This window comes from Vanessa tameamea, chromosome 20, assembly GCF_037043105.1.
Source record: "Vanessa tameamea isolate UH-Manoa-2023 chromosome 20, ilVanTame1 primary haplotype, whole genome shotgun sequence".
NCBI classification, from domain to species: domain Eukaryota; kingdom Metazoa; phylum Arthropoda; class Insecta; order Lepidoptera; family Nymphalidae; genus Vanessa; species Vanessa tameamea.
The window spans coordinates 5,700,731-5,989,088 of NC_087328.1; the positions used below are offsets into that span (position 1 = coordinate 5,700,731).

At 31.1% G+C, this 288,358-nt stretch overlaps 36 protein-coding genes and 1 non-coding gene across 53 annotated transcripts; 18 read left to right on the forward strand and 19 right to left on the reverse strand.

The window, feature by feature from the left end:
• The first annotated feature begins 5,586 nt into the window (after positions 1 to 5,586).
• On the forward strand, positions 5,587 to 6,752 carry LOC113401561 (pseudouridine-5'-phosphatase-like). The gene is made up of 4 exons (XM_026641515.2): positions 5,587 to 5,759; positions 5,833 to 6,051; positions 6,251 to 6,483; positions 6,555 to 6,752. Exons 1-4 carry the CDS (start codon positions 5,705 to 5,707, stop codon positions 6,729 to 6,731), a joined length of 684 nt encoding a protein of 227 aa, XP_026497300.1. The 5' UTR covers positions 5,587 to 5,704; the 3' UTR covers positions 6,732 to 6,752.
• Positions 6,753 to 9,752: 3,000 nt separating this feature from the next.
• LOC135193879 (uncharacterized) lies at positions 9,753 to 13,425 on the reverse strand. Its single transcript, XM_064218137.1, has 2 exons — positions 11,454 to 13,425; positions 9,753 to 11,308 (listed from the first exon to the last, which is right to left on the reverse strand). The coding sequence occupies exons 1-2, from the start codon at positions 13,423 to 13,425 to the stop codon at positions 9,753 to 9,755; spliced, it is 3,528 nt and encodes a 1,175-aa protein (XP_064074207.1).
• A 3,607-nt stretch (positions 13,426 to 17,032) lies between these two features.
• LOC113401560 (pseudouridine-5'-phosphatase-like) lies at positions 17,033 to 176,466 on the reverse strand. Of its 2 annotated transcripts, XM_064217965.1 has the most exons (5): positions 176,455 to 176,466; positions 18,393 to 18,529; positions 17,726 to 17,944; positions 17,380 to 17,612; positions 17,033 to 17,309 (listed from the first exon to the last, which is right to left on the reverse strand). In XM_064217965.1, the coding sequence occupies exons 2-5, from the start codon at positions 18,445 to 18,447 to the stop codon at positions 17,130 to 17,132; spliced, it is 687 nt and encodes a 228-aa protein (XP_064074035.1). In that variant the 5' UTR covers positions 18,448 to 18,529; positions 176,455 to 176,466; the 3' UTR covers positions 17,033 to 17,129. The 2 variants fall into 2 exon arrangements, with proteins under 2 accessions (XP_064074035.1, XP_026497299.2); XM_026641514.2 differs by lacking the exon at positions 176,455 to 176,466 and having other exon boundaries at positions 18,393 to 18,591.
• On the forward strand, positions 19,014 to 29,453 carry LOC113401552 (centrosomal protein of 152 kDa-like). The gene is made up of 19 exons (XM_026641504.2): positions 19,014 to 19,357; positions 19,429 to 19,537; positions 19,768 to 19,986; positions 20,196 to 20,272; positions 20,420 to 20,564; positions 20,980 to 21,137; positions 21,500 to 21,549; positions 21,629 to 21,695; positions 22,164 to 22,382; positions 22,735 to 22,873; positions 23,670 to 23,775; positions 23,992 to 24,214; positions 24,510 to 24,689; positions 24,901 to 25,165; positions 25,246 to 25,356; positions 25,795 to 26,027; positions 26,488 to 27,063; positions 27,318 to 27,497; positions 28,068 to 29,453. The coding sequence occupies exons 1-19, from the start codon at positions 19,238 to 19,240 to the stop codon at positions 28,149 to 28,151; spliced, it is 3,261 nt and encodes a 1,086-aa protein (XP_026497289.2). The 5' UTR covers positions 19,014 to 19,237; the 3' UTR covers positions 28,152 to 29,453.
• Positions 28,978 to 30,873, reverse strand: LOC113401557 (aminomethyltransferase, mitochondrial). The gene has a single exon (XM_026641510.2). The coding sequence runs from the start codon at positions 30,690 to 30,692 to the stop codon at positions 29,466 to 29,468; it is 1,227 nt and encodes a 408-aa protein (XP_026497295.2). The 5' UTR covers positions 30,693 to 30,873; the 3' UTR covers positions 28,978 to 29,465.
• On the reverse strand, positions 31,325 to 32,491 carry LOC113401562 (uncharacterized protein). Its single transcript, XM_026641516.2, has 2 exons — positions 32,309 to 32,491; positions 31,325 to 32,076 (listed from the first exon to the last, which is right to left on the reverse strand). Exon 2 carries the CDS (start codon positions 31,885 to 31,887, stop codon positions 31,354 to 31,356), a length of 534 nt encoding a protein of 177 aa, XP_026497301.2. The 5' UTR covers positions 31,888 to 32,076; positions 32,309 to 32,491; the 3' UTR covers positions 31,325 to 31,353.
• On the reverse strand, positions 38,052 to 48,162 carry LOC113401611 (sarcalumenin). The gene is made up of 11 exons (XM_026641587.2): positions 48,077 to 48,162; positions 47,670 to 47,849; positions 43,016 to 43,102; positions 41,849 to 42,184; positions 41,044 to 41,582; positions 40,516 to 40,837; positions 40,265 to 40,437; positions 39,734 to 39,925; positions 39,390 to 39,653; positions 38,684 to 38,847; positions 38,052 to 38,603 (listed from the first exon to the last, which is right to left on the reverse strand). Exons 2-11 carry the CDS (start codon positions 47,749 to 47,751, stop codon positions 38,393 to 38,395), a joined length of 2,370 nt encoding a protein of 789 aa, XP_026497372.2. The 5' UTR covers positions 47,752 to 47,849; positions 48,077 to 48,162; the 3' UTR covers positions 38,052 to 38,392.
• LOC113401598 (DNA-directed RNA polymerases I, II, and III subunit RPABC2) lies at positions 55,684 to 56,466 on the reverse strand. The gene is made up of 2 exons (XM_026641573.2): positions 56,173 to 56,466; positions 55,684 to 56,082 (listed from the first exon to the last, which is right to left on the reverse strand). Exons 1-2 carry the CDS (start codon positions 56,381 to 56,383, stop codon positions 55,895 to 55,897), a joined length of 399 nt encoding a protein of 132 aa, XP_026497358.1. The 5' UTR covers positions 56,384 to 56,466; the 3' UTR covers positions 55,684 to 55,894.
• On the forward strand, positions 56,676 to 58,743 carry LOC113401600 (small ribosomal subunit protein eS27). Its single transcript, XM_026641575.2, has 3 exons — positions 56,676 to 56,775; positions 57,108 to 57,327; positions 58,591 to 58,743. Exons 1-3 carry the CDS (start codon positions 56,698 to 56,700, stop codon positions 58,617 to 58,619), a joined length of 327 nt encoding a protein of 108 aa, XP_026497360.1. The 5' UTR covers positions 56,676 to 56,697; the 3' UTR covers positions 58,620 to 58,743.
• Positions 59,767 to 67,307, reverse strand: LOC113401596 (putative riboflavin kinase). The gene is made up of 3 exons (XM_026641571.2): positions 66,887 to 67,307; positions 62,726 to 62,877; positions 59,767 to 60,256 (listed from the first exon to the last, which is right to left on the reverse strand). Exons 1-3 carry the CDS (start codon positions 66,999 to 67,001, stop codon positions 60,047 to 60,049), a joined length of 477 nt encoding a protein of 158 aa, XP_026497356.2. The 5' UTR covers positions 67,002 to 67,307; the 3' UTR covers positions 59,767 to 60,046.
• On the forward strand, positions 68,054 to 75,776 carry LOC113401590 (E3 ubiquitin-protein ligase Arkadia-like). Of its 2 annotated transcripts, none has more exons than XM_026641564.2 (12): positions 68,054 to 68,492; positions 68,565 to 70,162; positions 70,430 to 70,564; positions 70,736 to 70,923; positions 71,222 to 71,352; positions 71,786 to 71,871; positions 72,148 to 72,255; positions 72,370 to 72,419; positions 72,772 to 72,856; positions 73,625 to 73,815; positions 74,367 to 74,494; positions 75,123 to 75,776. In XM_026641564.2, exons 1-11 carry the CDS (start codon positions 68,366 to 68,368, stop codon positions 74,488 to 74,490), a joined length of 2,823 nt encoding a protein of 940 aa, XP_026497349.2. In that variant the 5' UTR covers positions 68,054 to 68,365; the 3' UTR covers positions 74,491 to 74,494; positions 75,123 to 75,776. The 2 variants fall into 2 exon arrangements, with proteins under 2 accessions (XP_026497349.2, XP_064074036.1); XM_064217966.1 differs by having other exon boundaries at positions 71,789 to 71,871.
• On the reverse strand, positions 74,967 to 76,611 carry LOC113401594 (uncharacterized). Its single transcript, XM_026641568.2, has 4 exons — positions 76,246 to 76,611; positions 76,007 to 76,155; positions 75,797 to 75,908; positions 74,967 to 75,210 (listed from the first exon to the last, which is right to left on the reverse strand). The coding sequence occupies exons 1-4, from the start codon at positions 76,515 to 76,517 to the stop codon at positions 75,063 to 75,065; spliced, it is 681 nt and encodes a 226-aa protein (XP_026497353.1). The 5' UTR covers positions 76,518 to 76,611; the 3' UTR covers positions 74,967 to 75,062.
• LOC113401593 (uncharacterized protein) lies at positions 77,754 to 80,963 on the reverse strand. The gene is made up of 8 exons (XM_026641567.2): positions 80,657 to 80,963; positions 80,473 to 80,545; positions 80,171 to 80,403; positions 79,698 to 79,933; positions 79,077 to 79,200; positions 78,442 to 78,583; positions 78,207 to 78,341; positions 77,754 to 77,951 (listed from the first exon to the last, which is right to left on the reverse strand). The coding sequence occupies exons 1-8, from the start codon at positions 80,839 to 80,841 to the stop codon at positions 77,784 to 77,786; spliced, it is 1,296 nt and encodes a 431-aa protein (XP_026497352.2). The 5' UTR covers positions 80,842 to 80,963; the 3' UTR covers positions 77,754 to 77,783.
• On the forward strand, positions 82,968 to 94,326 carry LOC113401591 (abl interactor 1). Its single transcript, XM_026641565.2, has 4 exons — positions 82,968 to 83,278; positions 83,813 to 84,702; positions 86,367 to 86,603; positions 92,431 to 94,326. Exons 1-4 carry the CDS (start codon positions 83,260 to 83,262, stop codon positions 92,773 to 92,775), a joined length of 1,491 nt encoding a protein of 496 aa, XP_026497350.2. The 5' UTR covers positions 82,968 to 83,259; the 3' UTR covers positions 92,776 to 94,326.
• On the reverse strand, positions 95,326 to 98,844 carry LOC113401601 (cysteine-rich hydrophobic domain-containing protein 2). The gene is made up of 3 exons (XM_026641576.2): positions 98,588 to 98,844; positions 96,733 to 96,943; positions 95,326 to 96,526 (listed from the first exon to the last, which is right to left on the reverse strand). The coding sequence occupies exons 1-3, from the start codon at positions 98,704 to 98,706 to the stop codon at positions 96,359 to 96,361; spliced, it is 498 nt and encodes a 165-aa protein (XP_026497361.1). The 5' UTR covers positions 98,707 to 98,844; the 3' UTR covers positions 95,326 to 96,358.
• Positions 100,955 to 101,815, forward strand: LOC113401597 (larval cuticle protein A2B-like). Its single transcript, XM_026641572.2, has 3 exons — positions 100,955 to 101,032; positions 101,276 to 101,492; positions 101,574 to 101,815. Exons 1-3 carry the CDS (start codon positions 101,027 to 101,029, stop codon positions 101,765 to 101,767), a joined length of 417 nt encoding a protein of 138 aa, XP_026497357.2. The 5' UTR covers positions 100,955 to 101,026; the 3' UTR covers positions 101,768 to 101,815.
• On the forward strand, positions 108,037 to 108,765 carry LOC113401595 (uncharacterized). The gene is made up of 2 exons (XM_026641570.2): positions 108,037 to 108,161; positions 108,240 to 108,765. Exons 1-2 carry the CDS (start codon positions 108,153 to 108,155, stop codon positions 108,744 to 108,746), a joined length of 516 nt encoding a protein of 171 aa, XP_026497355.2. The 5' UTR covers positions 108,037 to 108,152; the 3' UTR covers positions 108,747 to 108,765.
• Positions 112,107 to 115,641, forward strand: LOC113401700 (larval cuticle protein A3A-like). Its single transcript, XM_064218138.1, has 2 exons — positions 112,107 to 112,118; positions 115,093 to 115,641. The coding sequence occupies exons 1-2, from the start codon at positions 112,107 to 112,109 to the stop codon at positions 115,639 to 115,641; spliced, it is 561 nt and encodes a 186-aa protein (XP_064074208.1).
• LOC113401681 (larval cuticle protein A2B-like) lies at positions 120,683 to 122,072 on the forward strand. Its single transcript, XM_026641689.2, has 2 exons — positions 120,683 to 120,840; positions 121,399 to 122,072. The coding sequence occupies exons 1-2, from the start codon at positions 120,829 to 120,831 to the stop codon at positions 121,987 to 121,989; spliced, it is 603 nt and encodes a 200-aa protein (XP_026497474.2). The 5' UTR covers positions 120,683 to 120,828; the 3' UTR covers positions 121,990 to 122,072.
• On the forward strand, positions 122,700 to 124,594 carry LOC113401658 (outer dynein arm-docking complex subunit 4-like). The gene has a single exon (XM_026641652.2). It carries the CDS (start codon positions 122,780 to 122,782, stop codon positions 124,559 to 124,561), a length of 1,782 nt encoding a protein of 593 aa, XP_026497437.1. The 5' UTR covers positions 122,700 to 122,779; the 3' UTR covers positions 124,562 to 124,594.
• Positions 128,253 to 130,596, reverse strand: LOC113401621 (larval cuticle protein A2B-like). The gene is made up of 2 exons (XM_026641597.2): positions 130,466 to 130,596; positions 128,253 to 128,780 (listed from the first exon to the last, which is right to left on the reverse strand). The coding sequence occupies exons 1-2, from the start codon at positions 130,475 to 130,477 to the stop codon at positions 128,361 to 128,363; spliced, it is 432 nt and encodes a 143-aa protein (XP_026497382.1). The 5' UTR covers positions 130,478 to 130,596; the 3' UTR covers positions 128,253 to 128,360.
• On the reverse strand, positions 133,744 to 135,201 carry LOC113401673 (cuticle protein 19.8-like). Its single transcript, XM_026641670.2, has 2 exons — positions 135,065 to 135,201; positions 133,744 to 134,755 (listed from the first exon to the last, which is right to left on the reverse strand). The coding sequence occupies exons 1-2, from the start codon at positions 135,074 to 135,076 to the stop codon at positions 133,823 to 133,825; spliced, it is 945 nt and encodes a 314-aa protein (XP_026497455.1). The 5' UTR covers positions 135,077 to 135,201; the 3' UTR covers positions 133,744 to 133,822.
• On the forward strand, positions 144,367 to 145,305 carry LOC113401610 (larval cuticle protein A2B-like). The gene is made up of 2 exons (XM_026641586.2): positions 144,367 to 144,542; positions 144,627 to 145,305. The coding sequence occupies exons 1-2, from the start codon at positions 144,531 to 144,533 to the stop codon at positions 145,188 to 145,190; spliced, it is 576 nt and encodes a 191-aa protein (XP_026497371.1). The 5' UTR covers positions 144,367 to 144,530; the 3' UTR covers positions 145,191 to 145,305.
• On the forward strand, positions 146,652 to 156,608 carry LOC113401608 (protein male-specific lethal-3). The gene is made up of 13 exons (XM_026641584.2): positions 146,652 to 147,050; positions 147,185 to 147,363; positions 147,471 to 147,595; positions 147,856 to 147,970; positions 150,119 to 150,307; positions 152,789 to 152,914; positions 153,170 to 153,330; positions 153,537 to 153,774; positions 154,171 to 154,272; positions 154,361 to 154,463; positions 155,108 to 155,195; positions 155,277 to 155,361; positions 155,980 to 156,608. The coding sequence occupies exons 1-13, from the start codon at positions 146,949 to 146,951 to the stop codon at positions 156,050 to 156,052; spliced, it is 1,686 nt and encodes a 561-aa protein (XP_026497369.2). The 5' UTR covers positions 146,652 to 146,948; the 3' UTR covers positions 156,053 to 156,608.
• Positions 148,081 to 148,171, reverse strand: LOC113401725 (U6atac minor spliceosomal RNA). The gene has a single exon (XR_003369164.1). It is a non-coding gene; the product is annotated as a U6atac minor spliceosomal RNA (small nuclear RNA).
• On the reverse strand, positions 156,738 to 160,270 carry LOC113401609 (histone acetyltransferase type B catalytic subunit). The gene is made up of 8 exons (XM_026641585.2): positions 159,877 to 160,270; positions 159,639 to 159,808; positions 158,842 to 159,013; positions 158,409 to 158,568; positions 158,068 to 158,233; positions 157,812 to 157,960; positions 157,565 to 157,733; positions 156,738 to 157,488 (listed from the first exon to the last, which is right to left on the reverse strand). Exons 1-8 carry the CDS (start codon positions 159,935 to 159,937, stop codon positions 157,321 to 157,323), a joined length of 1,215 nt encoding a protein of 404 aa, XP_026497370.1. The 5' UTR covers positions 159,938 to 160,270; the 3' UTR covers positions 156,738 to 157,320.
• LOC113401564 (E3 ubiquitin-protein ligase KCMF1) lies at positions 160,631 to 165,364 on the forward strand. Of its 5 annotated transcripts, XM_064218130.1 has the most exons (9): positions 160,631 to 160,849; positions 161,020 to 161,187; positions 161,828 to 161,964; positions 162,180 to 162,299; positions 163,279 to 163,373; positions 163,618 to 163,798; positions 163,872 to 164,025; positions 164,151 to 164,383; positions 164,456 to 165,364. In XM_064218130.1, the coding sequence occupies exons 1-9, from the start codon at positions 160,834 to 160,836 to the stop codon at positions 164,504 to 164,506; spliced, it is 1,155 nt and encodes a 384-aa protein (XP_064074200.1). In that variant the 5' UTR covers positions 160,631 to 160,833; the 3' UTR covers positions 164,507 to 165,364. The 5 variants fall into 5 exon arrangements, with proteins under 5 accessions (XP_064074200.1, XP_026497303.1, XP_026497305.1 ...); XM_026641518.2 differs by having other exon boundaries at positions 164,151 to 165,364; XM_026641520.2 differs by having other exon boundaries at positions 163,887 to 164,025; positions 164,151 to 165,364.
• On the forward strand, positions 170,170 to 171,251 carry LOC113401566 (SAP domain-containing ribonucleoprotein). The gene has a single exon (XM_026641522.2). The coding sequence runs from the start codon at positions 170,288 to 170,290 to the stop codon at positions 171,101 to 171,103; it is 816 nt and encodes a 271-aa protein (XP_026497307.1). The 5' UTR covers positions 170,170 to 170,287; the 3' UTR covers positions 171,104 to 171,251.
• Positions 171,689 to 173,316, reverse strand: LOC113401666 (S-adenosylmethionine sensor upstream of mTORC1). Its single transcript, XM_026641662.2, has one exon. The coding sequence runs from the start codon at positions 173,117 to 173,119 to the stop codon at positions 172,157 to 172,159; it is 963 nt and encodes a 320-aa protein (XP_026497447.1). The 5' UTR covers positions 173,120 to 173,316; the 3' UTR covers positions 171,689 to 172,156.
• On the forward strand, positions 174,077 to 176,615 carry LOC113401659 (uncharacterized). Of its 2 annotated transcripts, XM_026641653.2 has the most exons (5): positions 174,077 to 174,321; positions 174,382 to 174,567; positions 174,662 to 175,444; positions 175,532 to 175,763; positions 175,834 to 176,615. In XM_026641653.2, exons 1-5 carry the CDS (start codon positions 174,211 to 174,213, stop codon positions 175,932 to 175,934), a joined length of 1,413 nt encoding a protein of 470 aa, XP_026497438.2. In that variant the 5' UTR covers positions 174,077 to 174,210; the 3' UTR covers positions 175,935 to 176,615. The 2 variants fall into 2 exon arrangements, with proteins under 2 accessions (XP_026497438.2, XP_026497439.2); XM_026641654.2 differs by lacking the exon at positions 175,532 to 175,763.
• On the reverse strand, positions 176,605 to 178,834 carry LOC113401660 (abasic site processing protein HMCES). The gene is made up of 5 exons (XM_026641655.2): positions 178,634 to 178,834; positions 178,322 to 178,562; positions 178,033 to 178,233; positions 177,345 to 177,557; positions 176,605 to 176,861 (listed from the first exon to the last, which is right to left on the reverse strand). The coding sequence occupies exons 1-5, from the start codon at positions 178,651 to 178,653 to the stop codon at positions 176,613 to 176,615; spliced, it is 924 nt and encodes a 307-aa protein (XP_026497440.1). The 5' UTR covers positions 178,654 to 178,834; the 3' UTR covers positions 176,605 to 176,612.
• Positions 178,835 to 179,745: 911 nt separating this feature from the next.
• On the forward strand, positions 179,746 to 182,849 carry LOC113401721 (uncharacterized). Its single transcript, XM_026641754.2, has 4 exons — positions 179,746 to 180,160; positions 180,387 to 180,781; positions 180,985 to 181,075; positions 181,950 to 182,849. The coding sequence occupies exons 1-4, from the start codon at positions 179,915 to 179,917 to the stop codon at positions 182,301 to 182,303; spliced, it is 1,086 nt and encodes a 361-aa protein (XP_026497539.2). The 5' UTR covers positions 179,746 to 179,914; the 3' UTR covers positions 182,304 to 182,849.
• Positions 182,850 to 182,863: 14 nt separating this feature from the next.
• On the reverse strand, positions 182,864 to 191,813 carry LOC113401720 (SAFB-like transcription modulator). Of its 3 annotated transcripts, none has more exons than XM_026641752.2 (18): positions 191,529 to 191,813; positions 191,004 to 191,444; positions 190,729 to 190,756; positions 189,952 to 190,075; positions 189,377 to 189,411; positions 189,152 to 189,294; positions 188,946 to 189,063; positions 188,331 to 188,464; positions 188,107 to 188,229; positions 187,917 to 187,994; positions 186,978 to 187,138; positions 186,670 to 186,783; positions 186,408 to 186,534; positions 186,171 to 186,300; positions 185,571 to 185,658; positions 185,350 to 185,459; positions 184,511 to 184,711; positions 182,864 to 183,146 (listed from the first exon to the last, which is right to left on the reverse strand). In XM_026641752.2, the coding sequence occupies exons 1-17, from the start codon at positions 191,646 to 191,648 to the stop codon at positions 184,551 to 184,553; spliced, it is 2,235 nt and encodes a 744-aa protein (XP_026497537.2). In that variant the 5' UTR covers positions 191,649 to 191,813; the 3' UTR covers positions 182,864 to 183,146; positions 184,511 to 184,550. The 3 variants fall into 3 exon arrangements, with proteins under 3 accessions (XP_026497537.2, XP_026497536.2, XP_064074059.1); XM_026641751.2 differs by having other exon boundaries at positions 189,152 to 189,297; XM_064217989.1 differs by having other exon boundaries at positions 183,017 to 183,146; positions 184,547 to 184,711; positions 189,152 to 189,297.
• A 3,527-nt stretch (positions 191,814 to 195,340) lies between these two features.
• LOC113401542 (glycoprotein 3-alpha-L-fucosyltransferase A) lies at positions 195,341 to 221,983 on the reverse strand. The gene is made up of 8 exons (XM_026641483.2): positions 221,743 to 221,983; positions 205,158 to 205,401; positions 204,902 to 205,050; positions 202,397 to 202,637; positions 201,946 to 202,143; positions 198,639 to 198,871; positions 196,412 to 196,583; positions 195,341 to 196,079 (listed from the first exon to the last, which is right to left on the reverse strand). Exons 2-8 carry the CDS (start codon positions 205,326 to 205,328, stop codon positions 195,897 to 195,899), a joined length of 1,347 nt encoding a protein of 448 aa, XP_026497268.1. The 5' UTR covers positions 205,329 to 205,401; positions 221,743 to 221,983; the 3' UTR covers positions 195,341 to 195,896.
• Positions 221,984 to 223,537: 1,554 nt separating this feature from the next.
• Positions 223,538 to 225,531, reverse strand: LOC113401543 (peroxisomal biogenesis factor 3). Its single transcript, XM_026641484.2, has 2 exons — positions 225,319 to 225,531; positions 223,538 to 225,083 (listed from the first exon to the last, which is right to left on the reverse strand). The coding sequence occupies exon 2, from the start codon at positions 224,863 to 224,865 to the stop codon at positions 223,744 to 223,746; it is 1,122 nt and encodes a 373-aa protein (XP_026497269.2). The 5' UTR covers positions 224,866 to 225,083; positions 225,319 to 225,531; the 3' UTR covers positions 223,538 to 223,743.
• A 467-nt stretch (positions 225,532 to 225,998) lies between these two features.
• On the forward strand, positions 225,999 to 226,871 carry LOC113401544 (proteasome assembly chaperone 2). The gene has a single exon (XM_026641485.2). The coding sequence runs from the start codon at positions 226,102 to 226,104 to the stop codon at positions 226,843 to 226,845; it is 744 nt and encodes a 247-aa protein (XP_026497270.1). The 5' UTR covers positions 225,999 to 226,101; the 3' UTR covers positions 226,846 to 226,871.
• Positions 226,872 to 235,806: 8,935 nt separating this feature from the next.
• On the forward strand, positions 235,807 to 240,855 carry LOC113401680 (uncharacterized). Of its 8 annotated transcripts, none has more exons than XM_026641687.2 (4): positions 235,807 to 235,935; positions 236,583 to 236,749; positions 239,283 to 239,399; positions 240,153 to 240,854. In XM_026641687.2, exons 2-4 carry the CDS (start codon positions 236,671 to 236,673, stop codon positions 240,725 to 240,727), a joined length of 771 nt encoding a protein of 256 aa, XP_026497472.1. In that variant the 5' UTR covers positions 235,807 to 235,935; positions 236,583 to 236,670; the 3' UTR covers positions 240,728 to 240,854. The 8 variants fall into 8 exon arrangements, with proteins under 8 accessions (XP_026497472.1, XP_026497469.1, XP_064074161.1 ...); XM_026641684.2 differs by having other exon boundaries at positions 235,819 to 235,939; XM_064218091.1 differs by having other exon boundaries at positions 235,819 to 235,935; positions 236,386 to 236,749.
• The last annotated feature ends 47,503 nt before the right edge of the window (positions 240,856 to 288,358 follow it).

The window sequence follows — 288,358 nt, forward strand, 5'->3', positions numbered from 1 at the left end:
CCAGTTCTTCCATCGTCCAGTCCACGGGAATACCCTTAATCAATCCCATTCTAGTTATATTAAAAGTCGGTACAGTAGCTTTATACTTGCACATTTCAACAATAGGATTAACTAGAAAGGTGTTTGCTGCTTGAGCTGTTGAAAATTCAATTGAAATTTTGTTACGGCCTATGTTCTTAACACCATCGTTAATAATACTCTTAATTTTATGAGTGTGCAGGAATTGTCCGAATTTAATTGCCCGTATAGTAGTTCCTGAAGCTGGGTCAGATACTTCCCGGGACACATGAACGATGAAAGGACCCTTGTCATCGTCGGAATATATTTTAGGGCCTTCAGAGAAGGATGGATGAGTGTAAATCGTTTGTATTGAGGGATTTGCTGAACTAGGATTAATTATGGTTTTTTTGGCATTGGAATCGGAATTAATGGAATCATTACCAAGGCGTTTTCGGGAAACAGGTACAGAGGGAGGAGATAGGGTATCGGGAACAGGCTCTATTGAGCCACCTGGATCAGGGGGATCAGGAGGAGGATCAACCTCCATTATAAAACTTAGAAGCTAAAAAATATTAAAACACGTTAAATACTCACAAGATTTACAAATATTACTAATACCACTTAACCCAACTACCAACTAAAGCACTATTAACAATAAAATATACTACAAAACAAAACGAAAACACTCAAAATCTCTTAACACGTGTGTTAACCAACGCTAACGCAAGCGAAAAAAAAAAAAACTCAATCATTCATACTTTTATACCTTCATTATTTATGCATATTAAAGTAGTATCTTGTTCCTATGAGGGGGTATTCTTGAAAGTAACTTCCCCTGTAGCATTTTCGTCGTGTACCTATCTTGATGCTCAACAGAGGTAGAATATTCAATCATTCGTCGCTGTTAGTACCATCACTTTTAAATCAAAATATACTTTATTTACAAGTAGGCTTATACAAACACTTTAGAATAATCATTTTACAAAACTGTATTTATTATTAACATCGCAGAAGCTTAGCTTAACAACATCGCAGATGACATAATAATGTGATGAAAGTGATTACTACCGCCCAAGAACATCTGCAACACATAATGTGGATAGTGGTGTAGAATTGTGGTGGATAGAATTAATAGGTCTAACAAGAAATGTTCCATTTAACATTTCATGTGATAGAAACGGTAGCAGAGGCAGAGTTATCCATAAAACCGGTAAATCTGATGCTAACACCGGAGTACGGTGACTTTTCTCGGTCATTGCGATTTGAGTGAGAGCCCAAAATATCAGCTTTCTTCCTTCCAGTATGAGTCAACGAATCATCGCCCCTGTGCAGGATGGAAAAGAAGACTGACAGTAATTCCCTAAGAGTGTTAGCGAGAGACGGAAAACCATGCGTTCCTAAAAGAAGACGCAACAATGAGGAGGATTTCAGCGGAGATCCACCTGAACCTACCCGGAGTTTAAGCTCAAGATCGCGGAGTTTGCGCCCCATAAGTTAGCCAGTAGATCCAAGAAATAGTCTAGCTACTTGTAGCCCATAATATAAATTATAGACATGACTTTGACTAGAATTTTAATAAATTTCATCCAATCTTTGTAGCATATATTTGCATTCTCTTTAGACGACGTGAAGTGGGTTATTTTCTAAATAACCACTATATAACGGCGAGCCGGCAGTATTGTTTGGTTCGGGGTCACCATCTTCGTCATACGTATCCACAAATAATACAACAAATCGATAGCTGGATTATCGTATATTGATTTTTACAATATTTCATTGGCCGCGACCACATCTGTTTTATCCTGCTTGACAACTGACATTTTATGTTTTTCTAACGTTACAAAGAGTTATTGACTTCACTGGCCATCCAGAATCAAATCTCAAAACTTAGAGATTACAATCAAAGTATTTAATTATCTGACGCTGCGACACATATATAATACGTGATATGAGTGTGAGACCACATCTCGGGTCCATCCATGAATTTAATTAATATGTATAGTCTTTCTTTGATTAAAGTCGTTACGGGCATCACTTTATCTCGAATAATCTGTATATACCTAAATAGACAAATACAAACCAACATAGTACCTTTTTACAACTGTTTTTTTATTCAGTAGCTATTGCCGAGCTTTGATACATTTAATAAAATGATAATAAGATGACATTATCAATAATTAGTGACCACTTACTTGATGGTAGGCTTCGTTCAAGCCCGCCTGAGTACCGCCAAATAGTGTGTACTCAGTATTGTTGTGTTCCGGTTTGAAAGTTCAGTAAGGCCGTGTAACTACAGGCACGAGGGATATAGCATCTTAGGATCCAAAGTTGGTGGCATATTGGCGATCTAAGACATTAGTACACTTACGATTGGGTGGTCCATATACACATCCGCCTACCTATTTAAAAAAAATGTCGAATTTCAACCACTGAGCGAATACTAGTATAAATAATGTACAAAAGATTATCTCATTGACATCACAAATTTTAACATGTCATTATGTATTATGTGACATGTTAAAATCTACATACTTGAGATTTTACGTATAAAACGCCAATGACATGATTGCAAATATTATGTAAATTAAAATTAAATATGTCAAAACGGTTAACATAAAGCATTCCTAGTCATATGGAAAAACCTTAGCTATTTCTGTTACTATCACGCATTTACGTGTATTTACTTTCAGATTATAATGTCCTAGTATAGAGGTATATTCTTTCTATGCCTGCCTTACTATTGAGCCTTATATATTTTTTATTTGAATATACATATATGATTATATAAATTCAGTCGTCGAAGTTTATTATTTTTAACACGTCAATTTATAGTTTTTCGACCGAATTCGATTTGGGTGGCCAATAATTGATAATTGCTGTAAGGTCCAATGTTACAAATTCATAGTATGTACACTTGCAATGTCTAATAGGTATGACATTTAAAAATTAGAAACTACCGACAAAGAAGAGGACACCCGCATCAATTAACTCGCAGGTAAAAATTAATGGCCTAAATGCCGATGAATGCGATGCTAAGTTATTTATCGAGTAGAAAATTAATTTATATTTAACCTACTAAATATATGTTTGTTGACGGCTATGTAATTTAAATAAATATATTAGTTGGAAACTTCTAAAAGTCATCAAAATCTGAATAGTATACGAATATCAATGACTTTTCCTTTCATCTAGGCTGTTTTGAATCAAGCAAGTCTAGTTGCTGCGCTTCCAAAAGTTTAGAAAATTTATACATTCAAATTTGGGCATAATACAAGAAACTATACTATGTTACCAACTATTTGGTTCCCGGTTTCGGTGGCTTGACAGCAGATTTTATTAATATGCAAAAAAACTTCTGCTAATAACGGGCGCAAAATGAAACGATAATCAAATTTATAAACATGTCAATAACCTCAGTATTCCAAGATATTTCCTACATCATTTTTCCAGTAGGCGTTTTGTATGATTATTTTTTAATTGATTCTTGTGTGTAAAAGTTATTAAAATCAATGTGAAGAGTTTCCTTACTGACTTACTAACTCATAGTAAGTTAGTTTGTGAAGAAAATCAGCACATTATCATGATACTAAGTATTATTTTGTTGACTTTATTATAAAGCTAATGTGTAATGGTTTATATTTCGTAACTGTGCCTCTCTTAAAACTTTTTAACTAAAGTTGATTTTAAGAAATGCTTATATGCCAATTGAAGGCACGAATGTTCTGGTAGAGAAGGAAAACTCTAAAAAAACAACATCGTCTCGTCTAACGTTAGACATGTGGTTTCCGTATTATTTTATAGTAGTAAAAGGTATTAAATTGTTCCACGGCAAGTTACTTTAACACATTTCCACCCCTTTTGCTGAAATAAATTAAATATTGAAAAAGTAGTCTAGGTTAACTTAAAGCTTTGCGCACCCTTATACCGAAATATGAAAATCCTTAAATTAACGATGAAGAAATAAATTGTAAACATGAATGATGCACGAATTTCTAGGCGAATCATTTGTGGGTTGGATCTCAGGGTAAAATGGTATAATTAAATTAATATTGTCCTTATTTTTTATGATCTAGTAAGGTGAACGGGAAAACAAGCCCCCTGATTGTAAGTGGTCACCACCGCCCATTGAAATTGGCGCTGTAAGAAATATCAACCAATCCTTACATCGCCCATGCGTCATCAACCTTTGGAACTAAGGTGTTATGTTCCTTGTGTCTGTAGTTAAACTGGCTCACTGATCCTTTAAATCGGAACACAACACTAAATATTTCAAATTTATTCTAATAATTGATAAAATAAATTAAGAATAAATATTTTGTTAACATGCATAAAGTGAGAAAACTTCACATCCAATCTGGCTTAAACATTTGGATTTTGTTTAAAGGATCAAATCTGATACAAAATTTATATATAATATAATTAATAAAGGTTAATGGTTCTATTCCAATTATAAGAGTAATAACGACACAAAAACTTTGACATATAATTAATATGAAATGATTATAAAACATGAAATTTATTATGAATTCTTGAAAATATGGCGTGTTGAATACTGAAATTACGATAGCAATTTCGAAGGTTGACAAGAAGATAGTCAAGTGGAATAGTGTTGTATCATAAATAAAGATCAAACACCAGTGCGTAAAATATGTAGTAGAGCTATAGGCAAATCATGAAATGTGTAAGTCTCAGGTTTGTTCATCTTTACTTCTTCTTCAATTGTAAGCTATAGACACTAAACAAATGAGTTCAAATAACAAGATATTCTAATCGAGTCGAGTTGATTTCTATAGTCTTTCGTTGAAATCTTTAATTACGTGATTCGATCTCAAACACTTAGTCATTTCAAAAAAACACCAACTTTTAATATATTTTTGTAAAATTTATAACAACTTAACTTGTTTATATGATATTTTCTATTTACCCTTTCTTTCTTACATTAAATGTTGTAGATAATAAACCCAGGGGGCGTTACTGTACAACCTACGCAATACATTTTATTTACTTTTTACATGTTATAATGGTCAGCAACAATAAATTGTATGTGATCATAGACAGCAAAGAGTATACAATCACTATAAACGTTAGTTAGTTTTATTTAAACAGTGAATGACAGTTTTCGTACATTATAGTCAACGCAGAAAAATTATGTTTTATATTTAAATTCAATTTAATAAAGTGCTATTTGGTGCGCTAAAAATACTTCAGGATCAGGCGCATTTGATGGAAGGTTAACCTATAAATTATTGTACCAAAGATGCCACAAAAATGCTTCAGTTCGATTGAATTGATTTGTGAAATATAATTATTAAAAGGAAAAATTAATGTATAATAATGGTATGATATGATACGTTTTTTATTTTTCATTTCCTATTTTAAATATTACCGTATTATATATATCAGTAACTTAGCTTTTTATTAGTTCCCTCCTTTTCAAATAAAAAAACTATATTGGAATAACACATACCTACTATGGAGTCTTTTGAAAGCTTAAAAAATATAGGATTGATAAATACTATCAACTTTTGAAATTATGCCTCCACTCCCCACAGCAAAGTTCGAGTTGGTAACACTGGTATAATATGTGTTGTCTGTTACTTTATTTGTGTACATAGTTTTAAAATTGAGTAGAAAATACAAGTCAAGGGACATATTTTATTAACATTTAGTTTTATGTATCAATGACGTGTGAAATAAATTTATCATGCAATATAAAAAAGTTACCCACGTTCTTTTCGATTTAGATGGCCTTCTCATAGGTATGGCAAAATAATATATATTACCAGTATCATTTTCTATATTATTTGCTTACTATTTTCATTTATTTTACAGATTCAGAAAAACTTTATACAGAGGCTTTTGAAACCGTATGCGCTAAGTATGGAAAAACCTTTACTTGGGAAATTAAATCAACTTTATTAGGTTTTCAAGGTTATGAATGTGCTGATAAAATTATTGAAACTTTAAACCTGCCACTGACGAGGGATGAGTTTATGGACGAATGCCAAAAAGTGTATGAAAAAATATTTGTCAATGTACAATTAATGCCAGGTATTTTAAAGTTTCTATTAAATTGTACTCTCAATCACTTTTAAAATATAAATACGGGCCTATTGGCCGTCGTTTTCATTCTACCCAGAAAATTAATACTTGAAAATTAAAATAAAACTAATCTATCTAATTTATTGAATAATTTATGATAAAAATGTAATAAATATTCTATATATACTTATCAAAATATTATGTTAAGGGGCACAGAAACTAGTTGACCATTTGCACAGTAAAGGAGTCCCAATTGCATTGGCTACAAGTTCAAGTGAAAATAGTATTGAAATGAAGATGCAGAATCACAAATCATTTTTAAAGCATTTCCATCATCTTACAATGGGTTCCTCAGATCCCGAAGTGACTAAAGGCAAACCTGATCCGATAATATTTCTTGTCTGTGCTTCTCGATTTCCAGACAAACCAAAACCTGAGAATGTAAGTTTTTATGAAATTAATAGAAATATATAAAATAAATATATAATTTTCATAGCATTTAAAATTTTTAGTGCTTAGTATTTGAAGATGCTGTAAATGGTGTAAAAGCAGCATGTGCAGCTAACATGCAAGTTGTTGCTGTGCCAGACCCACGCATTGATAAAGAGCAACTTAGGAATGCTACATTAGTCCTGAACTCTTTAGAAGAATTTAAACCAGAACTTTTTGGTCTTCCAAGCTATGATTAAAATAATCAAATGGTAATAATTACCTGTAAGTATTTTTTGTATCTACAATTTCTATATTTTGTTATTTAACTGTACACTAAAAAAATGCAGTCTTTGAAAGTAGGGTTGTTGAGGAAGAGGAGGAGGAAGAGGAATTGTCACACACAAATTTATAGGATGCGGATGAGGATGAGGATGAGGATATTTTTGGAGACAGAGGATGCAGATGAGGAAGCGGTAGAGAAAGCGGATTAGGAAGAGGATGATAGGAAATTATAAATACTAGTGGACCCAACCGAAAAGCCATTGTCCTGTCTGTACATAACTAGGTACATACATACACAAAAAATAATTAAACTATTCTCAAAACACACAATAAAGAATCATCAAAATCGATCCAGCAGTTATGGAGGAGTTTAGTAACATACATAACACAAGCACACAAAAAATATGAGTAAATGATACAAATTTTTTTAGGAATTCAAATGATATATAGTATATAATAAGAATGCAGTCTTTATTATTTATTAATTACTTAAGTCGAATGTTATTAATCAAAATAAAGGAATTGAATACTAATAATCAAACTTAATTATAGGGAGGTTCATTTTTATAAAAAATAATTTGGACACTGTTTCCACTGACAACCGGTTTCTTACCTCATATACTAATCCAGCATTGCTAAAAAGTCGTTTGCTGGTCATACTTGATGGAGGAGAAGATAGGTATTGCCGTACAGCTCCGTAAAGCTCTGAATATTTTGGATTATTTTTCCACCATAGAAGACTGTCTTCATGCTTATTAATATGTTTTTCTTTAATGTAGTTATTTAATAGTAACTTTAGTACCATGCATCTATCTTCTATTGGTAAACTTTCATTTTCATTGTCACTATTTGGTTCATTAGCAACCTGTAAATTTCCCACTGCTGGGTTAGTGAAATTCCTCATAAATTGCTCTTAAATTTTGAGGAAGCGATAGCGGAAGAGGATTTTTAATTTTTATTTATGAGGATGCGGTAGCGGTTGAGGAACCCAAAATATTGCGGAACTTCCGCATTATGAAGAATCGGAAGAGGAATCCTCAGCAACCCTATTTGAAAGTAGTATATTGTTGTTTGCTTAAATAACATTTATAACAAATTGTAAATAGTACAAGAAATAAATAGCTTTAAAAAAGCAAGTGGTATAGCAATGAAATGTATGTACATGTAAATATACTTGTAGTAACTGTACAGGACTGTATATTTTGACTATATAGTGAAACATATACAATTGTGTTGTGATGCTGTATACAATAACCATGCATAATTTCAGGCTGAACTCATAGTATAATAAATATAAATAGATAAATATAAATATTGGACAACATCACATACATTACTCTGATCCCAATGTAAATAGCTAAAGCTCTTGTGTTATGGAAAATCAGAAGTAACGACGTTACCACAAACACCCAGACCCAAGACAACATAGAAAACTAATGAACTTTTCCTACATCGACTCGGCCGGGAATCGAACCCGGGACCTCGGAGTGGCGTACCCATGAAAACCGGTGTACACACTACTCGACCACGAAGGTCGTCGAGGAGTATGCGGTGTGTCTGAATCCAAGAAACATTAAATGGTTAGTGACTGGTTAACTGTAGTAATCATCTGGAACCTTATCCTAACACTGACTCTGGACCTGCAAGGTATCCCTGATGGGAGCATTGACTTCAAGTATAATGTTGACAAGTACTTGATTTATTCCTTTATTTCTGTATTGAACATAGACATTTTCTTTTATAATAATTATGTACTTAAAACAAAAAATCTCAGCCAGATTTCAGATTACCTTAATTTTAGTGTATTATGTATGCAAATAAATAAAATATTTTTATTAATAGGTATATGAGCAATTTTCTATAATAACTTACTAATAACAAGATGTTAATTTCTTTTTGTTTTTAATATGTACAGTTGTTAATATCTTTTTAATATGTAGTATTATAACAGATGATATGATTAATACTTATTATAAATCTATAGAATTTTAAAAAGATATTGTATATTTAATATGTGTGTTTTCATAATACCCACAGAATATCACCATGTTCAAAAGTTATATTGCAAATGCGCAAAAATATTTAATAGTATTTTTATCACCTCAAAATATGTCTAGTCGCTGAAATAAATGTTAATGAATGATGCATTATTTATTTCATACACACGTTTTTTTTATTGATTTCAATGAACTACGTGTTTCTATGTCTGTTTGCTACAAGAGTTGAACCAGATTTTAAACTACTCTTAGAAATAAAACCAGAAGTTATTTTTTTTAAATACAAATTTATTACTACCCTCAAGGAAACAATTTACAAAACGAATCTACTTTGAAAACAATTAAATTTAACAAACCAAAATTAAATTAAACAAAAACTAAAAATGTAAGACCTCTGAAACTATTACGACAATTACGGAACAATCTAACGAAAAACCAACAAACAGAATGACGTTGCCGAGATGTTGACTCGATAACAGCCGAACAGCAAAGAGATCGATCCGGGTGCTGGCGCTGCTTTTTATATGTTTTCCCCACTCTTCTTCCATCTTCTACACTACATTATATATAGATTTCCAAGTCGAAATAATGTGTATTCGTAGTTTTTCATTCTACTTTTCAACCTACAATGCTGTAAGCTGATCAAGTTTCTGAAAAAAACAATATTATAAAAGGAAAGTTTTCAAGAATCTGGAACGGTCGTGGTCATGGTCGCTCAGCATGCATAGCAAGCTGTGTGTATCTTTGCGGATAATATCAGAAATTAGCTTATCCGGAAAAGAACATGTGTTACCGACATAGTTTGCCAAATTAGCAGTATAAAGTGCTAGTAATTGTATTTTAATGTTATTAGTAGCGTTTGCTGTGATTATGCCTGATACATAAATGACAAAACCATAAGAGAACTTGGCTTTAATTAACTTTAAGAATTGTACATAATAAAGTGACATTACATTTGACAAGATAATCGAATACTATAATTTCTTCATAAATTACACGTCATTCACCCCCTCTAACATTTTCTAACACGCAGCTATAATCTTTTAAATAATATGGAGTTCGTCTTGTCCTTTCGGATCTCCTAAGATGTTGATCCTCAGACGTACTCGGCGTCACAGATTGCATCTCCTGAACATCAATATGCTCCGCATTTATATTTCGGTCTTCTGAGTCATAAAAAACATCTACGATATCTTCTTGTTCTTGCTGTCTTTTTGTAGTCGAATTATTTAATTGTTCTTCTAAATTTTGATCTATGTATTGTTCTATTGGAGTGGGGAGTGGAGCTAAGTTCCGATTTGAAACTGTTGATTCCCGCCCATTTTTATGTTTCACAAAAGAGTAATAGGGGTTACTTTGTAATAGTTCAACTTCTTCAACATATGGATCGTTTTTATTGCGTATATTTTTTTTCATTAGCACAGGTCCAGGAATTAACCAAGAGGGTAACGATTCTCCATGAGGTGATCTACGAGGATGATTAAACAGTCGTTCGTGTGGAGTTGTATTAATTGGTATACAAAGAAGTGAACGAATTGCATGTAAGGACATTGGTAGAAATTGCTCCCAGCTTTCAATTGGCATTTCTCTTGTGCGAAGAGCAAGTTGTAATGTTTTCCACAAAGTACCATTGAGACGCTCGACTTGACCATTTCCACGTGGATTATAAGGCGTTGTTCTGCTACATGCAATCCCCAAGGAACTTAGAAATTCTGTAAACTCTTTAGAAATAAAAGCAGATCCTCTATCACTATGAATATAAAGCGGTGTTCCAAAAGTGTAAAATAAATCTTTTAAACATCTTATAACAGTTGCAGTTGTTATTTCCTTACAGGCATATGCAAAAGGAAATCTACTGAATTCGTCGATTATTGTTAATAAATACTTATTTGGAGTATTCGATGGTAAAGGTCCTTTAAAGTCAATGTTTAATCGCTCAAAAGGTGCTGTTGCTTTTATTAATTGACCTTTAGATTTCATAAACCGAGGTTTAATTTCTGCACATATTTGGCAAGACTGTATAAGAGATTTTATATCATTCACCGAATACGGTAAGTTTTTCATGCGAACCCAATGCATCATTCTTACAATGCCGGGGTGACAGAGGGAATTATGCAGTTCACGTAATTTATCGACATTCATATGAGCACACACTCTTGATAAAGCATCAGCAACTGTGTTTTCTTTACCCGGACGATAAATTATGTCATATTTAAAACAAGATAATTCGAGACGCCATCGTTCAAGCTTCTCATTTTTTATTTTACTGAAATGATTTTGGTTAAACATAAATGCAACAGAGCGTTGATCTGTTAAAAGTAAAAAATGTTTACCAATTAAATAATGACGCCATTTGCGAAGACTCTCTACAATAGCGCATGCTTCTTTTTCGATTGAAGATTGGCGTTGCTCTGAATCTGAAAGTGTTCTAGAAAAAAAAGCTATAGGTCGCCCCTTTTGAGATAGCGACGCAGCAATCGCAAATTCTGATGCATCAGTCTCAACAGTAAGAATATCATTATCATCAATAACGGCTAAAGTTGATTTTTGTATTTCTGATTTTAATGATACAAAGCAAGTTTTTGCAGTATCATCAATTGGAAAAGATTTAATGCCAATCAATGGTTTTATTTTTTTTTGAAAAATTATTGATCCATTTTGCATAGTGAGCGAATAAACCAAGTGTTCGTTTTAATTCACTGTTATTCGTTGGGGGTGGCAGGTCTAATAATGGTTTTAATCTATTAGAGTCAGGCTTGACAGTATTATCTTTAATATTGTATCCAAGCAGATTAATAGAATTGACACCAAATGTAGATTTTTGTTCATTTAAGGTTAAATTATACTTTTTCACAGCAGCCATAAAACAATTTAAGTTTTGATCATGATCACCTTTATCCATTCCACAAACTGTAACATCATCTAAATAACAAAATGTACCTTTCAAATGTTCTGTTTTAATTATAAAATGTAAAGCTCGCTGGAATGCTGCTACTCCATTTGTAACTCCAAACGGTATTCTAGTAAATTGATATAGATTGCCAGAAGCTTCAAAAGCAGTAAACAATTTTTCTTTTTCTAATATTGGGATTTGATGGTAGGCACTTTTTAAATCTATTTGACTGAAATAATTATATTTTGCAACTTCAGATACTACATTTTCTATATTTGGTAAAGGGTATGCATCTAACAATGTAAATCTGTTAATAGTTTGCGAATAGTCTACTACCAAGCGTTTTCTGTGAATTCCTCCTCCAGCAACAAGGACTTGGGCACGCCAAGGAGAAACGCTGGGTTCAATAACTCCGTCTGCTAAAAGCTTCGAAATTTCAGTATTAATAAAATCGCTATCTTCTTTACTATATCGTCTAGATTTTACCGCCACAGGCTTAATATCAGATGTTAAGTTAGTAAATAAAGACACTGGTGGCACAGATGCATTCATAACGTTACATATTTTTAAAGGCTCTCTGTTACCTCCAAATTTAAATTCCAATTTCGAATGATCTTTTAGTATGTCATGGCCAATAATGATATCTGCACAAAGATTGTTAACTATTAGAAGTTGACGTTGTTGATAAATATGATGTTGTAACTTAACTGTAGCATGGCACATTCCTTCTACGAAGGATACATGAGTCAACGATGCTAAAGTAATTGTCTGTTTACAAGGTTTTATTTTTAAATTCATTATTTGTACTAATTTCTTGTTGATAAAACTGACGGAGCTTCCTGTATCTATCAAGGCATCAGCGCGTATATTATTTATAAAAATAGGTACGGTAGCATTTTGTAAGCTACTAGGCGATGCAGCTAAGAAACTTTCATGTGAATAATGTAAGGATGTGTCTGTAGTAAGAACATTTACAGTTTGTTGATTACCGCTTCGACAAACCTTAGCAAAATGGCCTTGTTTAGAACACAGTTGACATGTGACTTTAAAAGCAGGACATTTTATTCTTTGATGTATGTTGCCACCGCAAAAGAAACAGCGTCTCCGTTGTGTAGTAGATACAGCCACATTTTGATTAAAATCATTTATATTATTAGAAAATGCATTTAGTTGCGAAGAATTTGTGTTACCAGCAATTATTTCTGAATTTTTTTCTGCCGTTTCTAATGATATAGCTTGATTTAAAGCTTCATCCATAGTAATTGTAATACTTTCTAAAAGACGCTCTCGAATTTTCTGAGAACTTATACCTGCAATAAATGCTCCTCTAATCGTTTGTTGTTCGTGTTCTTCGGCAGTAACATTTCGGAAGATACAGTCATGAGCCAAGAGTTTCAAAGCTCGTGAATATTCGCAAATTGTTTCTTCCTGTCGCTGTTTTCTTGTAATTAGTATGTGCCGTGCTAGAACTTCGTTTCTAGGTTTTATGTAGATACTATCAAGTAATTTAATAGCATCTTCGTAAAATTTACAATCACGAATATATGAAAAAATTGTTGGAGCTAAATGATTTACCAACAACATCAGTTTCATAGAGTCAGGAGTATTAGTGGAGATTTCTTCTGATAAAAAATTTGTAAATGTAAATCGCCAATGAGTCCATTTTAAGTCCGAATTGCTAGAATTCGGTTCTATGTCAAATCTGTCAGGTCGGAGATAGCGAGACATTGTGCCTTGTGAAAATGAATGTGTAGTATCGACAGAATCCTCTTGCGACATATTAAAGTTAATTAAATTGATACATAAATGACAAAACCATAAGAGAACTTGGCTTTAATTAACTTTAAGAATTGTACATAATAAAGTGACATTACATTTGACAAGATAATCGAATACTATAATTTCTTCATAAATTACACGTCAATGCCTATATAAATTATATATATTTATGTTTGTTCACTATAAGTTCCTAAACTATTCATACGAATGCTCTGAAACTTTGGTCAGTTGTTCTGCGTACGCTCGCAACGGTTCAGGTCCAAAACATAACAATATTATTTCTATCTATGTATGTAAACAGGGATGTTATGGAGCTCCGTAACCGAAACTATCAGATATCCGTAATAAAAATCTATCCAAAACCGATGAAAAAAAAAATTGCATAGTGTTATACTTAAAGAGAGTAGCTAATTGTATTTTAAAACTATTAGTTTTTTGTGATTATACCTAATACAAAATAATAAAGCCAATTTAATATCTTGTTATTTTTTCTTTTACAATTTCTAGATAATTTATTATCTGTAACCGAAATTATCCGAAATCATTTCGTATCCGTAACCGTATCTGAAACCGGTAAAATATTATTCATATATCCGTATAGTTATCCTCTCATCCCCTGTGGTCCCGTTTAAGCGAATTGTCCCAACTCTGCGTTCGCTCGAAAAGTCCATCCTTATTAGACAGTTTTTTAAAATTTACGAAACTCCCACATCCTACCTTAAGGTTCCACTCAAATCCTCTTTTTTCCACTCCATTTAGAACTCTAATCCATCAATGATTACAGATCTTGGTCTTATTAAAGGGGCCCCTGATGCAAACTCCAATTACAAATATTTTTTCGTCAAAATTGGTCAAATCATTTACCTATATTTACTGATGCCTCTAAACTATCCCCTGAAAGCTGTGTCGGCTCAGCCTGTTGGATCCCCAAATTCAAAATTGTCCTTCAATTTAAATCCCCTCCTGAAACGTCCATCTATTCCGGTGAAGCGATTGCGATTGTGGAAGCCATCCTTTTTGCCCACTCCCATGACCTTAGACATACAGTAATTCTAACGGACTCTTTGAGTTGTCTGTTGGCAATTAAGGAAAATCCGTTTCGTCGATTCGAGTCGTCGAGGCGAAAGTTTTTTATCATCCTTAAGATCAGGGAGGCATTGTTTTCCTGTCACCAAAAAGGGGTATACCAGGCCATTCTGGTATAACCGGTAATGATGCCGCAGACTCATTCGCTAGAGCTGCTATAACAACTGGCTCTGTAGATCACTTTAAAAATTCAACTCAGGACTTGTGTGCTCCAGCGAAAACTCATCTGGATAAATCCTGGAACTCTGTTTGGAAAGTTTCATCAAAATCTAAAGGTAGATTCTACGCATCTCTACAACCAGATATTCCAAGGCGACCTTGGTTTTCTCTTCACAGGCAAGCTAATCGTTGGAACACCACAACTATCTACCGACTACGCCTCGGACATGCATGTACTCCCATACATCTTTGTAAAATTAGAGTCAGAGACCACTCTTTGTGTGAATGTGGCCTAGACGAAGGTTCCTTCCCATATACTGTTTTCTTGTCCCAAACTCCTCCATCCCGTAAACGACGTTCTCCCTCCAAAAGTCCCTCGCCCTATTAATGTTGAATGTTTGTTAATGTTTGTGTTCAGTCCACTTTGTAATTTTTTATGTAAATATATTGAGCGTAATAAAACTAAGTTGTAAATATTTTTGTGATTGTTCTTATATATTATCATAATAATAATTTATGTTTATCTAATTATTTATTATTGTGTTGTTTTAAGTTATGGGTTAACAGAGAGTCTACTACTATTATGCCTTCAAAATTGAATTAAGCCTGTAATCTCGACCGTACCGTTTAATCTCCATCGTGTCTTCTCCATCCCACGTGACATTGGCGAAATAATCTGTGCCATCTTGGCACAAATAAAAGTCAGAATAAAAAAAAAAGTTCATATTTTACTTTACCTTTCAATCGCCTCAGTAGCATTGGATTTTGATTTTAAAATTTCTGAACAAAGGCCTGAAATGCAATGTACAAAGGAAAGAAAGGCCGGAACGGCAACACTTGAAATTTTACTCACGCCGATGCCCCCAAATAGATTGGTAATACTCATCAAGAGATAAATTTAGGATTTTTTCTAAAGTTTTTTTAAAAATGAAATCGATTTGATTGGTAAGGCTAGGATATTTCCAGATTGGGCTCGCGCGTAAAATGTACAAAAAGGCAGTGCTTTAAGATGATATAAGCTATATGAGAATTTAAAATGTCTAATCTGTCGATATTGTCCGAAAATATTTTTTTCACTAAGAATAGGCTCTATACCTTCATCAAACAGTGGTGCACCAAGGAGGCAAAGTGTACCTTTATGAAGAATTTTTATGCTAAGTGCAATTTCATTAAATATATCCGTTGCAAAACTAATGTCTTTGGGAGTTAAATAGTGTGTGAAAAAAAAATTACATTTTGAAAAAATCAACTTTATCAAACTTTTACAAAACTTTATTAAATTGTTCTTTAATTTTAATTAAATCTTCAATAACGTCATCTACTTTACCTCCTATAGTTCCATCATTTAGGTACCCAACATTTAATTTAGATTTTAAATTTGAAATGCAGTTATGGATACCTAAGCTAAAAAGAGCAGGAACTAGTGGATTTCGCCTGGAACGCCTACATTAGAATTAATTGTATCTTCACCAAAAAATAATTTTGAAGCTGAACTATAACATTGCCAAACGTAAGGATAAATTTCAGGCAGATCAGAGAAGACTTCGTTGAGCAAGGTTGTCCTATCTAAAAAGTTAAAAGCATTATTTACATCAACTTTCAGATGCACCGCGGCCTTGTTTCCTTTTAGAAAGGTACGAGTAGTACTGCTGCTACACAACCACCTCTGCTTCCAAAACCGAGTTGAATTGGTTGATATTTGGTTTTTAGGGTGGAAACTATGTGCTTACATGCTTCCTTTTGAAACTATGTGCTTTTGCGATTTTGATTGCAATTGCTATTGGACGGATACTTCCGCCTTTTTTATTAAAAGCACCATAAAGATGTAGTAAAAACGATGAAGTCGCCTTACCAGATAGCATAAAATTGCAAAGATTAGTTATATCACTCAATAGGGCTCTGCCAGCGTCACCGGTTGAGGTACACAAGATTTTTAAGATGTTGTGGAGTGACACCATCAATGCCACTAGCAGACCCATTAGAGAATGACATAATGGCGGCATAGGTGTCCTCGTCTCTAACCTGTAAAAATTGTCTGAATAGGCGTAACAGGAAGTACAGATGTTGGATTTGGCAAAGGATGCTTTTCTTGCAAGGATTCTAACGTTATATCATTAAACGGTGCGAGGGTATCGCTAGAAAAAAGAATGCGAGCTGTGTTCTTAAAATCTCCATCCATTGCTTTATTTTCAACATTTATATTTGAATTTTATATTTAACATTTATATTTGAACATGTATTATTATTTTGTTTTAGTTCTTTTGTAGTGCGACACTCTATCTAGATATATAAATAATCTAGTCTTAAATTATTACCTAAAATAAATTAACTATGTAATTTATTTATTACAAAATGCTTATAATCCCAGATTACTTTCTCGCTATTAAATTATCTCATGATGAAAATAAATTTTATTTAAAAAAATATGACAATTATTATATCCATAACATTACAAAATTCTAGTTATCAAATGGCGGCAAACTAAAAACTTCCGGTCGGAAGTCTTCCATTGAGCTTAGTATAAGTGTCGCTTCGGGGGCTTGACTGCGATCGAAACGAGGGTCTGGTATCATCACTACTTGCATACCAGCGGCAACAGCAGCTTTTACACCATTTAAGGAATCTTCGAAAACCAAGCACTAAAAGAAACACAAGCAAGTAATTTTTACGACATAATTCACATAATACATTCAAAGGGAAAAGAATAACCTTGTCTGGACTCGGTGCATCCGGAAACTTGGTAGCAGCTATAAGAAATATATCAGGATATGGTTTTCCTCTTTTCACATTGGGATCTGACGATCCCCAAGTTTTATATGGGAATAATTGAAAAAGTTCATGATGATGAGTGACTTTCAAGTCATATGTTTCTTTACTACTACTAGTAGCAAGACCCATTGGAACCTTGTGTTTATGTAAATGAAGCAGAAGTTTCTCGACGCCTGTAATAAATTACTAATTAAAACTGCTAGTGACTGGTAGCATATAAAGATTTTAAAGTATTTTAATTCGGTAAATCATCAAAACAAATAAAATTAATCATATGGCATATTACCCGGCATTACTTTTGATTGTAAAAATAATTTATCAAAAATCTTTCTCGTTTCAAAAATAAATTCTTCTTCGGTCAACGGCAAGTTAAGCTCATTAATAATAGAACTCGCTAGTTCCTGACTCTGTTTACCCATTATTTTACATTTCAAGTCAAATGTAAATTCTTTGCCATATCTAGAAGCTACTTGTTGAAATCCCATCATGTAATATTTCTCAGTATCTAAAATGCATTACGAAAATCAAACAATTAACTATATTATTATATTTCATTACGTTTTGCTACCAATTAGACGTTTTAATTATAAGACATTTTAATATTGAAAACTACAACAGTACAACAAAACTATTACAGCTACATAATCTTAAAATAGATATACTCCTAATTGAATATTAACTAGATCACAATTTGTGTAAATTATAGACCTTCAAATGCTGTTATATAATTTAATGGATTTATACATGAACTGTAATTAAAGTGTAGTAATGCGCATAATAGCTGAATTTCTATACAAAATTAGACATTTATGCGAATATAAATAATATAATATAATCTTAGACCAAAGAATATTATTTATTGTATTTAAAAAATGAATCCAAATATAAAAGATGAGATTTATTAAAAATATATTACAAATCCGTTTCTTGCAAGATAGATAATTTATACTGACTCAGTAATAATCCATCCATGTCAAATAAAACGTGGGTAACTGGCTTGCAAAGCATTTTCAAAAAAAAATAAGCACTTGTTCATGTAACGACTACAGTACTACGTTTTTAGACTTGGTAGTAATTAGTCAAATTACGTCTGCCTAATAAATAAGTCTTGAATGTATATACACTATTTTATACAGCAATTAGAAGCAAGTCATCTCGTTTCAGTCTGTTATCTTATCTACAAGACGCGCTCAAAACAAAGTTACATATATAAAAAAATGACATACATATTTACAAATTTTATAAAATAAAAATATATTATTTTTGTGTAAGCTGAGAGACTATTATTTTTTATTATAAGAGTCACCAAGTTTTGAACGCTTATTATAAATCAAAATGTTGGCATTTGCATATCACTAATATATTATTTAATATTTAAGGGGTGTTTGATGGTCATGTATTATTTCGAACGTAACTGCATTATACTGTATCTTGGTATTTTATTTGGTATTTATTATGAAAAATTATTATGTGAACCTTCGGTGGCTCGACATAATATTTATTTTAAAAAAAATTGTCCTATATTATACTAGTGACTATGTACTCTGTGCACATAAATTGACGTAATTTCAACTTGCAGCTGGCAACTTAATAGTTTTCGTTAGGAAAAATTCGAAAGACAGTTAAACGTCACTTTCTAAAAGTGAGAAAAGTTATTAAAACCAAACAAACCAAACATAACAAATTGAGATTATATAATAAAAACTAACTTGATGTGGTGTAAATCAATTTAAAAAGTTAAATAATGGCATAAATTATTTTATAAAGTTGGTTGAGGTTTCTTTGTGTCTTTACAATTATGGAAGGGCCAGGTATGAGTTTGTTTCAAGGGGCCGCGAGTATTCATATTAATAATAGCGCGCAAGATAGGCTCGAGGAACAAGAAGAACTAGAAGACCAAAAACGTCGCAATGAAGAGGTAACTCCGAAGACAACTCCATACAGTGTTTCTTTAACTTGTTTGTTTACAAAGTTTGTTTACTATTTTAGCTTCAACAGAATTTAGACAATGCTTTTGACGATCTTCAAGTCGACGATGACAATAGTTCTGTAAACAGTAGTGGCAATTACACATTGGACGCAACTCGTGCAAATGGTGGTATGGTTTTGTTATTTTATTATATACACTAACTATAACAATAACAAAGTAAGTGAGATAATATGGTATGTTCAAATTTTTCGTTTTCGATTTATTCCAATATGAAATGTTTATGCTTACCAAATTAAATTTTAGTATTAGTACCTATTTAATTGAAGTTCTGAATATCACAAGTCAATAATCAATGATATCAGTATACAATAATTATTTAATTCTTCTTCGTGTACCAGTCCATCACCCTGCCAGGACGGGATTGCCGCCTACATATGTTGAGTCACTAAATCATTTAAAAGAAACTCAGCATGGCTCAGATTCTCCAAAACATTACCACGAGACTCCAAAAAATAATTTACAGCACCTAAGAGGTCATGAAGATGCTATGAAATGCTCTTACAGCCCATACGGAGCTGGTGATGGCCAAAATCATTATTTTAATCAAGATGTTAGAGGTATGATTTGAATATTTATCAACTTTTGTTTTAAAAAAATTAAAAGTTATTTATTTCCTTTTTTGCCAATACAATGCTTTTTATTTTATTAATATACTAATTCCTCCTAACTTTGGGTAAAGTTTCATCAAATTGGTAAAGCTGATTAGCAAAAGATAAGTTATAAATACAAGCAAATATCTAATATCTGTTTTAAATGTAATTTATAGGTCATCTAAATGGTATCAATAGCTACGATGCCCGACAAGAATTTATGAGTAATGAACAGTTAAAATTTTTATATGAGGTAATTTTATCTATCATATTTTTATTTGTAACTGAATATAAATAAAAATTAAAAATAATATTATTGAAAGAACAATATAAACGAAACGATTTTCAATTTCTAAAGTTTTTTTTGAAAAGTGTATAAAAGTTTGTAATATTCTTACAGATGCGTGTTAAAGAATGTGAGCAATATGCTACACAAATAGAGGTACTAGATACAGAAACAGACACTCTGCGAGCAAAATTGTTGGCTGCCGTCCATGACAAAGATAAGGCACAGTCTTCATTGCAGGAAGCACATCATTTGCTTGGTGAGCAAAACAAAAATGATTATAGATAAGATATTTATTTATTTTGATTACCAAGCTTACATACAAAACTTATTACATTATGTGTTATACAAATATTGTATATATAGTGTATTATACAGAATTAGTTTAAATATATATAGTATTAAAACTACATTAAGATATATCACATCTCTGAACAGATAGCATTTGCACACATGTTATCAATCTGCTCTGCAATGAGTATTTAATACTATACGTAGGTAGGTAGGGCTACCTATTGACATTGTTAAGTTGGTATTTATTGAAAGTTGATTAAGCTTTTTCTGTAATCATTGATTTGATATTCGAAAGGAGAAGACCCACTAATGTTTAAACAATCACCCCCTAAACAAGGCAAACATGATATTGTATGGTACTGATGGCCTATATCTCACAGCATCTAGCAAGCACAAGTCGATGGAGCTGGAGCAACAAATGATTGTGCTGAGAGAGCAGATGCAGCAGGGTGAGCACGACAAGGAGCAGCTGCGCCTGGAGCTGCGCGCCGCCGACAGTGCGCTGCGAGACGCGCAGCAACGGCTCCATACGTTGCAGGTGCGGTCCTCTGGCCTACTCCACAGAAATTCGTATAAGATCCCTATTATATACTGATAATATTACTAGGTTTTTTGTTCAAAACAAATACAATATGTTTTTACCTTTTATAAATTTTGTATGTACCTAAATGCTCATTTAGTGCAATTTTATATTTTTGAATAACAATACTACCAAAATGATTATATTGTGATTCAACAATAAAATGTATATATTCTTTAATAGACTTTTGTGAATCTATGTTATCCCAAAAACTAAAATAATAAAATAAATTAATAATATCTGAAACTAGAGGATTGTTTTTTTTCCTTTTTCGATTAATTTGACATTAAAAATGAATACATTAATGAATGAATTTACAGGTGGCTCACTCACACGACACTGATGCCTTGTTTAGAGAGCAGCAAGACAGGTACATTTTTATTTTAATCTATTAAAACATATTCTTTTATTTTAAAGCTTAAATATAATATCTCCCTCTCTCATTTCAGACATCGTGAAGAAATGGATAGGTTACATAATGATTTGATGAAAGCTAAAAGTCGACTGGATGAAAAGGTTAATATACAAACATTTATATATTGTTTTTACATTTTCTTCTCTTCATTAATTTATAATTACTTTCATTGATTTTTCTCATATTGATTATATCATTAACCTTATTTCAAAAAACAATACTTCATAAATATGTTGATTATAAAAATAATTTGCTTTTACAACATCTTTTAAATCCTTGCATATTATATTTTTAAGAGTAATGTTTGTTAAGGTAATATAAATATGACAAAATAAGCCTCAAATTATTTTATTAAATAATAACAATGATGGCCTTCAAGCAATTCTTAACTTATTTCTCAATACAATCTTGAACACCATTCTTCACAATTACTAAATTAAAACAAAGTATTGCATTTAAATGCAGAATTCCGTTTATGACTCATTTAAGTCTGGCCAACATCATTTGAACATAATAGACAAAACTAATTCATGCACGTTAAAAATCAAAACACATATTTTTATTTTCAGGATAATGAAGTAAAACTTCTTGAAAAACGATGCATGGAACGTGATAGAGAGAAAGAAGAGATATTAATAGAAAAAGGTGCAACCATAAATAGGTTGGCTAGTGAGCTGGAAGCAGCACAGAGCAGGCTGGTCAGCGGGGAGTCCACCCGGTTAAAGGAAAAAGTATTACAATTGACCTCCGAAAGAAATGCAGCCAGGGAACAAGTTAAAGAACTTGGGGTAACAATAATGTATAATTTTATATTGAAAAAAAAATAAACAGAGTAATTAAGGTGCTGAATTAAATCCAACTAATCACATCTATTTTTATACTTACTAATGTTATAGAAGGCGAAAGTATGTATGTATGAAAGTATGACTGTTTGTTACTTTTTAACGCAAAAACTACGGAATGGATTTTGATGAAACTACAATAATATAGCTTATACTTCAGAATAAGTCATAGGCTTGAATTTATAAAGTATATTGTGTGAATAAAACCTGTCAACCAATCCCTAAAACGCGAACAAAGCCGCGGGCGAACGTCGTACGACAAACTTTCCACTAATAATTTTAACGTTTTATTTTTTAGTCTAAATTAGAAGTGACCGCTCAGGAATTAGTTATGTGTCGCAATAAAGTATTGACGAGCCAAAGGGAGTACGAGAACTGGAAAACGACGCTTAACCAAATATTGACGGAAATTTTGCCTGATAATAATTACAACATAGGTAATTTATTAACATTACTTAAATGCTAAGAAGAACGTATCAATTCGGCTGCATTATTGGAACGAAGTTATTTTTCGCTGCTTACATTATGGTTTTATATAATATTATTTAAACTATTTTTTGTCTTTGTTTTAATTCACATGGGATTTTTAATAACAATTTTGTCATTTAATTATTATCAAATGTTGTCAATTTATTTAATACATATTCTAATACCTAAAGCAACTTTGTTCCAACTGGGTGTCCTACGACATTTATCTTTGTTTACCTCAAAACCTTCCTTTACGAATCGAATTAGAAAATTATTTTTTGGTTTGTATTAGAAAATTTTATATTATTATGTACATTTTACTAATTTAAAAATAATGTGAAGGTCCATGCGTCCTGTTTATTCATGTTATAAACTATATTTCAGAGTATAAAGTACGTAAAATTTATTTCATAAGAATTGAAGTCACAGCCAATATAATCGGAAGCCAAGCGAGAACCACATACCTGAAATTAACGCCTCGAATTAAATACATCCTTAAATTTTTCTCTTGACATAAGATAACGCGAACAACAATATCTAGAATATTTACAATTGAGCCGCATCGATCGTAAAGCTATGGCTACATGTGATCGGACGATTTTGAAATCTTTATAAAATGTCTTCAAAACGTGCTTATCCACTTTTAGAAAAGCCACCACCATTACTTGTTAATTTTTTTAAGATGTAATTTAATAACTAAAGTATATTACATAGCCAATTTTATTGAAAATGGTAGCTTGTGCTAATAGGTTATTATTTTTACAGCTGATCCTCCATCTCCTGGGAAATTAGCAAACCTTAAAGAAGTCTTGAATCGCTATAAACAACAGGCGCAAAAGTTGTCGACTTTGCAAGAAGAATTAGCAAAACGGTAGATAGTTATTCTAATGTTATTAATAAATAACCAAAAAATGTCATGTTATATTTCTCTCTTATATATAAAATCATAATTAAACTCTTCCAAACTATATATTTTTAAATTAGATTGTTTCTGTATAAGGGAACTTTTATACATAATTTATATTATATTATACATAATACACGATTTATGTACATTAGAATCAACCATATTTTTAATTCTATTTAGTGAAAAACGACTGGAACAACATAGAAAACAAGAATCGGACTTGCGAGCAAAATTAGAAGAACAAAAAGGTATAGAGATGCAACTCAATTCCCGTTTGGCCGTGCTGCAGAATAAATTAGAACTACTGGGAACTAACTCGGACAGTGAATTAGTTGAAACATACAAACAGCAGAATGAACACATGAGGAAAGATGCGGAGGATCTACGAGCCGAGATTAAAACGGTAAATATTTACATATACCACAATATATATTATATACCATTAGATTATATATAAATCTATATGTTATAAGTATCTCCTCCTAAATAGCTGGACATGTTTTGATGTTTTTTATAAAGGTGTTAGCCTGAAGTAAGTTAAGTAACCTTTCTCAATAAAGAAGCCATAATGAAAAAAAAAAATTATAAATCAGGCTGATAGTTCTTGAGATTAGCAATTTCGATCATATGATTTATTCACCTTTGAATATAGATTTTCTAAAGAGAGGACTAACAAAATTGTTTATTTATTAACTAAGCTGGAACTAAAGTACACTGAGCTCGAAATGGATTACGAAAAACTTAAAAACGAAAAGGGAAGTCGAGCTTCACTTGTCCAGGAAGCGAACGCCGATCTCCTGCGCGAGCTGGAGAGATATAACGGACAGCTAAAAGACACACTTAAGGAAAATGGCGAATTGAAGACGTTATATCTACAGGTTCGTCGAAATATATTGTATATTATCTATACAGTATTTATATTTATTTAAAATTACGTGTTAAAGTTTAACCACAATATTGTTGTGAATAGAGCAAATTTGTAAAATAGATTGTAAATTAATAACATAGTATGTCTATGTTCATTTGATTTTAACCAATTATATATTTTTTTGTGTATGTTATTTTATTTCAATTTTTGACATCAATAAGGTGTGCAGCGCACGAGATGCAGTTACGAGAGAACTGAAAGACGTACATACAAAAACACAGAGAGAAATAGAACAATACAAATCACAGGAGAGAGAATATGTCGAGCGAATAGAGAACGAGAAAAGACAAGTTGAAAAACTGACAACAGATCTGTTAAACTGTAGAGAAGAGTTAGAGAGAGCTAATAGAAGAATATCAGAGTTACAAAAAGAGTTTACGGACAAACAGAAAGAATTTACCGATAAACTTGACAAGTTTATTGAAGGTATCTAATATATGTAAATACTTATTTTATTATAAAGCTAAGTCTTTCTATTATATTGTTAAATCTAAAAAAAATTTCAGATGAAAAAACTGCCATGCGAAAAGAAATGGCAGCGTGTGCGCAATGCGAAAAACAATTGAAACATATCAGGAACTTGGAAGACCAACTGAGCAAGCGTAATTTAAAATTAGGTACTAATGTAGTTCAATTCACATGAATTCCATTTAAGACTATTTAAATTTTCATTTAAAACATTTTATTTTTTGTTTTTAAAACTGTTTTTCACCTGTTGATACATGGCCCCCGTCCACATTCATATATTAATATAACCTTTTATGGGCACTCTTGGCACTCAGCACAGAAATTTATAAGGTGATTAAGTGAATCACTGTTTAGCTGAAGATTACATATCAATCATTTTGTCCCAAATATGATTATAACTATAAAAGCGCATTATTATGCACACATTACCAATTATTAACTAGTCCTTAAACTTTGAGCCAGAATGTAGCAATTTAAAAAAATATTACTATTTGACTATAGTGATGATCAAACTGGCCAGACAGACCAGGGACTCCCAACTTAAAAAATATAACAAATAATGAATACAAAATTAATATATTAAATAGCGGCGCAGGAGAGTAACGAAACACTGATGAAAGAGCTAAAAGGCAAGGCGCAGTTCTTCCAGAAGTACATAGTTGAGCGATACAAAAAACTTAGTGACCTGCGTTCCGTCGCTACCAACACGGATAATGATGAAGTGAGCCCCGTGACGTCACCCGCGCGAGCTACACGACACGACGATGACGACAACGACCACGATCGTGACGATGACCGTCACGACGACCATGACCATCAGGTAATGAGCGAAATCAAATACTTTTTGAAATGAAATTGATGTAGTGACCAACCTGAACCTTCGAATCGGCCGGAGGTTATCATGACAGCCGATTGACCAGTTTCGGCTTCGGCCAAAAATTGACCTTGAGTCGGACATTATTCATGTCAATTTTTCACAAAAAGAAAGTGTTTAACACACTTTTATACACTGAACGAAACAGTAACTTATTGCACATTATTGTTTTACAAAACATACCATTATCATGTTACAAAATGTTATCCTCAGATCTAATTCTAGCAATTTAACAATATGAATACATACATATCACAAAATAGCGAATAGTGTAAAAAAGGCAGTAGTGCATACATATTATATCTGCTACTATGAAAATAGTTTCAAATACAATCATCACATAAATACTTTAGTTCTAATATTGTTATTTTGTATTTCAAATTTATCATTCATTACAATGTTTTAGGCTGAACTAATGATGAAAGAAAAAGCTATACGCGACCAGATAGCCGAGAAATTCACATTGGAAATTAAAACGATAGAAATGAACTGCGCGAGACGATTGAAAGAAATGGAGACTGAACAAATGACAGCAGTGACAAAATTAAAAGACTTATTAGAGCGGAAAGCGACGGAAGTAGACACTTTGAAGCAGTTTATTTTGTCTGAGCGAGCGAAAGTAACTCAGATACTAGAATCGAAAGAAAATGAAATATCTATACTGATAAAGGAGCATAACGAACTACAAAATGAATGTCAAAAGGCTAAAGACGATGTTGGCGAATGGCGGCACAAAGCGGAAAAATATAAAGACAGGTTGTCTCGCTTGGGCTCATTGGAAGATTTAATAAAGAAAGAGAAAGAAGATTGGAAACAGAAAAGCAATTCAAATGCTAAAGAATTTCATACAATGACAACAAAGTTGCTAGAATTACAAGCGAACATGTCGCAGCTCGAAGAAAAGTATGCAAAAGTACAGTCGGATTATCAAATTCTACAGGAAAAGTACAAAAACGCGAAGAGGACTGTTTTAACGTATAAAGTAAGTATTTGCTTATTACGATACTGAAAATAAAGTACAGCAAGCAATTTAGTTTTGATTTTTGCATATATTTTCACCGATGATGATGTCTCCTAGCCGATTTTGGTTGCAATTCAGACAACTTCATGGACTGTCTTTCACTCAAAACTTTTGGTCATTTTGAACACCATTGTGACCTATTATATATACTTGAACAGTATTATGGTGGAATGTTTACATATATTTTTACTAACATAAAATTACTTATATTTCAGGATTATATGGCAAAAAAAGACACCCATATAAACAACGAAATGAACAGAATACAAGACGAATACCGCAAGATTTTTGTAAAACTGCAAAACCAGATAAACTATTATGTTAACTGTAGAGTGTTGGAGGAGAAGAAACACAAGGAAAAGAGACCACAGTCACAACAGCAAGTGCAGGTTGATGTAAGTACATATATAATTTTGTTTAAATCCGAAAAACCAAAATCCCCTAACTTTTCCATTTTTTTTTTAAACAGTCGTGTGACGTAACTTTTTTTAAATTATAAAATAAATGTAGGCAGACTGGTAAGCCACTTGATGGTAAGCATTCACCTTACAACTCTTACATTCCCAATGTCTATGGGAGGCCATAGACATTGGGAATGTAAGAAATATTAACTGTTCCTTACATTGTCAATGCACCACCAACTATGAGAACTAAGATGTTATGTTCCTTGTGACCCCTTAAAACCGGAACACAACAATAATATTAATTATTGATGCGTGAAAAAAATAGCGTTTTGACTAGCGAAGTTATTATTGGAACTTTGGAAGTAAACATAAGTATACTCACATACAAATCGTTTGGAATGTGTAAACCCACAGTATTTATCTTTACTTCTCCCTCCATTGGAATGTACAAGGTATCAGCCATATACTTTATCTTATGTTTATATTAACGTAGCCACATTTTTAGCTTACGATAACTTATTAATACAATTATTATTTAAAATAATCACAACCCTTTTCCAGTATACAGAAAAATTAAACGAATTGACAGAAGACTTTGCGCGCCTCGCACAATCTAACTTCAAAGATTCGCCTGATCTTCACTGACATCTACTAAAAGTATTTATTGTAATATTTAATAGAAAATCTATAAAGTATTATTCATATTGAATTAACTAGTATTCGAATGATTGTAAATTAAAACTGCTTCTGAAAAGGTTATAGAATAGCCTCAAATGGAATAACTTGTGTAACCACATTCAACAACGATTATTAGAATTTATTAATCTGTCTTAGTTATATTCATTCAAAAACTAAAATGTAAATAGTACTATACCAATACAAGTTTCTTGAAACAAATATTTTAAAGTTTTCGAGATTTGTTGAAAATTTATTAACTGAAAATTTGAAAAATATATTATTCTTAGTAATTTTAGTTGACACTTACTTAACAATTTAATTCAAAGGAGGTATTATTTATTATCATTTGAATTCAACTATTTTTTGCATTTACTTTGGACTACCAACAAAATAAAATGGAAGTCATAAAATTTTGAGATCCGTCCAAGTGCAAATGCTCATTCAACACAACATTATCCGTCTTGTATCTATGTTAAATACAAGATTAATACAACTGTAATGGCCACGAAGTACTTATTTATAAACTTTAGAAATGAATTTTCATCTAATTGCATTTACCTAGTGTTAATATAATACAATAAATCATTACATATCGAAATGTGTACTTCATAAAGATTTTTGGCAAAGGTATTATTGCCATTTTACATACAAATGAACATGGTGACTTTAATTAAAACCTTTATAAAATTTAATGATGATGTTATGAAAACGATAAATCTTGTAGTACTTTGAATATTTTTGGTGCCTTCTTATGTTATTAGTATAATGATATATTTAAATAAAAAATGGTACAATAATTTTAATTCTTTAATATTAAGCGATGTGACAATTTTTAACATATTTACATGTACAAATTATTAATATTGAAGGTTAACTAAAATTGGAATTAAATGACAAATTATTATATTTTTGATAAAATATTCACTATTGAGAATCAATTATTCCTGTGATAAAGTTTGTATATATAAAACAGTATTAAAAATAGTTCAAACATAATCTCAACATTCCAAATAATTCCACAATAACTGTTACATGTCCATATATAAATTCGTATTTAATAAGTGTTCCCAATAATGTCGAATTTATTTATTATTGCTCAATTGTTAGTTTACGAGAAATATGTTGATTAGTAGTACTTGAGTTGTGTGTATATAAGCTCGCTTTTTTATAGTTTAAAGTTCAACTAGTTGTATTGTCGACGACACTAATTACAAATTCTACTTAGTTTATTGTGTTTATGATTGCAAATAAAACTATTATTTAACTTAACTTTTTGATGTTTTATTTTTTTACATAATATTTTGCTGGCACAAACGGCATTTTTGTAACTTTACTCTTTACATCCTTTCCACGTATGTTAACAAGTAATTCGGTGCCAATTTTCTTAAATTCCTCGGTAACATAGCCCATAGCAACATTTCCTCCTAGCGACGGACTTGGACAGCCGCTTGTAATCTTACCTATGTCAACTCCTTGTACACTCTTAAGTACGGCATCTTTCCGCGCTGGCGCTCCACTCTCTATTCTTACCCCTATTCTTCTTTTTCTAACTCCCTCCTTTATTTGCCTCAAAATAATATCCGCGCCGGGGAAATTATTCTCATTTCTACGTGTTTTTGCAATCAACCATGTCAAACTGGCTTCTACCGGGGTAATAGTCTCATCGATATCATTTCCATATAAGCATAATCCTGCTTCTAATCGGAGCGAGTCCCTTGCTCCGAGACCAGCTAGCTTTACATCCGGGGATTGTAATAACGCCTCTACTACATTCTCCGCCTTATCCGCGGGTATAGATATCTCGAACCCATCCTCACCCGTGTAGCCACAGCGAGTCACACGACTTTCAACACCGGCTACTTTACCAATTCTTGAATTCATAAACATCAAATCTGCCAACGGAATGTCCGTCAGAGGTTGTAAATTACACGCCGCCATCGGTCCCTGCACTGCAATGAGAGCTCTTTCAGTAACATCCCAAAATTTGATAGTGACATCTTTACCTTTTTTGCGGTATATTTCCGACGTTTGTAACATGTGCTGTTTGTCGACTTCCAACCGTCCTGCATTGGAGACGATATAAAGCTGGTTATCCATTACTTTTGTGACTATAAGATCATCAATTATTCCTCCTTTTTCATTTAGAAACACGGTCAAAGAGCTAGTTCCAGGTGCCATTCCTTTTAAGTCCACGGGACATATCGACTCAAACCATGAAATACAGTCCTTACCTCGAACGTTCGTCTGAAGCATGTGCGAAACATCAAAAATTGAAGCACTTTTCCTCGTGAAGAGATGAGACGCCGATACACTCATGTCTGCATATTGAACTGGTAAGTAAAACCCGGCGAAATCGACCAATTTTCCATTATACTTTTTATGCACATTGTACAGGCTTGTTTGCTTGATACCTTTGTCACTAAAATTACGAAGTTGTACTTTAGTAACATTGAGGTGACCCCGATGTAGATACTCTTTTACTAAAATATTAATGCTCTTGGAAGTCATTTTACATTACAAGTGCTCGAGATATTTGGATACAACTGAGTACCCGATTAGTTATCAAGTTTAAGTAATGATTGGTCAAGGGTCAAGTAATAGTGTAAAACTTTTTGATAACAATAATAACGACAAATAGAGACCATAGGCAATGTGACAAAATTTTAAATCAGCTTAATAAAATAAGATTGTTTGTTTCTATTTTATTCTTTAATCTACATTATCAAATTACATTTTTGTTTTCACATCTTGTTTAGGAAATTTTGTTACATAATATAATTTATCATTATGCCATTTTCTTTCATAGGCAATACTTTCGTACTGTTTGTCTGGTATATTACATATATATATTATTTAATGTAATAATACAGACAAGGCTGTTGGTATTACTTGGGGTACATTGTTATTGGTTGCAAATAATAAAAATATAAGAACTCTGAACGTGAGCTCGAAGAGAAAAGCTCCTAACTTGATTACAAAACAGTAAACTCATTTAACTTATGTTATTAGTTACATTTTATTGTTTAATATTTATGAGGAAACATAAATAATGTTTGTCTGCATTTATTAAAAAGGCTGTGATGATGATTGATGATTTGTGTATTCAGGATTTTTTATTTATATTAAAAAAACTGCAAAACTATAAAACTAAAGCTTTTATTTTATAATTTTAAATACTACAATTAACACGCTTCAAATACTCTTCATGATTCAATAATTCATTTTTTGTTGCTTCGGAATTGGCTATACTTGACAACATAATAGCAATGAACCCATCAGAATCAGGTTGTTCTCTCAGAATTTCAGGATTATTCACTAAATTCTCATTGATTTCTATAAGAGTGCCTTTCATGCCACACGGTATATCAAAACTTGTCCCATCGTTCCATTCTACTTTACATATAGTTGATTTTGGTGTTAACATCTGACCTCCCTTTTTACCTTTGCCCTTGACTAAGTTACTCAATCTATCTACTTTTCCTATTGTAAAGTTGAGGTTGTACTTATCAGGATTTTTAAAAAAGAAGTGACTTGGTGCAAGGCATAGCAAAGTAATTCTGTTTGAATGGAACATTAACATAATATCATTGTTTTCAATACCATCTACATTTAAAATGTATCTCTTACTAAAATATCTGTCTGTGAAAGATTTATATATAGATTTGTCATTCAGGTCTATAGAGTCTAATATATTGTATTCCATAATGTAAAAAGATGTAAATATTTGAAATTATTGCTGCTGTTGAGCTACAATTCTTGCGCGAATGGCTGCGTGTTTCTTTATTGCTTCTTCATTATTTAGTTTTTGACGTCGTAATCGTTCAGATTTTAAGCATTTCCTCATTTCCCGGTCATAGTCATTACAATAACCAAAAAACTTTCTAAATGAATGCTGAAAAAAAAGGTTTTCGTTATTATTACATACTAAAAATCTTATCTGCTGATCCTTACAAGATTACATAAAGTTAGGTGTATTATTTAATAATATATCACATAGACTTCTATGATATCACATTAATTTAATAATAAAAATTAAATATTACTTTAAAAACATAATGTATGTTAAATTATATTATAATTAGAATTATTAATACTTAATGCTGTAGTAAAAATTTGTTGGTTACCTCTACGTGACAATCCTGTAGTAACTTTATTAAAACATTGCATTCATCTGTATGTAAATGCGGTGACAAATCTGTGTGCATTACGTATATTATAACAGTCTGCTATTTATATTATAATAATTATTTAAGCAATATTTAACTAAGAAGTCTTAAGACTAAGGTAACGTAAATAATACTCAATATCATAGATAATACATATATACTGAAATAGATGGGACTAGTGTTGCATATCGATAGTCCACTATCGATAGACTATCGATAGTCCACTATCGATAGACTATCGATAGTTAAGGTGAAAGTGATACTATCGATTGCTTCCCATGAGCAATTCTATTGATACTATAGATAGTTTTGCAAAAACCATTACTTTTAACCTAAACTATCGATAGTATTGATCAATACGATACTATCGATAGTACTATAGATATCCTGAATAGTTTTCGAGGTCAACTATCGATAGTCAAACTATCGATAGTTCTGCAACGCTAGATGCAACACAATTTATTATTAGCTATTTATTATTACCCGCCCTCTGCGCTAGGTGGCGCTGGTTACTTAGAGCCTGTAAATATATATTAAATTATAATTACTTTTTATTTACTACGAGGGAGGTTGTGTAAAACTTTTACTAAAACAGAAAAACAAAATGGAAAGAAATTTATCACATTGTGTTTTCTGGTTTAGTAGAACTTTTACATGTTGTATATTTTGAACATAAACAATTGTAAAAAGGTAGAATATTTTTTTATTGTTCAGTATTTTTCTTTATGCATACATGATTAATCAAGTTTTAACATTTATAAAATGTTCAAAAATTAAAAGTCTAAACAATTCTTCAACAATATGGCCACTCTATATCTTAAAAAGTATTCAATAAGTTACATTTCTGCAACAACCATAGTGTTACTTAAAATCATGGTGTGTCCTTCGCACTATACATTGTCCATACAATTACGAAAATCACATTATTTATGTTTACTTACATTACTAAATTACACAAGTTGGTAATTGTTGATTGCTTAGTTAAAATATAATTAAATAATAAATTATAATGAGGTACAATATGAACTATACATATATGAATATAGAAAACATAAGCTATATTATTTTGTTTCCTATGACTTATTGTAATTGAAAGATTGTAATTTTATTTTATCAGTATTGTCAAAATCTACATTTTTGTCTGTTAAAATTCTATCAACTCTTTTACACCAACTATTGACTATTAAATAATTGATAAATTATTAAATAATTAACGAATATCAATTTATGGTTACTACAAGGATTGAGAAATCACACCTGCAATTTATTAAGTTTTTAGTAAATTTTTTTTTTTTAGTAGCCTGACCCCTCAGAACTGCAGTACCCGTCTCAGTAGATATTTCAATGGATGTTGATGCACTAGACATATCATCTGTAACAACAAGAATTATGTTATAATTTTTCTCTACAAGTAATATTTTTATATAAAGTCTTGAGATGTGATTCATAGTACAAATAAAATTTTCTTGCATATAATCTTGTAGCAGCTTTATGTGGGTGGACATTTTTTGTTGGAACAATGAGTTGCCTACATTTTTATACTGGTTATAAGCTATCTGTGTGCCAAATGTCATCCAAACAAAAATACAAATCGTTTGGCTTTATAATATTAATATATATAATTAAGGAGGGATACAAGTACACCACTGAATGTACTATAAGTTACCTACATCTTGTATAGCATGCATTTAAATCTATTCTTGCATTTCTATTGCTAAGATCAATAAAGAAGGATTTTTTATAGAGTTGAGTTAAATTAATAAATTGTTTTGATTCTCTAATTATGTAAATGACTGATAAAATGATATTGATAAGTATGTCAACCGACTCTCACCTTTCTTAATATACAGAACTGGAATAGAATTTCTTGTTAGCCTGTTGCTTGGTGATATGTAATAATTTTCAAAAGGTTTATTGCATACTCTCATTTGATAGATTCATCGATCCAGAGGATTTTTTTCAAAAAAGATGCATCTTCTAAATCCTCATTAAGCATGAATCTACAGAAAGCAACTCTTCTTTCAGCATCCTCTTTGTAAATAACGTGCACAGGATTAAAATGATAATACAAAATATTTTAATTGTAACGTAGCTACTGAACTGTTTATGTACCTAAATTTTATTTTAAATTTGTATTAAGTAAGTAAGTTAAGTAAATAAGTAAGTATTTTTACATTGGTTATTATTTTAAATCAATTTTGTGGGAATTTTAAAGAGCGACCTTTAGTACGAATTCGGTCATGTTCGAATACGAATTTCCACCAGCGTCCTTTCTGATCATTTTATTTCGGTTGCTTTGAAATAAATTCCTGGTTTGGTTCTCGGAAAGCTAAGTAAACGATTATGTTTTTAAAATAATCTGCAGAACAAGTTTCATAATGATCTTTTTTGTTTATCAGGCATATTTGAGGGAAAAAAATATTTAAATAATATAATAGTTTTCCGTCTCGCAATTTTAAATTTGGACCGATAATTATTGTTTGAATATTGAAAAATATCCAGTATTTTATCGTTTTTATAAATCAGAAGAAAAAAAAATATTTTAATTGATACTTTTTTTTAAATAAATTTTTGAAGTTGCATTTTAAACTTATTTTGAAAAAATCTAAAAAACGCGATAACTCAAAAATAGTTCACTTTTGCATTATGCATATGGGGGTTAAAATTATCGCAAATAGTCACCCCTATCACCTACTAACGGGAATACGTCGAATTACCAATAACCCTGTATATTTATGTAATGACAAAAACGAAGTTGCCACTTTAAAATATTTTAATTTTACCGTTAAAGTTATACTAAATATATTCAGTATAACTAAGAATCCGTTGCAATTATTGCGGTGAAAATATTGTCAATACCAATAAATTTTATGCGAAATATATATTTTTTTCAATGTGACAATGTAACAGTGACATCACATTAAAAAAAATCAAGTGTTCTTAAAGTCCAGGTTCCGATTAAATTCCATCTTTATTCTATCATAATTATGTGTCAAATGTGATCTGCTCCGTCAATTGTGAAAACATTGGTATACCCTGTTCAAATTAGCTTGATCTTTTTGAAAGACGGGCTAGTGATGGAAACAGAAAATATAATATATATAACAGTCGATGGAACAATGGAATGCGTAATTCAAATTACAATTAAATTTTTTTTTAACTTATTTTTCTAAAAAGAAGAGAAAGAGACCCAACCAAAAGGACCCCCGTTCGTAACAATAACTTAACAATGATCTTTAATAATTATTTTTTGTAATCGATATTTATATCTGTTGTTCGTGTCCCTAGTGTCCGACCGATGTAATTGTACGAGCGTCTATTATTTCAGTGTTTCTATTTAAATTTTACTTAGAAGCAATAAAAAGTCTTAAAATTTAAACTTAACGCTTGAATCTTTAGGTACTTTTGAATTATATGTATTTTTTAAAATATTTTTACAATATTTAAAATCATTAAATTAAGAAAATAATATATTCATAGTAGTCATTGCAAAGTTATGTCGATCATATTTTATATTATATCTGTCAAAAAGGTCAAACTAAGTTGTACAGTATCAAGATTTGTTTCTTATAGAACGACTCTGGTCACTCGATATGGCTAACTCCTTTTTGAATTGGTGCAGGTCCTATTTATACGACAGACAAGGCTTTGGGTTATTTGAGGAATATCAACAAGTATCAACGATTTGTTGCTTTTTCTGGGGTGCCACAGGAAGCTCATTTTGGACCATTATTTTTCATCGTCTTCAATGACAATTTCGCCAATTAAATATGTATTATAGAAAGATTCATGTTTGTATCTGTCTTCAAGATTTGCTTCTTTAATCGTTCATCGTTTTTCTTTATTATTCCTTTAAACATTAATAATTTTGCTTAAATCATCATAATATAAATTAAATATAAACAATTTATATAATGTCACCGAAATAATATAAAAAAATATTTCTCATTCCAATAAAATATTTTCACTCACACGTATATCAATGAAATGAAAAATACAGATAAAACAAATGTCACACAATAAAATAATTTGAATATAAGAGAAAAAGTTATGACATGTTAGTTACTTAAACATATACTTACCGAGTTTTGAAGTATTTAAGAAATGAAAATCATTTGGTCAAACTCTGGCCAAAAATAATACACACTATATTTTTAATTCACCAATGTGTGCTCTCTTACTGATGACTAGATTCATTGATCGACAAGACAGATGAACATTGGATATAGGCGTCACGGTGCGCCAGAGGCTGCCGCGTTTTATACGATTCAGGGTCTGCGGGGGTAATGATTGAAACAGGAATCTAATTTTTTTCTTGATTTTAATTCCCTTGTAGACTTGTGAAATAAAAAAAAACATTGATACTCGTACATAGTTAGGTCTACACTTACTCTTTCCAATGGCGTCTTTTAATATACAATTAAAAATATATATAAATCATAAGTATAAATACACATAATATAACTATCGAGTGAAGAGTTAGGAGAACGAAAGAAAAGGCCTCTTTTTTCCTAAATATGAATGTACAAGGATTTGTTTTACAAACATATCATACGTGTTCTTATAAAATCATTGACGAGGAATAATAACTAACATTTCTAAGTTACGTTTAATTTATTTAAAATTATATAATTAAATGAATCTGTATTTTAAAATAATATGACAATCACTCGTTTTATTAAGCAGCATTATAGAATGTATTAATTTGTAGTTTTTTTTCAAATTCTTTAATTATTGTCAAATATAAATTGAGAAGCGACAGTCAAGTCATGTTTCCTTAAATTTACTTCTTAGTAAGGCTTTAGAATCAAGGTTATAAATTGCGCGAATCAGTTCACATTTTAATTTTTTATTAACGTGAATATCGCAGAACGAAGTCTACTCGCTATCTAACTTACTGATGTGAGAGCCTTATTGTAGCTTACTATCTAAAATATAACCAATAAATTCTGTTATGTCATTAATGTCTATTGCTTCCTCATGTAAAAATTAATTACTTGACAAATCTTACGTTTGGTGATGTATAATATATATATACTATTTAGAAGTATTTTATTGGGACTAAACCAATATTCTATATCAGAATGATCATTTTTCCTCTCATCACGTAAAATTGACGTCTTTTTATTATAAAAATTAACGAGGTATATCCCTGGGGTACCCCCACGTTTACGTAGATTTTTTGTTGGAGGTATTCCACGAATAAAACTGTCTTTATACAAATCTTCTGTATGTAGTTATACTCATACTATTGGAATGATAGCGCACCACTAGATAGAAAACTGCCCATCAATCAAATTAGATTATGCTGTGTTGATATATAGTTCTACCACATTACAAACCCGATTATTATTAACGCTAGTAGTTGACGTGGTCTCCCGATGACTTTTAATTTAATATTATATAGTCACGAATATAGTATACACACATGGGACAATTTCATATAGTTCTAAAGATAATAAAATGCTACCTATACTAGAAGTATACTAATTTATAGTTAGTTCTCTGTAAATAAAACGACAATACATGTTTTTTATTTTTTATTGTAGATATTCACATGGTGTCTCATTCTAACAAAGATATAATATTAAGGTTGAGACTGATTTATATTAAGTACTTAGTCCTAGTGCCCTAGGAATTGCAATAAATAAATAAATATAATTATAGTAACAACTTTTCACTAACAAACTTTAACATAATGACTAGATTAATTTATTTTTTTATTTGTATAAAAATGGTTAATGAGGAAATTGGAAGTGTCTTGCTTTTTCTACCTTCACTAAAAACGCAAAAAGAAAATCAACTTAAATTAGATAACATTCGAAACGACAGCATTCATGATTCACGTCAAATCGAAACAAGCGAGTATTTATGCAAAATAAATATACGATTAAACGAATGAATAGAAAATGCGTATTTTTTATTGAAATGTTACGACGCCCAATTAGTAAAAGAAATGCATAATGTGCCCAAAATAATCGTCTAATCCAATTCGCTAAAATAAAAAGCAGGTGTTATGTTACAATTGGTGGGTGCTGCGTCTCAACTCTTGGGCATTCCTTGAGGGGTGGCAGATTCTACCATCTTCTTGTACTTGCCCACCAGCTCAGGCAAGTCGTAAGCGATAGCCACATCGAGCTGTGTGATAGGACAACCGCGGAAATAAGTACACGTTGCCGACAGTTGTTGGAACTCGTAGAGTGGGTTCAACCGGAAGAAGTCCCGATAGGTTTCGGGATCAGGAAGGTCATACCTGAAATATAAGTAATATTTTAGTTAGATGTAAACCGGACCTGAAAAGATTTTGCTATCAATCATACATTTTATACAAACCTAGATATATTTGTGAGTGTGCTGAGTCCCTCATAGATGTGGTAGTTCTGAGGATTTTCAATAATAGCGTCCGAGATGAGTTTTCTATTTCCAAAAATTGTTTTGTGATTGTAGTAAGTTGTTAAATAGCAGTCGACCATCTTAGCGTGATTTCTAACTCGCACCTGAAAAAATTAACATTCATATGAATGCATTTTAAGAAATCAATTGAGTTTTGGAAGTATCGTTCGTATAATAATTTAATAAATTCATGGTAATTTCAAATTTGACTATGAATAAGTAGAATGATTCAGTATAGTAAAAATAAATATATATTTCATAGAATCAGACCTTGCGTGACATTACGTAAGAAAAATTAAATAAAAAAAATATATGCAGAACTAAACAAAAAAGTTTTTTCAAAAATGTTCCTATCACAAATAATAAATGACTTCTTCGTTCGAATAGACTTTTTGGTCAATTGATACTAAAAATATTCATGTTTATGATGATGCAACTTAATAAGGCTGTTTATGATATGGAATTTTAATTAATTATAATTAACTACAAATCAAATAGATTCTAGTTAAATATCAGCGGCTGTTCTAATTATTTAAAGAATATTGTTTTCTTGGTTTTAATAACTCTAATAGACAATATTTACGCTTTTAAAGGATGCATAAATATTATTTCTAATGATAAAAAATATTATTGTTTGAACACTTACTGCAAATCGCCTGGCACTGGCGATTTTATTCTCAATTCGTTTATCTATCGCATGACGTAGATCGCGCAACAGCTCTCGCTCCTGTGCCAACAGTAGACGACTCGGTGCGCCTGCCTCGAACGGCAGTGACCACAACGACACGGTATACATGACTGGTGGTTGCGGTGAGCTCATAAGTGGTGATATGTTCCAAATCAATGCGCTTTGCACGCGCATTAGTTCCTCTGGTTTAACTATGTCCCCTTTGTTCAATACGATGCGGGTCTATGGAATAGAAAAGAGTAGGAAAATAAGTTCTTGTATAAAGATTTTCTGATTATTTGTTAACGTAAAGATATTCATACCTGAGATTCTCTGCCCTTAAGTTGATCAAGAATAGCTTCAGTCTCAGGACCGACATCAAGCTTTGAAGGATCGTAAACTAGGAAAATAATATCTGCGCGATCAATAAACCACTGACAAGCATCATTGAATGGAAACACGCGTGACACTTGTTTCCTCACTTCCAATATTCCAGGAATTTCTACAATATTGACCTAAAATTATAACACAAAAAAATAAATTCATAATGCTATTGAAACAATTGTTGCTATAGCTATTAATTATTGTAATCAAATATTAAAACATAACCAAAATCATAGCAGCAAATATCAGAATAATAAATCAATTAAAAGCATTGGAGCTTAGACAAGCATATAAACGCATATAAAACTTTTATGCGTTCGGTTATCGTTCATCCGATAAGTTGAATTTTTATGTAGTTGCTGTTGGCACTTGCGAATTCTTCATTTGGAAAAGGTATTGCAAAACATGCAAGACATCGTCTGGTTAAAAATTGAATATTAAAATATGATATACTTAAATAACAATAATACCTTTTCTAATAATTTACTAGGGTACTTAAGACCCCTAAGACGTTCTTCTAAACCTTGACCAAATTTTTGTAGTCCTGAGAAGGTCCAATCAGCTGCAAGTTGAGTTCCATCAAGAACCGCTGGTTCTTTTCCATGCATTAAAATATTGAAGTAGGCTGGGGATGGTTCAGCACCTGATGAAAATAAATATTGTTGAATTATAAAATATTAGTATAAAGCACTAGTGGTCGCTATTAATTAACAAATTTTACCTGTTCTAAGAGACCACTCAGTGAATTCGATTCCTGTTAAATAGTTTAATATCGAAGATTTTCCACCACTCCAAGGTCCCATAAAAAGTACTAATGGCTTTGAAAATATTTCAGGATCACCAAAATGCCTGTTGCTCAAATCTCTATACTTATAGAGACCCTCGAGAGGTTTGATTGCGTTTTCGTAAAGTTTTTTTAAATCTCTAAGAACAATATCTGCTGATTTTTCTATAATCAATTCCGACTCGCTTGCTTCTTCGTCCAATCTTAATATTTGAATAATATGGTCACGAGATCTTAAATTTTCAGGAATTTCGCCAATCTAAAATGAACACAAAATTAATTAATAACACTTCAAATGATAAAAGAGGGCTAGACCATCTTTAAATTTGAAACCAATTTTACTCTTCATAGCTCATCGTAGCTGTAGTAAAATTTTCAAATGCATCATAAATCCATGTCATGTTACCCAGGACACTCTTATTTTTTAGCAATAATTGTGTTAAACAGTATGATAAGTTGACTCACGAGTAACAGGTCCTCTTCAGGTGCACGCTCTTCTTCAGCTTCATCTGAACTAGTCTCCTCAGACTTTTCATCTTCTCCTGCAACTTGTTCAGCCTGCTCTTCTTCTGCAGATTCTTGACTGTCTTCTCCTGCTTTTTCTTCAGTCTCAACGCCTTCAACCGATTCATCTTTTTCGGCAGACTCCTCTTTATCTTCTCCTGACTTCTCTTCTTCTGTTTCTTCTTTTTCTTCCTGAGAGTCACTTACACCATCTTCTGTAGATTCAGCCTTTTCTTGAGATCTGTCATCATCTTCATCTGTTTTATTTTCTTCGTCACTTTCGCCTTCTTTGGCTTCGTCAGATTCTTTAGAAGCATCTGTTGTTTCTTCCGATTTATCTTCATCTTCAGTTAATTTTTCTGCACTTGCGCTGTCATCTCCTTCTTCGGATTCTTTTCCCTCCTCTTCTTTGCTATCAGTATCGGCATCTTCTGCTGAAGCTTCCTTTTCTTGTTCGCTTTCTTCCTTACTATCGACATCGTCTTCTACTTCGCCACTTTCTTTGAAAAAAAAAAAAGATTTTCTATGTTGTATTATCAGAACTTAAGTATTTTTCTGATGCTTTTTTTATTAATACAATAACAATAATATTTATCATTAACTTATTACTCAACACTCATGAAATGATAAAATCTTTTATTAAAAAAGAAAGAAAGATTACATTTAAAAAATACGCTATATTATGTCTTATGATCCTTATTGTTAAGATTAAAAAAATTAGTTTTAAGTTAAGTCTCTTTCTAAAACAATGGCTATTAAAATTGACCTTTTTCGATTTCTTGATCTTCAGCAGATGCTTGCTCTTTGCTATCTCCTTCTTCGTCTTCCTTGCTCTCAATTGATTGTTTTTCTACACTGTCTTCAGTTGTTTCTTCCTTAGAATCGCTTTCAACGGGGCTTCCACTTTCATCGTCGTATGAGACTTGAGACATGTATGGTTCATCGGCAACTTCGACTGATGGGGTATCTTCTTCTGATTCTTTACTTTCTGCCTCTTCTTTGCTTTCTGCCTCTGCCGCTGTTCCTCCATCTTCTGTTGATGTATCTTCTTTCGTGTCGTCATCTATACTAACTTCACTGGATTCGTTTTTTTCCGTAGAATCTGAGAAAACAAAAATATCTAAAATTAGCAAATCAAATTAGGTCTATTAAGTATTTTAGAACGACTAATAGTTTGTATAGGTTACAGTATTGTCAAGTGGGTAAGCATTTTTTCCGTCTACATAAAAACCATCTATTACATAAACAATATAAATAAATTAATGTAAATTGCCCTTATTTAATTTGTATTTAATATATTACGGGTAAAATTTTAACTTTTTACGCTGCCAAAACACAAAGTTCCGGGTATAAAACAAATGAAGAATATTCTAGTTTTCCACCCTCATTCTGCTATTTCTCTGAGTTTAAATAGAGATTTCCTCAAAGTATAGATGAATGTATCGCGTTACATACACATGCAAAAAAATCTGATTTGATAACCTCATTCTCGAAGTAAATTAAAAATATGATATCATTATTGTGAGATAATATTATAGTATTTCTATGTTTTTGTATATTTTATGCCACATGCTGCCTTAATAGCTCTAGATATGTAAATAATATCTAATAAATATCTATTATTTCAAGACAAACTATCGATCACGGTAAAATTAAAATAGAATCTGGATCTATAAAATTAACTTAGTAAATTCGAGGTTATCTACTAATAGAAAACTGGGAAAACTTTTAATTAGATGTCTTTGAAAGCATGATGTCATAGCTGTTTCCGTTATATAATGACGCTCACGTTTCCAAACATTTATAAAATACATAGTGTGCTCTAAATATATATATTTCTCTTAAGTCTCGTAAGCGTCTTTCTGCAGAATTTGTGAATTTGAATTACCTTTAAAATCATCCTTCTGATTACTTATATTATCATTAGATTTACCTGGTTCTACGTCTCCCGATTCGAGTTCTTTAAGCGCTTTTTCGATATACGGACGGCACTGTGATTCTGAAGGAATGTCGTCATCGGCTGAAACAATAAACAAATCTCTCATTTCTTGATCAACCGACTCACCAAAGATCTGAAGAAAAAATTAATACAAATTTATCATTGAAAATAAAAAAATATTTATGAATATATATAACTATTACAAAGTGAAAAATACAATCCTAATAAATATAGTTTAGATAAGGAATTCATAAATTTATCTTACTATACATGTATATATAAATTGCTTAAGTTGTGGTTTTCATGAGAAAAATCTCTAGAAATTTGCATGCAATAACGGAAATATAAATTGAACGTAGAAAAAAAAACAATATCTTCGTCATTTTCAATAAAAAAAATTAACGTATGATATATCTTCAATATAACTAATGTGACACATGTACTCAGAATGAATTTATTTTTGCAGGAGTAAAAAAAACAATACGAAATTCTGATACATTTATGCCAGTGATGTGTGTCAGTCTTTAAGAGAACACGAAAAATTTCGTATGTTTTTCTCCGGATTAAATTGGCTTCTGTGGTCATTTCCAACGGAGAATAGGATGGAAACACAGGAATACTGCATGAACAATTTCAGGTTGTCTGAAAATATATTGAACAGAATAATTCAATAATTTTTTTCTTGGCCCGATGTGATTTCAACGAAGGCATACTACGCCCATTCAATCTAACCAGAACAATGAAGCAGTTATTTAAATAGATATAAATTATTGGGGTACGTAAATAAACTGTGTGTTCGCTAATAGGTCAAATAATTAGCAGTAGGAACGATTTGTATGGAAGTTCTATTACAGTCAGTAGTAGGCACTTAACATTTTATTAAGCGCCTACTAAATAACAAAGAAGAAATTAAATACATTCAATTTAATTGTACCCGTGCCAATAGAATAAAACCGTTGAAACCAAATAACCAAGTGAAAGTAAATTTATCTACAAAATTTTGTTAGGAAATCGCCGCAAGCGAAATTGACGAATATTACACATCAAATATACTGTATATTGTTGAATATTGTAATTATTTACAATGATTACTTAAGAAGTGTATTAACGAGTTAAAAATATTTTTTCGACCATTCCTATGACTGCAATAAAACGGCATTGCTCTTAACATATTTACCTATAGATTACAATGATTTGCGGATCATGAAGTCCAGGGCTGAAATTGCGGTTAAGTTAAAGTTATTGAGTTTTTCCCAGAATCCGAAGTTAGATATTAAGTGACATTGTACCCCCGTGCATCGGAAAACGCGTAAAGCCTTGGGCGCCTGCGCCAAATCTCGCTCCGGTAGTATAAAATTCTCCTCGCGCACTCGTATTTGCTTACACTCTCGAACAGTATAATGGCCGCTTTGCCGAAATTAGTTTATGAGACTTTTTGTATGACATTTGAAGTTTAAGCGTGCGAACGCTTAAACTTCAAATCTCATACGTGCATACCTAATTTTAGAGTTTGAATTATTATTAGATTTACGGAATTATCAAAAATATTTTTCTCATTAATTCAATTGAAGTTAATTATTTGTAGAAAAACTGCGTAATACGTTTTCAGTTAAAGTTAATTAAAATAATAAAATAGTTTTTCTTAGTACATATTTTCTTTAAATTTGTTTTTAACCAAGAATCAACCCATCACATTCTTATTTGTATGACGCCATGGACTGATTTTCAGTCATTGCCAGTAAATCGTCTTATGAAAAGACTGGCATTATATTTTTCAGTTCAATAATGTAAATCAAAAACAAAATTGGGCCAAGCATACTTCCCTACAGTACTGCAATTAAATTTGAATACAGCTTTTTTTATACTATCCGGGTAGGCATATGACTCAACTTCACCTGATGGTAAGTGGAAATGGAGTTCAAATGCGAAAACGATCAGTACCGTCAGCAAGAATGAATTGCACTAGTCGCCCACGTCATGCCCCGGCCCGCAGGATGCCTCTTCACGCCTCATTTGAAGGCACCCAGGTTATAAGAGTGTATAAATACATTATTTTAGTATTAAAAACAATATTATAGATCTCTAACGAATTTAAAATGAATCTAACTCTACCTTAGGTGTATAAACCATAAAATAGATAATCATGAATTAAAATACTATGGAAATGGTGTTGTAACGCAAGACTTCAAGGTCATGCTTACATTATTCTTATTTTATTTTAAAATTTGCCTCATGTGAACTTGGCTTCACCGTCTAGTTTACCACCATATAATCTTAGGTTACTTCTAATCTAGTAAATAATCTAATTAAGAAACAAGTCCACTTTTATCACAAACTCAAAGAATTTTAAGCTTGACACAATAATAACCAACCACCACCACCACATTTTGTAATCAGTATAGTTTTATATTATAGAAAATGTAGGACTATATAATATAGGGTTTCGGAATTTAGAAACGATTTACTTATCTCAAACGAAGAATTAGGTTAGGTATAAGAGAACAATATAGGAATTAAAAATGATTGATTGTTTGATGAGTTTTTAATTTTTTTTTCCTTATTACATCTTTATGTCGTATACAATTGAAACATGTAGATGATGAGTAATAACGCAAAAAAACTAAGTGATAGGACGCGAGTGCGACAGGAATTGATTACGCTGAAACTGATTTATATGTCGCCTAAACTTTCGGAATTGCGATTCAACAGGGAACGTGGCCATAATATGTACAGTAGTTCTTTCTAATTTTTATCTGTACACATTTAGTTAAGTTGTCGAGGAAAAAAATTAAGTATTTCGCCTGTCAATTGTATAAAAATAATTGATTTGTTATTTGCCCACAAAGCTATAAGTGTACATACGTTACGTAAGTTTTTAATATATTATAGGTACAAATAATAACGGTTCAATAAAATTCTCAAGGAAAGAATTTGGTAATTATTATTACCGAATATATAAATCTGTAGCGACCTGCTAGCACAATTCGTAAATAAAAATATCTTGTTGAACAGACGGAATAATAAATAGTCGAGTCTCAATCGACGCTCAAATCTGGCATTGTCGTTGAACATTGCTCTTGGATTGTAGCCATTAAATATCTATAGTTATGTATACTTTTTAATCTCGGGATTGTATCTAATAGTTTTTTCCACATAACATAAAAGTTACTTTACTTTAGGGAAATCTAGAAAATGTTAGATTTTAGGACAGTATCCATCTAGTTATTCTAAAGTAATAAAATTCCTAATACATTCAAATGGTTGTTATATGAATGCTTATTAGTAAAATATATTCAAGATCATTATACTCATAACTCATAAGCCATTCCTAATGAAACAAAAGAAAATTGCACTAAACAAACAAAATACGTATTGTAAGAAATAAGTTTAACATTGAAAAAAGTTATAAATAACTGAATCAATATGACTTTCAGTCTTAAGGTTAATCTAAGACTTTTTTAAAAACAAATAACTACGTCTAATTAAAGGATTTATTACATTAAATACCGTCAGATAAAATATGTAGAGTTCTATTACTTTGATTATTGTGGTAGGTTAAGATATTTCATTCGACCATTAGGTAAACAATACTTAAATATGTATATTGTATTTGAAAGATTTGTTTATAAAAAAGTCCATGTAACTAGTAATATATATACACTATAGATAACAAATTTATAAAGAATGGAGTTATATGATCATACAGGATGGAGAGGAAGTAGAAATTTATTTGGATAAAAGCCGACGTTACGGGCAAATAAACATCAATCTCAACGCCTAGGTCGAACGGACTATTTTAGATTTACGATATACTTAATGCTTTCTTCTTGCAAACTGTTTGACCTAAATGATTACATTGCAACATTCCGGGCTTAATCTATCTGTAAGACTTGTCATTGACTTAGCAAACTAAATTTAAAATGTCTAAATTCGTGAGGCGGGTGTCACCTACAATATAAAGACGCTATTCATGAATGAAGCAACAATTTTACATAATGTTAGTACGTGTTACTTATTGATTCAATTATTTTAATCTAAATAAACTTGGCCGATGCTTTCAAACAAATCCTATTAATAAAGCGTCATTACATGCTTATTGTTATGTGGTCCTTCGAGCCGGAAGTTAACATAATTGAATTTACTTATACACTTAGGTATTTTCTTTAAATTGTATGTTACATCACAATATTAAAGGAAATTATGGATATCTTTAATCCTGGTTAATGAAATGTTTGAGCATGGAAAATTATATATAAAATAATAGAAAATTTAGGACAGCTGTTATATAAAATTATGAAGTGACCTATTTCTGAGTCTAACTTTTATAATGTCGTCATGATCCTATCGTTTTTCACAAGATGGCGACGCGCATAACGACAATCCCTGTATTTCTATTTGTGTAGCTATGTCGTGTAGTACGCCTGGCGCGTCTGCGCTCACCAAGCTCTGAATAAATATGATGATTGATAATTAGATCAATGTAACCTTGTATCTTTTATTTACTGTTAAGGTTATAGCCAAAAATAGAGCACAAACGCGCTTTTTACATAATTTCAGCGCAAGCTATAACGAAAATAGCAACGATGTAGTGACGCAGAGCGTGTGCAGCTCCCACTCGCTACGCCGCCCGGCTTCGTCCTCAACTCACCTCTCGCCGCGAGCGCGAGCGCCGACACGGCAAACAACATGCACAACATAAACCTCCATAATTTCAATCTCTTGGTCCACATTTTGTAAGGTTCCAGCCCGCTACACCGGGCTAACAGTCATTTGCACTCACACTCGCGCACCCGATCGGTCGATCTATGGACGCGAATCACAAGCTACACTGAACGCAAATATTTCACTACCACCGACCAACGCGAAATGCATTCCCAGAGGAATGCACCTCGCGTTGAGCGTAACTATTTAATTGCGGTTGATGTAGCGATCCGTTAAATATCATGATTAAAGAAATTTTAAAACTATTGCAAATTTAAATTAATGATCGTTACAATTAAACGCAATGTAAATGGTTATGGCTTCTGGTACCACGGTTAGGAACGTCGGACGTACTCTATTTCCGGAGACAGCACAGCATCGCTGGTCGAAGGGGTACTGGCGTGAGCAGAACGGTGGCGCTCCCCGCGCACATCTTGAGCTTTCAAATTCAGCGCACAGCGCGTGCCAAACGCAGGTGACGCGCCGCACGCATTACGCGCCCGCGCATCCAGCTTTACGATGCTCATCGTATGTGCTACAAACTTTTAGGTTACCATTAAATTTACAGTCCATAATATAATAATGACCTTTACTATAATAAAAACGATTATTTTGTTAGTTGTAGTGTACCGTTAAAATGTCATCATTATTTGGAACACAAACCAAATTGACATGTTTAGTTTGCCTCCAACACGTAACAACGTCAACAAATTGTTCGTATAGCGATATCGCTTTTCTGACCAAATATTTAGTGTATTAGTAAATATTACAAATACGCCATCTACTTGGTCTAAACCCTTAAATAAATCAAATACTTATGTAACAATATTCTCATTCGTAAAACATATTAAGCCCACAATTTTCTCATTTAGTGTCTTTGGTTATACTGGCTCAATCACCCAAACCGAAAACAACAACATTAAATTGCTGTTTGGCGTTAAAACATATGATGAGTGGATGATCCCTACACAGATGGACTTGCACATAAACACACACACCCTCTAAGATTACCCCTTTCGCTCTGAAATCTGATGCTCGAGCCTACAGTAAAACCGCCATTGATTCCTTGTTATTTGACTCCCATAGTTTTTGTCTAGCATAATATCCAGATTTCACCATCGTCTAAGCAATTAAAATTATGGTACTGCATTAGACATAATATATGCATGTTGTGTTTACTAGACGAATCGGGTTAACGATCTCGGGCTGCTATTTAAGGGAGCGACAAAATTGTAATATTTAAAAAATTAACTTGATTTATCTATCATAAATAATACAATTTTTTTAGATAATATTTGAGAAATTCTCATAAAAAGTCCGACCAAAATTTGTAGACTATTAATATCATTACATCGTTACTGGGCCTTCGGTCGTTCAATAAATTATATTAATTAATTTTCATCGACTTGATACGGGGTTTATATTCAGAATCTTGGTATCTGCAGCCGTATAAACGATACCAAAACAGATTGTCCAATAATAAAGATATAACGGATAGAACGGGCCTCATTTTTTTAGATATAGCATCTTATTGGTTCCTTCCGAAAAAGTTGTAACAACTAAATTATAACTTTAGTACTTACAACAAAAGGTTTTATTGAATCATATTCAAAGGTGATTTATTAATTATTATAACTTTATCAATTTGTTTGATTACTTAAACTATACATTTTTTTAAACAATTATGTAATTAATCGTATCTTTATTTATTATTATATTAGTGAAGTATTAGATAATCATGAATGATTAAGTGAGACGCAAGATCGACAAAGACATATAACAGCCATCAGAGTACAATATCAGTTGGCACGAGCAATAGCCACCCGCTCAGATATTTCAAGCTGCCGTTCTTAAAATTACTTTGATCGCCCTCATGCATTTAAGTGCACTATGACATACTCCTTATTACCATGTCATTAGTACAACCAAGCTATTTACAGATGTAAAACTGATTGCCAAATCGATGATCATTCGAGGTATATATTTATGTAATTTAAATATTACACAATAATCATAAACAGACATGCCTGTAAACAAATAAAAATGGCACTTTTCTTCGGTGAATATTGATTCAAAAGCGACTTATTAATTTTAATTACTAAGTTAATTTATTAACATTTTTTTTCTAAATATTTTTTATAGTTCGATCAACTTATGTACCTATGTAAATATTAATTTACATGTTAATAAATACTTATAGCAGTTTGACATTCATAATTATAATTTATAATATTTTGAAAATGAAGTAGGTACCTTGTATAGTTTTATCATTAGTGATTAACTAGTTAAACTTAATAAACTACCTAATTAAAACTAGAATGATCTCCAATACATTGACCAATATCCAAGCCCTTTTTCAATAAATGGAAAAAATATATCGTAATATCCCTCATTTTCAATAGTCACTTTATTTTTAAGTTTAGTTCGAATTAGAATACACAATTACAATAAGGCCCTTAAAGTGACAGTCTGGCTTCAATAAATATAAAAAAAAATATCAGAACCAAAAAGAGCGTTAAGTTTTAAATGCTTTCACTTTATGCATATTACATTTTGTGGTAGGTTTTATCGGTACAAGCCTGTCTGGGTAGGTATCACCCACTCATCAGATAACTACAGGTACAAGAGATACAACATCTTATAGTTTGTAAGCTTAGTGGCGCATTGGGTATGTAAGGAATGTTTAATATTTCTTGCAGCGCCATTGTCTCTCTGTTCTCATTTGCTCGCCCGGCTATATCATCTAAAGATATATTATTATATATGTCGGAGAACATCATTCTTGATGACATCGTCGTCAATGGTTACGGGCTTAGTGGGCGTCATTAGGGTAAAGAACAAACACAAAACACAACTATCACGTAATTACAGTATTTTAATTAATATAAAGTCAACAAATTAACACTTTAACGAGTAACAACACCGAGCAGCGGGTTCGGGGCACCGATGTGACCTTTTATAGGCAGTCTTCTACACTTTTCAAGATCCAACTTGATCTGTCCCTTTTTCTAATCAAACAAAATGTATCCGTCAAAACTGTCTCAATCTCTGTCAACTAGATGGCGCCTCGACCCCGCTCGAGGAAATGCTTCGCTCTGATTGGTCGTTACAAGAAATACAATATTCATAACTTTTATAAAATTAATATGGTTTATAACTTCTTAAAACAATGTAACAAATCAAATATAATAAACTCAAGAATTTTAAAAGATATTATAATGTAAACAAATAATATTGTGTGTTATACATGCAAACATCAATCAATCCGACTCATATCTTCCTCCGACATATACATATAACCATTATTAATGTTAACTATTACTTTCTAACCAAGTCTAAATAAATTCTAAAAACTGTGAAAAGAGACCACAATTTGTTTAGCAACCATGTAGTAATATATTATTCAAACAGTGAAAATAGTGAGAATAATAAATTAGTGCTAATTTATTATTATATTTAGTGCTAAAAAAAAACAAAAGAAGTAAGTCTTGGCAAAGAGAAATGAAATTAAATTTCAAAAAAAACGTCACCTTTGATTGTTTGAACCCACAATCATGTTTCAAATTTATTGTATTGAATTCCATTGGATGCAATACTATGGGGCATGATTTGGCACAGTTCAGGAGAATCCTAAAACTCTAGGAGGGTTGGCAATATGTTTTTGGCACAAAGTTATTTAGCTTAATTAAATTATCGCATTGTTAGGTATTTAAGAAAAAAATGTACCCAATTTTTTAAAGAATAAACTTTACTAATTACACCTTCAATCAATTAAAATGCATGAATGAGGAGTGAAGACAACATCAGTGAGTTAGAATCGAATCTACTCTACTCTAATCTTTGTGCAGCTGAATGCAGCCAAAAGGCTTGTGCGTTCTTTTCTCTACTCCAAAAATTATACAATTTCTTTGCAGTGTCAACTCAGCGTTGGGAACTCCTTCAACCCCATTTCACCGTCAAAAGACTATCAATGACTCGTTGGTCAGCTCGTGTAGACGCATGCAAAACTTTACGCGAACCCTGAAAATAAATCCATAAAGCGCTAGTCACCATCGAAATTAACACACAACAAAAGAGAATCGTTATATGCGAAGCAAGAGGTATTCATAGCTGTTTTTTGGGGATGTTTACTAGGTCGCATTAATGCCACAACTAAAAAACATCAGAGTGTGGAAATTGACATTACCATTGTCATAAAACTATACGAGGCTTTAATATATTTTGTTGGCGAAACAAGAGAGAATTTCGATTATCCTGACGAGACAAATACAGGTGAAGAGATGCAAAAAAAATGCTGTGAAAATTTTAGAATAAATACTTTTTTGGTAGTAATTGATACATTGTCAAAAGAACTGAAAAGACGACGGGATGCTTATAAATTACTCTACGATCAATTTTACTTTATTACCAACCTGACGAATCTAAGCATCTCAGAAGTCGAAGATAAGGTTAAGGCAATACAAATGATTTATTCTACTGACTTAAAAGACAATTTTACAGAAGAATGTCTTCATTTTTGTTCTCACTGTGGCATAAAAAATGAGGAACGAAAAATAAACTGACTGCACCAGTTTATTGAAATCGTTATGAACGAAAGTCTTCAAACCATTTACCCAAACGTGGATTTTGCTCTTCGTATGTATGTGTGTATACCCGCTAATAACTGTACAGGAGAAAGATAATTTTCTTGTTTGCGCAGAGTTAAAAACTATTTACGCACAACAATGACGGAGCAGAGGTTACACGATCTTTGCTTAACATAGAAGCTGATTTTTTAAGCAAATTGGATTTCGAAGATTTAATTAATGATTTTGTAGTGCATGAAATACGTAAATCTAAGGTTTGTTTATCTTTTTTCCTACTTCTATTGGAATAGACTATAAGTAAATATATAAAGAAATGTTGGTTAAAACTATAAAGTAGATTAAATCTCATATTGTATTAAGTAGATTATGATTAAAATTAAAACAATGTATAAAGTAATGAAACTGTTTTCAATTTCTTTCTTGTAAGAAATTATATATATTTTTAATACAATAGTCAATGGGCTAGCGAAATTAATTATTATGTTAAACAACTTGAACAAATTTAACATGTACATAACATTTTAAAAGTTAACCCATATATTCTCTGAACTTTTCTGACACTTACTTTAATAATTTTTAAATAATTATGTTACATATTAGACTTTAAATTAGGGCTCTATTAGTCAGTTATAGCTTTCTGTCAGAAAACAATCCCATGAGCATATATTTTAATATACTAAGTTAGGCAGTCTGCTATAGAGCAACTAGAATTTCAATTTTTTCATTTTAACTGTAAAAAAAGGCATCGTATATGATTTTTTTTAAATTATGTATAGAGTAAAATTATTTTTTTGTTTATGTGAGACTTGTGAGAACCAAAAATATCAGCTACTTCCACAACCTGTATAGACAATGTGTTTTGTAATTGTAAGGCCGTTATTAAGGAAATCTTGTCAAACCTAACATCGGAACACTGTGGCCAAATGGTGTCAATAAAGAAAAACAAAAGAAACGGAAAATCACTTGTAGGCCAATTACTTTAAAAGGATTAATTACCTTCAATAACGCTATACAATGTAACCTTCGAAATTTGAATTTTAGCTCAAACGATCCCAACTTTTTATATAATTAACTTTTAAAATGAATTGAAAACGAATTTAATAAAATATTTCAGTTAAAATCTTTTTATCTAAACGATCAAATACAATTCTCAGACTGGGCCACTACCGGTATCTATATAAGTCGAAATAAATTATATGAGCTATATGAACTTAACAAATATAATCGTAATTATAAATTTTTCAATTCTGTTAAAAAATATTCCAAGTTATTTAAACAAGTTTGTCAAACAGCTCGTTCGTTGCATATTAAAAATCGAATTTTAAAATCTAAAAATAAAATGAAAACTACTTGGGATATTATAAATTCAGAGACAGGCTGAATGAAGTTTGATGCAGGGCAATTAACCCTTAATATAAAAGGGAATATTGTAAGTGAAGATTTAGATGTGGCCAACCAATTCGAAGAATAGACCTTAGACTTACTTAAGTGTTACATTCCCCAGAATGAGTTAGAATCTTCTTTTGAGAGTATAACTCCGTACGATGTATTAAAATTTTTTAAAACATTAAATCTTAAAAAAACCAGTGATCTATGGGATCTATCAGTTACAATTATTAACAACGTAATTGTCGACTTGGCTCCTTGTTTAGCTATCATCTTTAATAAATGTATACGATCTGGTATTTTACCAGATCTATTAAAATTAAGTAAAGTAATCCATTATTTAAGTCCGGTGATAAAAATGACCCAAAAAATTATAGACCGATCTCTATTTTCCCAGTATTAAGTAAATTTTTTGAAAAAATCATGCTTAATCAATTGCTGTTATACTTTAACTCGAATAAGCTATTGCATTCTCAACAGTTCGGTTTTACTAAAGGTCGCTCGACTACTGATGCGGGTATAGCATTTGTTGAGCACATTTATGATTCGTGGGAGAAGTCTCAAAATGCTATTGGTGTTTTTTGTGACTTATCAAAAGCTTTCGATTGCGTTAGGCATGATATTCTTCTAGAAAAACTTAAATATTATGGAATCAAGGGCACTGCATTGAACTTCATTTCCTCCTATCTTAATGACAGAGTTTTGAAGGTTGTTGTTAACGGTGCAAAATCAAATGGCGCTCTGGCGCAAATGGGTGTATCACAGGGTTCAATTTTAGGACCTCTCCTGTTCTTAATATATATAAATGATTTACCTTATTTTGTAAATAAGACTTGCGATATTGTACTGTTTGCAGATGATACATCCCTTATTTTTAAACTCGACAGAAAAATAAACAACTATGATGTTGTAAGCAGTGCTCTGTCGCGGGTTCTTGGTTGGTTTGACATAAATAATTTGGTACTAAATGCAAAAAAGACTAAATGTATTTTGTTTTCTCTGCCAAATGTCAAATCAAATTCTTCTGCCGACATTTTGAATAAAGAAAGGCTTGAGTTTGTTGAGTCGACGGGCTTTGTAGGGATAACCCTTGACTCCAAACTTCAGTGGGGCACCCATTTGAATGCCCTAGGAGGGAAACTAAGTAGTGCCATTTATGCAATAAAAACAATAAGAAAACTCACGGACATAAGTACTGCTATACTAGTTTATTTTAGTAATTTTCAGTCTTATGTCATATGGAATGTTGTTTTGGGGTAATGCAGCAGATATTGAAATAGTATTTATTCTACGGAAAAGAGCTATCCGCACTATTTACAATATTAACTATAGAACATCATTACGCGAAAAATTTAAAGAAATAGGTGTATTAACTGCTGCTTCACAATATATTGATGATGATATAATGTTTATACAGAAGAATATACAAAAGTATTCCATAAAAGCTGATACACATACTATTAATACAAGAAATAAGAATAAACTTGTAACCCCTACTTTCCGTTTGCATACCGGATTGCCTTCCGTTTGCATAGTAAAGAGAATGTTTTTGGGCAATGGTATACGCATATATAATAAGATACCAAGAAATGTAACCAATTTACCATTTACGAAATTTAAAAAGTTTATGAAGACTAAATTAATAAATAAGTCTTATTATTCATTAAAAGAGTACTTTTTAGAAAAAAATGCCTGGAGTTAGGCTCGGGTTCCATTTCATGACACTAATTATTGTAAAAAAACAGCAGTGTAAGTATATTTATTTGAAAAGAGCAACTATCGAGTTTCTTGCCATTTCTTCTCGCTAAGGCTGTTTTCCGAAACAGTGGTAGTATTTTAATATTGATGATTCAAAAACGCTTTGTTGTGAAGTTTACTTGAATAAACTTGATTTGATTTGATTTGATTATAGTTTTTTTAATGTTGTTACATCAAAAGTCCTTTTTATTATTAAAATCTTTCTTTATTCCTAGTTTAGAAAAATAAACCTTACTCTTTAATCTTATTCATAATTTTACATTTTCATATATTGAACATTTACATTTGAGGTTTTTAAAAGTAAATACTATATTTAAATGTTAAAGTGTGGTTTGAGATTAACATCACAATCCAATTATAGCATTTAATTATGATAGAAATTTACATCATATCAGATGTACATCAGCTTAGCATAAATAACCCTTATTTTATGGATTTAAATCTAATGGTCAATAATAATTAATTCATCTATACTCCAGTCTTCATACGAATGGTCTGGGAGATATCTGCGAATGATGATAGGAATTTTACGTTGTTTCAGTTCTTTCATAGCAATCTGAAGTGGGTCAGTCTCTCCCTCCAATTCAACCATGACAGGTGCGCACATTGCTATTTGCAAGGCTCTAGTCCCTAAAAATAAATAATGTATCGTAATTATAGAGGTTATTATTATAAAAAAATAGTTGAATGAAATTCAGCTAAACTATAATGCTACTTTACCTAGAACCCTAGCTCTTTCGTATTTAGTCATGTATCGTGTGGTTATTCTCTTTGATTTCTCCACTCCACCGCCGGCTTGTCCTGGGGCTAAACATTGCACGTTGTATCCATCCTCCTCTTGTTCCTCTACTTCTTCAATATTATTATCTTCATCCGCAATGTCGTCATAATCAGCTCCCGCATCCTCACCATCATACTCCTCATCAGCCATTCTTCAATCTTATATTATTATTCAATCTATGGTTAAATGAAAAATAATTACAAGCAATAAGGCAACAACAGCGCAAAAGGTAACTACAAATTACAAGTGTCAAAAGTAGAGAATTCAAAACGTCAATGTCAACGATCATAAAAAAATATATCATAACTATAAATGACAACCAGGTTTAAATACTTTTTAAATAATTGTTCTTTCATATTAAATTAAATTACAGTTTTAAAACAATTTAATGAAGTTAATGTAATGATTGTCCACTGTGAAATTTATTAGCCGTAAAAATGAACGCAACCTAATCCTTCTTATTTATGGAATCTCTTGTCTTGTCTTTGATACATTTATCGTCTTTCCTTTTCCGGTTCTGCATCGAAGCTGAAACCATGCCGGTGTGTATTATTATAAATTTGTACTCAAAAAAATGCTTTAGTGATAAAATTAAGTGATATTTAGATTTTGTTAATGTTATACGCTTTTGAAGAAGTTGTGTTAATACCATAGAAAATCAGAATTGCGTTCAAAACAAGATACACACATGGCATTATTTGACGTCTCAGTTATCTGACACAAAACTATGTCTTTCTATGAATTAACCTTAATCAACGATAGTGTTTGTGAATTCCACCTCAAATACTACGCTATTCAAATATATGTTCGATTATATAAATATAAGTTTAGTGTAGTGAAGGCGTGAAACTAACCTTAACATGGTGCATTTCAGCTCGCAATTGACTTATTGCACCCTTCGCCTGCGTCTGAGAGGAGGAAGCACAAGCTCAAAAGGCTAGTGCCACATCCAAACTCATATTTTATGGACGTCAAATGCCCAGGATGTTACAAAATCACAACGGTATTCAGTCACGCGCAAAGAGTCGTCGTATGTGCAGGATGTTCCACAATTCTTTGTCAGCCCACTGGAGGTCGCGCCAGATTAACTGAAGGTGTGTAAACATATTTTTAATAGTCGACCTTTCTAATTGCCCATTACTTTATATCTACATAGCATTCTAGTTAAATGATCCGACTACCATTTGAAATCAGAGGTTGATATTAATAGTATAAGAAATATTTACAGTTAATAAGATTAAACTCATGATAATGTCTTGTAATGAAGTCCTTAGTAGCTGATGAGTAAATTTTAGTAAGCATTTCTAGTAGTGTTGCGTTAAACTTGTTATACTTGTATTTTAAGTACATACATTTGATTTAGGATTGTAATACCTTTGTTTTTTCAAACATTGCTTTCAAACATTAAATTGTTATTATTTTTATAGATATTGAAAAACAATGCATCATATCATTAAATTTAATTTCATAATACATTGCAATAACTTGTGCAATTTTTTTTTGATACAGATGAATCACATACTTATCAATGTAGCAAAACATTTATACCTACATAGAATATAATCAGAAAATGATAATACAATTTAATAAAACCTAACAACAGGCTATTATAGAAAAAAATAGTACTAAGTCAGAAATTTGATTGATGAATATATCATTATGATACACCAGAACCACTTAGAAAAGGTTCACATGTATCTTTTTGTAATTCAAATCTATATGATATAAAACATTGCAAACAAAGCTTGCCAAATACATTTGATAGATAAATAAGTTACTATTTACTTATTAATAGATACTTATTAGAAACTTTATACAGTAAGATTTTACAACATTATGTTAGAAATAAACACATTTCATATAACAATAACATTACTATAAATTCTAGGTATTCAAACATTTTAAATATTTTTCACCTATTAGAATGTGTATACTATGTCTTTTCAATGTTTTCTATTCATTTTTAACAATGTCTATATAATAACAATTATTAAAAGTTTCAAGCAAATTAACAGTACCTATTGTATAAAAAAAGTATTAAATATAAAATTAAGAAGAATTTTAATTGATAGTACAAATGCATCAAAATCAAACTGCTATTTTTAATTTATGTCATGTGTTTATAATTATTTCTGTTAACTTATAATTTTACTCTAAATTTGTGATATCTATAAATAGAGAATACTACAAAAAATCGCTGTTCACAGCTTATTTTAATAACCATTTAATAAATTTCTCTAGTTGTTAAGAATACCAAATTTTGTAGTAGTTATTAGAAATTATACTTTCAGAATATTTATTAATATTATTATAAATATTTATTTGATTTAAAATTAATATTACTTCCTTTTTTTCAGGATGTTCATTTAGAAGAAAACAACACTAATTTAACCTGGAGAGAGAGCCCTAATTTAAGATTTGCATTTTTATTTCCAATTGTATGAATGAGTGATATTTTTCTTATTCATTGGATTTGTTAAAGCATTACAAATAAAGGCTTTTTCAAAGGGTATCTTCTTTTATTTATGTAGACGAATTTGAAATATTATTTTTGTACTATTTTATATAATTCACAATAATTTATATATTTAACTTTATAATATGTATCATGTATCTTTTTTCCCATTGGTTATTTTTTTGGCTTAACTTACAGTGATAGAAAGGACAACATAGGACAGTGACATCTTTAACAGTAAACAATCCATTTACTAAAGATCACTTTTTTTTAGCAAGTTTTGTTAAATTGTTTTCTTTTTTATCCAAATATAACTTTCTATTATTTTGATGTTCGGCAACTATACCTGCTAATATTTTAAATAATTAAATACATTTGAAGTATTGCACGATTTTGAAATAACTAGTGAAATTATTGTTTGTAATGTGACTTAACTATTGTGAGTGTTTTTATTGTTTTATTGGACAAGGCAAAGAGATCTTAAGTTTAATACTTGAGTCAAATCCGACTACCGATTTTTAAACTAAATTGAAATATTGTTTGGTTGAAACATGTTCTCTGTGCAAGAGGCGAAGTAACTCCTTAATATTAAAGTTTAAATGAAAGGTTTATTTAATTAATTTACATCTCTGAAACTAGCCAATGAAATTCTATAACAAGTATCACTGGAGGATGGTGAGTTCAAAGCTGTGCAAGTGCATCTGGACTAGTGTTTGTAATTTGTATTGATAATACATCTCTTGCTTGGAGTAGAAGGAAAACTTCGTGACGCAATTTACTTGGTGAGAATCTCCCATCTGGATCCACCAACCGGCATTATAATCCTTATATAGCATAGAATAATCCTTGGTCTATATAAGCTTTCCTAAATGTACCCTCACTACCTACCTTACTACCTAAATCTTTTAAAATAATGTATGTAAGGTGCTATGTACACATTATAGAGTTTTTATAAGTTGAGAGAGTAAAATATTTTTAGTCATGTTAAATTAATGAACATTAATAGTTTATTATTCTTTATGTAAACGGCCTGTAAAGTTAATTATATTATAGTGGTAATTCAACAAAACACTAAAAATAATAAATATATCATTTATTTACAATACAGCATACAAAAATATCACATATTGGAATTCCTTGTGGGCAATTTATCATTTATTGCAATACCCTAAATGTATAACATATATATTTTATATTATCTTTAAAGATACTGATTATATAAACTGTTGAACAATGTCAATAACAAATAAAACAATGTAAATGTTTGGTTTACTACAAGTTAACAGATTTACTAGGTAAAACAGTTAAAGTAACAAAATTGTGCTACAAAACGTAAAAAAAATATGACACAGTTTTAATCATTGATCAGAAAAAAATGTTTCATCTTTTAACTTGATTGAGTCAGGCAGGTCAAGAACTGCTCGAGCATTTTCTATATCTTGTTCAATGGCTGCTATTAATTCGTCTAAGGATTTAAAGTTTTTTTCGGGTCTTAAATATCCAACGATACATATTTTTAAGGTAGAACCATAGAAGTCTCTTCCGAAGTCATGTATTACATGGGTTTCCTGAAAATGTAAAATTGTATTTAAATAAAAATACTTCATTTATAGATTTTAAGTAGTAAATGATGAACACTAATTAACAATTATATGTAACAACTGGGTATTTTAGATAATTTATAAATATACAAGACAGCAAAAACAGCTTCTTTACAGAATCAAATGGGCCGCGCACCCTCAAAATTTGGGGTAAAACTATTGACTTTGGATACGTGCAATTTAAGACAGTTGAAAATATTTATAAAACATCTGATATAACGAATAAAAATACGAAATAAATGTCACCGATGATTTTGTTGTATATCACCTATATTAATATTTTCAAAAATAAAATAAAGCAAATTACTACGGCACTGTATCGGTATTTTTTTCTATCAAAGTGACGATAATTGCATTTTTATTATCTAAATAAATAAATTACATTTATGTAACACAAACTTCCAAATAAAAATTACTAGTGGTGATGCCTCTTTCAATACCTACCAGACGGCCTCACAAAAATTTTCTTGCAATTGAAATTTTGGTCTTGCTCCGCCTTTGTGTGTATTATTACTATAATGTTTCCATCATATCAAATGGCTTAACCGATTTTGAAAGAGAAATCAGGCATATCTGGACTAACAACTTTACATACTTAATGCTTTCCAAGGCTAACATTCCATCTCCATACTATTACAAAATATTTATTTTCAGGACACAAATTTATTAGGCCGATCTTAGTGCTTTATAATCTGTAACCGTACAAATACGTTACTCGACAAACGAGGCATTTATATATTATGCAATAAATATAATACTGTCTGATAGAATCACTATATGAAATGTAGAAAGAACTAAGGAAATTTTTCTTTGTGTATAAAAACCGTCCCTCAAAATGTGTAAAAGTTATTTTAATGCTGGAGTAAGAGGGTGAAGTTTTAAAAGAAAAAGCTAACACTAGATTAAAACAAAATTAGAGAGGAAAAGTGAGAAATCTGCCTTAAAAAGGCGTTATTTTCAAATTAATTTGTTTATCATACATTCATTGCAGGTAAATACTCTCTTACTACAGTGGCGCCATACTGGCAATTTATGGAACACTTATTTCATATATTTCAGTGGACACTTTTTCGGGTAAAGGCCTATATGAAATACTTCTTCTTATACTCTATTTCAATCATAAGAGGAGAAAAGCCAAATAAACACCATTTGATGTGATATCATTGGTCGAGAGCTTGATTACTCTTTGATATTCACTATGGATTTGCAAAAAATGGCGTTTTGAAGGTCGACAAAACAGTTATCGGAATTTTGGAAGTAAAATTAAAGTAGTTAAGTGTAATAGTTTTATATTATAAATAAACTATATCATAAACTCGTAGTAGTGCACAATATAGTTAGAGTTATTAGTAAATCGCATAAAATACGCAAATCTAAGGTTTGTTTATCTTCGAAATTGAAATAGGCTATACCTTTACACTTTATAGATCACCGCGCTGTTCTGAAGCGTTTTTTAATGAATGGATCACTAGCTTTATGGTTTATCAAAATAATTACATAACTTTCATAGCAATAATACCAAAGTCCCATCATATCGATACCACTTAAGTAATTCAAAATTTAATGCTCCATTTATGCTATCAGTATTATATTTTAGTAAAACACTTGAGTTGCTCACGATAAGTTATTTCTGTTTTAACTATTACTGTATGTATTCAATTATTATAAAGTACTACCCATTCCAACGCCTCTTGGGTAGAAGATTTTGATCCCGTGCTTTATTTAAACGATAAGCATCAAATGTATTTTATTCAAAAAAACTTTTACAATAAAGCATTAAAGCATTTGAATCTTCAATATTTTACCAATAACACCATTTCGGAAAGGTAAAAAATAGTAGCCACTAGCGAGAAGAAAAGGCAAAAAATACTCTGAAGCATAGTACAACACTTTCCACTTATATTTACCACGCGTTCATTTAATTTGCAATTATCACTTTATTTACGTCCATCTATATGAGAACTTGGAATTCTAATCATTTCGGACTTAAAAAACACAACAACTTAGTAACAACACAAACAAAAAGTTTCAAAATCAAACATTTTTTTTGGGCAGTCCTTCATCACAGAATCACAGTTATAAGGGCAAAACATGAGCGACGTGTGATAGATTGTTAATGCCATTGGAAATACATTAAAGAAAAAGGTATATTAATGAGAAAAAAAGTCGAAAATTTTATAAATTCTGTTAAAACCTAACTTCAATCATCCGAAAGCACTCCGGTCCCATCTAATTTAGGCTAGCATTACTCTTATTTTTAAGAGCCTTCAAAAAAGGAAGTTCTCTGTTCAACTTTTAGAATTTGTATTTTCTTGATTTTCTCAAAAACAACTGATCTGTGACCGATTTGAATGGGGGTTTTCACTATTACATTACAGACTACAGAACGCAGAGTGTTCTTATTATTACAGGCGTAAAAGGTGGTTGGGAACTTACAATGGACAGCTCCTTATTCTGATAGAAGGGACACCATCCAATATTTACTACCATCTTTTGAACTGGTTCTGAGTCTACCTTCGCCCATCCATAGTATACACCTGGCTTTACATCTTGTGGTAATAATTTTGCTATGTCTCTTGGATAATTAGCTGGAAATAAAAGATAAAAACATAAATTATTTAAAAGGTACTCTACATTTTGTTTAAGGAAAGGATACTCGACTAAACTTTTGAAAAGGCAGGTTCGCTCATGTGAATATATATAGGTAAAAAATACCTATTGTTTATTTTCTAATCTGAATGAAAAGGCACGAAAAATATTTTCAATTTTTAAAAGGACTTTAAGCTACCTATATAAATTATTATCAAAATAGAGCATAGAACCTTATTTATCAATACTGGATTCTAACAAAAAATACTACTAGTAAATAATTTAATAACGTGATAAAGTAAACTCCGTTTGCAACAACAATGAAGGAACATTATCAACTTGTAATTCTCTATTAACATGAGTATTTTGATTCAAATTATTGTAATAATACTTTTGCCAGTACCAAATTGCACAATACACGAGGTCCAGCGCAATCGTAGGTGACTTTACCTAATTTAATGCCAAATTATACGTAAATATTAACCACAAATAAAGTATCGAGTGAATCATCAACTAAAACGATAATTAATATAAATATTTACATTAGATTAATAATTAAACGTTGTCTATTTCGGCAAAACAAAAATCTAGGTTAGTGGCAACTTCCAATCAAATAAATCCATTCTTGGTATATTCCAATCTTAATATGTATTGTATAAGTATCAAGAATCTCAAATGGGTCTTCCAAAATTAAGGACCCATAAATTTCCGAAATAACGCTCCTTAAGCTAGAGGGTATTACTTGAAAATAACAAGTAGGAGTTACGAATTTGATTAATAGAATATTTTTAAAATAGCTCTCTCTCTCTCTAATTGCTTTCTACTTTTCAATTACACCCTCTAGCCGCAACAGCCTCTCAAATTTGATTAATTTTGAATTACTTTTAAAATGATTTATCGGCAATTTTTTCGCAGCTTCAAGCTTACATTTTCTTTGCGGCCGGACATTAACTAACATTATCATAGATGTATAAAACTATGCAAATGTCAATAAAACTGGGTCAAACACTGATTGTGTTAGAACAGCATTGCTTCAGTAGGACGTCATACAACACGGCTTGTGTTTAAAGTCACGTGACTTAAAGATACTATTTTTACATAAATCTGTTCTATATGATTTTTTTAAGCCGTTCAGAAAAATATACTAAATATTGTTATAATCAAGTATATTATTTATTATTAATAGTATAAATACCCTATGGTTTTATTACATTACAATAATAAACAGTAATAAAATTATTTATAATTAAAATGATTATTAATCATTTAAGAAAAAAACATTAAAATAACTTAATTATTTACAATTTTTTACCACCATTGTGTTACAACAGATCTGATATGAATGATGTTTAGCAATAATCTTTATAACAAGGATTAGAACAATCTATTTCTAAGATGACCTTATTTCATGATCACATAACAACAAAGTGAGCGATAATAGTGCATTATAAATATCTTACTAAAGTAACCAACTCAATGTCTAGAATAAAAACACTGGTAAGTTCTTCCATAGTATTTTGCTACATTGGTTAATCAATTACGAGGTTACTGTCATTGAATGTGACGACGCATCATGATTTAAAAAAAGGGGGAAAAAGAAGAAATTTGGAATTGACACATGTTAGAGATTCGATCATTTATTTCTTCTTTCATTTTATTAGTTTAACTTAATTTTTTATTCTACAACAATCTAAAAGATGGTTGTAGAATAAATAAGATTATAAGATTACTACTCTCCAAAATATAACAAATAATATAAAACAATCGTTGTCGTTAATAAACTAGCAAAAAATCTCTTTCGATTGAAGAAACCCTTGACGCTGTAACGATTTAATTAACTTAACCAATAATTATGTTTCTGGTGTTAAAAAAGGCCCCTTTTTATATTCTTTTTACATTTCATAAACACGTGAGTACCCCAGATACTTTATTGGTACACCAATTTGAGTCATAAAATTCAGCAAATTCTTACATAATTAGTAAAACGCGGGGATTCCTGCTTATGATATAACCTTAGTAAACGATGAAGAATATAATATTTAAAAGTGACTTAATCAGAATGGGATTGTAGTTGGCGTACTTGAATTTCAACGGAATCAGTTGTTATTACACTCGATGGACAATTACCATCAAATATATGTTCCTTTCATATAATACTGCTAACAGATCAATCATCTATTGCCTACTATTAGATGCATTAACTATTGCAGGCTTGGACATATCGACTGTTAATGCCGGTCCAAAATCATATATTTTAAATGCGTCGAAAGGCTTTCTTATCAGAATTTTCACAATATTACTAAAACTTCTACCATATTCTTGTTTAAAAAACATTTCCTACATATTTAAAAAAAAAAATGAGATATTACATATCGTATAAAACCTCAGGGATCCTCAGAATCTCTCGATCAATTTCGTCTCTCAGGTGCAATATTCCATTTATTTTGTTCTGATAATTTATTCTTCTAGAAGCCTTAGGTTTTACGTGTCTACCCATTATTGGTATGATTAATTGTGAATTCGGTTTTTTTTAAGTGTAACGAAATTTACTATTTGTGTATCAGGAAGTTTACTATTTGTCAATAAAATATTTTTATCGAGTATTCATTCGTACGTAATTAAAGTGCTCTTAGCCTTGTCGACAAACCTCTGATATGCTGATCGGGTCCCAATTTACAACTTCATGTTGATGAGGATGTTGTTCTGAAAATCGGTCTTCCATGCGTTACAATTTGGAAATAATTATCACCACACATGGGCACCAGGGACACAGCCGTTTTATTTTTATTACCCAAAGATTCTTATTCACTGAGGGAAATCAAGGATATTGAAGCTTACATGGACTGCAGGCACACACTTCTTAATACAGCAGAATTTATTATCAATAAATAGGATGTAAACCTTAAAAGGTTAAACTGACAAATGTGTCTTAGCTAGGTTTTTTCGTCGACATTGGAGTGTGACTGGCAAAATTAAATGAATAATTTTAATATTTTTATCAATCACAGTTACCAAGATTTGGTTGGAGGTGTGGAGTTAAATTCATGAGAACATATTGCATAATGCTAATTCTGTGTGTTTATCGTTGCACAAGGCTCAGTCACTCTTCATCTCACATATATAATAGTACTATCACAATAATTACAAAAATATAAAAAAAAATTGTACTTTAAAAAAAATGAAATAAAGCGAAAATTAAAACAACAAATGTTATAATTAGATAGTTTCCAAAGTGTAGATGGAACATTTGTGTTTCAACAAGTTTTGATAACCCAGTAGGTGATTAGTTAGATAATCATTAAGGTGCATTTTGAAACCCAGATAATAATCAATTTGAAACACGAAAGTATGTATTTATGTATATATATTTATTAAAAATATTTTAAACTTGTAATTATGTAAAGTGAAGATCTTCATTAGGATTCAACATTTACATAAAAACATATCTTAACAAAAATGTATTTAATATGTAACTGTACTGATAACTATCAAGTCTGGAGAGTCTAGTAAAATTATTTATTCTTAACAATATTAGTACAACTGTTTCATTTCAATTAAATAGCATAAAAAGCTTTTTCATATAAACAAACATAACATATAAAACAATTTAAAAAAGAACTTAAAATAATATATTTGACTGCTTCAAATGAAACAAACTCACTGACAATCATAAATGAAAAATCACATATTGCACAGGCTTTTGGGAGTTTTATTTCAAAAACATTATATAAGTAGGTTTAATAATTGCATGTTCATACCATATAAAATTATAGTCAGTCTTTCACAGACCAGGCTATCAGTGATCAAGAATGACCAGAAATAATAATCTAACTTTATTTCAGAATTTTTCAATTCATATTATGGTACAAAGAAAAAAAACATAATAAATATACATAAAAAGTAATAAATAAATTTACTTTACTGAAATAATTTAACTATAATAAAGGTTGATTATTTTATCTTTTATTACAAGTATTAAATCTGTTGTATATTTATAAAACTACTTGCCTGTTGGACAGCCTAAATCCTTTGATCCTCTTCCGAAACCTTTTACAACTTCACCTTTTAAATAAAAGGGCAGGTATGATAACGACATATTTTTTTGAATATTTTTAAAAAACATAAGCTTTAATTTAAGTATTGTTAAAATATCAATTAACTAAGTCAGCCGCAATGGCGAAAGTTAGTATGTAAAAGAATACAACTGAGTGTAAATTACAACACCATTGTAATTTATACAATAGTCAGTCTAATCACTCGCTGTTTCTAAGATTCACATGTCAGAAACACTACATTACACATGTCACATACAATGTCATAACATGTACTTCTATTTGACTTCTCTAATCTCTTCTAATCTTAGTGCTTACACCTTACAACCATATTCACAAATAATACTATAAAGATCGAGTGTTTATAGACCACAGTGTGCAGTTGTACTCTCGTGTTATATACTCATTTTCCTACAAACCAAATAATAAAAAGGACTCGATAAATTTAAATCAAAAGTTACAAAAAAATTGTGTCAAAATGACTTCAGGACTTGAATGGCAGTTAAGCTTGAGTGTTGACTGATTGATTGCAGTGCTGCCAGCTGGGTCTTAGCAAAAGTTATGGAATGGAATAAGTTATGTTGTAACAAATAACCATTCATATTTTTACCAGTAGTAAGATTAAAAGTTAACAAGCTGATGTTGGAACTTACAGAAATATAGATAATTTAGAAATGTTCTCCATTTTAAGTAACATTTACCAGCTACTTTGTTTAAACACTTGAATTTTGAATGTTATTTGTAAGGGAAAAAGAAATGTATCTTACCTATTTAAAAAAATTTAACTAGAAAAGTATCTCCTAAAATTTACTTTTTGGACTTTGTAATAAAAATTAATGTTAAGAATCACCAATAAAATCAATCAATTAAAGGTTACAAAAGTAACCTTCAATGCTGTACAATGTTCATGTTGACGACTTGACACCTAGACGAACAAAATCTCTGAGAAAACCAAGATTTATTCCAAGAATAACTCCCAAAATAAATCATTCTTAATGTCGTATCAAACTTATGGGAAATTAATATTAGATATCTATGTTCAATGATTATATATTATGAAATATTAGATATCCACATTATACCTATATTTACAGGCAACAACAAAATTATACTGATTTTAAATTCATAGACAACTTGCTACTCTCAAATATATAATTTGACATCTGTGGTTGCAGAAAAATATCTAAAATTTTTGTTTGTAATGTCGTATTATTTATTTCAGGTGTATTAATGTATTTAATTTTGCTTTATACTTAGTGAAAGAAACATAAAAATATTTATTGTACCACTACAGAATGTATCATACTAAGTTTATTTTATTTGTATACCCTTGTAGTTGATGTGAATGTTGTGTTGTCAAGTGTAGTTCTTTTGTGAGATTTGACATAAATAAGGATAATTATAAACAACATGATAACTAAATAAGAAACTAAAAATGACTGAAAGGGCATACGACGGAGAACAATCATCATCTGCGTGGGATATTCCTGGGCCGTCATCTATAGCTGCAATTTTAGATACTGTGTATACGTCTCCGGCCTCTGATAATATACTACGGAATGGTAAATTCTACTAAATATGGTGTCTTTGATGGTAATGTTGACATTGCTTCATTTCTGTTTGTTATATTTCAGAGGAAATGGAATGTGATCCATTATTTGCTGAAAGTGACGATGAAGTAGAAGTCTTGCCTGTCCCTATTGAAGTAATGTCAGAAAGAAGTGCACCAACACCAAAAAATGCTATATCATCAAGTTATGTGAATTCCACTTCACCAATCCAACCTTTATCCCATCCTGTATCTGCATATACTCCTGTCCCTGAAGAATATCAACCTTTGCCTGACAGTTCTAGTTCTATTGAATATGGTCTTGGTAGGAATAATCCAGATAGTACTATTTCACATGGACCAGGACTTCATGACTTAAATATGCGTTATCAACCAAAACCAGCTAACCAACAAAGTGGCTATTTTTATCCTAATTATATACACTATGCTAGTGTAAGACCTACTGCAGAGTATATAGTAGCCCCATACCCCTCGAACAATATGATTGTACTCGGTGAGGACAGGAGTCATGTACCAATAAACTACACACTTTCATCTAATCAGCCACAAATTCAAGATACCAATATGACACACATAGGATATGAACATATGTCCACTGTTAATGATTCTCTTAATCACTTTCCTAGCAATGGAAGTCGAAATCAAGGGCATGCAAATAATTTAGAAAGACCAAGTCGTAAATTAAATATATCCCCAAGGAGAAAACAATCAAAGGAAAATGAAAGTAATCCTAACACAATAGAAGTAAGTTCAGAGGAGGAAGACAATTTATCGACACCTAGTAAAAAGCAATGTGACAGTAATATCACAAGAGAAGTGTCAAATTCAAATAGAGATCAGGGCAATAGTTCAAGACCTGGAGGTAGCAGTTCTAGTTCAAGCACAAGGGTAGATGTAAAAAGAGAACCACAAGAACAAACCGAGATGTTAACACGGGCTAACAGGGTAACTGCTAATCAAGCTCAACCTGAACACACTTATCAAGCAAATAGGCCAAGTAACCAAAATCAAGCACAAACTACACCAAGGCCACCATTTGGGAATTTACCTCAGCATCATAATATACAAGTGAAGCAAGAAAATCCTGCTGTCTCTCGCACTCCCCATAGTTGTACTTGTCGAAGTAACCATGTGCACACATGTTCGTTCCTCACACAAGCAGATCAAAACATGGCTCACAGATCAAGCCCTAATTACTTTAACTATCACAATGGGTCACACCATCATCACCATCACCACCACCACCATCATCATAGGACTTTCCATAATGCTCATGACAATCCAGCAGGTTCAACAAATCCAATCTCAAACATTAAAGAAGAGCCTGGCTTGCAGCCAATTGTGAAAGTGGAAAATGTAATAGAACAGCAAAGTCAAAATAATAACCGACAGCCACAAGCAGCAATAGTAAAGGTTGAATCAATGGAACAGGTTCCAGTAAAATCAGAACCCAGGACATCAAGTCCACGGCGGAGCAAACAAAGTAGTAGCAGTAATAATGATTCTATCCAAATCAAATCAGAACCTCAATCTGTATCCAGAAAACGTGATATTGATGGAGTTGACCGAAGAGCTAAAGATTCTTCTCCTCAACCGGGCACTAGTTCAGGAAGAATTCCACAATCAGAAAATTACACAACAGCAAAAACAAATAATAATCAGGTTCCTATATTTTCTTAATTATACCATTTTACAACATAGTATACATCTATTTGAAAAAAACAAGATGCATGTTTTTTTCTCCTGCTTTTCTCGCCATGAAAAACTAATATACAATAATATATACAGTTTTATAATAATTATATTTTGTGAAGAACTTCATACAAGCATTACTATGTCACTTAATTCTAAAAATGCAAAACATACAAAATTTTCTCTAAAAATAATAATAATGTTCTATTTTATAATTAGTATATCTTATTGTCTCAGGCAAATACACTGAAAAATTCTGAGGTATCCACTGGTAGTACTGGCAATGTATTATCTGCACCTGATTTGCAATTAGACTGGGTGTCAGACTCCAGTTCTGATGACGACATTCAGGTTTTAGAAGAAGAACAAAATGTATGTATGCTGGTTTATACAATTGTAAAGATATTATTACTTTAAAAAATTTCTTTTTTAACCGTTTTAATTATTATGACTATCATAGTGGGTAGATGAAACTATATAATATCTTAGCCTAAATATAGTCATACATATATTAATATGATGAATATTTTGTTGATTTTTTAGAGACAAGTGGTAGATTTAACGAATTCGCCGGGGCGTAACGCGCAGTCGGGCGAGGAGGGCGCGACGGAGCCGCCCGCAGGCGCCGTGCGCTCCCCGCGCCCGCTGTTCGAGTCCGTGCCGCACCGCGAGCCGCCCCTCTACCACACGCCGCCTGTGCCCTCGCATCCCCATCTGCTGCATCAAAGGAGGTTCGATTTCCAGTTCCATTCATTTATATCCCTGTCCCATGTATTATTTTGTCTTTATCTATTTCACTGTTACTGCATATAATTGTAACTATTTTAAGATACAACACTAATTGTTGTATTTATATAATTATTATTTCAAAGTGATTACCAACTGTAATATTTAGTGTCTATAGAACTAATACACAATAATAATACATTTAATATAAATTGCTAAACCTTCTTTAGGTCTAATCGCTGTTTTATAATACTAGTCGTTAATAATGAAATAATTAGAGCCATTCCAATGTCACGTCCGTAGATTGCGGTGCATGGTGGCGTGTCGCGGATGTTGCTGCGCGCCGTACGCTCGAGCGCCGCACGCACACCCGCACACGCACGCGCATTCGCACGCACACGCGCACCCGCACGCCACGCCGCCGCACGCGCATCGTAAGTTCAATATCTCTCGTTCAATTATTGCATTTTCATCACTTTAGTGGCTAGTATATAGGTTGCAAATTCTCAGTTTTCAGGTTCGAACCCCGAATAAAACCGATCAATATTATAGCGTGTTCCTCTTAAGAAATTTAAAATAAAATAATAGGCCAGAGCTGTATATAAACCCGTAAAGTCGTCGATCTCAACATATTTCCATCCCTTCGTATAACATGATTACCTCCCCATCGGACTAAGAGTGTCTGCATAATAATGACACCTTGGCCAGTTCTTGAGATTGGCAACTGGGGCCGAAATTAAGCCAGAATGATATTATATTATTATAGTTATTTATGCGTTGTCGGTATCTATTACTTTTTTGACGCGCAATTGAGGTAAACATGAAATTGACAGACATAATTTTTTGAAATTGTATTTAATATGTTAGTAGGAGAACGTCGGCGGGAAGGCATGCCAATAGCTCCGCCCTATCTCGTACATGAGCGGCTCTGGCAGCGACAACAACACATGTTGGTAAGTTTTACACATTGAGATCTTATATTGTATATTATATATATCGTTTTATATTGTTTAAACACAATCTTAACGTTAATTTGATTTTGTCTCAACTCTCCAGCACATAAGACCAGTATATATGTATATGTACTTAGCAACGAGATCGCTATATTGTACATTAATTACATTATTATTATTTAATAAAGATTAATTTAAATTACTATGTAATGTAGGTATATGAGTTAGTCATTCTGTGTTGTGTATATTGTTTTCATATGTATTTATTGTGTTCAGGAAGTGCAACGCCGCAGCCTAATGGGCGACATGGGCGGTTTAGCTTCGGGTTTCTCTCTCTACCCGCCATCATCGTACATTTCGCCTAGACCTACTACAATGCTAGCCGTAATAAGTTTATATATTAAATTGAATTGAATTTAATATTCGCTATCGTTTTATATTTTAATAGCGATTTGGATTCGTGATATCACAGGGTCTATAATCTTAAATATTTTTCAGTTCCCCGATGAGCTCGAACACAATGACCTAGCAGCTACGCCTATGGTCTTGTAAGTATTTATATTTCCTTACAAATACATTAGACTGTTAAAATACTACAGCTGGGATAGGAGACAAAGCATTTAAAATTATAATAAACCTACTATTATTTTTTTATTTTAAATTTCATTATTTTAATATACATGATTTTGGAATTTTGGGTCAATGTTAGAATGTTTACCATTGAATTTTGTATCTTTATTTTATTTTGGTAATCAATTTTTTATACACACCTACAAAATCTATTTCCTACACTTAGGTTGACTGGTAGATAATTATTTTAGTTTTAAGCTCGTCTATTGTGTTGAGTAATAAACTATGAAATAAAATTGTGAAACTTACGTAAATACAATATATTTTCAGAGACGGTCAACATGTACATCACCACATGCATCACTACTTTCAAATGCCACCGCATCTTCATATCTCTATTCAACCATCAGTCACAGTAAGTAAATATATAATTTTATTTATTATTGAATTAAATTTGAATTTAGAATATATATAACACTAACTGAATCTGCGGCTTTACCCCCGTGCAATTTATAAATCTTTACCAATAGCACACAAACCGTAACCCACATTTTAACGACGAGGTTTGTCTTTTTTTGAATAAGCCAATAGACGTAGCAAACTATCTTCATGGCTAACTTCATCTACGAGGCGCGTTCAATGTAATCTCGGTATAGGTATGAAGGAAAAGGCGGAAAATTCTGAATAAATTTAATTTTTCAATATACTCCCCTAACATCTCAATACATTTATTTGTTCGTGAAAGTAACTTTTCAATTCCCTCCGAAAAATATTTTTCTTCATGGCCCGAAAAATGTTCGTTTATTGCTCCCTTCAACTCTTCATCGTCCGAAAAATGCTTTCCACGAAGGTCTTTTTTAAGATTAGGGAATAGATAATAATCACTAGGGGCCAGGTCCGGACTGTAGGGTGGATGATTGATTTCTTTAAATCCATACTCCCGCACAGCAGCCTTGTGAAACGGCGCGTTGTCGTGAAGCAGCAACACACCTGCGGTTAATTTTCTACGTCTTTTTTCTTTAATTGCCTCCTTTAAATTACGCTGAGTTATTTAGTGAAGAGATAACGGACAGAGTTACTTTCGCATTTATAATATCAGTATAGATTATTGTCAATAACAAGTACTACTGTTTATGAATATTTAATATTCTGATCGTATTATAATATACTGATGTCGTGGCAGGGCTCGGGCGCGCTGTCGGCGCTCGTGCGCGCGGGCGCGGGCGAGGAGGGGCGGCGCGCGGCGCGGGGCGCGTCCCGCGCGGTCATCGAGCGCAACACGTACCGCCACTACTACGCGCGCCCCGCGCCGCACCACCAGGACGAGAAGTGCACCATCTGCCTCTCCGTCTTCGAGGTCGACTCCGACTGCAGGTACTGTCCTCCTATTCATTACATACTATTGAAAGTTTTTGTAAATGGAATACTTTAAAACAATACAAAATTATATATTTTTACTACTTTTCGTTTGCAATAAGTATAGATTTTCAATTTTGGAGACATTTAAATACATTTTCGTGCTGTTGTCTTTAACAAACAAATCTAACTGAAATCAAGATTTAGTAATATTCTATAAACTCAGTATAATATTTGTATGTACCTATTATAAAAAGATTTTAATTATTTTTTATTGAATCTAATGTTACTGTCCGTATATAAATACTAATGATGTGCTTCTATAGAATTTGAGAGGTACTTTCAAGGCAGTACAGCTGAAAATGATGTTGCAGTGAGCCTTTATTGTCAACCAACATATACAACAACCACACTTAAAGGAATTTTCTCGATAATTGAATGGAAAAACGGAAGCAGTTTTTTGTTAATTAAAACTTGTGCTTATTCATTTTATGAATAGTTAAGAATGCATGCTACAACTGTATCATAATTTATGTTTAATTTTTAAATTATTTTTTATATTTTTATAGACGCTTACCATGTATGCATCTATTTCACATGGAGTGTGTGGACCAATGGCTCAGCACAAACAAACATTGTCCAATATGCAGAGTTGATATTGAGACACATCTCAACAAGGATGCTACATTTTAAATTGGTGATTATTATACTCATATTTCAACATCAAATTGTAAAATAAATGTTTAAATAATTTTAAACAAATGAATATAGTAATAAGCTGTCTTCATATAATATTTACATGATGAGTACATTATTAATAACATCTTATTTATAGTTTTTGATTATATAATGCAATTAAAGATTGTTTTCCAATTGGTCATGTAGTAATTGAAATTATTGCATTTAAACATATGAACTCTCCAAACTCATGTTATAATAATTATTGTTTATTGGAGAGCAATTAGAGATTTGGAGAGCAAAAGATTTAACAATATTTTTAGGAATGATTAATATTCCTTTTCAACCCTCCAGTTCAGCATAATGTTTGTGCCATGAGTGGGAATGACAATAGCCCCAAAGTGCTAGTTTTACATCAATAAGTAGCAAATAACTCATTACCATAATGATGCTATTATTATAGATGAGTTTAAAATAAAAACAAAAATAAATATTATTGTATCTGCCTATATTCTTATTGTCTAATATCACTCATATTTACATGAATTTATCTATTTGAACTCTATTGTGATAGTTAGCCAAATATTTTATTCTTTTAAATTTTTATTTTTATCATTTTGTGATTCTGTTTTCAATTTTTCTTCAAGGTGGGGTGCACTTATAATGGCCTGCTGCTGTAACTCCAAGCTCTCTTGCTGCAACTCATGTGTTAATTGTTTTTGAGTGTTACAAGCTCTGAAAATATAAAACAGTCTGTAAATAATTCAATAAATGTATAATATAAAATATTTTGTCTTCAATGTGTTAAATGACTAATTAATTACTATAATGTTTAATAAGGTGACTTTTGTTGGAATGTAAGTCTAGAGGAATTTTATTGATAAGAAATGTAAAATGTTTGGCTGTTATAGGAGTATGAATAATTGTTTTATTTAATCTTACAGCTGGTATCTGTTACATCTGTTTGACTAATATTCAGTTCCTATGATAGCCGATGATAATTTATGTGATATGTTTGAGATTTGGTTAAATTTTTGGGAGCAATTGTGTTTTTTAAGTATATTGACTGAAGATTACACTAACTGGTTGTTACAGGACTGACTCAAATAAAACATTTTAAAATTGATACTCTTGACTCTAGATTTACCTGTTATGAAATTATTTTTTAGGTTTGTAATGTACAATTTGTTATTTTAATCTTGCTTGGTTACTTCTATATTTATAAGGGAAATATAAAAAGATTTAAAAGTAGATTTAAATATATATATCACAATTTATTAAAGCCTTTTATAAAAAAAAAAGTTTTTTATTATTCTCATACCTGCATGCATGATCAATTCTTTCACATATAGCATCAGAAGCTACTATGTTCCCCGATAAGTATGATATTTCTGCAGCAGTAGTTGCTAATTTTTCTGCATAGTCCATATAACCTAAAATATAAACCAATATGAATAAATTTATGAATAACATTAAAGTATATCTTGCTTATGATTCAAATAAAACAAGTTAATTCTATAAAAAAACTTACTAAAAAGAGTTCGCAGGTTGTGTTTAAGATCACATAAGGAACCACGGACAGCTACTAACTGATCCCAATGATGTGATGGAGTACCATTGTCTCCCCACTCAAGAGCTTGTTTTACTAAACAAATCTCTGAAGTCAAAGCTTCTCTTAATCTGTAATATTGAAAGTATTAAATAAACTTTTTATCATTGTATTCATTTAAAAATAATCAAGAAGAATCGAAATACATTAAGTTGTTTTACCTTTCGCTAGTGTCTTGAATAGCAACTAAAGTAACAGTAAGCAATTGTGTTGCAGCGTTGACGTTAATAGTGGTAGCTTGTCGAATAAGAAAGTCATGTTCTAAGCTATCTGCATCCCAAGATAATTCAAATTCTTTAGACTTTTCGTCGCAAAAAGCGGTAGTAACAAGCCCTAAAGTTATCGGTGTCACATTTCGTATTTTTACAATATTTCTCTTGCTATTTGTTTTATAAGCAGTTTGAAATATTCGAAATAGCCTTTTTCTAAACATTGTTCTAGTTTTTACTTGGGATACAAATTTTAAATCGTTTAGTCCATTATAATTTTTTTAACCAAACATTGTGAAAACTTGAAAACTATTGAGATCTGACATGCCGTAATGAAATACTTCATTTTGACATTGACAAATAGCGTTGCTTTACTTTTGCTACACAAGAATAAGATTTTTACGAAGAAAAAACAAAAAAAATACTTATGGATATTAAATAAATCTTAATTATAATTGAGCATCAGAAACTGGAAAAGTTCTATTTCTTAATTCTAAACAAATATTTTATTTTTTTTCGCTAATATTGACATATTACGAAGTTATGGAATCCTCGCAAAAATGTTAAATTGACGGAACTAAAGAAACTTAACATGTTTTTTAATTAAATTATTATTTTATTTAATTCCAATTTTTATTAAAATATATATATATATATTTATTTATATTAATTACCGTCAATACTATTTGGATTAAGACATTGTTACTTGAAATAAATATTTTATTTATTTTCAAATGCAATATTTTGCAACACATTTCGTCCTTTTATTTTTTCTTTAATTATATTTTACGAAAACTATTTAATATTATTGTTGGAAAATGAATTTAAATATATGGGTAGGTACAATCTTATTCATACTATCTTTATACATACAAATCTACTTGTAACTGGTGTATATTTAAACAGCTATTTCGGGATGTTATTTAATTTAGTAATTTAATTTAATTAATATGTATATGATAATATATTCGTCGCATATAAAAATCGTCAATCATCAAAATTTACCATTATCGGATAGTTCGGATACGTCAAGTAGTACACTTGAGTAAGGTCGATACGGGAAGTGCCAACTTCACTAATGCCCTAGGAACTGCCATCACCAGGGGGATGCGTGAAATACCAGAACCAACTTGACAAGTTATTAACATAATAGATGTTTGTGAATGTGCTCGTGCAGATGCACTGGACTTGGGAAAAGATAAAGATATCCGGGGCGAACGGTCGTCTTCCTGTATCGAACTTACTGCGATTCCATCTATTTTAATCGGCTTGGTTATCTTCGTTATTCATGATTAAGCAACAGGGCTACGAGACCGAACTTTTATTTTACAGCTAGAATATGTCTGAGAACGGCTCCGACAGCGACTTGCCCTTGACGTTATATATATAAAATAATTTACACATTCATTAAAATAAGTTAATACATAGAAAATGATTTTATCATAATTATAAAATATATATTTTACTATAAAAATATTTATTTACACAATCTATCTTATTACATATTCAAAAGTATGAGAGTAATCCCGTGCTTGTATTATGGACGCACATACATTGAAATTTAAGGCGGCCACTCCACGATCTGCTGCGGCTAGTAGTTTTGATGAATCGAAATCTAGACTGTACACCGGAGACGACTTTTTCTGAGTGAAAAACATCTAAAACAAAAAAGTCAAATATATCAGTTCTCTCTCTCATATTTTGATAAACATATATAAAAATAAAATAATGTAATCGTCATGACCCGTTTGATTGGCAATGGTCTCACCTATCGAGGAACTGTTTTATTGATAGAGTTACTTCTACCACTTTGCGTCAGTGCTGGTTGGTAGATTAAAAGATTAAACAGACTATGATTTCTACAAATACAGAAAACACATTTTAAAATGTTAATTCCTCCATTATAAACTTACTTGTACGTGACGCGTGGTGCGTGTGTCAAAAAGAACACACCGCGAATATTCTGACGAGCCAACTAACATTGCGTGATTGGAATCAGTTTTTAAACAATATAGAGATGATTGGAACGGATCTGTTGTTTTAAAAACCTGTAAAAAAATTTATTATAATTAAATTATTGATGATCGAACAACATCGGGCATTACTTATCAAATGTGATAATAAAAATATATTACGAAAATAAAATACCACATTCGAAGTTCTCATGTCAATAATCTGCAGATTTCCTGAATGCGTAACAAAGGCTATACAATTCTCATCATGCCATTGTATATCACGCACTACTTCTTTAACATTTCTCGTAGACGCACTCCATATTAAGAGATTGTTGCTGAAAAATTCAGTTATTGTTTCATGCGTATGCGATTCCCGTATTCGATGTACGCGATATTACCTCATATTATAAAACAAAAGGCAGATAGAGCGCACCGCGCACGGCACATAAAAGTAAAGCAGCGAAAACGAAATTGCGTTAAATAAAAAATAATCTGAGGCGAGTTCATCTATGTACTTTATACTAAATGAATACAGATAAATTTTTCAAATGACATTTAATTTATCAGAAGAACAGTTGTTATTTTGAATGTTATTGTTCTATACAAAAAAATTCAGTGAACAAACTAATTCTTCTGATAAAAGGTTGTTGATTAAAAAATCTGTTCTTAGACACATTAATACCATATTTATAAATTTGGAGATATTTAATATTATTCAGTGTATATTAAGAATTGATTTTAATAAGACACTTTTCGGTTTATAACTAATACACAGTTTGAACATAATATGTAATATACTTATATTATTAAAGTCAGAAGTCAACCTACGTATTGACATCAAGTAAAAGAGGCTTACTATTTCCATTGAGACCGATAGCCAGTTTGTCCTCTCCTTTGTTGGCAGTCACGCATCTACAGCCAATTTCATTTTGTAATTGAATTTCTTGTTTGCCTAAAATATATTCCAATTAAGTTTACAATAATTTTATAACTTGGCCCAAAATTTTTATTACAAAAATCTGTTAAGTTTTAAAACCAATATATACATAGTTGGTAAATATTTGCCTGTTGTTTTTTATCAATAGACTTACGAAGATGCACCCTCATGTTAAATTATTATCAGTGTGCATTAGTATGAATGAGTGAAACTCATCTTACAAGGTGACTTAGTGTGCACACAATGATTAAGAGTAAAGATGGCAAATAAATATAAGTTGGATGATTTATTGGAACTTGAATATAAATAATTCTTATAAGAAGAAAGTTGAATAATTACAGATTTATTAAATATGATTATGGCTGTATTTGTCATTTTAATAAAGGAAATAATAATGATAAAAATGAATTCTGCATTGTAAATTGTATTAATTAGTTGTATATTATTATTTGAAATGTGTTTAAGTTAATCTAATACTGAGTAAAAATAAATAAGATTGAAATTGAACTTACAATATACTTGAGAATCATCCATTTTGTATGATTTCACTGTGAGATCATTTTTATCACATGTCCATTGCCAGAATTTTACATTTGGACTACTATTTGAAACTGTAACCACATTATTATCAATTTTTTCAACAGCAGATACTTCTACCTCTCCTCCTTTATGGCAATCTTTGATAAAATATAATAAATTGGGCAATTTTCTATTATCATCAAATTGGTATATTGCTGTACATCCATCTCTGATGAATTCAAACAGGTTATAATAAGTATTAAGGAAATAGTAATTTTTGCCAAATATGTTTTTTATGAATATTACATGCATGCCATGGCCAAATTAATGAATCAAGAAAAAAGTAATGATATTTCAACAATTCTTATATAATTGGTATATGCTTATGATATTTATGTGTATTTTTCAATCTAATAAAATAGAACTAAACTGGATCAGTTTAGTTCTACTTCTATCAAAGTCTTACCTATTACCGCATACAATTAAATTGCCTTTAACTATGAATCTTGAAATATCATTGGTACGAATATCCATTCTCTTAATGATTGGAACTGCTAGTGACCATATAGTCTTAGCATGAGCTACGCCTTTCTTATCTATTACATAACACTTTAGATCTGAACCTACTGATAGGTACAATCTCTCAGAATCACAAAACTGCAGCCAAGGCATGTAGCTAGTTCTGTGTTGGATAACAACCTGTAATTTAAAATAAAGGTAATCATTGTTTTTAAAATAATCATCATAGTGATTTAAAAATATGTTTACCTTATTTGTGTATATTCCTTTGCACCAGTTATGTGATATTTTACATCTTTTATACCATGAAGTATTCAGCTCACTATGAAAAATATAACAAAATTATTTATAAAAAAATAACATGGAATATGATCTCCATATTATTTTGCAACATTTAATGCATACGAGGTTCTCCTGCTACATACATAGATACCTTTTACTGTTCATTAAAACAAGTCTCTTGCGAGATATCAATCTCCATAATGTACCCTCATTTATGATTAAATTTTTCATAGTTTTGCATGTTAGCATCAGATTCCGGAGGTCTGATGTTTTTAATAAGGTCAATATGTTTATCAAAACATCTAACGGCATATGCAGTATCGAATGGTCACACATTTTATTGATTTTTAATTAATTAGGATTATAAATAAATTAGAAACACCCATAAGATACATAGTATTTTAGTACTCTCACTAAAAAAACTTCGCATATCAAATCAGTAAATTTAACGGGTTTAGAATAATCCTCCACGATTTTGGGGGAACAAATTGTTGTATATATTAGAGGATTGGTCCCTGATTACAACAATACCACTCGCGTCCTGCGAAACTGCACCATTTTCAAGAAAATTAAGAAAAACTATCATAACCTATACACGCGGAAATATGTCAAATAGATCGTAATATCACTATAAGAGCAGGATAAGTAACTATTTTGTTTAAGTTCGACAAGGATGCAACATACATAAGGTGCATGTCATATGTCAAAACGCTAAATGAATGTGTCAAATATCACGAATGTGTTTTGACATTATTCATATTGAAATATGTCGTTCGTTGTTTCTTTTTGACTCGCGTAATTCGAATGAGTGCTCATTTTGTTTGTTGTGATTTATTTCGATGATTTTGCTAGAAAGCTTAGATTTACACATTTAATTGTATAAAATTGACATAAAACCTACTCTGCTAACTATGACTCATATGGTCTTGTTGGGCTTACCCCTAGAGTGTTTTTTAAGAAACCGAAGGCCACTGAGTTTCGAAATTGTTAATAAATAGCCTGATTTGAGGTTAGAATTATAAGATTAGTTTTTGCCAATATCTCAAGAACGAAGCAAATTCGCATGATGGGAATGGTACCAGAGCATAGGGAGAATACTCATATCCTCCCCCACAGCCCCTCTATCCCTCCTGCAGCAGATTACTAAACCGCAACCAATTTAACGTCCAAAATTCATATGCTCTTTAGTTAAAGTATTTCTATTAATAATTTAGTTTTGTGTAGATATAGCTGGTGTACAATTACAAGTTCTTCCATTTCAAAATCTAAGATTTTAACAATAATTGTCATATCAGTGACGTTCCAAAACTAGTGTCAATAGTCAAAAAACGTAGAAATAGTCTTATTAAAAATCTTATTATTAGCTTTAAAGTATTTTCTTGGCTATTGCTCAAAACATTTTTTTTTAAGATTTATTATTAATCATATAAGTATTAAATTAATTGAGTAAATGTACCCTATCTTTACAGTCAGAGTTCAAACTTCAAAGCGATAGTTGTTAATAATTACAAAGTAGCTGTGAAACATATAATCATTTGAAGTAAGCGTATATTATAACGTCCTTGCACCATATACGTTGTTACATGTTACGTGATGGAAATATTGTGAAATACAGATGACAACGTGCCTTTCAGTGTATTGTGTACAGTATTTAATAAAATGTGACCTATTCATTCACGAAGGCGGAAGGACCTTAATGTTATTCTATTATTGTTGCATGCGTTACTTTATTTTATGTTTGTTGTAAAAAATAACTAAATGACGACGGAATGTTATAATGCACATGCTCATTTGGAAGCACACGCAGGCCGACGTACAACTCTCCTTTCTCTTACTCCCATAATTCAGGTTCAGCAGCAACAGTTAATACGTGCCTTTCAAAGCACGGGTGTGTAACCACCCTGCAAAGTGCAAAGAATATATTATAACAACTATGTTTTATACTGTCAAATTCCAAACTTCATGTTACAACTTAGAGTTTATTGATAAGAAATTCTTATTACTTTCTTAGTTTCCGTCTCGAGACACAGCAACAATAATGTGGTTATTTCTTTGAATTGTATAATTTCTTTGAATTTATTAGGTAATAAAATAAAACTTCTAGAATAACAATTTTTTAACAAAAATCTATAACAGATTGCGCAAATAGTCATCTTCTGTTTAAAATATCTCATATTATTCCAAAACAGTTTGTACAAATAGGAACTTTAGTTTTTTTTGGTTCTAATTTGTCCTTACTAGTTTTTCGAAACTCTAAACTTAAATTATGAAATCTGTATACGTGTAGATATGATTCTTTATATGATAAAACCCGTAAAATGGTTATTTAATGAGAATATGTGATATTACTTTTACATTATTAAAATTAATTTATAATATTTTTTTTACGAGTCGAGGTATTTAATATTCTATGTAGTTAATTTGACAATTGACTTTTCCTCTAATATCAGCTGGCGTACGTCAAGTGTCAGAATTCATATTAGCTCAGCATTCTTCAACTTCAATTCATGTACATAACGAGAATTTTGAGTGATTCATTCATCTACTCTGTGGGCAAACGGTTTTCTACGCAGCATAAGTAACTGTTTACGTTAAAATTATTTATTTAACGCGAAGGAAATGACCTAAAATCACTGAAAGCCATTTTTGGCTATTATAACGTTAAAATAAATTAAACTTATATATGTATCTTCACGCTGTTGTTATTGAGCTGTGTTGGTTGTTTTGACACTACATCCGTGAATCTGTTTGGCAATGGATCTATTTAAACAGGGTATGTAGTAATGCATAAAATATTAAAGAGTTTAATATTTACCTTGATATTGCGATCTACATTATAGTATTTCGTCTGTGTCTATTTCATGTGAATAATATAGCTATACGTAAGACGAACTTTATCAAGGCCGTGCTCTCCCGTACCTGGCACCTATATGATACTGCGTAAAGCACAGTTTGCGCGATACACTCCTGGGTGGGTGGATATCGATGTTATCAATTGCTTATCATGTTTAGAGCTACATCCGTTATTATATGTGGTTCACTATCAGCTGTGAGCAGCGACATTATGGTACTGATTTTTGTCATTGAAGCATCTAATTAGAATTGTCAATTGTCATAGTATAATGTGAAAAACGTTTTTATTTCTAGAAAAAGTTTTTTTTTTATACCAATCAAAAACAAAAATTCGTTAAAGGTTAGATCATGTTCATTTAAAAGCACAATCATTACAAATAATTGTTTCAACATAAAGCTTATTTTGACTGATTTTAAATATTTTCGTATTTCATTTAATATTTAATTTGGACAGGTATGAAGGGCCCTGCAAGACCAGCTCCTGCTGTACCAAATATTGCAGTAAACAGGTATTCACCTGTAACAAATTGGAATGATCATCCCTTTGGTGCAGATGTATTTGAACCAGTTCCATGTACTCAAAAGAAGAAGCCTCCACCACGACCACCACCACCAAGTGTTTTAAAACAGCCAGATGTCTCAGCTAAACCTACACACTTTATTCGTAGACCAACAGTCCTTTCAACACTTTTGTCTCGAAAAGGTAAAAATACAGTGAATAATTCCAGTGCAAATAACCAACATAACAGTTTTACAAATTTTAATAGTGAAGTGGACACTACAAAAATGTTTCCCAAATGTGATAAGGCAAATGTGCAAACGGGGACACTGATAGACCTTTCATCACCACCCAGCTCACCTACATTCACAACAAGGTCTAGCAGTGATGGTGTAAGTGTAGACAGTTTCGGATCAGATGCTACAACATCAACAAATCATCACAATGCACTTAGTGGTGGAAATGCCTCTCAAGCTGAGAGTGGTTTTGAAGATGACTTTGATCTGTTCCTGCATTCTAGAAAACCATTGAATAAAGAAGATACGCTGGATGATTTTTCGACTTTAGATCCATTTTCGGCTCCAATTGTTAATAAACCTCCACAAGTAAATAAATCACTATTTTATTCTGATTCTTTTGATACTTTAAGCAATGCTAGCAGCCAATACTCAGTTTCACAATTGAAAGGACCTACAATAATTCGTGCTAAGCCGGCAAGACCAAAGCCACCAGATAATTCAGCTTTATTGAAAAGTACATTTGGAAGTAGTTTACAAATGACCTCAATGAATATAAACACCACAACTCCAATTCAGAAAATTAGCAATGGCTTTGTGGGTAATGTGGTAAGTAATTACTTTTTCTTTTAAACTTTTTAATTATATTTTAAAATGGTGGAATGCTAAGAGAAAGATTTAAACAGCCTCGCAATAATGGTACCGTTACAATTTACATAAGTGTAAAATGTTTTAAAAAAATTGTTCTTATTATTATTGTAAACCAAATCACATCAAATATTTTACAAATGTTGAGTCATTAAACAGTAATTTGTATATTGATAAACTAAGTATTTAATCAAATTATCTTTCCTGGTTCAAACTGATAATCAAAAATCACTTGATGGAAAAAAAGCATATTAATTCATTATTACAATGAAAAAATGATTGTATGTCCACATATATATTCAATACATGGATATGTGCATATTACATGTATTGAATGTTCCTGTTAACCTTTACCAATTGAATCAATGGTATTATACAATTCAGATTACTTCTTTGAATGCGTTAATCTTTGTATCTACCAGTTTGATTTAAGAAAGGTTTTATATAGATTTTAAGATAACGCTTTAAAGTCTGTAACCTATAGCGATGGAGGTGTAAAGTGAGCATGCAAAGCAGCTGGTAGTTATAATACTTACAAACTCAAATTAAATTTGCAATCTTTTAATTATGATTATTTCAACAAGACCCAATTGACACTATGAAATGGAAATTAGGTATAGGTAGGTATCTTTGCTTGAATTGTTGCAAACATTGAAGTTTCTTGAGAGATTTATAATTAAAATGTATGTGTAAGCATTTATTGCAATAAAATAACAATTCATGTGACCTACATTTTTATTAAACATGCATAGTTGACACTAGCTAAGTCATTTCGTAATATGAGTAAAAATTTAAAGCACAGTAACTTAATATATAAATTCTTATGACTATACCTAAATAATGTAATTGGAAACGTAAATTATGTCTGATTTTACAATTAAATCATATAGGGGTTAAGCCTCAATTGGTGGAAGCCAAGATTCTAGCTGGCATAATGTCACTGACCTAAGCTTTACTTTTGAACATAAAATAGTGGTGTACTTAGTTTATCTATATATATCTACTATTACTTATATACTGTTTTTATACTGTATGTACTGTTTGTATGTATGGTACATATAATTTGAAAAAAATAATATAAAATATATATATAAAAGTTTAAAATAGTTTAACAACTAAGATTAAAAAAATATTAACAATACTTTGGCTGATAGTTTGCATGATTGTTATTTAATCATACTTTGCAATGAATATTCATACATAGATAATTATTAATGCCAGGTACCTCTACAAGATTAAGTATAACCTAGATATGATCAAAACTGAATTATTGCATAAATTTTGAACTGAATGACAGAACTTATGCCTAAAAGAACAAAAAAATGCAGTTCATTATTTGCCCATACCTACACTGTTTTGAAGATTCATTATTGTTAACACTTTAGTGTTATTTAGCGTTTTACAATTTTGTATATTGAAATGCAAAAGTTAAGTTTATTGTGCTCTAATAAATAACGAAAGTTTACTACGGCATTATTTATTAATAGCTATAACTAGTTTGACTATTTATTGGCAATATTTTATAACAACGAAAAATATACGAATCTTATTTGAACGACAGAAAATGCATTGTAATTCATTTGCTTCAATGATATTTATTTACCATAATATGTGCTTTATTACAGGACACGAAGCAATTAAATTGGGACCATGAAGAATCTCCAGAAAGGGAACCCACTCCCCCCATGCCAACTATTCCTCCACCCCCACCTCCACCGATCATCGAGGATGATTTACCAGTAGTGTGGCCGGAAGACATTCAGGTACTGGATTCACCTGAAGTATCTGATGAGGAAGAAGAACCTTACGCTATTGCGCTGTTCGATTACTTCACCGACCACCAAGAAGATTTATGCTTTTCGGTAAGTTTTTATTTAAATTATTTATAACTCGCATTTTATCGGTAGTTTACTAGGTGTTAGGGTTTAAAAAGTAGCCTATGTCCTTCCTTGGAGTTCAAGCTTACGTCAAACTAAATTTCATCAAATTCAATTCAGCGGTTTGGCCGTGAAGAGCAACAGACAGACAGAGTTAGTTTTGCATTAATATTAGTATAGCTAAGACTACATACGGGCAAATGAGCTCAAACCTGATTACTACCTGATGGCAGTTAATGCGCGCTATGTGTATGGCCATTAAGATTGTTATTCCCCTAGTGCCTGTAATTACACTATCTCATCCACCCTTTAAAGAGATTGTATCTCTTGAAGCAATACAAAAAGATGGATGGCGATTGGGAAGCCATTAAACAAAGTACAAAAATTAATGAAAATCAGGAAAACTATACAAGTAGTTTTTCATTACGGATAATTTACTATTATTACTGATAGTTATTCTCTCAATAATACCGTCAATAAAGTAATATCAAGGCATATTCCATTAATGGAATAGTAATATATACGAACATTTACCGAGACTAGCTATTAAATTGTGATGTTTAAATGAAAATAAACTTTACAGTGAACTAATAAGATACAAAATCTGAATAAACGTTCTTGATTTGACGTGACTGTGTCTAAACTTTAGTATGTTTCGTATCGTGTTTACGAAATCTGCTTCCTACATTCATGGGTAAATCATGGAATACATTTTCCATAAGTTAAAAAAACGATAAACATTTGAACATGAAAAAAAAACGTCGAACAGTCGTTGCGAGTCAAGTGACTTTTCAGATTTGTCTTTATTCTAGATAAGTGGGTAGGTGTTGAATATAAAAATATGTTTATTAAACGAATACGTCATAATAAAGCAATTCAGACTCGTTTATGACGTTCCTCGTAACGGGTAACCAGGACAAAATTAATTTAGATATTAACGATTTAAAGTGTCTTCAATACAAGCAATAAAGGCTCGACCCGTAACCCTCCGGTATTAACGACTGATTGTTCGTTTAATTGCATTATGCACGTTAAAATATATCTCATTGATGTAAGGTACTTGACCGTTTCGAGATAAGTATTATTATTGTTATATGTTTTATAACATAACAACATTTCGATAAATCTCTTATATATTATTATCGTGAGATAAATCTATATCTACTTCTAAATAGGTTAAAATTATTTGTTTTCTCCAACGTGGCTTTAGGCCAAGAATATTGTCTATTTTTAGAACGTTATGCAAGGTTTTTGTATTTTTACATAGCATTGTACAAGTTCAGGGACAATTTGCACCTTATAAACGGGCAGTCTCGGTATGAGTTTAAAATTAGTTAAAATCGTTTTTTTTTTAAATTTTTTAACTTCGTTTATTTTTTTTATTTTTTAATAATTTTAATTAAAAATATATTGTATAAACCAGTATTACTTGTGTTAATTTAATAAACGTTTGATCAGAATTGGTTAGACCGTTAAAGGCAATGGTTTTTCAAATTGTTTTATTATTTTTCTTGTAACATCCTAACTTAAATAACTAATATAATACCTAAAAGCGAAATTTTGTTTGACTGTGTCGCTCTCACGTGTTAACTACTCAACCGATGAACATGAAATTGCATACCGGTTGGCAAGTGTGCAGAAAAGAACATATGGTACCTAACACTTGGAAACCCCACCCTCCCTCATACTTAGGCCGCGGGCGGAAACTAGTGTATAATATTATACTATGAGTTGATTTTATATTTCCACTTCCTGTTAACTATATTAATTTCCGCTATAATTTAAACGTATGAAAGTATTTATATAGTTAATAATTAATCCTATAAACATAAAGGCTAATTCGTTTAAGTATATCGCGTGTTAGTCCTCGTTATAAAGTATTACCTAGTTTTACAATGCACACGTTCAAACCTTAGCAGTGTCATCTAAATTTACCTCGACGTTCACGGACAAAGTTGTTAACGTTTATTCAACAATTATGATACTTCATTGAATGATTTGTTCCTGTAATGATGACATGCGCTATTAGATTTTATAATATACACATTTACATAAAAAACCCGACAGACGTTCTACTTGTGTTTATTTACTTCCGTTTTTTTTTTTTTTAATGGATGATAGCGAGGCGGTGCTAAGCCTCTAAAGTGAGTTACTACAAAGATTATAGTAACCAAAGTTCATGATAATTTATTATCCATTTACACATAAATATATATAATATCACTCATTGTTTATATGTATACATCCTACTGTAGACTGCGATAACATTTTGGTGACTCGCACGCCCACGAATTCGGAATTATTAAACGCATTATATAAATAGGTGGCGCTTCATTCGTTTTAACTTTAAATTGAAAATATCTACGTGTATAAAGTTGTGAGCAATGGTTTCGTTTTTCAATTGACAGTGAACGTACGTAAACAAAAGCCATCATATATTATGGTAATTGCTAACCGTTAGTGTCGTTGGCATTGTCACTAATACCTGTGAAACTATTTATCTTTGAAAATGTGCTACCAACGATTTCTTGCGCTTGTTTCTAACACTGGCACTATGACTATAAAACTAAAGACCACCCGCCACGTCTGTCTGTATATCTGAAGTCGTCGATGAAAGTATGGGTGTATTCGTTTAGATTTTTTTTTTTATATAAAAAAAGCTATGTTGTGATGACGTTTGTTGCAGCTGTCGGAAACAAATTTATGCTTTACGAAATGCGTTACGATAGATTCATTAGACCCTAATTCGTGCGAAGCCGAGATAAGTACCTAACTAGACTTTTATAAAATATTGTTATTCAAATAACTGGCACCCTACCCAAACGGAGGGAATGCACAAACATCTATTTCGTATAAGTATCTCAGAGTTAGGTATACTTGATATTTTTATGTAAAGTAAGATAAAATATAATGTTATATATAATTTAAAAAAAAGTCTTTGAAAAGAATTAACATAGTGTTATTTAGCAAATACGTGGCATTGATATTGTTTCTGCGTAAAATATTTACGTCAGGGAACATGTGTGGTCGCGTGACGTACGTTATTATATTCCTGCTCTTGTTTACTAAGCATTTTTATTATTTTATGTTTGTATTGCCAATGTAGTCGATTTGCAAACATTACTATATCATGTATGATAAATAATTTCCATTGCGCGTGTTGGTATCGGACAGGAACTCGATATTGTGACATCCAGCTTGATATTTTTTGCCATTTTTTTTATAATTGTTTTTTCTAGAATGGCCATTATAACATTGATACAAACTACAATCCTACACTGGTCGATAATCTCAAAACAATAATCTTTTATTATATTATTATCAATGTTAGTAAAGCCACATATCTCTCTGAAATGTTGATGCAATTAATCATTAAACAATATAAGTTATTAATTCGAAATCATAGCTTATTTATTAATTAGATTCTGATTAAATAAAACTTGAAAAGTTAGTGAAAGTATATTTTACTTTGATAATAATTTTTCGCGTAGACTATTTAATAGTCTAAAAGTTTGCATTGTGCAGACTTCAATTGGTATAAATAACACATTGTTGATGCTGTTGCATTATTTAATCTACACAGATAAAAAAAAAGTCAGCATAAAGTCTTTGTTTATTTTAAGACTTCATACGTAAACAGCTGAGTTGCGTTTTATCATTTGATAATAGCGGTATTACTAATAATAGCTACCTATTTATCTATTCTATATAGATATAAAATTAATCATTCGAGATAATTACTATCATTTATGATGTCGTAAGAAAGATTTATTTTATAAGAAGCTTAAGAGAGGTTGGTTTATTGATGAAAGGTCTGTCGCGATTTTTTTCCGTTATTTCTCAGTATAGGAAATGTGGAAAATACAAAAGGGCTTTTTCTTTATCTATCTTATGTCATTTGAGAAACTATTAATGTGTTTATTATATGTATAGATGAATATTACAGGAAAACCTTTGTGTTGGGGATAGAGACGTTCTGACAATAACATTACGAAATATAGACAATTATTTATAGAAAAATTTGACTATAAATTACAACACTGTTATACGTACCTACTATCTACCTTAGCCTGAAAAAGAAACCTACGTAAGTAGTTGACATACTGATACATAACATAATCAGCCTGTAAATTTCCCACTGCTGGGCTAAGGCCTCCTCTCCCGTTGAGGAGAAGGTATGGAGCACATTTAATGTTGTTTACACCTTTAAAGACGTATCATTTTGTATGTTACCCAACAGATATTAATTTTAAGTGCTTAGTGATATGTTGATGGTGTAACTTTTCCAATAAATAAATAAATAAAATATTCCACCACGCTGCTCCAATGCGGGTTGGTGGAATACATATGTGGCAGAAATTAGACACATGCTGGTTTCTTCACGATGTTTTCCTTCACCGCCGAGCACGAGATGAATTATAAACAAATTAAGCACATGTAAATTCAGTGGTGCCTGCCTGGGTTTGAACCTGAAATCATCGGTTAAGATGCACGCGTTCTAACCACTGGGCCATCTCGGCTCGTTGACATACTGAACTCTCGTAATATGTTTAAGTAATGGCCTTATCTCAAAAACAAAACATATAAACAAAATGAATCTATAAGCTGTGATAAAAGAGGAATATTCATTCAATCGGAAAAGTAACTACTTCCGATGAAAACATGTTAGCAAAACGAACTTTTTAATAAATTTATTTCGTAATACCAAGTTAAATATGAATAGTGATCTGACCATACAATTATAATTGTATGACAAATAATTATTTGCCTTAAATTTCCGTCGTATCCTGGATTTGTTGACCTCGCGACAACCCGACCCAATTCTATTTTTGCAATGTAGAGTACATGAACAAGGAAAGCAACGGTCTGATAATGTTCCGCTGAGAAGGTTTTTGAGTTAATTTGACCAAGCTGCTCCAATACGGATTAGTAGATACAGAAATGTGTCGTCATTTCTGGCATGTAGGTTTCTTTGCCGCCGAGCACGAAAGGTAATGAGGAAATACATATAAGTAAGTACATGAAAAACCATTGAACTTTGAACTCGCAATCATCGGTTTCGTAGTAACGTTTTTATTTCTCAACTGCAATTATTATTATACAAAAAAGCCTAACTAGCAAGCATAGGTTACTTTTTTTTTAACTAGGAATGTAATTTGTTTGGTTTTCGTGGTTGAGAGACGGCCATATGTTCCATAAATAAGATTCTTATAAACCGTCATTGAATAAAAATTTGAATGTATCCTTTACTTTTTCCTTACAGATTATTTTGATCCATGTTGTCAATGTATATATTTCTTATTGTCAGACGAGCATGATACTTACAAGTTTAATTGTGCCTAGCCTTTTTGGATTGAAGATCATGAAGATCTGCTTCTGTTTCTGTTTGTGATAATATGTGGGGAATTATTTGGCTTTTGTGCATTTTAAATGTTTTAATTACTTATTTATCATCTCTATATGTCTTCCTCAATAATAAACAATAATTCTAGGATTGGCTTAGGACCACATATCTATCTATAAGTTTATACGAAAAAAATGCATAAACAATTAAAATAGTCTGTATTCGTTTAAAATGATATTTTGCTTAACAACTGTGTGTCTGTTTATAATGAGATAATATTATTTGTTCTAATGTTTTGCGATAACTATAAGTGACTTAAATGTTTTTCGTAAATATTAAGAGTAATTAAGAACTGATTTGTTATGACAAACAAAAATTGTAATACATTTTACGTAAATATACATATTATATAATGTTGTTATTTTTTTCAAATAAATAAAATAAACTCAACAATTTAACTATTTACAGGCGAACTCAAAGATAACTCTAATAAGACGAGTGAACGACGAATGGTTGTACGGACGATTGCGCGGTGGTTCTGAAGGTTTGTTCCCGTCCAATTATGTAGAGATCAAGGTTCCGCTGTCAAACGATATGCCATCGAACATCGGTGAAGCGATAGCCCTACACGACTTCGATCCAGTGCAATCAGGCGATCTTAGGTTTAATGTAGGCGATAAAATCACGATCCTCTCGAAAATAAGCGAAGAATGGTTTTTCGGCGATTGCAACGGCATACAGGGACAGTTTCCCGCCAACTACGTCCTAATACTAACACAGTCAAATGTTTTGTATAATCCATGTCTTCAATGATTAACATCAGTTATTTCATGTTATTGCAAACAATTATATTAAGTATGTACGTACTCTTGTCTAATAGTAATTATTACTAAAGAAAGCCATAAAATTGTCCATTAAATATTAAAATTCAATTATATCATGTGATATGAGTAGTGGAAACATTACGAAGACTGATTCTTTAAATGTTTCGTATTTTTTGTAACATCAATCTTTCAGATTACAGAACTAAAGACAGATGGAGCGCACAGAACATTACAGTGAAGCAACAAAAGTTATTACAAAATCAAAAGCGACTGAGAATTCCGTCATTGCGATCGACGCCTTTTTTCAAATCAAAAGTGCTGTCAGTTTAATTATTGACGTATTAACAAACTATGAATACTACACACACCCGAGAATTTCCACTCGCCTTTGTTGCTTCACTATAATGTTCTGCGCGCTCCTTATATAATCCTTACATAAGCCTTTTGTTCTATAATCTTAGTTATTTAGGATAAAGGCGTTCTAATTCGGTTCTACGTAAAATGATAATTTATAACGTATAATTTAATAATTGTATTTCTTACCTGTCGTACCACACCGAGTGCAATAATGTAAATTATATTGGCGGTATATAGGTAGACGTATTATAAATGAAATAAATACATTATTCAAATAAACTGAACACTCACTTTTTGTCATTAAAACAATAAACAGGATCCTGAATTAGAAACACTAATGTCTGACCTTAATTAAAACAATTACATCATGAAATTGTATTAGGTATAGACAAAAATAAAACTTTCAAATAATTGACTAAATGTATATATGTTATCTGTATAATGTGTTAATTGTTTGTTATGGTTGTGTAAAATGTTCGATCGATCTGAATTTCAAAAGTGTATAGTTTTTTATTTTATTTTTTGTAATGATATACGTTATTATTTGTATCCATATACTTTGATTACAAAGTGTGGCTTACTGTGTACATAGGATTTTTTAATATTATGGATATTTTAAACAAATCTATGATTCCACTCAGATCCCTTAAAGTATTTTGTAATTCTTTTATCTTATTAAAATTCTTCAGTGATTATTTTATATACTGTAATAGCACAATACGTTTAAAACAAGATGAAACAACAAATAATGTTTACAGGATCGAATTATATAAGGCTGTCGATGAACAGTGGGCCAAAGGGCTGTATATTGCTTAACAGGACCCCGGAATTAGTATAAAATATGTTAAAATTTTATTGTTATTGTATTTCTTCAGTTGTATAATAAATATGTATGTATAAAATCGAGACAAATAGATATTATACTGTGTATATATATTTTTTACTTTGTTTGCTTTAATTAATGAAAAATGTACGGCCAAAGGCAAGGTTATTTATAAGTTAACGGAATAATCTCATCAAATTATATGAATATTTGTATTTTAATAAGTTTCTTTCGTGTCATTTATTTTTTTAAGTAGTTTTTATTTTGGTGGGACCATAATGTTAAGTGCCTTAAGTATTTTTAACGAAATTAATGTATATATACTATATTCATTTTATTTATAATAAAATTTAATAACAATTATTATTTCTTTTCATTTGAATTAACTATCATACCTTATTTTCATGGCGTTTAGGTGCCTGTAAATATAATGATTCTTCTAATAAACCTGCATATTTATATTTGAAATGTTTCGAGAAAGCAACAGTAATGACGTAGTGTCGTATTATATTACTTAATTATAAAAATAAGAAATAATATAGAACTTTAATGCTAATATGCAATACAAATCTAATAAGACTTAATTAGGAAGACAAACAGGGCTTACCCTGTTTGTCTTCGCTAACGCTAGAAATGAGATTTACCGATCTAATAATATCATTAATCGAAAGAACACACGTTCGCATTTAGTACAAACCCACCTTCTATCATAGTTCCTTATCGTATATTGTCATTTGATCGGAGATGAATCCATTGAATATTTAGTCGTTCCACCGTTATATATATATCCAAATTAATGTTGGATTCTTTTGAAATATGGAATAGTCTATTAATAACAGTCATGTTTTCTTGTACAGGCATCAATTTTAGCAGAGCTGTTACCTATTCCCTTAAATGTCAAATGGGCGCGTTTCGAATTTTCTTGGTGATAATTTATATTTTTTAACCAAACTAACTTTATTATAATGGCAGTTACCTGCCTTGAGTAATTGGTACTACTCCTATAATTTTGTCTGTTATGGGTATGTTGAAGCATAAAAAACGTCAAAGATAAAATGCATATAAAATATTTAACATATTACTTTTATATATTTACATAATATTACTATTAAAAACTATAACATTCAATATGGCAGTTTTAACTATTTTATCCTTTTAAATCTAGTACAGTTCATTCTACTTTCAAAATACTTTACTTACATATTAAATACCTCTTTTGTTTGTGTTAAATATAGTATGCATGAATCCAATGAAATCTTCCACTATTATTCAAAGTACAAGGACAACTTTTAAATATTGCGAACATACTTAATAATCAAAGTTCTTATGAGTTAGTACGATTGTAATAAAACAAGTATATCATCACATAGTGAGATTTATTATTTGAACAAAAATAATCTATATTATAGGTACTTAAAATATTTACATTAGCTTACATTACAACTTAATGTCAATATACCCTGTTCGCTTTTCAACCGTTGTTTAATAAAACATTTCGGTGGCAAGACAACATCCCAAAATTGTGATACATATGACGTTTTTAAAGTTTTTTCAAATACAGAGATTACATTATTTTATACAAAAACCTCCACAACTTGTTGAAAAGAGAAAAGAGGGCAAATACGTCTAACATATCTATTATAAACAATTACTTGTCTAATAACACAGTCCCGAAATATCCCCTAATTGATTTTGTGAAACAAATCCCTCCATATATCTCTAGATCAATTTTTCCTACCTTATGGACATCCATGTCTACTTACATTCAGGTACATAAAATACACAACTATTACTTTTGTGTTTTCTGTTGTTAAATAAAATATTGTTCGTGAAAATTCGGATTTGAAAAAAAAATGTTAATTTTTTTCTATAGGTACATAAATTCTTTGAATGACTTTCATATCATAGGATTTAAGTAAATTTATTAAATTCGATACATAACGTAATCAATATATACGATTGCTCTAACATAAGCCATCAGATAATTGAATATCTGAAGCAATGTTTGTTTGTGCGAAAGTATTAGCTTCAATTGCAAATTGGGATAAAGTGTGTGTGATTTTTCTAGCCTCATATGCTTAATATAGCAGGTCTTATAACCTTATATTTTATTTGTTTCTGAGAAACCTTAAAGTTATATTACACATTAAGATAACATGGCTTTTGAAAGCAACTGAAGCTTGCAAATTTAATAATGTGACATCTATACACAAAAAGCATATAACCACTTATTAGATGATAATATTATTTACACTATACAGCATGTTACTGGAAAGCACTGTATATATTCATATCGCTCGGGATGATATTTGAATACATAATCATCAAGTGTTGAGAGTCATATTTTTTCATCATAAGGCTTATATTTACAAGCTGTGTAGCCATTGGTAGTTTAATCCGGCCTGTATATTGGAATTTTGGGTATAAATTCTATTAGAAGCACATATTCCATCATAGAGGATGAGTCGCAATGTTGCTTCGTGAGACGCCAGCGGAGACCCAGTTTATTGTACAGACGACTATTCTCCCATTCCAGAAGTTTGTTCAGTGAATGTTGCGTCTAAACACAAAAAAGATTTTATATTTTATTGTAATTTGATCAAAGCAGATAAAAGGTAAAGATGATTTTAAATTCAACTAATAATTCTATTACTTATTACAATTCATCATTTTATAAGTTCTCATAATATATAAAATTATATTGTTAATAATGAATTATTCTTCAAAGAAATGTGTTTTTAATTTTGATAAGTAGTTTTTACTCACCCGTTTACTTAGACAAATTACAGGCCAAAGAGAGCATCCTAGTGTACAGCAGCAACACACACAGCCACAGAAAAGCCACTTGACATTTACAGGTAATGTTTTCTTCAGTACACTATTTATACGGGCTACTGTCGCCTGGTACTCTTCCGGTGCTACACGTGACTGCAGCCCAGAAGGAAATTCCCCGTTGAATCGGTTGCTCAAGCCAAACCTGAAATTGAAAACAATTTTCACTAGAGTTTAAAAGTAACAATATGGTCTACTTTCAGATTTTATAAAGTATATCTGTATATAAGGACAATGTCTTACTATCCTTGGCTTTTATCCTGTTTAAATAGAAAATATTATGTATGTCCTTGGCTGTTTACTTATAATGGCTATTTTAATAAACAATAAGTTATAAGAGACTCTGATAAGGTGTGATTAAGTACTTTGTTCAAAGTTATATTATTGTTGAACAAATAATATACCATGACTCAATACAGTAATTTATAATGTAGTTAAAATTGCTTACAAATTTGTCTGTATTTTCCATATTTTTCAATTATACCATTTTGATGAATGATAGTAAAAGGAAAATAATGTAATAATAATATTAAACTAAACCATTATAAGACTGCTACCTTAAATCTATAAATTTACAGTTTATACCCACTGTCACTGTAGATGATGTAAGGATTATAAAAATATCTCATAGAACCAAATCTTTAAAAGTTTAAAATTGAAAAATTATTGTGGAACAGAGAGAATCATGCACAAAGATAAATCCTGAAAACAATACACTCATCATTTAAACAGTTGTGTATTAAAAAAGAAATAACAGAATGCCAACAATTGTTATCACTTTATATATATAACAAATCAATGCCTAATTTGTAGTAAACAAATAATTTAATGTAACTATAAGATTAACTATATTCTTATAAAATAAACAAGTCTTGGAATGGTAAACATGAAGAAATAATAAATTATATAATAATTACAATTAATTGCATAAATTGAACATATATATCATGATATTTATATATAGGTAGGATTTAAAATAGGTTTTCCTTTTAAATAAAGTGTATTATTGTTAAAACAATAAGCTTTGTGAACTAATTTAAAAAATACTTTTATAATATATTTAATAATACATTTGAGAATAATAATACATTTTAAATTAAATTATAAAGTAATAATAATTTATACTGAGCTTATTATATTCATTTTAGTTGTCATTTTAAATTTTTTTGCAGCTTTATCACAGTCGCAGGCCATGATCTAATTTGTTAGTCTTTATAAAAATAAATTTGTAATGATAATTATTTGTTTTTTTTTTTTTTGATGAAATTAATCATTAAGAATATGTTTACACATTACTTTAATGATCTTTAGTTTTGTATGTACTTCTTGTTTACAAAATATTAAGATATATGATGTAAAGATGCAAAGGTCAAATGTCATTCAGATGGCTACTATTTAAATGATATATAAAAAACGACATTTCAAATTCTTGTTTAGTGTTAACTTTCACTATGTTTTTTGTTTAATTAATAGGTGAAAAAACCCACTTTTACTATTCACCTGCTTGGTTTAAGTAAATATTTATATTTCTTTGCAAATGCTATTTGTGACAACATTGATAAAAATATTAATTAAATGCTATTACTCTCTTTCAATAAGCACAATTAAAATTTGGCGTCTGGTCAATGTCCTCGTCCAAAAAGTGTTCAATGAAACAATCTTATAACAAAGAACCAAAAATAGAATTATAATCTAGCTGAAATGTTAGTATTTAATAATATTAGTTGTGTATAAGGTAAATAGTCCTGTATTGAAGTGGAAGGTAAACAGCTGATAAAATGAAACCTACACTGTCATGTTACCAGCTCCTCGGACGACGATAGGGTCAGGCACTAATGTCACATGAGTCTCTTCTATATTTTCCTCGGGCTCTGTCTCATCTGGATATATAGCATCAAAGTCTGCCATTTTTAAAAAACACTTACTCAACACCCTTTAAACCTTTTTTGTTTATTACACATAACAAAGAACAGTGTTTGCTAGGATATTGCATTCATTACAAAAAGAAATACGAAATGACGTTTTCATAAATACAAAATAGACGTGTTGCCAGGATATATTTTATTATGAAGTACTGTACATAAATTAATAAAAATTCAGCTAACATTATTTTTATGTATACTTATTTTTTTGAGAAATATTTTTATTTTATAAATATTATAATATATTTGTAATCCAAAACATTGTACCTAAGTTCACCGATAGATGGCACTTAATTTAATTATAATATTTATCCAAAAATGTACATCTGATAATTATATTTTTAATCATGACCACAATATTTAAAGATTTTAGTACGAATTTATACTATTCATACGTATTATTTCAGACTGAATTGAAAAAACCTACAATTTTTTTTTTATATTGGATTCGTATAAGAAATTCATACTACTTTTAATTTTATAATAAGTTCTGTTTATTAGTATTATGAAGTTTAGTATCTGAATTGCTATCACTATTTAGTCTATAGGTGTTGCTTGACTATTTACTCGCTACATCTATATTAATTATTGTGACAGAGTTACTACTTTTTAATGATTTGATATATTCCTAACGCTATCCTTCAATTTATAAATCAGTTTGTGATATATGATACGAACTGCAACTAATAAAAATAAAAATTAACATGATTTTTATTGTTTTTAAATTATTTTATAGCAACTTACGTAAAAGTTTGATTTTGTGTATACCGTTATTATAACCTTTTGAGTTTTATTGTAAAATGTTATTATTAATATTATTGTATTTTATTATATTTTGAACATATTTTCCAAACTGCAACAACATAAATGCAAAATGTTATTAATGAATCAGGTCATATAAGGGCAGGGCATTATGAATTATCTAATGTGCAACACGACCAACCACACACGCACTTGATAACTCGCAGCTGTGACCCAAAAACTTAGTTGTTTTGTAGTGTCTTGTAATTATAACATAATGTTTTGAATATAGTTTATTTACTATTTTTCTACATAGAGCAATTTATTTAATGATATGATCACGTCAAAATAATTAGAATTATGGAAAAAAAGATTATAAGTAATAGGTACGGTAACACCTGTGAATATCCTACGACTAGACTATGACCACGCGTTTTGAAGAGATGATTTTAAATCCTTAATTAAAATTTACGCATTCTAAACACTTGATTCAGAACCGAATATTAAACTTAATATTTTTTGCGCCATCTGTATTATTATAAGAAACAATTAAATTAAAGTGACTAGGTATTAAAAAAGATATTTAATTAAGAAAAAAGTTTGTTTTTTATAAATTTCGTTTAAACATAATGGATACAGTGAATTTTACTATTAAAAATATTTTAATCGAAATAGATAGATTTTCCGTATTGTTTTAAAATAAGCAAATTATGATAAATTGCTGTTAATAAATTGTCAGGCGACGAAGTCTTGACTTAAATATATTGTGAACTGCATTGTTATGGTTATTTTAATATATATATAGATTCAATAGTAATGTGATGGCTGATTCCTTATGCAATAATACAGATTTATATGTTATGAAAAGGAACTTTAACTACTGCGAAATATATAAAAATAAGTAGCTGTCCCATTTTCGCACGGGATTTACGCCAGGACAGTTATCGTAACAATGAGATATCAATAATTATATTGCAGTATAAATACAAAACTTTTTAACTAAATTGACAAAATAATTAAACTACATGAAGGAAACATCTAATTATTATTTAAATAAGCTCTTAAAAGCACTTTTGAATATTCATGTTACTGCATTAAATTGATTGTAGAGCAACCACCGACTTGGGATGTAGATTCCCTTTTCACAAATGAAACAGGTATAGTCAACTAACTCATAATTATAAAAGGTTCCTATGATAATGATGAATACCAGAAGTTTTAACTTTATAACCATGATATTAATAATTTATTTTCAAACTAATAAATGATATCATCAAATAAATTCAGTTGAATATCTGAATTCCTTTCATGTTTTGTTTCCATTTTATGAGTAACCTAGATATTTTCATTTACATATATAAGTAGGTTAGCCTATGTGTTTGAAATTGTGTTTTAATACATTGTTTGAAAGGTGTGTTAATAATGCAAGCAATAATATTCAATGTAGGTTTATAATACGCCCTTTTCTAAGCCAATTATGATACAACAGTACTAGTATATAAGGAGTAGGTCCAACCCTTGGCAGTCACAGGCTTTTAGTTTGTACGCGCCCACTGAACTCCAAGATGAAGGTATTACGTTACATGATTTTAATATTGTATATAAATTTAATGTAAATATAAATTATCAGCATAATTTATTAAGTAAGAATGCTTGTATATTTTGCATTTTTGTTAAAATCCGTGTCGTTATCGTTTATTTTTATATGATTTTAAGACCAATGTGGTTCTTAATATAAATGTTGTTGTTTTTTGTGTTCCAAGAAATCGTATTTAATAAAGCTTCTTTAAATGTCTTAATTATCTTATATGCAGGTTCTTATTTTAGTGGCATTAGTATCTAGCGCGTACGCTGGTCTTCTAGCGCCCTCGTCAATAGGCTACGTTAGACCGTACGGATTGGCTGCCCCTCTAGCAGTTGCACGGCCAGCATTAGCTCCGTATGCTGTGGCTAAGGTGGCTGCACCGATTGAGGATTATGACCCTAATCCTCAGTATTCCTACGCGTATGACATACAGGATGCTCTGACTGGTATGATTGTGTATAAAATAATTATTTAATAATAATCATTATATGGAAGGTAGTTTTTTTTAATTATTTTTTTGTAATTAGGTGATTCGAAAAGTCAGCATGAAACACGTTCCGGTGACGTGGTCCAAGGTTTTTATTCCCTCGTCGATCCTGATGGCACCCGTCGTATTGTCGAGTACACCGCTGACCCCCACAATGGTTTCAACGCGGTTGTTCACAAGCAACCCCTTGGGGGAGTGGTAAAAGGCGTGGCACCTCTTGCTGCTATTCACTAATTGCGTTACTAGGACAGATTTAACATCATTACTCTCATTACTAAAATGATTTTATTTATAAACTAAATTGTTAATTTGTTTTTTAAGAAGTAATCGTTAATATAATAACGAAAAATGTGTTTCGAAAAATTTGTTTTTTTGAGTTCACATTACATATGTTTTAATCTGTCTTTTAGCACGATACCTACGACGTGACCTGAATCTATTTATATGTTGATGAATAAAGTTAGTGTTAAATGTATGTTAAAAACTAGGGTAATAAATAAAAGGAATCCAAATCGGCTTATTTATTTTCGATCTTAATAAGGAAATTATTCAAGCTTTTGCTCAAATCAATTGAAGGAAAGATTACTTAAAATAAAACAATCCTTTTTATAATAAAACGAATTTCCAAAAAAAATTTTTAATTTTTTTCTTGTACCACAAAATTGATTACCTGAAATTAATTTATCATCAAATATGTGTTGAGCTCAAAGTACCATTGTAACGACTAAATATCGATGATACTAGTCAAGATATTATTGAAAATTTTTTCTTTCTAATTTTCTTTAATTTCTTTAAGCTGTAATTTTAAATTAACCTTTATTTATTTTATAAAATCATTTTAAATAAAACTATTTGGACCCGTGCAAGTACATTACAACATACAATTACATTGATGATCTTGAACTAGAGTGAGTAATAATGGCATATCAAATGTGTGTCAGTCCCAACCGGCTTTTATACATCATACGCATACACATTACACACGAGTTAAGAACTTTATGCTTATTCACATTGTTAAATATGACGCCAAAGTCGCCATTTTTAAATAGTCAATTTTTTTTTTCTATACGAATTTGAGGTTGACTTATTACGAATATATCTAAAACAATGCTTTTTAAATTTTTTTTATTCTTTAATTCGAGTTTTATTTGTACTAATAATTATCACAGTTCTGCTTTTAATTTTTTGATAATTCCAAGTAAAATTTTTATATAATATTAGTGCTCACTGAACTTGATGTAGTTAATTTTGGTTGCCTAGTAAATTGTGATCTAACTAGCCATGTTCCGTGCAATGACCCCATCGAAAATATTAATGAGGAACCCATCCAATTTTATTAAATACTTATAGTTTTTTGATAACCTATAATTCCAATTGTATTTCTTTTACGCTACACTCTCTTTGCAACTCAACTCCAATTTCACCTTCTTATGTGATTAGTTTTTAAAATACTGTAAGAAAAGACTTGTACTCTTAAACGTATGCCTAAACATCGATTTTCATATTTCTAACAAACATTCATCCTAAGTTTCACCCACACAGGTGATGCATTTTCAAAATAAATTTCAACTTATTTACATAAGCCTAAAGACCGATTTCCATATTTTTGATAACAGAACTGAGGAATTTCCAAACAAACTTTCATTCCTCATTTAACCCCCTTTAGAAATTAATTTTGAAAAATCCTCATTTTGTGCTTGCCTATGTTCTGTAAGGAAATCCTGTGCAAAATTTCATCCTGTTAGACCCACCGGCTTAAGCTGTTCGTTGTAGGCCAGTATATCAAGATTTAGATATGTATAATATATTTTATATTACATTCTTACTTTCAAACTGTTTTAAATGTAAAATAAAACAAAAATAACCACCTTTAAGAGATCGGATGACGAGAAAAGGAGATGATTTTTGATAAGCAAGAAATAAGGAGTAATAATAATTTAATATTCAGTAGTAAGAGTAAATCATGTTTCCATTTTTTTCGGCCGTATTGAATTTAGTAGATTTGATATAGAGCACTTGCTATTGATTATTTATTAAGTCTTATTTAGAGTAATAATTTATTGTTCAAATTATTTTACCTTGAGACAATAAATATACATAAGTATATGTAATTACAGGTAGCTTTATCTATTTCTCAACATTACGTTGCTTCCAGACAAGTCACACTAAAACAATAATATACTCATTTTCATACAGTTAATTCTCGATGAGACTTAAACAACCTTAGTCTTTGATGGTCTGTGAAATACTACGAAACCATAAGTCAAACCATATGTATACGAACGACTAAAGTAAGGCTCTTTAAACTTTCCATGAATTAAACAGAGAACGCGTTGATGTCTATTACATGCAAGAGTAAAATATCCTAATATGGCTGCTATTATTACAAATCATATTTGTGGTACTCTTTATTTTTGATTGATTTGATTTGAATGTTGTATTTAAAGTTAAATATTTAATAATTATGTATAAGAATTTACGTCACCGCATAAAAGATAAGTCAAATGATGTAAGAAAAGTAGGGATGCGTATTTGCGTATTTAATTAATTAATTTTAATACTAATTTGTAACATATGTTTGATTCGTGACAGCATAAAATAATAGTAATATGACTTTAATATTATTAAATGAACCTGGTGATTAGCTATTTATAGTTTATGTTTTTTTGAAAGCATGCATGTAGTTTAAATAACATGCACCATAGACTTGTAAATCGTGCTTCGGATGATATCATGACTTATTTGAGCCAAGATATAATGTTAAGCAATCGCTCAACACTATAATTATGTTTTGTTATGCATTAGATAACAAGCACAAAAAAAGTTATTTTAAGATATATTTCCCATTCATTCCTCCTTTCCCCATTTCTGTTGACCTAGAATCATGAAATTTGGCGAGAAGCAATATCTTGTAGAAAGATAATTAATTATTTCTAACGAACAAATTACAGGAAAATCTATGAAAACTCTAAATATTAAATAAACTAGTAAATCTTTCAGTATTGTGTGGTGCTTGGGAATTCTTAGTGCTCGAATCTGACTCGCAGTTGCCCGGTTTTATTTTTTATTACTTATGTTTATGGTATTAGTAGTGTTAATGACATATCATGTCTTATGATATATTAGTTCGTGGTAACGCTGGTAAATAGTAACAGGTATTGAATCTCGCTTCATTTTACAAAAGAGGGTTGTTCGGTCTATTAATACCTAATCTTATTATATTTGTCTCTTTTAGAATTAGTTTCTTTAATAAAATACAACATATATTTTTATTTTTTTATGCTTAAATGAAGTATATTTTGATTTGATTTCAATCCTTGCAATATTGTAGTTGTAGTGATTATTAGAATTTAATCCCATAATCTTACGTTGTTTACTTTATTATATCGTATGTATACAAATACGATGGCAATTTTGGGTCAAACTTGACTTTTGAATTTTAATTTCTTAGCAACATTAAACTTTAAGGCTATATATAAGCTGCAAATGAGACGAGAAACGTTTCCATGGTCATTGAATTGAAGTTGGTGCGCAATGAAATAGGTTAATTTACTTAAAAGTTTACCACGGTCAAATGAATAATGTATACATTTTTATTGTAAGGCTTTTACAATTTTGCCGTTATAACAATGAATACCATAATTTGTGTTGATCAAATATTTAGTTTTTAGTATGGCTGATCAGTTAAAGTCCCATCAACTTGTTACATTAAAAAATATTTTTTAATTTTAATTTTTTTTTAAATTATATAAAACGTCACAAAAGTGTCAATTCGCTAAAATCCGTGCCGTTAACCCATTTCCCACTTCCCATATATCGGTATTGCTTGCCCAATACATCATTTTGGCATTTTCTTTAAATTTAAATAATAAAATGAATTATATTTATTTTATAATTTAAATTCAAAGAAAATTATATTTATTTTAGTATTTAAATTCAAAGAAAATGCCAAATTATATTTATTTTATCAATGTAGTGAAATAATTATTAAAATTAGATTTTATTATCTAATTCGTTTGTTGTATTTGTTGGAAGTCATTTTGCATCGTTTCAGATTAATTTATTAGCTGTCATCAAATAAAGGGTTAGTATTTGTTTGAAAATGTCGGAAATTTATTATGACAGATCTATTTCGCCTCATAATTGGCTTTTATTAAATTATATTATTTTCTTGATTTAAATTTGGATATAATTCCTATTTAATTTAGGGTATTTTTGGTAGTGATTCTGGCCACACTTCTTAAACCTTTCAAAGTTTCAAGAACTTTCGATTTCGTTCTTTTTACATTTTTACATCTTCAGTTTAACACCGAATTCAAAGTTCAAATTCGATATACTGAATATATCGGTGAGTTACCTTAATAGTTGAGTTTCTTAATTTGTGATTGATTATTAATTCAGTGCTTTAACAGCATATATCTTTTCAGAATATATTTATAATGGAGTTTTGAAGTTTGATAAAACTTTATACAACATATATCTACCCACCTTAAAAAATTGTAAGTCTTTAATTCCTGTTTTTGCTTAAACGCGTTGGTTTGCAATTCAGAAAGTCGTAATCATGTTTAATTTGTGATTTACAGTGATTTTTGACCCACTGGAATGCATCTCCGGAGTTGAAATCGTAATTTAAAGTAAGCAGGCCTTTGAACCTCGAAAAAGGTAAATTACTGCTTACATCCCTCGTTAAAGGTATTTATCTCTTGGTTATTTACTTGATTATTGAACTTGTATATTTCGTATTGCAGGAGGTAATTTTTTTACCCACCACATGGATTTGAAATATTAAGTGTGGACGGCTGCAGTTTCCTGGATGAGTGTGTCCAGATAGCTGCTGGTGCAACTTCAAGGATGGCATGCCTGTTCCTTTAGATATAAACAATATCCATGTGTAGCTGGAAATTTGATGATGTACCCACTTTAATTTTTTATACCAACTTAGTTACACCGGCCTGGCGAACGGTGTACTAAATAATTAAATGGACAACCTTTGAATCGTCAGTGGCGCCTAAATTTTATTATTCAATAAGATGCATTGCAATGCATTTAATTTTCAAACATTCCTTTTATCCCAAGTGACCCACGCTGAGTCTAGCTGGCATATTTTTTAAATATCTATAGTACAAAAGCTGTAACTAAATTAAGTAACTAAACTTATTGTAAGATTTATAAATTTTGGTTTTTACAATTAAATAATTATATAACAATACTGTTTTCTTCAAATCCATACCCACAGTCAAAAGGTAACAAACTATTCAGGATATAGTATTGGAAAAGAAAGTAACATCTTAGATGGTAACAATTACGATATAGCATATATACCTAGTCTTCATGTACAAATTAAAAAAAATACTACGTGGAAGAATTACTCTCCCAAAATACGCTGTCAAAGTTTTATTTTGTAAATTGAAATATATTGATTAAATGTAGCCATGAAATTGTAACTGTTCTATGCCTCGATATAAATTATTTGTAGAGCGAATTCTATCCGCAAAGTGGGAATTGGAGCCAAAGTGTTGTAACTTACGCCTCTTTCACCGCATAGAATAATAAACCATTTTATTTATTACGAATATTGATTATAAAATTTTGTGTAATAATATGTAATATTTATTATGTATATAAACTCTGAGTATTAGAGCTGAGTATTGCTGCTAGAACAAACTGAATACTCACTACAAAACATGATCATCAGGATCGTTTAGACGGATGTGAGACAGTGAAATATTTGTGTGGCACCAAACATTATACATTTGCTCCCTTTACTTACTTTTGTCGCGAGTGAAAAAAATAGTGACCAGCAATGTAAGCAGCATATGTACGTATACATATGTGTACATAAATACACTATAAAATATATACTCTGGTTTTGTCAATTTAAATTTTTAAATTAATAATGTTTTCAAGGGAATGATCTGCCAATATTAATTGTGTAAACCATTTTACTGAACCGTTTGTAGTAAAGGTTGGGTAATTTATACAGGCGAAAATATAATAAAAATGTTATGTACATTGTCGTTCTATATTAAGTAAAGTCCTTTAACGTGCTCTATGTGACCCTGTTATGTCACTTTCAAATTTAAACACCGACTAGCGAATTTATGTAATAAACATAATTGTTGAATACAACTTATTCTTATGGTAATATATATTTTGTCTGAAATAAACGCAAACCAAAAAGTTTTAACAAATTGACTGTGCTATATTTAGGATTCACACATGAATAGCGAATCGATAATTAATAACCATAGATAGATGGACAATCGGGAATTTTTGTTCTTAATTGATCATTTATGAAAACTCACTTTTCTATTTGTGCGATTACAATTAAACTATTTTTTCTTTATCGGACAATTGTACATTATTTAACGTTATAATAAATATCTTAACAGCTTAGAATAACGAATAAAACGAAAGCCTAATCTATACAGGTATCGCATTTAAAAAACAATAAAAAAATATATAATGTTCATGCTCTATTTGCATATGCGTTTGGATACTCTGTGACTAGATCTGCAATACGGAACATGCTAGTGAACGCCACGCTTCTATAAATACGACCAATGTCGCGATTTTGTTAGCTATTACTTCGAATCCTTTTATCGAGACCATTTGCAACATGCTTCAGGTAATTATTTAATTAAATTGTCAGATATATTATATTTTAGTTCAGTAATTATAAGGTATATTATTTTATATTTTACAGGTCCTGGTATATTTTTTTGTAATAAATGGAATTTTGAGCATAATAGTTACTGACCCTCCACCAACGAGCACAGAGTACAACTACTGGTACGACATAGTTGATCCCTCTACCGGTGACGCCAAAAGTCTTCACGAAATTAGACAAGGTGACGTTGTTAAAGGTTCGTATTCCGTTTTAGATCCTGATGGAACAAAACGGATTGTTGACTACACCGCTGATTCTAAAAGCGGATTTAAAGCGATTGTTCGTAATGAACCCTTTACTTCGAACCAACTGCAGAACAAGCGGCATATGAATTATATTCCAAATAATGTACATAATTTTGGTGGGAATGGTTATATATATCCTGTTCCGTATTTAAAAAAAATGGTATCTCCAAAATATTCATTGAACCGTTTTGTTCAAAATGATCAAACGACTTATTTTAATCCTGGCAATGGTACGTCACCTGAACGTCTCAACTTTAACCAGGGAGAATATTTTATGCCAAATTATATGCATAATTAAGCTTACTATGAATTTATATAAACTATTGTAAACTTTATTGAGCTCTAATATATTATTGTGATATTAGTTAAATAAATGAAATATGAAATATAATAAATGTGTCATGGTTATTTTACTGGTGTTTTATTTTGAAAACGGAAAATATATATGCTTTTATAAAACACTAACTTTTGACACTATATTTGTCTAAAAATATTGTTTAATGCATTGTAGTGGTTTTACAGTTTTCAATCAATATTATATATATTTACAGTGACATTGATCACTTTAATAGAATCTTGTATATGATATAAAATTTTATTTAAATTTGCCGATTCATAAGTTTAAATAATTTGTTTAAAATATAGTAATAAAAAAGTATATTATTCAATAAGATTTATTACCTATATAGATGTTAAAATTGTTGACTTTCAGGCAGGATATATCATTAAAACATACTACATTCCGAACCGGTGGTAGCTTTACTCAATATAGTTTTGTAAAATGATGTTTCAAAATTGAAATAGTGAAGTGGAGTAGCGAATAAAGTATATTTTGATTTTGATTTTGAATTAACTGTGAGCATTAGTAATACATATTTCACTATGTGGGTGGACAATTAAATAAAGTGACCTATAAAATATTTATTACTATTAGTAAATAAATACTAATAATACTCAATTGACAAAGAAAATTAAATGACATTATATGCTATGTTAAACATGAGGTAACCTAAGGCTAATAAAATAATTGAATAAAAACTGGATTATTTAAAGTGAAGAGGTAAATAATAAATAAAATTGTAACTCATTACAATTATAAAATTAATATTTGTAATCGTCTTGTATTTGTATTTTGTACAATATTATTTTAATCCGTGCAAATAATTACAAGAAACATTACAGTGGTGCAATGGGACACAGCACGAACCAATAACCGCAGCCACAGCGCTTTGGCACGCCTTGATGTAGCCATATATATTCAATATGGTTTGTCTCGGGGTAACACACGCAACCCACGAGCCGCTTGCAGAATGCACTTGGTATGAGGTTAGGGCATTCCCAGGTACCTAGACCTGAAAGGGTATCATTGAAAGTATTAGTTTAATAGAACTACGCAATTAATATTTTTTTTTAATCTGAAAAATGGATCCCATCTTAAGTGTCATGATTGAAAAAGTAAAAATTAAATAAAATGAATCTCATCAAAATTAACGTCTGTATTCTAAATAAACTATTATAATTACGTTATGATTATTATAATTATTTTGAGGCAGATTTTATATCTATCTAGATTTGAATCTCACAGGCAGCTCATATATAAAATATGGTGTATACGCTATGTTCATAGGTCCTATTACTTTTAATCATTATTAATTGGATTTATGTAAAAGAATAACAGATGTAAGCGATAATTATTGAATAGTTTATTTTACGTTTAATTTATATGACTGTAAAATGTGCTTATAATGTAATATGGACGGTACATGTCAGATGAAGGGTAAGGAATACGTCTGGGAAGGTTTTTGTGAGCTCCTAGAGCCTGCGGGTACATCCAAGAAAGCATTTGAATGTTTGATATGTATATCAATAATTAGCATGTACGCTTGCGGAGATGTATTTCAAGAACCTCTTTTCACTTATACACTAGGAACCCCTAATAAATATTATTTATTTTAGATTTTTTTCAATGTATGCAGTATTATTTATTAATTATCAGTTAAAATGACTCTGTTTTGCGGTTCGCCGGATGTGTACACAATATCACTTGAATAAAGTATAAAATTTTAAAACATCCAAATGTTTACATCACATATAATGTTAAAATTGACATATTTATTTTATTATACCTTTCTTGATACTCAGCATACGGAATGGGTCACAGTCGCCAGCAAGATGAGCTAAGAGTTCTCTTTTTTCAATTCCAGTTAGTTGGTCTAAAGTATCGTGAAAAGCTCCATACATCCTGCTTCCATTGTGCCGCATAAATTTTATGGACCGCAACAAAAACATCATATCTATATATAAAGACATATAAATGAGCATTAAAGAAATGATAAAATACAATACATCAAATAAAAATAATAATAAATTTACTGGCACAAAAAACAAATATCACAAAAATGAGATTACAAATTAAATATATCTTTATATATTAATTAAATATTATTATTAGCTAAGTACTTTATTTACATGGGGTGTAACTATACAGACAATATACCTAATCATATAAAGATTTTCATCGCTATCTTATTTAAATAAAACCGCATATTGAAAAATGGGGGCTCTATCATGTTAATATATTATTTGAATCGTCATTTACATAAACATAATTTATCAGTATAGATCACTCACGAAGCAAACCCCATCACATTAAAAAAATAGCAAACAATTTTCATTTTACAATTTTTATTCAGTCGTCTCACGCACACTAAAACATCTTGTAAGCACAATCGTCACTCACTAATAAGAACGCAATACACGCCCATAATTTAAAGTGGAGGGGCGCGTCTTCTTTAGCAAATAGATCTATAGATCATCATATATATACACACGGCTCCGCATCATTTAATTATTTTAAATGCTATATTTTGAAATTTAAATAGATATCAATTAATAATATACGATTTATGAGATGCTAGAACTTATAAAAGTGCTACAATATTGTGGTAATCTTTTAGTTAATGGTGTTTTATTACGAGCAATAATATTTATTGACTTACTATTCATAATTATTCAAATAACATAAATTGTTTAATTATGATTAACGAATTTGTTAGCAGTTATTTGACAGGTAATATACTTTGACATAATATATATATTTTTAAATAATAAAAACACAATGGTATGATTCATTTTAAAAACAAGATTTTATTAAAAAATGTTTTAATAAAATCTTGATTATTATATTGAGTCGTATTAACGTTTTAAATTATTTTTTAATGTTTGTTTAGCGAGTAAAGAAATGAGATTATTTGTATATGAACATTGCAGATCTAATTAAATAATTATAATCAAAACGATATGTTTATCAAAAAATAAAACTATGAAGCGTAAAAATACATTAAGACAAAATTCAAAGAAAACTGGTTTCCATTGAAATGCAAGTGATCTTTACGCTTCATATCAATCATAGCCTACTGATCTTATTCTCAGATTACTCGAACAAATATTGATGTCCTTAGACGTGGTAAACACAAACCGCGCGACGTACATTTTGTATGTAACCGCATTATATTTCATGTGTCAACACAATGGTACCTACCATATATATTGCATCGCCCGCGGCAACCAGAAGGCGTATAAAAAATCCTAAAGATTTTGTTTGATTACATTCGAATTGAGGACTCCTCATTGTGAAGTCACATCCATCCACTACAAAATGGCTTTCAAGGTATAATACTAAAAAAGTAGCTTATTTGAGAAATGCGAAGTAATACCCCCTTAGTGGAAGATTATCTAGAAACGTTGAAATATATATCTAATTATTTTTAATCAGTATCCCAAAAATAAAGTTTCATGTTTCTAACCTAAAAAATTACGGACTTTCATACATACTTTCATCCCTTATTTCACCCCCTTAGGAGTAGAATATGCAGACACGCTTAAATATTTATGTACTCATTTTTAATCAGTATCCTAAAAATAAAGAATTATGATTTCGACTTAAAAAAATATGGACTTCCATACAAACGTTCAACCCCTATTTCACCCCTTTAGGGGTAGAATTTCCATTATTCCCTCCTTAGTGGGTGTCATGATATGTTAGTGTACAGCCTAAAATATAAGTTTTATGCTTCTAGTTCTAAAAATAACAATACTTTCTATAACTTACGACCATTCATCTCCCTTTTCAACCCTTTACCGCACTTTTTTCAAAATAAAAAGTAGCCTATGTCTTTTCTCAGGCTCTAGACTATTTGTGTACCAAATTTCATTTAAATCGGTCCAATAGTTTTGGCGTGAAAGCGAGACAGACAGACAGACAGACAGACTTACTTTCGCATTTGTAATATTAAGTATGGATTTATGGCAATAAATTTTTGAAACGAATTCACTGTTTTTCTTATTATTTTTATATAGAAACCCGACAACATGAAAACCTGACTTACAAAGTCATCAAGATATAGTAGTAAAGTAAAATGTATAAGACAATTATTTTATGTAATGATGTAATGACAAAACTATTTTAAATCAAAATAATAACAATCATAAAATATTTATAAAAGAATAGAGAATATTATTCATTGAAATAATGTTCTATCACAATACTTGGCTTAGTAATATCCATAACATTTTAAAAATGAATATTATAAATATATCTCTGCACATACCATTACCTAGACTTCAAGATTTTTAGCTAAGTTAACCTATGATAACGCGCCTACTCTTTTTCTCAATCCCTACGCACAGAGTACGCACTTTTATAACGATGGACATTAAATAACAATGTTACCAATTCCGTGTTGAATTTTTTGTAGAACTACTTTGATACTATTATACATGATACATATAGCTTCTGAGAAAGTTAAAAATATTTGATTATAAAAGGAAACATAATAATCGAACGATCATAAAATAATAAATTAAAAAAATAAAATATTTATTTAGAAAAACAATTTAATTTTCATTTAAATATTTAATTAACTCGAGAAAGTGATAATAATCATTGTAATGACACAAAGAGGAAAGCTTATAACACTTAGTTTCCGACTTTGCAAATTTATTACATTCTTCCTGGGACACGGTATTCGTTTCTATAATAAGAGATCACAGTTATTTTTACTAGGCCTATTTTAAATTTAAAGTTAATGTCAAAAAACATTGTTAAATATGGCATATTAATCGTCTATAAAATATTATATTAAAGATAAAAAAGCATGGACTTTAGTATTTACTAATTTCTAGGCACGGCATATATGTAAAATTTAAATGTACTTTACTGACATAGTCTGTAATTAAAATGGTGGATAAAAGTAACTTCTGAGTTTTTCACCGGTTCTTCTACTTTCCGAAGCTAAAAGTTGCTTCACCTTTTATTCAACACTAACATAACGATTCAAAAGTGCTTGTAGGAGCTTACTTAAATGAATAATATGTATTTTGATTTTTATAAATTCACAAATAAAATTTCAGAGTACGTTAATTACTTACTTTTAAGAGTTCCTTCATTATCGTGTTACTAGGCATTTTAAAAATATTATTTGAAAAAAATAAAAGAATAAATCATAGAAAACAATTGAAGTAAAGCAACTTTCCCGATGACTCGAACTCCGCGGCAACAAGAACTAAATTATAGCCATCTTCACCAAGCCGTTCAACACGAAATTAATGGTACATGCGATGTTACAAATTTATTTTTAATTCTCGTGTATGTATACCATATTTGTCAATGTTTCTATCAAAACCACGATATTTTTGGATATACCTAAGATCGTTGTAAATATAATGTGACGCTACAAAGTTTTTCACAAAAACGATTCAAAAGAAGTTTCGAGATTACAAATAGCCTAAAAATCTAGTTTATGGTGCTATGAAAATAAATATACTATAGGAGCTGTATCAATGTTCATTCATTTTCTGATTTATGAACTGGGTATGATACTAAGTCAAGCCTCCGATGATAATTAAAAATACCATTAGAGTTTTTAATCGAAAGCAATTCGCAAAATAATGTGATATATTTTACTGTGATATCTCCGTTATACATACATATATAACTAGGTAACATTGTAAAAAATATTTTAACTTAAATGCTCTCTGTTATATATGTTACACTATGATTAGTTAGAAAGTAAAGAATTAGAATTAGTAAGTCGATTATCACGATTCAACCAATATACCATTGTTATAATACCTGTATAAAAATTGCATCTAACAATTATGTCAAATGGATAATGAAATAAAAGAATATTTATGTATATAAAATATATTTAAGACCTGTGTATATGTCACTAATTCTTACGTATATTAAAAAAGTAAAAAATAATAACAGGAATAAGTTTTTTAAATTACTAAAATTAATGAAGTTGAGATCATTAAAGTTATGAAGAAAATTAAAAACAGACTATGACTAAAGTGTGACATTTACATCCGGTAGTCCTTGTACTATATCAAGTTATACAATTGGACTATTGATTTGGAATATGTCATCGACCGCTGTTTTATAGCGAGTAGGATATGCCTAGTAGTTTAGCCTCGTGGCACCGCTTACAGTATATAAACAGTAGGTTCACTTCTTTAAATCATCACATTTAATTTTTCGCTTTACAAGACAACTCCTAAAATGGCTTTTAAGATGTGAAATTAAATAGTTAATTTGAATTATTAGAAAAAAATATTAAAATTAATAAATATTTTTTCTACAGTTTGTTGCCTGCTTAGTGGCCGCCGTCAGCGCTGGTATAATTCCAGCTGCTTCTGTCACCTACGCTGCGCCAACGTATCACACCGCTCCCGTGGCATACTCTACGGCCCCTATTACTAAGTTTGCCTACAGCAGCCCAGTAGCCTATCCTGTAGCAAAACTTGCCGCTGAGGAATACGACGCTCACCCTCAATACAGTTTTGCTTACGATGTACAAGACGGACTCACTGGAGACTCTAAGAGCCAGCACGAAACCCGTGACGGCGATGTCGTCCAAGGCTCGTACTCCGTTGTTGATCCCGATGGTACGAAGCGTATCGTGGACTACACAGCTGACCCCCACAATGGGTTTAACGCGGTTGTGCGCAAAGAGGCTCTCAGTGTGAAGGTAGCAGCTCCAATCGTAGCTAAAGTCGCCACACCCGTTGCCTACGCTGCTCCCGTCGCTAAGCTCGCCTCTGTCGTACACACCGCCCCCGTTACCGACGCAGCCGCCCCCGTTGTACATGCCGCACCTGTGGCTTACTCTGCTCCTTTCTACCAACACTAAATTTAACTTAAAAAACATGAATATATTTATATATAATTATAGGAAAATGTATTTTCATTCACTGTATTCATAAGTAAAATATAGAAACAGATTTGTGTCTATCTGTAGTGATCTATATTCTGTGTATATTACTTTACCCCTATGATATGCACTGAAAATAATTTAAAAAAATAGGTAGCCGAACAGACAGATCGAAATATATAACAATGTAATATATCTAGTATAATGTAATCTGATCTTAAATTTTATTTTCAGTCTGCTTCTATTTGAAAGCCTTATTTATTCACACGAAGCATATTTAATAAGCCGAGACGTTTAAAAGGTCATCAAAGTATAAATTATATTACATTGGCAGACTGGCAAGTAGGCCAGAAGTTGATGGTGGAAGAAATTAAGCATCCCTCACATTGCCATGTGCCACTAAACTTGGCAATTAAGATGGTATGTCCCATTTGCATGTAGTTGAACTGACACACTTATCCTCCAAACCGGGACACTACAATACTAAGTATTGCTGTTTGTTGGTAGAATTGAATATCACGAGTACACTGGCTGTACGCCAGCAGTCTTTCATTATATGATAGTTTTTTAATTTAATCTCTATAAGATTCAAATATATATTATATATGACGACGACTGCGAGAGATCAGTTTTGTATTGGGATTATAACAAATTAGCTGAGGCATGTCCTTCCCTGGGACTCAGACTATCTCAATACCAAATTTTAACTAAATCGGTTTAACGGATTAAGCGAGGCGAGAAGAGGTAACTGACAGAGTTACTTTCGCATTTATAAAATTGTATACGAACGCATTTCTTATAAATATCGACCCAGTTTTATATAAACATGTTTTTTTTAAATAATTAAATTAGTAGGTTTTTCCTATTATAAATCCACTTAAATTGTACCAATGAACTTATAATATGACTTGGTGGTAGTGCTTTGTGCAAGCCCGTCTAGGTAGGTACCACCCACTCATTAGATATTCTACCGCAAAACAACAGTACTCAGTATTGTTGTATTCTGGTTTGAAATGTGAGTGAGCCAGTGTAAGTATAGGCACAAGGGTCATAACATCTTAGTTCCCAAGGTTGGTGGTGCATTGGCGATGTAAGGAATGGTTAATACATCTTACAGCGCCATTGTGTATGTGTATGTGCAATGGTGACCACTTACCATCAGGTGGCCCATATAATCGTCCGCCAACCTACACCATAAAAAAATCGATTGTATAGTCACTGTGAATGACAGTCAAAGTGTAAAAAGGTTTAATTACATAACATAACATAACATAATCAGCCTGTAAATTTCCCACTGCTGGGCTAAGGCCTCCTCTCCCGTTGAGGAGAAGGTATGGAGCATATACCACGCTGCTCCAATGCGAGTTGGTGGAATACACATGTGGCAGAATTTCGTTGAAATTAGACACATGTAGGTTTCCTCACGATGTTTTCCTTCACCACCGAGCACGAGATGAATTATAAACACAAATTAAGCACATGAAAACTCAGTGGTGCCCGCCTGGGAACCCGAAATCATCGGTTAAGATGCACGCGTTCTAACCACTGGGCCATCTCGGCTCTTTTAAAAAGGTTTTATTATTAAAAAAATATTGTTTACTATTTTTAAATACATTATTATTAATAAATGTAATAATATATATATGTAATACACATATATTATTAATAGTGCGGTGCAAAAATTAACGACTTTAAAGTAAAATGAAATGAAAATGATCGCCTCCAGGCCATTTCAAATATAAAAAAAATACCATAGTAACGCGAATTTATTTGGTGATTTTTTTCACTAGTTCTTTTTTGAATCTTTCCGACCCCGGTGGTAGAAGTTTGACAATCAATAAGAAATTATGATTCTTCTGTGTCGAATAAAGACGTTAGAATTTCAGATTCTTAAAACATTTAGGTAGACACAGTACAGTAAATATTTTATTTAATAATATTTATAATACAACAGGTAAAGGATACAATTTAGTTGCAAAGTGATCGAGATAGAGGCAAAAGTTGTAAATAGCCTTGTGAAAGACTGCACAAGTGACCTTATGCCTAGGCCCGACTATCTGTTTAAAATGTTTTGTAGGATTAGTTACTTTGTTAATTATATGATATTCTGTAGTTGTGTAGAAATAATGTGTTCTAATATTATAAGTTTTTTTTTGTTTGTATTTATGGAGTAATCCCCGCAACTAATGATCTATTTAATTTTTTTTTACTGGAAGGAAGCTACATTATTCCTGAGTGTTGTAGGGTATAAATAATATTCATATAATTCTTTATTAACATAATGCACTCGCGCAAAGTCAGGACGGGTCGCTATTATTATTATACATGTCGTATTTAATTGCTTTTAGCGTTTTCCTTCTATGTGTATGTATATGTTATCATTTAAAATTTGGCGTCTTCGTGATATCGAACGTGTCAAATTGTCAATGTTTACCTTTATGTTTATCTTACATAGAGTCGAGATCGGTAATTTTTGGTATTTGGGAATGAACAGTTAATTCCTTTATCTGGTAAATTTGTAAAATTTGTATTTATGAAAAATACATTTTAACTAAAAATTAAATTTTATGCGTATGCGATTCGGTATAAATTATATCAAATGTCAAGCAATAGTGCGGTTGAGTGGAAAACAGAAATGTGACCTGGCGCTACGAAACATTGATACCTGAATAATTCAGTTTTGTCTTACGTAGCAATAGACATTACCGTATCATTAACAAAGGTTATGGACTCAGGTAAAGAAATAGTGACCTATGTATCATGTGCCAACCAACAAATATATACTTAAAGTTTTTACATATACTAGTACTGCCTCTCTGTCCACGGTTTGACCTGCAGAAGTTAAAGCTTAAAAATAATTAAAATACAACTTAATTAAACTACCAAATCTTAATTTTTTATATTGGTACCAATTTTGAGTTTATAAATTTGGTATAATATGAATTACTTTATTATGACGCTTAATATTGAATTTTAAAATATATTCAACTTCCTTGTAAAAAATGAACTGTAAATAATATGCTAAATGTGCAATTTCTTAACTATAAATCGTATATCAATAAAATTTAGTCATAATATGTTACTTAAGGTATCTTCTCAAAAAAGTTAACCCAACAGATGTGATAATTTGGTACATATGAATAAATTTTTACCTGACGCCTGCCAAAACGTGCCTGTTTTATTTTGTAGATTCCATGTTTAATATTTTAAACGTGCAAAGAGATTTAAATATTTTTCAAATCCTTTTAACTATAAATATTATTAAAACAAGCTACATAATTTTTACCGCTTAAGTTAAAAAAAAAAACTGTTTTCTCGAAACTCACAATAAATTACCAAATCAAATTACAGACAGATATTTTTTTTTTATTTAAGTCTGTTTAATTCCTTAGTGTTAATAAAAACAGTGTTTTTTTTTATTTATTTTTTACTATAATTTTAAATAAGGACCTCTCGACGAGTAGGCCTAATCCATATAACTCCACTTTCCTGTCTTAGGCTATTCTCATCCAGTCATTATTTCCAAATTTTATAAGTTCGTCTTCCCATTTAATTCAAGTTGTGCTGCGGTTCTTGAGAACAATACGATATCATTTACGAAACGTAGGTTGCTAATGTGACTTCCTTTAATATTTATATCTTTTTTGACGAATTAAGTTGTTTCATGATGTCTTGTAAAACAGTTACATATAATCAACAGAATAATCGGATAAAACTATCAAATCAAGTAATTGTTATTTATATTTAGACCAACAGACTTACTTCCAAAGCACTCGTTGATTAACATAAGAACTAAAATCATACAATGAAGTGGAGTATTACGTAACATTGCCAAAAATGTACCTTGTAAACTAAAGTATTCCATATACAACACATTCATTAAATCCTGATTGGTGTACGTGTTACAAATATGGGGTCTAAAAATTTACCAAAATACGCAAAGAATACAAAATAATAAAATTAAAACTTCATTTCATTACAATTACCTAACACCGACCGAACAATTATACAAAAATATACAATATTTAATCTAATCTAACAAATATATACATGTTATACATATATGTTATTTGAATATAATTATATTGGTATAACTATGAAATACACATACATAAATGATATGCCAGCAATAGTCTGCTAAATATAATATTAGAATTAAAAACGATGTACAGGTTCCACTGGCTAGAGTATCGCAACACGACGCCATTTAAGGGAATCTGCATGTACAATACTAGTAATGTTAAAAATTCTTCAAGTGTATCAATTTTCAAAAAAAATTGAGAGAATTTATATCTAATAACAATCTTAAGCAATCTTTCTTATTTTATATTCAGTAAAAGAGATCGATGATTACGTAGTAAGTAGTTCGAACGCCAAACTGTAAGTAATTATTTTTATTTAACTCTTAATTAATCAAGTTTATTTTTAAGAAACAATGTAATATTTTTTTTGTGATATAAAGTATCCCTAAACCGAACCTTCTAAACCGCTAATCCTACAGGCTCAATTTTTTCCAGGTTCCTTTTCGCATCTGCTTTAAATATGTAAGTTCAACTAATTGTAACTTCATTGTCAGCTTAAAATATTCGAAAATGAGTTTATAATTGGCAAAACAATCTTTCATACTCATATTAGAGGTATGTTTGAAAGCAATTATATTTTCTGCAATACAGTCGAAATTAATTATAAGATTAATGAAAAAATCATGTTGTACGACTTTGACGCGATCATCGTACTCGTAAAAGGCAATTTTATTAGAGTTATGTTAGGTGAGTTTTGGTAAGTTTAACATATGTACATAGTTAAATGTCTCAAACAGTTTTGCTTATAATGCTGAAATGCTCTTCGTAAGTTAATTAATATAGGTATATTTTATAAGAGCAATAATGTTCTTATTTTAAATCAAAATGTAGGTTATATCCTTATCAGACAGCAGTAGTTTCGTTAAATTTCATAACATTTGGCCTAAAGTCAAGAACGCTGAATTTTCCGCCATTGACAAATTACAACTCATTTCCAATTGCGTGCACATCCATAGTGATGCGCCGACATAATACTAAGCGTGAACTTGGCCCGGTGTCACAACTCATACCAGTATATATACCTCGGCAGATTCTTCAGGAGCATAGTCACACTTGGCTTCACCACCAACTCATCTAAACAACAATGGCCTTTAAGGTAATACAAACTATTTTTACGAAAATAACAATAAAATACTATTTTATAAATTTTATACAATATAAAAAAGCTGCCAAGAAGAAATATTATTATTACAAATGGTATTGTTTTATAATCGAAATATGATTATTAATACTAATTTCTCAATTTATGGACTTCATAGAAAAATAAATATTATTGGATTATATTAAATTTTAGTTATAATCGTATATTGATATACGGATCTGTAAAAGTTTTTCAAAGCATATCCGGTCATAAAAAATTCGAAGAACTGTCATATCTCAGTAACGCTTGCAATATTTGGAAACCACTAACGCTTAAACTAATTGAGATTCAAATCGCAACTCAAACCCGTCCTTGACAGACTCTATCCTCGGCCTATTAGTAATTTCTTCGTGCTCGGTTTACGTAATAACTCTAGTGTCATTCTCATAAAACGGTGTTACTATTTCAAGTACAATACTTGAATGTTAGTACACATGAATATGACCGTCATTTATCTAATGACAATTTCAACTTATGAATTTTAAGTAAATGTTTTTATCTTTATTTTTGCAGATCGTTATCTTCTCTTGCTTCTTGGCGCTTGCCCAAGCTAGCGTTGCACCTGTAGCTGTAGCTGCTCCCCTTACAGCGGCTCCTGTAGTGGCAGCACCAGCAGTCGCAGCCAGATTGGAAGAATTCGATCCTCTTCCGCAATATCGATTTGGATACAATGTAGCTGACGCACTCACCGGTGATTACAAAAGCCAGCAAGAACAACGTGATGGTGATTTAGTGCAAGGATCATATTCACTCGTAGACCCCGATGGTACGCGCCGTACTGTAGATTATTCCGCTGATTCTGTTAATGGATTCAATGCAGTCGTGCGAAAGGAACCACTAGTTGCTGCACCGGCAGTAGTTGCTGAACCAGCGGTTGTACCCGCCCGCATTTCTGCTGCTCCATATGCCGCAGCTCCCATCGTTGCTGCCCCAGTGGCTAAATACACTGCCGCATACACAGCTCCTTTGGCATATGCATCATACACAGCTCCAGTTGCAAAACTAGCATACTCCGCACCTTTTGGCTATGCAGCGCCCGTAGCAAGATTTGCATATTCTTCCCCAGTTGCTAGGCTGACAGCAGCTCCAGTTGTAGCTGTCTAATTTATTCAGATTTACACCTAAAATTGTCTGATTTCTCTCTCTTTTATATGGCCAATAAACTTTTTTATTTGTGACATTTAATTATATGTTACCTTTTATTTTAAAAACCTACCGAACACAATATTTAAAAAATGTTCTCAATAAAAAAAAAAGTTTTTTATTTAGTACTTCATATTGAGTGATTTATGTAACTTTTTTTTTACTAATTGGCTGCAAAACTTAAAACGGAATCGAATGACTTTTAGTCAGACTAGTACAAAGTTACTGAGTTTTCCGTCAAGTAATTCTCAGTAACATCGGAGTTAGAAAAGCGCTCCTGATCTTATTCGGGTCGTAATGGCGATTTTAAGGATGGTTATTATTTTTTACATTGTCGACGTGTGTTCGATGTGGGCGATGATGACTACTTACCCTCAGGGGACCCATTTGCCCGTGCAAGTAACTATTTTATAAAAAACAAAAAAAAAATGGCAGACCGTTAATATATTTCGTTTACATATATGTACAATATACTTACAACAAAATATTTTAAAACAAAATATAAATAAATTTCTTAAATATAGTATAATATATTGTTAATATTAATCACAAATAATAACTAGAAATCTAGTTTAGTCACGTTTCAAAAATGAAATTCAACACTCTATAGAGGTTAAATTATATTCTATCATTTTCTGAATTCTAAAAAAAACATAATGTGACGCAATTTTGTCACTCCCGAAATTTTATTAATATTAAATTTATATTTGTAATTTTAATAGCTTAAGCAAAAGGTAAGCTATTGTTTAATATGGAGGAAAAACAACTTTACGGTGCTATAACGGTATATCGTGAAAGAGGTGCATATTTAAGAAGATTAGAACAATTTGAAAAGGCCAAGGCATCCTACGATGAAGCTTACAAAAGTTCTCCTGATGATGTACGTATGCTTACTGGGCGTAGTCAGGTATGTGCGGATGCTGTCCGACCCGTTCAAGCATATGCCGATGCAGAACTTGCTCTTAAATTGGAACCGGGAAATATGAATGCCCGAAACATGCAGTGTCGAGCATTGTATACAATGTCAGATTTCGAACGATCTGTTGTGATGAATTATAGAGGTGCAAGATGTAGACGTCAACCACCTTATTTTATAGAGGGTATTAATCAAGGTGTTGAAACAATTCAGGACTGTATCGGTGTTAACGCTGGTAACGTCATGTTAGAATTCTTACCTTTGATAAAACAAAATGAAGCTACTCGTATTGATGAAGATGAACCTCAAAAGCCCCTTCATATATCGAGAATCCCTAGACCAAAAAAAAAACGAAAGCTTACTCAACTAGAGGCACGAAAAAATTTAACATTAGCTCGCGTTTTAGCTATGAAATATTTAGGACCTATGGCTTACGATAAGTTTTTTTTACGGGAACTAACTGAAGATCAACGATTAAAATCCGCAAATGCAGGGGGAAGTATAGAATTAAAAGACATTGTTAAAGAAGCTTTACGATCTCTCAGTGAACGGCAAGACATGTTGCGAGCTCAGCGACCTTATTATACAGTAAAATTAGCCGAAAAGGCAGAATCAAAACATCAAAATAAGTACAAAGAATCAGTTTTAACTAAAGAACGTGAAGTTGGAGCTCGAACTGCTGAAAGACTTCTTAAACAGATTGAAAAATGTATGCGTGAGAATCGTGTTATGGATTTGATAGCACAAGCAGAACGCATGCAAATGTTTCTTGATAGTAAGACTCCGCGTACATTACCCGATAAAGACTTGTATACGGATCGGTTATATCGCGCCGTTGGAGAAGGATATTTATCCCAGCATCGCTTATCATACACCCTCAGTGAACGTGGTAATCGTCGTCGTATTGCTTTCTTAATGGGTTTGCCTGTTGGTCGTCCAACCTCATTCGATTCAGTCATGGCAAACTATCCTTATAAATTTATTGATATCAAACAAGCTACAGCTAAAGTAATAGCAACATTAGAAATGTGTGAAAATTCTACTATGAAATGCTGGTTAATGTACGAATTAGCTCGCCTTTTATGTACTCAAAAAAATTATGCTCTTGCTAAGTTTTATGCCAAGCGCTGCCAACGGGAAGCTCAAGAAATAAGTAACGTCACATGGTGGTTAAATGGTTGTTTTGTTCTAATGAGCGGTGATATGCAACAAGGAAATTCAAATGAAGTACGAATACAAGTTGAGGAAGCGTACGAATTTTCAAAGAAAATGCAGGATCCAGAACGCGTGCAAGCATTTTTATGTAAATGTGCTGAAATGGCAGCGGAAACAATGAGTGCAGACGAAAGAAAGGCAATAGTACAACGTGAAAGACAGATTGTAAGTGTAATGGATGAGAAACAACGAGTTGAAACACAAGTCCTTTTCAAACGAATGTCAATAGTTCCCCCTGGAAGACGGTTTTCCGTTTTACCTCGCAAACCAGAGCCTGGTGAAGCTCGAGCTGAACGTAAACGTCGTTGCCAGAGAGGATTGTCAGTAATACCCGGCCCAGAACGGGCTTTACCAGCTCCACCAAAATCTGGGACCCTAGGCTTTCAAATATTTGATATATAATTTTTATGAATATTGTTTTTGCGAAAGATGGAATCTAAACTGTAATATAATATTTTGTTTTTGTACCAAATATAATAAAAAATATTTGTAAATAGTTTTATGTATTTTTTTACTTATTTAAATTATGGCATTTTGTAACTATATAATTTAATGGTTGTATAATGTAAATTATCGCAAATAATAACCCCTATTACCTCCTAACGGGAATACGTCCAATTACCAATAACCCTTTATATACATACATTTGGTCGCACACATTTGAACATGCACAATTTTTACACTGTTACGCTATTCTTAGGATTAAAAAGCTTTTCTGCAATCCTACTCCGGGCTCTATCAGAGAGAGTCCTTGGCCTTGGCTCTAATATCGCGTTTGTGTATAAATGTCTTGTGGCTGTACTCCAGGATGGCTTTTGTGAGACACCCACCCCCCTCGGCCGATGAATCTGCCGATGGCGTCGTCACCGTCGTCCGTAAACAAAATCACTACAGATTGCCACAACTGCATGAGGAACACTTTCGCGAATACGGAGCCTCACATTCTTTGACTGGACTATGATAACGTCGCCTTAGGTCTGTCCTGAGATTCGTGAATGGTCGTGACGCCTGACCCTTCACCTTCACCCTAAAAAATTTAAATGTTAGACAGTATCATGATAAACATTCCTCCTTCCTGCTTCCTCATTTTTTTTAACCTATTTAACAGTCTTATCTTTAGCTGTGTTAAATATATTATAACGTAATAGATTGTGTGCCACACACAGCCATACGATTATAAGGGTTGAATATTTTTTACTTCGGTAAATTATGACTTGGAATAATATACATATATACTCTTCTTTACTATTATACTTTCTATGGAAGCAGAAAATTTAATTTGAATTTATACACAATATTATATTTTCGCCAACAAAAATCAACTCATTAAACTACCTTAAATGCTATTTTAGTAATATAGTTGTCTCAATAGGCAAATCAAACTGCTAAGTATGAATCGTGATCTTCTTATATATTCGTGTTGTTCTACACGAGCAACCGAAAGGACGTCATAGTTCTGGTCCGGTGATTGAACCCGCAGTAAGCTTTTGACTTTCGCTTTTAATTGAAGCTCAGGCATGGTCACGATGTCCACAGAAATGCGGTCATCTGATCTCCTTATTTTTCTTTAGACAAGGACAGCCAAATTAAAAAAAGAAAAAGTTACTATGTCTTATTAAATTTCATAATAAATTACACTTTACTTGGTGGTTGGGCTTTGTGCAAGCCCGTCTGGGTAGGTACCACCCACTCATCAGATATTCTACCGCCAAATAACAGTACTCTGTATTCTTGTGTTCCGATTAGAAGGGTGAGTGAGCCAGTGTAATCACAGGCACAAGGGACATAACATCTTAGTTCCCAAGGTTGGTGGCGCATAGGTGATGTAAGGAATGGTTAATATTTCTTATAGCGCCTTTGTCTATGGGCGGTGGTGACCACTTACCATCAGGTGGCCCATATGCTCGTCCGCCAACAAATGCCATAAAAAAACTATTTTTACAAATAATAATAAATTTGAAAACATCATTACTTCAAATATTTACAAGTAAGATAAATATACAAAATACAGTATAGCCAAGTTACAGTTGCACAGTTGTAGTGTATGCTTGGCAGATGGGCAGCTGGGCTTCTAGGCATATTGACAGACAGATATATTACACTATTGATTTTTCATGTACTTTATTTATATTTATAAGATAATTTCTACTCCTATATATGCTGTATGAATTGTTACTTCGTGTTTATCCTCTTTTGAAAAGAACCTAAGACTTTGAGATCTATAGCCTAAAAAGCATCAAGAGCTAGCCACTATACTAGCACCCTTTCCCTGTCCTGTTAGCTATTTCAAGTCCAATTAGTTGTATTCAAGTGAATTATGCGCTAATGCATTTTTAAATCGTCAATATTTTCACTCTACCACCTCCGCAGACTCCAGAAAGAAGAAACGGCATGAAACTCCCCTAGTAACTCTTTTCAAATAACCAGATTTACAATGATTTTAGTAGATAGATAGGACCCAAGCCTAAATCCAGGACATTGATTTTTTTTTATTTTTATCTGATAGGTGACAAATGAGCAGGAGGCTCACCTGATGGAAAGTGACTACCACCGCCCATGGACATCTGAAACACCGGGGGGCCCGCAGATCCGTTGCCGGCCTTTAAGGAAGGAGTACGTTGAACCTGTTAATTAGCCCTTCATTTACCCGCCTAGCTTTTTACTAAGTACCGACTAACCTGAACTACATTCTGCTACTTCAATTTCCGTTCATAGAATAAGTAAATCAAATTTCTGATTTTGTCTAATGTAAAACGTGTTTGACAACTTTATCAACTTTTTAATCAAAAGTCATTTGGTTAACGTATGTTTTTAAATGCAAATATATTTACTAACATTTACCTCACGTTAATAATACATTCACTGAGAAGACTATGCCATATCTTATTTTTTGACATAGGTTTGCGGGCGAGCAAATGAGCCACCTTCTGATATATGGTCACCACTGCCATTTACATTGATGTTATGTCCTATGTACTGTAGATACTCACTCTTTAAACTGAAAAAAGACAATACTAAATATTGCAGCTTGACGGTAGAATTTATGATGAGTACCCACTCATTTTTTCATTCATCATTACTTATCCAGACGGGCTTGCATAAAGCCCTACCCATCTGTAGTATTTCAAATGTCCCTTTTTAAATGTTTTTAAAACACATGGCCATTCTCTTTGATTTATAACTTTTGTATAATTTTATTTACAAAGTCAATTATAAAATTACGATGGAAACCATTACTAAATTATTGATGCTATTAATTTATTTATTAAAATATATTTATTTTTGCTTTTGAATATTATTATCAATCTACGTATAAATGTTGACCGCGTGGAGTCTATCCCGCATTAGATCACCGAGGTGGATTAAGACAACGACATTTATGCTGTTACTTTTACAGTAACGAACTCAAGTGAAATCATAATTTGCGTAATTGAATTATTAAATAAAGCGCTACGTGAGTGAATCTATGTCACATAATACAACTAAAATGTCAACGTCCCACAGAGATCAATCAATCTAGAGATAAATCAAACAATGTTGATTTATTATTATTATTTATTGATCAGCCCAGACTGCTTTAAAATATATTTAGGTACATTTGAGCTTTCCAAGCTAAAAATACAGTTTATGATCGTTATTAAAAAAAAACTTAATAAATATATACATATATGTATATATATTTGAGTGATATAATAATAAAAAGAAACAATAAAATTTATTTTTTGTTTTTTATATTAAAAATCTTAGTTCAAAAATCTTGAAGCAACGTTAGAAAAACACTTATATAGAAATTTTCAAAGTATGATATTTTATTGACACATCGTTGATTGTGGTTCGATTCCAGCATTCGATGTCGTTTTTAAAGCTGAAAAGGGATTATATTACAATAAAATATAAAAACGTGGAGATCATATGAGAAATAACCTACCTAATATTTTTTCACAAATCTTCGATATTTAAATAGGTAAGCGGGAAGTTAATAAAATTTGAAGCCCGCAATTGAGAAGCTTCCAATGAGTATATAGCACAAGTCTATTTGTATGCTCAACTACTTAAATATTTTATAGTGTAATGTAAATTAGAATTACATAAACAAAAAAAATATATGTATTCAATTCATTTATTATTATAAATAACAATTATAAAAGCCTTATTCATTAATAGGTATATACAGCAACACAACAAAATTGTATTTATTCATCTAAAAGTAATAGGGTAGTCGTGGCGCGAAGACGGGTGCAGGGGCAGGAGCGTACAAAGGTGCTCTCGCTAATACTGGAGCAGGAGCTACTGGAGCGGGAGCAAGAAGTGGAGCCGGAGCGATGACTTTAGCGGGTGCGGCGACTACAAGAGGTTCACGGCGGACGACAGCATTAAAACCGTTAATAGGATCAGCAGCATAATCAACAATTCTTCTAGTACCATCGGGATCGACAACGGAGTAGGAACCAGTAACGACGTCACCATTCCTTTGTTCCTGGTGCCCCTTATAGTCGCCGCTGATGGAGTCTTGAACATCGTAGCCGTAGGAGTATTGCGGGAATGGGTCAACACGTGCTACTGGTACTGGAGCAACAACGCTGGCCGAGGCCACGCCTACCATACAGATGAATAGTACAATCTAGAAATAAAAATATTTATATTAGCATCTTTTAAATTTAACCTTTTAAACAAATCTTAAAACTGATTAATTATTTTGTATATATGTACTTGTTATATCTATAAGTCAATTAAACAGAATGCTACCAGCAACGTAAAGACAATGAGCTATAGCTTATTTCGGTTACGCAACGCGTGGATACACCGAAGAATTTGTATGCACGAATGGTATAGCGAACTGAATACAAACATGATACGGCTTGCAACACGTTCCTGTTAGAAAGAAAGGGTCGATTTTCGTAATTATTTACGCCTGGAATAATAATTAATATATTTTAAGGAAGTGCGACCATATATTTGGCTATAATCTACTTATATCTTAAATAAAGCCATTTGGAAAGCCTAATACACTAAATTGATGATTAGTTCTTACACAAAAATGTCATTATATCGAATGTACGTTAAAAAGTTACAATTTTACACAAGGGAGAAAAATAGAATGAAATGTTTTTGATAAATAGAGCTAATTGGGAACATGTTTTCAGTGATATATTAATCTTTCCAGGTAAAATACAAAAATAACATTGTTGAGTAAGTACCCTGGACCCCGCAGTTTTGTTAAGTACCCTGGACGTATCCGCTTTGTTTGGTCACGCAACTTTGTTAGATATTTTAGGCAGAAACGAAAGTGTCACTCAAGGAAGGCAGTGCAATGACGCAAATAGTCCAGAAATGGTGCATTGGTCAATCGCGATTCGCGAGGCACACGTCGTTCGTGTCGGCTGCTTTCCAAATTGTACGATAAAAGGCACGATTGAATGATAACACGTTGTTAACACGTACTTCTGAAAGCCAGCTTTAGGTCGAGGTCGCGATTAGTTTTATTATAGTCTACGATAAATTTTCTATGGAATTTACTATAGAATTCGAAGAGCAGCGTCATTACATAAAAAATCATTTCGTATCTTTTGCAATGTTATAAAGCGACTTATCACTCGTGACTTATCATGTCGCATATCAATTTCTGACATTTCACGATCATGTCCTACTGAGTTTTGAGTTTGTTTTTTACAGAACACTGTTGTTTTATATATATTACAAAGGATTTAAATAAACGCATAAATCGTCTGGTGATATATTAATTATTTAGCATAATAAAAACGAATAGATCAAAATGAAAATAAATTATATTCAAGCAGCCTCTTCCAAGTATTTTCAATTCGTCATTTTACAAGATTGAATGAAAAACTATTATCGGCTTCGAATTTTGATTTTAACAACAAAAACCGCAGGGAACTCAATAGATACTCTTTTTCTCATAATATGGTGAATATGAAATGTAATTGTGTAATAATCCTTAAATCATCTCATAATTGGTTCAAAACGTCAACAATTTTTTCTACGGAATTTAAGAGAAATATTATAAATAAATGTTTAAAACAATTTAATAACAAGACTAAGGAAATCGTAATTTTGATTTCTTTGCGATAAAACTATAGAGTACCTCAATATTTAATAATGCCAATCAAAGTTAACGTTAGTATTGTTGTACAGAACAATTCACATTTCTTTATTTTAAGTAAGGTGGGTAATAAATATTAAATATTAATGATAATATATGTGAAAAATTATATATGAATTTTCTTTTTATATAAATCGTCGATATTATTATGTAACAAAAATATATTAAAAATATTTTTCTCTTACCTTGCTGTTCATGGTTGTTTGCTTAGGGGAGGATGTGCAGTGTCTGAAGTTGAACTGTGCCTACCCTCGGGCAACACCGCGTTATATATACAATACTGCGTAACGAGGAACGTGAGCACAATACAGGTGGCTCATTGAAGAAAGTTACACCTGCAATACTCTGTTACGCTTTATAAAATACTTTCTTCATATAGAGCACGCGTGGACTGGAATATAAGTCAGCCTTACAACAACAGTCCAAGCTAAAATATAAGTTATTAAAATTTGTATATATTAAATTACTGCATAAAATAACAAGATTATAGAGTCAACTAACGATGGAGATTTGAGATTTGGGCTGAGCGTTATTGGTGACTTTTAGCATGAATTGCATTAGTAAGATGTATATGTAAACGGGATACACTAATTTTTATAAATAACCAATTTAATATATATTTCGTTAATTCAATTACATTAATGCAGAATAGTATGGTTGGTAGCTAAATACCTACTTAGTTTGTAAAACGTTTTTTGTAAAATGATCACTTACTACGTTTTATGACAAACATTATTTTTATTTTACCATTGCTATGCATTGCTGTAAAATTAGACAAAACTGAAAATAATTTGGGCATAAGGAAGAGGCCTTAAAGACTTTTTTCCAAAATAAACTGACAAAGAGCAAACTTATAAATTCATGTTTGGTCTGATGAATACATTATTATATTTTTAATATTCTTAGGCTGGAAAACCATAAGATTTTACTTAAGTTGCCGCACGTGGCGCTAAATTCAAATTAGCAGCTATATTAATCCATTTAGTATATCCTCAAATCTACTCTTATATACCACCACCAGGTATGTAGGTAGGTACCAACCACTCATCAGATATTCAACCACCAAAACAGTAATAGTTAGTATTGTTGTGTTCTGTTTTGAAGGGTGAGTGAGCTAGTGTAACTACAGACAAGGTACATAACATCTATTAACATCATTACCTCCCTAGGTTGGTAGCGTATTGGTGTGATGTAAGGAATGGTTATTATTTCTTATAGTGCCAATGGCTATGCTATGGGCAATGTAGTGCGTGTATAAAAAATATAGAAAGTAATAAAAATGACCAATTTGAAAGTGCTCACTGTATACTTTACTATTTACTTGAATTAAAAGTTTAAAAGGTATATTTAAAATATAGTTATCTCTTTTCAAATTATCAAAAGCCGTTTTTGTACATTTACATTAGACGTATGTGTTATGTACACATATCTTAAAATGTAACTTATTTATTATAATGTAACTTTTTTTTATAAACCGCGTAGGCATGTGACTCCACTCCACCTGATAGTAGTAGAAACCAGACACGAAGACGGGCAGTACAGTCAGGAGAAATTAACTGCACTAGTCGCCCTAGCCATGCCGACCCGCGAGATACCTCTTCACACCTCGTTTGATGAAATCCAGGTTATAAGAGGAAGGGAACTAGTATGCTTGGTGGTATTTTGGCGGCACGACAAAGAAAAGAGTGGCCGAATTTCTTCGTGCGCGGTAGAATTGATACACATTTAGGCGGTGACATCGTGAGCCAGCACGCGTAGACTCGTAAATGAAAGGGGAAGCAGGAAATGGAGAGAATAATTCCTCAGAGCACCGAGACACTGTCGATAGAAAGCGCTCAGCGCCGCTGTCTCTCGACGCAAACGTAAAGGTTCGAGGGTGCTTGTGACCTTTACGTCGCCAATAATGCGGACCGTACGTCGCTGCAACCGATCCAAGACCTTCATTAAGTAATCAGCAGAGCCATTAATCAGTTTCTTAATTAATAATATTTTACCAACTTTAATAAAATAGAAACTAATACAAAACGCATTTGGAATTAAATTATTACACATAAAATAAGTGTTATAATTATTAATTAAATATTATTGTATTTATAAACATCGTTTTTTCCTTTTTAACAATCTAGCACTGACTGAGCGACAGAGAGGCACACATATTTTTGAACAGGTATTTATTACTTCCATAGCGTGAGCTAGTACATACTGGTTTATAAAAAAATATTTCTGAGTGAGAGAAAGACTTTTGAATATATCTGCTAGGAAGGCTGGAATTTATTAAAAAAATGTAGTAAATCCTTGATCTCTTAGTCTTTATTGGTTTACGTGGAACTAATTGGAAACCTAAGAATGAAGAAGGCGTGGGTAGATCACTCTACCCAATGCTTAGAATTTATAATAAATAATAATTAAGTAATAAACTAATTAGAGCAGATATTAAAAGCACTAAATGTAAATATCAGCTTGATAATAATGTTTATAAATATTTTTTGCGAATAATACATTATTTTAGAACAAATTTGTTTACCATAATAAAGGTCATAGTGAGCCAACCTTAAATGATAGACATATGCTGACGCGGATTTTTTTTTAGAACTTTGAAGAGGAACAATTCTGTCATACATATTTTTGCGAAACCTTAACTGTTTACGCAGCGCACGCAACGGAAGCTCTCAAAAGGAATATTTTTCCCCCATTTTTGCAACACTTTTCATTGATACTTGACCCCTTTTTGTCGTAGCCTGATGTTATATAGTCCAAAGCCTTTCTTGATAAATGGGCTTTCTATCACTAAAATATTTTTTTTAAATCAGACTGGTAGTTCTGTGATTAGCACATTCAACCAAACAAACTAAGAAACATTAAGCTTTATCATAATATGTATTACAATAAATTTTGTTATAAAATCTGATATTACACGTACGAACTCAGGACGGATGACAGCTAGTTAGTTTATCATAAATACTTCATAACAGTCTATCTAGTCGAATCGGTTATCCCCAGTCACATTAATTTACATTTAAACTTTTTCATTCTGGTTCAGACAAATATTTACATGATTTATTATTAAAACTATTATGAACAAATTCGCCCAATATCATATCAAATGTATCTATTGCACGGTTGGTTGTATTCTACTCCTTGTATAATAAATATTAAAAAATGTATGACAAAATGGCTTTACACGTATTGATAGTGGCTAGCTTATAAAGCTGCGTACTCCGAGGTAATGGGTTCGTTCCCGTATTTTTAGAATTAAAGATTTATATATAAAAATAAAACTAAATAGCCATTATTATATTAATATTCTAAAAATATTCTAATTAAAGAGAAAATATAACAATTTGCGAAAATTTATTTTAGTCGATATAATCATTAGCTGTGTATTTAATAATAAAAAAGGTAGTTCTCATAAAATAGAAGATTTGTTTTATGTAATTATGTGTTTGTGCGAAAAAAATACCAATTAGACAAAATAATAACTTTATTTATCTATGTACATATCAAGTCTTTGTAAAATAAGCCATCAAATTTTTGATTTTCTTTCAAGGATAACGATAACCAGCAGCAGTGGCTTCGACAATTTTCGCTGGTGCTGCGGGAGCTACTGCAGCAACAGGGGCAGTGGCAAGACGGGCAGGAGCCGCCGCTACAGGCGTGGCATATGCAGCTGGTACTGCAAATCTGGCTGGAGCGGCCGCTGTGTAGGCAGCGGCAACTGGAGCAGCCGCTGTGTAGGCAGCGGCAACTGGAGCAGCAGCTGTGTAAGCAGCGAATGGACCAGTAGCTGTATAGGATGCTGCAGTGTAAGCAGCGGGTAATGCAGTATACGCAGCCGCTACAGGGGCACTGTATGCAGAATAGCGGGCCACGAGAGGAGCGTTAGCATATCGGGCGTTCACGAAAGGAGCAGTAGGAGCAGCGTAGTACTGAGTTGCTGCCACAGGAGCAGCAGCATATCTTGCAAATACGGGTGCAGCTCTTAAAGGAGCTGCGACAGGTGCAGATATGGGAGCTACAGCATATCGGGCAGCAACGGGTGCAGCAGCGGCATAGGCGTAACGAGCAGCGACTACTGCAGGAGCAGGTTGAGCAACTACAGGTGCAGCAGCAATACGAGCCGGAACAACAGCTGGTTCGGCAACCACAGCAGGTGCTACGAGTGGTTCCTTGCGCACCACTGCATTAAATCCATTAATAGAGTCGGCAGAGTAATCAACAATGCGACGAGTACCGTCAGGTTCGACCAGTGAATATTGTCCTTGGACAAGGTCACCGTTACGTTGTTCTTGTTGGCTCTTGTAGTCTCCAGTAAGAGAGTCTGCTACATCATATCCAAATCTATATTGCGGTAAGGGATCGAATTCCTCTAGTCTTGCTGCAACGGCAGGAGCGGTATAGGCAACAGGAGCTGCCGCAATTGCTGCAGGCGCCACACTACCATAAGCCACAGCCACGAGGCAAGAGAAAACCATAAGCTAGAAAAGAGAAAAAAAAACGTTAATGTTCAATAAGGAAATTATAAATTTAATTCATATTATTACATGAAAATAGTGAGATATTAAAAGGAACTGTGATTCATAATAGCATTCAATTCCATGAGTCAAAAGTATCATGTGATACATATTATATGTTTCTTATTGGGACAAATATGATTATAGATTTTGTGACTAAAGTTATATTCGGAATTCCTTAAAGTAAAAAAATCCTATAATCGCTTCACTTTTTTTAACACTTTCACATACACTTTCTTGACACTTCACAAATAATCCTTATTAATTTCGTACCTTGAAGACCATTTTGGTTTGTTTTTGGTTTGCTGTGATATGAACAGGGATGCTAGAAGTTGTTAACTGTACCCAATGTTAGACACTAACGGCATTTTATAGCAAACCGTGCTATACTCTTGCCTCATCCTGGTGGCATCTCCAAATTTAAATATATTCAAGTACGCACGTACGAACCTGGTCGATGGGTTGGCTGGACAATGCCACGTAAACAAAGGCACTACTTGTGCAATTCGTCCGAAGCTGTGAAACATCGCGGTCACGCCAATTTTTCTTTCGACTCTATTAACTTCAGCTGTATTGCACGATTATCAAAAAATATTTTTGAAAACGGACCATTTAAAAAAAGAAATAACTATGGTGGACATATTATAGTCAATGGGAAAATAAAAGATATACCGATACATATTGATCCTTTATTTGTATTTAATGTTTCAATATTAATCGACACAAGGACATTTAATAAAATCGTAGTAAATCGGTGTTTGATATCGATATCAAATCAAATTTATTGTAAATAGCTAATGACGCTTTCTAATGTACAAGTTGATATTTTTTGCGATATTAATGCTTTAATTAGTTTAATTTTAATACATTAAACATAAAACCACGTCGATCTTTCATAGTACTTTTTTAGATATCGATTTCTTTTTCTTAAAAATAGCTTTTCGTAATATGTCTTATTATAAATTTTGAAATAGATAAAAAACTGATCTTCACATACGTTGCGATATCCATAACCTTTTTCTCAACATTGCAAGTGATCTACTTTAAATGCTTTTGGCTTGCATTGGACATTTGAAACTCGTCCAGATCGTGCTAAGAATATCTTAGTTGTGAAATGACTTTAAATGCTATTAATGATTTGTATATATTACGAGGGGCTACTTAAATAAATATTTTATCACGGTATCATTATTCAGCAAAGTACAATATAATAATACATCATTAATATTTTTTTGAGTTATACGGTTTCATAAAATATTTTAATAATTCTCATACCAATATTTATCCTATTTTTTCCAGACTGTTTATTTAAAAGTAAGAACTTAATTCTAATACATAATATAGTCCCCTTTTTAATGTCCATGTGTACTTTAATTGTTTCATTAGTAACTATATTATTGAAATATTTAAAAATATACATAATTTTAATTAATAACTATCTCAACTTATTATTTTGTATACTTACTGTTTTTATATAATTTACCCTATTGGCTATAAAATCCCTTTAAAGTCTTACCTGGAGTACAATTAACAACTTCTCGTATCCCTGTGCATAACAAAACAAAATGTAATGTGTATTTTATATAACTTTTTGAAGTACAAAACTCCTCATTATTTTTAATTGAAAGCGTTTAACGTTTCTCAAAACTAATAGAAAATATGTGCCATACATAATATTAGCACTCGTAATACTTTTTAAATATTCTGAAAGAATTGGTTTCACTCATTGTTATATTTCTCGGAACGATAAATTTAAATGTGTTGTAAAGTATTTCAAAGCTGATATTTATAAAAAAATGCTGTTATATTAACTATAAATTAAATAATAATGTCTATAAAATCTAAAGTTATGCATTATAGAGGACTAGTTCCTCGTCCCGACTTCGTACGTATAAAAATCATTCAAAAATAAATACTCTTTTAAGTTGTATTCCCAGAAATCCTTTCTGAATGAGCTTATACGTCGCGAAAAGAGTAACTATGCTAAATTTTCTCTCAATCAAACCAATCTATAGTTTTGGATTTCGTGAAGAATCAGCCAGCAGTATCTCACTTATATATAAATTGATTAAACCAGCTTAATTCGACTTTTCTTTATTTTAATGATTTAGGAAGTACTTAGATCGAATCGTTATATAAGCCATAAATACTTTTTAAGAACATTTTTTAATTTTTATACGTCGCTTATGACTTGCATTACACTTTTTAGATAAAGATCAAACTAATGTAATCACGATTCTAAGCGATGCTGCTTAGTATATAGAGCAGTTAGTCTAAGACATTGTTATTTAACCTTCTGTAGTATTGCATAATTTATTTTTGGACTCCACCAAGAAACATCAAAATATATTTTTTTACATTAACATTAACAGCCTGCAAATAAATTGAATATGTCTCTAAACTTAAAATTCGAGTCATTTAATAAAAATGTTTTGCGCATTGGTGAGCCACAGATAAGAATTTGACTATAAATATAGACTAAAAATAACTTGTGCGATATGTGGCGAGGCCGCAATACTAAGGCCGACGTAATGTAGACGTATGACTCGCCCCGGCCTAACCTAAAATTCCAACTTAAACGTGTCGTACATGAAAATGCTACACCCAATTCTTTTTCTTATGCACCCCTTGCTTAAAGGTTGTCAATTAAATTATATAATTAAACAAGAAACATGTTATTTATTGTAGACTGCCTTAACATCTCTTAACATACATATATGTACTTTGTTATACTCATAATGTGGATATTAATGTTTTCAGTGTGTGTATTAACTTTTATGCTTCGGTATATTATATAATTATTCTGACAACCCTGATAACTCCAATTAATGAGCGATGCGCGTATGAATATAGGCGAGTATTTTCCGAGTTGCGCCTGCGCACGCGTCCTTCACAAGGCTGCCAGTATTTACGCAATAGCGAAGCACGCTCGGTGTGCCACTGATTCATATCGAATGTTACAGTAATTTTATGAGAATACTTTGTAAATATAAATGAGATATTATAGTCCTTAAATTATGACGCAGTATACATTTAACCCTAATATTAGAAATTTTGACTAGTGTAATCTCAATAAATTTCCCAACATACGCTTAAAATTCTTTGATTGTGAAGCAAATCATGTTATCCAAAATTAACATTTAAATGCATAGATGTGTTAAAACTATTTGCTTCGCTTTATGCTTTAAAAAATGAACTGGTAAAAAATTATCAAGTCAATGATTATAACAACAATACATTTACGACGAATTTCCTCTGAGCAGTAAGAAACGCTTGTGTTTAGTTTGGAAGTAATATTTAGTAGAAGCCATGTAATACCTACTAAAATAATGTCGTCAGGGTCCTCAAGTGACAAGTAACTAAAAACAAAGTAATTTAAAACTATGTAATAATAGTTAATTCTGATGGAATAACAGATAAATTTCTATCTCTTCGCCCCAAATTGCAGTTATGTTTGTCAATAGTTACTAATTAAGTGTGTTTTCAAATTATAGCAATAGCAACCACATGTACAAGTTAATGAAGTCAAAATACTTTCGAAACATTAAATAACTAACAAGTACCAACAATTTAATAAAAAGAGTTATGGGTAGGTGCCATTAGTTTTAAAAGGCTTTAAGTTAAGGCTTTAAGTGAAGGTATTTAAAACGACCTTAACAAAATTATAATCTTTTTTAATGACAGCATTACTTATTAAAAAAAAATGACAAAATGTTAAACCGTTTAAACCATTTACACGGTTAATTTACGTTTCGCACCCGGCGTTACTTTTCTAACGGCCTCTGTAAACCCGTTTTAATAATATCAGGCACTGACATTATACTACATGCACTATGGAACTAGTTTCAGATTTACCTTCACATTTCTACTAGACGTGTGTTATCTATTAAAATAGATTATACATTTAATTTAATTTCATCCGCCCGTCCGTTGTCCAATATTTTTTAAATAAAGATAAAGTTAAACCGCATGTTTATGTTCCTTTGCTGGGCATAGGCAGCTTTTACTTTTTTAATATTGTTTGGAACCACGTTTCATTTTTCGTTGTTCTAATGTGAGTGGGTGAATACATACGTGGCATATTTTTATCCGACATGTTTCTTTCGATGTTTGCCTTACCTTAAAACGCACCGCCGAACACGATATAAATTATAAACACAATTAGCCACATAAAACTTCAATGGTGCCATTAATCCAGAATCCAACCCGGTTTTACACCACTAAGCCAACTCGACCCAGCTATAAAGATAAAAGACATTAATTTTAAAATGATGTCCATCAATAATAGGCGATTGCAATTATCCTTATATTGAATATGATTATGCTTCTCTCTTTAATAAATGTGTAAGTGAATGTTAATTATAATGTATTTAATTAAATTAATCTGATGGACTATCAGACAGATAACGTACAGCTTAAACTGCCTTCTAAGCCCAAACATAAAATTTTGTATAAGGTAGATGAGACAAGAAGATATATATTATTTTCAATTCTTTCTCTAAGATAATTTAAAAAAGGCACTATTTTTGGACGGATCTTTATGTCTAAAATATTGTTGCTTAATTCCCATGTATTCATTATATATTTCCATTCAATTATTTTAACACTTTTAGAATTATTTAGTAGATACATAGGTAGGTAAAAATAATACCAACTTTCTAAATCCGGCCTTTGTTTTGCTGGCAGGCCAGTTAAATAAAGTCCCTGGTAAAGACAGGGAAATACTCATACATACACATACTCAGGGCTTCAGGAATAACACCTTATAAAATAGCCAATAGATCAACTCAACAAGGGAAGACCACATTGCGCGAATATATTGTATGTTACTATTACTTAAATATCGTTAATAAAGATATTAATTTTGTAGAATACTGTAGGTATATGGGTCAGATCCATTTGCAGTGGCAGACAACTCAGTAAGGTCGGCGCTACTCCAATATTAACGTAATCTTGTTAATAAAATGTACTTAGAAACGAATTAACTTTATAGCAAAATTAACTGAATATTTACCCTTCAAATGTCATATAATTAAAGTTTTATATCATATAATTTTTTAATATCCCTTATTTTAAATTTGGAAACTGTAAATTGGATATAGCTGATGCAATTTCGCCTGTTCTGCATTCACTCGGATAAATTCGATATGTTCTCGATATTACCTTTGCGTCTGGCGACCTTTTAGACTTATGAATTCCAGTTACGTACGCGCCGTCAGCGACGCATATGTTATCATTAAGGGCATTTACACACTTTAAGTCGTACAAATCTTAAATGTTAAACTTTTTACTGCCATTTATATTTTAATAAAAAAAGTTGTAAGACTAATCGAATTTAAAACCTACTCAACGAAATTATGAATGATTATATTCCTTAAAATCATAGATAATATTTTGTTTTTAAATTATTCACATTCTTATTTATTATTTTTGGGTGATCCTTATTTAAATGCCTTTTTTTATTTAATGACACATATAGGTATAAAAAATCTGGCTTTTAGTAAGGTTAACTAATTAATTAACTTAAAGTAATTTAACAAACACTTTTTTTAATGTTGTTCATCCTTTATACTTAACAATATAAATGTCAAATCTACTACTAAGTACCGATGCCTTTTATTCTATTACTACTTACCTTACTTAGCCTTTTCGTTAATATCCTTTATAAATTTAGCTTTACAAAGTTAAATATTTAAATACATATCGTACAAATAATATTGTAGCAATTGCGGATTGAGGTCTGATAACCTGATGCACATAATGTACCTTTTTTAGGCATCAGTTTCCGCATAATGGATGTGATAATTATTTAATATTTTTGATTGAATTATTATTAATAGTTGCTGATAAGATTTACTTTTGTACTCTATGGAGAAAATAAATTAACTCATTATTTCAATGGTCTTCGTTAACCGACCATCCTAAAATTAAAAATAAATTGCAAAATAAATGGCTAAATTATCAAAAGATGGCAACAAATTGTCAAATAGTGATTAGTGACTAACCTAAGAGTATTTTTCATACGTATCTTTAAAAAGTTTTAATTAAAAAGACAGTGTGGAAATGGATTTAAGCCGGCCCTTTTATTAGCCTTTACCTTGTAACAGTACTAAGCCAGAACAAATACATACTTGCTATTACATCTTATTTATTTCAATAACAGAGCACAAATGTGAAAACAAGCATTAAGCATTCAAAGTAAATGCACCTTAAGCTGCAGCTATAAAAAAAATTGTAACGCCTATGAAAAAGATATTAACCTTAAAAAGAAGGATGATTACTTTTATAAAAATCTCGAAACGAGTAAAAAAAGTGCAAAATAAAACGTATATTCGAATGTTCACGTTGGATTTTTGTAATCAGATTAGTCTTTGTAGGTACTGAGAATATGTATGTCCTAGAATTAGAATCTGTTAAAAATATTATTATCTATTTATTTTATTATATTCAGTAGAAAATATAATTACAATTCACAATAAGCTCATTTAATCATATTTGAATACACGTTATTAATCGTATTATTAAATTAAATTAAGCATAAAAGGTTACGACTATTGTAGATTTAGTTGATCATAGCGATATTATGTATGGTTGAAAGAAAAAACCTATAAGTATGGATTTAGTCTCCTATATACAAATATTTTAAGAAACAGGTTATGAAATATATTTCTGTAATAGTGTTATGTTAGTACTATTTTTTTTAAAAACATCTTCCGCTTATGTTGGTAAAAAATCTAATTTTCTTTTAAAATTATTATTATACGACATAAAATTTAATGTAATTAATACTATTGACTATACAGAAACGACCCGGTTTCACCCAAGTGGAACTCAAATGACTTAAATGCTGATTTTTAGACCTAATTTGATAAGATTGGATTGGAAGATGAGCTAATTATAAATAGTTAATTAATTAGTTTTCATTCTTTCAATTTAAGAGTAAATTATATTTTTATATTCTTATCACCGTTAGCTTTAAAACCACTTAAATGTACCTAAGCTCCTAGCATATGATCATCGGTAATTAACTTCGGTAATATTTATCGGTACATAAAATTTACTAAAGGTATTCATATAGGTATATAATATAAATATATAGCTTTAGTAGATTTTATTACAGCAATTCATCATTATTATTTGAATGGCTTGCGTACATTTGAAATATTTTATTTTTAAATTCATAGTACCAGACTATATGAAACAAGAACAATATTCTATATCGATTTCACAATGTCTGCGATTAAATCTCTTACATTAAGACTCTCACAGAGCGCTCGCGCTGGCCAATGTGGGTGATCAACGAGTATAAGTTGCTATGCTTAACTTTATGCACAGATTAATTAAGGACGGTATTATTAATAAGTATAATAATGCTTAAGTACATTAATATAATTTACATTATACGGACTGACTACTCTATTACAGACTGACTATACAACAAGAAAAATATAATTCTAAAAAATATAATTTTCTACACAATATTTTTTGAAGTTTTAAAATAAGGTGGATTATAATTATGTAGTTTTTTTTATTAATAAATTCACATTAAATATATTTTTAATATTATTTGTATATTTAACTTTTTTTAATGTACCTTCTTTATTTGCGTATAACTACTCTGTATACTACCTACGTATAATACCAAGTGCCAAGGTTGTGCCCCTTATTGTTTCAAACGGTATGGAGGCTAGCTCCGAATCATTCAATATCTTCATTCGGTGAATGACTAATGTATAGAAATTCATAAATGTCAAAATGACCAACATAACCTCGTAAATATGTATTTTTAAAAATATTCAAAATCTAAAGAGTAGATTTAGATACGTATATGTTTCTTTATTTTCTAGGTTTTTAATATTTATATTACGTTTAACTATACTTACATAAAATAGTGTTATCCAATTTATTACTAATAAAAAATGATTTTTTTTAAATCAAAATACTAAACTTCATAGAAAAAGTTACACAAATAAATTAATACATACTTAATACATATAATATATTAGCTTCTTTTAGACAAATCAATCGAAAATAATTGTTCATAAATTTAATGACGTATATTTTTTTTAACATATCTAGTTTTTATTTTTATTTGGTGGAGCATAAAATTTATTTAAAAAAATATTTTAATAAGCTACAGAAATTGGCTCATTTACGTTAGCTATGTCAGTGTAAGTAGCGCAACCCACCAGGATCTTAAGTCTTAACATTCAACATTTAATGATTAATGAAAAGATTTAAAGCTTTTTATTCAATTTTCAATATTTGTGACATTTATAAGATAAAGTAAAATACATAATATTTTTTATTCAAAGGAATTATTGTGTATGACAATATTTACGTCGTGTAGCGCAATGTCGTGACCGATAAATAGCTTATAATATGTTCACTGAGCTTTTCTTTGTGTATTTATGACCTGGGTCATGCGCATGCTCCGATTCAAAGTTTGCAACACAAACATCTATACCTACCTATGTTCTCTAAACTAATAGTAATGTTGAATTATATATGTACTTATATATTTATAAACATATTTATTTTACCTAAATTATATCAATTACCTTTTTTATCAAATCTTAAACGTACGATTTAATACACATGTACATGTACATAATAATCAGCCTGTAAATTTCCCACTGCTGGGCTAAGGCCTCCTCTCCCGTTGAGGAGAAGGTATGGAGCATATTCCACCACGCTGCTCCAATGCGGGTTGGTGGAATACACATGTGGCAGAATTTCGTTGAAATTAGACACATGCAGGTTTCCTCACGATGTTTTCCTTCACCGCCGAGCACGAGATGAATTATAAACACAAATTAAGCACATGAAAATTCAGTGGTGCCTGCCTGGGTTTGAACCCGAAATCATCGGTTAAGATGCACGCGTTCTAACCACTGGGCCATCTCGGCTTGTACATGTTATTATTATTAAATATTTGTTCAGTCTAAGGTTCTCAAAAAGAAACAATCGCAAATGGAATTTTCGAGTATAACTAAAGAAAGTGTTCTATCACGCGTCCGGTTACATAAGCGTCGTAAAATGTGGGCATTTATTATTCAAGTATCGGTACCAGTTCTAGTTCTCTAATCATGCTAGGTCAGCTTAGAAATATAGATCAATGTCATCTTCACAATTTCAAAGGAACAAAAACTCGGCTTTTTTTGATTCGCATAAAAATATAGTATATACTAAGTGAAATGACCTAGCATTATATAAATGAAGTAGCGATAAAATTCTGACAGTCTTTTTTATAATTATTTGATTAAAATTTAGTAATATTCTTTGTAATTATACTGTATTGATATGATGAATTACTAAAAATTACAAACATTCCATTTTTATATAAACAATACAGTGAAATAAATTGAAATTGTAACCCTTTACGCTTATCTATGAGTACGAGACAAACTGATCTATATAGATTAGTTTGTATATACATACGCATAATATTTAAACTACGTGCATCTTGAAACCAAACCCTATCGTAGTTTTACCATCACATGTTCATCGGAATAATTATTTAAGGAAGTCTAGGGGAATAAACAATCACAAACTTGGCATCACACAACATTTTTTGACATCACACAGGAGTGGATAAACGCCCCCAGGGCTAGACATCAGGGTCGCGCAACGTCAGAGCGACTCCAACGAGTGAAAGGGTGAGCCATCGCCGGCGGTATAAAAGCTCTATTCACTCCCCATCAACTATCATTCCACATCCTCACATCAAACCAGCACAATGGCATTCAAGGTATTTCAACACACAAATTCCCCTGACGGAGTTCAATGAGATATTCATTGAAGTGGACAGAGAATAATTGTTTTTAATTTTCAGTTCATCGTTCTCGCTTGCTTCGTGGCAGCTGCTAGCGCTGGTTTACTTCCAGCAGCTCCCTTCGCATACTCTGCAGCTCCAGCATACCACGCAGCTGCTCCAGTCTACCACACCGCCCCCGTGGCCTATGCTGCCCCTGTAGCAAAATACGCTGCAGTCGCTCCCGTAGCCAAAGTTGCCGTCGAAGAATACGATCCTCATCCCCAATACAGCTTCGCCTATGATGTGCAAGACGGTCTTACTGGTGACTCCAAATCCCAACATGAAACCAGAGATGGCGATGTTGTACAAGGTTCCTACTCCGTTGTTGACCCCGATGGCACCAAGCGTACCGTTGACTACACTGCTGACCCCCACAATGGATTCAACGCAGTCGTGCACAAAGAGCCTTTGGCTGTTAAAGCTGCCCCCGTCGCCTACGCCGCCCCCGTCGCTAAAGTAGTGAGCCCATACGTCCATGCTGCCCCTGTAGCCTACGCCGCTGCCCCCGTTGTACACGCCGCCCCAATAGCGAAAATTGCTGCCCCTGCTATCTCATACTCTTCTCCTTACTACCACCACTAAATATATGCCAAAAACTTATGCAGTGTAGTAGCATCGCATAATTGTAACTACAAGTGGAGTTTTAAGATGTAATGCCTCTCATTAGGATAAGTTAAATAAATTATTTTACCATCAATTTAATACGTTTTATTACACTCTTCTTACACGTTTATTTATTTTAATGAATAGTTTGTCGTCTTTACTAGATAGGTAAATACTTAATTATAAACACATAATTTATTTACTTGACACCATAAAAAGGTCAATTAAAAGTTAACATCTGCCAAAGGAAATGTTATGAGGTCGCAGAAGGTTAATTTATTATAATTATACAGATTCATTATAAGACTTCCACTACCATTGACCATTAAATAAAATAGTTATACATTATTATTAATAATAAAATTCTAAAAAATGACTATTCAGTATTTCTAATAAATATAATGCCATGACAAAAGAGTACATTTAATATTATTTTCGACAATCATCAGTAGGTGGTTGACATCGCATATTCACAACCTTGATATTTATCTAGTTCCCACGACTTCGGACTGGGACAGCCAGGCGCTTGCGCAATTCCATTCATGCAAACACCTTTGCCCCGCTTACTCATTTCAATATGGCTACTATAACTAGAACCTAGCTTTTGTCCAATTTTAGAAAAATTTGGTAGTCAAGGATTATATTAAATATATTATTTTAATTTATGCTATGTGTTTTCATTAGTTTTCCTCTACTCATTACTCGACATGTCTCTAATACTTACATCTGTTTTTAATTAATAATTACATAATACATACATATACTATATATATAACCGAATAAATAGTCACATAATATCAATAAATATTAGATTCAGGAAATATAACACGTGCATCAGCATCTGTTTGAACTCTGAAACATTGAATACATATAAGTCAATGGTTTGACAAAACGTTTTAAGTTAAAACTTTTGTCAAACCATTATTCACCTTCCATCCATATTAAGTATGATTTATTTTCGCTCATTAAAAATAACTGTGACAAGTCTAATCCATAAGAAATGACCACTACATTATATAAAAAACGCAATAGTTTAATCATCAATATTTTACTTTATACAATTCCATTTAAGTTCAATTTTGCAGGATTTGCAAGGTATATTATTAGCTATTTAGCTATTCAAATTCGTTACAAATAGAACTTATATAGTAATTATCCTCCACGCTATTTTTTACTATGCCTAAGTACAAAAAAATTAAAAGCATAATATAAATAAAAATTGGCGCCAAACTTATATAATATACTATATTAAAGGTAGCCTTAGTTACCTTACCCTTACCTATTGTTGTAGGAAAAGTATTGTTATGATTACTGAATGTTTATTATTAACATATAAACATTAATAATATTAATCATCATTATTTTTAATTATTTTTTTATTTACTTAAAAAATGTTCAAGTTTTTGAACGTCAATTTATTATTATCTGTATTCCTCAAGGTTCAAGCGATTTGTTTACGCGAAATTTGTATACAAGAAGCCAATTCATTGATAATTTTATCTATTAAGTAAACACCGAAACAAATTATGATATTAATAATCCTGTAGTACAATAAGTTCGGAACAGTCTCATACTATTACTTTAATAACAATCATTTAACAAACGGGGTGTGTCTTGTTATGAATTGTTCGTTTATTACCCGTGTTTTTCGATTCAAAGTCATGTTGCCGGTTCTGTGATAAATGTTGTGCAAATTTGGATCATCATAGTGCTATTTCAAATAAGTAAAACCCAGTAATGGTCTCAACAAGAGGCGTCCGATATAAATTTAGCGAAGGAGAACGTGTATTATGTTATGAACCTGATCCTACAAAAGCTAAAGTTTTATATGATTCCAAGGTTTGTTTATTTTTACGAGAGTATAATTTTAACTATCATGTTATAAAAATATTTGTTCTTAGGAATATACCGATTTTCTCATAAAATTATTAACATTTGTATATATCTTTTTCATCACCCCAATCCATTTATAGGTTTTAGAAGTAATTGAAAGCAAAGACAAGCGTGGACGGCGTACTGTGGAATATCTAATACATTTCCAGGGTTGGAATTCCTCTTGGGATCGCTGTGTAAGTGAAGACTTTGTCTTAAAAGATACTGAAGAAAACCGACAGCTCCAGCGAGATCTTGCAGAAAAATCACAACTACAACTGTAATTAATATTTTTATTAAATAAAATAGTAAATGTGTGGAACTATACATTTTATCAAATTTTTACAAAAGATACAAAACTGTAAATTAATAAAATTAATGTTTCAGAGGAGCATACTTATATAGGCGGGAACGCAAGAAGGGTAATAGTACAAATTCAACTTCTGGTCCTACTAAAAGAGCAAGACATGGCTTTAGCGATGATGGCTCTTCCACTAGTACTCAGCCAGATGGTAATGATTAATTTTAATATAATATATGGTATTTATAAATAACTTGCTTAAATGATCTTCTGTACTTCATCATAATTATTCTCAACTATCAACTTCATTATAAATATTATAACTATATCATAGTTTTATCTATCTAGCAATAATTACTTATAAATAATTAACATAGTTTTCATATATAATATATTCATTAAAACATAATAATTGGTATAATAGTTTATATTGGTAAATTATGATATAGTTGTGTTTCTCTATTACTACAGAAGGTGAAACAGGAGATACAGACTCTTCGTCTGGTTCTGGGTCTAGTGCACAGCCTAATTCTCCCCCAAACTCTCATACTGGTAGAGCAAGTATAGTACTGCCATCTGCTCTCAGGTAATTTAATATTTTTTGTTGCTTGACCCATAATCAATGATAAATTATTTTAAATAAAAAGTAGAAAAAATATTTAGAGCTTAACATAAAATATAACAATGAGAATAATAAAAAAAATGTGGTAAAGTAGTGCCTTCACCATTTTATTGTGTTCCATCCTTGTCAAGGGGAGTGCTAACCGTCTCTCCTTTCAATAGACACAAGATTCTTACCTTTGAATTTTGCTTATATACTAAGCAGTTAGAAAACTTTGATAGCGTGATTCAGACAGTATTGGTTAAATACTATTATTATAAATAAAAAAGATTAAATAAGCATTTCAAGATTATAGCACAAATTAACATTTTATAATGCATAATAGTAATTATAACGCATAATTACTATTATGCATTATTTATCAAATAATATTTCTAAAAAAACGTATTTCCTAAAAATTTACAAACAAGCGCCATCTATCGTTACGTTTAGGTTAAATTGCGAATTTCTAGATGGCGCTACTATTTACAGCGCCATCTAGAAGTAAGTTGTAAAAATGTGAAAAATAGAAAATTATACTTTAGTACTAAAGATTTAAAAATATATATATTTAAATTATATTATAGTTGATAATTTTGGTATATTTATGTTTTTACAATCGTTGTTTTTATCACAGATTATGATTACAATTATTTTTTATTAATTATACTTAAATAAAACGACTAACCATAATAGAGTCTAGGATCCCGGGACAATTTTTACAATTGAAGAACTATGAAGAAAATTTTCTGTGAAGAGATTCATTTTCATGAGACGTCCAACTTTTTCCTTTCCAAAAATTTTCAATAGATGTAGCTTACAAGCCCAGCAGAGATTTCATTTACATTTTTCTAGCATTTCAAAACGGTTCCATAGACGTCAGATTCATTCATATTGAAATTTATTGTTAATTTTTTTTATGATAAGAAATATTAACCATTCCTTACTTCACCAATGCGCCACCAACCTTGGGAACTAAGATGTTACGTCCCTTGTGCCTGTAGATACACTGGCTCACTCACCCTTCAAACCGGAACACAACAATACTTGAGTACTGCTGTTTGGCGGTAGAATATCTGAATAAATAAATAATTAGAAATAAAATAAATATAAGCATAGTTTCGTTAATAAATTAAAATTACATATAATTTTCTTTTTATTATAATATATAGGAACGAGGTACATAGTAGGTAGGTATATACAAAAAGGTAGTGCAGCGTGGCGGCGGAGAGAACATGACGGCAAAAGAGAGCGTCATGCCGTGTGTCATCACGGTGTAAGACTGCAAGTTGGTCATCGCAGTGATGCCAACTAGTGTTACATATCGATAGACTATCGATAGTTAAGGTGTTAGCGATAGTATTGTCACGTGTCAATATTATAAACAGTATCGATAGTATCGATAGCTCTCCATGAGCAATACTATAGATAGTATTGCTAAAACCATTACAAGTAGGCTTTTACAAGCACTTTTGAATCGTCATTTAACAAACTATTTAATGTAAAGCAACCACCGGTTCGGAATGTAGATTCTATCGAGAAGAACCGGCAAGAAACTCATACAATATACAATAGTATTGTTTACAAAGAACTTGCGATACTATCGATAGTATCTATAGTATTACCGTAATCAATAGGATTGCTCGCGGAGAGCTATCGATAGTATTGATCAAAACGATACTATCGATATACTGAATAGTTTTCGAGGTCAACTATCGATAGTTCTGCAACACTGATGCCAGCTCCTACAGATTGTATCACCTAGAACCATCTTGATATTCTCCTAAATAGGGCTAAATGTCGATTAAAACCAATGATGTTTTAATTGTACACCCTTTTTAAGAGGAATTTCAAATGATTGTAAAAAAAATGTAATGAAACAATTTTTATGTTTTGTTTCTTAACTTTACTTTCCTCAATTTTATTTTTCATAACTTTTATTTGCATACAATTCTTTTTCTTCTTCCTCATATTCCTTTCATACAATAGTTTTAGTTTTTCTACCAATCTTTTGTTAATTTAAACCCTAAAATCACCTGTACATCTCGATTCCCCCCAAATTTGTGGGGAATCACCTCAAGTTGGCATCACTGGGACATCGGCATTCACATAAAAAATGTGTTGGAATTCCAGAGACCGGCTGACGTTCGACTACCACCTGGTGGTGAAGCGCGGGCGCGTGTCGCGGCTGCCGGCCGTGCCGTGCGCGGCGCAGATCCTCGAGTCGTTCGTGAAGTGGTTCGCGCGCGCCGGCGCCTGGAACCCGCCGCGCGCGCGCCACGACCCGCCGCACAAGCCCGACATGCTGGACGTCTCGTGCCGGTGCGTATTCGTTGCGACACTAGAACCTCGACGACTCGGCAAAATGTATTGTTCGATTCCCTTTGAGACCCAAATTACGTCCACATTACGTCGACATACATACATCTCTCCGAGCCATTTCTGTACATATTTTACCTCCATAAATCTCGAATATATTTGATTTTACAACCTTTGTAACTCGAAAATTTTGAATGGTCGGAGAAAAATAAAGTAAGTTACCGTCTTTAAGCATTTGCCGATAATTTACGTCAATGTACGTAAATTTTTGATGATTTCACCACTGAACTAAAAATTTTTTAGAATGAAATTAAACCTTTACGAAATTTAGAATTCGAAATCTACTTTATATACGGCACTAATAACTATATTTTTCCAACTTCTTTCTATGAGGAAAATCATTTATTTTATTTTCTACAGTACAAATATTTATTATTATTTTAAAATTTTAAAACATATTTAAAACTTTAAAATTAATGGCTGCATTTTAAATTCTAAATACACACATATTTGAAATTGACGATGAAATTTTATTTATTTAACTAGCTGTTACCCGTGGCTTTGCCCGCGTAGAATATGAATATATCTACAAATTAACTAAAAATGTTACGTTAATGTAATACCTCTTTGTATACCACATTGGTGTGTATTTCAGCCCTTTGGGTAGAATATCCAGAACCGCTTAAATGCGAATCAACTCATTTTTAATCGGTAGCCTGAAAATAAAATTTCATGCTTCTAACTTAAAAATGACGGACTTCCAGACTAACCTGTATACGAAATGTCAACCCCTACTTTTTCCCTTTAGGCGTAAAATATCAAGAAACGCTTAAATACGTATCTACTCATTTTTAATCAGTAGCCCATAAATAAAGTTTCATGCTTCTAACTTAAAAAATTCCATACGAACGTTCAACCCCTATTTCACCCATTTAGGGGTACAATATCCAAAATTCCCTCCCGAGTGGGTGTAAGAGATATAAGTTTTATGCTTCTAGTTCTAAAAATTCTATACATGACAATACTTTCAACAACTTACAACCTTTACAGCACTTTTTTCCAAATAAAAAGTAGCCTATGTCCTTTCTCAGGCTCTAGACTATTTTGTACCAAATTTCATTTAAACCGGACCAGTAGTTTTGGGGTGAAAGCGAGACAGACAGACAGACAGAGTTACTTTCGCATTTATAATATTAGTATGGAAGTATGGATTGTTATTTCCCTCGCTAGAGAGCTCCGATAATAACCGCGTCCAATCGCTGCTAAATTCAAAGTGCTACAGGGAGAACCGCGGCCTCCGACGCACCTATAGCACGCTCCCGCCGCCCCGGCCGGCCGGTACCACCGCAAACGCTACGTTCCGCAATTTTTGAATCTGTAATATCTTCGAAAATATTCATTTAAATCATATGCTGTAAAGGGCCATATAGATCAATATTAAATTAACAATGTATTTAAGGTATTTCATTGGATAAGGATTAATGCTGTATAGGTTAAAATCGTTTCGAAAATTAGCCAATATTTATGGTAAAAAATAAATGACAAAAAAATGTTATTGTGGGTTATCACTAACAGATAGACATATACCATCGCGGACTTTTTTGTATACATTTTTGAAGTGTACAATTCTGTAGTACATTATTTTGATCTATCTAGTAGGGTTCAGCCATCGTTTACAATGTAAGCGCAAAAAATGTATAAATTTACGACATCATATTAGAAACTTTTAAAATTATCAATGGTACTGAACTATATTGTCTATGTATTATATACAAAACCTTCCTCTCGAATCACTCTATCTATTAAAAAAAACCGCATCAAAATCCATTGCGTAGTTTTAAAGATTTAAGCGTACAAAGGGACATAGGGACAGAGAAAGCGACTTTGTTTTATACTATGTAAAGATATAGAAATATAAAATTACTTTATTCGTTTGTTGCAAATATGGTATTGTTAATAACAATAATAAATATTTTTTAAACTAATGTATTTAATTGTATATTTAAAGTAAAGTATTTAAAACTGAGAGTTAGCGTAGTTACACATACGCAGAGCATTGTTATTTACTTAAATGAAGTTACGTCGATTTAGTCGTAATACTTCTATTAAATCGGAACAAATTTTAAATTCGACCCGCGCCTTGATTCGCAATATTCTTGATACAATGACACATTTACCCGTTCACTCAGTATGCCATCTCTGAATATAGAGCACCTTTAACTGCATATCACACACATTGATACATAAAATATAAACTTGTTTAATATTAAATGTAGTGACAAAAGAAACAAAAATATTATTCTAAGATGGACTTCTGGCCCTTAAGTATCAAAAAATATGTTATAAGATTAAATAGGTTAACGTGTGTGAAGTCAGCATCCCACTTATAAACTTTAGTCCTATAGGCATCCAACATAGTTTTACAGAACCATACGTACCAATTACTATAAATAAATATTTTTAATGTATATTTTTGTTTTTCAGATTAAATTTACTTCGAGAAGTGGCAGATGGATTACGAGTGTACTTTGATTTTATTTTGCGGGGTCATTTACTATACAAACAAGAACTCGACCAATATTATGAAATATGTGGACAATATATTGATGAGTAAGTCGCTTATAGATTTTTTGATACCCCGTCGCATGACTTGTTTGTTTTAGTTGAATATTTTGTAGTAAAACTTATTTTATAAGTATTCTTTTATATCATCGCAAACTCGGAAAATTATTTCAAACCCAAACTAATATAATCTACCAAATTGAACTTTCCTTGATGTTTTATTGTGAAAGCCGTTTTATGTCTTCAATGAATGGACTATTAATTAAAAAATCACTTTAAGCTTTGACTATTAATCATCACCAGACCTGACATAAAAACTGAACCAGAGGATGAAGATCTAGAAGAAGAGGAAATGCAAGATGTGTCTCAAGACGAAGCCACAGCAGAAGAAGACATGAAAAGTCCCAAGATTCCAGAATATTCTCATCTTCCTCCCGACCCCGTGCACGGAGAGAATGGAAATGGTCAGAACAATTTAGTTTTGGTGTTAACTCCAATTAATTCAAAATACGCAAAGCTAAAGTACAAGTAAGATTAAAAGATAAGATTCAATTTAAAAATAATGATTTTTATATAATTTAGATACTTTTCTAGTTATCGCACCATTCTTTACACTCCGTGTGATATGCATATAATTATTATAAAATCTGCTCCAATTATGATCATTTAGAACCATCCCATGAAAATAACGAGACAGAAAAGGAAAGAAAGAGAGATGCAGAAGCAGATCGGGAAGCGGATAGAGAGGTGGAAGCAGAGGCTGAAGCTGAGACGGCTGCAGAAACGGAAGCAGAAGCAGAAGCAGAGGCAGAAGGGGAGGTGGACGCGGAAGAGGAGGAAAAGGCGGATGGAGAGACACGAGTCAGGCGCTCCCCGCGAGCGGCGCCCAGGCGCAGTCTCGCAAGGAGGTCATGCGTGTTGACTTATTGTTTATTAGAGTTACGATACAGATTAGTCTATAAAACAAATAACAGCCTGTATATGTCCCACTAGTGGACAAAGATTTTCTTTCCTCTTATGAAGAAAGATTGCTTATTAAGAGTGCTTATTATCCCACGCCTCTTCAGCGCGGTTTGGGGGCTAATTGTTCTGTAACTACTCAGTAATGTCATTAAAATAAATTGTACAAATCGTTAAGATGTGCGAAAAATGTTTCAAGATTTAAAACTAATAATTAATTTTATATTTACCTCTTTACGTAATAAATTACGAATAGTATCTAAAATACGTAAACAAACATATATTTTAATGTACGTACATATAGTTTAAATGAAATAGTTTGTAAAATATAACTAATTTAACAGGTTACGATCTCACAAATCTGCTGTATCGCAGTCGGAAAACGAAGAGCCGGCGCCTTCTACCTCAACAGGAGAGCAGCGGACTTTCGAAACACTCTCGTCGAGGTAGAGCTTTTTGAAAGTAAATCGATGAGCCCTAATGACTCACTCAGTCACTCACTCGAGCCGGTCGTTACACGTGTGTTGTCCGCAGCGCGGGCAGCAGCGGCTCGTCGCTGGGAGAGCGCTGGGCGCGCCCGCCGCCCGCGCCCCCCGCGCCTCCCGCCCGGAACCCGCTGTCGCAGCTGCTGGACAAGGTACTTCATACGTACACCGATTCAATTTTGAGCAGCACCCAGCTGCACTCCTAGGCGACATGAACTCTGCCCGGCAGTGACACGTCTTGGAGCCGTTCATTTATAAACTTAAAATAAATGTCGTCTCAAACTACCAGTCAGGGTCAGTTTTATGGTAGGGAAGGGCAAGTTCCCTGGAGCCTCCACAAGAGAAGGGCCCCCACAATAGAGATTCCGACGAGTTAACAATTTTAATTAAATATTTATTTAGATATATGTAGTCAAATTATAATAATATTATTAATTACTCTTTTAAAATAAAAGAGTAAACATACTATTGAAAATCTTGACTGACTGAAATGAAAATCTAATCATTCAATCAAATTAATTTGTAAAATAATAATTAGAGCCTCTACTCCTCTGGTGCTCAAGGGTCTCCACTCGTTTGTGGCCCTAGGGGCTAGGGCTAGACCCTTAACTCCGGCTCTGCTACCAGTTATATTGTGTGTAACATACCGTTACCATCAATGGTTTATATTTGGATAGACACTGTGAAGACTAGAGAAAACGAGAAAATAGTGTTTCAATTACAATGTATACTTTTTAAAATGTTAAAAACTAAGACATTTTCTTAAAATTTGGCTAAAAATTATTTATAATTCTAGGTAGCGAAGTGGCAAATTGTACCTCGAGAAGATACCGAACACCTACCTTGCAGAGTTTATGGAGCGATTCATCTAGCGAGACTTTTTGGTGATCTTTCAATAGATTTTTTCAGTGTTAATTACTTATCTTTTCAGAATGTTTTAAAAATGTATTCAATTCTTTTTACAGTAAAACTCCCAGATTTTCTTAATGCGACACAAATGCCTGATTTCAAGTTGAAACTTATTTTAAAACATATAGATATGTTTGTACAGTGAGTATATGATATTATTGTTTTGTTCTTTTTTTTTTCATTATTCTATCAGAAACTAACATAATACTCACCCTGTTTTATACAGCTCTTCGACTTCTATAAAAGCAAATATACCTTCCTTTCCATTGTATATGTGAAAAAAAAATAAGAAATATATCCTTCAATTACTAAATGTATTAAATATAATATTATTATTAAATATATATACTAAATATATTAAAGGATTGTGTATAATTTTGAAATACATTAAGAATTGCACACTTTTCATAACAGGCAATTATGTAAGGAAAGGAAATAATTTATATAATAATCTTGGTAATAATCAAAATAAATGGTTATTAATATAACAGCATCAAAGTTCAACTCTACTTTTAATATAAGTTCTTAGCATTTTATTATTTATTTCCACTTGATCGAAAGTGGTCACTTTTGCCCTTGGAGTGAGAGTACTATAATGAACAACTTATAATATTAAATATAAATCCGTAATAATCTAATCTTCTGCAAATCTATTTTTATACAATTACATAAAATTTATTTTTAAAAGTGCCTGAATATATCTTTTTTTAAATGACATTGGATATTTACACATGAAAATATCTTCTTTAACTTTTCTAGGTACTTAGATGAACATAGCGAGTGGTTTGGTGAAATGTATTACGTCACAGACGGAGTTTCGAGATCTCACTGAGAGTTTTTACAAAATGTTGAAACAAGCAACGAAGGTACTGAAAATTGTTAAACCTTCAGAGATTATGGAGAGAATATACAGAGCTTTAATTACAAATCGGTTTAGAACGATTAAACGTCAGTACAATCGACTTCAGTCCTAATATATTGTTAAATATTCTGACTAACCTTGGAATATTCCAAGAGGATTATACATGTAATTTTACTAATAAACTGAACTTCCGATAAAAAAAAAAATCCATTTCTATCCTTCCATAAAATAAATGATTCAGTAATTTGGCTATGATTTAAAAAAAATAATTAAGTGCCACAATCTAAGCCTTATCGTAAGAATTATCGTTTAAAAAATTAATGTCGTCGTTTAAATAACAATGAGAGGAGTTCTACCTCAAAAAGCAATACTTAATGTAGCTCGCGAGTGTTGGTATGATATTTGTTACTTTAATTCGTCGTAAGATTTTAGACTTTTCTACAAATAAATCGTCATGTTTTTAGTTGTCTAAGGATCTCACTTAAAGCCTGCTTATTTTTATATAAAATCAAAATAAAAATATGAGATCGAAATTGTCTTTTCTTTAATTATCTTGTGATGGACCTTTGCTTTTTTAGCCAATACTACATTTTGTCAATTAAATTAGGAACAAAAATAATTCATTTTGCTATATAAAATAGATGAAAAAATAATAACAATGTAGCCAAACAATTTATTTGAAAGTGTAATTTTACATTCAATTCTATTATTGTATTAATTGGGTATTATTTAATGTGTATAAACATTTGTTTGACATCAAATTACGAGACACTAATAACTTATATAACAATTAACCAATTAGAAACAACACAAATTTTGGTTTTAAACCAAAGAACAATCAACAATTTATAACAGTGCCTACTTTTGTTTTGCCCGACTGAATATTTTTTTACAAATATAAAAAAAAAAATTCAAGTGATCTATTTTAATCATGTATTAACAAATATAAAAACGAAAATGAAGAGTATTTTAGGGAATAGTTAATAATCAGAATTTACGCAAGCAAATAGTGTTACCATGAATGCTATGTAGTGTACAACATTCTTCATATCTTCTTAAGTCACAATTAACATAAAATTACAAAGGAAAAAATCTACAGTATAATGATTTAGAAAAAACGTTTTTACCAAAATCATTCTAAATTAAAATTTGGTTTTATAAAACTTTTTCCGACGACATTTAGTAAAATTGACAAGTTATTGTTAATATTTATCGCGGTTCGCTTGTCCGCCGGTGTACTAGTCGTGCTCCAGGCGGTGAACGACGCGACGGTAGTCGGCCTCCAGCGCCAAGTAGTGTGCGGAGAGTCGCGCCTGAGTTTCAGCCAGGCCACTCGAATTCAGCGTTGCGGCGAACTCCTCCGGTTTTAAAACTTTCTCTAGTTTCTTCATTTCTAATTTTTTTTTCTATGGAATTATATCTAGCAATTTAATATAATATATGGATTATAAGATAGAAATGTGACTTAGTAAATAAACTTACCTGAAACGGAGCATTGAGCCTATTTTTAACATCTAATCTATAATTTAGGTAAGCAGTTTTATCAGACAAGTTAGTGTTTTTCAAACGAAGTATTTCGTAAATACGTCTTGCTTGCTTTTTGTTTATTTTAAATTTGCTGCACGCTTGTTTTGCCATTTCCTCAGAAAAACTAAAAGAAATAAAATGAATATTTTATGACAAAAATTACTCCATAATATCATATGTCTGAAAATGTTATGATACAGACCCCTGAGTTAACTTTGAAGGATGGAATGCTGGAAGAGATTCACAATACTTTGAGTCCACATAGTCTCTTATTCTCTGAAAGTCTTTAGATGGATCTTCTACTGTAATATCTACCACCTCTGGTTGAATTATATAGTGTGAATAGATGGCCTGCAAAAGTTATATATTTAGTTCTGAAACTTACAAAATTTAATACATTATTGTCTCAAATCAAATCAAAATGTTCATGTTGAAGTAATAAGAGTAGATCAAAGTACCTGTAGCAAATGAGCACAAATGCCCATTTTTCTAAAAGGCGGCAGGGTGAGCACCTGCGAGATGCGTGGGCGCGTGTGCTGTGGGTATGCGTAGTAGCGGTACACCGTTGTGTACGCTGCCGTCGCATACCGCGTACTGCCTTCGCTGCTGCGGTATTTTTCGAATCTGCCGAGCCCAAATGAACATATTTATAAGCCATTTCTGTTCCATTTGAGTGTTTTCATTGGCACCACTTAAGTAAAATTTTACTATCTTTATATATATGAGTTTTATGGAGTTTTGGAACAAGAATATGGCAACAAGCATAAATCTATATATTATATATTGCCAAAGAACTCACACTGTGAAGAAAGTCCATAGGTCATCATCTACATCTATGAAGGAGGCAGCATCGACATACCATAACAAAAATGTCTGTAGTCTTTCATGGTAACTTAAGAACCCTGGTGTAGATGTCTCACAATAATAAACCTCAAATGTTCTTGACTCACCACCATCATCTAGAAGGTATATATTATGATAATATATTTTTAATAAATTGAGCAATTGTAAAACAAATTACAAGCTACAAACATGAAATTTTCATATATTGTCATGACATCAAACCCCTTCTTTTTCCCTAGAATAAACAGCAAAACATATAAGAAGTTATACATATTCTAAGTGTTCTAACTTTTTTACTGATTATTACAAACATGTAAATTTTGTATATTCTGTATGAAAATAAATTATTTTATTAACTGTGCAACTTTTAAAATTACATTGATACTTACATGGTGTGATTGTAAATGAGTTAATTAGTTCTCCTTGAGGAGTAAACAGTTTATCCTTCTCTAGCAAAGAGACAAAGACATCCAAATTGGTGACATATCCAGGTGCCAACACATTCTTTAAAGCTCCTTCAATATCATCCGCTTTAAGACCTCCTGACTTCTTTGGTTCTATCTGTACATTGAAATTATAAACATAATAACGTAGTTAATTGTATTCCAAAAACAATTTGTTATTTATATCTTTAAATCTTATATTAAATGACATATTATTTTATATATATTCATTTCATATATCTTGAAAATTACTTCAATGATTTGGCTAAAACTTTGTATTTAGATGGGGTCCTTTTAAACTATATATATATATATAAATATCTCAGATAATTTTCACAAAAACAACTTTATATAACATCAAAGACGAAGCTCAGTACCCTAGGTACTTAATATATTATAATGCCTGTGCAAACTTGATTAAGATTCTTTTACAGATATTACATTTTTGTAAATTTATATACCACAAAATCATTTAAAACATTAGTTTTGCCTATATTAGGCTTTAACAGTGAGCTTTATTTATTTTATAACTGAATCATGCAATAGATTTGCTATCATTACCTTTTAAATTTCTCTAATTCTTAAAAAGCATTTTGCATATTTAGTTATCAAATAACATTCTTGTTGCATTTTGTGCGAGAATGTTACCCAACACGCACTGAATCATAATAACATGTAGCGGAATTAGCTCCATCCTGGATCCTTAAGAACGGAGGACGTCCCAGCATTGATAATAAACTTACCATGTCTGAGTATAATATTCCAAGGTAAGTCTTTAGATTTCCAGCACTATAGTACAGTTTTATTTTTAAGTCAGTGTACCCAAAAATGTTTTCATTCTCTCCAAAAACTTGATGACACATATCAGGACCAAAACTGGTATCGTCATTTTCTATATCTGCTACTGATCTGACTATAAAAGAGAACTTTTTGAGCAAAACATCATTATATTTTAATATAAAAGATGCAAGGTTAACTTACCTAACTTCATTTCTAATACTTCATTACCATCAACGACCAAATGTTCTAATGCGTCTGCCATTGTTGTAAAGTTTAAGGTTTACCCCTAAACTAATTATAATAATCAACTAGTTTAGCTTATGAGTAAAAATAGCTAACGAAGTTTTTCATTACAAATCAAGTTCCCGCGCAAAATACCGTCAAATTTCAGGACAATATTATTCCTTTGTTAGTCGTTACTATTAAAAGGTTGATAGTTTCCTGTAGTGATATGAAGGATTTAAGAACACAATTACAGTCTTGAAATATCAATACTATTACAATTTAAAACCAAGAATAATGAAGTTTGTTAAAAATACCTTCTTCTCACACTATATTTGTAAGTAAATCTTAATAACAATTGACAACTGACAATTTGACTGTTAAAATTTGATTATATAGGTTTAAAAGATTATTATTACGAATTGGCATGTTGTATTTTTTTTTTATTTTGAATGATATCATGGGTGTTTTTTGTTATTATGCATAGTTTATACAAATACATATTATTTTACCACGTATAAAATAATAACTTTAAAATATCAACAAAAATAAAAATATAAAACAAATACAGAGGCATTTCTGGTTGATATTTATACCAATGTTTGTGACAAATAATAACGTAATGATCTAAACTACTTTGTGAGCTATTATGAATATTAAATTTTAATTTGTGATAAGTAAATTTGAGACTATTTTGTAATAGTTAGATATTGTACAATTCATGATTCTTCTTTAATCTGTCAACACACGGCCATTATGTGACGTCATTATGGCCTGGTTGGGTTAGGTTTGCTTGGAAATTTTTGTTAAAAGTCTTGTATTTTAGTGTATTATATGTTGTGCTACTTATTTTAGATTAGTAATACAAATACCTCATTCAGTAGCAGTAATTCTGGTGCCAAGAAGTGATTATTTCGGCGACATTTTGTGGCGAAAATGAATCGCCATGAAGGTGGGTAATGATAATCAAAAATTTGTGCGATGCTTTTGTCACCACAAATTTCTTTGCTAAAATTATAAACATTTAACAATTACGATCATGATATTTTTTCACGTGTGATCGTCTTCATTTTACGCGAAAGAAGTAAGAATATCTATTTAATATTATATTAACAATTACAGGAGTCAGCTGTGATTCTTGTTTGAAAAATAACTTTAGAGGACGACGATACAAATGTTTGATATGCATCGATTACGACTTATGTGCCGCTTGTTATGAGTCTGGCGCAACAACAAACCAACATACAACAGAGCATCCCATGCAATGTATTCTTTCCAGAAGTGACTTTGGTGAGATTTTATTTATTTCTGACTCAACGTAAGACAATTGGCCTACATTTTTTATATGAGAAATTTATGCGATCCGGTTGTGACAAGATTAAAATAGTGTTAGATTTAAGATTTTTCTCTCCCAATTTTTTTACAAACACTAATTACTGGAGTTGAATTCACCTGTTACTAATTTGGTTTTGATGAAAGGAAGACAGGAATATTTCATGTTTCAAAATATTACTTAACCCACTAATAAACAAAAATTTTAGTAAAAATGCAAGTAATTGTAATAAATACATTATTCATAGTAACAGATAGTTCATGTTATCAACTTAAAATGAGTATGAACATATATTCTGCAAATACATCTAGAAATGAAAAGATAACATTTTAATTAATGATCTATTAAAAAAAGTATAAGAAATTGTATATTTTTATTAATTTATATTCAACTCATAATGTTTTTTTAAGAAATATAAATATAACCATAATTAGCATGTTTATGTTATGTTTTCAATTATCCAATTAATCTAAACATTTTAACATAAATAAAATATACTAATTACTTTCATTATACTTTTAAAATTTTGAATATTTGTATTATTTTATAAATTTTAAAAAAGCACTATTTTGAATATTTGTTTATATGTTATTGCAGACTTGTACTATGGTGGAGAAACACTTACTTTGGAACAGCCACAAGCCTACACATGTCCATTTTGCAATCGCATGGGCTTCACAGATGCAGCTCTCATGGAACATGTCACTGCAGAACATGCAGATACTACACTTGCTGTAAGTTGAGCTAAACAACTATTCCAGGTTTTTTTTTTGTTACTCCTATATATATATTTAATGATTCGATTTTAGTCAAAATATTAACCTAAGATCTATAAATAATCATACATAACAACTCCGTATATAAATATAAAGTATTTTATTTTTTTTATTTTCTTCATGTATGATTTAAATGTAAATCATAGGAACTAATACACTGTGTCAACTTATAGGTAGTGTGTCCAGTGTGTGCATCTATGCCTGGTGGAGAACCAAATTTTGTGACCGATGACTTTGCGGGCCACCTTACACTTGAACACCGAACTGGACCTCGAGATCTAATATCTTTTCTGATATCCTTTTCAAAATATGAAATAAATGAAAGACATGATTAGTGATGGCAAAATTGCACTGCTGGTAGGGCTATACATACAATTCAATATATATACCATCTAAATATTAATAATTATCAGTAATTTTATAGATCTGTTCATTTACAATGGTGTGTGCCCAGTGTGTGTTTTTTTTGGTAGTGATATATACTTGTAAACTAATAGGACCTCCATTTTGCCTTTTTCAATGAACCAGTTCAATAAAATCCACAAGAGATATCATAGGTCTCACAATAAGAAAGGCATTTACAACATTAAAAATTCCTATCTATTCCTATCATTGTCAGAATGATATGATAGCTGGGCTAACAGTAACCACTTCTCATTAGGTAGCTTCTTCGCTAACCCTTTCTTCCAAAAGTTAGTAGTTAGTAATAAAAAAAAACATAAAAAGGAACAATCAATATTTAATTATTTATTTTTCATTTTATGGTATAGATTGACGGCTGATCAAATGGGACACCTGAGGGTAATTGGTCACCACCGCCCATAAACATTGGCAATCTAAAAAATTTTCATCATTCCTAACATTGCCTATGAGCCACCAATCTTGTGAACTAAGATGTTATGTCTTGTGCCTGTAGTTACACTGGCTCACTCACCCTTCAAACCAGAACATAACATTACTGATTACCACTTTTTGGCGGTAGAATATCTGGCGAGTGGGTGGTACCAACCCAGATGGGCTTGCACAAAGCCCTACCACCAAGTAAAAGTATGTTAAAATGTGTATGTACATCTAATATGTATTAGGTATACCGCTTTTATCATTACATGATTCCTTAATGATACCATGATACTATACTACTTATCCATTAGGTAGCCCTTTCTCTCACTCTTTCCTCTATAAGTATATATTAGGTATTTGTATTTCTTAGTATGTCATGTATTAGGTATGCCACTTGAATTATTATAACATGATTCCTTAACCATACCATACGATGAGCCTAGCGGTATCCGACACGGTGGCGTGCGTCGTATGCCGCCCTCTGGCCGCGGCGTGAGTCGCGCTCGTCGAACCAACATGCAATTCAGGTACTAATATTTCTCACTCGACATCTACTACATTGGTTTTTCTACATCGTTCTTGGATCTGGGAATATAATTAATAGTTTTTGGATGTGACACGATGTATTGTTAAATAATCTGACTTCATATAATTAATCGTTCTTTTTAAATGCGCAGTATGTTTTCAATTACTCCTGTGCTTAGATGAAAATGTACATTAGGTGTGACTCTCTCATGGTATGTAACTCAAAGCGTGTGTGTATCGCTACATGTCGTTTAGCACGAGCGGCGGCATTTCGTCGCTGTCGCCGTCGTCGCGCGACGCGGTCGTTGACCCCATTGCGGAGCTGTTGTCGCAGCTGTCGGGCGTGCGACGCGGTGCGCAGCCTGGAACGCCGAGCCAGCTGCAGCAACTACAGATGCAGCTTCAGCTCGAGCGACAGCAGGCCACTGTAAGTGTATTCATATATCGCTGCTCTGAACCAACAATAATAAAAAATCATAATGATTTTAAACAATTTAAAGGCTGCTCGACAACAGTTAGAACGGCTGCCTCGGCGGCCAGCAGCGGCGTCTTCGAGCTGCGCCAGTGCGCCTCCGCCTGCCCCCCAGCCCACAGCTCACCCGCCTCCGCAACCTGAAGCTGCTGATTCGCAGTTCCTTCTCGCCGGATTCCTCGGTGATTTATGTTTTATTTTTTCATATGACCTATCTAATTTTCCTATAATAATATAGGAAACTATTTTGGTATATGATGATAAATCTGGAAATTATTTTACTAACTTGCAATAATATCTTATACAGGCGCTACGAACGGAACCGATCCCGAGGAGACGGAGTCTCGCGCGACGCTCCTGCGAGGGCTAATGCTTTCATCGCTAGGCCGAGTGGCACCCGCCCCTCCGCCTCCCGCACCCCGTGCGCCTGCTCCCGCACCCGCCCCCGCACCCGCGCCTGCGCCATGCGAAGCCGAGGCGCGTCGCGCGCCGCCGCCCGCTCAACCACCGCCGCGAGCCAAGCCCCAGCCGCGCACCAAGGTACCTGCGCCGCCTGACCCGCCCGCCGTGCCCACGCGCCCGCGCCCCGTCTGACCGCCGCCGGTGTTGCAGGAGGCGGTGGGAGCGGGGGCGGCGGCGCGCGCGCTGCCCGAGCGTAGGTAGGAGCGCGCCCCCGCGCCCCGCCGCGCACCCCCGCGCCCCGAGCGACCGCCCGCCGCCTCCCGAGCGAAACGCTGCACCGCGTACGGACCTCGGTAGATGAAACTATTTAATGTTCGTTCGTTAGGCATTACGGTAGTCTATGTATTATTATTTATCTCGGCGCGCCGTCGGATCCGAACGGACCGGTCGAGTCGCGCTCGCGCTCGGGTGGTGAAGTTCGCGGCCGTCGATGTTAGTGAGTATCCGTTGTAAATATGGAGTCGCAGGCACGTCGCACGTCACGGTCGGACCGGTGACGCCCGTTAACCGGTTTTACTACGTTGTTTTTCGCTAACACTTATTAGTGGATGCTTATGTTTGTTTTGTTGGCTTTCGAAATATCAGTGTGATTTCCTTTATTATAGAGAATACTTAAAAGTTATGGAATGTTTTAATCGATTTAAACTATACATAAGATGAAAACAAGATCAGAGAATGACTGTTAGTTATAATAAATGTGTAAGAGAGGAGTCTACCATTGTAACCCGCTAGTATTCAATATTAACTCGAGAGAGAGAGAGAGAGACAAAAAGCAGTATTGATTGAGAGTAATTTTTTATGAGATTATGTTTTGTTGTCAAATATTTATATTTAGAGTAAATAGATACATGTATTTTTATAAAAGCAACTACTAACACTATGCTTTATATATTTATGACTAAGGCTCCTCTCCAACATCTTATTCTTTAGTAAATCAAATGAAAAGCTACTTACACTAAAAAATTGTCACTAGCTATTCAAAAGTGCTTATTAGTTTGATCATTATACTCCAACATTACAAAATGTTTGTATGTACCCTAATTAAATTCTATAATATTAGTGATGGTATTTTATTTTGCGTAATCCTGATTGATACCCAATACCAAATTGTATATTAAAAAATCAAATACATATTATATACACAGCATGATGCATCAATTTCTAAGTTAAGGGAGTCAGATAAAAAAGACTGAAACTAATATGCTAGTTTCTATTTATAAACTTAAACAATGTTATACCGACACTAACGTTTTGGATTATTTATATTAGTATGTCTTATTTCAGAAACTGTACTTTATAGTTCTTATATGTATTTATTACACTTTAGCAGGGTCGAATCGTGAGCTTGTGGGGCTCTGCGCAAATAGGCTTAAGGCCTGCTTAATTAATCTTTGCCTGGTGCTATGATCTCTTTCCTTCGCTGTTAGCGTCGACGAATCAAAGGGTTTATTAGGCTCCTTAGATATTAGAGGTCAAACAAGGGCTTCCATGATGCCTCTTATATATAGCCTCTCGTGGATACCGTCAGTTTTTATTAGGTATTCCAGAGTCCCATACTAATCGTCACCCCTCCATTCTTCATGTAGGAGGAAACTAAGATGTAAACATCCAAGCAAAACCAGTAACCAGTTATCTTATTTAAAATTTTCTGCTTTTGGAGCAAATCGCGTTGAATTCAATATCATGTGTTGTTTTTATTTTATTATATTTTAAAGACCACTATTTGTAAAATTAATCTTTAACCTTATTTTTTAATAACTCCTTTGTTTAAAGTAATGATAAGAAAAAAATTATCGAAAGTGCCACTTTTTCCTTATCAACATCTTCCGACTCTGGGTGCTACGGGATCGCTTGCGTATACTACCGTGATGTCTCGACGTTTTGCCCTAGGCATGGGCGATATCAGATTTTTGTGACATCGGTTGGACAACGGATATTTGGATTAAATATCGATGTTGACATCCGTTAGAGATGTTATCCTGGCTTTGTTTAACTTCACATTATATGGTTTGTGAGAAAGAGATGAAACGAATATGATATCGTAATCGGTTATACATTCGTTTCATCTCGTTCTCACAAACTGCTTACCGAAAAATTAAGGGAGACAGGACGATTGTTGCATGCGTTTAATGTTGACCACGTACCAGAACAATATTCGTAGTTTGTTAGATGGTGTGAAAAAAGTTACCCCATCAACTTAAAATCGATGACATCTGATATTCCAACGACATCGGATACCTATGTTTGGATATATCGAACATATGCCCTGTTTGCCCGTCTACATGGTTGATTCCCAGCGATTCTACTAGCGAGATTCCCAGGGGTGCCAAAAAAACCCCGCTAGGAGACCCAGCTACCATTACGGTGGGGAGATAGATCCTGAAGATGTGCCCCCGACAGCCTCCTGAAATTGGACGGTACCCTGTAGTATCAGAGTGCCTCCCATATAGGAGTTGAGAACTTGAACGCTTTCGCTTGTAAGGGCCACGTTCTCTCGGGACACCGCCTCCATGATCTAAGTCTTCAAGGCGTCCAGTGCGTCGACAATTGATCGACCCGCCCTAAACGTATATTGAGGATCTCCCTCTGGGAGATCTGAGCCAACCTCCTGAAGTTGCTGAATAAGATGGACAGCGAGAATCTTCTCAAAAAGCTGGCTCGTTGACGACGAGTACACAGAAGTGGGAAAAACATTATAATTTCTCACTCGCCGACAAATTGATGCATGCCTGTACGATTGTAAATGACTGAATGGGAAAAAATACAATGAATACAGCGGCGGAAAGCAATTACATCAGGGTTGCCAATGCCAACTTTAAGGCAGAATTAAATTAATATAAATTTACAATATTGTCCGTTTTTCTCCAATAAGAGCTAGAGGCGCCCCTGGGATGCAGCTCACACAGCCCTTCTGTAGATCTGACCCTGCCCATTAATTATTTAACCTCCCTGCATTTACACTTTAAAATTTAATACGTTAACCTAAAATTTTATCGTTATTTAAACCTGGCGGAAATTTATAGTACTGATGCTATGTATATAATTCAGTTGTAAACTGTTATAAAATGATAAAGTTGTCATTTATTCAAATGACAAGCATGTATTATGCATACGTGGGCACAGTTAATCCAAAAGTTAACTTCGTTAATCGTTAATTCGTTAAATAAAAAGTTAACTTCGATAATAGGTAGAGCGTTAAATCTTCGAAAATTTAACGCAAGTTAAAGTTAACCACACTTTTATTTATGGCGATAATAAAGTAGGCAGGAATAAGAGTATTATTAATTGTTATTTTGCATTAGGTAATTTAGATGCATGTTCCCCTTCATAAAAAATAGCATATTAAAATTGACATCCGACAGCGATGATAGTAGAAAAAAGACGTTCTACTGCAAGATGAGATAGCATGATTATATTTAATAAAAGATGTTTTAACACTGGTTCACCTAAAAAGGCAGCGTCCATAAAATATTCTTTTGACTTCGTATCCAGCCATGTCTTATCAAATTCTAAACTTTGTTTTTCAGAGATTTCTGACTTCTAAGACCTATTTTCTTCAGACTGAGTTATTACTCAGTCTTCCGCTGTTGCCTAAAATCGCTGAACATACGAGCGTGGCATGGCGCGTAATTCAAACAAACAAAATAACGACAGCATGTCAACAAACGACTAATGTAATGGACTAAATTTAACGGAAGTTAACAAGAGCGTTAACATTTTTTGAAGTTAACTTAGAAGTTAATCCGTTCAGCTGATTGTTAACTTAGTTAATTAATGATTAACGGATTAACGAGTTAATGCCCACCTTTGGTATTATCTATTTTTAAGGTATTTTCTTAAAACATAAACAACAGTATGTTGTTGTAGCTATGTATATTCTGTGATTGTAAAAAAACCTCTAAATTTTATTTATAGGTTCTTGGAGGTATGACAAATATGTGACATAGGATAAATTACGTGCTTTCCGTCTATCAAAAATATTTGATTGTAAATAAAAAGTGTACCCAGTTTTTGCGTACATATGAGTAACGTTACCATTTAAATTATTAATGTTAAATTTGACAAATGATAATCATATTGTTCGCAGTGACCTGGCTATTCGTTGTGGAGGACTACTCTAAGAAAATTGTCGCTGGAAAAATAATGGATGGTTGCAAAACTCATTAATTGTAATGCTATTTATCAAACATTTTTAGCAATGTTATTGTGTATTTTAAATATATTATTTTCTATAATCATTATCTAAATATCGTTACTCAAATACCGAAATATCCAGGTGCCAATAAAGATAAGATTTGTAAATGACGAAAAGACTTTAGTTAGTATGGATAGGCAAAAAAAAATGTTTGATTCAACTCAACCTTGTTCGAATGGCTATCAATAAGTCTAAGCAGAATAGCCATTCTTGGTACTAATTTGGGTAAAAGGCAAATTGCTGGTTAAAAGTATTGACTTCTAACAAACAAATTGCCTTTATAGCAAAACGTCCAACTATCGAAACTATATTGCAGTTGCAGGAGGACGTGGAGCTAGAGCATAAGGATAGTGCCTCCTCTAACTCACTCTGCCGAAGAAGACCGGGAAGAAAACAGCGGCTCTATATGCATCCTCTTTCCACGTTCTTTCTTTAAGTTTCGACAAGCTATTAATGGCCAGCATAAGCCTCAGTATTATGGAATTGTGTAGAATTATTAGTAAACGATAGATTAGATTCTCGTAAGTGTTTTTAAATGATTTATCTGTTTTCCAAAGACTTTTATCTTACCAAGAAAAAAAATATAATTCTTATGAATTGGTTTTTGTTTACTATCCATAAAAAAATTAGACAATTTGATCATTGGACTATCTTATAATAAATGCTTCAGGAATAATTGGATGTTTTGCAATAAAGGCAATTATCGAGTCAGACGTTTTGCTAAATAGACTTATTGATCATAAGCTGTTCGATATACCTGTATTAAATTAAATAAAATGTATTACCCGAATATAATTGATGCAATATTTTGTCGTTAAACAAGGCTATGCAATTATAAAAGCAAAAAATTTATAAAATAAAAAATATATTATACCAACGAAAAAAAAATTCCCAAAATATATTAATCAGTTTCCTCCCCAAGAGACGACAATTTTTGCTTGGCAGTGAAAAAAAAAAGTAATGTGCGAGTGAGACAGCAAGAAATCAGCTGCCATTGATAAATTTATTCTCTTTTAGCACGGTTTTTTTTTCATAAAACCTACAATGTAAATTAATTTAGTCTGTTGACTGATAAATAAATGCGTCGAAATGAAATTAAAAAGCTGAAAAATTGCTTTATTTACTAAACTTAAAAATACATTTTAAAATTCAGTATTTTACGTTTTAATATTTTTAAATTTTAAAAATTAACCATTGTTTCATGTGTTTGATTACCGTCTTAAACTAAAATAGCCCAAACTAATTACGCTATGCTTTGCAACATACGTATATAATATTTTTCTGTAAATAAATACGTATTTGATATGCATCGCGCACCACCTATTCTGTATTAGTGGTTTATGTCAGAACCCTCTATCCATATAAAAAGTCGTAAAATCGGTCTTTCCGTTTCGCTAGAGATAGTATATGTAAGTAGAATTATTTCATATGGGTCTTACCCGAAAATCAGTATCAAAATAAGGAGTCCATAAATGACCAGAATTGAGAATAGCACTATATAATACAGTATTATGAAACTTAATGTAGTTTCTGTAAAGAAACATTCAAAGTTAACACATTATGTATGACTTACCTGAATATTATTTTGTCTGACTTTTATTTCTATGAAGTCTGTAGTTTCATTTATATTTGTATATCTGTATACATAACTAATAACTACAAATTTTTATAAGCTGTGGCCATAATTTCATCGCTTGACGCTTCTGTGATATTAAAAACATAGGGGGTTGGTAATATTTAATAGTAATTGTTATTATTATATTTACTTGAAAAACTATAATTACATCATGGCCGATTCTACTATGAATGATATTAGTAAAATGAAGGTGGTAGATTTACGAAAAGAACTAAAATCACGTGGCCTATCTTACGCTGGGGATAAAGCTGAGCTTGTTGCGCGGCTACAAGGTGCTATAACGCAGGATGATCATGGGGATATTAACTTAGATTCTGATGAGATTGACTCGGATGGAGTACTAGAAGACGAGGACGATAAAAGCCACAATGATATACTCGAGGATTCCGCAGTAGACACATTAAATGAGGAACTTGTGCTTGAAGAAACTTCACCAGAAAAACAGCCACCAGAGACAAAGCCATCAAGAATCCTTAAAAGAAAAATCACATCTGAGACACCTAAACCCGTCGAAAATAAGGAAGCAGGTGCAAAGAAAATAGTTTTAAACAGAACAATATCCCTAACAACAAACACTGCCAAACCTGTGGATGAAAAAAAGGATATTGAACCTCCAGATAATAATTCTACCGACAAAACATTTACAAGTAGTAAAATTAAAATATCAGCTGAAACAGATACCAAGACAAGAATGGAGATGCGAGCTAAAAGGTTTGGCCTACCTATTAAAATGACCGACGAACAAAGAAAAGAAGCAAGAAAGCAGAGATTCAACCAGAACACAATTTCGTCAGATAGCTCATCTTTGAATATAACCTCTTCATCTGAATCTTTAGCTGAAAACTTGGAAAAATTTAAGAAAAGAGCTGAACGGTTTGGCCAGTCTGTATCAGCAATTATGACTGATATTGAAAAAAAAGAAAAATTGGAAAAGCGAAAAGCCAAATTTGGAACTGTAAAGATATAAAAATACTGATCATCAGTAAAACACTGGTATTTTGTGCATATTGCACCAATATAAATAATTAGCACTTAAGGATTTCATTGTTTTAACTATACTGTTTCTAATGTAAAGACTAACAACTCATGACATAAAAGGATTTATTTGAGGACAATTTCATTTAATGCATTTATAAAATTATCAGTTATCAAAATTACCTACTAATAAATATTTAAAATACTACTAATAAATATACTACTATATAATATACAGACTGTAGATGAGCCACTACTGGGTTAAAACAGAGTACTCGGCTTACACACCACCACATTGACCCAATGGGGGATGGTGGACACAGAGACCAAATTTCATTGACCACATTCAAAAATATTCAAATTGTTTTCTATCACCACTGAGTATGAAATAAATGAATTCAAATTAAATTGTATCTGATGGCAGACAAAGATTTGTAGGTGAACCACCTTAAGTAGATTCACATGTTCTAGCCACTGGACGATTTCAGCTCTTAAGTAAATAGTAGTAATTTTTTTTGTTATTGCTAAAACTGTACAAAAATTACAAGACACCATTAGAAATATTTTAAGGACCCTCTTGTAAGCCCTTTCGAATTGTCATTTTACAAGTTTAATTGAATATAAATTCTATAAAAAAAACTGGCTAGAAACTCAACAGATATTCTTTTCCAGCAATAAATTACATAGGTTTATTACATACAATTGAATTATTATTTCTCCTACATTAAAATCAATAGGTGCTAATTCTGCACTTTGATATTCTGAATGTTTCAAAAAAGGATACTTATTAATCAATGGTTACAACTAGACTAAAAATGATTATAAATGCAAACACAATTTGTAAAAAAAAGTCAATAATTTAGAGAGTATGAAAATATATATTAGTTATATAAATAAAGATTTTTATGATTACTTAATTAAGAACTAAAACTTAAATAGTATAATTAAAATAAGCAATTGAAACAGAAGTTTACTTTTAAATACTTTTCTAAGATCAATCAGTTTTTTAATAGTCTCATCAAAACATGTGAAATGTTAATTTAAATTATATAAAACATGAATCACTAAATGGAAGTTCTGCAAAATCCTTAACTTCAATGTTGAAGTCATGACAGTTATTATTATTTTTTTTAATATTTGAAAAATCTTGGGGAATATGCAAACAGCCATCCATATATGACTCTTTGTGGATGACAGCCCATCTAACAGCAATGTCTTTATTTAAACATTTTCTAAATGCCATACAATGCATATGTCTGAATTTTTCATATTTTATTCTAGAAAACCCTAAATTAGCTAAAGTATGTCTCCAACATTTCATTAATTTACTATTAGCTCCCACATGTTTAGAGTCAGGAGTGCATATTAATAATAAGCCACCAAATTTTAATAGCCTAAATGCATTTTCACATGCTTTTATTCTCATTTCCGAGGTAGGAATGTACTCTAAGAGAAAACAAAAAGTTACAATATCAAAATTATTTTCTTGCAATTGCTTCACTTTATTTTCAACAATATTTGTATCTGTACCAATTGAAACTTGTAAAAAGTCACATTCCATCACATATTCGTTAGCAGGACATAGGTCAATGGCTACAACATCTAAAAAATCATATATTTTAAAGGGATTATAACAACTACCAACATCAAGAAGTTTAAAAGGTTCAGAAAATTGTTCTTTAATATTTATTATGATATCATTTTTTTCTCCAATTTCTACTTCTTTTTGTGAACATTTTTCAAAGGATTTGTTGACAAAGTAATCATATGAGAAATCTGCAGACCATTTAATGCGGGAAGAGGCCGAACTGAGCTCATTAGATGAGTTTTCTTCCCAGTGAGTGGTAGCGAGCTTCTGCATGAATTTTGCATATGTATGCAAAACTTCTTTGTTACTACAATGATTATGCCACGCTGTATCACTTCCTACAGCAGCTGATGTACATCTTAGAGTGGAGTGAACGGTTTTTAAAAAATGAGCCAATTGCTTATGTTCTTCACTTGCCATGATGTCGATTCCGTTTTTTTTAATTTAATAAGAAACATTTATGACTTTATCAATTAAGTTTGATTTTGGATATAAATTCTATAAGATCATTTTCTGCAGAGTACGACTGCCTTTATATTAGTAAGGTAAGAGTATACGATCACTATACCAGTATACTTCATCGAAGTATCGAACATTTCAATTCAATTCTAATTTCTTAGTTTAATTTGATGGCCATTGGCCAATATTTCAAACGACAAGTTTTTCACTTTTTGACATATATAATTAGTGATTGTCATAAGTCATAACATAACATTTTGATTATCGATCTATTATTTTCTTAATTGATATTTAGTATCGATTTTTACCATAGAAAAAAAAAACTTTGTTTGTTTTCGATTTATAATATTAATTATTATGCTGTGTTAACTTTTATTCAATTTTGCAGGTTTTTATGCCCAATAAAATTCAAAAATAATTTTAACCTTGTTTGTCGTATCAATTATGTATTAGAGTATACACATGTAATATATATACTTAGTATTAAAACAAGGTTTTCTTTAAATCACGCATTTTAAAGTTATTTTGTCCGCAATCCGCAACAGTAATGTTCGACAGAGCAGAGTGTTGTTTTCTAAAGCCTGCTTACTTCACTGTTGGTATTGGTTGACAATTTTTGTTTTAACCTTCTGACTATAATAAATGAAAACCTACTTTTTTCGAAATATAGATATGAAATTTTCAGGATGAGTTTAAAAAGATTCAAAATTTATCGTAAAAAAAAATAAGAAACAAAATCCTAGGTCGGCAAATTCTTCTTTTCACTACGTCCTTTATGAAGTACATTATACAATTTTTGGGAAATATGTTTTCTGATTTCAAGTTCAATTTCCACTAATAGATTCAAAATGTATCTACTATACATACTAATTACATATCACTGTCTTTAAAAATTTAAATAAAATATGGTACTGAAGATGTATAGTGAAATACGTTTGTTTTCTATTAGGACATAATTTAAAATTAAAAAATTAGTTGACAGTGACAGCCGGGTTTCTTCTCTTGTTGTTTATTTATTTAAGAAAAATAATTCCTATTGTGAAAAAAAGGACATGGAAGATTGGGAATCAGACACCATTGTAGAACAATGGATACGAGAAAATGATGACACATTTATGTCAATACCGACTATAGAATCCAGCCCTCATCTCCTCATATCGAAAGTAAGTTGTCATCATTAAAAATGTATTTGCGGTAATTTTCTAATAAATGGCATTTAATAGGTTCGTAAACATTATATGGAATATCTAATCAAGTTACTATCTGTGAACTATGAAAATAACCAGAAATTGCAAAATAAAAACATATATCTACCCAGTGCTATTTGGAGATGCGCTAAAATGATTGAAATGTCTGCCGCTCAAGCTTCGATGGTTGTTCAACTCTATAGAAAAAGTATTACAAATGTTGTAAGTTTTTCAATACCCTGAATGTTTTGTCCTCAATTTGATATTGACATTATTTAATAATACAATAGACTAATTTATTTATTTGTTCAAAAAGGTAAAAGATTTAAAAAAGAATACAAATGATGGTTTACTATATAAAATGTTGAATGATTTTCTTCATCAAGCACCTGAAAATGAAAAGAAAACACAGGTAACTCTTGGCATGACAAAGGATTGTAATTGTAAATGTTCATGTAACCAAAGAAACATAAAGAAAATCTTAGATTCGCCAAAAAATGTGTATGGTATTAAAAGTAAATATATTCCTTTAAAAAATCAAATCAATAAAATGTCTATAAGTGTTGATCAAAATTTTATGCCAACCCCTGATAATTTAATATCACAAATTAAAACAGAAACATTAATTGATATGAAAAGTGATACATCTCTACCAGAAATAAGTGAAAAAATAAAAATGGAAATGCAAAATTCAGATGAATTAATGCAACAACTTGAAAAACTATTTCAAGAAGATCCAAATGATGATGATTTATTTGATGGAGCCCTTTGTGAAGCAAATCATTCAAAAGCCATAGAAAAAAATAAACTGATATCTCATACAGAAAGCATACCAGAAATAGATAAAAGCATACAGAATATATCAATTTCACAAGAGTTAGAAACCAAGAAACCAAAGAAAAAGGGCTTGGATGAACGACTGGAATTATTGAGTGGAGTGTTGGTAAATAATATGCACTACCCTACTCAAGATCCTGGAAGTAATCAAAGTAGAAAAAGTCGGACAAGCAAATGGTTATGTGAAGAATACTTCCAGAAGGTCAAACTTTTTGAATTACTTGATCAAATTAGAGATTGTGACCGAAATAAACTTATGCGTGTAAGATAAGTTATTCTTCTACATAATTAAGTTGTGTAGCCTAAAATGATTCTAAATTAAAGAGTGTACTTTGCTCTTTCTTTTTAGATTAAAGAAATGCTAATAGAACTCTTTGGTGAAGACAGTGATGATGAAGGTGTAGTATCACCTCTAGAAGAGAGTACAGAGTTTATTGTAAGCTGTAAAGAAAGAATAGCACCTTGGGTTGTTCAAATATTAACACCATATTATGTCAAGGGTAGGATTAGAGGAAAAACATTATTTAAGTCACTGGCCAAGCACTTAATAAAGCTCATATACCAGTGCAGTAAATATCCATGTAAGTGATTTTTTATTTACTTATTCTTAATAATTACAAGTTCTATATTTAATTGAATATTTTGTTTCAGATGAATATGAAGTACAAAGTTTTGTTAATGACTTTCTTAATAGCCATAAGATGATCCGTTGTGAAGCTGACTTTAAACAGTTTAAAATAGAAAATGTTTAACTTTCCATTCAAAGGTGCCTTATAAAAATATGTTACAAAATTTATTGTTATAATTATGGTGTTCATATTTCAAATTAATTTTAGGTACACTTAATATAAGTAATAATTTAAGACAATGATATGAAAGTAAATCTATATTACCAAAAAAATCTTGATAGTATATAAATGTCATTACAGACCAGTTGTTACTCAAATATGTTAATTTTATGATGAAACAGCAATGGATTTACCAGCAAGCTATTAGTGATAGGGCTTTATGTCTGGGTAGGTACCACCCATTTATATATTCTAATGCCACATAAATAACAAAATTTAGCCTATACATGGAAAATCCATCACCATGATGAAAATTATTTTTAAAAGCAATATTATCATGTGTCTTCATAATTAGCGGTAGATACACTAAGACATTGCTTTTCAATTTAACAATAGTTTATAGTTAACTAATTAACCAATAATGCATAATTATGCAGCAGTGGATGTCTCTAAGTTGTCCTCCAGCACCAACCATTGGCAAAACTAATAAATGAGCATTGTTTAAAACTACATTGTGTTATAATAGCAAGCTAAATTTGGTAAAAATAATATGTGACTTTTGACTAAAAAGTAAATATTATAACAACATCAACATTCATGCAAAGTCAATTTATTTGATTAAAAAATTAAACAGTTTAGCTTTTATGGTTTTATTTTTTTACAATCTTTTATCATCATATTGTCTTCTCCATATTTACGCTTCTCAGCCTTAGTGAAAAATGAAGTCATTGTTTTTTGTTTACTTTTATTTGTTATTCTCTTGTTACAGTTTGATGTTTTATTTCTAGAATTATTGACTTCTGTAGATACTTGATGCCAGGACAATACTTTGACAGATCTTAGATATGAAAGGGCCATTTCTGAATTTACATTATCAATGTCAAGCCATGCCTGTAACATAACAAAAATTGTAACTGATAAAATATAAATGGTGAATAACATTCTTGGAGATAACAGAATATTATTATTTAATACTAAATTAATAATTACCACTTAATGTAGGTCCATTTAAAGTCATATAATAATGTCCAGTTCATACCAAACATCCCAAAATATATATAAATATATCAAACTTATATAGTTAATAGCTGTTACCCACTTGCTTTGCTGGACATTAAATTAAATCAAATCCAAGTATTCTTCCAAACAATATAATCAGTATGTTACAATACTGAATTAAATGTAAAGTTTACAAATAGTTACCTGGTAGATAACTAGTAAAATTGTCATATATTAATTATTCTATGTTCATCATCAGGTCAATGAATAACATACTGAATCAGGTCAGATCACAGTCTCATTCCAATACAATCAGTAGTTTTGACATGATAGATACAAAAAGAAAAATAAATTATAGCATAAGGGGATGCTTACATCTATCTGTTCTTGGGAGTCTAAAATAGCCGGCATTCTGTGATGAAGCCAATTAAATGTGTCATTAGACTCCATAGTTATAACAGAATAAGAGTAGACTATTGATCCATCATGTTGCCATACATGGTATAACCCAGCCATATATAACAGTTTAATTCCTTTCCAACCATCATTCTCATTAAATTCACTGTTCCAAGTTTCTGGATCATCCACCTAATTTTTTATAAACAATAATAGTTCAAGAATAATACATACAGGATATGATATACTAAATAATATAGAACAAAACTATTACATGTTTAAGGAGAAAGTATCTCTGAAGTAATGAAATTAAATGTGAATATTTAATAATTTTATCATATAATTTATTTTAATCAATTCATAAAAAAGCAATTATCAATATTTTTATAAATATCTAGACTATAAATTTTTAAATAATAATTATTAAAAGTGTTGAGGATATGCTAAGAGTGCACCATTACAGCCAGGAGCAAAGAAAACAACACAACCGTCACCAGCATGATCTTTATAGTATATTAGCGAAAGGTTAGGTTGTGGGGGAATTACATGATGTGGAGGAGTGATTAATGGGCTTACAAAATATTTTATACTAGATGCAAGAGGCATCATCCTCATAAACATTTTAAAATTGAAATAATATAAATGACTCAAATTATATATTTTTTACCTGAGTATTGTCTCCTTGAGGTGCATATATGTAGTAAGGTTGTTTTATTTTAGTTTTGACGGTTGTTTGCCATTCATAAAAGCCTTCTACCACAATAACACATCTGCCTCCATTCATCAATATTGGATTGTACAGTTTGGAACTTTTTATGTTTTCAATGCGACAGTTATTTGTACTTAAGTTATGATTTTTATAATCACCCTAGTTAATTAAATTTATTAAATTTAATATGTCTTACCAGATCAACTGTTAAGTTACCTAAATAAATAAACGTTATTAAAATACTTACTTTGTGCCATGGAGGGATAATTCCCCACATCATTGGCTTAATAACTCTACTTGTTTTAGATAGGCCTTCATACTTATTGCCTGCAATTAGAACAGGTGTTATATCACTTGGAGCAATATTATAGGAGGGAATATACTCTTTTCCGTCATTATGCTCGTGATGCCAATCAGGCTTAACATAGGTATTTCCATCCTTCTGTTTGTAGCTACATGCACACCGAACTTGCTCCTTATTTAGAGATCTAGTAAATTTAATATTCAGGCATTAGTGTGTTGTATTGAACAAAATACTTTGTGCTACAAGGTAACTTACAATCCTGTTCGACCACACATTAAAAAAAATTGTTTTCAATATTTTAAGCAAGCTATCTATTTCGATTTAATTATTCTAAAAAATATATTTTCATCATATCAGTTTTAATAATTTTTGAGGTATACTTTTAATATGATATTTATCAATAAATAAATATTAACATTAAACGGTTTAAAGTTTAAGCCAGTGTTGCTAGGTGACTTGTCCATTTACCCCTAACAACATTTGACGCAAATTGATGCGATATCATTGGTCAAGAGCTTGATTAGTCTATGATATTCACATGGATAGCAAAAAAAAATTGCATTTTAAATAAAACTAAAATGAATTATATGACTAGTTCAGTGTAACAATGTTGTATTATAGTTAAATATATATTAATCATAAATCTCGAAGTAGTGCACAATATAGCCGAGCTATTAGCAAATCGCATGAAATATGTAAATCAAAGGTTTGTTTATTTTATCGACAAAACGATGAAAGTTTATTCTTTTAATAGCCATAAAGGTCAGAGTTGAAACAAGTAATCGTTAAAGTTTAAAAAAGAAATTAAATCAGAGCTTAAAATATTTTTAAAAAAATAGTACAAAAACCTTATTCATTTTTTGGATCAATTAATGTGATTGTTTAAAACGATTTATTTATTTAATCAATCAAACTAAACAGGAATAAACCATGTTGATTAGTATTCTAGTTTTAGAAGAATATAGTAAAATGTTTGAAAAACGCATCTCAGACCTCTCTAAACTATTTCAACAACCCCTAATTTTCTTTTGCCTGTTCACAACCCATCCTTATTTTATTAGGGTTTTACAAGGAGCCATGATATCCACTCAGAAAGATTGGTTTAGTAACTAGCATATGAAGTACTTACTTAATCACCAAGACACTTTTACCTGATATTACTACAAAGAAAATTTGTCAAAACTCATGAACATATTATGATACATTTTAAAACCAAAAATAATAGTGTGAAATGTGAATACATCCTACGCTTGTCGCTTATTCCAGACCTTTATTTGTGTTCGATCTGTTTAAATTAACATATGACAGATTATAAATAGGAAAGTTCAATGTTGTTCCGTTCATGTCATTGACAATTTGACATTTAATCTCGAGTCCTTCAATTATTCAATATATTTGCTCTAGGAAAGTCCAAGAACATCTGTAGATAAACAAATATAAAGATTACACTACTTATTTAATAGCAATATCATTATTGCTATATCAAAATGGAGAAGATTCTTTAGTTTAGTTTAGTTGAAAAAAAATTTAATAAGCATGTGGAAATATGTAACTCGTCGATTCAGGGATACTTTCGAAAGAAGCGCTAATCATTTTGATAAACGTAGTTCTGCAGTGATCAATCCATGCAATAATTTATCTGAAGACAAAAATAAAAATTCTCCTTGCTGCTTTTTTATTACCAAAAAATGTTGGAATTCTTTTCAAAGTGAAAATGATACTAACAGCAAAAGGTGGAACTTCGAACAATTAAACCGTACTTGGATTGGTGCCATTACATGGGTAAATTTTAGTTGTTTATTTTTAGCCATGACAATTTACCTATTACCAAAATAAATTTGCTGTTATTTTTTAGTGATAGTAAAATACGAAGATATTTAAAATAACTAATAAAATATAAATAATGTAAGTCTGGCTTTTAATAACTATAAATTCCTTAAGAATTTAATAGACTGTTAATTATTTATGAATATGCATAATTATTCTCACTGTGTTATTTTGTTTACAGAGCAGTGCTCTTGTATTTGGGTGGTACACAAGCCAACTAATTCACCTGAAATTTAAGAAACAGTCAAATGATAAGACACAATGTATACCAAGAAATAATGGCATCTTAGAATTTTTGCCAATTTTTAACAATGTTTCTAAAAAAAGCCTGAATCCACTTGATATAACAATTCCATTGGATCATTCTGTTGAGTCAATACCATCTGCAATTCAATATATAACAAATGAACATATTGGAGAAAATGATAAAGGTGCAAGTAGCAGTGGAAGTAATAGTACTGGCACTTCCAAAACCTCTGATAATGACTTAGGAGAAGTCCTAAATTCTATTGAAAATAGACTCGGCTTAGCAGCTATTGAGAATGGACAACCACAAGAGGGATTAAATTTGCTGAGGTAATTCAACTTTAGTTTTATTGATAAGAATTATCAATAATTTTTAAGCAAACTTACAAAAAGTATTTTTATTCTATATGTTATAGTGCAAATTTTTTTCAAAACCTATAGTTTTAATGATTCCTTAAGTAGATTATTTAAATATATTTTTTTCATATTTAGGAGGAAGTTATTTAAAATTAAAATATTTTTTTTTCTTATAGGTCAGCTGCAAATCGAAACCATGCACCAGCTATATATAATCTAGCTCTTTGTTATGAACTGGGTTTAGGTGTGGATATAAATGAGAAAATAGTAAGTAAACAAAGTTCTAATGTATATGAATTCATAATTTTAATATATACATATGCTATATTTATACATTATCTACAATTAAGTATATTTTTGTTCCGTTAACATATGGCACTATATGTATATATAAAGGTAAATAGAAATTTAATTTAGATGTTTATAAAATGTGCAAATTATTATATTGAAACTTATAAATAATTTTTCCTGTTCAAATAGAAGACAATAGTTCAACAATAAGCATGAATCATATATGATACATAGAGCAGAGAAATTTTAATCTTTTCCATTATTCAATCAAAATTTTAAAATGTATAAAAGTTTCACAGAGTGAATTGGAAAAGATATGAATATTATTTTTGGGTGGTTACTTACATCCATAGTAAATACCCTCTTTTTGGTATAGTTAAACCACAGATGGTGGTTTAATAATATAATGGGAACTTACTATGCATTTATGATCCCAAGCTAATTCTGATATTTATGTTAATGACCTAAGATGACCAAAAATTTTAAACAAGTCTACTAAAAAAACCTTGGTATGAAATAATTATACAATATTAAAAAAAAAACAATGCAAACTACTATCCTGTAAATTGATGATTTTCGATAAAAGTGTATATATATTAGGGATGATGCATTGGTCAGGCATTTTATGCCAAAAACGAAAATATTTGTTTTTTATTCACTTTTTATTCACATTGCCAAGACTTTTGGAACTCCTCGCATGTATCATGTTAATCTTTCTAGTTTGAGTTTTAGTTCAGACTTCTAATAGTAAATATTACTAACTAAATGAATTTATTGCTACCTACTATCTATAAAGTTGTGTTATATTAATATAAACACAGCTTAATTTAATAATTATTACTTTTTACAGGCAATGGAATATTACCGATCTGCAGCTGCCTTACAGCACCCAGGTGCTCTTTATAATCTTGGGATATATTATGGACAAGGGCGTGGTGGTCTTTCTCGTGATGACGTAACAGCTATAAGGTTATTACGACTTGCAGCAGTACAGGGCCAGCAGGACGCCATAAAAGCATTGAATTCTCTAAAAGATGCTTCAGACATTGATAAAACGCCTAACAGTAATTTAAGCTCTTGGACTAAGCAGTTTTCACAATTTACAAAACATTCAAATATTGTTCCAACCCATTCTAAGCTTTTCGCCGAGAGTGTAGATCTTCTACAGACCAACAACTACCACTATGAACCAATGATTTACTAATATTTTTTTATTTTCTTTAATTAATTGGTGGTAGTCATACTTTTGTCAACCATTTGCTTTATATATGTTACTATAATAATACATTATATATGTTACTATAACTAAAGCAAGGTACTGTTTACTGGGTATACTTTTTCTTTGAATACAATTAATGTGTTAATTTGATAAAAATCAGTGTTTGGTCTTTCATTAGTTACCTATGAGTTTCATACTAACGTCTCTAAAATAAGCATAAGTCAATTGAAAAGTATTTGAAATCTAATTTCGCCTGTAAGTTTGCAAAACTATGTATTTAATATGACAGCCTTAATTTTATTGACGCATTTTAAAATAACCTAAAAAAAGAACGTGCCGAAATTATAAAATCGATTATATTTTTATTATATTGTAATAAAAATGGAATAAATTCTTATATCAATTTAGTTTCAACGAGAGTTTTATTTACAATAATATATAAAATAAAACATTTTTTTATCCCATAACATCATCTATTATCATAGTTCAGATAATTATAATAATATAAAATATATTACAAATATTTCCACAGCAGTCTGTTACCTTGCAATCAGCTTATGCATACAAATTCGTTAATCAGTAAAATATGAAAAGTATGCACATGCTAACACAGTAGAAGTATCAGTAGTCTTATAAAGTATTAGAAAGGTTCATATTTCATATACATAAAACATGACATATCATAATGATTGATATTTCTCTACATAAAGCATAATATCTACAACATATTGCAAAAGAATACTTGTGGGAATGAAACATTATCTATTAGTGTTTACTACTAAAAAACCAAGTAACACATGGCAAATGTTGTATAGAAGAACTGAAAATCTGAAAGAGAAAAAAAACACACCTTAGTAAAATTAGAATATTGTAAAATTTACATATTTTTGTCACTTTTAAAATGGATTGGGCAAAACAGATTAAAATTTTCAATAGTTGTCTAATATTATTGAATAAGCAATTCTTGTATATATAAATTAATTTTGGATATCTCAAAAGTGGCTATAATGATTTGGTTCAAATTTTGTTGAAATGTATGGATATGAAGAATGGAATGAATGGGGTGAACGTCTGATACAATTTGCGTACGGAAATAAGTTATCTACTATGGAAACATTTTTTAAGGAGAAGCCTCTAGAAAATGAACATGGGTTAATACCCATGGTGTTCCAGACTATAAAACTAAAAATGAAAATTGATTATATCCTGAGTTTTAATTAACTTTTTTATGAATTACACAGACGTGTTTAAAAAAATAAGCTTCCTGCATGACCGATTAAGATTAGACCGACTGATTAAGATATAACCTGAAGATTAAAGCCTAATATCAGTAAAAGGGATTTCAATGCTATCATAACAACTTAAGACAACTGAGGAGAAAAGTGGCTACATACAAGAATACATTACATGGTCTGTCTATCAATTAATTTGGAAGATTTACAACCCCTGAACAAGTAACTGCAAGAAATAATTACAGAAAGTCTTAGATTTGATGAGAGAATTAAATGAAAGAAATACGAGCTGCATTTTGACTATAAAAGCACAAAACCGATTAATTTAGGGAAACACATTATCTAATTAATAGAGCAACAATCAGGAAATATTATGATAATGAATAAAGAGCAGTTTTATTGCAAAGAATATCACAAAATTCCAAAGTTTAAAGAGAGGCTCTAATCGGAGTATCTCTTTTCTAGTTCCAGATCTATAGAAAACCTAGTTCTGGAAAAGCAGGTAGTAACAAAGCAATGGCGTGTATCTAACATTATACTGATATCTACTAGAAAGGTTAACATTTGTAACTGAAGACCTTCTAACTAATTACTAGAGCCACAAGTAGTTTTGTCGCCCTATAATGCTCAAATTTAAGATATGGTTCTTCTTTTATTAATTTGTAAATTGGATTTGTGACTTTGAGAAAGACTTTGAAAAAAATATATGTATAAATCTTTCTTTCTGATGTACAATGCTGATATGATTGTTCCTCACTAGTAACACTGTTTCCATGCCATATTTGTGTAAGTCATACTGTCCGTAACCCTACAAGTATCCAATGTGGCTTTGACACCATAATTTAATTTATGTTCCATATTAGCAAATTAAATCCAAACTTCAATTGATCTAGGCTATACTTTATATTTAAACATATACCTCGGATTTTAATGATCTAACGATTTATCTAAAAAATTCACCAATTTAAAGGCCATGTATGTGTCGTAGTTCTCGACCTCGTCAGTACTTGCGCGCGTAGTCTCTGGCGGTGGGCGGGTAACGGTCGGCGTAAGGCGCAGCGGGAGGCGGCGCGGCGTAGGCGGGTGGGTAGCGCGCTTCATACGCACCGCCGTAACGCGCCTCACCGCTGGACCACGTCTCGCTGCCCCCGGTGCCACTGCCTGAGAGTAAATGTACAAGTGTATTTAAATACCAATGAAATAATTTCAGATTAAACTATCGAAGCAGCTTAAATATTTTAAAGTATTTTTTATAATTATTTTGTTTAATTATTACTGTATAGGAGAACGATTCAGATCCTTAATAATTATCAACTTCCTGATTTTAAGGTGATAGATTTTCACTTCAATCTCGTTTTATGGATGAACACTTATCCAGCTTTGTTCAATTACTTATTTCAAGTATCTATGGGCTATCAAACTACTTACTAATTTCGCAATATGAACTAGTGATTACTGCTATTAAGGTAACAATAGTTTAATTAATTTTACATTTTGGAAAAATAGCAATAGGGGATGTTTATCGATATTTCATAATACATTAATCAATAAGTATTTGTAAGTATGTAGTGTACCAGCAAGGCTTCTATGTAACTGAAAGTATATTTTCTACACCAAGCAATACAATTAAAATTAAGGAGTTAACTACTTTTACTATGACTCACCTCTCAAATTAGATACATTTACTATAAGAACTTCGACCTACGAAGTTAATAATCTATTTTTTTTTTGACTTTGAAGAACAATTTCGTTGATTCAGAAATATCAAGTTTCAGTTTGAAAATACGTTATAAATTTACCTTTAGAAGGCGCCGCTGCATCTGGATATCTACTAGAAGCATTCCAACTTCTAGGTTCTGGCTTGCCAGGCGAGGGGCGATATGTGGGGCTCTCTCGCGAGTCATATCGGCTATTAAATTTTGTTTGATTTATTACATAAAATATCAATTGTTAAGAGAATTATTAATATATATATTTTTATTTATTTGTTTCTAGAGTTTAATCTTTAGTTAAAACTCACCCTGTTTCTTTAGGTCTAGTGCCTGGTCGAATTTGCTGCCTCGAATCCTCAGTAGTACTTCCATTACTTGGATACTTTATACTACCCGCTGCAAAAAAAAAAAACTAAGTTGGACAGCCACTATAATCTAAGATTACTGGCACAAGCTATATAAATTTAAATGAAGTAGCTTTGATAATATGATGTCATCTTAATCGATTTCGCCTATAACGGTCATTCGCAAGATATTGAATGGAATAAAAAAAAAATTTTTTTATTGCTGTGCATGGTTTCGTCATGACCGATTTCCGCCGCAGCAGTTAAACTCAGGAAACTAGCCATCAACATATTAAAGTACACATGTGAGGGCGCAAGCACAAGTGCACTCTCTAATCACTCACTATCATAATCCGATCTGATCCGAATCCGACATGACCGTAAAGATTACAAGCGCAGGACGAATGGCTATACGTGTTTTCGAAGCAAGGGTATTTAAGCCTACCATAAAGCCCTAACATTTTATAGGTCCGAACTCAGTTTTGAACCCAAGTGCACCTCGGGATTGGTGACTTATATCTAGCCACTAGACTAACGAGAAAGTTGTCATCATCAATATCTTACAAGAAACGTGTCGTGAGTAGTCTCGCTTATAATCCCGATCTCTTTCACGCTTGTCGGCACTGCGCTCATACGCGGCCGTCATCTCGAAACGTGGCGGCGGCGGCGCTTCGAACTGTCCGCGACTTGACGCCTGTTAACATTGAAAATTATATACATTAATGAGTTTATTACATTTTTTTACGCATATATAGTCGGTAAATCTTTGTCATATGAGTAGTTTGTGCGATGGATGCTCACCATTGGCGGAGGCGGGGGCCGTTTGTGTCTTGAGTCTCGCTCATAGCCAGGTTCAGGGGGCGGACTGGCGGCTGGCTTTCGATATGCACTATTTTCATATCCACGTTTACGTCTTTCTTCCTCTAATCTATCAGTTGAGTTATATATAATATTATTATATATATATAGTTATTTTTGTTATGGTAATTTACAGTCGTAAATAGAACATATTACATAGGAAACTAGTTACAATTATATATAATAATTGTGTTACGATACAAACCGTAGTTGTGCTCTCTTTAATTCTAATCTTTCAAGTTCCAGTTTCTCGCGTTCTAATCTATGCCTTTCGCGCTCTAGTCTGAGCAGTTCATTTTTCTCTCGTTCAATTTTTTCTCTGAAACAATGTATTATTATAAGATTTTTGTATAATATAATTTGTTATAATAGGATTTATTAAATATTGTTTTTTCAAATTCATACACATTTTATACATGATAGATTAGATTTAAATAAAAAAATAAGCTTGTACTGTAAGTTAACTCTTTATGTGCTTCGATTGCATAAGTAACTTATAAGAGGAGCCGGAACCTTTCTGCTCGCAGCTTCTCTCGCTCGAGTGCGAGACGGTGCTTCTCCTGTCGCTGTCGGCGCTCTCGCTCGCGCAGCGCGTCCTCGGCCGCGCGGCGCCGGCGCTCCTCCTCGCGCGCGGCGCGCGACCGCTCGCGGGCGCGTGCTACGTCGCGTTCCTTCTGCCGAAAAATAGACGTCTTTACACTATTTTTTATCGATAACAGTAAAAGCCTTTACACGATTATGCTGCTGGTACCTATAACCCAGGAGGGTTTATAGATAGCACACATAGATAAAGAATTATTGAGTCATCAATTTAAAAATATCAAGACATTGACTGTTGCTTCTCAATATATATACTGTAATGTTATGTATGTACGGAAAAATAATAACGATTTTGTAAAAAAATGTAATACTCAATACATACATAAGAAGGTATAAAAACAAACTAATTGCTCCTGTTAGTCGCAAAGAGTCAGTAAATCTTTTGTGGGGCAATATGTATACGGTGAGGACCCCAGATAGCGTACAAAATGCTTCTATTGCGAAACTAAAATTTTTTTTTAAAGAAATTATTTTGTGTACTATTTTATCATACTATTATTATGTATGTTCATGGTTTAAAGCAAATTAAGACCATGAAAATTCAGTGGTGCTTGTTTGATTTTGTGTAAAGATTTACAAAATACTAATGGGCCATCGCGGCCCTGGGCCATTTCGCAAACATAAGAGTTTTCGGATAACTTGGTGTATGCCCTCTTTTTTACCATTCGTGTGCAATTACTTCAACAGAATAACAAAATAAATTAGTTGCGATAATTATAAATTAAGTTACATTTTTCTGAATTTCTTAGACCTGGGAAATGAGCAACCAGCTTAGGTTATGTGTTATCTATCAGTTAGTCAAGTGCTAAGATTTCAAATTTTAGAAGTAGGTGTCCGATAAAATTAGCTTACCCATATTTTAGAAAACGAAAGAACTTCCCGGGGCGATCTCCTTCGTTCACGACTTCTAGAGCTACGCCTGGCTCTCTCCTGTGTTAATGGAAATGTTTTGCACAATATCAGATTTAATCGATATATATCGTAACAGTTCTTGTTACAGTATTCATATGCATATCATAGGTTCTGCTCATATTCAACTTACCTTATCTGATCGATGTGATTTTTCTCTAGTGCGCGATGTAGATCTGGTACTTTCTGCCCCAGAAATATCACCTTCTTTCTTCGGTTTTAAATCAACCACTTTTTCGACCCCTTCTTTAGTTTCCTTTAAAAAAAAATGTAACATTATAGTAAGTAATATATGTTGTTATTAATCTCACTACAATCTTTTTCTAATATATTTACGTCACAGTTATCGAAACTTACTAGATTTTCTTTGATTTCGTCTTTACGATCTATGCTTGAGCGCCTTTCTGGACGAACAGAAGACGGTTGTCGGCGCGAAGATGACTCTGATTCAGATTTAGCCTTCTCCACAGATATCATACGCCCATGTAGTTCTGTAGAATAAGTACTTTTTTACATTTTGCATACTACTACTACATGAATTAAAACGTTTGCGTAAATGTTATTTTTATTTATAATAAAATAGTGTCAATCAACAAAAAAAACTGATTACATTTAAGAAAGTTTTGTCGCTTAAAATTAATACGTGGGTAGGCAAATGTTTGATTGAACAACAATACCTTGTTAATGATGGATTGAGTAAAAATTAACCATAAAAACGGTTTTTACATATTTTTAGTGCCTTATGTAAGTCTGAATCTAGAATATTTACACAATATGCTGAAAAACTGAGGCAAAGCACATACATTCGGAAATGTTTTATATAGGCACTTTATTAGTCATCTAGAGAGCGTATAAGTATGTGTATGTATATGTTATACCGTATAACATATACATACACATACTTAAAAAAAAAAATTTCTGTATAGTTTGCTAGCTTGGGACATTAACGGAAAATCATTAAAGATTACATACCTGTTCTGTGTAAATTTTTGATACAATTTTCGGCATCTAAAGCACTAGCCATTGTCACATATCCATAGCAGCGAGATCCAGGTGTACGGGCATTAGTTACAACTTTGGCGCCAATAACCTGAGTCAAAATAACATTACCATTATTTTTTATTTTTTGACATTAAAGATATCCTATAATAAAAGTACCTCAATATTCAAAATATTACCTTGCCATGCTTGCTACACAATTGCTTCAAATCTTTAGCCCTAGTGTCTCCTGACAGGCCACTAACCCACAGATTACGAGCACCACCCTCTTTATTTTCATCTTTCTTCTCCCTTTTATCATTTTCTCCTTCCTTGTCTTTCTCTTCTTAAATGAAATAACAAAAGTAAATTTAAATTGTTTCTTGGCATTAAAATTTCTAATATATCATAACTCAAGTAAATACCTTTTTCTTCTTTCTCATTTTTCTCTGTATCATTACTGAAATAAAAAAAAAAAGTTTTAATGATTCATAATTTTATTTAGGATCATTTAATAATCTAATTTTGTTGCATTAGGTTTTTATATATTCCTAACTTATATTTTTATATACACACACATCATCTACAAAGTTTTGCACCATTACTCCACCGCATATTGTGTATGCTGCAGATGTAGTATTTCTTCTATGGCTGTAGTCGGTGTACTGATGGAGGTGATCACTTGAGTGTAGCACTCAACATGTAATCATATGTTCTGTAATGGAGTCTTCCAGATGGCCCAATGCTGGTCTGTAGATAGCTTCATACTCTTTCACCTTAGTGTCAATTCCAAATCAAGCCCAAGATGCATATTCCTTAACATCTCAGAGACCTTTCAGTAAGCTGTTGTCCGTTGTGAACTGTTTGTTTCTGCTGCTATCCAGTTATAATTTGGTGCAAAACTTTGTAAGTGATAACGATAAAAAATATTCAAACGTGAATATCGAGGTATATAGCTGCAAGGAGGCGGCGTCGCGACGACCATTCGATGTTCACCAACCTAGTGGCTGTTGCTTCGGTGATTACTTGTTGGTTTTCTGATGATGCGGTGTCAGCAGACGCGTTGTCCTTCTGCTCCACGTCGTCGCCCGAGGCCGCCGCAGGTTCCTCTCGCGCGGCGTCATCTACGTCAGTGGTAACAGTCAGCTTGGTCAGCACAGGTCGCTCGACAAGAGCGGCCCGCCCTGCTTTTCCTTCTTCTTGTGAAATATTACACTAACAAGACTATGTTTCTTAGATGTTTTTTTGATGAAATAAGTCATCTTGACCTGAAAACTTGATTTGATATTAACACCAGTGTCTCTATGACACATGGATGTAATACAATGGCCAAAGGTATTATTCCTGTGTCAATTATGTAGTATATATTATTACTGATCAATACTGGGAAGGCGCAAGAAGTCTCATTAATTATTAAAATAGAAGAGCCACTGTAACAAGGTATTTGAGATGGATGAATTCAAATAGTAATATTAGGATGGTGACAAATGCTCCATTTGCACAGATTTTCTTCCTCCGGTGCATATGTTATTTTCTTCAATTTCCCCTGCTGGCAGATGCCATTTTGATTTGTAGATGCCCATTCTATGAACATTCTTCTCATTGTCCACTTCAATATCATTGTCACTTCACAATGCATTCGATTAGTATACATAAGTAATTTAATACATTTTTGAAAAATTAAATGATCACAAATAAGCTTTAAACCATGTTGTTTTTGTTTACAATTGTATTTAAACACAATTATGGATAATTGAATATTTCTATAAAATCTTACCTTTTTTTAGTTTTCCAGCATTATCAGTCTGTAATAGAAAAGTTTTATTTAGTGTTTAGTTATGATAGGATGAGATTAATGTAAAATGAATGCAACACAATCATTGTTAGGCAATAAGACAATTAAAAAAATAGAACATTATTCATAATATTTCGGTTTTATTTAAATAAAGTTTTAAATTGAAAAATCTAGTCTATTTCCATCAGAAATCCATTAGAAAGATTTGTTTTAACTAAAGGTAGCTTAAAATTCACTTTGAAGACATAGAAACATACCTCTTCATTTAATAATTCGTCATCTCCAATATCTAAATTAATGCTATCCTCAGCATCTGTGTTATTTTCCGTTTTGTGGTCTTCCTCATGTTTAATATCTTTATCAATACATTGTTTTTTAGCTTGGGAAGCTTCGGCTTCATCTTTGCTCTCCCGTTTTCTATTAACTTTCTCAGTGTCTTCTACTTCCATTTTTACTTCTGATTTCTTTGGAGAATCTTTCGCAGATTTAATTTTTTTATTTCCTTCAGCTTGTTCTGTTTCTTCCTCGTCTCCGGCGGTGTCTTGAACGATCATATCTTCCATGGCAGGAGTATCTTCAGACTCAGCCGTTTCAAGGGAACTTTCGGTGCGTCTAGTTCTTTTAGAAGGTGTCTTTGGATCAGCAGTGGTCAATTCAAAAGTAAATGTAGTTGGATCAATACCTTGTTCTTCCAAATGCTACGAAAAATATAAAATAAAATACTTTAGGAGATTAGTTAATCTTTAAATATAGGTTAATGTGGAATCATTATTATTTATTACCTTTGACAAACGTTGTATGAGCACACCGCGGACACCGCTTTTATCTAGGTTTCGCTTCTCTAACTCAGCGCGTAAATCTATTACCCGAAGATCTTCCAATAATCGTTTCCGTTCCGACATCGCCCGATGATATTTTGAGCTGGATTCTAATAATATCCGTAAATATGCAATTTATAATCTAGCAATATAAAATATCTTAGCAAGATCTCACAGACGATGCTAATTTTTACGTAGCAAAGATCAAAATGGCGGTTCGCTTCAGGCACACATTAGTCCTAATACCTATGACGAAAAATTGATCTTGTTTTTGTTGGCTATGGTATGTTTATTTTATTGAGCTCTGTGGCTGTCTGCTCATAGAGCAGCAGTTTTTTTTTTATTTCCAATGCAACTGCTTGTAAGTAAAGAGTATATTATTACAACGTTACACTATTATGAAAAAAAGTGGAACTGGTATTTAAAGTCAAGTTATAGAAAGTCAAATTTGAAGATATTAATTCAATGTATTTTAGTTGTGCCGACGGGACAGATTATTTCGCCAATGCACGTAGGAAAAATATATTAAATAGTCTCTGAATATACATATGACTTTTGAGAAAAAAAGGCTAATGACAATGTCAATTGTCAATAATGTCATGTGATTTATAAAAGGATAAACACTGACTGAAACTGAAACGTTGAAATAGTAAACTTATAAAGTAGTATTTCATAAATTTAAAATTAAACATAAAATACAAATAGACATAACTATTAATAAACCTAAAATTAAATATATTATATAAATTATTTCATAATGACTGCTTACGATAATGGTAAGATAGTGCTTTAGTGTTATAATTCTGTGTAAAATAAATTAATTGCATTCCATGGTTTCTTTTTTGTAATTACAGTTAGTGAAATGAAAATAGCTTGTGATTTGTTAGACAAGCTCGTTCTGCGACAGCTGCATCTTATGGAAGATAAAATTAGCTGTGAACTGAATATAGAAAGAAGTATTAATAATGGAAGTATTCATTTGGCTAAATCTAGGTATATCATGGGGCAGAATTCTGTTAGTAAGGAGAGACTTCCAACAGAGAGTAGTACAGAATTTTTGGCATCTGTGACTTGTGATACCATTGTAGTTGATAAAATAAAACAACTAAAGATAGCTAAAACCAGTGCCAGTATAGTAAATCCCTTAAATTGGTTTGGCGTTTTGGTCCCTCAAAATCTACACAAAGCAAAAGATATTTTTCAAAATACTATTAATTTTGTCTTTGACTGTGTTAATATTCAGATACAAATACTTGAGAATATCAATAATATTAAAATGTTAAAGATATATAAAGTAAGTCATAAATGTTAATAATGAAATACCATTTTTTGTTTGGATTCATTTATTTGAACAGTGACAAAACTGCTATTTATATTATTTTAAAGTAATTTTTTTATGGTAATACTGTACAAGCAAGATGTATTATTGCATTATTTAGTTAATGTTACAAAATTAATCAATGTATAAAAACTATTCCAGATGTAAAAAAATAGTTTTTTTTTTCAAAATGTTCAAGTGTGAGAAATTTATTTATTTAAATATTATAGATTTTTATTAAATACAATTAGAACAAAGAACTAATCTTTGACTTGTGTAGTTTACCACAGGATAAACTTAAAATAAATTGATAACTTTTAAAACTATGCATTCTAATTAACTATTTAGCACTAAAGAATTTCAGAGAGTTACTTAAGTTAGAAACGATTAAGTATATAAGAATGTGTTTGTTACAAGAAAATATTGTATAACATTGGATTGAAAAGATTGTAACTAAAACTTAATTAATGTCCCTTCTCAAATTTTAATTATATTTATGTAACAGTTTTTTTTTATTGAAAAATAAATATACAAAATTTCAAATACATACTTTGTGTTTTAATATCATGATATATATTAAGTAATATTAGTCCATAAATTAATATTTGCAAGATTTCTAATGAATATGAGAATAATATCATAATCAAAATTATATTTTAGACGATTTCCTGACATTCACAATAAAATTTAACATAGATTTTTATGGTAACTGAAATAATATTTATGGCAATACATACTAAATATTGACTCAAAAAAATTTAAAAACTGTAAAGAAAGAAACATACAATATTCGGTATTTGGACATAGAAACATTCATTGAATACATACAACATATTTTATTTTTTTGTATTTGATGAACATTTAATGAAATAAATTTATTATACTTCTAACTGGTAAAAACAGTTAATAAAAAACACTTGTAACATAATTATTAATCAAACTTTAAATACTCTTAAGGTAAACATAGAAAACTTCTTAGAGAAGTGCAAAATAACTTATAAAATGCAATATGGTATGTTATAACTAAAATAACACTTTGTGCTATAATTAAATAATAACACTTATTAAAATCGCATGTAAAAAATACTTTTTGTGCTCAATTTCCATTAGCGCCATGACTAGACACATGAGCTTGATTCTAACAAGATTTTTGAAGACTATGTACAGACATATACAAATATATTATGTGTAAAAAATAATATAAAAACAAAATAAGTTTATTTGTACAAATAATAAACAATATATTTCTCGTAAGCTCGCACTTGTTGCATAAGGAATTGGCAAAAGGCTTATCGAGTAAAACAAATGAAACAAGATTAATAACGAATATCGAAATATCTTTAGGTTTTCAGTGTTAAGCGTGACGTAGCAACATTGATTTTTTATCAGCTTTATTTTTATTTTAGAAAACACTGAACTTTAAGGTTTAGTTCATATTTTGTTTCGTTTTGTTATACATATATTGATTATTGAATAATTGTCACATTGAATCTAATAAAGAAAAATAATGTACGGTAAAAACCTTTGAATCAAAGGGTTTGCAGTACCTAAAATGCCCTGTATGGTCTAAAACACTACTTTTTCATAACTATTACATTGCATTAATTATTAAAAATACTTTATATTAAGTAAATAAAAACTAAAAACACAGTAAACAGAAAAAAAAGCAAAAGTTTTAAAATACATTACTGATTTTACTGGCTCAGTATGCAATAGTATTTTAATAAAAATAACAAATTAATGTCTTTTCCTTAGAAATGTAAATATTTAACATAAAGCGTATAACAATACCATCTAATCTTAAAAATATCTATTTTTCTGACAGAAACGTGCGCATCTTGCATATAATTAAAATTTATCAACGTTTTTATGTATCGTGTTAATTAGGTATTTTATTTATCAGGTCTCGTTCACAAAAAAATTATGGTCACAACGAAGTAAGCATAAATAATTTAACAATTAATTTAAGAATATTCTCGTTTTTCAAAATCCTCGATATAGTAATTGCAACTATAACATGATTCAAAATATTCTATCGACGTAATACATATAATATCATACTATGTATAGAGTAAATTCAACGCCGTCGTGGACAAATATTCATAATGGACGCGAATAGTAATTTTTTTTTAAATTATGGTAGCTGGAATGTTTTTGAACTAAGTACAATTCGCAAAAAAATCAAAATCAAAAATTGTCGTACAATAAGTACACTATTCAATTAACTACTTTAACATAACAAATACTTAATAAACAATATATTATCGTGTAATTTTTTAACTGAGACGGTATAGGAAAATTTTAAGGCATAACGTTATAGATGATAAAAGTTCATTTTTGGTACAATTATTGTTGCCATTTTTTTTAATTATATGCCATGTTTTTGGTCAAACGAATATTTTCTGTAAAAATTCCATTTTCGTTCTTAGAACAACATATACACTTAATCATATCCCATTTTTTGCCGTTGTTATATCAGTCTATGTGTGCAATAATTGTAGCCATTACCACCGATTCGAAGTAGATAGATAGAAAGAACAAAAAATATGAACAACTAATGCTTGACTGAAACTGTTTAGATTATAATACTTAATGTAATTAATATATTTTTAAGATTTCCCCACATACTTTCCCACTTAAAAAAAACACGTTTTATAAAATATTTTATTAAAACTAGAAATAAAATTTAAGTAACACTTAATATTTTGTGCTTAAGAGAATTAGGTCGTCTTTTCAAAGTAATCCACGTTAATGATGCGATTTTAATTTAAAGATTAAATATTTATCGATATTTCACATGTGTGGTTAAATATCTTTATAGGACCATTTTTGGGGTTGCAATTTACAGAGATGCGACGATAAAGCTCGAGCGTAATGTGCCTTTAATGACTGTCTCAAAAATCAAATTGCCTTTAAAATGTAGGTACAATGGATGTTCTACGTAGTTCTGTCCTGACCTTGTCTTTTGGTTGTCAATTAAGAATTAAGGGTTTTTTTAATATACAGCTAATTGATTATGGCGGGTCTCGTAGGCTTTGCTGATCACGCGTGGCGCGCCACTCAGTGCGCGTACAGGCGCCGTCGCGCCACCACGCCTGCACGTCGGTGTAGTGAGCACTACGCTGGCGCCGGCCGTTTGCGTGGACCATCGCACACACGCGACAGAAGAAGTACGTATTAATGAATTCGCCAGTGCCCTGTAAGTCAATGTTATGTTGGGTAACCGATATTAAAAACGATACAATGATTAATCTTTGAATCTCAAGTCGAGGTCATAAAAGTAATTGGGTTTCTCTCAGTGTTACACTTCCGTGGCTCAGAAAACACGTGAAGCCATTGGTCCCGGTACCATTGGTGTGGTCGTTCTGGATTGCTAGTTTATCTGACTATGATAGTGATGTGATCATAGTCAGATGAACTCAAACAAACACTACAAACTCCATTCTTGACTTGAGAAATGCCGCCCTAGCTTGGGTTAAAACGATATGTCCTAAGAGCCCTTTAACTATAGTCCAGTTGTGGTACTTACTTTCCACTTGAAATATGAGTTGTAAAGTGTGTCATCCTCGTCTAAGCGTTGCAGATAAGCAGCTAACTCTTCTGGTCCTGCGAATTCTTCGACGTGAATGTATGAATTATGTGGCGCCACTGCTGCATATTCGGGGGGACGTGCTCCCATTACTATGGGTACGACGTCATGTCTGGTAAATAACAATTAAAATGATAAGTATATTGTTACAAAATATAATTATAATAATATTACGAAAACAACACCGCAAAAACAGAGGTGGTTTCTGTGGGTTAAAGTGGACGAGGAGTATTAATTTTTTTTTTCATATTTGATTACAATATTATTAGGCATTAGATTACAAAGTAAAATTTAACAATCTTTTATAAATTAATTTATGATTGAAAAAAGAAGGATGTAAAAATTCAATGTTTAGCCACATTCAAATTTGAAAAAGAAGTCCTAAGAGAGATAAATAAGTATTTTGGTTTTTTGTGTGTAGGACGTAGATATATTCATTCCATTCGATATATTCGCTGAGTGGGAATCAATTTGAATAAAAATATTGACTAAGTTATACTTTACGGTATTTAATATAAGGTAGAAAAGTAGGATAAACAAGATAGAGGTTAAGCAATGATACGTGTTTCTTTTAAGGGCCAAAACATACACGTTACGATGTTAAGTCGCATTGTGCCATGATTTCGCGCGGTGCACCGGTTTGACGTCGTGTTTTTGCCATATTAGCGTTGTTTATACAGAGTTAAAAATTAAAACCTCTTATTTTGAAAACTAAAATATTTTTTTTACAAAAGTTAGATTTTGCCTAAACTTTATCAGCCGTAAAGAATACTAATAGGCCATAAATAATGGATTTGTAATTTTTGGTAATTTAAATACTAATTATTTTATACTTTGATCTTTGAAAATTTTCTTTAACGTAAATTATATGTATATTAAATATTATCGCCTTCAAAAACTTATTTAAATGTCTAGTTTAAGTTTACTTCCACAGAAATTTCCAAATAATAAAATATGGAAAATTCAAAGACACTTCGGATTTTTTTCGTTATTTATTTTTTATTTTTAACAGCGTAACGGCTTAATCGGATTTATACAAAAAATAAGATAGTTATAATAGTATTGAATTGAGTTAAGAGCTAACAAGATTGTTAAATTATGCTTGAAATCAAATTTGATTAGAGATGTATAATTGTAAGTAAATTAATTAAAACCACACTTAATTAAAAGAAGAGTTTATACGTACTATGTGCTGTGTGCGAAAACAACGTATCTCATTAGGTCAAAACAAAGGGGTACGCGATACGACGTCGCGTCGTGGTACGATTTACGACACGACGTTGTGTTGTGAAAACCAATGATACGATTTTAATGTTTTAATTTCAAAATAGTATTAGCATAATTGTATGCTACTTTTTTTACAGATTTTAATTTTATTATACTTTTTTTTTAACAATAATTCTGTATTCTAAATATATTTTGATTTACATGCAATAATGTAAAAGCTTGACATAACCAATATGTCAAGATTATCAAATTCTACAAATCATTTAAATAGTTCATATAATTTGACGACTCATGTAATTTTGTTAGAAAATTAGAAAATATAAATGAGTCGTTAGTTTTTTCATAATCATAAACGTATACGGTTTTAGAACTTTCTTATCGCTATGCCCTTGAGGTAACAATAAATTCGTTACGATTATTTTCTGATAACATGTTACAGTTGGAAAAATAAAATACTTATTAATTAAAATAAACACTTATCTACATATACAAGATTTACGAATATCATTAACGTTGTTTTAAGTAATTATAACGTTGCCAAATTCAATTGTTACTTTACTAGAAAAAATTAGAAACAGAAGGATAAGAGTTTTTATTTTCATAGACCTAAGTGATCTTGTGAAAGGTAAAAGTGTCCACCAGGCGGTTTAAGATTGCCCCATTAGAGCGGCTAAGGGCACTCTGTTTCTTTGAATTAAGTCATATACTATGTGTAGTAAGAGTTGTTAGAGAGAGTTCTGACAATCTCTATATCGGCTAGTACGTGTACAGGCGTTTAGTGGCATTAGCCATACACATTTCCAATGTCATTATGGTGAAGGAATTCTAACATTCATATAACTCTGCGTTTGTAATAATACTTGCTTATTCATACTAGGACTGATGTAATAAACGAAGTATATTTATATAAAAGGACAAAATAATATAAAAAGACACTTACTGCAATCCGTTTACGAAAAATTTCTCAGTGACGTAATCACGACAGTTAGAATTTTCGAAAGCCAGATAAAACTTATACTCCTTATCCAACATTTCCAAACAGTTGGGATCAGCGCGCGGACAGTGGTGGGAGCCGCATGCGCCGTAGATATCGACCGGAATGAACTTAGACAATTGTCTGGCATATTGTAAACGTCGGTTCCTGGCGTGGCAGTTTGAGACGAACCATGCGACCTGTGATTGAGATATATGTTTGTATTTAATGTGGCAGATTGTACTTACATATTCATTTAGAGGTCAATTTATAAAAAAAACTCCGTTTTCAGTTTAAAGTAACTAACACATCAAGACAGTATTATTATTCCAATCATGATACACTCTCAACAAATAATACAAATATAAATCCATATTAGGTACGACTTATTTTATATTGGCCCTATAGCACTATCGCGGCAAGTGCCTCTTTCGTCTACTGACTTGCTTAAATGCATAATCAGTTCGACTAATAATATAATTGTTAAATAATTTTGTCACGAAAATCTGCTACTTTTTAGTTGGCATTAAATTGTAACGTTTGAAAAATCTTCAATGATTTTTCCTCTTCTGTTCCTGAGACCTACTCAGCTTTGTCCAAGCGTATTTCCAGAATAAGTTATCGAAAAATATTGTATAACTGTTTACGCATATTTAATAGTTGATAGTAATAATGATCCACTAAGATAGCAGTCGAACCATTTCTATTAGGTAAACTTCAACTCTGACTGTATGTATGTTAGGATTTTATTTTTATAATAATGTATAATTCTATACGTCAGAAGGATGTAGTATCTCCAATCACGGGTAATATTATTAAGATCTCAAGCTTATTCTTGAATTACTACGTCGCAGGGTTAATCACTCCTTTCTCTTATTTTGCTTAATAATTTATCAATTAACTAATTTCGATAACGTTTAACTTTCTTGTATCTTTGTAATTTTCTACGTCGTTACAATATTCAACTTCTGTTGCGTGTCTATTACAACTCTATTGATTAAATATCGAGACTTTAAAACTCACTGCAATACTGATCGACACTAGCATGTCTATTTTCATTTACGAGAAGAAGTTCAAAGAGCATTTTCGGTCATTATTCTAATTCATGCGATAAAGAATTCATTTACCTATCTATTTGTTTATGTATAGAAGTTTGTGTGTGTGTGTGTCTGATTCTGACCTTATTACAAATCTGTTTAATTTCTGGAATATAAATAACAAAAAACATTGAATAGTACACAAAATAATGAGACTAGGTATAAATTTTAAATACTAAAATTATACAGTTTACAGTTTGAGTACACTATTACATAAGTTTCATGACGTCATTGTGAAAAATAACAAGCTCGTTTTCATATTTAATGAACCTATAACACCTAGAATTCTAATCTACTCAAAATCGCGGCCCGCGAGAAAATCATGCATAACTACTTGGTCATTGAATGCACAATTCCTTGCAGGCATTACCGTCTTTAGCATAGGGCACACGGGGCACGTGCCCAGGGCCCCCATCCTTAGAGAACCAACAATTTGTTTCACACGTTTATGCTTACGTTAACTGCTATACATTATATTTTCGAAATTGTAATATTTGTAAGAAATAACTAACGTATTTATCAAAAGGCTAGGCTTGACGATAGTCGATATTAAAAGTAGAAAGCTATAGACGTGCACTTCATGATAGAAATATATATACTATAGCCTTAAGATATAAGCAAATTATTTGTACATGGTAGTAAATATCTACCAAAATGACCCCAAATTCATGGGTGTCCAAGGGCCCCAGGATAGTTTGAGACGGCTCTGCTTGCAGGTTGTATATATATACAACCTGATGATATGATTATAAATGCGTAATATTTCCTGTACTCATAATAAAATACCTTTAGCCTGATCGAACAAAGATTATTGATTGATAGAATCATTTAACGAGTTAGTAATGAATATTCAGATGCCTTTTGTGGTAGGCTTTATATTTGGAGTTGATTTTGTATTTGAAAACTGATTTTATTGTCGTATTAAGCATTCCTTATAAACACGTGCATGTACGTGTGTTCATATGACGTACTTGTATGTATATCGAATAGTGACTCTGTGGGAGTCTGTTTTATTTGTGTAATTAAGAATTATTACCGGTTTAAACAAACCTATAAAATGTGAGTCTTTGATTAAAATAAATTTGACATTGACACTTTGGGTAAACATTTCGGTCTTATTCATAATGAAACACTTATCGAAGGTATAAACCTATATTAGTTAAAACGTCATTGAAGCCTATCAAACGTTCGATAAAAATCTTTATTCATAATCGTTCGATAAACCTCCGATAAATATAATGCCGTTATTGTACATAATATTGCCATTCGGTAAAAAAATGGTAAAATGTGAATGGTAGAAAATAGTTTCAACGAGTTTTTAATCTGTGGACAGATACGAATTTTAAAAAAATGTATCTTTTGTCAAACATCGCATCTTTCACTACGTATACGTAATATTTATAATTAAAAATGAGTAAAATTAATACCAACAAAAGACAGAGAAGTGAAAATTGGGTAGAAGAAGATAAGGTTAGTGTAACAGTTTTATTATATTTGCAAGTCTACAATTTTGCACTGTAATTTTCACGCATGCATTTGTAACATTTACTGTTTTTGCTTCTTAAGATTATCTTAAAAGATCTAGTGAAGGAGAGAGTTCGTGCTATCGAAAATAAGAACACCGACACGAACTCTAATGCACTGAAAGTGGTGGCCTGGAATGAATTAAAAGAGAGGTGCTTTTTAAATCTAATTTTGCTATTACTGTTTTTTCGATCTCCGCAATACTTTCCAGGGCTTGTAATGCTTGCATATTTAGGAAAATACGTAAGATTTATTTTAACAAAAATTGCGATGTCGGATATGTATTAGAAATCAAATGTCATTGCAAACGTCAGCTGATCAAAGTCGGCCATGTTTCTTGCTAATATACGTTTATCGAAGGTTTATAGTAGGGTCTTAGCTTGTATAAATCAAAGACACTTTATCGGAGGTTTATCGAACGTTTTAGTGTTATCGAACGATTATGAATAACACTTTTTGACAATCTACTTTTAGCGAGGTTTTAAACCTCCGATAACTTATTATGAATAAGACCGTTAGTGTTTAATTAAAACTTTGCCAAAACGTGATTGAAAATTTGTTAAGAACAAAAAATGCGCATTGAGATTACTAGAGATTTTTTTATTTATAATTTTTGTGACATGTTCAAATAAAATATAATTAAAAAAATGTACCTTTTTTGTTTTATTTGCAGCATAGTTCCTCTCTAAGTCTTTCTCTGTGTTTAATGCATCGTGATAAACCCATCGCTCGTATGGAGCAACTATGTCCGAATCCCGACGATAAGTCGCCGTCCAGTTGAATACGTCCAGGGACGTAGGACGAAGAGATGCTGTGTGATATGGACATTCTAAATAATATAGTATCCAAATCTGAAATCATAAAGCAGAATGTCGAATATAGAAATAAAGACCGTCAGGTACTAATCTAATATGTGAAATGCATGTGGGTGGGCTTATTAAATTTGCGTCCATACTTCAACTAACAATTATTTATTATTCTATAAAGATTAATAAATATATATTACAACTAGGTTAACTATAAATTACTGCGAATATAAATTACTAGGTTAATTTAAATGTAATCATAATCTATAATGACAAAAGACTATATTTATGTCGTTACCTGATTAATTGGTCTTTTAACATTGAAGGGTGTATGGTGGTCTTTATACAATATAGCATCAGCCGTGGCGGCCTCCCGTGAGTCCGCTGTTAACGTGCACCGATCAACGGGACATTTGTTCCTGATGAACTCGGTTCTTCCACCTGATACCCCCCAGGTTCCTAACCCGTTCGCTAATAATATTTTCTTGATAGGCACGTCTTCATCTTTTGGCAACGTATACATTAATTGCTCGACAATCCTGTTTGAGAAAATTGTTTTCAACATAAGTGTGTAAGATATAATGTGGAAGCAATAAATTAACTTATGATGAAAAGAGAAATAGTTTTGATTGATGCGATACCTCAGCCCTCCCTCAGCGGGAGCATTATCTTGCATTGTAACAGTTCAGATTCGAGAATAACATAAATGAGTTAGAAGAGCTAAGCATTACAGTACGCAACCTTTAATGATACAACTTGGAACATTACATCAGTGAGATAATGATGTAATTTTGACCGATTTCGGCTCCAGCGGCCAAACTCAAGGGACACTCCGAATCGAACAGAAAGAGTTTAGGCTTAATAAACACAATAACATTTTATCGGTCCAACCTGGGATTTGAGCCGATGTCCTATATTTAGTTACGAGACCAACGAGGAAGTCGTCAATTATTACGTCCATTAGGAGCCTGTAAATTTCCCACTGCTGGGCTAAGGCCTCCTCTCCCTTTGAGGAGAAGGTTTGGAACATATTCCACCACGCCACGTCAATAAAAGAGAATAATCTTGCATTACAGTGTAAAAACAACCGACTCGACTGTAGGAGAATACTCAAAATCGAATTTTAGAATATTATATAACAGGCGAATGCTCGTCAATGTGGCACTACTGTACGTAAAGGTCAAAATTAAATCTTAGAATGTTTTATTGTAGATTGCTGCCGATGATATCTATAGGGGACCGCCCTAAATAAAATGCTTGTTTAATATAGATATTTTAAAATAAACACTCGAATCTCCTTTTAATTGTTATAATAAAATATACATATAATTATTTTCTGAATCTGAGCCAAGTTTTAAATGCAACAAAGTTTTGCTTCGGTATTGGCAGTAACAGTTTCGAGAATCACTGAAAATAATCGTTTTAAATGTTTTCATAGCATTTCATTAATATCACGAATAAAATGTGACTAAAGACATTTTTTAAAATATTAAAACTGATAATCCTCTCAAAATGAATTTTATATATGTGTAGGTTTTTACACATTTAGACTAATCGTAAAATACAACTAAAAATCAAATCTTATCTTTCATGTATCACGTTCGACTCTACATTACTATTAGACTTCAAATAAGAACAAGAACGAAGAAGACGATAAATAAATTTGTTTTAAAAAAAGTACAGAAATACGTAAAATAATATTGCCCTTTATGCTACTTATTACTTAATTTAAAACATAATTTTTGGAGACATTACAAAATTGAATTAAAACGTATTAGACGTTGGCCCGAATTGTAATTGTTTTTGTGGTTGTATCACGTCATCTCAATACAGGCGCAGATTGCTTGGCGATCGAAAGTAATCGCATTATATTATTTAGTGATATTTTCATAAAACTCTAATTGCACGACTGCGAATACAATATAAAAATAATCTATCTAGTACCAACGTAAATGTTATATAAATTACAATGTATTTTAGAAACATTGCTTCAATTTTTTCAGATTGATTACGTCCGGCTAATATTATAATAAACATAGTATATTCATAATTGGAGTAAGACATCACACATTTCTAAGTTATTAAAATGAGATAAGTACCCAAATGTAAAGTATCTAAATTTGCAAACTTATATAACGCAAAACCTAAACCGTTCGGTCTACGGGATGATATTTTGCACAGGATTTTTTATGGAATGTCGGTAACGGCTTTTTTAAAACTCATCAAGATGGAAGTTTGTACAGAAACTCGTCAACTCAGTAAGAGTTACCAAACATCAGAAATGACGAATTCATAAGCCATGTTAATGAGTTAAAGACATATTTTAAAGAAACTAAGACGTTTAACTACGAAAGCTTTTTTTTCAAAATTGGCTCCTAATCGGATGAAACATAAGACAAAAGTTTATGTATATGGAAGATCATCATTTTTGAAAATTTGTATAAAGGTTCATCTTTTTCTATGCTTAAATATATAAATCGGTTTTATTTGAGAGTAAAAGATAATGGGTATAGTGTTTTTGAAATTTCATACCTTAAGAGCATGAAATTTGTGATAAAAGCATGCATGGTAGTTGGCTAAAATGGCGATGAATAATGATAGCATGGAAACATGGAAAGCGGAGTTTAGAGTAGTGATTATGAGGAAAAGACTTCTTTATAAAGTTTCCGATATAATATCTCATCCGGTACCCGGCTAGGTTCTTATAATATACAATTTCAATATGTTTTTGTTTTTATAAGTATTCATTTTATATTTGTCATATTAAAGTATGAGATAGGCTTGGTTAAATGACGTTTTTTACCTGTCATCACCTGGAGAATCTTCGGGGAAGATCTTAGCATGAGGTTCATGACGTTTTGGACGTTGTTCACCTCCAGATATGAACCATGGTCGTTTAGAAAACTCATCGCCTTCTTCGTTAAATATAATTTCATTTTCTGTTATGGAGTTCTGAAACAATAATTATATTATTAATCTCGGTATAAAGATGTGTTTAAGACTAAATTTAGAACAATCAAGTGGAATAATTATAATTTACTAAGGTAAATATTATGTACTTGGGCGTGAGTTTCATCTCTGACTAATGGTTGGGTTGATGGTGGTGATGGGAGCCGCGCTGAGGTGCTGAAGGGTGGAGGGCGCGGCAGCAGCAGTAGCGCCAGCGCGGTCAACAACAGCGGGACCAGCAACGCCACGCGCCGCAGGATTCGCGCCGCGCGCGCCCACATGCCCAGTCAGCGCGCTCGCCCTACCCGTTTTACTTGTTCTCCCATCTCACGATCACTATCGTGTCACTAACATCTGCGAACAAGTTATTCTTTATAAGCTTCTTATCACATTAAACTTTTTATTTAAGGAAACATATTAAATAAATAATTTGAGGGGAATGCCAATAGAGTGTGTTGCTTAGAGTAGAACGGCGGCCGTTCGCAATGGAGATTAGTTTCCTCCGTAGGAGATATTGTAGACCTTATTATCTATTCCCTGACTCTCATAATGCGACGAGACGGCAATTCAACTGGATTTATAATTTCGACAATTTCGTAGAGATCTTAATGTGCTTTCCGTGGTATTGAAATGTAAACTCGCCAACGCCCAAACTCCGGATTGCTATTGATAATTTCTAGGCAGATAAGCCCTATGATTTTTGATTTCTCCAACCTAGGATTCTAATCCAGTCTGGATTCTTCTGAGCTTAACATTAAATTATTTTTTTAGTGATTGTGATCTAATTAACAAAAATCTATCGTTTTACAATGCTCGCATTTTACAGTATTGTTTTCCTAAAAATTGTCAATAGATATATTTAATGATTGAATATTATGATTCATTATTGAATCATATTGATCATTATTGAATATTATGATTGAACATATTTTAATTTAAAATAATAAGTTTGAATAAAAATAGGCAATTAAATATTAAAAACTTCAATGAGATTATAGTCTGGGAAAAACATTGTAAGATATATGTATGTATATATGTATATGTTCATATGGTCACCAATACCCACTAGAATAATGCTTCGGAACAAGCCTCCAATCCTTTTCGAAGTTCGAATGTTCGACAGTCTTGCCGAGAAGACTTTATTTTCGTTTTAAATGATAATTTAAATATAATTTGACCCGTACTCTACTCTTCACTTGCACTTCTATGTACCCCAGACCATGCAGTTAGTTCATATTAACATAGTATCTCTTCAATTCCCTTGTCATTATTAAAAAGCTATTTAACGATATTCCTAAATTTGCGTTTTATGCATGTTCAAGTTTTGGAATAATATAAAGTTGGTACCTAGTCTGTATTTATAAAAAAATAAAATAAATATATGTTTATAAATACGGTAAAGTTGCCTTATTGACAAATATAAAATTGTTACATACAGTCTATTCAATTATCTCATCTCATTACTAAAAAATATTCTAAAAATGTTAATAAATAAATGTAAATAACTCAAAAGTTGATTTGTGACATGAACTTCGATGTCATTACATAAATAAAATTGGACGTTATATTTAATTTATATTATTTAAAGAGTTTCTATTATTCTATTCTACGCCTATTTCTAAAGAATAATTATTTGAGTATATTATGCAATCTCTTTTCTTCTATACTTATAAAATCGTTCGTCCTGGTGTTAATTATATTTATAACGGTAATGTTACGTTCCTTATTCTATTCTATTCCAACTAAGACTATTTTTTATACAAATTAACCTCAGCTTAATCGTAACTGAGAATTACTTCTGATCCATCCCGATAATATTTCGATTCAACTACGACCGAATCGCAACTTGAACGTTGCGTTAGTAAAATAGGTACTCAGTTGAACGGCAACGATTACGTTTCGATTCGATTGCGATAAACTGTCAAATTGTTAGTAGAATTAGGGCCTATAATTACTATCAACGCACAGTAAATATCCCGTTTTAAATACTTATAGTAATAAAAATACCCATGTCAAACAAAAAAAAAAAAAAAATCTTATATTCAGAGAGCTTTAATAAATAGTTTTATCTTCTGTTGTGTGTAATATATAAATAACTACGAAAAATATATTACATATAATAGTTAGAATGTATTGATATAGTTCTGAGTAACATGTAGTATGCACCGACCATCGGTAGATATTCCTTTAACTTAATAACTAAAGTAAATGGAGGGTTCATGAACTTGACAATGTTTATTAGTCAATGACCCATTGGCGTGGCGCGTCACTCGGGGCGCTAATTTATTACGGTTTTTCACTATTCTTAAGTACACATACTAGAATACAATAATAGTAACTCAAATAACGGTGCTCTTCAAATTAGCGTAATAGCTGTTCTAACTGTTATTTTCCACTGTATATATATATTTAATAATCACTTCATAGACGTAATATTATTGTTTAATGATATTTTATTTTGTATATCATATAATACATACAAAAAAAATGTGTTTTTATTTATGATTCCTCAAATCTAAGTAATAATGACATTTGCTAAAAACATCTGCCCGTCAAATCGGAACCTTTCAAGTACACAACCATTTGGTTGGGCCAATAAATCGTATTTGGTTTTTCTGTCAAGTAATTCTCAGTAGTAATCCGGGGTTGGTTCGTAGTACTTGCTGCTAGGGCAGATATTCTGCTATGCTGTTTGGCAAAACAGAAATATTTATTATTTTTGTGTTTCGAATGGTGACTCAGTCAGTGCATCTACCGATAAATAAGCTTGCAAGGTTGTTGGCGAATTGGTGGTGTAAGGAATTGTTAATTTGTTGTCTATGTGTTAGGGGACGCCTTACCCTCAGGTGGATCATTTGCCGGTCCGCCTGACTATATTATATACAAAAAAAGGAAATCCTTCTGTTTGTAAATACTACGACATAAATAAAATATATATATATATATATCGTAGAGATATAATTTTTTTTGTTGCGGCCACAAATTGCTGGAAGTCTGAAACAGTGTCGCACTGACCAAAAATCGTACCTTTTTTCATGTGAACGTGATAATTTTTGTTAAAGAACAAGTTATCACTTCTCATTTAAAATTAGTTCGCTTCACTTACGTTCTCAAACAAAAAAAATCTCAAACGTCGCTAGTGTTTATCTAATTCGCGTAAGAATACCATAGGAATTTTATTGAACATATGTATAGAAGTGATCTAAAATGTAAGTTCTTACAGAATAGCATAGCAGCTTCGAAAATGGAAATTCTTTTAATTAAGTGATTATCATAAAAGTAAACAGTGTTTTCTTACTTTATACTGAATATTACCTTTTTATGATAATAATTATAATTTTATTCAAATATAAAGCATTTGAATAAAAATATAATAGATACATTATATACAGTACTAACGTATTTGTACACGCGTCGAAGTATCTATTGTTCAAAACATAAAGCGATCGTGACGCTTACTAGCTTGTTCTCTGTTATAAATATTGAACATCAATATTTTATCAGCACGTCTGTTACTAAAACACGTGAGTTCCAATAGAATTGACTTTGTAAGTACACAAGCATTCATCTACTCCGAATTTATTCGCAACATTGTCTTTGAATGAAAGAATGTTTATATACACTGAAATAAAAACTTCAAGCAAATTACTAAATTGAAATAATCAATCTTTTATACAAGTAAGTCGTTAGTAATAATTACTTGATGTGTACACAATTGATTTATTTGAATTAGAGGATAAATGATTAAGAAGATGTTGGTTAAAACTCTTCTTAATCGATCTCGTCTCTTCGAATCGTCTTTGTCGATTTTTCAAATAAATAGTTTTATATATATTTTGACAATAATAATCTGGGGATTATTTTAGATTAAATAATCGGAATATCCATTTAACAATACAACGAAATTACTAAAGATTAAAGCCTGAATTTATAATTACGAAGTAATGAATATCTTTATAATATTATTGTATTTAAGGGTGAGAAAATTTCTGCCTGTTAATGAACACTACTTGTCGGTTTTCGAGGAAAAGGTTTGGAGCTTATTCCACTACACTACTCCAATTCTCCACTAACCAGTGGTGAAAACACATGTGGTAGACTTTTATCAGACACCTTTTTTTTTTTTAGCATTAGCAGCCTGTAAATTTCCCACTGCTGGGATAAAGGCCTCCTCTCCCTTTGAGGAGAAGGTTTGGAGCATATTCTACCACGCTGCTCCAATGCGGGTTGGCGGAATACACATGTGGCAGAATTTCGTTGAAATTAGACACATGCAGGTTTCCTGACGATGTTTTCCTTCACCGCCGAGCACGAGATGAATTATAAACACAAATTAGCACATGAAAATTCAGTGGTGCCTGCCTGGATTTGAACCCGAAATCATCTGTTAAGACACCTGTAGGTCCATTTATTTTGCACACCTAGTAACAAAAGCAACCTATTGTATTCATTTTAAAGTTAGATCATAGTGTTAACCTTTTCTCTAAGTTCATTTTGGTTGTTTAAAAAAGTTTTAATAAATAAATCAATAGGAAACACGGAGTTTTTGTGCTTTTCTCTAGTTACATTTACTTCATTGGTTTTGTTTCAATTTAGCATAATAAGAAAACTGGTATATTATTAAACGTGGTATTGATAGACACTTACTATGCAAATAAGCTTTGAATATAAAATGTACGCACGTGAAATTGACGAAACAGTATTTAAAACGGGATATTTACCATATTTTTTATTTTTATTTGGTGGAGCTCGATATTTCGACATTATCTACGAATGTCTTGTTCACGAGATTATCTACGAATGTCTTGTTCACGAGACATTCGTAGATAATGTCGAAATATCGAGCTCCACCAAATAAAAATAAAAAACATGGTAAATATCCCGTTTTAAATACTGTTAGTAATAAAAATAACCATGTTAATTTAAAATCTTATATTGACGAAATAATCTGTACAATAACTGGCACAAATAAAAGCCACAAAAAATGTAATATGTCATTCATTATAACTTATCTGTATGATAAGTAAAAGTACATCTGGGCAAAGTAAGGTAAAGGAATTTTTTAATTCTCTGTTTTATACTATTTACTTTATGATTGATGCCTTAACAGATGTGTCCTTAGGTTTCGGAAGATATTATAATGTTTTACCTTCGAATACGAAGACAAATTAGAAAACTAAATACAAATATTAATAACAGTTTCTAAAAATATTTTAGAACTAATGTGTGTGTGTGTACGAAGAGAGATGACCCAGTCGATAGCACATGTGGAACACCGAAAAACCGCGATTTCAAATCCGGACATCAATAAGTTACCACGTGTTTTTTTTGTTTCTATCTACATTTCTGCAACTTAAACATTATATTTGGTAAAAGCTATTCGTCCCGAACTCATATTGTTAAAAAAATCTTCGATTCATATTGCAGCGCCACCGAGTCAAAAGTTTTTTATACAGACGTACAGAAAAATTATGTGTGCAAAAATAGTAATGAATGAATGAACGAATGAATTATATTGAAGACTGACGATTATTAGAACCTTCATGTATACTGTGGAATAGATAAAAAACGATATTTTTATCAACGTTACGAGCGATAAATATAACAGATAAAGGCATTATCCGCTAAGCGTCGCCAATACAAACTTGCATAATTGTCGTTTAAATAAAAAACCACAGCGCCTATCTGGTATTTTTACAGCACTTGGATTTGATAACAGTCCATTCAAGGATTGTATTAATCTATACTTTATTCCTCGGATTATCAACTAACAACTATATTATGTGATAACTAGTCTGAGACTAATGATTTTACAACGTTTAGTTTTATTTAAAAATTTTTAGTATGTTAAATTCGACCACGATGCCAATTCTACTAAACCAAGTTAGACCATCCTTCATAAAAATTAGCCTTATCCTCAGCTGAACCGTAACTAAATCGGAACCGAACTGATTAACCATATATGTACATTAACGTCAAAACCAAACTTAATGGTACATTATATAAATATTGGGTATTCAATTAAAGATAAGCTGTTTTATGTAAATTATATTTTTAATATATTATGAATATCTTAGTGTAGTCATGCGCAAAATAAATATAATACAAAAATGATAGAACAAAATAATTAATGGATAACTTAATTCATCATCATCATCATCCTCTTGCCCTTATCCCAATTTTGCTTGGGGTCGGCGCAGCATGTCTTCTACCATACTTCTCTGTTGGACGTCATCTCACAAGTAACATTCTTTATAACCATAACCTCTTTAATACAATCCATCCAACGTTTCTTTGGTCATCCCCTACCTCTATATCCATCCACATCCATGCTCAAGACCTTCCTCACAACATGACAGCCGGTTTCCACATATATTTTGCACTTCGTCATTCCACTACCATGTATCCCTATCTATCAATAGCTCTCTTCCTCCTCCAGTTATCGTTCCTACATTCCAACTCACACACCTCAATCTTACCTCTCTCACACGTCGAGCTCGCTTCTTTCGTCGCACCCGCCCGTTCCAGTGTAATAATTATTATTATGATAACTTAATTATTATTATGATTTTATTGAACTCAAACAGTTATTAATACTTATATGTTTTCAAGTAAAGAATAAACTGTATGTATTGTGTATTAATTTATAGACTACTTTGAAATAAGTACATAATCATTTATTCATTTCAATTTATTATGGAGAGAGTTATTGTTTAAAATATATAAGGAAATTTCTATAATTATTTTCATTGTATAACTAGAAATGCTGCTTTAAAAAAATAATGTATCTATAAAAAAGAAAATATTAATATAAATTTAAACAGTTTACGCTTGTCTTTACAAAGCCAGAGTGTTTTATCATATTATCCTCAAGATTAAGAATAATCTCCTTAAAGTACGTGAATCTTTTTTAAAGATAGCAATATAGTTTCTAAAAACTAATACTCGTTTTAAGTAAGTGAAAAGAAAAAAAACTCGTTAAATACAAATTTAATTCTTCAAAAAGCGTGAGGGTATTTATTAATTAGCTATAGGCTATTAACAGTCTCAATTAGAGAATAGACATTCGTGATATTAAAACCCCAGACTTGTACGATTACATTAAGAATTTTGCACTTTAAACGGAATATGGATTAATATTGCAGCCGATCCAATGCTGTCAGGGTTTTTGGTGTCTCTTGGCCTAAGATATATCACCCATACACACCGTCGATACGTCACTCATATTGTGGAACTAAGAAGTTTGGTCCCTTGTGTTTGTAGTTTCACTAGTTTACACACTTTTCAAACCAGCAAACCGAGAAGTATTTGCTGAGAGGGTGGTATCTACACTTTTTTTCAATCGAGTAAGGTCAAGGAAATATATCCACCTCTTTAACACCAAGTCCGACCTTTACAAATTATTAAATACCAAACATACAACATTTTTTATATTATAATCGATGGATGTCATACCGAAAGTAAGGTGAATTATTAATTTGTCGAAAAGAAATATTATAAAAAATGTTCACACAATCAGTTATTTATATAGTTAATTCCACTATAATTATAATTTTATAGGAGCACTTTGACTATCATAAAGTACCCCGCACTGAAAGTCTATACTATATAATATATACATTATTATATATGATGATGTTGTGCACGATTTCGGTCACGTTGGCCAATCTCATGGGAGATCAGCCAACCACGCAGGACGTATTATAGTGCACAAGTGTGCACACACTGTGCGCAAACCCTGGTGCACTTTCTATTCCGTCACTTATATTAAAATAGATTACTTATTAATAAGAGAAATAATTTTGATTGGTGTGATACCTCAGCCCTCCCTCAGCGGGAGCATTAGTTTGCGGCAGACAATCCCAAGGGAGATCAGTTAAGTGTGTATGCAAACATAGATGCACTCTATTCCATCTCTTACAATCCGATGGAACGGCAAATCCGACACGACCGAAGACGTTTAGGCGCAGGTCCGATAGCTTTAAGTGCTTTCTGAGGTACGGGGTGTATACACTTCAAACTTCAACTTCAGAGTTTAGGCTATTACAGAGAATTTTCGACAGTAAAACTCAATAACTAACCATCGGCATGACCTAGGATTTTAACTCAGAATCTGTATCTGTGGCCTTATATCATACAACAAGACCAATGAGGCGATCTAATGAATATTATAATAACTACAAAACAAATATAAGAAAAATAAAGACAATAATTAAAATAAAATACTACTTTAATACAATTAGTAAATTTGCTTTCGATTGAATGAAGACAATTTAATACGTATAAATACAGACCATTTCAAAGTAGAAATGGAATAGTGTTAATATTAACCTATATAGGTACAAACCATAAAACTGTGATTTTTCAAATTTAGTTATTATTAAGAGGATACACTTAGGATAGTTGAAAAATTTAAAATCATTTTCTTAAAGCTTGAGAGCTCAAGAATATCTGGTGAAAATATCAAGTAAATATCGCGATAAATGACAAAGTTACAGCCGAGTTTGCGAATCATCTCCGGCAGCGCGCCCGTGTTCGTCTGTAAAGTAACACACTTTACGGTGGATAGAGGCAGAACTCGTGCACGACTTTCAAAAATTTCTTTTGTGTTGCTACCATATCAGTTGATTTTGAAAAAAATGGATCGCAGATATAAAAGTTTACGGGAAATTTAGCGACGACAAATTTAGTTCTAGTGCCAAAAAATTTAAAACTGGAGCTACGACATCCGTTCTTGAAGATCCGATCCGCAAGTAAGCAATAGGCAAAAGGTAATAGACAACTGAAGAAATTTTGTCACGATTACTTAACATTTTCAAAAAGGGTGTTAGATGCCATAAAACCATTTTACAAAGACCTCAACAATGATAAATTGTTAAAACGACACGTTGATACACGCAAATCAGCAACAAGAGCTTCAACCAACTTATTTGGAAGATCTCTCCAAAAACGATTCTCAGCGGGACCAAAATAGTCAACATTGCATTTTTTGCAACTTGCACGTTCAATAATGTTGTCACGTCATCATTAGAAGTCATGAACGTGTAAGGAATATCGGTCGGATCGGACTATAAGCCCAAGAAAAGACGATGGAATACGGCGCCGTCACCAAAATTTAGAAGACATTGATCACAGAAGACTTACAGATGACTCCATGTCAGCTGTCAAAATGTTATAATTTAATCACTTCCAAACTTCAAACGTGTTTTTCTCGAAACCACGTTTTACAAATCGGTGCCCAAGATATCTCGAAAACCAATAAACCGATTGCCTTAATTTTTTTTTGTGGTTATTCAATACGTTGTTATCTTGTCATAGGATTTTTTTGTCGTTGCTTAAGTTTTGTATAGGCAAAACAATAACTAATTTTTATTAGAAAAATGCTATGATATGTACAAACGTCCGCAATTTTGTCTTAAACCCATATTTTCAAAATCCATGTATACCAAGTACTTATATTAAAGAATCTAATTTTTTTTTTTTTTTTAATTATTTTTGAAGATATAACAGGGCACTGTATTCGCAAATATTTCTCGGCGCTCGGATGAATTTGGAATAACCTCGACAATATATGATTTTATTGTTAAAAAATTTAACATAGTTTTAACCTATAAGTTAGTTAGTTATGCTTTTAGGTGCAAAAACTCCTAATTCGCAATTTTTACCGTTCGTAGGCGTATATCTCTCCTTAAAACACCTGCGACTGGGAAACTTTGAGAGAATTTAATTAGAAATTCGATGATATGATATAAATATAAAATTTACTAGATTTACTTAAAAGATATACGTGTAGCTAAAAAAACCTTATTGAAAAACATATATTAAAAAGGTTATCATATAATAACGTATTTAAGTTCATCCTGACACATTTGGGAATGATATAATATTTTTATATCGTATTTGGTTTTTTTTTAATAAACGATGATATTGTTGCACGAAATTAATTTTATATTCAAGCTTACGATAGTGTTTTTTCCCTGTCACTCGCTTGTCTGGGTATATGTATGTATTTACAACACTTTGCGTATCTTTGAGCGACCTATTTACCTACGTCTGTTTTGTTTGTATAGGCGTGTGATGCGCGAGCACACTCCGACAGATGTGGCTCACGATAACAGAGAAAGCCATAATACAAATCAACCTATTTTTAATTATAATGTAATCGTTGTATCTAATAATATAAAATATATTTTATTTCGCACCGCGATTTACCGCGTGCGAAAAAAATATTAAAAAAGATAATCTGTCAAAGTAAGCCGAAGATATTATCTCTAGTATTTTTTATATTCTTAATTTTCCAGTGAAATAAAATAAAACTTATGATAGATAGATTTGGATAATAATGCTAAAATTAAAAACATCATATAGATAGAAATCACAAAATGTATTAACATATGATTTACATGAGGCTTAAGTGTTTATAGCAAAACACTTGGGAGTAGCGCTTTTATATAAGGTAAAACTTTAAAGTGTTAACGTTAAAGCTTTAGATCTCATAGTATATCATACTTAAGTCAAACAATTAATCAGTGTCAAAATCCTTTGTATCTGTAGGAAGAATATGTGTTCTACAAGAATCAGTTGTAGGTGCTTTTAAATTTTTGGTATATATAAATGATTTTTCTTTCTATGTTAATGTATTTGAGATATTTATTATTTATTTATTTTCTGAGGATACTTTATTATTTTTTAAGGTTGACAGACAATAAGTTAATTATGATGGCATAAATAAAGCATTATAATTTTTTTAGAATTTAGAAATTTTATAACAAATAATGTACTTATAAATGTTAAAAAACATTTTTTTTTAAAAAACAAAATACTCAGCTAAGATATTTAATTTTATTAAATTAACCAATTACAGAACATGAAAATGGGTTTAGACTAGTTTAAAACATGCTTATACATAAGTGTGTGTGGAATGAAGGTTGATTCAAGTCATCTTTCCATTACGAAGTGGTTCGTTTGTATTTTCAATTATTTATGTTACTTACGTGAAATCGATTTCCACATTCTGAAGGCGTGTTTTTGAAATCTATCAATTCACAGTCTGGTCGATCAGGTCAACGGAAGGCGTGTGTTGGATATATTTAGAAATATAGACCGATCCGACCCGGCCAGAATGAGTTTAAGCGCAGGTTCAAGAGCTTCATGTGACTTCGGGTTGCTAATGAGAATTTTATGATGAAATACACATTAACACAGTACCTCGAGCTACTAGACCAACGAAGTCGTCTCTATAGCTTATTCCAATGGAAGTGGGAAAGAAAGATAAACAAACCTTAGATATATGTATTTCATGCGATTTGCTAATAACTAATTAAACTAAAACTAAAATTCCTTTATTCAACATAGAAGCTACCCACTTATTGATGGTCAAATTAAACACTATCACCGGTTCGGAAAAAGGAACACTTAAAATGATGATAGCGTGTCTCATTGCCTAGATTTCAATATTACTTGTGCATACAACGAAATTGGAGATTTTAAAATTACGCAAGTGGATGTTTATAATAAAATAAAAAGACTTGAAATAGCCAAGGGACCTGGAACTGATAATATTCCTGCAATATTTCTAGTTAATTGTGCAAAGGCAATATGTTTGCCACTATCAATAATTTATAACAGATCATGAGAAACTGGATAATTTCCTGAAGTTTGGAAAGAAACACGCATTATTCCTATATATAAATGTGGTAAACATGAGTTAATTGCTAATTATCGGCCAATTTCAATAATTTGTACTATGGCTAAAGTTTTTGAATCCCTAATTTATACACATATATATAATCACGTCAAAAATTATATAAATGACAAACAGCATGGATTTATAAATAAACGCTCTACTTTGACCAATCTGTCGCTTCATGTTTCTAATGTTTCTGAATGTATTGATAGTGGCCTTCAAATGGATGCCATATATACAGATTTCTCAAAGGCCTTCGACAAGGTTAATCACTGCATTCTTTTAAGTAAGTTGAAATCATATGGTATTTCAGATCGACTGCTGGAGTGGTGCAAAACTTACTTAATGGGTAGAATCTCAAGTGTGGTAATCCATGGACACCACTCTAAACCATTCGTTGCTTCCTCAGGAGTCCCACAAGGATCGAATTTAGGGCCATTGTTTTTCAATATATTTATTAATGATATTGTACCAATATTTAAGGATTGTCACGTGAGTTTATACGCAGATAATCTAAAATTAACTAGAGTAACAATTTTCTGATGTTGTTTTATTACAGGAAAATCTTGTGATGTGATAATAATATAATGATCCTGAATATTGACAAATGTTATCACATAAAATTTACTCGTAAAAAGAAAATTATACCATCCAAATATTATATAAAAAATATAGAATTAAAGGAAGTTGACAGGATTCGTGACTTAGGCATCATATTGGATAATAAATTGAATTTCAAACTGCATATAGATAAAGCTCTTGATATAGCAAACAAATCACTAGGCTTTGTTCTAAGATGCTCCAAAGATTTGAAAAGGAGTGAAACTGTCTTAAGTCTCGTTAATTATTTCGTGCGTAACAGATTAGAATATTGTTGCTTAATTTGGTCACAGTGTAAAAATTGCACATTAATAGAGTCGAGAATATACAAAAAAAGTTTCTTCGTCAACTATCATATAGATTTAGGATAAATTCAAAGTCTTATAATTAAAGATGCAATCTGTACAATATAAAAAGTCTGGAGAATAGACGAAAAATATTGTCAATGAAATTGTTATTTAATTTATTTAATAATAATATTGACTGTCCGGAACTTTTATCAAAATTCTATTTAAACGTCCCTCACATTAATTCCCGTAATATGAGCTATTTCTTTTATACCAGATTATATAAAACGCAACTAGGTAGGAATTCCATCATATCGAGATTATCATTATTATACATCACCATCAGTGTTAAAGTAAAAGTTTTAGACATATGTCACCTCAATTCAATCGAAAAATAAAGAATTTTATTTGTGCCCAATTCTAATATATGGTTTATCTTATTAATTATTATTTATTATATAATAGTTTCAAAATGTATTGTATTTCTTATTTTTAATTATTATACTTATGTTTAATTCATATTTTCAATAATTACAATGTGTAATATGATAATGCATGGTGAGACTACTTGTAAGTAGTAGAACTTTTTCCTTGATAATTTTGAAATGTAATTTTTAATTTTTTAATTTGGATGTGATATTGTATCTACTGTTGGTTGTCCTAATGAAAATAAAATAAAATAAAAACCCAGCTATATTGTGCACTACTAAGAATTTATGATTAATATTTCTTTATTTATAATACATTATAAAATTCTATATCGAATAAAGATTTTTGACTTTGACTTTGTTTAAAACTCAATTTTTTCGGAAATTCTTAGTGTGAATATCATAAATTAATCAAGATCTTGATCAATGATGAAATGTTGTTTATTTGGCTTTTTTCTTGTTATGGTTGGAATAGAGTATGTCTCTGAAACCTGGAATATGGCTATTTCATGTTGTGCTTAAATAATTATGTAACAGTTTTTTACAATGTATAGAATAAATTTATATAAAAGTTATATTTTTAGAATGGTGATTTACGGACCTGTTGACGATGTTCGAGGTATTAGCTAGTTATTTTATTGTAAATGTGTGTGTAATACATGTCTAGAGTAAGTTTTAATGTACCTACTTTGTACTTCATCTAAATCCCACTGGCTCACTCAAAGAATGGAATATACTTAGCAGTACAAATGAAATAGGTACGTAGTAGTCTACGAGTAATGCCAGTTCAAATATATTTCTTACTATTTTGTTATAATCTTCCTATCATCCACCGTTGTGTTATACATGAATTAATTTACCATTTTTCTTATAAATTTAAAATGACTTATAGTTATTAAAGTGTATAAAGTATATATTTCGTTCTATATCTCAAGATAATTGCGACTTGTATGCAATATTTCATAAGAATCGAAATAAACTGTTTATAGAATAACCTACGTAATATAACCTCGATAAAAATTGTTCATATAAAATGTTAAAATAACTTTGTATTTCAAAGTATCTGTAATGAAGATTATCAGTAACTTGCTTTAAACAAATGCAGTTAGACACGGAGACGTAAGTCATTTATCTTTATTGTGCTATACCATAAAAACCGTGTATCTTACTCTCGAAAAGATTAAACTGATTCACGCTGATACAATATTTTGATGCGTATATCCTTCAAAATTCAAATATCATAATGATGACAGTCAATGTCGCATATTAATTTCTGACATTCTGATCATTCATCGTGCTCTGAGAAGAGTTTAAGGTTTTTCTTAAACAAGTTTGCAATTATATTAGCTGTAACTATATAAAGAATAAACCCAGATATATATATAAATCTAAACTATTCCCGAATTAAATAATACTTACCTGTTATAAACTGACACTGTAATTTCTTCCTCTGGTAACGACCGTTAAAACAGGAACCGTAAAACAACTTAAATACTTCTTCTCAAAGTCACGAATTCATTGAGAATAAATATTATTTTAAATTATAAATACAATTTGTCATTTAGATCGTAACTTACCTATATATTTTTTAGGTTTATTTTATAAAATTGTATGCTATTAAATAATTAATGGCAATTAAACATTTATTATATATGTACTAAAATAACCTAAACTAACGTATTAAGGCATATAAAATAAATTATGATAATGACGATAGATAGAGAATATAAGTACTGTAGTAAACACTACAGATATCCTCCCAATTCCTGGGATAGATATAATATAATTAACAATAGTTATGATACTGAATAAATGAGGAAACTAATATAATGTAAGTTTAATTACTTATTTAGTATGCGCCATCAGAATTATAATTTCTTTCGTTAATCCTAAGCATTAATATTACTACCTTTGGAATAGGAAGTACTTACTTCAGATGAGTCACATAATTATAAAAACATGAATCGTTTGATAAACATTATTTTTATTTCTTCAACGTCCGAGATCCTATTAATATTATGAGGAGATAAACTATAATTCTAATTTATTTTGGGTCAACACCAGCCTTTAATCTGATTGATATTGAAGTATTGCATATTACTTTATAGTTTCGGGTAAATGTTATAATATTAAGTTAATATATTTTTTAAATTTTGGGAGAAAAAAGACAATCTGGGCGATTTCTAGGACAATATTGGCTATAGTATTAAATTTCGGCAACAGTAACGATTTGTTTTTTTTTTTGTATTGCTTGTCACACTAATCAATTCATTTTTAAAAATAAATAATATAATCATAAATAATATATCAGCTCGATTAATGATTCAATAAGGGTTTGGTATACGTCTTAAGTTATTGTTTATTACGAGAACGCTTTTATAATTTATTGCCTTTCTTATTTATTTATTTATTCGTGCAGTTTAAACGAAAATTATTCATTTAGAACTAAATTTAACGAAATAAAAATATTCGCTTTTCAATATATACTTATATACTTATTTAATTATGTACGTAATAAAATAACTTTTGACGAAAGAAGAAATTTTGACGTACGTACTGTTTACACAAGGATCAAGTATAAGTTTTTCACCTCAATTGCCTGCTCTCGCGAGCGATACCTTCTATCCTAGAGATACATAGAATACTGATTTATTTACTTATCTATTTATACTCTATATATTTTATTCATAGATAATAAGGCTTAATTCACTATTATCTAAAAAACTTACCAATACAATGCTAAACTTTTAAAATCAAGTGATTTAAAAATAATATTTTTATTTAATATTTTATTAATTATCTAGGCGTGTTTTTACGTAGATTATTGTAAGAATTAATAAGTAAAAAAAGAGGTGATGCTTACAATACAGGCGGAGAATGGATATGTTAAATAGAAGGTATGTAACGTATATATAATATAAAAAATCTCCTTATTTTAAAAAAAATATTATCGCAGGGAATTTTGTGAGTTATAAAATGAATCCATGACAGAATTTTTTTTTTAACAAAACTACTGAACTTAACTGAGTATATAAAAAAATATATATTACCTACTACATTTTTTTTACTTTTTTAAAGAATTATCACGTTAATCATTTTTTTTAATTATCAATTAATCAATTAGACGATCTATATATATATTACCAATCTTTCAATCAACTAGGATTTATGTTACCCAAAATGTTTAGATTAATGAAGTCGAATACAAGCGTTGAATGACGATGTGGTTTCATAACTATAAACAGCTATGCAGAAGCATGCGAACGTTGTTTGAGTATCATAAACATATGGACTGATGGCGAGATATACCCACAATGATACGGATACTTTAGTGCTCAAATGTAATTATAATACGTGCAATGTTATGAATAAAAAAATATGTTTGATTTTATCTGAATCTACTATCTATAATCAATATTACGTGTGTATGCCAAACAGATAAAAAATCTTTTAGATAATAAATTTGATTGCTTAAAGTATACTATATAAGTAATTTTTTACTTATGTACCTATATTTTTTCTATAATAAATTTTAAATATACAAACTATGGCCTGTTCTAATTAAACGTAAAATAAAAAAATAGGTTTTATTAAACTGTTTTTTTTTAAATATTTACTTAAATATATTTACAACATATTTTTATTTCCTGCTAAAATATAAATTGAGAAAAATGAATTTTATGAATGGACTTACGTATTAACATGTATCCCGTGAAAAACTTCTTAGTTAATATAAAATGTTTTAATATTTTTGTTAGGTTATATAGGTACTTTTCACTGTTAGTAATTTGTAACACAAAATTTTCACAATATAGTCGGGTGTGTGCACGTTTCACTGTTCATCGATAGAGGCGCGCGCTTGCCGCGTTTTGCGACGGGTTATTGGCGGCGCGCGGTTAAGTGCGCGCGCATTTCGTACCGTCTGCGGCATATCTCTGCATTGACGTGACGTACGCCGGCATTACTCGGACACCCCTCAATGCATGCTAGTTTCGAGTATGGACACAATATTATCTGATTCTTATTACTTTTATCATAAAATTCGAATAATGTTCTGTTTTACCTGCAGTTTATATAGGAAATTCATTGGATTATTATTTTCTACCTGTATTGTGACTTTTAAATTGAAACTATTACTAATATTTATTTTTTATTTAAATAGGTATAAGCGCGATTTTTTATATTTTTTAAGGTTTATCTTTTTGTTTTTTTACAACTTGTTTCTTAGGACCAACAGATTGCTTATTCCGTCTTTAGACTCAGCTATAAAATATTTTGATATGAAATTATTGACATATTTTTATTGGATATAAATTAAACTATTTTTCTATAGAGGAAGCTACGTTAATAAATATACACTTTTGATTTCATTGGTTTTTATTTATCATTGCCTATATTTCACTTCATTGTAGGCTTTGTGCAAGCCCATCTGGGTAGGTACCACCCACTCATTATATTTTCTACAATCGCACAGCAATACTTAATATTGTTGTGTTCGGGTTTGAAGGGTGAGTGAGCCAGTGAAACTTCAGAAACAAGAGACATAATATATTTTTTCCCAAGGTTGGTGGCGCATTGGCGATAAAAAGCATGGTTAATATTTATTAGTTTCAATTTCTGGGTGGTGGTGACTACATACCATCAAGTACCTATCCCATTTGCTTGTCTGCCTGTCTATTTTAAATTAATGAATAAAATATATAAATAATAAATGACAATAATATTGAAAAGTTATGTACCACTACACATCATCGCTAAACAGCACTAGGTACCTACTTAGTATTGTTGTATTTTGGTTTGAAGGTTGTGCGAGCCCATATCATTTTAGACACAAGAGAAGTAACTTCTCATATCTCTAGTTTTGTAGCGTTTTGGCGAAAGTTCATATTTCTTTCAGTGCCAATGGCCTTATGGGCTATGGTCACCACTAACCGGTAGGTGTTCATTTGTCACTATACTTACTATCTGTTTTATAAATAAGAATCTTTTTTTGATCTATACTAATATTATAAATGCGTTACACTTTCACGGCTAATACACTGAACCGAATTTTATGAAATATTGTATGAAGCATGCTTGAACCCCAAGGAATAGACTATTTTATACCTAAAACGGACGACCGCATCTAACACATACGGTTACAGAGTAGGTACTCTGATACAGGTTTTTTAATACAAAATTTAGGATGCTGAAGATAACTTTACTTTTATAGAATATTTAGTTGTCCTTTAAGTCAGTTCTTCATACATATTATAATATAATGGTTTGCATTTTATAAAAGTTTTTATGAAGTGACCATTCGAAACTCAGGAGCATTATACACATATTAATATTGTGCCATAGTTACCAAAAATCTCATAGAATATGTATATACTTAAGTATAATAATTTTAAATTGATTTAATCTCTTCATATATATTCTTGTGTATCTAGCATTAATTACATTATACTGGTGATAATCTTTAGGTTTCTTTGAAATAAGGTAAAAAATTAATCATACACTTTTATTACTGACCCCAAATTGAGTAACACATAAAATAAGAAATATTTATTTTTATACCATGTGCAAACACTTCCATATTTATAAACCAATGAATGTAAATATAATTGTAAATTAAATTTTACACTACAATTTATCCAAATAAACTTAACAGGCATTTTCTTTCACTTAAAAAAAATCACATTTACCATATGTTTTATATATTGCTAAACACTTCATATACATTTGCACCAAGAACTTTTAACTTTTCGTTTAATGTAAGCTGTTGTGTAAGTAAGTCTGGAATGTTGGTGTTGTTTTTGCAAGTATTTTTTGTAATAAGTTCATTGACCACTGGCAAAAGCTTCACAAAGTGCATATCAAGTTTGTTCACGTCAATAAATGGATCTATATTGCCACCCAATTTCATGGCTCCATTTGTAATAACATGATCTTCTATGACTTCTAAGTGATTTTTCTTAGTCGGTACCCATTTGGCAGTGAATAAGTTTGCCACTTCATCCACAATAGAAGAAAAACTTCTACTAACTGTAGACATAGCAACTGACATTACTTCATCACTCTCTAAAATGTCCATTGTTTCTTTAACAATTGTATCAAATTTAGCATCATTTATTTCAGTATGGTCCACCAAATAATGAACCATCTTTTTAATGGGGTCCCCATCATTAGTATCTGTGCACAAGATTGTTTGTATGGACCAAAATACTTGTTCAACTTCCTGTAAGGTGATTTTCTTTTTTAAAGAAATAGGCTCTACAACTCTTTTAACAGCTCTTTCTATTTGCCTGGCTAAATCCTCAACTCCTGGGCCAACAAAATGATGACAGAGAGATAAGTATTTGGCTTGTAGCTCACTGTCTATAAGAGGTTCGTCTTCATGCATCGAATCTCTGTACAGATATCCACCAATTATATTCAACTGTACTCGTAAAGTGACATTTAGTATAGACAAAGCATATATTAAGACACAAATCCTAGTAAAAATCATTACTTTCATTTGTTCCCATAAAGCAAGTTTATTATCAGGATTATCTTGCAACTTTTGTATAATCTCTTCAGTGTTAAGTATACTTAAAATACTTTCAGAAACTATTTTCGATAATGAAAGTATAGTTTGATTACATGTTCTTTCTGTGCTTTCAAAGTGTTGTTTTTTACGAGTCATTTCAAAGAATTTTTTTGCTTCTTTTTCTTGCCATTCCCTGAGCCTCTTTTGAGCATAGCCCATAAGCAAGTATAAAGAGCCAAACACGGCACCGGTAACTATAAATTTCCTCTTATGACGTTGCAAAAAGTTTTTAATCATAGAAAACATTTTTTATTTTTTCCTTACTTTTTCTTCTACTGAAATTCAAGTGGTGCGTCAGAACGGTATTTAGTTGTATTCATAAGTCTTTTCGTTATAAAGGTTGTGGAGTCAATAAACCTATCGACACAGTTCATAATGCATACTTCAGTTTTGGAATCCAAACGAATTGAAGGTCGACCCATACACGTATCCCAACACGTATCCGTGAGTCCGTGTACTAAAACCTGAAAACAATATAATAACACAAACTTTAGTAAGGAATGACAGATTGTTGAATAATAAAATCTAGAAAAAGAGCAAAGGTCGGATAAAGAATCACAAAAATATTGCGTTTGAAATACTCGAGAATACATTGGCGAGAATCTATAATGTTATGAGCCAAAAAATCTAAAGAGGAAAACATGTTAGTTTTCCTATTCGCCTTTTAATAATACTAAAGAAATATCAAATCATTGTTACCTGGAATCGTTGTTTTTGTGTTTCTGTCAGGATAAAGTCTTCAAACTGTGGATCCACACCTTGTGCTTCATTCATAATCAAATAAATATTTAATGGATATTTTTTTTATTGTATATGAGACAAAATACCTATCGAAATATTAATTTTCAATTATAAGAACAGGCGCTATCAGTACCGCATAATTTAAGCGAAAGGACTTGTCATTTTGACTCATGTCAGAACTTACTATAGGCGTATATTGGTGATGTTTAAAATGTAAATACTATTGATCGTTAACTTTTAATGTTTACGAAACAGAAGTCAAGTAATAACTTTTGCGTATACTGGAAAAATATGAATATTATTAGTGTTAGGAAGTATCCTTTTCTCACTTCAAAAACACCGGTACTAAGTCTACCTTTTCATGTTGGGTTTTACATTTGTAAAAAGAAATAACAAAAAACTAAACTGTCACAGTGAGTTATTAATATTATGCATAATTTTCTTTGAAAGGACTGCTACTATCGATAACATTATTTTCTGAAAATATTTATATTTGTATACTTTATTTTATTTATATTTTGACTACCGCGATATGATTTAATTCTAAATATCTGTTTTCAGTCAATGAAATAGTTTTTGACGTTTTTAAACGTTCGTTGTTTTTGAATGTCATTGTGTCAAATACTGTACATTATGTCAAAATCATTAATATAAATATCATTCAATTCTATAAAATTCTTTATAATTCATTACATTCACGTAAGACTTATTTTTTATAAAATAAAATCAAAAAACAAAAATATGGAAAAAAATTGTATATGGAAATTTTGTGATGAGAACCCTCTTAATGAATATACCTTAATCGTTCCAAGTGTTGCTGTTGGGAATGTCGGTCAACTTTCATGTGACTTGCTTATTTCTTCATTAAGTATGGTGAAAGTAGCATCGGTATACAGTACAGCACAAATTCCTGTTATAGGAAGTGATCCATACAATTTAAAATCTGGATGTCTTTCAACCTCCTGCGAAATTTATAAGTCTGTTTCCAAAAGGATATGTGTCTTACAACTAAAATCGCCATTGATTTTTAAATACGCCAAAAAATTTCTCGAAGAAATAATAGAAATATTTAAAGAGAAAATTATAAAGGATGTGATTATTTTATCTAGTAGCTATGCTCATGAAAAGAAACATATTCTTTCTTCACCATTTAGATATGTGGCAAGTGAAGGAAGTTCATATTCAGACAAGATAAGAAATGTGGACATAGTGAAACATGAAGATGATACTGGTGAATTAAAAATACTTGGTGGGGGATTTGCGTCGCTACTTTATAAAATATGTCAAGAAAGTAATTTACCATGCTTAGTGTTGTATAAATATTGTTCAGAAGGTGACAATATACCCGATGCTTATGACATGATTAAGATATTAATGACTGTGTGTCCTTTATTTTCTGAAGAAAAGGACTTGTTCACACAGTTGAAACAACCTGTCTCTTGGACATTGCTATTTGGTAGACCTCCACCTCAAAATGTTTACTGAATATATATTTTCGTATTTTCATAAAATCTTGCTTTTTATTAATAAAACCCATTTAAACTATTCTATTTATATTGTAAATTTTTGCATGTTATAAATTTTCATTTTTTTTATATAAGAATTGAGAAGGAGGACATTTGTGTTATGGAGATATCCTTATTACAAGTGAAAAATAAAATCTTAAATATGCATAATTTGTTAAACAAAAAACTAGTTAAGAACTTTTTGTATTATTCTCATTTGTAAAGAAAAGTTACTTAATCCTATTTGGGGCAAAGCAATCATACCTATACTATAAAAAAAAACTGCAATTTGTACTTTGGTTATTAATAAATTTAAATCTTAAGTTAGAAAAACTGTAATAGTGTTGGCATTTTACTATCTTGCTATATGTATATCTTAATACAAGTGGCTGCTTTACATTTGTTATAGCTGTGTAAAATGATAATTCAAAAGTTCTTGGTAGAAGCTACTTGAAAACAACTTTATTTCGATTTTGAATAGATTCAGTAAAATAAGTCCTAATACTGTGGATATGATGCTCGGAGTCTATCTACCCAATTTACATACTTAGATAATTAATAGTCATAATAACTTTGTTTGATCACTACTACTATAGCCATATAAATAAAAATACCGAACTGCGATCTTTTTCAATAATATGAGGAATTAAGGAAATAAATATGCATAATTCTTTATAATACACTTATTTATAGTTAATGATGTGCAAATATTTAATACAGGGAATGAGACGTGACGGCGAAAGAGAATTCTCTTTGAGGGCATATCAGGTTCAGGTTCAGTGATCAGTGTATCATAATAATTAGTACTTATTTATAATTGAATATGTAGTAATTATGAAGTTTTACCATAATCGAGTCTTGAATCTGTTTTCGATGAAACAACGAAGCTATAAAATATGAATGGCGTATCAAGACCAAGTATTTATGTGTGTAAAATAAATTTTGCGAGGCTCTTTGATGCATTAGAGCACTATCATCACAAAGTTTCGTTTCGTTGTCTTTTATAACAGTAGAATTTTATAAAACGATTTTTTAACTGAATATATATTTTTTCATAGACATGCATATTATATCTTTTGAATAAGGTAGAACACCAGTTTGAATACAATATCTGCTTAATATTAATAAATGAAAATTATAAAAGTTTATACATAGGTACCTATTATTCTATGTATATAAGTGTACTTAATTTTTATGATTAGTATATTTAAATAGGATAAAATCGTATCTAATTAATTATTTTATTTGTACCAAACAAGATATTATTTTATTACATTATTCGAGTGCCCAAAATCGAGGTTAACGTATTAAAAATCAGTTGTTTAATTCTAAGTTTTGGGGATGTGAGGCCCTTTTAACCGCGAGGTCGTACGTCGTTGCCCACGTATTCTGAGTACTGCACTGGGCCTCGGCTCATTTATTTAGTTAAAATTACCTGCCTAAAAGGCAACAATGCATTTTTGTGAAAAAGGACGCACACTTATTTCATTTGGAAATTAATATACATACCTACTTTTACGCCATATTTTTACTTCTACGGTATCGTTTGGTATAATTTTAAACTTTATTTTCAGGAAATTGAATGTTATATAGCTTACTAGAAAGATCGGAACTGCTTGTAAATTATATATTTTGATTTCAACCAAATTTTCTAACGACAAAGCTGGACTACCTAATCACTTAAAACGGTATCAATCGGGAATGCGGAATCGATACTAGGTCAAGCTTAGATAGCTGTTTGGCGTTATAAAATATAATACTGTAAAATAACGTATTTGAAAAAGCGTAGAAATATAGTATTTTATTAATATATAGTATTTTATTTACTTGAATAAAGTATATTTTTATTTTGAATAAAATTGCGGGATTTAGGGCTAATAATACCTTTTTAGTGTCTTTTAAGACTCGGATGTGATGATAATTTTATGAAATTATTTTACTAAATTTCTTAAGAATTAAAGTACATTCCTACGTAATTTAATGTTGTTCTATTTATTGAAAAGCGTTATTATATATGTATTTTGAAAACAAGATATTTAGTTTTACTTCAGAATTGTTTTTACATAAATTAGTATAGCTTGCCAGTACATTTGCTTAAATTAAGATATAATAATATTGATAAAGGTTTGGTTTTTATTCAAATGCTAAAATCTATGACTCAGTTGGCCAGATAAGTAGCATCATTATTTACGTGGAAGCATAAAATGTGTTAGCTCGTAGCTGTGAAGCTTCAGCGAGAGCGACGCAAGTGTTATAAATAGCCTGTTATCGTCTAAGCAATAACTCTTTTATGGCGTCATAAAAAAAAAATGCTTTCTATTGGATATATATAAAGAGATTTCTATAAACGACCACAAAACTTAGGCGCTGAACTTTTTAAGAGAACAAGTGCGATTTGTAGTTTTTGTTTGTTGTTGTTACTTCTTCGAATTTTATTGTTTATTTTTAACAACATTTATATATCTATAATTTTAGTTTTTATTATTATTCATATTTAATTTTTTTTGTTACGTCATAATAATTAGATTGATGTCTTATGTCATTCTAATTTGGCGTAATGCGCCGAAGAGGGCTATTCGTGTAATCTTATAACTCGGGCCCAAAAGTTTCTTTAAGATGTATGTTTAAAGAATCAAAATAATTACTATATAATACCGCTTCTTTATTTGTTTATGACAATGTTAGTAACTCTAATGTGGGGCAATGTATTCGTTTTTACAACAGGATCCCAGAAAACGATCCAAAATATTCAATTGTAAAATTTAAAAGGATCGTTCCGTAACTCTTTTACGGATTTATGTGCTAAAGACAAAACTACTTGGGAATTAGGTGATTGCCTCAAGGCTATTTCAAATAACGAAAATATATTTATTTTGATTGTATGAAAACAATAATTGTAAAATAGGATATTTATAAAAAAAAAATCCGCTTAGTTTTTTCACCGGTTCGCCGGTCAGGTCCGAGGTGTTTATTATTGAAACTATGGTAGATTTTTGACTATTAATAAGCAAGCGTAACACCTCTATATTGATGAAAGATTTTTGACTTTGACTTTGATTGCCCTACATTTTAATTTGATGCTCCTACCAAAGAAATTTACGTTTTCCATACAATGATGCGTTTTAATTTAGTTCAGCATTTTGTTTTTTCTAGAATTAAACGAATTATATAAAAATGAAGTTTAACCATAAAATAAAATAACAATCATTTCATGTTTTATACAATGGTATTAATAGATCTACAGTCCATTTCGATTGTAATATAAGCGTAATCCTAGCTCGGAGAAACCTGATTCTCTACATGTTAATATTCAGGCGGTGTGATCCGATTTGTGTTGGAAGCGTTTGTAATAGCCGAATTAATATTTCGCGCACACCTGCCTAGCTTATAAATAAATTAAATAATTGGTACTGATACAAGGATTAAAAAGGTTTTCTGTAGGAGCCGAATGAGATAACTACATTGTTTAATGCCGTCAGCAAGAATCGCATGAGTTACGCTGCAATGTATTTACTTATTAAAGTTGCAATTCAAAAGAAAAAAACAGTTTCTGTCACACTAAATAAAATTCATTACATTCGAGAAAATAAAGAATTATTAACGACGACCCTGAACGCTTCTATTACATCAAAATGAGACGCTTTCTTCTTAATAATATAGCAAATAAAGTTATGTAATATTTACATGTTCAAATTCGTCTTGTATTTTATTCATATTTTTTTTTGTAACAAAGCGTTCGTTTATGTTTTTTGCAGGTTAATTTAACGACAAAACTGTTCCTTCTGTTTATTTATTGTACAACAAAGTAAAACAAAGACTTTACTTGGATATATTTTTTAACCAGAGGAGGTTTGAAAGTTTGCCCATTGCTGCTGAAATTTAGGATTTTTCGTTTTTCTTTGTATTAAATATCCAAAATAAATTTGGTTAGAACATAAAAAATTATAGCTAGTTTTATGACCCGATAAGTACAAACAATATTAAATGAAAATCAAAAGGAGATAAATTTCGAACACACGCACACCGGATTTTATATATAAATATAATGAAATTACGTGTTGCATGACATTAGTGTCTAAAACGTCCAGGGCCGCATTCATAAGCACACAAAAAAAAAACATCGAAATCGCTCCAACCGCTTAGTAGGAGTTCAGTTAAATACACAAGTAGAGATGATTTATATATACGCTATAAATGTACACTCAAACATTTTTTTTTAAAAAACCTCACGTGTATGATGTCAAGGGACGGAGATCAAAACGTGAAGATTTTTATTGTAACTGTAAAAAAAAACGAATTATATGTCTGTGTATAAAAATTCAGCTCATATTATAAGTATTTACTTTATTATTATTGAAGAAAAATTATGATGTGTTATAAACTTTTTTTATAAAATTCACACTTCACTTATTCATTTTATTCTGCAGGGAGAGAGCGATATATTTAGAAATTATATGAAAAATATTTTATTAGAAAGTATACGTAAAATATTTTTTAACCAAAGATACATCAATATTACCGTAAAGTGGTCCCATTTATATTCCGCCACTGATGATTGCTTCTTCGATAACAAATGTTGATGACGTAGATTGACGTATCGTCGCTCATTTTGAGAGTAAAAAAACGAACGAGTGTTGTTAAAAAGCTTTGATACTTTTAGCATTTTATATGAAAAATTATACACAAAGAGATACTTTTAGCTAGTAAATTACGTGATACCATCACGTACCATACCATACCATTTTACAGATGTATTATAATCAGTATATAGTATAAAACGCTTACCGCTGTCTGTCCTTGTGTATGCTTAGATCTTTAAAATTACACAACGGATTTTGATGCGGTTTTTTTAATACATAATAAAACATAATCAGCCTGTAAATTTCCCACTGCTGGGCTAAGGCCTCCTCTCCCGTTGAGGAGAAGGTATGGAGCATATTCCACCACGCTGCTCCAATGCGGGTTGGTGGAATACACATGTGGCAGAATTTCATTGAAATTAGACACATGCAGGTTTCCTCACGATGTTTTCCTTCACCGCCGAGCCCGAGATGAATTATAAACAAATTAAGCACATGACAATTCAGTGGTGCCTGCCTGGGTTTGAACCCGAAATCATCGGTTGTTTTTTTAATAGATAGAGTGATTCAAGAGGAAGGTTTACATGTATAATACGTGCATAATATAATAGAGAAACACTGATAATTTTAGAGGTTTCTAATGTGATGTCGCAAATAAGCACATTTTTTTTTCGCTTACTTTGAATGATCTACAATAAAAAAAAAATCCCTTTACTTTTTACGAGAAATAATGGCTTATTTACGAAATGATTTTAAGCAATACAGCAATCATCCTTATCCAATTAAGTACCTTAAACACATTGTGCATGTAATATAAATCAATATGGCCCTTTACAGCATGTAGTTGATATTACAGATTTAAAATGGAGGGATGCGGTGGTATTGTGTATTGACAAAAAAAGCTGTGAACGTTGTATATAAAGACATTCAGTAGAATTTATCGTATCAGTATTGCGTCCGTGCAAAGCCGGGGCGGGTCGCTAGTACATTATATATCGAAGAAAACTTTATATGATATATGATAGCAGCGTTGTTTAGCTTTATATGATTTAAAATAGTGAGGTTGACTGGCTGGGATATAAGCTACGTTGACAAAGCATGTTTTGAATGGCAGATTATTATATTTTCAAAGTTTTCAAAAGTACTATATATTCTATTTGAATTTTGGAGTAGGTCTTACCGTGTATTTTTAATGTGCGTAGGTATGTATTGTTGATTTAGAAAGATAGCATGACAATGAATATTCGAAAACCAGACTGTTGCGACTTGCGTAAAGTAAAGATCATTTCAATTATGACTTTATACAAACGCCTGATCATTATGAAAAATTAAATTAAGTTTATTACGGAGTACTTGAGGTTGACCACAATTGACTCTAATTATTAGTAATAAGGGGAGGCTTACTTCACCACGCTGCTGTTCTGCGGGATGATACGCTGTGTCAGAATTTTATTTAATACATGAGTTTTTCATATTTTCTTTATAGCACGAGATAAATTATAATAACAAGTTAATGACACGAAAACTCCGGATTAGAACCCGCAAATTTCGGTTAAGATCCACGTGTACTAACCACCGTGCATTCGTGGCTCAGTTATATATAAGAAGTGAACTGTCACAAATTATTTAAAAAAAGTGTGACATACTTATGTGTTAAGTAAAAGTGAAGTATCGTAAGATCGGTGTCTTCTAAGTCGTATCTTGTAATTGCATTAGCTACCCGCGCCGACTGTCGCCTGATTAAACTGCTTTCGCCCTGATTACGACTCCATTACGTTTTAAAGTCACCGCCCTTTCTCCGTTCTATTTTCTCTGAATTACTCGTACAATCGAAGTCAAGTCAAGTGAGGTTGGCCCTGCTAATTGTATTATTTTTATTAATTACTTTCAAAATTACTGTACTAATATTAGGTATATATTATAAAAGTAGAAATTTCAGTATTTTTCATTTTATTCAATTGCAATTTTTAAATATCTACTTAATTAGCTTTTACATTAACACGTCAATAGTCACTTACACTTACATTTATATCAGAAAATGTAGCAAAAGCTTAATTAATTTTTTAAATTAAATGTCTACTATCTGAAAAAAATTGTTACCTATATTAAAAAAGTCAAGCAATTCTATTAAGAATTCAATTAATATAATGTATATGTACGCGTGAATGTATCGATTTTGTTATTATTATTTAATATTGAAGTAAAGACATATCTCAACTGCAATATCACAACGAAATACATTAACAACTTCGAAGTTGTAACAAGTGTTCTAGGTTGGTATTCTCGTGGTGTCACAGTTCGCGCGGAGTGTGAACGACAAGTATAATTATTGTTCCACGTAACAAGTTTCCTCGACCAAACTTTTAATTGGTTTCATATATTTTGATTGCAAATCTTTTTTTATAACAAAATAACCACACGTTGTTTCATTGTTTTAAATTCAAGCTACGAGAATAAACTATTTATTGAATCAATACGTAACTATTATAAAATACTAGCGTCCCGGCTTCGCACGGGTGCAATACTGATACTAAATATATGTACTACAGAATGTCATTATATACAAAGTTCATAGCTTTTTGTCATTAGACAATACAAACCGCTATGTCTCTGCATTTTAAATCTGTAATATCTTCGAAAATATTCATTTAAATTACATGCTGTAAAGAGCCATATTGATCTATATTAAATGCACAATGTACTTTATTGGATAAGGATTAATGCTGTATTGCTTAAAATTGCTTCGTAAAGAAGCCATTATTTCTTGTAAAAAGTAAAAGATGAAAAATGGTTATTGTGGGCTGTCCCTAAGAGACAGACATATACCATCACAGACTTCTAGTAGACCTTTTAAGGTGTACAATACTGTAGTAGGTAGTTTGATCTATCTCGTTGGGTTTAGCTAGGGCTTGTTACAGCCAATGTAAGTTCAAAAATGTGGTTATTTATGACATCACATTAGAAACCTCTAAAATTATCAGTGTTTCTCTACTATATTGTGCATGTATTATATATATAAGCCTTCCTCTTGAATAACTCTATCTATTAAAAAAAACCGCATCAAATCCGTTGTATAATATTAAAGATCTAAGCATACACAGGGACAGACAGACAGCGGTAAGCGACTTTGATTTATACTATGTAATGATTATAATAATAATGTATGTTTATATATTGCATATCTCATGTTCACAAAATATATGTTCGTGTGGAAATTACTTTACTCGGTCTCTTTCATGTAATGGAGTGTATTACATATTAAAGTGTAGATGTTACCATGTTCAACTGTTACATAAAAAAAGTAAATAAATTGTAGCTATGGCAATAATTTAAATATACAATTAAGGAGAGAATAATAACGACAGACTTTATAAAAATAACTGTGTCTTCTTGTTATTCTTGTTCATAAATATGATCGAAATGTTGCTAATTTAATTTATCTTAAAAATATTTTCTATTTAGGAGTCCATCAAATTCTGCATTCGTTATAATCCTTTGATTAGAAAAAAGTCGAAAGATATTTCAGAAATTTTGTACAGTTGTAGTTACAAAATAAAAATATTATTTTCATATAATATTCGGTATCCTTTCAAGACATAATCGACTAGCGCGTAAGTAAGCGTTGTTATCTAATATTTCCGATGAATAATATGGGAGATTTGTATACGGAAATTGCCAATTAATGTATCCACCCCGTCGTTTGTCTCCACCCTCATACCAAAACTCCGATACTTTTTCGAAAGATTTATTTATCGCGACCCAGAATATATTACACTTATTTGTAAATCATTATGTTTAGTCTCCCGCAATGCGGATTTGTGACTCTTCCCACAGTTAAAATTCAATGGGCAGGTGTCATCATTTTCAATTTGTTTTCAATACTACTGTTTCGCATATGCACTTTTTCAATATAATATTTGATCGTTGCAATGGTATATACCAAATATATTTATAATAATAAATCATGAGCTTTTACCAATCGTAACTTATATTGGCTCATTAAAATATAATTACTATGAAATAGTTTGTATTCAATATATACATAAAATGCTCCTTTTAAGTACAAAAAAGGAAAATGGTCAAAATTGTGATTAATAGTATAAGTATCTTACAAAATAAGAGACAATCATCCACTCAATTGCCACGCAATCCACTGAGTGACAGCTTGTTGCCATTAACATGATATTGATAAACTAAGTTACATTAACGAATGGTTACGTTAACACAGAATCCAGCAACATGACTGTTTTTGTTAAAGCAATTATTACACTTTCAGTATGTACACAGCAATGTGCACAAAACAAGGTGATTGTGTCGAATGTTGAGATGTTTTTGAGAGAATAAGTACAGCCACTGGGGTTCACAGCATCTCGGTCGCTACGGCAGTCGCCTACGTGACGTAGCTGAAAGCGCTACGCGTTTAGCTACGTCGTAGCGTTTTAAAATACGCGTTTTACGGGTTCGTGCAAAACTGACCGATTAAAAGAAACGTATGTTAGTGGTTTTATCATTGTGATAAATAAATTTCCTTCTGGTATTTTTTTTATTGGCATAGTATAAATTTTTAATAAATTTTTAATTCATATGTAGAAATTTAGTATAATATATCTTTAGAAACACTTTAAATCTATCTTTTTATGTTTTTGTTCGCTATCACCCTAATTAGTATTGATTTTATTGCGGCTGAGAGAGAATTATTATTACAGCTAACGTCGGCGACGAGAGACTGAATTGGAAAATTGAAGAAATCGAATGTTGTTGTCATAATCATTTTATCATTTAATTATCAATTTCATTATTTAGAATTAGCGTTTACATATTTAATTTTCGAGTTAGTCGTAGTATGAAAAATTTCTTAATTCAATAAAGTTTATGTTATTATTATTCATTTCATGTCATACAATATTTACAAAGATAAAATGATTCGAAATTTTTAACAGTTGGTTAGACAAAGAGCAATTAATATTTTATTATATTAAGGGGCAAGCCCAAAGGGCGCCTAAAGCCAAGCTGATTAAAACAAATTAAGCTGCAAAATGGTTTAATTTTCTGAACAAAGAAGTGATTAAGTAAATGTTAGCATTTTAGCGATTTTGCAAAATAATGCGCGTTGATGTGAAAATTATTCACGTTTTAGCCGGCGCCTCTCCCTATAGAAACTTTTAAGTGTATTAAAAAAAAGAAGACTAAGGAATAAGAGTGGAACTAAAACAAGTGTAATAAAAATGTGTTCGTTGTTGTGGATTTTAAGCATTTTCGCAATTTTTGTGGCAGACGTACGAACGGGTGCTTTACAGCAGAAAGGTAAAACTAAAGTTCATCATTTTAAATATTATGATTTTGTAAACTACACAACTTAGTATTATGATTTGTATGTAATTAAAAAAAATCCAATTAAAAATTCACATGTTACAGAAATGATAAATGAACAATAAAAATACATAATAATTTATAACATAGCATTACTTATATCATAAAATTATGGGATATTTAAAATATCTCACTCCGATCGCAAATTAATAATAATAGCATTTCATATCACTTTATTAACAATGAAAAGTCACTTAGCTTCTGTTAAAAAATCTTAATACAAAAAAATACTTATTTAAAGACAAATTATTATTGGTTTAATGACTTAAATTTAAAGTATATAAAACATAGTTCCATTTAATAAAAAATAACATTTATTTTATATAATGTAGCCCTACCTGTCATTTTTATTAATATAATATTTTATATAAGTAGGTAGATTTGTTAGAGAAACACACCAATTTGATCTGCGACTTATATCGTAAAGTTAATAACCGTTACTTCCTAATTAATTACATACATGTGTACATTTATACAGTGTAGTCGAGTTAATATAAAAAATAACACCATAAGCAAAACCATTAAACATTTAGAAGTATCGAGTCCGAAACCTTATTCCTAAATTTAAATTTTAAAGCTTCTATCTGTCAGGATAAGGCTCATAAATATGATGTAAATAAAAACAATAAAAAATACACCTACGAGATAGAAAAGGCTGTGGAAATACTATTGTTTAAAAAAAGTACATGCATATAAAAAACAATACTAATCAGTTTTGTATCATCTATATAATCCTATAACGTCGAATCTTATAATTAAAATTCTTAACATAATACTAATGTTTTTTTGATAAAATACATTTTATGTTTCCTATTGAGGTCGCTGTCCAACCCACTCATGTTAAGCGATCGACGCATTAAGCATGATTGTACTTATAATGGCATTGTTGAAGGGGTTGTGTCTGCGCCAAAAAGCCCTTTTATTGTTTGTCGAAATAGAAGCGCTAACATTTTCAACAGTTTTAATTCAAATTATTGTCGGTGTAAAAATATTTAAGTATTAGGATAAGACTGGATTACATTTATTGATACGATAAAGTAAAATTTATTCCATCAATATAAGTAATATACTCGAATTTAATACAAAATTTAATATTTCATCTTTGATTTTTAAACTCTAGATATCGCTCTGATAAAATTCAATTTCAAGACCTGATTATAAAATGATATATGTGCCCATAAATTTGCTACATAAAGAAACAAGTTGAATTTCATAGTATTATTTATTGTTTTAACATTCAACGAAATGTAAGTAAGTCCAATCCAGTCCAGTCCAAAGGTCTGAATTTGAAAATAACTTTATTTTGAATAAATAGACAAAGAGCGAGGGATGTCTTATAAAATATATATGTATAGAAAATTCATAAATTACTAGAGACGTGTTTAAAGCCAGGGACAGGAAGTTGGGAGTGGTTTGCGCAAACACAAAGTTCGTTGTTGTGTTGAGTGGCTCTAGTAAAGCTGTGCCACTGAGTTATGACTTTGCGGTATGAAGATATCTGCACTCAGTACGTACCCTGCCAAACAACGAACTTCATTACAAAGCCGAAATACTTATCATTATCTAACTTTATTTATCATTCTTGTATTCAATAAGTAATATACTTACGAGTATTTTGGCACGTCAATAAATAATTGTAAATAATTTGCCGTTTATTTTATAGAACTGTGTAAGAAATTGTTTGGATGGATTATAATTCTGTGCAAACTTCATTTAAAATTCTTACATTAACAGCCTGTAAATTTCCCACTGTTGGGCTAAGGCCTCCTGTCCCTTTGAGGAGAAGGTTTGGAGCATATTCCACCAAGCTGCTCCAATGCGGGTTGGTGGATACACACGTGGCAGAATTTCTTTGAAATTAGACACATGCAGGTTTCATATATAGATGAATTATAAACACAAATTAAGCACATGAGAATTCAGTGGTGCTTGCCTGGGTTTGAACCCGTAATCATCGGTTAAGATGCACGCGTTCTAAACACTGGGCCATCTCGGATCTAAAAAAATCTTATTGTTTCATATTTCTACTTATACATACATTTAAGTCATTACTACAATGCATTGATATTATTTTTCACTGAGTTGCAATATGTATCTAAGGTTAAACTTTTTAATGTTATACTTCACAATGATAAACTCGTATACGTAATACTAACGTATAAACTATATCAGGAAGTTCAAAGTTCGTTACGATATTTTTGATGAAGCTCTTTATGTAAAGTTATTTAAAATGCATAAATTGTTACCGATATAAGAGAACGTATATGATAATCTTAAAATATGCAAACCAAATGCTTTTTTTTTAGTTAATCTTACGATACTTTATTGCTTTAATTTTTTAAATGTCACAAACAGGTGAAGCAGACGATGTTAGGACTCACGTCATTTCGTTGGAGTCAGATAAACCAGACAAAAACTTGATAATACCTAAAAGTCATTTTTGTTTTAATGCTACTTTTATTTCCAGATTTATCGCCTCGTAGATGCCACCACTGTGCTCACAAAGCACGTTGTGAACTCGACAGTTCGCCTGTCGTGTGTCCAGCTGGGCAGCCATTATGCGCCACCGTGGCGAGTGCACCCAGTATGTTTAATTCATGTTTATTCTTTTTAGGACTTATAGTTGCTCTCTAAATGTATCGGTAAGTATTACATATTTACGACTGGAAAAAACTGAAGTTTAAATTATAAAACATATTAATTTATTTTGCAAAAGAAGATGTGTTTCATAGTTTACTAATGATTCACATTTATATTAGGCACTGCCATTATGTGACTGTAATTTAAATAGCTGTGCTAATTAAACTAACTTAATCATTAATCCTAGTACAATCACCCCATAAATATCCTTTTCGCGAAGTAGAAATAAGGGTGGTACGTAAAAAGGGTCACCTGCGCTTATTTAAACTCGTTAATATTGTAATTACATGGTAATAATATAAATTTTACCGTTTAAACGTTTTTGCTCCTTAATTGGTTGAATTAATTAAAATATATTATAATAAATATTTTAAACACGTTCGACCATGAGGTTAACAGAAAAATGGCGCAATTTTCCAATAAAAGCCGAATTGCTTCCAATAAATTTTGCCAGATTGTACGAGTATAAACTAAGAGAAATACTCGATTTAATAATAAATTATAAAGCTCAAAGTCTATAGAACTATTTGGTAAAATGATGTCTGGTTGTGATAATATTATTATAATGATTCTGATAGCATCAAAATATAACTGACTTCTTTCAACATTAATAAAACAGATGTCGGAAAATGAATTATATTTAATATATTGCTATATTACAATATATGTTTATTAACCACGAAATGTGCTGTTCCAGACTTTACATCTACACTTACCTGCGCAACTGCAAGCGAGTCACCTTGTTCATTAATTTATAATTCGAAATTGGCACTAGAGATGACCTGTATATGCAACGATCACCTCTGCAACGCGCCGTATTCCTCTCAGTTTCGAAATGAGCTACTCAATTTTTCAACGCAAATCCCTGCCAACACTAGCACCGAGCTCACCGAAACGTTTCTAAAATCCTCTTTTTTTGCGAACGTGACTAAAATGGAATTGTATGAAACGATAACCATTGTTAGAGACGCGGAAGAAAAAAAGACAACGCTTTTTTCCGCTCAATCAACGACGGTTGGTTTAATATCAATTGGTGCTGCTGAAGACGTTCCACCGCGGGCTGAAGCCTTGAAGCACGAAGCAACCGTTCCACCGGATGATGATGAGGATGAGGTCGAGGGGAGCGGAAATTTTGAAGAGACTAAGTCTCAAGCGGCAGCTCCCGCCGCTCCTAGTTCTTACTTACCAGCAGAAGAAAATAAAGTAGCTCCCGTATTTATAAACACATACTTATTAGCATTGACAATATTTTATCGACATGCGATATGGTAAAAATTGACAGTGAAATAAGTTATTCTTTGTTTAAAAAATTTGTACACGAGTCTTTTAATATTTTAATGTCCATAGCGTTGACTTTAAATTAGAATAACTAAGGGAACAAAATTTCCAAATAACACCGATTTGTCTAATTCCATCTTTTACTTCTATTTAAAAATAGTTATGGGTCCGACTTTTTACTAATGGTTTGATATTTGCAAACTCGTTGTCAAAATATAGAATATAATATATGTCTTTAAATAATTACAATAAATAGAATTATAAAAAAAAAATAAGAACTGATTAATTCATTTATTGTTATTTTTAGTTCACAGTAATTTAACTTTATTTGTGGTATTTAATGAAAATAATTGCAGTGAAACGTTTCGATAACGCGATTTTGATTGAGGAAAGTTTGTTAATAAATATTCAATATTTTGACGTTCGAATTTTTGAAGAATTTTCTAATTTATTTGAAACCAATCTTTGAAGATACTATACATACTGTTGTCCTTTTACAAATATTTACTACATGCGATTATAAAACGATGTAAATTATTGTTTATTTTAAAAGAACTCTAAGAATTCTGAAGTAATGTATCACTGTCAAAATTTATATATATACACTGCAACTTTATTTTCTGTAGATATAGAGTCAATTATCATGTATATCATAATTGCCAACGTTGATCGTTCGATGGTCTGTTGTGATTTATTAATGAATAAAGGATACATAAATATATATCTTTATACTTATTACTTTACCCTTCTTGAGTAATCTTAAAAATAAATAATATAATATATACGATTAAGATTTACTATACCTGAAAATAAAATAAACAATTTATGATCAAAGTGAATTTTAACAATATCAGCAGTATTCTTAAGTTAGAGTCATGACTTGAACTTAACTTTTTCTCATAATTGGTACTTAACAAGCAAAGATAATATTATACAGATAAAAAAAGTTTAAAATTAAATTAGGAAGTTTTTCGTATTGTTTTTTATGCTACCAAATTGTTTCGCTTTTCATTACGAGTAGTATCACATTTAATCGGGTTTTTATTAAAGGCTCAGAAGAGGAGTGAACAACAAAGTACGTCAAAGGGAATTAATTTTAAGCCCCAGGATTAAAACAGTGCTCATCCCGCGTAGCTACTTGTCTATATCTAAAGCGGGAATTGTAATTGAAACTGGGCTCGTGTAGCAGACATTTGATTTCTAGGTATTTGGAAATGAAGTGATAAATAACGAAGGATTTCAACCGGTTTAAACGTTTTAGTAGCTATTGAAAAAGGTTTATAAATTTAACCGTCGATAATTTATAAGCCCGTTATAATACAACTTTATCAGTATAGAATTTTTGATGGGCAATTTTGTTTAAAACTAAAAAGACCGTAGGTATTGCATACCTACGTTAGCATAACTATTTTGTTTTTGTATTTTGTGTTGTTATAGCTTCAATTTAATCAAATATTCGCAGATGTTATAATATTACATTTGATATAGATTATAGACACTTTCATACTGTTGTAGATAATTTAGACATATCCTAATAAACTACAAAGAATATAATTTGAAGTTTAAAAAATTGCTAAAACAAGAAATTTGTAGTATTGTCTTTATTCTTCCATTTTAATAAGGGAGACCAAGTATATAAATAAGGGAGACCAAGTATATAAATAAATAAACAAATTGCCTGTTACAGAATACCCTGTGTTTATAATATTAATATTAAGTTAAGCACTTCTTTGTTGGAATGTGTCAATAAGGATCGCGAGGACCTTAGATATGTTTCCGACGGGACTCTGTAGCCGATGAACAAAGACATCCTGTAGCAGGTAAATTTATTATAATGATTTCTCTCGAAATCTTATATACGTGTATAAATATTCTATAAAGTTACTAAGGATATTTCAGGGTCTGGACTCGACAGGCAGCAATAACCGCTTGATGCACACAAAGCTTTACTTTAGGCGGTTACTAAAAGGCTCAATATCATACATTTTTATACTTCAAGTGCTTAGATTATAAAGTCAGTTATTTGATGTCAGACTAAATTATAATTAGGTATCATTTGATATGCATATCAGTATAGTTAGATCGTATTATATTAATTCATGTAACCATTTTCCCAGGGCCAGGACAGAACATTATTATTCATAATTTTAAGGTCCGTTTTAATTGTAGTTTAATAGGTTGTTAATAAAACGTGCATGGCTATATTATCAAGTTATATACGTTAAGAGAAAAATGTGATATCAGATAATCGAAAGATTAGTAATAAAAATATCATACGATGTGGCAAAAATATGTTACAATTTTTAATACTTAAAATTCATCAGTATCATTAATCAGTAGATGACACCTATGCTACAGAAAAGGTAGCGTCGTAAGTTTATTTTATTCATTCTATGTTACCAATTCGAATTTATTTTTCCATTCCATTTCTAAATGTTGTCGCACTTTGTGTCTTTTCTCTATACGTCTTCAAGTTTACTTATGTTCTCAGAGTTTTCATAGTATATGGGTTAAGTTATATAGGCGATACTGTAAAAACTAATGTCAGAGAATCATGATCATTACCGAATCAAATAATATCACTATAATACTCAGACACATACAGAAAAAGATTAAAACTATTGTGACACATCTGCGCGATCGTCTCGGTTCGGCTTAATCACTGAACTAACCCCTCCCGCTTTCTTACCCTTTTCCGTCACTATGACATAATTTTAATTTTATAACAGCTTGTCTAGTAGTATACATATAAATCAATATATTTTCTCCAAAACGTATTTATATAGTATATTAACTTATTTAATTGTATTAGAAGTTAACGTTGCACAAGTACGTAATAAATGCGATTTAAGTTTATAAACTTTAAATGTATTTAATTTAAGAAACTTATCTTATCACATATATACAGGAAAATCTAAATGAATAAAACATAAATAAAAATGTATTCATCATTTACATAAAATGCAGAATTTACTTTCTAAAACTGTTTATTTTTGATACATATCTGCATAATATCAAATATGTTGTAATATACCACATGCGTATGCCACGTTAATATGTAAACGGAACTTCTTTATTTCGAACGGAACCGTGAAATTGCTTTTTATATGACAGGAAAACATTTTTGTGTTGTTTACACGTGCTGTTTATTGGCGCGGGATAATTTCATCCATCAGTATGAAATGGCTTTTACTGGTGAATAAGTTAGCTCACACGAATAAAATATTCACACCGCAACTGAGTTACCTTTATAGAAGTTTTAAATTGCATTTAGAAATTTCACAAAGTGCTAAGCGAATAGTCTTATTTAAAAGGAGAATATTTGAAAAGCGTTTATTAAGTGTGATGCAGATTCTTCACAACTTTATGAATCTATTATAATGCAGAAGAAATTTAAGCAATCTCTGTTCGCAATAAAAATGAGACATTTTAACATTAATTACTATTAATTTATTTTATCAAATGGGGATTCGCTCACGAAATAGTCTAAGCTTTTAATAGGCTTCCATACTCAATTTTAAGCGTCTACAAATAGTTCTATAGTAGTTACTGACACTGAAACCAACAAAAGTAATAATAATAGTAACTTATTTTACATAAAAATATAATCATGGTTTCAAATATAAGATCCAGATATAAGGTCGATTCCGTTTACTTAAGTATATCTAGTCTTTTCTTGCCACGTCAAAACGTACTAAGACTTTTGTTGTACGAGGAATTCGGAAATTGTATAAAGCAAAAATAAGCAAATAAGTCACTTGATGAGAATTTGTCACCATCGCTCAAAGGCATTGTCACTACATAAATCATCCTTTACAACATTAATACGCCACTAACCTTGGAAACAAATATGTTATGTCCTTCGTGTCTGTCATTATACTGGCTTACTCAACATGTAAACCAGAATACAATAATATTAAATATGGGCTATTTGGTTGTAAAATATACGAGTACCTCTAGATGGGCTCGCAAAAATACCTATCATCTAATAAAATAATAATATTCATATTATATATCGATCGTCAAGAATATACAAGCCAACGATAGTGGCAGACGTCGAACTCTTGGTAAAGGCACGATGGCCTTTAAGAGTTCGACATTTCTTTGGCTATATTTTAGTCTCTTTTAAATGAATATATTTTTAAGTCTTTTTCAATAAACTGATTTCTATGCAATGTATTTTACTTATCGACAAGATATAATTTAAAATAATATCCTTTTCTGATAAAAACATTAATACTGATTATTTTGGCACTAATAGATACTTAAGTAAAATCAGCCAGTAACCAATTGTTCGTTTAATGGAGAATCCTGTAGGCAAATGCATAATTTAACAGAGTTACAAAAGATTTTCCAAATGATAAAATTATTATTCCTAACGCAAACGTAATAATCTAGTATCTCCCTATTCATCTGGGGTTGTATCCAATCTTAGTACCTCTTCAAAATTATCTATAGACAGAAAGCGATCAAGCTTGTAAGAGAAACTTCGTTTTCCCGTTGCTTACTCAACCAATCAAAGCTGATCACGAAGTGAAAAACAGGTAAAGTTTTTGTAAAAATCAGATCCCCCAATTCCCTAAACGAAAACTTTTTCAAACAAAAAGTATTATAAATTATATTTTACAGCTGCTTGAAAATAATCTTAATAAGTGTAAACATTTTCTATGGGCAGTATTATATTTATTAAATAATTATTTTTGTTTTTTTTTTTTACTATACAAAATGCATTTTGAAAAGGGTTTTTGTAATTTGATAATGTTAATGTAGTGTTAAATGTGTTGAATGCTCAATTTCAAATAATTGAAGTTGTTTCCTAGCGCGTTATACACGTAATTGTGTTCAAAGAAAGAATATGTTTTTTACTTGTTCAGTTTTATAGTCGCTCCACGTATAAGTAGTTTGAAAAATGCAAACAAAGTATTGTACCATTTTCTGTTTCCTTTAGAAATCAAGACGAATGCGTACATAAAATAAATCCGTATGTGAGCGAGTATAGACGTTATTTTTAAATTACCCTTCATTTGCGATGTAATAGTTCTTCTTTCCTATAACATACTAGCTGCCCGTCCCGACTTTGTACAGGTTTAATAAGATTTTTTTAATAGTACAAAATACTGGAACTTGATTTTAGCGTTACCTACCGTGTTAAACTTAAACCATGAATTAACCACTCAAAATACATGCATACAGACATACACAAAATAATCGTCAATGTAGGTGGAACTCAGTGAGTACATAAAACTAAAAAACGTAATAAACTTATATATATGTATATATATATACAGTTGTAATCGAGATGATTCGAACTTTACTATTGAAATTTTAACAGTTTACTAAAAATCGAAATTTTACTTTTAATAAGCATTTGGCTTCGTATGGCGAAATAAAAATATAAAAGATATAAATTAAATTTGTTATTTGAAACGGAAAATTCAAGCTTCGAAGTATTCAAATTACGTCCATTCGATTGCAAAAATTTAATTCAGTACAAATAGAACGGAGTCGAGACGGTCGAGATTGAAACGTAATACAGCTGAAATTAGCATGAAATCAGTTTATTCAGACGATAGTCGTTTCTGAACTGATGTAGTTAACGAATATCATTTAGAATTAAACTATGAGTTACACTTTTATGTTTTCAGATAATATTATTGTAAGTAGGCCGTAGGTATTCCGCTATTATGTATATATGTTACTGGAAATGTACCTAGGAACCTAGGAATTCTACACAATTTCTAGGAAATATATGGAATCCCGAGTCCACTATGGATATTTGTTAAATAATGTTCCAGGGATTCTTTAATATAAATATTTCCTGTGGAATATAAATGTAACCCTAAGAATTGTATCTAACAAAACTAACTGTTAACTCTGACTCTATTTGGTCTTGTCGGTTTTATCAATAGAGCGTTCTTAAGAAACCAAAGGCTTCGCGCCTTTTATTTTTGTAGCTGCTGCAGGCAAGGGCAAAAGCACTGAAGGTCCCTTAGCGCCGAAGATCACAGAGTTTCGAAATCTTGACCATGCTAAAACATTATAAATACCGTTTTCATGAGCGTGATGCGTTACTCGAATGACATTATGGAGAATGTAATACTTACCATTTGCTATTTACCAAATTAATAGATTTCCTAAATCAAAGATTTCTCTTATTTTAGAAATTGCATAGAATGATGAATTACCTACATACGTTTTCTTAAACAAATAAATACATTCAGTTATGTGTCGATATGAATATTTTTTGAAATAAGGAGTTATTGATGTAAAAATAATATAAAATAACTATGTAGGTCTTGCCATTATAATAAGGTCACATTACCTCGTAGGAATTCAGAGATTCAGACTACATTCGTATTTACTCAAACCGAAAATACAACTCGCGCTCAAGTTGCGAAAATAGTTCTTCCTGAATATCGAGACCGACTGCAGGTGGAGTATCAATGTAAGTATTTTTTTTAAAGGAAGTACAGAAACTACATTCTATTTTAAATAAAAAAGACTTTATATAAAAAAAATATATTGAAATATATCCATTGTATGTAAGAACTAACTACTATTATTAAATGCTAAATTGCACAATAGCAACTATGGCGAGTCTGTGGTCCGCTTGGAAGTTCACGTCTCGTGCACTGCTTTTCAGGTAATTGCGAACTAGCAATATTAAACTGAAACAACCAAATACGAACAAGCACTGAGTGCATTCACAGCTTCTACATGTAACTAAACATTAATTCTTTTTTGCCATTACGCTAAGCTACACAATGGCATTATTCTATGTGAAAAATGTATTTAGAAATAGCAGTTAAGTTGTTTTAATTATAAAACAGTAACATATAAGTTCTTAGATTGTTTATCTTATATAAAATTAGATTATGTTATCATTATCTCGAATAAGGCAACTCGATCCAGGTGGTTGGATAACGTAATTATTTCCGTGTAATTTCCTTTGCGTTAAATATTACAAAATCGCTGAACAGTGCACGATGTAATTATCTTCGTTTGAAACAATTTTACATCGATGCATTTCCAATTATCTTATGATTATTGAATAAAAAAGTAGAGTAAGGCGATGCCGCTTAAAAGACAAAGACTTCACCTTTGCTTGAGAAGATTTGTAAATAAATTATATACATATATGTAAATATATAAACTTATCAAGCATATGCAATTTTACTTACGATGTTTTTACATTGCCGAGATGAATCATAAACATATATTAATCACATAAACAGTTATTTAATTTTTATTATATTGGTTTAAGAGGGTGTGAAATAAAAGTATAAGCGATATTGTTAATTATTATCATTACAAATATGAATTTCTTAGTTTAATTTCTTATTTAAACTATCGTACCGCACGATCTAAAATAGAAATTTGCATCTTTATATAAGATAAAAAAACGCCATGATCTTCAGTTACTCATTACATTTACATTTATATTAACAGCCTGTTAATTTCCCACTGCTGGGCTAAAGGCCTCCTCTCCCTTTGAGGAGAAGGTTTTGGAGCATATTCCACCAAGCTGCTCCAATGCGGGTTGGTGTAATACACATGTGGCAGAATTTCGTTGAAATTAGACACATGCAGATTTCGTCACGATGTTTTCCTTCACCGCCAAGCGCGAGATGAATTATAAACATAAATTAAGCACATGGAAATTCAGTGGTGCTTGCCTGGGTTTGAACCCGAAATCATCGGTTAAGATGTACGCGTTCTAACCACTGGACCATCTCGGCTCATACATAGTTGCTCAAAGGAAACTAAACTAGGACTGTTTATACTAAAAAAGAAAAAGAAAACTTGCCTCTTTATAACACGCGAGAAGGTTTAACTATTTATAACACGAGACAAATTTTATAAAATATTACCTACAAAATATTACCTACAGAATAAAAGGAATATTAAATTTAATAGTTTTATGAAATTGATGAGGGAATTTATAACAAAAATATAGTAGCTTCTTAGCTTCAAAAATACGTCAACGGAGTTAATCCTTTTTTTTATGATCGTCGTTAGCTTCGCTGATTGTTTAGAAAAAATGGATACTTTTTTTTTATGTGATTGATTATATATTAGGTCCTTACATATGAAATTAGCGTTTTGTCGTACTGACCACTTTGATTTGAAATATCTCCTCATCTGCTGGTACATTTGAGTTTTGAAAACAGTCATTCATTTGTTTTTTCCTCATATTTTTTTTCTTTGATGTCGCTTGTTTCCGCTCAATACAAAACATGAAATATCGGTGTATTTACAAGTACGAGTTCTACCGTGGCACCAGTGCTGCAGAAACAGCTCGAAGGATTAATGACGTGAACGGCGCTGGTGTCGCAAAAGAAAGCACGGTACGTTTATGGTTTCAACGTTTTCGTTCTGGCAAAAGTGCTTAGATAACCACGGTGCATACTTTGATTAATTAAATATATTTTACATACAAAAATTGACTTTATATTCCTTCCGTACAAATTCATATGTAAGGACCTATTATATGAAAAGTAGAATGCAGTTTTGATTTGATAAATAATCTGCAGGATATTTTGTCAAAAATATGGTAAAAAAGTCAGTTACGGCTTCGGACACATACTGACGGCATAGAGGACGTATCGATAAAATCACTGTTTTTTCAAATAGTCACAACAATCACAAATATTTACAAGTCAAAATAAGTATTAAAGACAATGCAAGACGTCACATAAGTATATTACTTTCAAAATAATGTTTTTCCCGTCTATGTATGGTATGTGAAATACCTAATAAATTTCAACAACTTAAAAATAGTTTATTAATTCATACGGAAACTCTGAATTTGAATTACATATTTAGGACGTTTGTGATACAACGACTAATATTTCTTATACATTGCAACATTGCTTACAAGCTACCTTAAATAATATGATATGTTAAAAGGCCCGTATATGTTACTCGTTAATAAGCCAGACATAAATGAATCGTAAAATATAGGTTTCTCGTAATATGAAGTAATCGGAAAACTTCTCATTGTATGAAATTGTGTGTTTATACGACGACTCCGAATTTGAAATAACATATTTACGATAATTATAATACAAGGTAGTTGTGCCAATATATGATGAATATTATTAATTATATATATTGCTATAAAATTCGGAGTTTTCTACAATATTTTAATTTTCAAAAGAAATGTTACGTAGATAATAATTTTAAAATAATTTAGACATAGACAATATTAATGTATGTATGTATTCAAATTAACGATTATATAATAGATTATGTATGCATAAAATATTAAAAAAAAACCTGTCAATATTATAAGTTAAATTAAGTCTACAAACAAACAAACGAAAAGGTCACGATTTCGGCGTTATGATGTCTAAATTATGTAAAAAAAAGTAAAAACTTGGCAAAAAATGTTTCGAATGTTATGACGCTTTATCGAATCTTCGTAGGTCGAGTTTCCACAGCATTATTAAATAATATAACAATCTCAGTCGGCAAATCATTTCGAAGCAGTGATTACCGTTTTACCGTTTCGTTAGCTCTTAAATCAACTTTGGAATTTAACGAGGCGTAAACTCAGTTTTAGTTTAAGAAAACATTAAAAAAAGTAACTAATATTCACACGTCGTTCTGTTACTCTTCTTACCTAAATATGCTGAAAATATGTTTTTCAAGCTTTCAAGCAAGCAAACAATTATTTTTTATCGAAGGAACATAAGGACTTATTTCATTAAATAAAACGAATATCTCTAGTTCTTATATCTAAAATGTAAATATAATTATGAGCTATCCTTGAAAATAAGTTAGAATAACCATTGTTAAGAAAAAATCAAATTATTGAAGTCACAATATTAATCCTGGTATTATACCTACTATAGCTTGTTTTATATTATTATTATTTTTTATTTTATTAAGGACAACTTACAAAACACCATTATACACACCTTTATAGGTTTTAAAAATAAAGGTATATTAGCACTGAAAGAACTGAAGCGATCGCTTGCCATGATACTAATTGTATTCAAATGTATTAATTGATTTATACTTTGCTTTTTCAATTCATTTTTATTTGTAATTTTACAATACAAATTTTATATAACATATTTATTAAATACAGAAGAAAACCAGAGGAAATAAAAATGAATGTTTCTTTGTATGTTTGTCTATGCGTTTCTTAACACTTCATCTGATTGTGATAAAACTTTGCTTGAAAAGATTGATGATAAAAAAACAGGATTTTTATTTGTGTGTTTTCCTTCAACATAAACGTTTTATGTAGACCCTTATTCTGCCCATGCGAATCCAGTACGCGTAGCTCCTTATTTACTAGTTAACAAAACTTTGTTTATATACCTTTTTTATATATTATGTATGAAAAGATATTGATTATTTATTTTTCTCCTAAAACTCATTTAAGAATATTCGACTTCCTCGTGTATCTTCGAAAACATATTACAGATAATTTACCCGAATAAAAGTTTTTCCCTCACATTTCAGAGGGCAAAAATGTGTTAGTAATAATTTTTGTTTGCTGGCCTCCTAAATTTTACGAGTTTTCCCTCTGGCGAAGTTCCAGTCATCGTTATTCCAAGATAACGCAATTCGCTCGGAAGATAACCGTTAAGCGTTATATTGTTTAGTAGACACTATGAATTAATGGCAAGAAACCTTTATGTATGACAAAATACGAGTAGAAAATATCATTAACCTGTTTATCCAACAAAATCAAATAAGCCATGTTCAAACTTTTTAAACATTTACTTGGTGGTAGGGTTTTGTGTAGCCCGTCTGGATAGGTACCACCCACTCATCAGATATACTACCGCCAAGGAGCAGTACCCACTACGCAGTATTATTGTGTTCCGGATTAAAGTGTAACCTATATCATAAAAAAAACTCAAAATGAACTTTATTCAAGTAGACTCTTACAAAAAAAATTGAATCGTCACTAATTATAATAGTACAATAACTTCGTATATATTCTGATAAGAAAAACCAAGTAATATATCTTATTAATTGAAAGCTTTCAAATAAAAATATTAAAATTTTATATTGACTGTTTTATAATTTATTCTTTTTGGTTATTAACATAAAAAATATATATAGCTCAAAAAACTTTTCATAAGCTAAACAATACATACGTATGAATATCATGCCAATCAGGTTCTCCTGGAATGACAAAGGGAGGCCTCAGTCGTCGCCAAATGGGGATGGCATCTCTTATTGTCAATGATTATTATATATATAGTCTCAATGATATCTTCCTTATGGAAGGGAATAGTATCACTTACATCAACATGTTTCTTTCGAGTCGTACTCCAGTATCTTCCGCAAAATAGAACAACACCAGAATATACCCAAAATTACGAAAGACAAATTCATAAACCTTATACGTATTACCATTGCCTTTATCGGTTTATTTGGATTTCCTGCTTTTTACACTCTCTAATATACTTTTGGTACATATCAGTGTAGGTTCAGATATTGAGATTATAATGAAAAAATTTAGTTGAGAGTTAAATCTAAGTGGTGTAGGGTATAGGCATACGAGGTACTTGTATGTTGATCAGTTGAGAATAAAATACACCGTGGTAGTGTAATCCAGAGTATATTCCGGCTGTCAGGTCCATCTGTGGATTAATCTTCTTCAAACAATGACTACAGTGGAGCGATGCGTTACAATCAGCAGAGACTTTAAATTGTGCTACCCATTAAATTTAGCCTTTAGAGTAATATTCGTTACTCTATTTGTTTCTGGTGAAACTCAGTCCTGCATAAACAGCAATATAAGCATTTTTTTTTAAGTCTCTTACTGAGGTTACAATTAATTAATACAAATTATACAAAGAGTATAATATAAGTTTATAAAATGATTATAATATGGATTCGTAATGATTTTTAAATAGACATATTTTGTATATTTCTTTTAATCAAAAGTCAATCCTATAGGTTTTTTACTTGTATATTTTTTCATTACAATGATAGATATTCTTATGATTATTATTATGTTGATATGTATATCTTGTAAGTTTAAGTATTTTAAACTATATCGATATGATAATATCTTTAAACGGTAGAGAATAACAAAATCACACTCAAACGAATGCAAATCACTTAAGATATAAAAGTCGTTTAAACAATCTAAAAAGCAATCTTGTTTTTTTATTGAATCAAAGTTGACGTCAAATACAGTCCATTATAATAGACGGTGCACTGGCCGTCCGATGCCCTTCATCACTGAAATAATCTCGTACAAACAATAACTGCAATAGATCGGTTTCTTCCACTTGATAGACTTTTTATACTGTCTGCATACTTTTTTTTTATTGTTATAGAAGATCTCATTTTAAATAAATTTAAATCACACCCATATAAATACAATTTCGAAAATTTTAAAAATAATACTTGAACTTTGCTTTAAGTTTACATTTATTTAACTCTTAGACAGCATACAAGGGCAATAAATATTACATATATAGTCGATTAGCGCTAAATTGTTTCCAATGCGTTACCTATTTTCATAATACCATCCAATCTAACCCTCTTGCATTTGCGATAGATTTAGGTCCGAGCGCCTAAATCTAAAAACAGGAATTCGTTTTGTAGTAATTGTATAAGAATATATCATATAGTGAGAACGACTTCTTATTCTTCTTCTTCTCTTACTTCTTGATCGGCAATTCTTTCTTACGCTCATAAAAATATATACTTGAATCATAAAGAAAAAATGATTGTATTAAAATTAAATTAATTGCTAAACTACTTTTAACCATAATTTGACTTACACTGATTGAAGTTAAAGAATATGGAACATGACCAAAATTTCTAAGATGCATATCTAATCAGAGTCAGCAGGAAATACGGCGACAGCATATGTCTGTTTTAATAGATAACAAACTGTATCCGGTTTTATGTTTAAAATTTAACTTTTAACATATGTAATTTATTTGTTACAGTAGATTTACAATTTGGACTAGCAGCTTCAAAAATATTAGAAAATGTTTGAGAAATCAAATAAGAACATAAAGCTAAGGCGTGCGGTAAGATGGATTAGTAACGGGTGGCAGACTTAGTACGGATGCAGAAATCGAATAACGTGGGACTCTAGTGGTATTATAGTTATAGTGTAACTGGGCTTACATTTTATTTTCACCAATGATAATACTGATCGATGGTGAAGAAATCGGATGAGCAAAGGCAATTTCAAAATTATATAAGGAATTCATTATTAGTTAATCCTTTTTCGTTACTTAACCAAATGTAAAAAGAAAATACTTCCTAGTAAATAGCTACGCAGTTTCGAAATTGATTTAATTTCTATGTTATTATAATAGTAGAAACTAACCGTCTTAAAAATACTGACCGTTATAGTTTAACCACCTCTACACGAGAATCGATCAGATGCTTTTGGCAATAACATGAAACATAATTTCAACGAACATTAAATGTGATGGCTGCAAGCCGTCACGTGTCTTTGTCAACTAACATCGTAGTATATAATGTAAGGCACGTTACAAACTATTCCCTTGAAACATAACATAAAGCGTGACAGAGATCACTCTAATCTTTAATATTTTTATTTCCCTTAACGTATGGTACGTTAAGGAAAATATAAAAAGGCAGATACATCTGTTAACTCACTAAGGCGATGTCTTATTTCGATGTCCCTCTAAGATTGAGCCTATGTATAAATGTATGAATAAATACGTATTGAGCGTATCAAAGCAGGTTTTTACATAAACTCCATTGTAGTGCAGCATTTGTTTACATGTATTTACAAATAATACTATATGCAAAACTTCTTCTTTTATCGCTATTTCTGTTAGTGAAAATCTTTTGAAAATTCGATATATGGTTGAGGAGAAGAAGTGGAGATACAGAAAGCATCAGAAAGCGACTTCGGTCTAGACTATTTGTAGATTTATAGATATATTCTATAATTTATTTTTTAATGAGGTACTACGGATCTTATCTTATCTTTATAGCCTAAGGGTTTATTTTCTTCTAAAGAACAAAAGACTTTTATATAAAAGGACAATTTCTTGACTAAATGTTTGGTTAATTATCTTTTTTTTTACTAAATGATATAAACAGGACAATGGTAGTCAGGCAATAGGTAGTTATTTAATAACTACCAATAATGGAATATTCTGTTGCAAGTTTTATATCAAAATCCTATAAAATCGAATCCGAAAAAAATATATGCAATATAAAAAAAAACCATAGAACAAAAAAATATGGATTTTTTATGGGCTTCACTTTTATAAACGTCGTTGACGCGTGCTGCTCATGTTTTCTGATCGTGTCAGATTGCAACGTCATCGTACTATGAGAGTGAGGCAACAGAGAGTACACCTGTGTTAGCCCATACACCTGTGCACTATGATATCTTCTATATTTAAGTGTATGCAGAGCATGATTACCGTGACCGATAGCATATAGGACAACATTACCCACTTGGATCAGTAAAATATTAATAATAATAATTTAAGCCCATATAAAATCACATTATCCAATCTATTGTCACTATAAAAAAGGTTTTATACATATTAAATTATACACATAATTATTAAACATTTTACATTTAAGTATTGGTATCGTGGTCTCACATAATAATAAGGGTTTGTGTGACACGGTTTTCCAATTATTACAACGGACAAAATAAATAAATTATACATATATGTTGGTCTATATTAACTACGCATAATATAGTTCCTCATTGAACGTAAATTAATATAGAGGCAAGAGAGTACAGCAAACACAGTCACGTCATTTGCAATATTGGTATTCCAATTACTTGACGGACAGCAAATTTGAATACATACAGTGGTACTATACAGAGAAACAGAAAATTTCATTTGGTAGATTTAAAAGGACCTGTGATTTTTCCTATAATAAACTGCTGATGCAGATATTATGATAATTTACCCCACGGTTTTACACAGATGCAAAAAGCTTTTTTAATTTTTATGATAGGATGACAATAGCTACTTCAACTTAAACAATTTTTCACTCGATGGGACTTTTACCCTGTTTTTTTGCTTCTTTTTCATTAGTATCCAGATTAACGGTGATCGCTGAAGCGTGCGCCAGACGGATCTGTGTCACTTGTTTTCTCGTTTAATGTTAAAACGACTATCCTTTTATTTATTACTATTTCAAATTATTACAAGGAAAAAAGAGTGATATTATATTATAAGAATTCATTATTTATTAAGAATTTTTTATTAATTTCATCTACCATACAACGAACATTTTTGTCTTCAAAATAACGTTCTTAGTTTATTTTCATAACAAATATTTAACGTTAGATATTAATTTTCGACTATTCTAAATCTAAAAATATGCCAAATTTGCGGTGAAAAGTGAGAGAATGAAAAAGTAAAATAACAGAAAATGTATAAAGTTAAAATTTTGTACCTTCCACGTTTTCATTGTGTACAACATAAAAACAAATAGAAATGAAGTCTGTCGTCCAGCCGCTTTCAAACTGTTAACGTCTAAGTATAGTAACATGCTACTCGTCGCGCTTCGCATTGGTTAAAATAGAGTTTCATCCCGCCATATTTTCTTAATTTTTCGTCAATATTTTTTGACATTCTATAAACTAATGGTTTGCTTGAGCACGCTTTTATATCTTATATCTTGCCTGTATATCTTATAGTAGTTGTAGCCCAGTAAGATAGAAAAAGTAGAAATGACCAATAGGAATTAAATCATTAGCATCAATATATTTATACGTTCTGTAATTTTTATTTTGTTGTAAATTACAAGTATTTTTCAAATTGAGAACTTATTAAATGGGATCTTTAAGACAAATATACAAAAATCAATAATAAAAGTCTATTTTTTTATTTTAGCTTTTATAATATGTTATCTTACCACAAGTGTTTTATTTTGTATTCCAATGGCATGCTAAAAATATAACAAAATATCTGAAATGGAATAGTTTATGCAGCGACTTTTATCAAGCGATATTTGCATTCTTTCCTCTTTCCTTCAAACTTCTATTGTATCGTGTCTCGCTATTATACATCACCTGCGAGACGTCTGTGAAAAACAAGGAACATTTATATTTTTGTCGGCGTAGATCTCTTCATTTTATTTTGTCGCCGAGGGACCTTTTCGAATAGATAATGTGGTGTATAAATTTTACTTGCATCGAGGGCGCACGCCTCTCGTAACACGTAAAAGGTGCTGCAAATTAATTTTACCAGACGTCAAGAGTATATCATCATGCAATATACTAATGTTCCGTAAAATTTGGAAGAATAATTTAGGTATGTCTGTAAACCTAAATTTAGAAATACCAAATGCGAAAATATAATACATATACATTTTTTTTAGAACTAAAATTAGGATCTAGTACAATCAATGCGCAAAAGCGGTTTTATTGCTTCCAGCAATCTCTTTTAGACAACCTATGATAAGGTGATTTTGAACATAAAAACCGCAAAATTATTTTTAGACCGTAAAACTAATTGTTTCTTTATAAATGAACATACATTTTAAGGTATCCTTAACCTCAAATGCAGATTACTCGTATAGTTGTCTAATCCTAAATTTAATGATCAGTAAAAATATAAAGTAAGCTGAGAAGTTTACATTAATTGAGTATGCAAGCTGAACTATACAGTGTAATGAAAGCATTGTTCCGATATTGATTACGTGTGAGCCGAGACCGCCTCATAAATATCTTACCGCCCCTCAAAGTTGGTCTCAAACTTAGTTTAGCGCCGCGATTTTATATTACGCCGGAGACGCGTTCACTACCCTAGTACCGTTACAGCTCTGAATAATTCAATTACAAAGTATAGCTTTACTCGCGCGCCTCAACTAAATCTAATCAACACACTCATCAAACCTAAATGTAGAGTGTAGAAATATTGAAATGGCAATTTGTGTCAATGTGCACTTACCGTCGCAAATATATATTTAATACGACAACATACCGTGTTACTATGTAATCGAGATTACTTTTAAATACTCTTTTATATTAATACATTAGTCTAATATTAGTACTTTTTAAAGGTCCAACTAAAAAGACTCAGTTATATCGAGCTGGTCTTGTTGGCTCACAATTGTACTCAAAATTTAATTTGTCATTAGTTATTTAGTACTGTTATACGTGGCAATAAAAAAGGTATATTTTTTTTCTTTTATAAACTTTAAAGTAAGTATTTATTACTTTAAAGTAGCTTAAATAATACTTACTTTTTATTTTAATGTAAAATTAAATTCGTTATTTTGTGGACGGTAAATATTTCTTTTACATGAATACTAGATTTAATAATTATACTTTAAAGCATCACTAAGTAATATAAAACTCAACTTTGAGCCTGCTAGCACTCAGCTGCGGTGCGCAATCTCAGAGATTTTGGCGACCATCCAACTTTATAACCGATTAGGAAAGTTAACGATATTGCAGAAACTTGCTACTAATTGCCAGTTAAAGTTCAGCGATATGTTACCTTGACATGCTAAATGTTTGTTGCTACTTAATCAGCGCGCGAATTTATCGCGAAAGTTTAGAAAGTCGTTTAGGTTTAACGAGGTGAGAAATTGAATGAAATTCGTTGAGTTGAACTGCAAGTTTTATATAAATTAAATTTTACTACGTATGACACTTTCGAAGTAGTAAATAGAGATAAATCTTATAATCTACAAGTATTTGCTTTAATTCGTAGGAAAAAAAATTGTCCAATGACTGTATAACAAGTTTTATCTATAATAATTATTGTCGTCAAACGGACTTAAGCCAAACAAAAAAAGGAGTTTCTTAGACTGGTACCGAGTCCGAGTTGTTACGAGTGGTTTTCTCGAGACGGGTGCGTCGGTCGGCAACTGTCGAGATTGGTTAGCGATCGTCAGTTATCGCAGTAATCCCGGTGTCAGTCGACGAAGGATTACAGCGTCGACTGCTGTCGGCTGCCGCACGCCTCGATATTTATTGCGATGAAAGAGCAAATTGAGATTGATGGTTGAAATCAAATGATTCGCGACTGATGGGATTTTCTGCATTGGCTAATAGATCAAGTCCGTTTTATTTGTTGTACAGACAATCAGTTTTAACTCTGACAATTATATTAATTACACGGTACATGTACATATATATTTTGCTTTGTTATTTAAATGTATATGATATATGACGAAAATTATTGTTTTAAAACTAATCATCATAAAATAAAGACTATACTAATAAAGCATATACCTATAATATTAATAATATAAACAGATATACAATAAAACTAAAAATTAATTATTTATTGTAATTTTTTTTAGAGTGCAAATGTAAGCGTAGATTTGAAAATTTCATTTCTTTAATACATTTGTCGAGCGTTATGTTCAACTGCGCAAACAGCTTCAAGCGGTGCGTCGAGTGGAAACGACGTCGCCTGCTTTATTGACTGTCACTCTTCAGCCCTGCTTTGCATTAATATCTTGCTATTTAAAATACTCTTGCCGGCAACATAGTCCGCAATTACATATTTAATAAAATGTTATTTTTATTTAAATCTTCATTAAAATGATATCATTTTGTTCGAGATTTCAGCACATTTTTTTTTAAATATTAAAATAATTTAATATTAAAGAGAATATATTTATAGACGTTTCCCCGGCCGACCCATTAGACCTAAAGCAGACTAAACAATTGCACTCAATGTAGGTCAGCATACGGCTTAAATAACATTCTAAGTAGAAAAATACTTCCATACTAATTAAATGTATTATAAATGATGATCTGCCCGTAATATTTTTATGAATACATGTTATATATATTAATACATGCATAGTTATTATTTATACATGCATTTTTGAAATAAAATATTATGATACCAAATTTAATATTTTACGAGGGTATATTTTATCAATATAATGTTTATAATTCTGCAATTATTTTACATAAAAAATTGAACACGCAAACAATTTTATTTATTTGGTTTTTATTGTTTGTTTTATGAAATATTGAAGTATACGGAAATCAGCAGGCGGAAAACGTATAACAAAGTTGTGCTTAATTAAATACACACATACAAATATGCAATATATTGACCATATTTTGGAGAATATATAATTTGTACAAATATTACAAATGCGAAAGTAACTCTGTATACCTGCATTTTTATTACCCTTTCACGGAGTTCGTTTTTGATAAAATTTTATATGAAACAAGTTGGAACCACAAGTATGAAAATAGGCTAACTTTTCACCCCTTTGAGGGGGTAATGCTCGTCATGAACTGATTTCCAAGCGGACGAAGCCGCATCTTCTACTAGTCATAATAAATATTAATAAATAAAACTTAGGATCGTTTTATTTGTAACGCGCGTAATATGCCTATTAGCTTACATATACTTTCAAATTAAAAAGGGAGGTAATATAAATATAAATACAACAAGTCGGAAATTATGAAGGAAAAGCATATTGTTTGAGATAATTGAACTAAAAATAGGTAATTTTTTGGAATGAGGAGCTGATTTGAGCGGACTCGGTACTTAACAACCTTGAGATTCTGAGACAGCCTGCGTTATATATACATATTTTTTATTATAATGGGCAAAGCACTTTTCACATTATTCTAAGGATAAGAGTTTTTTTAATTTAATTAGAAATTGTTATGAAATGATCCTTTTTATTTGATATAAAGTGTAGCATCAAGGAGTAGGTTTTTATACTAACATTTGAATTTTTCCCATTATTAGAAAACCAACGGTACATATTATAATATTGTATATTGTGAAATTTAAATTAAAAAAAAAAAAACCTATTATTAACATTGTGTACACACTGCTTACTCAACATGCAATAGGCTATTTGACTGGTTTTTAAAATCCATTTTAAATTATTTAGTAGAGGTTAAGGAACTAAATAAAGTTTTCAACTTTCGTTAATAAATAACTATTTTTAAACTCATAATATATACTGATTACAATAATTGACACTTTATTTTTCGCATTGTCAAATAGCCTATTGATAAAATTATACTATGACATTCCATTCACATTACTCTAAGTCAAAATACATGTAAAATAACTTTTTTTAATGATCATTTCATATTATATTTTAAATATCTACAGCCATACATAGCATAAGTCACACACACGTGTGTATTTTCAGTGCCCCAGTACAGGACAGTCCTACAAAAGGACCTTTTCACCTAGCGCCTCCACGAAAGCCCTCACCGTGCGAATATTTGAAGCACTACAGTATCGAGGTAGTTCCAACATCACGCTCAGCGTGTTGTTGTATTGCAAACGGAGTGCATGATATGTCCCACAAAATACTTTTGTGTTACATAGACATGTACTAGTGTTACATTAATGTGTAAGAGCCAGTTAGAGGCACTTGCGAGCCAACATATTACATCGGACCGCTGTAGCTCTCCTTTCCCACCCTCTATATAAAAGTCATCCTTTACATCTATGGCTGAGGTATTTGAAAGTTGATACCCTGTATAGGGCGACTCCCTTCCGGTTCGGTAAAGAAACTAGAAATGATTTCTGTATTCCAACACGAGACACTACAAGTTCGCTCTTCTTTCACCGAGTATAATACACGGAACATATGACGGATTAACAAATTTATTATTATTTTACTGTGTCGGGTGGATTTTCCATTAAATTCAAACGGAACCAGCAAACCAAAAGTCGGTTGAAAATCGGCTAAGTATATACTTAGAGCGAGAGACACCGTTGAGATTATAAATCTCGATCTTTCTAATAAAAATAATAATATTTATTAATGTATAATATATAATTAAAATAAAAAATATATAACATTTCAACATAAAGTGTTTGATAAACCAATAATTTTAATTCAGTACTAACGGTTCTAACAGTATCTAACGGTTTGGAAAAAAATAATGCAAATCTTTTTAAAAGTTCTAAGAGAGGCATTTTGTGTTTCTTTTTTTTTTAAAGATGTAGTTCCTGGTCAACATTCAAACAGAATATCGCTCAAATCTAATTAAAATCTATTCGCTTGTTCCTGACAAGCATATACCGTAAAATATAAAATATAATCCCTACCTACCTTTACCTATGAATAAAATTATAATTTTACGAAGCACAATATACACACTATAACACTAAATAAACCAAGTTATATTATTTTATTATAATCTCTGTTGAATTTATGCTAAATGGATTGCGTAATTATGGACGCGATTATAAATTACGATGCAGTGGTTTATTGATTAATCAAATGATTTATAGTGGGGTGCGGAGTACAACGTGGCTCTATATTCGAAGTGTTCTATATTGAATAATTGTCGGTAAATTATAATATAACAGAGACAAATGAAAGTATTACAACATTTTAAATTTGAATAACATCAACCAGGACTATAATAACATAAAGTTTGTAGTAATAATTATTTCAATAAAAGAGCTTTAACAGGGCTATTAAAGATTAAGTTAACCTTAAAAACAATTAAACATTAAGTAACTAATGAACTGATATAGTCCAGTGTGCCTTTGGTGTGGTAACATCTTAACTAAAGTAGGGTTCATATAAATAAAAAATACTTTATTTTCACCTCTTTATAAGTATTTATACAAAACATTTCGGAAACCTGTATGTTTCACGTGAAAATCTTCCATATGTAAATCTACCAAGTCACATTAACAGCGTGGTGCAGATAACTCCAAACCTTCTCGTCAAAAAAGGAAGTCTTAGCCAATCAATAAAATATTTACTTTCTTCTAAGTTTTTGAGTTATGTTACGTTAATCATTAGAATAAATATGTTGTATCTTTTTTATTGAAACGTCATTACTTATACCAACTTTTTTTTTTTTATTTATTTACTTGGGAAATTGAGCGCTTGTAAATTTGACTTCATGTCGAGAAATAAAACCGTTGCCAAGAGATAGTCAAGAAAAAATTCACGTCCAAAGCTATCCGTCCAACATCAACAAAAACAACCTAGACAATAAATTACACTGACAAAAAACGTAGAACAACTGTTATTAATTTTAACAAGGTTTATAATAAAACATGAAATTATGCGTTCTGCATTTTAAATACAGTGTAGAAAACACCAAATTGTTGAAAAATATAACGTTGGTAACAATGAAAAATAAAACGGAACGTATGCTATAAATAAAATGATCTGAAAGAGGCTCGTCCCCTCTCGCATATTAATAAGACCGTAGCAATTCTCTTGTTTTCAGCTGTAACCTCAAGCCCTTAAATGGAAGTGTCGTTACGCCGCTGCGTCATTGCCAAGATGTCATTATTATGAAAATGAATTCGTTAGAGCCTTAAAGCGCGCAGTATGTCGGTGCATTAATATAAATAATAATTACATAAATGGACCGTAACCACCATTAGGTTCTGAATTATACTTTTAGCTGTAATTCGTGTTAATATAACAACAAAACCAAGGGACAGGAACTTTTTAATGTTGGTTGGTAGCGCTAGATTGAGGAGACAATTTTGTAAAATATGTTAAGCGGTATTCAAAAATCATTCCACATACAATCTATATGCCTATAAAAATAAAGTCAAAATTTCCTAAGGTAAAATCGGTGCGGTATGGAATGTAATTAAGACTGTTTTGCGGCATGACTAATAAACAAGCCTCGACAATTGGATTGACAGTAGTTAATGTAAATAAAAATTCAGAATTCTAGCAACTTCTAAGTTGCAAGAGTTGTAAAATAACAGCAACAAAATAATACCTAGTATTATTTTACTTATCGCAAATAAAAACAACCGTCATATGGGGCTATTTTAAGAATTAAAACAAAATATATTTGTTTTAATTCTTAAAATTAAACATAATGAATTCTCTTTAAAAAAAAATAAGTTATTTCGTAGGATATCGGTGCATTTTATTAGTGCTGTAGTTTTTTATGTCGCTCCGTATTTAGCTTTATATTCATATGAAATATAAATGTTGGACAACGTACGTGCTAGTGTATTACGTTTTTTTAGTCGTTATTATACAAATATAGTAATTAAGTAGACTATATATTATTACATATGTATATCCTACTTTAAAAAAATACTGACAGACGTACAACGCACAGCCTAAAATGTTGGGTCTAAAAGGATGAAATTTTGCATAGCAATTTCTACTGGAATATAGATAATATAGAATACCAAGAATGAGATTTTCCAAAATTTATCCTTTAATAATTTTAATAATGTTTAAATATTTAAATCGGTATTCAAGCTTCTGTTTATAATGAAAAGACAACTCGTCATTTTATAGTTCATCACCCAAGTGAATAAAATTGAGGATGAAAGCTAAAAAAGAAGTACTCTTTTTTTCTTTATTCGAAATCGGTGGTTATGTGCCAGTTTATGTGTAAAATACTAATTATACTAACTATAATTTTGAAAACTAATCTTTTTCGTTTTGGGACGAATAGATTTTTCATATTTTCCCAAACGCTGCCCAGCCGAGATGGATTCGGCGATTGACCTCTTTCTCAAAGTTGAACCTACCTAGTTTCATGGTATGTCCAAGGTAAAAATAAGTAAATAAGTCTACAACTTCGAGTGCAGTCTTCAAACTTTGCTTGAGTTGTTGAAAAATGGATATTCAACTTTCGTCTTGTCCATGTCCATCTTTAGACCTACTTGTGACCTACTTTTGACCTAAGTAGAGTATCTCATAATTGTAAACATGACTCAGAAGTCAAATGTGTCTGTAATTCTTCAATAGGGTTTTATCACCCTTTTACTAGAAGAGCGCTACTACACTCCTGTGCTAGGCCTGTGGCATTTGACCATCAAGTAGATATATAAGAGATAGAGTAAAATAACTTCAGTTCACCAACTTCAGAAGCTCAGTTGTCACTCCATCGTCACCAGATGTCTTATTGTTTTTCTAGTTGTTCAAGAGCTATTCTAATCTCATAATGGGAGATGCAGAAAGACTTTAATATTAAATTTAAATACGGAAGTTTGTGAATAATATTTCCGATGGGATATCTCACCGGATAGACAGCTAGTATACCAAAATATAATAATATACTACATTATTATCAATAAGTTTATTACTAAAAATATAAACATCGAAATCGTTTACTACAGGCATAATAATAAGCTTTTTCTGTTATATTTTTGAAAAACTTTCTTAGTTTGAGTAATTAGCGCTGCTCTGAGAGTTCGCGCTTGAATCAGCTTACTAACTTTAGTAGAAGCTTACTGGATAAACTGTCTAGCTTGTAGGGAAACTTAGCTGCAAGTGAGCAAATACAAGCACAGTCTACTGTTGTAACTAAGGAATAGGTAAAGTTTTTTAATCAATCGAATATCAATTTTGTCGCTACAGTATCGAGGTACAAGCAAAAGTTAAAGCTTACATTACGAAAAAATTTACGCTATTTTAAACTCATTCAATAGCTTTTGATAATTACTATATTTTTAGACTTTTATATGAAATTCCTTAAATAGTTTTGTGTTATTCATTCCCGTATATTTTGTTCAGGTTATTTCCAGAAGGAAAATACTCTTTTTAGACTACAAGTTTAATCGACTCTAAAAATTTTGCACTTGCACAGAATTGTCACCATTACCCTAATAAAAGAGGAAACGGCATGGTCAGGCACGTTAAAGCCGAGAGGCAACAAAACAAAATAATGTTTGGTTAGGCTGTGGTAAAGAAAACAAAGTCTTCTAACGGAAAAGGTAGGAGACATGACTTCCAAAACGAAACTTTTTCTTGCCGAAAAACGCTAAATCTACGCAGTCAAGCCTCTCTCTGAATTATCTCGAAATAGAGTAATAATAATCTATCAAATTTGTATTAACGTAATTATGAGCATAAATTTAAAAAGTAAATCTCTCGAGAACGTCAACTGAATAATAATTGAAAAAAAAGCTTCCATTAAATATAATGATGGAAAAACTCGAGTAATACCAACATTTCACAAACAGGAATATTTTTCAGGATTTCCTTTAAATACGGGAGTCGAAATTGATCAAGTTATTGAGGTTGAATTTTTCCTGGAACTCTTCGTTAAGTATGGTTTGTTTCGATGTTGGGAATATTTTATTTAAAATCGGAACTCCTGGTTTTCATGTAATTCAGCACATAATTAATTATTCAACGTATTTTTGTTTTACTATAAGACCTGTTGGTTGTTGTAGTTACTTAAATATATATAATCCATACTAATATTATAAATGCGAAAGTAACTCTGTTTGTCTGTCTGTCTGTCTCGCTTTCACGCCAAAACTACTGGACCGATTTAAATGAAATTTGGTACAAATATAGTCTAGAGCCTGAGAAAGGACATAGGCATACTTTTTATTTGGAAAAAAGGGTTGAAAAGGGGGATGAAAGGTTGTAAGTTGTTGGAAGTATTGTAATTTTTAGAACTAGAAGCATAAAACTTATGTTTTAGGCTGTACACTTATAAACTAACATATCATGACACCCACTAAGGAGCGAATTTCGGAAATTCTACCCCTAAAATGGTGAAATGGGGGTTGAATATTTGTTAAGAAGTCCGCAATTTTTTATGTTAGAAACATGACACTTTATTTTTGGGATATTGATTAAAAAGGAGTAGATACTTACTTAAGTGTTTCTGCATATTATACCCCTACGGGGATGAAATAATGGTTGAAAGTTTGTTCAGAGTGTCCGCCATTTTTTCCGATAGACACATGAAACTCTATTTTTGGTGATAAAAATGAGTAGACACGTATTTAAGCTTTTCTAGATAATCTAGCACTAAGGGGGTGAAATAAGGGTTGAAAGTTTTTATGGGAGTCAGTCATTTTTTAAGTTAAAAAGATGAAACCTTATTTTTGAGACACTGATAAAAATGAGTAAATATGTATTTAAGTGTATTTTTATATTCTACCACTAAGGGGGTGAAATAAGGGTTGAAAGTTTTTATTGTTGAAGTCGTCATTTTTTAAGCTAAAAATATGAAACTTTATTTTTGGGATACTGATTAAATGTGTTACTTATTAAAAATGAGTTAATACGTATTTAAGCGTTTCTTGACATTCTACCTTAAGGGCTGAAATACACACCAATGTGGTATACAAAGAGGTTTTATATTAACGTTATATTTGAAGTTAATTTGTAAATAAATTCATATTCTACGCGAGCAAAGCCGCGGGTAACAGCTAGTAGTATATATACGGTTCTTAATTTACGGCTAAACGCTACCGTTCCGAACTATTCATTCATAGTAAAAATATTTAAGTAATATGATTTAAAAATTTAAAATTGATGGAAGATTTTGAATATTCATTGCTAAGATAATATTTTCTGTGGTATTATTAGAAAGCAAAGGTGAATATATTTAAATAACCGCCGAGACCCCTTTGCTTGAAATGTTAATGCAATTGCTTTCAAACCTTTTTTCTGTTTAGTCGATCAAAGGACGAAGCCCTTTAAAATAATAAATTTTAGGGATTCTCAAGATATAAAATATCAAACTTTTCTTTAATCTTTACATAAAAGGGAATAATTTTACTTATGTATATGTATGCGTACCTAATCATTTCTTTCAAACTATTTTTGTATAAGATGAACAGCTTATAAATATTACACTTCTGAACTAAGGTTCCCTTTGTAGACTGGTCTAATGCAGGTTTTTAGGTATGAGGTAGATTTTCATCCGGTTTCCTTGCGATGTTTTTCTTCACCCACGGGATATGAACTATAAATACGAATTAAGCAAGTCAAATTCAATAGTGCTTGCCCTGATTACAGACTGCAATCATTTTGTTGTAGTTATAAAAAAATCTATTAATTTGCAAAAATTTTAAGAAAAATATGATATGTCTTTAAAATTGATAAAGCAAAATTTAAGCGATAGATAAAATAGAAACAAATAAAATTAATCAATCGTTTATCATACATGACTAACTTGGCAAAATAATCTTGCACTTGCTTAAATAAATTTACGTAACCAAATGAAAACCTAACATGTTTATCTATTGAGAGATTCAATCGCAGCTATTTGCATGCATTCCGGGGATATAAATGCAAATCCAATAGTCGTCTTGCCTAATAATCTTAAATTAAAGCAAGTTACATAAATATATTCTTTAGAGATTATAAACCGCATGTCATGAATTAATTGATTTAGTTATTCAGTTCTTTGAACGATGTGTATAACTGTTTAATATTATCTTCGATTCAAAGCAAAGAATATCGTTGTAATTTTATAACAAGCTTGTTTTAGCCTATAGTTCACAATGTTAATTATAAGTTTTAAATTGAATTTCACTGGATGTGTTCATTGTGAACCTTTGCTTTCCTGATAAAAGAAAAAAAAATAATATCTTAGAGCAAGGGAGCAGTAGTACGAATGATTATTATTACGTCAAGTCTTTAAAACAAAATGCAAAAAATCAATGTACAAAAGTTGCAATCTGCATAATGCTATTTATACATAATATAAAAAGTAAGAATATCAAAATTATGTGGCTCGGGGTTAGCCGCGGTAGCAGCGAGCCGCATTGAGCAGCAGGTGCAAGCGGTTTTCTAAACGAGTTCCAACGGCATGCAACTAACTTACAGAATAACCTCGTTCTACATAATACATAAACTGCAACATAATATTTCAAAACCACTACGCTTTTCCTTTGCGATGGTAAGACCACATACTTTATAGCAATTACTCGTAACTTACAACTAAACACTGATTCATTGATTTTATTTTCGAATAATAGGTATTTATTTCGTTTGAGTGGAACCTCAAAGCAATGACATCACTTATAATGAGTTTGTCACTGAGTCATTGTTAGTCGTCATTCCTATGACTCGTATTATTGTAAAATACACTATATTTTCGAAGGGTTCGTTTACATAAAATTTACAAATATAGTTTTGCAGCTATTATGTTATACAAATATTTAACGATAATATAAATCAGTTTATAAATTTGTATGATATATAAAAACCGTAAACAACTTATAATAACTTATAACTTCATTAAGTGTTATTGTTGTTTCAATGCACAATAACAATACCTATCGGAATTTCGTTTTATTTGAAACTTATCTCGGCGGAATCTTCTGGTACACTTTAATTCATTTGAATAGTTTTAAACACTTTCGAAGTTGTTGGCGAGCGACTAGAAAATTCATTACACTAAAGAATTTTTTAAAAGAGAATTAGTTTTAAAATTGCAATTGAAACAATAAAAAATGATGGCGACCGTGGCTTCCACAGATTCATTTAAATTTATTTAGGTTTTCTGTTCGGAGTTTGCAGCAATAATTTAAGAAGTGGAGTGTAGTGGTGCGACATCTACAAGCAACGGTGCAGGAATTTCGTAAAAAGTCCGTGAATAAACGCAGGCGACTGCAGCGCAGGTTCAGAAAATTGTGGAACAACTAGGGCGTCCTCTAATGCTCACTCACTGCATCAACCATCACGCTGTAGTTTAGTTAATCTAGTATATAAACTAACATTGCAAATAGTAGTTAAATAAAACAATCATTCTGATAAGTCATTAATAATACATATATCCAATAAAATGTAATAATGGTGAAATTTCGAAAATCGGAAACATTTGACTGAACAAGTTATTATTAAATAATCTCCTTAAAATGATTTTCGTTGACTCAAAATATTTTACGAGAAATCGAATTTTAATTTTGTCGAACAGCGGTATATAATTATATAGTTTTATATAATTATATTTGCCTCTCGTATCTAATGTCTCCACTTGGCCCCATGACACATGCATTCTCTCTCTCTCATACACACACATACAACACACACGTGCACGTCTGCCAATGTTAGCAATGTAACACTATGCAACCTCACAAACATAAAAGCTATAGGGCTTTCTGTCCAGAAATACTCAGTAGCAGCCCGAATTTTGGAAAGGGCAGCTTAACACTCCCGTGCCTCATAAAGCACTTAAAGATTTTTGTCTTGGGCCTGAACTCTCTCTGGTTGTCAGATTGCCGTCTCATCCGGTAATGAAGTGTGAGAAAAGATTATGCAATATACATAATATTCATCAATCTACTATGCAATTAGCTATTCTCCTTTTGAAATTACTCGTCGTTACCAAAATTGGTCAAAAGGAGATAATGACATAGGCCTCGGTTATATTATCTTGCACCTACGTCCTTACGTGCTAATATTGATAGGTCTGCGAACAGTCTTCTGCGCCAACAGACAGATAGACAATGGATTTCAAGTACATTCCATTGGCAGCATATTTCAGCCGACATCATCTTTGAGTTGCCTCATTTGTGATGTCTTCAAATTTGTAATTCACTAACACCGGGTTCGACATTCATAGCGTCATTAATCGTTCTGATTATATTATCTATTAAGTTCATATTCAAATTCTCCTCTTGAGTGAAATCCATTTGTTGAGAGATTTATATTCATATGTTTTGCATTAGATTTTGTTATATTAATTTGCATGCATTTATAATTAATTGCATTATCTAAATAATAAATACATTAAAGTTCAAATTCTCAAATATGAGCTGAAGTTTCTGATGGTTTTCCTATATCCCTATAGTCTGTAAACCGTTATTTATGTAAATACTCTTTATTTATATCATACTCTATATATTCTATTTTCCTGAATACGAGTATGAGCTATAGTTACGATGCGCTAAATAAATTAGATTAAGTTCGATCTGTATCACCAAAAGTAATGTACTTTCTTTTATAATAACGCTGCACATTTTGTTATTCCTTTTCTATAAATATGTAATATTATATTTACAAAGTATTTTTATAGCATAAATGGGCGCTCGGGCATCACTGCCCAAAGACAGTAGCATCAGAAACTTTGTTTATTTCCTTTATAAAGATAAACTAATTATTATACAAAGTAATCAATATTTTCTTATTTATATTTCTGATTTGAGTTATTTAAAGAAGATAGAATTCGATGTTCAATATTATTTAGTCGTCTTGTTCCTTGTGTTAATTATTATTATTACCGTTTTTTTTTTTTTTTAAGAGCCGAGATGTCCCAGTGGTTAGAACGCGTGCATCTTAACCGATGATTTCGGGTTCAAACCCAGGCAGGCACCACTGAATTTTCATGTGCTTAATTTGTGTTTATAATTCATCTCGTGCTCGGCGGTGAAGGAAAACATCGTGAGGAAACCTGCATGTGTCTAATTTCAACGAAATTCTGCCACATGTGTATTCCACCAACCCGCATTGGAGCAGCGTGGTGGAATATGCTCCATACCTTCTCCTCAACGGGAGAGGAGGCCTTAGCCCAGCAGTGGGAAATTTACAGGCTGATTATGTATGTTTATTATGTTTATACCGTTTTTTTATTTCTATTACTTCCCTTTTTTATTATTACCACACTAATAATAGCTAGTGTATTAATTAGTAATTGTTATAATGTTAAAAGTTATTAGTAATAGGTTTTGTACTGAAAATAACGCGGTTATAGATGTGTAATCTTAATATTTATCTCTATCTCGATTGGAGTATGAATTAAAATATTATAATATCTCATTTTAAGGGACCCGATATATTTTGTTATTACTTCTTAATCTATGAATAGACGATAAATTTGGAGACAAAAATTCAATTAGGGTAGCCCGGTGCCAGAAAAAGCCGGACATAGGCTTTTTGGGTGCGTTTCCGGGCAAATTAGAAGGTTCCCGCCTATCAGATTTTTGTATTTGATCATTTCATATTAGGAAAGTCGAATATGTGTCTAAATAAATCACTTTGTCTCTAGTTTAACGCACCTAAAATGTAAAAGTAAAATTACACTTTGTAAATGGCTAATTTGTAATGGTTAATAGGTAGTTAATGGAGGCTACGCTACTCCAATGCGACTTGGTGGAGACATATGTGGTTGTTTGAAGTAGCAATTTTGAAGGAAAAAAAATATTTTTTATTATTTTTTTGGCAAATGATCAAAAAGGCAAGTTCTACGCTAAACAATTTTATTATTTATTACAAAAATCGTTTATTAAATTGAACATGTAGCTAAACTTGCTGGTCTGGTTGGCTATTCGGTTTTAAGATCTAGCACCGCTAAATTCAATTAATGAAAAAATAAAAACTTTTAAAATATGTCATTCATATGTGGCAAAGTCTTTGATAAAAGGCTATTGTTATTGTTACAGCAGGCGATTATTTGAAACTGACATTAATTAAAATTATATACTGAAATGTCTTTCTGAAATAAATGAAATCAATATAAATAAACAAATCAATTTATCAGTCATGTTGTTCCATATCTATAACATTTAATATCCTAGATCGACGAACAACTATAAATTGTTAAATATTAGATGTATGTTAATTTGATATTTATTAACTTTAGAATTAAGAACATATTGTATATTTAAATATAGAAATGTTACACAATTACATTAAAACTAGAAATTAAGCCGCACGTCACACATATCACTGTCATAAACGGCAACTGCTGCGTCATATTATTAATGTTAATGTACAAATACACTTAATTATGTTATAATGAAGTCACATCCAGTTGGTGATTATTAAATAGTCTTATTATTGATTAAACTATAATAAATATAGTTAGAAAGATGATACTACACATAAGTGTATATAATACATAAAGTATCAATCAAATTCAATTTAAAAATGTATACATAATAAATTCGTTTTTATTATAGAAATCTTTAGTATTTTTACAAACATATATTTTATGTGTTATCATTGTTTATAAACTTTAAATTGAAATAAACAGATGTATACAATAATAAGTATAAGCGAAACACGATTTACAGAATGTGTTAGAAAAGCATTTTAGCTAAATTTCAAGAATCTATTACAATGTAAAGCTGTAGCGGACGTTTATGTACTTTACTAACGACAATTTAACTTGGTGTATATTAAACTATCATTAGACATTCGACGAGATGTAACATTGGTGTTCCATATTTTATATTTGGAAAGTCGAACATATGTATAGTTTAATCGCTTTGAAGGTGTACTTGTTTAACGCATCTAAGAGGAGAATATATGTACGTCGATGACCTTGCTCGATCGGATGTTATCGATAAATATGCCGCGCGGAAACCTCACAGGTCCAGCATAACGTCTCGTCCCGCATTGATTTATTAGGCGACGTATTGCCCCGTGCTTTGCGCGTGTCGATTACTTAAAAAATAGTTAGAAATGCTTAAGAAGATATTCGAAATAAATAAGTCGAAAGTTCCCTTAGTTTTGTGTTACTTAATACATTTTCCAATAAAAAACACATAGATAGTTTAGGAAAAAAAAACTAACGTAAATTGCTCAAATTAAGCCATTTCACGTACATCCAAGTCTCTTTGAGGATATTTGGAGCTGTTTTTACCACGGTTACTGGATGCACAAATGATAGATTTTCTTTCAGCGTGAACATGGTATGAAGCATATGACACACATTACAATTCTGAGCTTGCTGGGGTTTGAACCCGTAATTCTCAGTTAAGATTCACGATTTTAATCACTTGGCCATATCGTTTCACAATAACGCACTGACTTTGAACAAATATTTAAACCGTAACGTCCCATATGTACTCTATATTTATATGCGGCACTGATAATATTCAAGATAGTGGCTGTAATGTTTGCTAAATATATTAATAATTAACGAACCCTTCCAGTTTAAGAGCTCAACCAAATCACCCCTAGTTCAAGGGATAATTTATATTGCATGATTGCTCAACAATTTATGGGCCAAGACTGTTTTGTGCTGTGATTATTATTTATCGTTATTGTGTCCTAACTAATGTGCTCGAAGATGATGGCATTTGTGACTGATAATATTTAATTAGTTATAAAACAATATAAAGTTTTTTTGTAAAAAAAATACGCTTTTTTCCGGAAAAACTATTATCTATATAGATAAAATCCCAAATGCACGAAATAAATTTAAAAGAAATTGCTCATTTATTATAATAGGATAATAGCTATGTAAATTTTTACTTTCATGATTAAAGTCTACTGTAAATAAATATTACGCAATCTCTCATGACCTCCGCTACCTCACAGCCTATACTTTGCTTTTAGAGATATTCTAAAACTACTTAATTTAACTTAATTACATACACATAAACTGTACATTTTATAAAAAGAAAACACTTAATATTGATATGTTATTTCTTTAAGGATTAGTAAAATCCTTTTTTCCCTTTGAGAAGTTTTTAGAGCTTATTCCACCACGCTGCTCCAATGGTTGGTGGTTACACATGTGGTAGAATTTCATTAAAATTAGACACATACAGTATCATCACGATGTTTTCCTGCACCGCCGAGCACGAGATGAATTATAAACACAAATTAAGACCATAAAAATTCAGTGGTGCTTGTCTGGGTTTGAACCTACAATCATCGAATAAAATAATAATAATAGTATAAATATAATAGTATAAATAAATTTATCGTTTACCTTTTTTTAGGCTTAAATCTTTAATGTTAAAATAAACCACGGATTTTTATGTAGAGCTTTCGAACGAACCAACTACGAACTACGAACCGTTCATACAAAGTTTTTGTGTATCTCTTATAGTGTTAGCAGCGATTGCGTGAAAATATATCTATGTGGTTACACCGGCTCACTCACACTTCGAACCATAACACAACAATACAAAGTATTGCTGTTTGGCGGTAATATATCTGATGAGTGGGCGGTACGAACGCGTCAAATGAAACATACATACATACATATCATTTCCATACTGAAACTATAAAAAAAAATATTAAAGTCCCACATCAATCGGATTAGTGTATTTTAGTCCGAATCCGTAAGCAATAAATACAACATATCTCTACATTGAAATAATTATTATATAACGAATGCTCATATTTTTTTATATATTCATTATTATATAACAGTCCTTCTGTATTTAGTTTCCCGTATCCGTGGACAGTATATTACTAAGCACACTACATTACGGAACGGTCCGCAGCGATTATTTATATTTTCGTCGCCATCGATCCTGGCGCTTTATTTTGTTGCCGGGAGACCTTTTTGAATAGGTAATGTGGCGCATAATTTTCTCTCGCCTCGAAAGAGGACGCTCCTAGTGACTCTCAGTTAAAAGGTACTACGAATTAATTTTACCTGACATCGAGGATATACGGAATATGTTACCTCGTAATGAGGTGCTCTCTACACTTATTTTAGAGGTTATGCAAAAAACATTTTGGATGAAAATTTTAATTCATTAAATATGGTCAGCTATTAATATATCTTCACTTATAATATAAAATCCAGCTCATAGTATTTTTTGGGACCAAAATGTTTTCACACAGTGTCTACTATCTATTCAATCTCGTGTCATAACTGAGACGATTCGGTATATCGAAATTGACCGTACTACACACACGACGCAACCGAGCTCACAATTTTCATCAATTTTCGGTACGGACAGCTGCTGTGCAAGTACTCATCGAGATCGAAAATTGAAATCTCCTAAATCATTGCAGGTATAATTGGAAAAAGGAAAAAGTATAAAAAAACCTATGATTAAAAAACTAATATTAAATATTTCTTATGAAAATCGAATGATTTATTTCGAACCGGGTGATAACATTGAATTATACGTATTTGCAAAAAAAAGCTAGACCCTTATTTCTTATTGTCTATTTAACTTAATGAGAAAGAATACACTTTGATAGAAAGAAAATACTTTGATGTTAGAAAAACAAAGTAAGTAGTATAAAAGATACTTTAATCAACATTCTCTGTAATTTGCTTAGTTTAGTTTACAAGCGAAACTACTTTTAATCCATACTATACTAATATTATAAATGCGTAAGTAACTCTCTCTGTCTGTCTATCTCGCTTTCACGGCAAAAACACTGGACCGTTTTAAATTAAATTTGCTACACAAATAATCTAGAGCCTGAAAAAGGACATAGGCTTTTTAATTGGAAAAAAGTATAGGGTTGAAAAGGGGGTTGGAAGGTTGTATGAAAGTATTGTCTTTTTTAGAAATAGAAGCATAAAACTTATATTTTAGGCTGTACGTGTACACTTATAAAATAATATATCATGACACCCACTAAAGAGGGAATATTGGAAATTCTACCCCTAAAGGGGTGAAATAAGGGTTTAACGTTTGTATGGAAGTCCGTCATTTTTTAAGTTGGAAACATAAAGCTTTATTTTTCGGATTCTGATTAAAAATGAGTACATTAATATTTGAGCGTTTCTGCATATTCCACTCCTAATGGGGTGTTATAAGGGATGAAAGTATGTATGGAAGTCCGTAATTTTTTAAATTAGAAATATGAAATTTTATATTAGGGATACTGATTAAAAATGAGTACATACGTATGTAAGCGTTTCTGCATATTCTACCTATATGGGGTTTAATAAGGGTTGACATCGTTTATATAGGTTAGTGTGGAAGTCCGTCATTTTTGAAGTTAGAAGCATGAAATTTTATTTTTGGTCTACCTATTAAAAATGACTTGATTCGCATTTAAGCGTTTCTGGATATTCTACCCAAAGGGCTGAAATACACACCAATTTGGTATACAAAGATATCTTATATTAAAGTAATATTTTAAGTTAATTTGTAAATATATTCATATTCTGCGCGAGCAAAGCCGCGGGTAACAGTTAGTATTATATAAAGCTGAAGTGTGTGAACTGGTGCGATTGTTCAATTGCGCTAATCTCAGAATCTACCAGTATTTAATATCAGTATTTAAATAATAATACATAAAAAATTTAAACTATTGTAAAAAAACTTCAAATTTCAATAACTTTAGCAAAAAGTATAAAATTGTACAAAATTTTTGTAATCAAAATTTTCCAGTTCTTAATGCATTTAACTCTTGAGGTAGTTAATAATAAAATAAAACCTACATAATTGAAACTTAGATGGCGGATCGGAACTTAATATATGAATGTTTCTTAAAATCTAATAAATACTTACTTTAAAACTATTCCAATCAAAATTAAATCCTAAGAAAAGGAGGTGAAGTTGTTTGAAATACCAAGGTATTAAACAGGTTTTAGAAATAGTTCAGCATTATGCAAATACATATTCTACGTATTCATTCACGCCGAGGATTTATCATAAAGAAAATATTTTAAATAACAAGATTTATATATATCATTACCTGGTTTTTGCTGTTGACCGTTGAGAAGTTAGTTTGTTTGGGGCCAATCCTGGGTGTAGTATCAGGTCATGCTGTCATGTATATTGCATACAGACGTATCAACTATAAAGATTTGATTGTGTACTTGTAAGGCACAAAACGCTTATTAGGCCAAAACATTAAGAAACCGTGCCAAAAAAAATGCCGTGTTTGTACCTTATAATATCCATTATCTTTATAATGCAAAGGATAAAAGACTACACTGTATACTTAATGTTTATAAGATAAAATTTTATTAAAGTTTTTTATGCAATGTAGATTGTAGTTGAAAATAATATTTAACTATGAGCAACAATATATAAGGCAGCAGATTTAGATATTCTCTTTGAAAAGGCGGTTCAATTTCAGCACTACCACTGGGCTGTTTATTGATAATTATTTATCAATATTTGGGATTAAGTTATCAGTAATAATCTTAAGACTATTTTCTATGAATTTATTAAACGTGTTTTTGATTTGTGTAGTAATTGTGCTTTTAAACATTATTAAAACTAAATAATTTAATTAGTCACTGTAAGATTATAGTTAGATAGAAAAAAATGGATTTTAATAATAAAAAAGCATCACATCTAAAATTACGACTGTAAAATTAAATAATATACTTCCTTTTTTAAACTGTTTCAATGAAGTGGAAACTATATTTCGTTAAAACACAATAATTTTGTAACATCACTTAAAGAAAATTTAAATACAGAGTCGCTTAAAGGAAGTTCCTTCTGTAGCTTATAATATTAAAGTCTTCTGAAGACACTCGACTTAGTGGAACCCAGCCAAGTCAAGTAGGTCACGACCTAAGTTTAAGGTACTCGTATACTCCTGAATAATTGTTTTAGTGAGAAGTCCATTGCAAACATATGATTTAATACCCCACAACTTGTTTCTAATATTAAATACATTTCAAGTGGAACATATTTTTCTTAATTTTAATACTAGAAATATTTGCAGTTCACTTTTCATGTCACTTCTTATGAATCTTATAACTTCCATGGTATTTTGATCAATCAACCCAAAAAGCTTAGCTTGCTTATACAAGCATTATTCGTTTTAACGTTTTTACGATTCGTGTTTAAGGGAACGTCGTCAGGAATAAGACATAAAGTAGCCTTTCTATTTTATGTCTAACACTAAACTTCCATGATACATTCGCATCGTTGACCTCCACATAGATTTCGACATCGATTATATCGTTCAACACCTTTGATGCTCTTCACAATGTATTTTGACAGATCCCGCAAGTAGTGTCCATACATATAGAGGTAAGATTACAGAAAAATACAGACGTCCTGCAAAACAACGACGTTAGGATAACCTTAGCAAAAATACCCTTCTTAGGTAGACTGATTGCGAAAACAACGACACCCGCCAGTAACATCCCGCCGTGACGACAAGTCAAGTACTACGTTCAAAGTGTTCTCATTATTATGTTGTGCGATCTTATATAAGACACCCTTAGGATAGACGTAATTTGGAACCCGAAGTGGCTCAAATTTCAACGCTAAACTTTGTACTCGATTTCAATCTAAGAGCCAGTAGTAATTTCACAATCTGAAAAATAGGCAGTTTCATTTGCTCATTGTCGTTTGGCGCGATATCACTGTTTACATTATTTCAGCCCTTCCCTCCTTGACTGTTTTCATGTGTGTTTCTGTGTGATAATATTGCATACTTTCGGTAAAATTCAATCGATTCGATTAATAAGTTTTGTTATTCGTATTTCTTTAATTCGCTCCAGGTCATTATGACATTTTTTCAGGTAACATAAGCAGTTTTTATTTGCAGTATATGAAAATAAGGTAGGTGGAAATCTTAAAGCGATTACATGCGAGCGGGTGGTTTGCACAAACAGTTTGCAGCGGAGCTAGCGAGAAACGTAGCCTTTATTGCGTCCTGCTTTGCATTCATATCCCACTGTTTGAACGATTCCGCCTCACTGTTACGTTTCTCATGGAAACTACATTAGATATAACTGTAGAAACTTCCTACTGCTACATATGACTTCATATACATACTGTACCATACGTAGCCGCGTTTGTCAAGCTAGATGGCTATAAAGTATAGCGCTAATTTAATATGATTTTCCTTTTTATCTATAATAACATTATAAATGCGAAAGTATCTCTGTTTGCTACCCTTTCTCAGCCAAACCAATGGACTGAATTTGATGAAAATTGGCATGAAGCAAGTTTGAATCTCAAGGAGTCCTTCCTTGAGGCATATTTTTTATCTAACATCTGACGATCAACCCCTTGCACGAACAAAGCCGCGGGCGACAACTTGTGCCTTTTAAAAATATTATGTATGCAAATAATAAAATACTAATAATTACATCCTATTCTCAAGTGTGTAACGATAAAAATAAAACTGATGATTAATTTCGTTAAATTGACAATTACAATTGAAAATTATGTTTATGTTTATGACAATTACAATTCCCAGAGTTAGAAAAGTAAGTACTATATACTTAATTATAATATTAAAACAAGATTACAAATAGGAGACTTGATTGGATAGAGGTATACGAGGGACGATACTTAATAATTAAATTATTAAGGGATATCTGCTGGGGCAATGACTGCGTCGTGGTATATAAAATCGCAGAGCTTAACTAAGTTTGTAAGCATCTTCGAAGTAATATATTATTTATGAGATGGTCTTAGCTTACATGAAATCCATATCGTAATGAAACATTCAGGAAGTTTTATGACTAACTGCTGCAATTAAATTCCTTAGATAATTTATAAAATCATCCCTATTTTTGCATTAATTTACAAAACTGTAAGACAACATATTGTGGTCAAAAATACCGATTAATCCTGATTATAACTATTTATGGAAATGAACTAGATAAAAAATATATATATATTTAAACAGTTTTGTTAATGTACATCATATTAACTAGTAAAAACAAAGTAAATCAGCTAATATTACGCTCGAGATATTGTCAAAACCATTAAAAAGACAACTATACACCTGGTTCCATCATTTAATCAGAGCAACTTCAGGGTATCGAATGACTGTTTAGTCATTAAAGATAGAACACGTGAAGCAAACTACAGTAATATCTATACAATATTACACTTATATTGGTAACATGGCTTCCAATTGCTCCATATATTTCATATTGCTGAATGTCACCGACAAGAATTGTGGAATATCGTGTATGCATGTATAAATATCTTAAGTCAGTCGAATTAAACACTTTAATAAGTTTCGTTAACTATATTATACTATTACACTCTTATCGCTGTGTCCTCGTTGAATACTCAAGCCAGAGTGCCTGCCGTTAAATCAAATCAAAATAAATCAATATATACTTTATTCAAGTAGGCTTTTACAAGCACTTTTGAATCGTCATTTAATAAACTATTTTAAGTAAAGCTACCACCGGTTCGGAATGTAGATTCTACTGAGAAGAACCGCAAGAAACTCAGTAGTTACTCTTTTTCCAACATCTAAAAATACAGTCATGTCAGTTAAATATAATTATATATGTATGTTATGTCTCCTGCCTGAAAGTCAACAAGCGTTAACTCCACGCTTTTTTATCATCTATCTAGCCGTTATCCAGCCGGACTCAATTATGACACAGTAGACGCTTTTGATTGGTTATCGCAGATTTAGTCAAATTAACATCTTTATAATCGAAACATTAATTAATCTGGAAATCTACCTTAGTTACTAATAATACGGTTTTATGATAGAACCGCTTAATTAATTTGCGAAATTCATAGCAATTTTAACGAACATAACATAACACATTTAAACCTTACAATATGGATCTTTACGTCAATTTTATATTTCTATCTTGCTTGCACTTCTGTTCCGCGCCTTAACTACATTTTGCTTCTGCGAGGAAATACATCGTGATGATGGGCCTGCCTATGCGGGCCAACTAGAGAGGTTCCCGAAATACAGAGAACCCTGAACAGAGTCCCGGCGACGCTTTAGGCGGGCGGAGAAGGTGCACGTAGCGCCGACGCCATCTCTCCGGTTTTCTTTGGCGAAGCGACTCAGTGGAGGCACGATCATCACGCACCCGCTCCTCGGCCTCGTTCTGCAATATGACGTTTTCACAAAATGAAATCATCTTATTACAGCACCTTTCTCTTCCAAGCATGGCGCTTTCATTACCCGCTTAAAAATATATTAAAATGTAAAAATATTCTTAGCAATTTTATATGTCGTTTAATACTTGTTGCTCCTAATACTTGTCCTTTTTTGTCTATGAAATTCACAATTGAATATTATTCAATCAATTCGGAATGCTGCAGTTTATCAACAAGATAATTGAGCAATCGCGTGGTTGTTAATAAAGATACGGAAAAACTAAATTGCGATTCATGCAAAAAGTATCTTAATTGAATATTCTGTGGAAATAAAGCACCGAAACAAATTGGAAAAGTTTCAAGTCATCAATATATAACAATTAGATATGAATAGAAGATATGTCTATGTATTGTATTGTATACAAAGAAAAGTTTCCAATAGCATTAATGACATAAAAAGTGGGAGACAATATTCGATTTCTAAAGTAAAATTTCTTTGTTAGGTAACATATTTTTTTTATCAAAAAAATTACTAATTCATTTTGAATGTCTTTTAATAAAATAAACCAATTATGCAGGTTTTATTTTGGAAAGGTAGTTTTAAAGATATTATGCCGTACTACAACGTAAGTGGATGTAATTACACAATGCAATTTGGTCTAGCCGTTAAGGAGATATGATAATCTCACCAGCAGTGGGGTAGTATTAGTATGGAGGAAGGCACATATATTCCCCCAGGGACTGTGCCGTAAGGACATTTGCGCGTTTCAACTAGGAAACCAATCCACCCGCCTAAGGTGCCACCGAAATTCTTAGGAAAATTAGCGCCAAGTATACAGCAGCGCAGTTTGCCCATTTGCTAGTCTCCTCCCTATTTCAAATTAAATAACAAACTTACTTTTCAAAAAATCGAAAAGTCATCATTTAAAATTTTTATTTAATAAAAATATTAATTAAAATAATTCCAAATCAAATCAATTTAAACAAAAACACTTAAGTGACAATATATAATATACAAAATCTTACAATTTTTTTTGGGAGTTATTTTATTCTACGCGTTTTTGTGCTTAAAAGCTCATTACAGATAACGGTAATTTATTTTGTACATATACAATTTGTTGACTGAAATAACTCCTGAATTTAAGTAATCTTATTATAAGAATTCATTAAAAGTCTTGAAGACGATAACAAGTTCGCATCTCCTTACTGACTTTTGTTTTGCCACGATATTAAATGTCCCTGCATTACTTTCTTACAAAAGTAGTAATAATTAAATAAAAAAATATTACAAGTCAAGGACAAATAAATTCAATATCTTCTTTAGTAATTTGAACTATTCTTTGGTTTTATTATAAGATTTCGAAATTATTTTATTATAAAATCATTAATAAACGGGGCTTTTTTGCTATTTATTTATTTATTAAGGACCATCAGTTGTCACTACACTTACACATGTTATAAATAAAAACATATATATTTATACTTAATATAAAGTGTGCGACTCTTTAAGACGGCCACAACATGCATTTTTAGGTACAATATTAGGTTATAGATTTATTCCCTTACGAAATCGTAAGCGCCTCTCTACGTTATATTTATTTTTTAATAAAATAAACTTAACAAATATAATCTCTATGATGTATAATATATTGTAAGCACAAGTTTCACTCACTTTAACTAATTTGCACGCCGATAATAATTGAAAAAGTTGTATTTTTAAGAGTGAAATACAAGTAATATAATAAAGTACAAATAATACACTAATATAATAAAAATAATAAAAATACTGAAAGTTATTTGACATATTTTATATACTCATTTATTATATATTAAATGCATTGAATTATATAAATATATCTATGTAAATCTGTGGGAAAGAGTAACTACTTAGCTTGTTGTAAGTTTTTCTCTCGATATAATCTCAATTCTAAACTAGTGATTACAATCGATTTAAATTAAAACTATTATGGTTACGAACTTCTTAAAGGAGCTCATTTTAATAAACAAAAAATTTTTTTTTATTTTACAAACAGTACTTACATATTTAGTAAGATCAAAATCATGGTAATCGCTGCCATTTCACATGTTTTAGCTCTATTTAAAATGTAAATTTTTATTACTCAATTTACTACAACTTTCTAAAATTCTTTCATTCAACTAATTTTCTTATAACTGCAGCTTGAGTAGTTTCATTTGATTTCTTATACAATGTACCTTGAGTACTTCTCTATTAGCGAACAAAAAGAGCTCCAGTCCTTGCTTTTAGCGACTCTCATATGCTTTTATTCAATTCCAATTTTATATTACACTAGCTGAACGCTCGGGTTCACCGGGATTAAATTCAGATTGCTTGCTATTTTAAAGATTTTTTGAAATGACATTATATTTTAAAACTATAAAAAATATATAGATACTTAAGAAGTAAGAAGAGTCTATTGCAGAGACTGTTAAACAGCAACATAAACATTTAATCCCACTTTGGAAAGTTACGTCTTGTCTACAATCAGCATTAGGCCACGTGGTGGACTATGGCCTCACTTATCCAACGCTGAGAAGATGCTCGTGTTGAATTTGGCATTACCTGCTAAACAGATATATTTTATATTACATATAATTTACTTCTTATAGATTACATAAAAAAAATGAAAAAAGGAAAGATACATACATTATAATGAGTTACCTTCGTCCAGAAATTGCCATACTTTACACCGTCAATCCATTGCCAACAAATATTTAGAAAAAAACATCAATGTGAATATTTTCTTCTATGCGAATGTTATCGATATTTAGTTTCTCATCCACAATATTTGGAGCATTTCATGGTAGGATACGCTTATAATTTTCATATTACAATAATGCGTTTATAAAAATTACCTGACTGTAATATTATCTTTCTTAACTAAACTGAACCATTCAAAACAATTTTTTTTTATTCATCGTTAGATCATGTAAAATATCATATCTATAACTTCGTCATTTGTTCTTTTATGCTTGTTAATTTTTAGTGCCTACAATTTGTGCTTATTCTCACCTACGATTAAATAATTTATTTTGAAATCATTATTAATAAATTATTTAAGCGTTAGTGTAATAAGTTTTGACGTTTTAAAAATAAATTTAGGGGCTTGGCTAACCTCCAACCACGCGGTTCCAACAACGCCCATGTATATTGACTCAATTGACATGACCTAGATCTGTACATGACGAGACGGTCTGGTATATGGATCAATATTATATATTTCTAATTTTTAGAACAATAATTCAATTTAAAACAATATTAGTGTATAATATAAATTTATACAATATAAACTTTTTATTTATAGCAAGAAATTTATTTAATCAATGATTCAAGTTTTATTCAATTATAGCAAAATATTGTAGGTATTAATTAAAATTTTCAAAAAATACTTACAACTGAATAATTCAGATGAGCTGAAATTAAATATATTAAGCTAACAATATTCAGGTTCAATATTTATCATTATTTTCATATTATTAGGTAACTTAAATATTTGTCGTAATACATTATAAGTTTTATGACGCTTTCGAGAAAATAAACTGTTCCTTGATACGAAATTTAATAAACAAGATGACAATCTCGAAGCTTCTCTTCCCAGTAATACAAGAATATTTATTTATATTTTATTATATAGATATTGTTCTATTTTAAAAAAGTATTATTTAAAACTCTTAATTTATTTGAAACTTTAAATCCACATTTGAACATATTTAACATACCTGTCAGTTAGAAAAGATGCATTATTAATTAATTGCAATTGTCAATTGTCTTCTGTCACATCTTGTGATAGCTAATAGGAAATTCCATCTGGAGATACCTGCAGACCGCAAATGCCTTGCATTGCGAAACAGTGACCCAATTACAAATCTCTGGAGCGCGGCCAGTGTTTAAAACATTATACAGAATATCCAAATCCTACATTGCAGCTTATGAATAAACTATTATTTTCCTTTAAATACTTCTATAAATACCTAACAAATAACTTTGCCACTTAAACTTTCTATTAAAAATGAATTAATAAATATTATATATTATGTACAAGATGAAATATATGAGAAAAAGCGTTGAGTGAGAAGATATTCGTTGGTTTATAAAGGTACGATATATATTCAAATACAAAATTATTTCTTATTAACAAACGTATGTTATTTAATTGGTGAAAAAGAGTAACTACAAAATTTTACAAAACTTTTATTTTCGTTAAAATCTCCATTTCAAAACGATGATAAAGTTCGCCGGTTTACCCGTCCGGAATGTAAACATTTAACAAAGTGACTACTCAAAAGAATTTCATTCAATAATGAATTAAAAAACGATGTCATGTCATTAATTTCCAATATTAGTAATAAATACATTAAGTATATTAAATTAAGTAAAACGGTCATACCGGTAATGTCATACTTGTCATACAGACTGCAGTCAAACTTAAAACTCAATAATGCATTTTCGTTGTTAAAAATGCGTTGTTTTATTTTTTCGGTAAGTTTAAGCCAGTTTTTTATTGTCATCAGCAGTGTTCAAATAACTCGATATTAAAAAATATAAATATAAGCGTATCTAGTGTATTTTTTAAGTGATGAATTATGATCTATAGTGATTTTCTTTAGCGATGAATTTTGATCTAATTTCATCTACTGAGCGACCAGTAGTATGTATTAATGGGGATTAAAGAGCACTATATTCCAGCAATTTGTATACACTTTAAATGCGAATTCTTTTATTTTATCTTACGATATAAGTTATTATTTATTTGCATTAGATAAACAAATAATACAAAACTCACAGCCCTATAAACGCAACGTGCATTGTATTATTAGACCAGCTGGCAAGGTCGAGTGTCGCTCGGATGTCCTGCACTTGAGGTGCATCTCTCATCCTGCATTTATTGCACTTTACACGAGTGTCACACGCTGCGGTCAATATCGCATAAAATATTAAATAACGAAATATTAGAAATAATATTTAAAAAAAAACTACAATGCAATGCAATTCGCAATTTTAATAAAAAAACTAATTGGTTTATTATAGATATATTTTAATTGAAATAAAAACTCTAGTAATTGAGTAAACAATGAATATTATCTTATTTTAACAGTACAAATTATATTTATATTTAAGCACTTCATGTTATTAATCCTACGGCACAAATGAATATTAAAATAATGGAAACAAATGTAATATTGTGGCTACATATCACAAATGTCAAAAGTTATAAATTGTTTTTTACAGAAAAAACTAATTTCATACAATTTTTCTTTATTTAAAAAGTTTCACTTCTTGATAAATTGACGGTTAGAGATTGTTTATGAAGTTTTTATTACTTTTAGTAACAGAAGTTTATCGCGAAACTAATAAAGAGAATTTAAAACAACAATTGTAAGAAGAAAACTAAAATAATATTATAATATATTAAGAAAGAGAAGTTGTGACAGTGGATGGCATTACCCAAATCAGCCTGACGTCGGTCTCATTGTTCTATATAAGCGTTGTATCATTACAGAACCCTTTTGACTCACGTCCCAGTAACGGGAATTAATGTACTCGTATTTGCAATAAATATATGAACCCCAGGGGAAATTGTGGCCGCGAATGCGACAACATAATTCACCGTTCAGGACAAATGTCCTGGTTTATAGTGTGTTTTGTTTGACACGTTGACGAATAACTTAAAAAAATCATTTAAAAGTGCACATTTCAATAATTAATTTCAAACATTATCCATTTTCTTTTGATTATACAGACAATTTTTTATTATGATTTAGGTTGGCGGACGAGCAAACGGTGGTGACCACTAAAGTGTGGCAGTAAAGATTAACCATTCCTTACATCGCTTATGCGCTACAAACTAGGGAATTAAGATGTTATGGCCCTTGTGCCTATAGTTATACTGGCTAACTCACTCTTCAAACCGGTACACAACAATACTGAGTACCTACTGCTATTTCACGGTAGAATATCTGTCGAATGGTTGATACCTAAACAGGCTTGCTTGCACCTAGCCCTACCACCAAGCAAGTAATGTAATATTTATATTCATATATAACTATATTATTTCTGGGTAGATATATAAATAATACCAGAATAATAGGTAACTATTATTCTAGTAGATTAATAAATTCTATATATGATTTTCTATTAATTTTAAACGTTCTCATATACAAAATATATTAAACTAGGACACAAATAATCTACTTATGCTGAACGTTCAAAACGCGGCTTGTTTAAGTTGTAACCCAACTTCAACTCGTTTATTTCTGTCAATTTAGGACAGGCACAAAGAAAAATTACCTTTGTCCGTTGAAATGAAAGACTTGGCAAGCTTAAGGGCAAAAAGGAAAAAAAATAGCGGCGGTAGATGGGTTATTCTTGGCATGACAACAGATAAACGAGGGGCGATGGGGGCCGCGTGCAATAATGTAATCACTGCGGTGATTTCATGGTCGATAAATAAATGATTTGCATGTACGATCAACGCGATCAATTCGAAAATATAATGTAGAAAGTAGAATATGCAGTAGACGTACTATTCAAATAGCAAAATAAAATGCAAAAATTTTTTAGTTAACTTATAAAATACACCTTTGTACGATAAAGCTTTAGGACTTACATTTTACGTATACAAAGACATAAGAAAATAACGTGCTTGTGCGCCACGTACAAATAACTTGAGACTGTCTGTATCCAATTGGTATACAATGTATTCGACTTCACTTTTTATCAGGGCAAATGAGTTACATAATACATAGGCAAAGTTATTTGATTTATTCTATTAACTATAAATTAAAGAAATGAAATCAATGATTAAAGCAGTTCCTAATATAAAAATAGGGACCTCAAATATTACTAAATATACATTACTTTTGTGAGAACGATTTTAACGGAAACATAAAGACTGTACAAGCGGATACTTGAGAATTTATAATTCTAGATATAAGATATTTAAATACATCACACTGCATTTTACTATCTATATATACACCACACTAAATTTTAAGTTTTCATACAACGAATCTGTTTTTGAGTTATTAGCTTTAAGATTAAAAACAAAATTGATATTAAAACAATTAAAAAAGTAGTGATTGACACATTGATTGAGTACATTGTGCGTATAATTTATATAAATATGTTATTGCCAATTCCTTCCTTCATTTGAATATCAATCTGAATAACGTTATTGTTGCCAATTTGATAACCAACCATATTGCATCCCGGCGGCAATCCCTCTGCCCAAATTGCAAATCTATACAAATAGAGACAGATTCCGGTCCGCATAACAGCAGTGTCATCTGGAGGTGTACGAAATGAAGATGAAACACCGTCCCGCCTAACCTTTAAATAAATCTCGACGCTCACTCCCCTTCCGATATTTCACAACCCCTTTTACAACTACGTAAGGTATACTTATAGGTAAATTACGTATATTTATATATTTGTCAATAACTTCGTTTCTGAATTTTGTAAATTTTATAACATTGATTGTTAACATATTTAGTTCCTTGATCACAAACTTAA

Coding starts and splice junctions, on each gene's coding strand:
- LOC113401561 (XM_026641515.2), top strand. CDS start 5,705: ATGCAATATAAAAAAGTTACCCACGTTCTTTTCGATTTAGATGGCCTT. Junction 5,760..5,832: donor TTTAGATGGCCTTCTCATAG/GTATGGCAAAAT, acceptor TTTATTTTACAG/ATTCAGAAAAACTTTATACA. Junction 6,052..6,250: donor CAATGTACAATTAATGCCAG/GTATTTTAAAGT, acceptor TATTATGTTAAG/GGGCACAGAAACTAGTTGAC.
- LOC135193879 (XM_064218137.1), bottom strand. CDS start 13,425: ATGTCGCAAGAGGATTCTGTCGATACTACACATTCATTTTCACAAGGC. Junction 11,309..11,453: donor GCCACCCCCAACGAATAACA/GTGAATTAAAAC, acceptor CATTAAAATCAG/AAATACAAAAATCAACTTTA.
- LOC113401560 (XM_064217965.1), bottom strand. CDS start 18,447: ATGCTTTGCAAGCCAGTTACCCACGTTTTATTTGACATGGATGGATTA. Junction 17,945..18,392: donor CATGGATGGATTATTACTGA/GTCAGTATAAAT, acceptor AATGCATTTTAG/ATACTGAGAAATATTACATG. Junction 17,310..17,379: donor ATGCACCGAGTCCAGACAAG/GTTATTCTTTTC, acceptor TGTTTCTTTTAG/TGCTTGGTTTTCGAAGATTC.
- LOC113401552 (XM_026641504.2), top strand. CDS start 19,238: ATGGAAGGGCCAGGTATGAGTTTGTTTCAAGGGGCCGCGAGTATTCAT. Junction 19,538..19,767: donor CGCAACTCGTGCAAATGGTG/GTATGGTTTTGT, acceptor TTCGTGTACCAG/TCCATCACCCTGCCAGGACG. Junction 19,987..20,195: donor TTTTAATCAAGATGTTAGAG/GTATGATTTGAA, acceptor TGTAATTTATAG/GTCATCTAAATGGTATCAAT.
- LOC113401557 (XM_026641510.2), bottom strand. CDS start 30,692: ATGACTTCCAAGAGCATTAATATTTTAGTAAAAGAGTATCTACATCGG.
- LOC113401562 (XM_026641516.2), bottom strand. CDS start 31,887: ATGGAATACAATATATTAGACTCTATAGACCTGAATGACAAATCTATA.
- LOC113401611 (XM_026641587.2), bottom strand. CDS start 47,751: ATGTGGACCAAGAGATTGAAATTATGGAGGTTTATGTTGTGCATGTTG. Junction 43,103..47,669: donor GCTCGCGCTCGCGGCGAGAG/GTGAGTTGAGGA, acceptor TTATTGTTTCAG/CCGATGACGACATTCCTTCA. Junction 40,438..40,515: donor TGAGTGGTCTCTTAGAACAG/GTAAAATTTGTT, acceptor TATTTTCATCAG/GTGCTGAACCATCCCCAGCC.
- LOC113401598 (XM_026641573.2), bottom strand. CDS start 56,383: ATGGCTGATGAGGAGTATGATGGTGAGGATGCGGGAGCTGATTATGAC. Junction 56,083..56,172: donor CGAAAGAGCTAGGGTTCTAG/GTAAAGTAGCAT, acceptor ATTTATTTTTAG/GGACTAGAGCCTTGCAAATA.
- LOC113401600 (XM_026641575.2), top strand. CDS start 56,698: ATGGAATCTCTTGTCTTGTCTTTGATACATTTATCGTCTTTCCTTTTC. Junction 56,776..57,107: donor TCGAAGCTGAAACCATGCCG/GTGTGTATTATT, acceptor GGTGCATTTCAG/CTCGCAATTGACTTATTGCA. Junction 57,328..58,590: donor TCGCGCCAGATTAACTGAAG/GTGTGTAAACAT, acceptor CCTTTTTTTCAG/GATGTTCATTTAGAAGAAAA.
- LOC113401596 (XM_026641571.2), bottom strand. CDS start 67,001: ATGTTTTTTAAAAATATTCAAAAAAATATGTCGTTATCATACCTGCCC. Junction 62,878..66,886: donor GGATTTAGGCTGTCCAACAG/GCAAGTAGTTTT, acceptor TTTTATTTCCAG/CTAATTATCCAAGAGACATA. Junction 60,257..62,725: donor AGAATAAGGAGCTGTCCATT/GTAAGTTCCCAA, acceptor TTACATTTTCAG/GAAACCCATGTAATACATGA.
- LOC113401590 (XM_026641564.2), top strand. CDS start 68,366: ATGACTGAAAGGGCATACGACGGAGAACAATCATCATCTGCGTGGGAT. Junction 68,493..68,564: donor TGATAATATACTACGGAATG/GTAAATTCTACT, acceptor GTTATATTTCAG/AGGAAATGGAATGTGATCCA. Junction 70,163..70,429: donor CAAAAACAAATAATAATCAG/GTTCCTATATTT, acceptor TTATTGTCTCAG/GCAAATACACTGAAAAATTC.
- LOC113401594 (XM_026641568.2), bottom strand. CDS start 76,517: ATGTTTAGAAAAAGGCTATTTCGAATATTTCAAACTGCTTATAAAACA. Junction 76,156..76,245: donor ATTCAAGACACTAGCGAAAG/GTAAAACAACTT, acceptor TCAATATTACAG/ATTAAGAGAAGCTTTGACTT. Junction 75,211..75,796: donor AGAATTGATCATGCATGCAG/GTATGAGAATAA, acceptor TTATATTTTCAG/AGCTTGTAACACTCAAAAAC.
- LOC113401593 (XM_026641567.2), bottom strand. CDS start 80,841: ATGTGTGACCATTCGATACTGCATATGCCGTTAGATGTTTTGATAAAC. Junction 80,546..80,656: donor GTTTTAATGAACAGTAAAAG/GTATCTATGTAT, acceptor TATTTTTCATAG/TGAGCTGAATACTTCATGGT. Junction 80,404..80,472: donor AAGGAATATACACAAATAAG/GTAAACATATTT, acceptor TTTAAATTACAG/GTTGTTATCCAACACAGAAC.
- LOC113401591 (XM_026641565.2), top strand. Junction 84,703..86,366: donor ATGGCTTTGTGGGTAATGTG/GTAAGTAATTAC, acceptor GCTTTATTACAG/GACACGAAGCAATTAAATTG. Junction 86,604..92,430: donor AAGAAGATTTATGCTTTTCG/GTAAGTTTTTAT, acceptor AACTATTTACAG/GCGAACTCAAAGATAACTCT.
- LOC113401601 (XM_026641576.2), bottom strand. CDS start 98,706: ATGGCAGACTTTGATGCTATATATCCAGATGAGACAGAGCCCGAGGAA. Junction 96,944..98,587: donor GGAGCTGGTAACATGACAGT/GTAGGTTTCATT, acceptor TTTCAATTTCAG/GTTTGGCTTGAGCAACCGAT. Junction 96,527..96,732: donor TAATTTGTCTAAGTAAACGG/GTGAGTAAAAAC, acceptor TTTTGTGTTTAG/ACGCAACATTCACTGAACAA.
- LOC113401597 (XM_026641572.2), top strand. Junction 101,493..101,573: donor CATACAGGATGCTCTGACTG/GTATGATTGTGT, acceptor TTTTGTAATTAG/GTGATTCGAAAAGTCAGCAT.
- LOC113401658 (XM_026641652.2), top strand. CDS start 122,780: ATGGAGGAAAAACAACTTTACGGTGCTATAACGGTATATCGTGAAAGA.
- LOC113401608 (XM_026641584.2), top strand. CDS start 146,949: ATGGTCTCAACAAGAGGCGTCCGATATAAATTTAGCGAAGGAGAACGT. Junction 152,915..153,169: donor TGTGGACAATATATTGATGA/GTAAGTCGCTTA, acceptor AATCATCACCAG/ACCTGACATAAAAACTGAAC. Junction 154,464..155,107: donor TGTCGCAGCTGCTGGACAAG/GTACTTCATACG, acceptor TTATAATTCTAG/GTAGCGAAGTGGCAAATTGT.
- LOC113401609 (XM_026641585.2), bottom strand. CDS start 159,937: ATGGCAGACGCATTAGAACATTTGGTCGTTGATGGTAATGAAGTATTA. Junction 159,014..159,638: donor GAATATTATACTCAGACATG/GTAAGTTTATTA, acceptor TTCAATGTACAG/ATAGAACCAAAGAAGTCAGG. Junction 157,734..157,811: donor CCTTCAAAGTTAACTCAGGG/GTCTGTATCATA, acceptor TATTTCTTTTAG/TTTTTCTGAGGAAATGGCAA.
- LOC113401564 (XM_026641518.2), top strand. Junction 161,188..161,827: donor TCTTTCCAGAAGTGACTTTG/GTGAGATTTTAT, acceptor ATGTTATTGCAG/ACTTGTACTATGGTGGAGAA. Junction 163,374..163,617: donor CGAACCAACATGCAATTCAG/GTACTAATATTT, acceptor GTATCGCTACAT/GTCGTTTAGCACGAGCGGCG.
- LOC113401566 (XM_026641522.2), top strand. CDS start 170,288: ATGGCCGATTCTACTATGAATGATATTAGTAAAATGAAGGTGGTAGAT.
- LOC113401666 (XM_026641662.2), bottom strand. CDS start 173,119: ATGGCAAGTGAAGAACATAAGCAATTGGCTCATTTTTTAAAAACCGTT.
- LOC113401659 (XM_026641653.2), top strand. CDS start 174,211: ATGGAAGATTGGGAATCAGACACCATTGTAGAACAATGGATACGAGAA. Junction 174,568..174,661: donor GAAAAAGTATTACAAATGTT/GTAAGTTTTTCA, acceptor TTGTTCAAAAAG/GTAAAAGATTTAAAAAAGAA. Junction 175,445..175,531: donor ACCGAAATAAACTTATGCGT/GTAAGATAAGTT, acceptor CTTTCTTTTTAG/ATTAAAGAAATGCTAATAGA.
- LOC113401660 (XM_026641655.2), bottom strand. CDS start 178,653: ATGTGTGGTCGAACAGGATT. Junction 178,563..178,633: donor ATGTGTGGTCGAACAGGATT/GTAAGTTACCTT, acceptor TAAATTTACTAG/ATCTCTAAATAAGGAGCAAG. Junction 178,234..178,321: donor TTATCCCTCCATGGCACAAA/GTAAGTATTTTA, acceptor TTAATTAACTAG/GGTGATTATAAAAATCATAA.
- LOC113401721 (XM_026641754.2), top strand. CDS start 179,915: ATGTGGAAATATGTAACTCGTCGATTCAGGGATACTTTCGAAAGAAGC. Junction 180,782..180,984: donor GAGGGATTAAATTTGCTGAG/GTAATTCAACTT, acceptor TTTTTCTTATAG/GTCAGCTGCAAATCGAAACC. Junction 181,076..181,949: donor TGGATATAAATGAGAAAATA/GTAAGTAAACAA, acceptor TACTTTTTACAG/GCAATGGAATATTACCGATC.
- LOC113401720 (XM_026641751.2), bottom strand. CDS start 191,648: ATGTCGGAACGGAAACGATTATTGGAAGATCTTCGGGTAATAGATTTA. Junction 188,465..188,945: donor CAAAAATTTACACAGAACAG/GTATGTAATCTT, acceptor CTTATTCTACAG/AACTACATGGGCGTATGATA. Junction 186,301..186,407: donor GGCCCCCGCCTCCGCCAATG/GTGAGCATCCAT, acceptor CAATGTTAACAG/GCGTCAAGTCGCGGACAGTT.
- LOC113401542 (XM_026641483.2), bottom strand. CDS start 205,328: ATGTGGGCGCGCGCGGCGCGAATCCTGCGGCGCGTGGCGTTGCTGGTC. Junction 198,872..201,945: donor CTGCAAATAAAACAAAAAAG/GTACATTTTTTT, acceptor TCTCAATCACAG/GTCGCATGGTTCGTCTCAAA. Junction 196,080..196,411: donor ACTCATATTTCAAGTGGAAA/GTAAGTACCACA, acceptor ATTGACTTACAG/GGCACTGGCGAATTCATTAA.
- LOC113401543 (XM_026641484.2), bottom strand. CDS start 224,865: ATGTTTTCTATGATTAAAAACTTTTTGCAACGTCATAAGAGGAAATTT.
- LOC113401544 (XM_026641485.2), top strand. CDS start 226,102: ATGGAAAAAAATTGTATATGGAAATTTTGTGATGAGAACCCTCTTAAT.
- LOC113401680 (XM_026641687.2), top strand. CDS start 236,671: ATGTGTTCGTTGTTGTGGATTTTAAGCATTTTCGCAATTTTTGTGGCA. Junction 236,750..239,282: donor GGGTGCTTTACAGCAGAAAG/GTAAAACTAAAG, acceptor TTTTATTTCCAG/ATTTATCGCCTCGTAGATGC. Junction 239,400..240,152: donor CACCGTGGCGAGTGCACCCA/GTATGTTTAATT, acceptor GTGCTGTTCCAG/ACTTTACATCTACACTTACC.